We start from the raw sequence: 288,358 nt of genomic DNA, 5'->3' as shown, positions 1-288,358 counted from the left end.
GCTGGGCACTTTATTTTCTGGTGAGTTATATACAATATGTAATGCTTGCTTTTTTTTGTAAAAAAATTATTTTTATAGTAATGGCCACAAACTGCAACGAAAGGAAAAATCAACATTGAAAACAAAATTAATTTCTCTCGAAGAAAAATATTCAGAATCTTGGATCGGTTGAAAAATGGAGAAAAACCAGGAGTTTTTGCAGGGACTTTGAATTTAAATGAATCAACAATTCGAACAATCAAACAAAATGAACATAAAATTCGAGAAAGTGTTTATTGCTGGGTCAACGATAAGTGCAAAGTGCGTTGCTCGTGTACGCGATATTCTAATGGAAAAATGGAGAAATCTCTAATGATTTCGATAGAAGTTGCACTTCAAAAGAAAATTCCTATGGATGGAAATCTTATTAAACAAAAAACTCTCAAAGTTTATAAACATTTATAGTGCACACCAGGTGTTCAATGCGGATGAATCAGGGTTATATTGGAAAAAATTGCAAAAACGCACCTATATTTCACAAAATGAAAGATCAGCTCCTGGATTCAAAGTTTCCAAAGATAGAATTATTTTACTGTTTTGTAGTAATGCATCAGATGATTAGAATAGGTGATTAAAAATTAGAATAGCCAGCAAACTAAGCTGCACATTGTAAAACCTGTATCTTCAGCAGCATGCTCTATGGATGCGAGGACTGGGTGCTCCTCAGAGAATCTGAAAGGAGGATATTGGCATTTGAGAGGAAGTGTTATAGAAAGATCTTGAGAATAAGCTGGATACAGAAAGTGAACAATGACGAAATCTATAGACAACCAAAAGAAAACCTGATCTAGAAAATAATCAAAAGGAAACTACATCTATTTGACAATTGAAGGTATAATTCAAAAAAAAAAAAAAAAAAAATCGATTTCGGAACCTAACCCTACTTTTTCTATGTGATCTGAGACTCCCGTAACGCGATTTATATAACGCGGCATTTCTGCGGAACCTAACATCCGCGTTATACGAGGGTTACCTGTACATAGTTTTAAATGGTCAGTAATTCATTATTCCGCTAATCAGACTTCAATCACACCTCTCGTTCCCTGAATGAAGACAAGGGCAAGATTGACTTTCAAGACCAGTTCGCCCCTGTGGAAGAAATATCACAAATGTGCGGAAGTCGACTGTATTTAGCGAAGAAGAATAAATATTCATATTTTTTGAACTTCCCTTTTGATTGTCTTTTATATTTCACCACCACTTTAATGCCTAAAGCGGAAGTGGACATAAAATATATGTACGCCTTTTTCAGCTGATTTCACTTGATGTTTGATGCAGTCAAGTAATTTTTTCTTCCCCCGAATTTTTAAATCTGCAACTCTAAAGAATCAACCACAGAACCACACAAATATACACCGAGATAAATATTCGCATGCCGCTTACTGGATAGAGATCTGAAGACCTTAAATTTCGTTCTTTTAAGTCTTTTCGGTCTTATTTGTTTGGTCTTTTAAGCAGGATTTTAATATTAATGAATACTCCCACCCACGAGACTAATTTCCAGTGCCGGCGCTAGGGATCCTGGCATCCCGATGGAATTTTAAGGTGAACACCCCTTACTTTTTTTTTTTTTTTTTTTTTTTTATAATGTAGTCAACATTTAAAGGTCAAAAAAATCAAAACGCATATTTTTATTATTTTTACGACTATTTTGCCTGTTTTTGTTTAGGAGTGCCTCTGTTTTAATGTCACTGACTTTTTATTCATATTTTTACAAATTTAACAAAAAATATATTTTTTATTTAATTCAGGTAATTCATGTAAGTTAAGAAAACATATAAACTATGAAACAAATATAGTATAAAATTATAAAAATTACAAATTGTACTTAAACTTTATTGCACATAATGCATAAATGTTTTAGGCAAAATAAAATAGTGCATATTTTAATCTTTCATAGCACGAGGATTTGAGAATTGGTTAATAAACACTGGTCTTGTCATGTAATCACCTGATGCATTACTACAAAACAGTAGAGTAATTCTATCTTTGAAAACTTTGAATCCAGGAGCTGATCTTTCATTTTTCGAAATATAGGTTCCAAATGCTTGGGTGACTACAATGAAACAATAAGTTTAAGGCGTTGTGAAACCCTTCACAACAATTTGTAGTCTTAGGACATCTCTCAGCAGCAGCCTGAAAATGATTCCATATTCTAATTGGAAAGAGAGGCGATCTTCCTGCAACTCCTTCGATGTAGGTTGAGAAGAAATATGTGAGAACTTCATTGTAGCTATCCGCATCTGGAAATGTGGCAGCTAGTTGGTCAAAGACAGTTCTTACATCTGTTATTGAGAGAGCAGGTAGGGACTTCAGTTTCAACTTCATGTCATTATCAGACTCGTACACTTCCTTTAACGCAGCACTGTTGATCTTCCTAATAATACCCTGGCAAAGGTGAAAGTAGCACCCTTTTACTTCTGCTTGTGGAAAAGCAACTTGAGTAGCAGTCATACATGCTTTTTCAAAGTCCAGCAGAATCTTTTGGGGGTGTTATATTGGGCACCAATTGTTGCATTATGGTAAACATTCTGTTGTATGTATCCATATTCTTTTTTTTGCAAAAGAAAATAAATACAAGGAGGATATGAATTGCCAATCTTAGCATGCCATGTATACAGCTGAAAAAACATACTAGGTGCTTTATCAAATGTTCTGTCTCCATCAATGACATCCTTGTCTAATTCTGAGAGCAAATCATCATTCCCAATTGCCAATATTCTTTCTGGGTCATCAGCTCCCGTATCATACAAAATGAGGTCGGCATACTTCTCTGGGTTAGGAAAAATCAGTTCTTAAGAAGTACCCATGTGATTACTTAGTATTCTTGGAAATATAGGCACACAGTTTATTTGTATTTTTGCTAGAACGAAAATGTTTCACCCCGTTATTCCGTATATCCGGATAAGTTTTGACAAAACCGATAACGAGCCACGGGGTGGGGGGGTCTGTGAAGGACTTGCTCATTTAAATGTTGTAGAACTATACATTGATGTTTTTACGCCGAATGGACAAACTGCAGTGATTAAAAATCTATACAACATATAGAGGTACAACAGTAATAAATAATAATAATAAATGCTTTGTTTTTCCCCTGTTCTGATTTGTCATAGTTCTGTTTCTTCGCTGTTCAGTTCTGTTCTGTCACAGTTCTGATCTTACATTGTTCTGTTTCTTCATATTCTGTACTTTCATGTTCTGTTCTTTCATAGAACTCTTTGAAATAAAGTAGTTTCGCCACTGCTTTAATTGATCGCCAAACTACATTTTGTTTGTTTCTCAATTAATAGCAGTTACTTGCAATTTTCAATTTTGGGTGATAAATGGTAGTAGAAATCGCAAACTAAAAGAGAATTTAGAAATAATCAGTAATCTGGGAGACAAAACAAGAATACAAATAACGTTTAGTGAATATCTGCAGTTGCTTGTTAGTAAATGGAGATTTGAATATCAAGTCGAATAGCTTTTTTTATAAATTGCTTTAGATTTGAAACGATAGATGGCAGCACTCTTTAGCCTTCTCAGCTTTCGAAAATTAGGTGACAGAGCTTCGTAGGCACTTGAAAGCAGAAGACCAAATTCGAGTATTTTTGGAGCCAGGAAGGATATGGAAGAAATATAACAAATGTGCGGAAGTCGACTGTATTTAGCGAAGAAGAATAAATATTAATATTTTCTGAACTTCCCTTTTGATTGCCTTTTATATTTCACCACCACTTTAATGCCTAAAGCGGAAATGTACATAAAATATATGTACTGGCCTTTTTCAGCTGATTTCAGTTACTTGATGTTTAATGCAGTCAAGTAATTTTTTCTTCCCCCGAATTTTTAAATCTGCAACTCTAAAGAATCAACCACAGAACCACACAAATACACACCGAGATAAATATTCGCATGCCGCTGACTGGATAGATGTCTGAAGCTGCTTAAATGTTCCATGTTTGGTGGTTTAAGCAGGATTTTCATATTAATGAACTCTCCTACCCACGGGACTAATTTCCAGTGCGGGCTATAGGGGTCCTATAGCCCGCAATTTTAGGGTGAGCGCCCCTTACTTTTTTTTTGTTTTTAATGTAGTCAAAATTTAAAGGTCAAAAAATCGAAACACATATTTTTATGTACAATTGTATACTTTGAAAAATACATATATTGGCATCCCAACTGGACAGGACGTCTATATACTTGAAGCAAAATCTGGATAAGATGCATGCTATCTGTTGAAAGAACATGGATAAGTGCAATTTGGCTGTCATGTCCATTAGAAGGTGCGATAATCCTTCACGCTGAATAGAAAACTTAACCAGATTATCTCGCGATCATAGCTGCGTCTCAGTTGCCTACAAGAACTCAGTTCCTTGTTCTATGATGGATAACTGGACTTTAAGTTATATTGGACAGACTAAAAATATAGAAATTATTTTTATTTTTTGTTTTCTCCTTTTATTGCACAAATTTTAATACCAGGACAAAATAAGAAATCCTTGCATACTTTCTTCACTTGACTATTGCATTACCTTGGAGAATCAATGCCATTTTTAATTTTTTGTGCTAATTTTGTCTAATCGCTTAGTGGACAATATATTTTATTTGTTCTCGAAGAATTTAATTCAAGATAATTATTTGAAATATTTAGAAAAAGAAAAAAGGGGGGGGGGCTGTCGACGTTCGAGATTATGTTATTTTTATTTTTGTTCAAAATCAAATTTTGTAGAATACTTCACAGATTGCATGTAGCAGTGGCACACCCAGGGAGGGGGATAAGGAGCCCTCCCCCCCCAAAAAAAAAGAAAAAAAAAAGGCAATAAACACTAGAAAATTTTCCAAAATTCTTTTCCTAATTAAAATTAAAAAAAATTTTTTTTTATTTTACTTGTCATGTATTGGCGATCATTGCAGATGCTCAGTCATAGGTCGTATGCAATGCGTAATGTGTATTCATAAATCGTCTACTCAACTCGCCCCCCCCTCCTTTAATGAATTTCGTATAGGACATGTCTCAGATACTTTCCTGCTATATATATATATATATATATATATTTATTTATTTTTGTTGCTTCCACCCACTAAAGGTTATTTTACAACAATTATTATTATTATTAATTATTATTATATTTATTATAATATACAACATTATTATTATTATTATTATTATTATTATTATTATTATTGTTATTATTATTATTATTATTATTATTATTATTGAAATGAGCACTCTACAAATAACAGTAATAATTTATTTCGTTTTTGAAATGCGAGTTCATTTGAAATAGTAATTGAATATAATTTTGCGATATTTTAAAATTAGCTTTGAGATGAGAATGTAATGCAATTTAACGTCTTGTTCCTAAAAGCAGAAAGAGTTGTTCTCAAAACAGCAGTATACCTAAATCTGTAAGCTTCTATAAATTGGAAACAACCAAAATGTTGGCTTGGAATTTCCTAACGGAGGAAATTCCAAGTAACACAGGTTCACTCTTCAAGTCGAGAAGTCACAAACGTTACAAATCCGCCATAGTTAGTCATTCTGATATTTCAGATGTTCACTTGACAAAAATAGCCAGAAAATAATCACGTGCACTTTCTTTTCAAAAATCACAGAAAGAAAGTACATTATAAATCACACTTCATTCTGAAATCTCCACTCAATGAAAAAAGAAAATACTACGTATTTTCTTATTATTCTTATTCTCATCATTATCTGACAATTTTCTCTTAGCACCAAGAAGAAATCACCGCATATTTAAAACAGACATTTCCACTAGTTTAGATAGGTGGCAATTTCTGAAGTAGCGATACTTTGCCAAGAACATGACTCATGTTCTTGGCAAAATTCATTGTTGGCTACTTTATGGTTATAATAAACATTACTAAAACTTCGACCACAATCATCACGCGGATTTTGTTTTGGTCCTTGTTTTATGTGAAATTTTCGAAAGGCCAAGTTGCCGGATCACTTGAATTAAAATTGGTTTGGAGATTTGTAATGTCGCGTATGGCAGATGATGATGGTTCTAATAAATCAAAATCTGAAGTCGTATTTGATAGCTGCGTAGAAAGTTCTGTTGAATTTGTGGAATGTTGCTTCGCTTCATTTTCGTCCTGTTGTTTGTTATCTTCATACGCTATTTTTGTATCTTCAGACTTTTTGAGAAGTTTAGTTAGCTGCCCTCTCAGTTTATCTTTTTCAAGTTCTTTTGCCTTTTATTTTTATTTTTAGCTCCGGATAATTTTTTTCCCTCTTCATTATACCCAAATTTATTCTGAAATTAAATCTATTAAACCAAAAATATGATAAGATAAACAATAAATGTAAATAAAAGATAAAAATAAATACTTCAAGAAACGCATAAATTTTTCTTTGATTTGTAAAGCCTTAATTTAAATTTAGAATCTACTTACCTCAGTGTGAATTAACTATACATTCACTGTGTGTTTCACATATTCACAAATAATACACATTCACTATGTATTATTTGTATTAACAAATAATAACAATAACAAATAATAATAACATGCATAAATAACTTCGTAAAAGAGATTAAGCCAGTTACACGTGCTCGTCTCACATTCTAACTGGCGAATGCGCTGCATGTATAATAATAATAATAAAGTTGGTAGTGTGAGTGGTCCCCTGTAATACGACGCCCCAGGCTTTTGCCCGGGGCGTCTGTGCTTCTGCCAGCTCTTCTACCACACATAACGAAAAACAACTTGCACTTTTTGCTAAATGTTATTAAAAGTCGCAATATTTATTACAATATATTTAGTGCATATCCACATTAAATGAACGCTAATATTAAAATGCGCTTTTAATTTATTTTTTCTACTCACTTCAGGGCCCCTTGAAGAAGGCGCTACGATGCGACGCTTCGTGCTTGTCCTGTTAAGTCGGCCCTGCTAATTTCTATAGGTTTACGAACTTTCATGGGTTGGATTCATAAAAAAAGGTTTGAAAGACGCGAGTTCGAATCTCGTCTAGGTTGTAATAATAATAATAATCATATGAGGATACATGGCCGTGACTCCCCCTTATGGGGAGGTACGGCACCATCTCAGTCCCCCCAAATTTTATCCGGGCTCCAGAACCGGCGTAGCTGACGAATCAGACCTAAGGCTGGGTCGGTATTCCTGACAGTAATCCGTGTGTATTCACTGGACCGGTTTGCATGTTTGCTGAATGAAAAACCCTGCCATCTACGTCCAGCTAACTTGGCTATGGCAGATCCTTAAGCTCCACGCGTCGTAGATAGGAATCGAACCTAGGACACTCTTTCCCCAGGCATATGGTTACGAAGCGCACAGCCACTAGGCTAACCGCGCGGACCTAGCAGAGAAATGTTATCATTGTTAGATGCCAGACATTGGATAACGAGGTTTTCACACAAATATGATTATTAACATGTGTTTTTGTATTATGAGCATTAGACTTCATCAGAAGTTAAAGCACTGAAAGATCGTGAAAGTTGCTTCATGTGTAAACTTTTATTTGCATATTCTCTCGTATAATATGCTTCCCTATCAGAACGGGGAGGGGTCGACTTCTTTTTTATAAATACGAGTTTTGCATTTGTTAAGCAGTTGCCAAGAAAACTTTCACATTGAATTGAATCAATGGACATGCCATCGTATTTTTATGAATTATAATTTTTGTTTCCCACAAAATTATGGAAGGTACGTTCAACCGAATTATACATCTGCACGCAGAGATATTCAAACTGAACAGTTTTTAATCACAGTTGCACTCCTTTGTTAGTGTACAATGTGTAACTTTTAAAGAAAATTTCATATGTTTCTCTTATAATAATTAGAAAAAGGTGTTTTAAAAATGGAAGTACATTTCAGTTCGTCTAAAAACCATTAAAACCTTAGAGAATTAGCAAGACTATTAAAGATTCAAATAGAATTCATAATCAGGTGTGCAAAATATTTTTCAAATTTGCTGCGAAGTTCAGATAAACATGGCAAAGTAAAAAAGAAAGCATTAGAAGACTTTTGATTAACCAATTTTTTTCATTTTATGTGTAAGTGGCAACAACCATCTACATGATTTTTTTATTTTGCATATTTATTTTGAGAATAGGATGAATGCCGTAGTCAAAAACTAAATTATATTAAACTGAAAACTTTTTCTTTACAGGTTACGCAATTTTATTGTGAGTAACTCAAGTTGCTTCCAAAGGTAGAATATCGTTTGGAGAGGAGACTAACCAAAGGATATTCTGCTGCCTTGCTTCAATTTTTCATTTGATGATGAAAGCGGAGGGATATAAATATGATCCTTAACGTAGTGCCTGAGATTAATACAACATAGGATAGCACCTAATCGCAAACTTATCAGCTCAATAACGCAATAATCTGGTATCTTTTTTTTTCTTGCTCAACCCCATTCCTACTTACGCAACAGACGTTTATTGTCTCCATGAGTGCTTTTATTTGACATTCCTCGATAGGGTGTAATTTTGCAGCACTTTTTTTTTTTTTTGGTAAGTAATGATTATTTTAGCAAAATAGAACTTGTTCACTTTGCCACTACTCTTGTTTTGTTTTTACTAACGATAAACGATCCGGTTCCATTGACGGTGGACCATACTGATGATACCAATTATCTGTTCAGCTATAATTTCACGACCAGTTATGCAAGCATAATTGGTAATGAAAACATGGAAGCATAAAGCCATTTGTTTACTGTGATAAATTTCAGTAAACAAACCAAATAATTTCAGGACATCGAAAGCATTTGAATAATTCATTACAAATCATTTTTGTATGACTTACGCCAACTCACTTGGAGCTTAATAAATCACCACTATAAAGGTTCCTTGCTTTGCGGACAGGATTCGAACCTAGGTGTTACTAACCAAAGGGCGGCGCATGTTAACTAACATGTAATACACAATAGGCAGTGTATTTGATCTCTTAGTTGGTTTATTCCAAGCAACAACAATTACAGAGAATTCGGATCCAGGGCGTTGTAAAGCACTATTATTCTTCTTCCAGCTGTGCACTGTAGTACAGGGAATACACGAGTTCTCCTTTAATCAACTAAACACTCGTTTTGTTACTAAAAATGCATGAATGAAATTTTACTTCTGTTTCTCAAACTTTAAGAACGAGTCATTTAGTCTTAAGCGACAGTACCGTTATAAGTACTCCTGTAACTGTTTGTATTTGAATGTAATTGCTTTAGTTTGAAGAATAATTCTTGTATTCCTCATTTGCTGCACTGTTATTATGTTACACTTTGCTTAATGGATTCCACTATGCTTCTTCACGACAATAAAATTTTTGTGTCGGTTTTAATATTCATGGAAACAATACATTCTATACACGAACTACTAACGATTCATTTTCGATCGATATTTTGAATAAAGGAATTTTCCTTTGGAAACAATACGGCGATTAAACCAATTAACAGACCGCTGTTCGTAAATAGAACAACCGCAATGAGTTCTCAGTAGCCGCGACATTAGCGATTCGGTTTCTTTGTGTATCACATTTAGCTGTTGATTTAATGACTTCATTAATTTTGCTTTTGGAAGTTTCCCAAATGCTTTGTAGCAGAAGGATCTTCACTCGGTCAGTTTATAATCTTATATTTTAATAAATACTTTTAATGGAAAATAGAGGTGTGCAGTTTGTGTAAGTGTTGCAAAAAAGGAAAATTAAAAAAAAAAATTTTTTTATTACAAATCGTCGAATGAGTTAGCTTTTGTATATTTTTGGTGTACATTTAGGCCCATTATTTTCTCACTATTCCATTTCAAAATGCTTTACTTTGGGCTCTTCTCTGTAAATTTATTTGTTCTTGTCATTTAATATAATGTAAAATATACCAGTTACTATAATACTTGTAATGTAAAAGATACCATTTATAGTAGCGTAGTCGGTAGCAACTATACAGATTTGAAAATATTATTATTGTTGTTACATATGGGCACCTCCATGGAGTCTGTGGACCCATCGAGGGAGGCAGCATCATAAACATTATTTATCAATCAATACCTGTCATATTTTGCTTTGAAACCATTCACTGACAAAGCGCGCGCGCGCACGCGCATGCACGCACACGCACACGCGCACACACACACACACACACACACACACACACACACACACACACACACACACACACACACACACACACACACACACACACACACTGACTCTGGCAATCCTGCACTAATTCACTTCGCTACTCTCAAAGCAAAAAATCCAGTACTAACTAACTCTCTTGCTAATAACAATCTTACTCAATTTTCATGCATGACTTTAGTTTTCCTCACATTATTCATGTACTAAATATTTCCTTCACATCAATCCTATAACCACCTCCCCGGTCCCTTATCCGCCGATCAATCAGCCTATATAACCCACAAATCATCAATCTCTCCTCACACGCATCAGCTACCATCTTGGACACTCGCCTCTGAATCCGCACCACCTCGTCCACATCTCCAAGAACACCAAGTGACTATACCTGTGCCTTGACATGCTAAGATAACCAGGTTATTATAACCTGCTTATCTCTGCATGTCAGTGTTTCTTCAGTAACCTGATAATTCAGTGAGCTGTTTTAGCCACTTTTGCAGTATGCCCTCTGAATTTCAACTAGCTATCTATCAATAACTCCAAATCCCTGGTATCATAAATTTCCTGGAGTACAGTTTCCTCAATATGTACACAGCTAGTGATCTTTTCACTCCAAATTGCATAGCTTTACACTTTGCCACATTAAATTGACATCTATTCTTTTTTGCCCATACTGCATCAATCTGTGAAATATCATCTTTATTGACTATTGCGCTACCTAATTTTTCATCATCTGCAAACAACTGAATATTTCCTCTCACATTATTTTCTATATCATTAATTAACAAATTAAATAGTAGTGGCCTAAGTACAGACCCTGTGCGCCACGTCACTAGTCACATGCCTTCTACAGGACTTTGCTCCTGTATAAACTGCTGTCTGGTATCTCTCCAACAATCATCATCATCTTATCAATATCTCTAGCTTCATGCATGTGCATACTCATTTGATGTAATTTATCTATCAGGATTCCATGCGGTATCCTGTCAAAAGCCTTTGTGAAGTCCAATCGTATCCCTTCACAAAGCCATGCTGCCTCCTTCCCCATATATTGTCCCATTCTTATCCACCCATTCCAGAATCTTGTGTTTAACCAACTTCTCCAATACTTGAACCACTGTCCCTGAAATGCTGATGGCTCGTTAGTTTGTTACTTTGGTCTTGGAAACCTTCTTTATGCAATGGAAAGATTTTCACCTCATCAATTCCCGTGGGACTCTATCTGAGCTACACAGATTAAACAATCTAATCGAAGGGACTACTAATTCCCTAGCACATTCTCGTAAAACACGAGCTGATATCCCATTCAAATTCATAACTGTATTCACATCCAGATTATGTAATATCCTGTGTACTCGACTTCTTCTATCCGTACTTTTGCGTTAAACTCTGTCATATCTATCACTGTAATATCGTCACCTGAATGATACACTCTTGCAAAATGATCATTTAATAATTCAACTAGCTCGTCTGCTTCAGTAACTAACCTCCCTATAATCTATATTATTCAAATTCATTCTACCTGCGGTCATTCTTTTTTTTTTTTTTAATTGCCACATACTAAAATAACTTTCAGATTACTCTTGGCTCGTTCGGCTAATCTTCGATTTTGCCTTTCTTACCTTACCAGTCACTCTTCTGGTCTGTGCTTTATACTCATGGGCTTAATGGTCATACCTGCTTATGAATCTGTTCCACACTTTTCACTTTTTACTTCTGCTTTAATGCTGTAACTCATCCATTTAATTCCCATTTTATTAATTCTCTTAACTCTCGGTATGCAGTCAGCTACTTGTTCTTTTAAACACCCCTTTACCACTTCACGTACACTACTAACATCTTTTCCCTGAGGTATATCCTTCCATAGTTCCACTCCAAACAATTTTCTAAGTTTCTCTTAGTTCCCAGCTTTGTAATTCCACATGAAACCCTTCTTTATTGAATATTCCACATGCTTGCCCACCTCCCAAATCAAAACTGAATGATCGCTCTCGCTGATTGGCTGCATTATATCCATCTTAAACACAAATCCTCAGATGTCATCACAAGGTCCAGCACTCTCGATCCCCTAGTACCTTCCATTATGTGTTGCCTTAAGTAATTATTTCTAATAAGCTGCATTCCTTTAGCCCATTATGGCCTTTCCTCCGTTCACTCTTTATCCCCATAATTAAAGTTATCCATAATAATTATCTATCCTCTACTTATTCAATGTATATTCTGATACGTATCACTCCCATCCTTTGCATTCTCTGGCCTATAGCAGCAGCCAACCAGATATTTGTCATGTTAGCTTGTATCTTACAACAGACAGCCTCAAATACGCTGCTTTCCTGTTGGACTACCACTCTTAAAGGAACAGAATTTCGTAGCCTAACCACCGCTTGGATATAAAACTGATTACAGGCAACTGATTTTATTTGCCTTCTTGGAGAGAAAAAATGTTTTTTTTTTTTCGGATTTTTAAAATATATTAAAGTATTATATAATGTCCTAAGCGGTTTTGTGGAATTCGGTTGTAACTTAAGTATGTCATTTATCATTTACATTCAAAAATCATTATGTTGTTTCTGTCTGGTCTTTGCTCATTACCAACTTCTGATATGCGTGTGTGTTCCTGCAATTAGCAACGATGGAAAAGACATTCCCATAACATTGTAAATCATATTTAGTTGAATGTCAGAGCTGTCTTTAAAATTCAGCTCTTTCAGTCCATCGATTTACATTCATACGACAAGACCACAAATCAATGAACTGAAAAAGCTGAATTTTCAAGTTCAAACACGGACTCTATTAAAAACGAACAGTTTAAGTTCTTGCGACTCTGATAATACCTTTTCAGCCTTTAAATCCACAATCTTAAAATAATACTTACATTCGCCCAGTTATTTAAGCAAATAATAAAAAAAAAAGACATAATTTTATTTGGCAATGGTCACATCGTTCCTATGGCAACCGTATTTCTGTTATTTCAACTGATAACAAGAAAGTAGTCTGGAATTTTTTTTTTTTTTTTAGAGTTAAACTAATTACTTTCTTCCTCCGATGTTTTTTTCCTGCATTTGGAAATTGTGATTAAAAGCAGATAGAAGGTTATTGGAATTTCCTCGAGGCATGCAAACCAATTATTCAAACAGCTCCCTCGTGTTTAATTAAATCTGTGGGATTGGGTAGTTTGGGCACACACGAAAAGCCTTCGTCCGGGTAATTACCAACAGCTATCGGTAATGTGGTGGAAAAGACAAAAATTCCTATTTTTGTTCCTTAAGAAAAGAATTGGATTAGTAATGGAAACGGTGGAGGCAAAGCGCAAATGATGACTTCTCATTTAGCGATTTTTCGGATTAAAGCGACATTTAAGGAACTGAGGGCTTTCAGATTTCCCCTTTAAAAAACCAATAAAAGAAGATAACGAAAGTTCAAATTGATTAACCTCTTCAATTTTTTTTAAATAGAAAAACATAATTACAGATTTTTTTTCTCAAATCAAATGTTTTAATTTAAAAAAAAATCTATAAAATCAAATCAAAGATTTAGTCGCATTCCTCTTGCTTGAGAATGACTGATTCTCTCTTCGATTTCTCCAAACGAACACTTGAGCAGCTTGCACAACTCATTCATAACGCTAATATTGCGATTGTGTCACAGAAATATCAGCAGCAGCTTTCTCTCATTAATTAGCGTGGAGATATCCATACAACGGAATGACACAGTAAGATTAAGGTAAGATTTAATTTCAGGCACTTTGTGTCACGTTTCACCTTCACTGCTTTCCCATTCTCTGCCGATGTGCATTTAAAGGAAACATCTGGGATAAAGTCACGAGTTCAGTTTATTTAATTAAATACAAAGTGATGTATTCAGAACTGAAATTAAAATGATATATTGTCAGAACATGGTCGCACACAAATCGTATTTTCTGATCATTTATATTCATTGAAACTATGGGTTTTTATTTTTCTAGATTTTCTTTCACTTAAAGAACATTCTTCTAAATGATTGCTGACTTCTTTTATTCTGGTTGTTGACAGGACCAGGTTAGGTTTAACAAATAAAAAATTTTACGACTGGTGAAAACTACATTTTTACCCCATTTTATTTTTATCTGAGATGTCAGGTGCTTGCTGATTTTTTTTTTTTTTAAATCACCCGGAAAATGAAAGCATTTATAACTCATTAGGGTTTGCTTTGGATGGAAAAAACCTGAGTTCGAATCCCGTATAGTTTTATATAATTCAACTGAAAAGCTCTGATAAGAGCTTTTCAGTTCAATTTGAGTTAATCGGTCTCATACCAGAATGGCAGGGTTTTTCCTCCTAGTAACTTGGGTTTTTCTTCCACCACAAAACATGCAGACCACCCAGAAGAACACATACACACAGTATACAGACATAAGAGACTATGCGAATGAGGATTAATCACTGTAATCCGTTAGATTTGGTTTCGAAAGCCTGAACAATCTACGCATAAGAATAAAATAGGAAAGAAGGAACATATAGAGTATAGCAGTTCCCCCACCCCTCTCTTCTGTAAAGATATGCAGGTAGCAGAGATTTGCTATCTGCGTAGCTTTAAACAAGATACGCAGCATTAAGGAAAGCAACTAGCAGTTGCTAGTTGCTTTGGCCTTAATTCCAAAGAACAGCAACAGCCTAAAGCATTGGTACTAACGTACAATTGATTATCAGCTTTTCCTGCTGCGATTCACATGAAGAAGTGATTATTATTATTATTTAGAATGAGTGGCCAAAAGCATCTAATATGAGAACTTTATGATTTCAAGCTTAGATACTACGGGGCACAGTTTTTTAATTAAAAAAAAATTTTTTTTTTATGTTGGGCCCATACACGAGAGGATAGTTGGTCAACCGATAGTACGTTAATACCGTATATGGAAAGAGATCTGGGAAAAGAGGAACTTGTTCTCACATTAGATTTCAAGGCCTGTGCATCGCATTCCTTGGGACACATATGGAAGGGAAGGGGAGGCTGTTCCTGAGTACAGAGAATTCTGGGAAGAAGTATATTGCATTTCACTTGGTCCAAAAAGTTCAAATCTGGCAGCATAACTCTCAAAGAATGAAGTGATCGAAATCAATTCAGATATAAGCATTTGTAGATTGTCGATCGAATTCCGTACTGTAGAGGAAACTGTTTGATGCCATGAGACCTTTTCATTTAGACGTTAACTAAGTTAAAAAGTGAGTGCATCTCAACAAGCCAAACTCGATCGAGTTCTTAGCCAATGTCAGGTTGCGCATTTGGCAGAATTTTGATTTTTGGACGTAGCTCACTTTTGACCGATTCCAGAAGAGTCGCCGATGAGAACATGCTGTTCTGCATAAGCGCTACCTGACAATGGCTAATAGCAAATAGGTGCATCACCTACAGGACATCATACCTTATGTGCAGCAGTTTGCATGTAAGAAATTTGCATCTAGTATAAAGTCGAGATCTGGGCCACTTAACTATGATATATTCCCATCGATGGCTCACTTTTTGCACGGGTGGCACTTCGCCAGTATTGAAGTGAAGATGGGTTGGAGCATTTTTTCCCCATCCAAGGTCTATTCATTATGAAGACGTTATAATATTGGCTCTCGTGTTGTATTGAAATTCTAATTTTCTGATGTTAAAATGAAAATATCATATTTCAAATATCAGAAAATTTGAAAACGAAAAAAAAAAAAATAATTTCACGCGTTCACCTTCTCTTTATGTCTGAGCGCAGCGTCTCTATATCACAATCAGAAGCACATTTGTCTGAATGAAAAGACAGGGATCCCAAGTGCAGAATGTAGGAGGAAGGACTTCTTCCCCAAGGAAATTTGGTCCCTCTCACAAAACAGGTAAACGAGAGAATATTCAATTAACAGAAATGATACACTCAGTTATGGCCTTAGTCACTTTCAGCGCAATTCTAAAAGAGATTTTATCCATGGAAGTTATTTCGATTTTCCCAACATCTGCTTTCGAATTCATGCGAGCTACACAAATACAAAAGTAAGTCGGACTTCTCATGATTTAGATTCATTTCGTGATGAGATTAAAGATATATTTGATTTATCAAAAATAGAATTTTAAATATTGCAAATGTGTTATAAGAAGATATAAACTGGGTTTAATGGGTCGGAGATTTTTGAAGAATGTTAGCCTACTAGTTTCACCACCTGACTGGTGGCTTCGTCTGGGCAAGATAACTCTATGCAAAAAAGTTTAAAGAACAAAAACAAGCTTAAATTAAGCTTTAATTAAATATGAATTTGTAATTTTTCATCCTTCGGTTATGTATTAGTTGTAATTTAAACTTGTTTTGTTCTTTAAGTTGTTTTTATAGACGAAGCCACCAGTCAGGTGGCGAAAAACTAGTAGGCTAACATTCTGTATCAAAAATCTCCGACCCAGTATATATAATCTTATAATATATAGTGGTCGGAAAAAAAAAAAAAAAAAAAAAAACATTCATCATTGCAAATATATGATTTCAATGCCGCGTGTTATTGCCTAAAATAAAAATCACTGATAGTCATTGACGGCTAAAGTGAGATTGGCTGCTTTTCAGTCTTCAAAACGTTATGGCTAAACGGGATCACTGCTTCCTTCATGATAAAAGGCATTAGCGAATGAAATTTAGATATCAGATTTCAAAAGCAAGTTGTTGAGTTTAATTTTGCTCGACATTTAAGATTAACTTTTTAAATTATTTAAATTAACTGAGGACTACTTTTAAGTAGTCCTGAGTTCGCTGTTCTTTGTTTCTCGGCATATTCACGAATACCAAATATGTGTGTTAGCTATACTATAAATTTATGCAATGAACTTTGCTAAACCGCTCATGCCCGTGGAATTTCATGCGTATTAGTTACGATTTCTCTTTCTTGCTACATTCATTCTTTAGTCAATTTCCATTATGTTTTTCTTAATTTTTAGCGTCTGAGTTTGTCCTTCACGAAAACATCTCTCGATTTCATAGTTTTATTGCTAACATTGAAGTCATTATTACTAGCCACAGTCAGTCCATGAGTAACAGCTTCTCGATGATACTAATTAAGATGCTGGAGATCACCCCTTGAGCTCCGTCTATCCATTGCGAATGGATGAGATGAGGTCAAAGATGAGACCATTCCCATGAACTCAGTTGAGTTCGTGGGGGCGAACCGTCACGTTGCAAGGCCGAAGAGTCACACCCACAAGAAGTAGTGCCAAAATTTCTTTGTTTATCATGCATGCATAGAAAGATCAAGGAGAGCACTTTATTCTTCGGTTTAGATTTTTTTTGTTCGTTTTATTTAGGATTATTCAAATGCAACTAAGGCGATGATGAATGTGTATTATGTTGGTCAGTACGTGTATTTTTCATCGGTTTGTTGTTTTTTGCAGGGAGGGAAACTGTCCCCCATCCATGTGAGACTAATTTATCTTCACTGGAGAAGCTCTTATGTAGTCCTTCGCCTTCGTAGGTGCAAGGGAAGAAGACATAAATCACTGCGCTGCAACAAAACTACATCCTTCAGTAATTAGTACACAACTAGAAGAGTTTCAAATGTTTTCTCTCTCTGACTCTCTCTCTCTTTCTCGGATGAATGATAGAAAATCGGATTGATTTCTTTCTTACTCTCATTGTGTATCACATTTTCCACTTCATTAATTATCTCCTTACCTTTCAGTGATAAAAGTGAAAATTTTAAAACCCGTCTCAAGAATGACAGATTTAGGTATCAAATCCGCTTATTAAAATACTGTAAGTCGATATTCTTCCCTTATCACTGTTCGAAGATAAACAACTCGTGGAATCTCCCGTGCGCATTATCCGTAACAACAACTTAAGGCAGTGCTTTAAAAAAAAAAAAAAGAGTACGAAGAGGATAAAAAGGAAACGACAGAAACAAAGAAATTCGATTTTTTAAAAACCGTGTATTGATTTCACCGTGGTATCTCTGAGCAGCATGCAGCCAACTGCTTGTTAACACAGTAACTACCTGGCTGAACGGATTTAGAGAAAAGGAGGTTAAAGAGATAAGAAAAAAAAAAGTCGATCATTTTAATCAGGGATTTATCTATTTAGAGCTCGTTTGCTGTTCTATCTTTGGCCTCGATTATCGATTCTACACAAGACATTTAAGGTGTGTTACGACTCTTCGTGATGATAGGGGCACCGCTGTACAGTTTGTTTGAAAACTCGTATCGGACTTGGTTATTAGCACACATTAATACACGTTTTCCATTAGACAAAGGACGTATATTCAGATAGTGGAAATGCTGTGAATAATTCATCGCAGCCACCGGAGTTCTTGGTCCGTAGATCAATAACGCATTTCCTCTTCTGAATACTGATACAGTTCTGATAAGAAGCGGATACTAATCAATAAAAGTCTCATTTTTCCAGCGACCGTTATTGAAAGAAGGAAAACTGGTTTGTCGGACTCGATAGTCCCAGAAACCTTAGCGCCACCTGCTTTAAATTCAAAACTTTTTCGTCAGATAATTTTCAGTATTGGAATACGAAGACCTGAAAAGATTTCAAAGTGTGTATTTAATACTAAATGAGTGTTGGATGATTTAAACTATTTAAATATCGTGAATATTTAATACTAAAATATTGTCTATTTCGTGACATTATTTATGATGTACACTGAATTGGAATAAGGACTGATATCCAATATTTATGAGTCGTGTTTTGCAATATTCTTTCTTTATCGCGTACAAGTGTTAGTTTTTAGGAGCATTAGTCTTTCACAACATTCCATTTCGTCCACAATGTTATAATGGATCGACATCAGAACCTCTGCAGACCAATTTTATAACATCAGTTATCCAAACTGTTGTATATTGCAGGTGCTTTACTTACAGTATGACAAAATGCACTGTCGAGCTGAAGGATACTTGGATCTATTTCGTAAAACGACTATAATGTAGGAAAAATGGCCCTAGTTTTTAGCCAGTGCAATTCAGACCTTACCAGGCGGAATAGCTCCAGACCATTACATATCAGCCACAAAACTTCATAACTGCACTCTCAGATATAAGGCATTCCTAAGCTATCTAACACTCATCTATCCTATTGGAAAAGGGGGGGAGGTTACGAGTGATTAGTTGATCCATATAACCAGTTGAAATGTTCTTTATGCCAATCTTTACGTCGCAATGTAAAGAACATTGCGACTGGTATGTGGAATGTTGAAGTTTTCTTTACACTACTGTACTCTGCGTTCTTGATGAGCACTGTGGTTTGGCTTGTTTGAAGCTTCCCTTCAATAGGAGTCGAGACTGTGCAGTTTTTTTTTTTGTAGTGTCTCTATTAACGTGAATCCCTGTAGCAGACCCTTTCAATTGTTGATTGATGGCTTCCCTATCGGACTTCATGGGCTTTTCATGTATGATGCACCCTGCTATGAATATTCTTTGCTCCCTCTTTTGGTATTAACTTCCTGTGATTATCTTGGTTGAGGTGGCATCTTCACATTTTCATCTTGTAATAATGTTGCTTATAGTTGATTTTGCATTATAAGGCTTTTATCACAGTCACATATCAATATAACAATTGCACTATTCAGACCCTACCAGCCGGAATATTTGCATCCTATTCTTTCGAAGTTTGTAGCTCATGGCTGCAGAAACCACCATAAAAATGCCCTTATGCTTCGTTTATATCAAATCCAGTATAGTCTTTTGATTAATCCTGATCATTTAGTAACTTTTTTTTGATAACAATTTAACTTTTCAGCAACAATGCTGTTTTGAAAGTAACTCTGAATTTTGTTATGGCCACAATGAATTCACTTTTCCATCATACTGAGCAAAGTAGACGACTTATTCATGTCTCTCGAAAATGTTCCACGCTTCTGCAATTATTGTAACTGAGCCTAATTGCACTTTTGGTCACGTGACTTCTTGCTTATATACTACTTTTATAAATAGATACAGAAACTTCACAGAGATCTATAAAGCGCTCAAAAGAGTCGAATGTAAAGCTCGCATTATGCAAAAATATATATACCCGTTATGGTTTAGGGCCACAAGATAGCAGCATGCTGTAATCTCTTCTTCCCTACAAGCAATATTCAGTGATACTTTTGAGAATCATTATCAGTGATGGCTGTAGACCCAGTGCATAATGAGTTTTTCGATCTTTAAAAAACTTTGTAGGACTAAAAGAGCTCCACCTATTCTGTTAGGAGGTTAACAAGATGTAGGAGGATTTATTTTAGTATTATGTAATAACGCTTCTTTGTAAATGCATCACTTGCAAGGGGTGATTAGTTCAATATTCGTCATTGGAGGCTCTGCTGTCATAAGTTACAGCAGAGCCTTTTGAGTTTCTGCGTCTATTTTTTTTTTAAATGCAAATTGGGGAAAATTTCAGAGGCGCTTTCAATTCTGTCGATATCAGGAAGGGAATGCTGAGGTGATTTTACAAAAATGCTTTTAATGGTTGAACTGAAGAATGTGAGAAAAACAATATGTAACTTCTTAAATGGACTCGTTTAGAAGTGTGGGATGCATTTCGCAAAATGCTGAAATCCCCATTAAATCTGTATTTTCCGTGCATACAAGTTATTCATGGACACTCTTTCTCTGTCTGCCTCGACAGAATTTATTGAAATTTGAATCCACGAAAAAAAAATTCTAGATAAGTAATAATATTTTTATTTTATTTAATTTTATTTATTTATTTATTTATATTTTTTTGTAGTCAGACAGGAGCAAAGTGGAGCAAAACTTCTTAAAAACACAGCAATAACTCCACTCTAGCTGAATGGAATGGATTGAAATTTAGGATGTGTGCTAAGCGTTGTCAACTAAGTTTTTGTTTCAGCTGAACCATTAAATGGCAGAATGAGTCTGAACAAAATTATGTCACTACAAAAGGTTCTGGTTCAACTGTTGAATAATGAATGGTCTTACTATACAAGATTGATATCAAGAAACTCCTCCTTTCTTTTTTAAAGATTGTCTGCAGTCATTTCGTTAATTGCTTTTGTAAATACATTTCTAGTGAAACCATTTTTTATACGCGACAGAACTCGGAATTGTATTAAGTATACTGAAGTGGTTGTTGGTATTTTACCCAAAGTAATTAATAGTTTAACAGAACTAATATTCTGTGGTCATCTAGAAACTGTCCGGGACAAAACCTCAAGATAGGGTTATCTGTTAAAAAGTGGACGTATACTAAGCTAATTAATAACTAGTCACCGTCATTATTTGGACACCCGAGCGAGCTTCTCTTGTCCATTGTATCCCTATAGGACCTCAACACTAACATTATGTGTCCAGTTAGAGTGATCAAAACGACATCTATCAACCAAAATTATAACTCCTGATTAAAGGGTAATGTCAGGCAATCGTCTACTGACGATTTGTTTATTACTGAAATTTTCTCCAACTGGGGAGCGAGAGAATGGAGGAAGCAGATAAAAGACAGATAAGAAAAGTACGAAAGGATGACAGTAACACAATTACTGTACAGACAGTCGTGGCTGTTGATACCTCTCGCACTTGGCATGTGCGTGAATGATAAATTACCACCTATGAATCAGGTAATGTCTAACGTTAGTGTCGCTACGGTGTCAAGGTTACAGTTGCCGACTCCGTGAACTCTCTTGTTCCTTACTCTGCTGATCGTAGACGCCTATAGTTGCCTCTTGACACGGTGTACTTTAGATGCGGAGGTTTAAAACGACGTAAAATGAAAGAAAAGAAGTCACATCCGCCGGGCAAACTCATTCAGCGGTTGATTACGTGTCGGTGGCCTCCCCTTGACAACACCCCGAAAAGAAGTGACGTGCCTCAAGGAAAAAAAAAGTCGACCCCGCCTTCGCAAGTTCACGCGTACTGCAGACATTAGTTAAAAGGGATTTCTCTCGAAACGTCTTTCAAGAATTGGGATGAAGATTGGCACCGGCTGTCACTCGTATTCACTGTCTGTGTAAAGCGGCTAATTTTGAACTCCGTCCGTAATTAACTCACCAGACTATTCTTCCTTTTCTCAAAGAAAAGCGTCAATTATTTCCGTCAAATGACCTATAGGTGTGTCCATTAGTGGTTGTTTGCGAACCAGATCGCAACCCAGTGGAGGATAAAGGTTTCTTGATTTGATTTGATTTTTTTTTTTTTTAATCTATTGACCGAGAGAACTTCATGGGCAAGAAACGTGACTGTCTCGAGAGGCAAACGTGCATTAATATTGAAACAGTAAATATTTTAACAACTTCACACTATCTGGACTATGTAACCAGCCCAAACGCAACTAACCTACATTGTAATGGGAAATGATCCTGTGATTGGTGTTAAAATTTCCTTGCGATAACGACATTCTCGCTTTGTATTTATTCCTCACATTATAGCATAAGGTCTGATTACATTACATGGGAAAAGGTATATTGTCCTTATGCTGTGATGTGAGGAATATTCAAAGTTTCGGGTGAGTTAATGATCACAATCAAACTTCTGACGTTTTTGTCCGGGAAAAGGTTTTGATAATTTGTCTTACATTGTGTGATTTCGTAACTTGTGGCAACGTCTATTACACCATATCGGCGGAAGGAGGACCGTTATAGGTTCTATTCTATTGCATATCGCCGATTAGGGAATCTTTTTTTTTTTTTTTTTAAGCTGGTTACCGAGTTAGTGCGACTTTATTTGATTATTCCGAAAACTCTGATTTTTAACCTCCGGAACTCAGAAAAATCGACAGTAGATTACCTACAATCGACAGTGTTTCACAATAATACTAAGTTAGGATTAGAAGCATGAAATAGCGACAATTATCTATATAGTTTTGTCTGTACTCCGATAGAGGTCGTAGTAATCTTTCGGCTCCCAAATAATTTTCAAATATCCGATTTAAACGTTGCTTAGTATCTGCAGCTATAAAAGGTAGCTACATTACTTTTAAACAACACACACACACACACACACACACACACACACACACACACACACACACACACACACACACACACACACACACACACACACACACACACACACACACACACACACACACACACACACACACACCGTCGATAGGGTGTAGTATAGAGGCTGCCTGCCTCTATACTACAGCCATATTGCCGTAGGCACCGTCGCTACGTTAACAATTAATTACTGTTAGCGTAGCAAGTGCGGGAAGCAGTTTTTCCAAGCTTAAACTGATTAAAAATTATTTGCGAACAGCAATGACCCAAGAAAGATTGGTTGATCTAGCAACTATATCGATAGTGGCGGACATAACTTATAATTTAAATTTAGAACAACTTATAAACAGTTTTATTGTACGAGTACAGTATGAGACTTGTAAAACACACACACAGAAGACAACACAAAAGTGAAATACGGTGATGAAAGACTCGAGTGAAAACTAGGTTGAGCACCGGTTCGCGGCCTCAGATACAAACTGGGATCTTGAAGTATTACCTCTTCCCATATTTTGAGAAGTTTCATGCAGCCATATTTTTTCAGGTTAAGCTGATTTTTGAGAGCAGCTGAAGGTTCTAAAAACAGTCTTCCTGTTCCTGTTTTAAATTGCTACGATGGACCATGGTGGTCTCCTTTAAATTGATTCTATCAGCCGTGTCCAAAGCAGGTCTGCATGCCATTTGGTCCCTCGCCAAAGCAATCGGTCGTAACCTCTTCCCAAAACTATTTCCACCTCTATCATACCCAGATGACTCCATTGCGTCATCACCTACAGAAAAGGCCAATCTCCTGGCCACGCACTTTGCTTCCAATGCACGCATAATTGATGACAAATGTCCGCCAACCATTCCAGATGCCCAACATACAATGTCCACTATATCCTTTTGCCAGAAAGAGATCAGTAAAGTACTGTCCAAATTAGACACAAAAAAGAGTCCTGGCCCTGATGGCATTCCTCCAATTGTCTTGCAGGTTTTTGAATGTCTTGAAGGTTTGCGCACCAGAACTGCCTCCTGTCCTGTGTCACTTATACATACTGTCTTACTCCACTCTATTCCACAGTCTAGAAATTGGCCTATTCAACCCATCCCAAGAAGGGCGACAAGTCACTGCCGTCCAACTACCACCCCATCTCGCTCACCTCAGTCTTGTCTAAAGTAATGGAAAAAACATCATCTCCCAACTCCTAGACTTCCTTGAAGCTACCTGTCTAATAAACGACCGCCAGTACTGATTCCGTTGCTGCCGATCAACAGGAGATCTATTCATATATTGCACCCATCTCTGGACAAATGCCATGGAGATGTTTGGCGAATCTCAAAAATGGTTGGACTTGATATCGCCAAGGCGTTCGACCGGGTCTGGTACAAGGGCTTACTAAGCAAGTTGTCATCGTTCGGTCTATCTCAAGACCTCTGTAGTTGGATGCCAGCTTTCTATCTGGACGCACACTATGTGTGTGGTGGTGAATGGCTCCTTATCCTCTCACCATTCAACTCGGGGTTCCTCAAGGTTCTGTCCTCTCACCAACCCTCTTCCTACTATATATATCAATGACCTACTTCAGCTTACCTTCAACCCAATACACAGTTTGCAGACGACAGCACCCCTTCCTTTCTTTTGATAAACCTTACTCCACACAACTCACCTCAACCTACAGAACAGCAATCACCACTGCCCTCATTTCAGACCTCCAAGACATTCTCCAATGGGGTTCAGATAACCTAGTCAATTTCAGTGCAAATAAAACACACTACTGTCTCATTTCTCATAAAAAAAGAATCATTTTCTCCCAGTATTATTTTTGGCAGTACCCAAATTAGACAATCTCAGATTTCTCATCTTGGAATTAACCTGACATCAAACCTCTCCTGGCATAAACACATAACAATTGCATCCTCAGCTTCTAAAAAACTAGGATTTCTCTTTCGCTCAAGACGTTACTTCATCCCTGAACAGCTGTTAATTTTATACAAATCACAAATCCGTCCAACCATCGAATACTGCTCCCACATATGGGGTGGGGCCCCAAAAAGCTCCCTCAAAATGCTCTACTCAATACAGAGAGAGCAATCAGACTTATTAATGATCCATCTATTACCAACTTACTGCCCCCCCCCCCACTTTCGCACAGACGATCGGTCTCCGCACTATGTGTTTTCTACAAATACTTCCACGGAAAATGTTCATCTGAAATAGCATCAATAAATCCCCCACTTAGTACTAAGGTCGTTGGAACACGTGCAGCTGCCCGACATCCCTACACAGCGCACCTTGAAATCCACAGAACAAGTTTCTTTTCTTCCTCCTTCATCCCTGCAATTGCTATACTATGGAACAGTCTTCCCCTTGATGTGTTCTTTAAGGAATACAATATATAGTCATTTAAATCCTTCTTTCCCAACCCATACACGGTACTAATGTACTATAGGTTGATCTACCAATCTCTCGTGTGTGGGCTCAGCATAAAATAAAATTAAAAAAAAAAAAAAGCGCACGCCACTGTATCCTTAACGCCAATGGAATAACAATATTACAATGGATATCGTTCTCAGAGACCGCTCTATCTGCAGAGCTTGCAGATTATTATCTCACTTAATCTCAGATTAACAATTAAAATCTATTTAAAAAATTTCTTCCTGGCCTCCTTAAATCACAAAACAAGACCTCAACCCTTCAGTTTTCACCTTCACTTGGATATACGAATTTCTGACAAAAGACTGCTATGGAACCTGGCGGTCTTTTTACCAATGAATTCCATGCTTTTGATCATACTTTTGATTGTATCAAAAGCATGATCTGCAAGACCGAATTGACCATAGCCATGATGGCAGATGTATTTTTCATATTTCTTCTATGAGAATGATGACTGATCTTCCTGTCTGTTCATAGCAGGAACAGGAAACTCTTGATACACCAGGAAATGAGAAAGGAGTTTGTCCGTAGTGGAACGGTTTCAAGTGGGAGTTTGAAAGCTATGCCGAGGTCATATTTCTTTAAGATTCCAGCTATTTTTTCTAACATGCCTCTGTTATAGGGGATGGTGATAGCATTACTAATATCCTTCTGAAGAAAAGATTGTGGATTGCAGTGGAATTGATTTTTTTTTTTTTAATTCTGTGGGAAGTGTAGCCATTAGATAGGAAGGTATGGTGTATATGATTGAGTTCTACTGCAAGAGAGGCCCCACTGGAACAAAAGTTATAGGCTCTGTTAGTTAGTGTTTTAATGATATCATATTGTTGAGAGAGGGGGTGGGGTGGGGGGTGGAATGGAAAGTGAATCGCAAGCGAATGTGAATGTATCTGCCTGTGTGAGTAGGGCTTCTCTATGCTGAAATGGACAAGTTATCATTAAGTAGTCATCTTTCTAGACATCTGAATGTTACTCAGATGTCTAGAAAGGCAATTATTAGTTTCAATTTCCATTGTAAATTGGATTCTTGGGTGAAGACTACTGAGGTGAGTCTAATGTGTCTGAGTTATGAAGACAAACAGAGAACACGTCATCGACATATCTTAGTTAGATAGAAGGTTTGAGAAGGACCGAGTAAAGAGTTTTTCAAAATCTTCCATGAAAAAAATATTTGCGAGGGCAGTGAAAGGTGGGGGGGGGAAACACTTAGAAATATCCTCTATCTGGTTGTCAATTTTGTTTTTCCAATAGAAATATCAGTAATGGATAGCAAAGGAAAATATATGTGATACCAGGAGGAATTTTTTTTAAAAGTGATAATGTGTCATTTAGGGAAATATTAAATTATTAGGTGATATCAAAGCTGACTAAGATATCTGCATTATTGACAGATTTTCAATGGAAATTTTTAAATGGGTAGAGTTTTTTATGTAATGTAGTTTGGCCAGTAAGGAGGAATAAAGAGATTTCGCTGGATAATTTATAGGAAGGGGAATCCGTAGCATAGGGAAGCTGCTTGTGAATTTTAGGCAAGTTGTATATCCTGGTGGGAATGAGAACTGAACGGTTTAAGTCTTTTTGTGATTTCAGGAGGCCAGGAAGAAACGTTTCTTGAATATACTATAATTTTTTGATCTGGATTTAGTGAGATAATAATCTAAAGGTATCTACATAGAGCGGTCTCTGAGAATGATATCCATTATTATATTGCATTCACTGGCGTTGCTCTTGCTGACCTGCTTTGGACACGGCTGATAGAATCAACTGAAAAAAGACCACCATGGCCCATCGTAGCAAATTTAAAACAGAAAGACTGTTTTTAAAATCTTCATCTTCTGTTCTCAAAAATTAACCTAACTCGAATAAATACGGTTTCATAAAAACCTTTCAAAATATGGAAAACGCTAATAATACTTCGAGATCCCAGTTTACATTCGAGGTCCAATAAGTGCTCACAGAGGGTGCCCCATCTAGTTTGGACATTAGTATTTCTTTAATTTATTTAATTTCGTTTTTAGTGTTGCTTTTGTGTGTATTAGAAGTCTCATGTTGTACTCCCTGAAAATGTCTCTGTAAATGAGACGAAATAATGGAAGAATTAAATAGTGCTTTAAATCCTTTCTCGTGCTGTTTCACTCCATTAGGGCTCCAACAGGAGTTGCTTTCAAAACTTTTGCCTTAACGCATGGATTTTGTTTTATCTTAGCAGACAAGACAAAATCTTTCATTATTCAAAAATTACATCGACTTCATTGACTATTTTTAGAATAGTCAATAAAGTCGATGTAGTTTTTGAATCTTTCAATAAAGAAACTTTTTTTTCTTTATTGAAAAATTTGCATTTTTCAGTAAAGAAAAAAAAAATCAGAAACCTGGATTGCAGAACGAGGACGCACTGAAAATAATTATTAGGACTAAAAGGTAAAATATAAAATATGACACACTGAAATACACTTTTTTTTGTATTTCTATCAATTAATTATTCGAAATAGTATTCACATTACTTTGTACAAGGTTGTAGTTTGCAATACTGTTCTTATATGGTAATCAAGTTGTGTCTACTTAACTTCTGGAGTGCGGTAAAAATCGTGTTGCTCAGTCCGAGTGTAGTCAAGTTCAGTACGTTTCAGATTTTCCTATTCCTAATGTGGATCTATTTGATCTTTTAGAGCACGCTAGTCAACTTGAAGTGCGCATTTTAAGAAGCACAAACCAAGTCGTCTGTAGCAAAATTCAGTACTTGCAAGTTATAGTCTGCGAAAAATCGATCCAAACAGAATTGATGATGATGATCACCCACTACAAGGTGAAGGCTTCTCTATTTCTCTCATGGTAACCCAGTCCATCTTGGTAGAGTGTATAAATATTTGTATGAATAAATATATGAAGATGAAAGACAATCACAAATATCCACGCTCTAAGCGGGATTTGAACCTGCAGCCTCTTGGCTGGCTGGAGCGGATACGCTAACCACTCGGCCAACCAGGTCATCCCCAAACAGAATTATTAAGCCAATACCAAGCTATTAAGAATTCTACGAATGTAATCTAGGCTAGGATGCTAACGTACATACAAATATTTCAGATATAAAATATGTTTGTCTGACTTACGCTGCCAAAAATGCGTTTAATGAGTCTTACAAAGTATACAAGTGTATATCTAGACGTCCGAAGATTGGAGGGTCAAATCTGAAAAATTAAAAGATTCAACTTTCAATAGCGACTCCGCAGGAGGTGCACAAACATGAAAGTGAATCTGAAAGAGGCGGCTTGCAACCTTTTGCCAATGCTTCTCTGTTCGAAGTCAGTGAATTCAGAATCATTGTAGTTACATCTTTTTTATCTTACAGAAATCCAAAACTCATATTCAAGCTAGTAATGGATGGACTATTATTATTTGTTTGATCATGCAGTCCTCCATTTCCTTAGAAGACCTCCATGGAGTAGAGGATAGATATAATCCCCTTCTTTTGAAAACTTCTTGTATTACGATGTGAATCGTAATACAAGAAGAAACATTTATAAGGAATTTTCAACTGAAAGGGAGTTAGCCCGCCTTCAAAGGTGACAATGTTTATTTACTTCATGAAACTCCGGTTTTCAACTCGAAAAGTGCGCATACTAGACGGAGGATGCAGGCAGTTTCAGGACATAATGCTTGCAATATATCTATTGATTCTTCGTTCTCATATTTACCGACTCTAGTACAGGAAAAAATAGCGATCCAGACTGAAGAATACGTTTTCTCTGAAAGTACTGTAGAAAAATATTTTGAAGTTGCATTATAAACAATTCTATACGGAATCGAGGTTGTTTGAAATCAGAATATTCAGATTAAATCATTTTAAACCAATATAGAGATACTGCGTATCTTGGTTAAGAAGCAAATGAGTCATCCTTGCGGATTTGCGTGATTAAACCTTGGTAAAGATAATTCCTTCCTTTAATAAAACGTATGCGATATAGAATATTCTTTTTTAGTCTGCACAGACTCTAAAAAGAATATTGATCTCCCTCCTTATCTTACTCTTACAAATATTCCATCTATTATGGCAGCAGGTTGTTGAAATCAAGGTTCTTTTTAGCACGAACCAGCAACCATGATTTATTCATGTTGTTGGCACTACATCATTCTGCATTCTACTTGATTTACCGAGTTGCGAATGATAAGTGATGGAATAGATAAGAAAAATCATTTCGTATTAGTTTTGCGGCTTAAAGTTATGCATGTTTTATATTGTGGTGGGATTTTTGAATTGACTCATAATTTGTAAGGCAGTGAACACATATTCTTCTACAGCTTTCGATGGGTAAATATTCATCTTTAAAATGCAGCAGCTATTACAGTCACCTCATGCAGTTCACGGCATCCGTATATTTATGGACTCTTCATGGTAATTCGAATTGAAGAACTGATATTTCAGACAGGTTTTTTCCTTGGCGCTGTCTTGGATTTTCAAGCCGCAAAGATTCGCAATAATTACTCAATAAAAATCAGGCCGCATTCGGAATATACATTTGTTGGAGAGGGAATGGAAATGGTTGTAGATAGGATTTTTTTCTTGCAATATGACAGTTTTATTGTCTGAAAAAAAAAATCTGTTACTGAATATGGAAAAATTCTATCTCATTGTTCTTTGAACCGAGCTCAGTTGAACTAACGACTGCATCTCCACCCTTACTTTGCACGTTTGTTGTTTTCTTCTGTGGAAGCTCCTGCATCTTTACAAATGAGATTATTTCATTGAAGAAGGATAAATACCCACATTTCGTACTGAAAACGAGACAGATGATGTTCAATATGGAAATCGAATTTTTCCAGGGTATAGAGAAGAGATTTTACCATTTACTATGAGTTGCTTTGGTATTCGTGAAACGTAAGATTGTGCTATAATGTTTCTCTTTATTTTCAACGTTTCAGATGAAGAAAGTTGAATAAATAAATATATCTTTTTTTTTTATGATTTTTCGAAGTGAATCTACTTTCTCCCTGTCGTCTCCAAACAAAGAAAAAATCTCCTATTCTAGTTGTTTCCCAGAAATTTTCTTGCTTTGCTCAGCAAAGAGAAAAAGCAAGAAAATATTTTTGGTTATTGTCCAGCAACAACTTGCTCAGAAATTTAGTAATGTAATTTCGTACTGTAATTTAGTATTGCTAAGATGTTCTTATTGCATTGCTGGTATATATATCTAAGTATGGAACCTCGAACTGTGTCATCGAAAAAGAGTTTTTAGACTTTAGTGTGCAGAGATGAACATGGATTCTATATTGTGAATTTGAGCATAAGTGATCGGAGTTATTAGCCTTCAATTGCTTCTGATATCTCTTAGAGATAAAACAAACACACAATTTTATGTTTGTTGAAGGTTGTTAAGAGAGTTCGTTTTTTCTAGTTAGGAAATCAATTGATTGGGGGGGGGGGAAGCGGAATAGACATTCATCAGTCCAGATCTTTTGGACTAAGGAATGTCTATTCTACTTCCTCGCTGATGATTAAGCCAGGGTATGGCGACAGTAGTAAGAATCAATGGTTCCACTGTAGCAGGCAGGTAAGGACAGTCACATATTAGGTGTTTTGGTGCTGCTGAAATGATGTCTAAATTTCAAGACTAGTTGAACATCGCTGCAACACTTCGTACTCGCTTCCTCTGTCTGATAACTTACTTCTGGCACGATAATACGCCATATCATAAAACACAGTTCACGTACGAGGATGACTTTTGCATGCTTGAAGAATGGAATGTTTGGTACGAGTACCTCTCGAGCTCGGATGTTAATGTTATACTTTTTTTGGGGGCATTCTTTGGCAGGATAAGACGCTGTATTCTTGCATCGCCATTTAATTGATTGATCGATCTATGACCTTCACATAAACCAGCGATCTCCAGTTATAGTACTGCATCAACCTCCATGAATCGCTGTTGATCCATGGTCGGATCTGACAACGGAAGTGCACATCTACATATTATCGCATCCGACAATATGTAGACGTGCGTGCACAGTAAGTCATTGTTTCTGATGAGTTTTATTGCATCGTCAGTGAATTATGACAATATCCCGTTCTACATCAAAGAGCTGGAAAGTTCAAGTGTGAATACACATTACTGTATGTGTGCATATGCCAAGATCACGCCTTGTACTACTGTTCCGAATATATATCATGGTAGTTTATTCACATATGTATACATTTTTTATATTATTTATTATTCTGCACGGCACTGCATTGAGGATAACATGTGTCCGATATCACTTTCATAATTAGGGCTTAAAAACAAACAAACAAAAAAAGTGTTTCAGTGTTTGGTCTGATTTTGCTCGTATTCTATATATAACTTTGATTGACTGGCTTTTTACATTTGTCAACGCTTATTCTCTTCTTCAAATATGATGCCTAAATAGCTGGAATGTTTTGTTTTATAAGACTGCTTGGGAATTCGTTTTTTTTTTTAAATATTCCACTCGGAACCTATTGCCATTATTTCGCTATCAAATCTCATAATAAATGTGAATCTCACATCCTTACAATTTGCGACAACTTAAACAGGTTGATTCTACATCCCTGTCATAAACTTTTAAAGGCATATTCAACACCTCAAACTAACAACGTCTCAGTCACTATGGATCCAGAACTCTCGCATTTCCGATACTGTCCTTTTGTAGCTGCAGCAAGAATGTCTACATGCAAAACAGACAAACTTAACTCGATGGATCATGTAATTGTAAACAACCAGAATCAAATGTAATGCATGCTTGGAGTTGCTATTTGTTTTAGGGTAAGTTATACATCGGTGTTTGGCAGTAAAAAGTGAATATGATTTTACTGAATTAGCTGATATATACCTCCATTATTGTCGCGACAACGGAAGTGCATACGAAGCAGGCCGGCTTTATCAAAAAGCTTTCCTGGTTATAGAATTCCTTGGTGAACGTGACGCAGTTTAATTACCGCAAAATGAAGACAGTGAAGAACCGTGATGCAACGGAAACCGATAAAAACTGTCTATGGTATGGAATCCACACTAGCCTGAGGATGGTGTGGATTCCATACCACTGCAGTGGAAGAAGCCATTTCCAAGGCAGTTTAATACTGAGACGTGTATGAAAATCAGCTTTTTACGTACCATTTCTATGTGGTTCAAACACTTACTAGTCTCAAGGTCCGAAGGTGTCTTGATCGAAGGTTCCTAGAAAGATGGATTGTTGAGGTCGACTAATTATTACTTGGCCTTGTTCACCTGACCTAAATTAATATAGTGGAGTTTGATTTGTGAGGCTATTTGAAATCATTCGTGTATTGAACCCCAGTGAGGACTATTGAACTGCGGGAAATTTTTGGCCGTGCAGGCACTGCTATCAGACTGTAACTTTTGAGTGTGCGAGGTTTTCAATGGAGAGACGTCACAACAGTCGTGTGATTGGCATTGGAGGTCATTTTAAACATCTGCCGTGAGGTGTGTTGATCCTACATTGTTTTATTTACTACTTACCAAGAGATTTATGCTTTATTTCTTGATGTTATGCATTCTGAGTTAAAGTTTGCCGCTACAGTAGTCTTATGAGAAATGTGAGTTTTTCAGATTCATGTTTATTGAGACCTTTTTTATTTCAGTTTTGAGATGTAGAACACACTTTAACGGTTATGACAGGCGTGTGAAACAGGTATATGAATGCACTTTTTCTCCAATATGCAAGTCATTCATGCCTCATAATTCAAAATGGACATCTTATTCGTGTGAATATGTACAATTTGTTAGCTTTTTTCTTTGATTTTAACGGCCACTTATTCCCTCAAGAGAGAGTCCTGTAAATAGCTCGTATCACTAAGATGTCCTGCGATCTGGATCTCATCGAACGTGAAAATGAAAAATTGTCAATCACAAGTTAGTAAGCATAAAATATTATTTATGCATTTTAGATGTCTTTCTTCGTGATATAAATTAGTATTCGGTTGGTATTTGGTTTTAACAAAACGGCCCAACTTTCTACAGACGAGCTGAAAAGAAAACTTCAACAAGTTTCACTACTTCTCTATGTAAAGATCTCTCTCTCTCTCTCTCCTATATGCAATGAGTCTGGATCGTACATTAATTATCTGATACTGTGTGAATGATGTCCATAATGTTGCATGAAAGACTTCTGAAAAAAGTGAGGCAAATAGAGAAGAAGCAGGAAGTATTTTGTTGCTGCTATTGTGGTATTGCTCGAATTTCAGAGAAGAATTTGCATACTCATTAAAGCAGTGTTAGCATTCTTTAATTTTTGTAGCCGCTTCTAGTTCAATACACTTTTTTTTTTAAATATGAGATATCACTTTTTTGTTAGATAAGATTAAAACCGCACGAATAATTGGTCGAAATCGGTTGGATAGTGTGACTTTGGCGCCTGTAGCACTTTACTTTCTTCTCTCTCCCTTATTCGGATAATACTTTATTCTGGAAAATTATGTTTGAGTTCACAAGAATAATTATTATTCAGCTGTTCAAAACACGACGAAGAAGTAATCCATTAAAATCAACAATTTTCGTTAAGCAATATTTGCATCTTTCGGGATCATCACTATTAACATCAACTGTACGTATTTATTTATAATATCGTATTGCGGCATATTAATAAATAATATTTTCTTTATTTTAGCATTAATTATGTTAAGAGTGGCCATAGAATTTCAAATAGGTAATAAAAAAAAAAAGAAGAAGGAAAAATTGTGCTTGTATGATCCTTACACCACTTTAAATCTTATATTTTGGTGCTTTATGTGAAAGGGTTGCATTGAAGTTTCAGAAATAAAGAGTTTTAAAGTCCTTTTTAGGACTTCCTAGGTAACGAATGCTGTAGCCAATGAAGTTTTAACTGAGGCTTGGCTATTGCCATTACCCAGCCATGACTAGAGCTTTTTAGCTCAGATTTTCTTCATTCAGATGACGGGATAAAGAGTTAAAGAGTCAAGGACTCAGTCCATCGCCCAGTTCTTATAAGAACTAAGTTTCAGAAATAGTATTCGCATGACACAATAATCAAAAAAAAAAAAACATCTTGCGATCTAAGGAGACTATTTATTTATTTATTTATTAGAATGCACTTTTGTGTATCAGCATACATACCTTCATGATCATTTTTATAAATGATGAATTGAGTGTAGTGGAATAAACAAAATAGTCCCCGCGAAGTTCCGCTTATGCTCCTGGTATTTTCCTTGTTTGAGTTTGATCAGAGACAGAGTACTGTATACCGATCACAACCAAAATTTCAACAGAATATTTGAAATTTCTCTCTTTCTCTTTTTTTTTTTAATCGTGATTTCTGTTTCTTAAGTGGGGTATGTGTATATATACCTTTAACAATTGCACAAATGTATGCTTAACAGTGCGTGCCTTGTGAAAATATCAGACTGAAATTATATAGTGTAAAAGCTTTAAAAAAGGTGTAAGAACCATAATAAGATAACATTATGGCTAGTAAATAGTACAGTATTTGAAATTACATACTGTACTTGGTTACCAGTCAGCTTTCTATATAAGTGATAATTTAGGACATCGGTTTTCCTTAATTATCCAGAAAAGTGGCGTTTGACCGATGTTAATTTTCAACCAGAAAGAAGAACCACCTCCACCTGTCATGTGATAGTGTTCATAGTAAATCGCAAAAAGAGAAGTGTGACTGTTCACACTTATAGTGCTCTAGCGAATTGGAAGAACATATCCTACGGGACTTATCGAGAGGTCGAATCAACGCCTTTATGAACTCAATTCCATCACTTTATCGCTAGTGTTTTAGTTCTGTACAGTTGAAGCTATGAAATATATGTTTAAAAATGCAATATTAATCAAAAGTTATATTCAAAAGCAGCCGATCTGAAAACTCTGACGCTATCAAGGTAATAGATAGTCTTCTTCATTTGTTTTTTTGAGACCTTAATCATTTTGGGATTTTTTTTCCCCTTTTTTACTGTGTTTACTGGAATTACTTCTTCGTGCTGTGTTGACTAAAGATAGCAGTCCTACTAGAATATTGGATAATCACAAAATGAAAGTAGCAATAAAATTATTAACGATTCCCAAATGCGATCTGTATTGGTTATCGATTAAGATAAGATGTGGGGGAGGGGAGGGGAATTCATTGTCCCAGTGCGGCAACTTCATCAAGCAAACCGCTAGTCTGATAAAAAGCCATTTTATCACGCAAAGAATTTCCGTTTGTAGAGCCACCGTGCAAATCCAATACATTGGCGAAGCTATTTGATTTTTCGAATAAAAATTCTTCATCACTTAAATGGAAATAGTATTTTTTCTTCGCTGGCACATCTGTAACAATTCAGGGAACGTTTCTGTTAGCTTCCCGTTGCCTCTTCATCATCCATCACCATCTAAAGTGGAGCTACAGAATACAGTCATAAATCTGGATTTTCCTATAGCCTTCTTGGAAGAAATAACATTGCTGTATATGTAGTAGTGGTGTAAATATGGATATGTATATATAAACAAAATGATCACAACCACATAGTTAAAATAAATATTTTTTTTATTGTTAACCCTACTATAATTACAAAACCACCCTGTCACAGCCTATTGGATGTATTAGAAATGTTCTAGCCGTGGCACTTTCTTAAGCGTCTTGTACTTTGTACGACGGAGAGTTTTGAGTTTTTCTTATCCCCCAAATAATCGATCCCCGTTCATATATTAAGTAGTTTTTACAACTAGTTTTTGTACGTCAGTCAATTGAAGATGGGGTTGATTTTGGTGCAGGTTAGCTTATTATCTTAATATTCTTAAAAACAGTTTTTTTAATAGCTAATAGATCCCTCTCATTGAAGAGCAACTATTATTCATCAGACTTTTAACCTTTTATTTCACGAACATCGTTGTTCATGAATTTTCAGATAAACTTTCTTGCTTCCAGATTACACCTAAACATATTTTAAAGCGGTATCAACATTCCCGATCCCCTGTATTAACTAGATTACAGATACACTTGGAAATAGCACCATGCTTCATTGTAGCATTATTTTGAGAAATATTATCTTACTGTTTTTCATCTCAAGTCTTCGTGTGTTGTTTTTCGTCAAGCTGCACTGTGCAGTGTATTCCAGAAAAATGGTATGTCTCTGGTTGGCGAAAAAAAAAATATACACGGGGCTAGTAGAAGCTGATATTATTGATAATATTCAACCATAAGAACTCACTGTTTAATACAACTGTGAATGATCTCCAATTATGCTTGTTGAAGCTGACATCTGTCATCACAATACTGCCCATACGTTCTTGTAGTTCGTTCAAGTCTCATATCGCATGGGTGGTAATATTGTTCAGGTACAGGTTTATTACCTTAGTTGAATAAATGTGGGAATTTCTTTCTTTTTAAGTAGTAAATTAAAAATAAATAAACGAAAAAAATATTAAAATTCAAGACGAACACAAATCTATTGATTTTGATTAAAAAAGTTTATAGTTGGTATTTCTAAAGAAACAAACTGCAGAAAAGAATAAGATTTGCAGTGACGGACGACGATATCGAATGATAAATATTGTTAGAGAAAAAAAGACAAGCAAATTGTTAAAGTAGAAGACAGGAAGAGACAGAGTGATGGATGGAAATGGATAGCAGATGGTATGGGTGTTACAAAAAGTGAGAACGAAAAAAAGATAACTTCTAGGGCACTCAGAAAATAAAAGAAATAAATCAGTGCGGCTTAGAAAAGCCACGAGAATGACACTATCTTGATTTCTGAGTATAAAGTGGTGATAATTTGGATTATTTAATATTTTTTCAGTGTAAAAGACAGACAGACTTCTTTCTATAAAACAAACTGATTGTCTTGCAATAAATTCAAGAATTCGATTTTTGAGCAATTCTCATAAATGTAAAAATGAAGAAATCGAAAAAAAAAAAAAAAGTAGAAAACTCGTTTGTCTTACTGGTGAACTTCTTTTGGTACACTTCATAGAGAAAAAAGGAAAACCCATTGATCATCGCTCGTGAAATGTTGGATGGGCATCTTGTGGAACACAGTTTGTTACTCGTAGCAGCTTGTCCGGTAAAGTTCCTTAAGTTACGAGCTACATGTGTGCACACTGTCATAGTCGCCCATCCTGTTGTGTTAATAATTCTCTCCCGTGAGTAGCAAAGGCTTTCGCCTTCCCGGTGTGCAGAAGACAAAGCACAGAAAATATTACTCCGCTCCTCTGTACCCGGTCAATACCGCACTGAGTCGTGTTTTCTAAACCGTCACCTCAGAATATCCACAGGCTCCCATGTCACCAGACTGCACTTGCATGGTTGCTCCATAGAATTTGTTCACAGGATCGCCCTGCGGAAATAATACGAATATTTTAATTAGGTTTTTGTATCACATACTTAAATACCTAAAAAAAAAAAAAGTTAGTTTTTCAAAATATTTATACTAAAATTCTGATATATAGGATTTCCCGCTTGGTAAATTCTAGATGCCGAAATATGTTCTCACAGGAAATATTTTCTCAATATATACAGATATACAGGGTGTTTCAAAAAGAATGTACCGATTTGAAAATTGTATATCTCTGCAACCACAAACCATTGAGCACATTGAGGATTTGTAATTGTGTTGCGTGAAACTTTAGGACTTACTTCATGTTTGGCAATTTATTTTGTAACTGTACCGCATTTTCATTATTAAATATAATTATTTGAAATCGGGTCATTCTTTTTGACACACCCTGTATTTTGTGCTTCTCACCCACGAAATATTGTAAACCTAGAGTACATTAGTATCGTGGATGGGCTAAGGATTTTTTCCCTTATTTTATTAATTTTGTATATATTTTTTATATTTTTATTTTGGGACATCTTTTAAATTTCATCATAAGAGTTAAACATTCAGTTCTTAGAACAAGACCTAACGAGATGAAATGGAATCTCCTATCCGTTTGTCCTACACATTTTTAAAGTTTGATATTTGATACGATTTATCGACAGGATACGTAGTAAAAACATATCGGATTATTTATTCAATGCTTGGCGTGTGTATTTTAGATAAGTGACGATAGTGGCGTGCATAAATATTTCCGACATTACTGAGCTCTTTTATCAGGTGGAACTTTTAAGTCACACTGGATGACGAAATTCATCCACCTAAAGACAAACATCCACGTCCACCGTAGTCTGTTCACTGGGGATACACTAAACACGCTGTCAAAAATTAACCTGAAACCAAAAATATGTTTATAGTTTCACCTAAGTTATATTAAATTGCATGGAAAAGTCACATTATTTCATGAATTTTATTGATAGCATCATTCTTTTTTGCATTTTTAAATGCCACCACGTACGAAAGATTGGTGACTAAGTAACCGCGCTGTATTTACAACCATGAGTAGCATAAGGAATAAATAATCCCGGTTTGATTATTTGGAGGGATGAAAAATAGAACTTTTTCAAATTCTTGCAAGTCTCCAGTCACACCACTAGACCAAAATTGTCTACTACCTTAACATACATCATGCCACAACTGAATTTTAATCCACACCTCTCTGGCGAACAACGGAACTCTCCATGGGTAACTAGCTGGAAAATTCTGTGTGGAGGCACAAATCATGAGCTCCACCTAATCTAGAACCATTTATCTCAATTATACATCCAAGCTACGCTGGTGTCCAAAACCTAAGGACACACACTATTTCTGTAGATTACAATTGCAAATTCAGACGAATCAGCTTATTGCAATTTGTATAACTGATGATTTCGAGTAGAAAGAGGGTACACATTCCTATTTTCGGATTGTACGTAAAGGGGCACGCGTGGTAGCACACAACAGGATAAAAGGCTGCGCTAAGCGAATTGTGTTTGAAGGAAGCTCTTTTCGTGAAGGAATAAAAGTTGCAAACTGGGATGTCTTGTAATGTCTCAAAAACATCTAGTTGATTTCACGCGGGAAGGAATTAATGGAAAGCTTGAAGAATTATCGATATTTCCAGAGAGTTTGGAATCTCACATAGTTGTATACAGGCTCTGGGTGCTTTTAAACCAATGGAATGTGCTCCAGACGTTTGCTAAGAAGTCGCACTCGCTCTACCACGGAGCATGAAGACAGATTTTTTGGTTATAGCAGCAAAACGTAATCGACGCACCACGGTCAGCTTGCAAGTCGGCTCCATTCTAGCACAGGTACGCGGATATCTCGACAAACTATGGCGAGACATCTGCGACAAGTAGGCCTAATCGTCCGAAGGCCTGTAAGTCTGCTTCATCGTAGAGCACGTTTTCAGTGATGTCGTATCCATAAAAATTAGACAAGACACCAATGGGCTAATGTACTCTTTACGGATGAGAGTAGTTTTAGTCTTTATTCCGATTCTAGACGACATGACCTGGAGTACAAGTGGTACCGCTTGCCATCACGAGAATGTTCTTGAAAGGGAAAGATACGACGGTGCTGGGACGATCGATGGTGGGGAAGCATTATGCTCAATGGAAGCAGCGAGCTATAGGTACTGGAAAAAGAGGCTGTAGGCGAAGATCTCATTTTTACCGATGACAGTGCCATACCACGTCGTACACGAGCAGTGGAGATACTCCTGGAAACCGAGGATATTAATCGAATCGAGTGGCCAGCACGCTCCCCAGATCTCAACCCGATAGAACACGTTTGGGGGGCAATAGGGAGACTCACTGCTGCTCGAAATTCCCCTCCAAAAACCAAACAAGGCCTTACTTTGTTCTGAAGGAGGAGTGGGCCAGCTTACCTCAAGAACTCATAAATGACTTGTGCTAAGCTTGGTATCATGTTGTGAGAGCTGCATTGCAGTTCGCGCTGGACATATTCCATACTGAAATGTCTCTCCGCATACTCGTAGTTTACTCTAAGCACTGTACATTAATTCCTTACTACGTCCTTAGTAAATTTGCAACTTTTGCCAAAAACGTATTGCAATTTTATTTGTACGAAATTTATTACACATGATTTGTGTAATATAATTTATTAGTATGCTGGCAATGAATGTATGTCCACCTTTGGCTGTAGTCACAAAAATGTTTTTCATATGCAGGTAAAAATGTAGTTCGTCCTTCGCTTTTGGACACCAGTGTTGTTACCTGTCCATATTTATCTGAATTATACATCCAAAAAGGCATAAGCCCTGTACTTGTCCATAATTACATCTGAAATTTCTACACAATAAGCATTTACAAATCTTATCAAACTTTGAATTTCTCATCCAGCATTTAAGAAAAAACAAAATAACTCATAACTCATGGGATGAATAGAAGCTATTGATTAACCACAAACAGATAGCTATTAGAACATCAATTATTAACTCTTAAGATAAAACATAAAAGTTGCCCTAAGAGAATTTTGTTCTTATTCTGTTAAATTTCAAGATTAAAAATGATTCATTAAATTTAAATTTCGGTTAAGATTGCAAATGTGTTTAATATCAAAGGTATCGGTTTATTACAAAAAAAAAAAAAAAAATCAGTGAACACAGCTTCAATTTTTATAAACATAAAAATTATAAGAGAGAAATTAGTCGGAACACTAAATTATCTGTATACAAGACAGTGTTCAAACCAGTTTTAACTTATGGATCTGAGAGCTGGGTCAGAAGTAAAACACTTGACCAAAGACTACAGATCGCAGATATGAGAGTCCTAAGAAAGTGGCGTGAACAGATGGCATCAATGGCAATATCATATAAAAAACGAGGATATTAGGAAAGAACTTGACATTGTCAGCATCCAGGAATACATTAGCAGAGCTAATCTCAGGTGGTATGGTCACTTAAATAGAATGGGAGAGGAAAGATTAGCAAAACAAGTGTTCTCTGCCAGGTTGGCAGCAAAACGACCCAGAGGAAGACCAAGATAAAGGTGGATTGATACGGTACAAAGTGCCTTAGACGATAGAAATATAAGATATGATGATGTTGGAGTCTTGACAAGTAACAGACTGATTTGGAGGAAAATTGTAGATAGGAAGTTAGTAATGATGTAATTTTTTCATGTAGTACTGTCATATCCTGTACACCCCTTGAGGGTACATGGCCGGAATTTGATGATGATGATGATGATGATAAAAATTATATGTTTATGAAGAAGAGATTGTGGGGAGACATTTCTTGAAGAGGCCTAGATATTTCTAAAGAAATTACTATAATAACAGATTGCATATAATACTCTGAGGTCATCATTAATGGGATGTTCGGTGAAACCCGCAATACGATGGTATACCGTGTATTACTTGAGACAGGACACAACACGTCCAGCTACAGTGACATGACATGACATGACACGCCCGGTGAAAATTTTTCCTTTTGTGTTGAAACAGCAGCAAGCAATTGACTGTTGCACCTACATTTACCATTACGATAACCACAACACGAAATAACAGAAACAGATAACCAAAAGAAAAATGCTAAATTTCCATAATCATTTCTGTGCAAGAAAATTTTGAAATGACTATCGCCATCCGGTGATGGAAACCGTTAAATCTGTATTATACATTTGGCAAAAATGATGACAAAAAACCGTAGCGAGCGGGTTATTATTTTATTAATTCTCACTCGTGGAAAAAGTACTTTCTCTCTCTTTTGTACTACACTTGATATGATGGATTATCACACTTAAGGTATGAGATAATTAAAAACAATCGCTTAAATAATTACTCAAACTGTCGGGCTAAATGAATCCGTACGCTTCTAAATTTTTACAGAAAACGAAGTCACAACTTATTTTCTTGTTTTTGTTGATGTTTTTTTATTTTATGTATTTTTTTACAACTTTAGGAGATTCCCGATATAATAATTTAGAGCTTTCGAATTTCGTCTAGCCACGAATAACATTCCTGGTGCTTTGCAATAGTATTTAATTAGATAAATAGGATATGATTGAGTTACTACCAATGTAGGATATGTGTATGTTGAGAAACATAATACATATACTTGCCACCATTAACAGTGAAGTATGTATCTGAATAATTAACAGTCATGGCGCTTATTTCTATACAGAAGCGTTCAAGTTAACTTCCTGTCATGGTATGAGTATGAACAAGAGATTGTGGGGAGACATTTCTTGAAATGGGCCTAGAAAGTTTCTCTCGTTATCTACTGAAGTCTCTCTCACAACGATGCCCTCTGTAGCTCAGTTGGTGTTGACGGCCTCCTTTGGTTGGAAAGATCTGGGTTTCGAATCCCGCCTAGTACGCGAATCACCTTTATCAGGGCTTTTCATCTGAATGTGAGTTAGCCGGTCTCCTACGAAAGTGGAAGGGTTTCCTCCCGGAAACTAGGGTTTTTAATCCTGCAAAATTAACCACGAAAATAACAGACATAATGGGGCTTCACAGCCTTAGTTGTTTCGGTCGTAAATTCAAAACAACCAATAACCTCTCTCGCAACCAAGGGACGTGTAGAAAAACCGCTACGCCGCTGAGGCGTCGCTACGTTGTAGTTTGATCTGAGATCGTACCTTGAGTCGGTTGATTCAGAACTGGATTTCATTTAAGTGGTCTCAGAGTCGAAAATCCATATCTTTAAACAGCGATATTCCTTTCATATAACCACATAGTGGCATTTCTATGCAGAAATTTCAAGATACCAGACACATCATTCCATTAACTGTTAATGAGATAAATTACAAAATGCATGTGTTTTATTCCATTAAGAGTTAATGGAAATTTTGATGAAAGGATTCCTCTCATTCTCTTGGGATCGACAAAGTCATTCACAGAGTCTGAACAAGTATCTGCTCCAAGAGCTTGCAATAACACTACCGTATTCAAATGTGCGCTATTTGAAATAGATTTTCATAATTATCTTAGAACATATCCGGTAGTTCCGGTTTGTATTTAACGAAGAAAGGGCCTAAAAGATTTCTGCTACTTCAGTATTGAATACAATGAATCGATAATGAAATTCAATATCGAGTTACGTAGTAGGCAGATAACTCTTTTAAGTAGTGCAATGCCATGGTAACACATGCCAAAGGTTTGTAACTTCATCACCTGTGATCACTTTCAAAACATAATAATAAAGTGAATCAAATATTGAAGAAACAGGAAATTTGGTTTTTAGAAGTGTCTTACTGAGATTATCTTTAATAATTTGCTGTGCGTTTTCACAATCAATATTTGCTATATATTTGTAGTCATTTCTTCCTCAGTGCTTCACTTTTTTATGTATGCTTTTAAGAAGTCGCTTATTATTATTTTTTATTTTTTATTGAGCATTTAAAATAAGTGAGGAGTAACTGGTTGAAATCACGTGAACAATGTGACCAGAACAGTTTGCAGCTTCTTAGTTTGTTCTTCCTCTCGCTTTTTTGCCAATCCATTTCTGAAAAAAAATTAAATATATATATATATATCCGAATCGGAAGGGAAATGATGGAGGATGCCATCTATATCAGCATCTCCAAAGGAATCATTTCTCCCTGTCCACGCCATTCAAAAAAAAAAAAAAAAAAAAAAAAAAAAAAAAGAAAAAGAAAAAAAAGGGTGAAATTGAATGAATAGTGCAACTTGTACAGGTGTCTCTTACAATCCCCCCCCCCCATTTGTTTTAATCGGGCACTAAAATTCTGAAAATAGCACAAAGAATGTGAAACGCAAGTATATTCCAAATTTGGTCACAAATGTCTGGGAGTGCGGAGGAGAAGGAGCAAAGCGATCATTATTTTCTATTTTTAAAGTCTTTTGGAAAAAACAGCAAAAGGTCTTTCACCTCTGTTGAATAAAAAGAATGGGATGACAATATTCAACTTAGAATAGGAGTTACAGTAAGTCAAATTTGTACAGTAATGGCTTATAATTAAAACGGATAATCAGTAACTCCCATATCGCAGATAGCTTGAGTTACTACCAATATTACCTCTAATTTTGGCAGACCTTGTGCTGTGCTCACAATAGCGAAAGTCACAAGTCACAAAGCGAAATTAATCGGATTAAATCTGCGTAGCTACAAAAATCCATCACCGTTTGCGCGAGTTCAAGTGACTGCACGTTCTGAGAGTAGATGTTCCTTCCATTTTTAAATTTCCATAGTTGTCAGTTATTCGTGTCGAAAAATCACGATAACTCAAAAACTCTATGATAAATTTTTATGCAATTCGCTGATAGGCAGTAGGTTATGAAGTGTGAAAGGATAACACCCATACAAATCATAAATAAATAGTTTAATTTAGTAACAAATGAGTACATGAAGTCGAAAACCATAGGTTAAAATAAGATTGTCAAAGTGCCTCGATAAGGAACATGGTTACCCCTCACAGTGATATAATGATGTTTCACACTGTTTATAATGGTATCCAGGAGCTCAGGTGGTAATAGTAATCGTAGCTCCTGCAAAGCTCTCGTAAGTTCCTCAAGGTTTTGGAGAAGGGGGGGGGGGGTTGAAAGCATCAACACGTCTTCCTAGAGCAGCCCAAACATCCCCAATAGGATTCAGGTCAGGAGACCTGGTTGGCCAGTCTATAGTCTCTTCTTGATGATATTGATCCACGAGCATTATCGTTTTGTAGGATAAATGTCCATCATTTTTTTTTTTATTTTGGTTTAAACCAATAAGAATACAATTTGGTAGGCTAAATCCCAGTTGCCAGCCCATCAGCGTTCGTTCAGTAGATACCTAATAGGGTGCACCACGAGAAGGTGAGGATTGGACATTAGGTCAAAAGCCCTGATCGGTTCTCTGCATTCCTTTAAAGGCTATGTGGAGGTCTCCTCTCAGTTATATAACTTTGATCCTTAAGCACCCCTTTTTCATGTAGTACTATCATATCCTGTACACCTCTTAGGGTATATATCAGGAATTTGATGAAGAGGAGGATAAATGTCTCCCTATCGCACCTGCATATGGTCAAACATAGCAGTCCACGACTCCACCTCTATAAGTTGCAACATTCATGGTTCCGCTAGGAAGCACATAATGGTCGATGCGTCCATCCAGCAAGATGTCTCCCCCAAACAGATATCACTTCCATCATTACAGAAGAGTCCCCATTTGCTTCATAAAGTGATACCAGGCGTCCTCTGATCTGGAGAGAACCAGGGACAATTTACCTTCCTTATAATATATCCGTGAAATGGACACATTGTACAGGTAGTGTGATGGTTTGGGTAGGCATCTCGTTGAGTGAGTGGACACACCGACCTGTATGTGCTTCCTGGCAGAACCATGAATACTGTAACTTATGGCGACTAATTCCTAGACTGCTATGTTTGTTCATACACAGATGCGACAGGGAGACATTTATCCTACAAAACGATAATGCTGGTGGACCAATATCATCAAGAAGTGACTAGGGACTGGCCAACCAGTCCTCTAACCTTAATCCTATTGGGCATGTCTAGGATGCTCTAGGTTGACATGTTGATGTTTTCACCTCGCCTCCCCAAAACCTCGAGGAACTTAGGAGAGCCTTGCAGGAGCTATGATTATTATTACCAACTGAGCGTCTGGACACCATTATAATTAATGTGAAACATCATTATGATGAGTAACCACGTTCCTTTTTGAGGCACCTTGACAATCTTATTTTAACCTATTATTTTTGACTTCATGTACTCACATGTTACTGAATTAAACTATTTATTTATGATATTTTATGGCTCTTCCTTCACATCTCATATCATAGTGCTTATCACCGAATGGCATAAAAATTCATCATAAACGTGATTTTTCTCTTTGTTGCTTAATTTATAGAAACCAGTGTATATTAAAAATCCTATTAGTGGAAAAAGTTGTTGCGCAATTCTTACTTTACAGTTAAATACATTACAAGCGTTTTATTTTTTCCTTTTTTTTTGTATAACTCACAATATATTCCCTTCTTATAAAATATTATAGTGTATGTTATACCAATTACTCCGCATTTTTGCACTTAGGGGCGACATAAAAAGGCTTACTTCTGAGGTCTGTCGTAAAGGGTAGATTGGGGTTAGTGGACCACCGAGTTATATGCTTTGTCCAAGTGAGCCGGAACTAGAAGAGGTTTGAGATAGCATAGCGTGGCCTACCGCGTTAGTCATATAAGTCCTTATGAAGTATCATATTATAATAATAATTTAATAATAATTGTTCTTACGAATATTTAAAAATTAAATTTGTGTTCGTTTAGTATGTTTTGATAAGCATTGGTCCGAGTGCTGCTTGAACCAAAAAAGCAGGTGAAAATGGTTGTTAACTGCTTTTGTTGTCATTCTAAAACATTCTACAGAATTTCACATAAAATGCAGTTTTATGAAAGTTAATTTTTAAAGAATAACTATTGGAACTTCCGAATATTGGAGAAAATTGAAAAATCCTACTTACTACTTAAAAACTCGTTTTTTTTTTTTTTTACTTCAGAACTGGCGAGACGCTGGTCTGGGAATATTATACACCACGTCATAAACGGGCGATTCCAGTGGGTTATCGTAGTAATACTGGTCAGGAAGCCTACTGTCCCCTACAAAATATAATATTGTACGGTTATCATAAGAAACAAACTTATTATGATTTTAAAAACTATAATTAAGAATAACCCATAATGTCTCAGCTTTGAATTTCCTTCGTATAATTATTAGAAAGGTCTATCGTTAAACCGTTTTATACTACTAATTGCGAAAATGTGTTCACAATATTTATAGTCCATCATCACTCGTGGTCCTGTTGTTAAAGAGAATGCGGAGACTCTCCACTTATGTCAAAAAAAAAAAAAAAAAAAAAAAACTATCTGCATAAATACTGTAGAACAGAAGTGGTCATTGTTAGATTTTTCACTTGGAAAGACTGCATAAACACAGTTATTTCCTCAAGCATATAAAAATTAAGTGAAGCCATTTTAAGTTTGTTCGATTATGCTTTTTTTTTTTCTTTCAGAGTGGAATTTTTTTTCTTAACATCCATTTGTTGAGCCACCATAGCTCATTCAGTATAGATGACCCCCTTTTGGTTGTCGGAAAGACTGGGTTCGATTCCTGTCCATGGCCTGAGAAACCTTGATCTGGTCTCTTTCGACTAAAGGTGAGTTAACCGATCTCATACGGAGGTGGAGGATTTCCCTCCCGGTAACTGGGGTTTTTCATCCCTCAAAACTGACAAACCGGTCCTGTAAACACACACAGGCTACGGTCATGAATACTTACGGCAAGGAAGGCAACGGGAAACCCCCTTGCCTCCTTATCTTCCTAATATCAGCTGCAACCCTCTTAAAGAGAGGAAGCCACAGGATTAGGATCCATTTGTTGCTTACGACTGAAATGGTTACTGATCTGTGACAATCAGCAATTTAAAACATGCCCTTTTAACCTTTCTTCGCAAGATGTACTAATTATAGTGACGTTCCAGAGACATTAAAATAAGGATCTGGAGGGCAAAACCGTTAAAAACGAAGCCTCCGATGCAGTTTTTCAGACTCCTCTAATTGGTCCAGGTAGGTTTCCGGTTAGCTTTACAAACATACAGGTAGCACCGTTAGATTTTTTTTTTTTTAAAGAGGGAGGGAGGGAGGGAGAGCACCTACACGTATAATTAGTAATTAAAGATCACTTTTAGGTATCTTTCACCATATTTGATAATTCTCTGTTATTTTTATACATACGACATCTACGAGAATTTTGCTGAAATTTGGTATCGTAATAAATTGCTGTTCATTCTTTCATTTTGGATCAAACGGAAAACGCTTGGTTGGTGATACAGATTTCAGAACACAGAAGAATCCTCAACAGCAAAATGCTCTTGATGGTCTCATGCAGCAACCAAATTATGCAAAAGTACATGATACATTATGATAGGATTCATCGTATAAAAGTTTCAAACTGTTTTATCCTTTAATCAAAATGTGATAATTTTTTATAAAATTAAGTACGTTGAATGTAAATCTGATTCAGCCACCATTGTTAAGTTGGATAGAATCAGTTTATAAATGAATATGAGTAACTAAGATATAATTAATCTTCTTTAAGCTGATGTTCTTCTTTTCAAGTACCTTTCAAGTATTCGTGATAAGAAACCAAATATTTAGAAGATAAGATAGGAGTCTGGAATACCATTTCATTTTCCTTGCCTCTGCTTTTCGATGGTGATCTGATGCAACTTTTTATAGGATTCATTGCTTCCATTGTCCAAGTTAGTCCTCAAAACAAGACGTGAATCTCAGAAATGAATCATTAACTACTTCACTCCTTGACATCACATTCACAGTAGCAATCGTTGAAACAAACTGACTTAAAGGTCAACCTGTTGCTCAATGACGCCATTAATTATAATAAATATTGTAACGCTAGTGCCAAAGCTTTTATTTAAAATATAAGAATCTTGGATTATTTCTATACTTGTTATATTTTTGCTGGCTTGGACCACATTACAGAACATATTCGACTAAGTTTATCGATAATTTTCACAGGTAAAGAAATGTATAAAGTCCTTATAAAAATAGTTCTATGCATTTATGGTGGATAGACTAGTCATGTTTGAATTATATTAAATTGTAGTTTCTTATAGAAAGTAATGTTTAGCTAACATTCTTGAAGTAATCATACAAAATGACAACGTTAATTATGAATTAATTTATTACGGTCCTTAACAAGTTAAACATTCTGATTAGGATGTGTTTGATAATGACAGTTTGTGGGCTTGACTTCAATAGTTGTGGGCAACAGTTCTGTGTACGTGACTTCAATAATTCAAGCATTTGAAACAGGACTTAGGCTTTGATATCTCGGTAGATTTCAAAAGTTTCCTAAACATAAGCACCGCATGCAGATACTTATAAATTCTGTGCTTCATTACGGATAACAGTAATTGCATATACATGCTCGCTATTTCAAATGAGTATTTTTTATAGAATATCATTCAAGTGGCTATTCGACCACACGGTAGCTGCCATTGTTACCTTTATACGCATGCGTGAGCAACTAAATAAGCTACAACAATATAACTGCATATGGGACAGTTGGTTATCGCATGATTGTTGGTTAGGAAATCGAGTTAATTTTTTACAGTGAGGAATAGATTTTATCCATTCTCATTTCATGCATAGTAAAATGAGGAAAATAGTCAGTTCTTTCAAGAAATAGTTTCCATCTATACTCATTCGGTATTCGTTAATATCGACATTCTCTTCATAACGTGCGTGGGTTTATTAAGTGTACGTGACCAAAGGAAAAGACGTGGATGCGTTTTCGCCGAAAGAAATCACGTGATCGTTTATTAAGCAAGTGAACTTTAAATGCAGTGTTCACCTATTGAACCCTAAACAAAAAAGCAACTTACAGATAATGTGTTAGCAAAATGAACGAAAGTATTAGCGATCAAGATGTCAACACTAGACTATGGATTATAAGGTAATAGTAGCCTTGAGTGACTTCCGTCACGCCATCTTGCATGTCATGAACATGTAAACTGTGTCGAAGCTGTCGTATCCGTGTTAGAAGGCTACGTTGATAAAGACAACACTTACTTCGAGTCGAGTACAACATGTCAATGCTGTGACTGGTGGCTTTCTTCAGTTTATTCTTCTTTTTTCTCCTCCATACAGATACCCAAGCGACCAGCACCACCAACTGAGTGAAGAGGAAGATCGAACAAGCCACAATTAGGCCTATCATGTTGACGCAGCTTGACTGGTCCGATCCACTTCCTAGAAAGAGGGGAGGAAGGAGTATTTTAGCTGTGAAATGATATTAAATAGTACTCGAAAACAACATGCTAACTATCAGTGAATTTGAAATGAAAAGCTTTTCACAAACCTTCGGGATTTCTTCCTGTATCGGCATCCGTACTTAGTTTCCGTTCGCTTCTGTCGAAACCGAATTTGTCGGTAATCCGAATGGTTTGGATCACAATCACGTCTTCTTCCTCTTCCGTTTCTCTCCTGTTTCTGAGATAACTTTTGAGGGCTCTCTTTTTACGTCCCACAGAGTTTATTTTGCGGTGAACACCGTCGTATGACCTCATGGTACATTCGGCCTGCGTCAGATAAAAGGAAAGAGTTAATTGTGTTCACGAATTCTTAATGAGTATTTTACTCTTTAAGTTCAGATGGAAATGCAAAGAGTTCACGATATTGAAAAATAAAAACAGTTCAAGATATCGAAAATTCGGACCCGACAAATGCATTTACACAAAATCCTTTCATCTTCAATTTAAAGAGAAAAAACAACCTTCAACATTATAAAAAAAGTTTAGCACCAATTGAAGTGAAATTTATTTCATTTTATTTAAATTGCTTTGTTTTTGATTCAGCTTATTTTTCAGTGTTGTTAGTATTAAACATGTTTCCCTCGCCATGCGTTCTAATACCAGTATTTTAAGGTGGAGTTACTGGCTCTTTTGGTTGAGAAAGACTTTTTTTTCAATACCCTATGATTAACACCTTATTTGCTCTCGATATACTAGGTTATTGCGTGATAATATCATCTGTTACTTTCAAATTTTTATTCCAAACATATGACAATGACAGTCATAATAGCAAACTTTTTTTTTTTTTTGTAAAATGTGATAATTTGCTGAAAATAAATACATTGAATTTACATTGGCCAAACCGATATGAATGCCACTCGAAGAAAGATTCTTAATGGCGATGTTTTTTTGTTTTTTTAAGTAAAGTTAATATTGAAGATATATTCCACAATCGTGATATCATTTTTAACACTCGCCTTTGTACTCTCTCCAATATATCAGAATCACAACGGAAACCAAGAGACCAGACCTGCGCACAGTAGTCCAAGTGAGGTCTTATCAAGCCCTTGTAAAGAGGCAAAATGACATCCTTATCTTTACATGTGACTGTTCGTTTCAGCATTGCAATTATCTTTTGAGTTGTATTGCAATCTTTGCCACATGGCCTCTGAACTTCAACCTCCTATCTATTAACACTCCAAGATCCCTAGCCTCATCAGTTTCTTCTAGCCTAATCCCACCAATATAATACGACATTGGATATCTAATCACGCCGAAGTGAATGACTTTACATTTATTGATATTGAGCTGACATCCATTTTCCCATGCCCACAATTCCAGCCTATCCATTCTGCAAGTACTAAATATCAGTAGCAGCATTCCTATCTTTGAATCATCAACAATATACAATAGGGAATATACAATATACAATATACAACAATACAATATACAATATACAATATACAACAATATACAATATACAACATACAATATACAACAGTTCATTGTCGTTAAGAATATTATTCTGTCTTAACGACAATGAACTGTTGTATATTCTATATTGTATATTGCACGTTAACTACTCAAAAATGTAATGGCTTAAAAAATGTGCACTATCAAGTGGTTTGAAGCAATGCCGACAATCATTACTGATAATACTGCACGAACCACTTTATAAACTTTTTCTGATGCAATTCTGTCACCGAGTTAGGATCTTTTTTTTTAATATATTTTATTTATAATCGCTGCTTCAAGTTGCGCTTTTTTCAGGGGGGTGGGGTTAGCCTTAAGACATATGCATGTCTTGGAATTGCATAACATCTTATGTATATAATAAAATTTCTCTTGATATATACGAATTTTTATAACGAACTCACTTGGCATGAAACTGTTTCGTATGATAGTACGTATGGCTGCCCTCAAGTCCTTTGGGTTTGATTAAAGTTGTATTGATTTCCCAGAATTGAACGGCACGTTAATAAAAAGTAAACAAATATACAAGTTCCGAGAAAAATTAAAATGAAAAAACAGCTTACGGGGGTTCATTTAGTTAAGGACAATGGACTAAAATTGATTTTTGCTATTCGCAGACGACATTTATTTGGCGGCGTTCCAGTTTAAATAACTGTCATTCCTTCAGAAAAGTAGAAGGAAGGAGACGCTCATTTGGACTTTTCAGAGAGTTTCTCTGTAACTATTAATAATAAACAATCTTTTGCTTCAAAAGAAAAATTTTACCACTCCACTACAGCTTTAAATTTCTAGTATTCATTAATTTTTCCTAATTTATTAAAATATGACCCATTAACGGAATTCTTCAACTTATCAAAAATGAAGTTTAATTTATTGGCACGCAAAATATTAGAATAGAAACAATCATAAGTACTAGTGCTTATTTCTTTTCATTATGCGCATCAAACTTGGGGTAAAACAATCAGTTGATATTTTGCAGCTTTATTTATAGCTCGTCGGGTTCTGTTTTTATTTTTTTGTTTTTAAATAAAAATAGAAGTTGGCGATCTGTTTCAAGCGCAGGTTGCTCTTACTGAGCAATTATGACTCCAATGAAAACGTAGATTTAAGAATCTCGTAAGCGAAACATGTGATCAACAGACTATTTTCAGTACAATTGTTGAGGAATTTTCATATTTTATGGAAATAGTTCGGAAGTCTATCCATAAAATAATTATCGCTTATTTATAGAGAATTTTTCTGGTTGACATTAGTTATTATGTGAAGAATAATTTGAAAAAATTGTGTTGTATGCTCGTAGAAGAGAAATCCATTATCAGGTTTATTATCAACTGGAGATTTTCTTATTATTCCCAAGGCCATTGCGTTATGTGTACAAGGCCAGGAAAGAATCCATAAAAACGTCGCCTCCCTTCAAATTGTTCATATTTTAAGGTATCGAATTCACAAAAATTCAAATATACGAAGCAAATATTCCATTGCTGAACCATTTTAAGCACGAACTTCTTTTCTGAAAAAAAAAAAAAAAATAATAAATAAAAAATACTATAGTGCAGTTTAAGAATTACTGCAGATCGACTTAATTTCAATATCATCCATTATCATTCATTTATCATTTATCATCCATTCTATTTAAACCAAAACAATCACTTTTTACCCATGCATAAATTGAGTTGGGATTTTTTTTATACATTTTCTAAGTTCATTCGACCTAATGAGAAATCCACATTGATAAGAATCCTCTCCTGTGGCCTCTCTATTGAGAGTGTTGCAGCTGATTACTAGGGAGATGATCACGGGATCGGTTTGCCTGCTTTGAGGGATGCAAAAAAAAAAAACCCCTCCACCACCTTATGAGACCGGTTAACTCACCTTGAGTCGAAAGAAACCAGATAAAGGTTCCTCGCGTCATGGACCGGAGGAACTGGAGGATGAATATTTTTTACATTTTTCTAAGCCAGATATCCTTTTTTGACATTATAAATATGCTTTAGAGATTCCGAACTCGTATATGGTTCGAAAAAAGAAAAAAGATAAATCACAATATAACCTACTGTGATTTATTCTGAAAATGAAAATCATTTAGAAGTCCGGACTGGAGGTAATAAAAATAAAACAAAGCACTAACCAAAAACATTGTCATAAATCACTTATATTGAATAGTTCGAATCTGTTTATGAAGAATCTTCAATCCATGACATGCTCTAATTTTTTGAGTTCTTTTTTAAAAAAATAATACTACAGATTTCGCGAACACTTGAAAGAGATGCTATAAAAATTATTTAAAGATAACCTCAGTCTTCAACTAACATTTTGTAAGGGAACTAAAAGTCATTTCTTATGTACATCTCTCCATCTTGCTGTGTACAAAATTTTCAATTAGTAACTGCAGTCTTTCATACTGAAAGGAATCCATCATGAATCTTAAGTAAATGTGTAATTTTTTTTTTTTAATTTGGATTTACAGAAGCTGGAAAAAAATGCAGTAGATAAGTGGAATGACAGAAGATAATGTAACAAAAAGCAGAGATAAACTTGCAAAAAAACTTTTCCTTCCCCCTCTCACTTACATTTCATGATGCAATGGATTTTTGCACAGTTTGAGACAGCATTTCTTAACATGCCACATTTTCCTAGTCTCTCATGAAAAGTAGGCTTTCCAAAGGTAAAAGCGGACATACTCTACTAAAATACTGTTTATTTTAGTTTCTCTTTCTTCTTCCAATTTAAAGTAAAATTTCACAGTGATCCTGTATGTGATCAAAATCAAAATTACATCTGTCCTGCCCACCTTGTAATTAGTTCATCAATTGTCACAGAGGTTCGCTTTGAACCTGGTCTGAGAATCTTTGGCTAGCACTGACCACTGAGCTATAGACGACTCGCGTATGTATTCTCACGAAAAATCCATTGTTAGTCTATAAACAAATGCCTGAAGTGCCGTCGCTTGGTCAAACAAACAAAACTAACTTGTTTTTTGTTTGTTTGTCTTACAGAAAAAAACATTCTCATCCATTCATATCCATGAGTGAGAAGGCATCACTGAAGTAATCCTCAACGGTATGAAAGCATTCTTTCCTTCGCACTTGCAAACTGGTCATTAGAACACACGCAATTAACTAACATAATACATTGATCTCATAGCTTGGGTTGCTTCGCCGTAAATCCAAATTAACCATCGACCAACCTTCTTCCACGTTAAATTCCCAAACCCTAGGTAAGCATTGGTTCTCCAAGGATGTGTCAAGTTGTACAAATGAAGAACTCATACCATAACTAACCATCATCATTACGAAACTCTACCTTCTCTCATTGAGTACACCAAAGTCAACAACAGTGGCAAGAAAATGATCAACATATCGAGAACTGATTTCTAAAGAGCCAAAAGCAAGAAACTTGCATCGTACCCAAATGACAGTTGTGTCTTTTTGTCTCTTGCCAAAGCAACTGGCTATAATTTTTGTCCAGCACCACTCCTACTGATGCTGCGCTCAGGTTATTCTGTTGCATCATCACCTTCAGAAAAAAACAAACAAACAATATCCTGGCTTGAATAGATGATTTTGGTAAATGTCCCCTAACCGTTCCATACACCCAATGCCCCCATGACCTTTCAGCATAAAGTGATGAGAAATATCATGTCCATAATAGATACCAAAAGATCCTGACGGCATTCCTCCAATTTTCCTGAAGAATTGCACTTCATAGTTGACTCCTGTTTCGCATCGCCTTTTCTTTGTTCTTCCACTGGTATCTACCCCACCCTGGAATGGTAGGTACAACCCATTCCTAAAAGGATGATAAAAAATCATTACCATCAAACTACCGTCCAATCTCTCTCTCTCTCTCTCTCTCTCGTTTCAGTCCTCCCTAAAGTAATGGAGAGAATCATCTCCTATGCTATCCGAAAATACTTGACTAATAAACGCCTACCATTGCCGATCAGCAGATCTACAAACCCATATCACCCACCTCAGGATGAGTACTGCGTTAAAGTTTGACTAATGCCAAATGATTGCATTTGATATCTCCAAAACTTTGACTATTTCTGGCACAGGGCCCATGATTTGGTCTATCCCGTGACTTCTACAACCGGGTTGCGAATTTTCTCACTGGATACATATTGTGCATGATGATGGATGCTTTCCTCTCTTCTAAATATTCAGTTAATGCTGGAGTTCCACAAGGTTCTGTCCTCACTCACTCTCTTCATTCTGTATATTAGTATCAATAACTTGCTCCAGTTGACCACCAATCGAGTACTTGATTTCGCTATTAATATCACAGTACATTCCTCCTTTTCACTCGACAAACCTTGCATCACACAAGCCACCACAACCTACAAAGTAAGAACATCTGCAACCCTGAATTCCGATCTCTGAACCATTCTTCAATGGGGCTCATCAATTTCAATGCCGGAAAGTTACAATTATGTCTCATTTCCCACAAAAAAAAGGACCATATTCTCCAAGCCTTACCTTTGACAACACCCAAATCTTTAGGCAAGATGAGAATTCTTTCTTTCGTATTACCTTGACATCAAGCCTCTTTTGGCATAAACACATCACACTATTGCCTACTCGGCATATTAAACGTGAGGGCTTCTTCTATCGAGGCATCACTTTATCTCTGAAGCTGTATAAATCACAAATCTGCTATCAATCGATTACTGCTCACACATTTAGGGCGATGCTCTCAAGAGTTCCTGAAGAGAGCAATCAGACATTAATGACCCATCTCTGACCAACTTACTCTAACTACTTTCGCATAGGTGTTTAGTGTCTGCTGTCTGTATGCATCTTCAATAAATATTTCGAAGGTGAATGTTCATCAGAACTAGCATGAATAATTACCCCCCCCCCTCTCTAACAAGTCCATTGAAACGCACGCAGCTGCTATTCAACATGTCATCACTGTCAAAAACTCCTAACCTACAGAGCGGGTTTCTCCTCCTTTTTCACTCCTACTGCTGCTGCACTCTGTAACAGCCGCCTGTCTTGTGTGTTTCCCAAGGAATGTAATGCACAGGCTTGCCTTCATATCTAATGTGAACAAGTTCCTCTTTACTCAGACGTCTTCCCATACATGTACTATATGTTAGACTCTGTACAGGTCTAACAAGCTTCGTAGGTTCTTTGCTGTATGAAAACGGCCAAATGCAAGGAATCGGAATTTCTGAATGATCTCCGTATCATTGGGTTCGAAGTCAATCATATCGTTTTTAATAAAGATTCATAAGTTGGTAAACCTAATACAGCATATATCTGTGATTAAGGGAATGATGTCAAAGTCTAAGGAAATTTATATCAGATTTATATACTTTTATATCAGAAAGCGGAGGTGATATTTAGTACGATGTGCCAAAAAAAAAAAAAAAGCCCCAAATGTTTAAAAAATGTAGGAACAGCCCCTTAACATTTAATATTATTAGTAAATAGTTATAAAAATAAAGCAAATATATCTGTGAATTTTAACAAAAAAATTATATATTTGCATAAAATGTTTTTCTTTAATATAAAGAAAGAAAGGTCCGGCCGGTTAGTTTAGTGACTGTGCGCTTCACAAACCATATGACTGGGAAAGGAGTGTCCTAAGTTCGATTCACGTCGGTGACGTGGGGAACTGAAGGATCTTCCTAAGCCATAGCCAAGTTAGTCGGACAGTAGGGTTTTTTCCCCAGTTTATCCTGGGGTTTTTCATCCCACAAAGCAGGCTAACCGGCCTTGATGATTAATATATAAACCCTCGTAAAAGAAGGTAAAAGAAAGATGAGATGAGATAAAGAAAGTGACACTAATTTAAGATAGGGAGGCTGTCAAAGTCCCGAAAAGGATGGTGCATCATTTAAGAAAAACACGTAACTCAAATTTCAGCAACAACTTATAGCAACTGCACCTGATGCCTCGAATTAAATGCAGGTTCTTTAGTCAGTTGAAGTCACGTGCAAAACACGAGTCAACAATGAGTTGACTTACAACAAATTGGGTCTACCACAAAGGGAACAAGAAAGCAAACAATGATACTCACCGGTTCACACTTCGGTAGACACGGGGTTACGAGAGCTTTGAATTGTACAATTTCGGATGTTGGAAATTTAAAGGCGTCGAAAGGTGCTTGAAGTTCCTGGACGTTGTTGTTACTTCTAACCAAAGGTCCCATAATAGAACCGTCAGTAGGACATCTGCAGAAAGCATAATAGTTAAAAATATGAATACGATTTTTAAAATAAAAATAAAAAAATAAAAACAAAACAAATAAATAAATAAACATTATTTTAAAAATTAAAAAAAGTAGAATTAAAAACCCTTGAGACCCGATTTTCAAAGACAAATTTTAATCTTTCAACATATAAAGTTCGTGTTGCAGTCGAAGCTCAGTAAATACAAAATACGTTTTTCTTGTTCAATGTTATTTTCCCAAAAGAAAAGACCACATTAAAGGATTCTTGTGAAGTTTGAGGATCGATCCTTTTAATAGCGTACTCAAAGATACAGGCGCCAATATAATCTGTTGGAGACCGTCATTGACACCGTTCTATAGAACCCTTAAAGCATTCCGTCTATACTGACATCAAACACCGTAAATAAATTGCTAACATGGTTGACCTGAAATGTGTCGCTCGCGTGCAAGCAGAGGGCGTGATCAACAATGGGAAAAGTGCCACGCGACTTCACAAGGGAAATCTTTGTTTTGTAGCAGTTGATCTTTTTAGTGGGCCAAAGCGCATTGGGATTACGGTTCATTTAATTCATCAAAGAACTGAAAAGTGAATGAAGAACGCTTATGTACATTTCAGCTAATAGTCATTAGTCTCAACCAAAGCCATCCAGATGCCAGCGTTACAAAAGTCTTCCCTTATTTTAGTACGTCTATTAAATTTTATCCATCACTTTTGGTACAAATGAAGTTAATGTAACCGAACATTTCTCATTAAGGCCTCACAGAAAATTCTCTCCGGGTACTCTGAATTCCCTTGAACATTCTAAACTTAGAATAGAAACAATAACCAATAGTGAAAAAAAAAAAAAAAACCTTGGAAAAAACATTTTTTAGCATCGAATATCAAAAATTTACAAAACAAAAAACAAAAAAAAAACTGTAATTTCCTTTTTATTTCTTTTCCATATTATCTTGAACATAAATTATGGTGCGTGATCGTTATAAAGAGTGCTACATTCGTGACTTATTCGTCTTATAACAATATATTGTTCAAGAAATCTAGTTTCTTTTGCATAAGTGAATATTTGACATTCGACAATGGAATGTAGATGGCGCCACTCAGACATGCATTAAGTTGCATAGTTTTACTTTCTCACGTTTCATAATAAATCATATTTAGTGCACTTATAGTGACGTCTGTGGCCATTCTAGGGATATGCTCCATGGAACTAATAGATTCCAGAGTCGTGTTGAAAGCTCGAAATCACCTTTTTACTTTATCAACGCGAGGATAATTTGGGATGAATAACTGTGAACTTTGAACTGGGCAGTAAAAGTACCGCACACAAGGGATCTGGGCTTACCTTGATGGTTTATTTATTTAGTGAATTATTTTAACAAGGAAAATTCGCTATTTTTTTTATGTAGTTTTGTCCTAAGTTGGGCAGAAAAAAGGAAAAAGGAGATAATAAAATATTGGAATAATACATAAAATAAATAAATGTAAACTTACCCAAGAGCGTCAATTAGCATCATTTCACTGTTATCTACACCATCCATTGCAATAAGTTCACGGACAAAGATGTCAAAAGGACCTGAAATTATATTTGCAGTTAATATTTAAAACGATTATATTTAGACATTAAAATTAATTAATTAGAATATACGGGCATGTAATAGATCATCCATAAATTCCTTAAACAGTATCACACTCTTAAAGGTAGAGGAGGGATTCGGTATGCTGCTTTTAGAGTTACGCTGGAGGCATTATGTCACAATCCTGCGTGTTCTCTGGCTGGTTAGTCTCCTAAGAGGAGTAAAATCGTATGTTTCTTGGAGGAAAATATTTTCATCGCCTTATATGATAGTCTAACTCACCGATCGATGTGATCGTTCCTTACAGTTCTACGTATTCTAGACAGGATTCGAACACAGGCGTTTTCAGCCAAAGGTTAGTGGTATTGTTCTTTTCGTAATGCGCGATAGAGGTACAGCGACCACGCACAAGGAATTGTATCAATGGAGAGTAAGAGAAATAGATCTAGAATGATGTTAACATAACAAAGTAGAAATTTTCATAGAAAATTTTGAATTCTAATCAAAATTGACAACTTCGTATATTTGAAAAATAATTTTGAAATAATTCAAGAATTGCGTAATAAACTAAGAATCCATTTATAGCAAACTGTAATAATGATTAAGTTACAAAAATATTGTAGAATGTTAAAGAAGAATACGAGTATATTTACGTTCTAAATTTAACAGAGAAGGGGAAATGTAACGCTCTGGATTGGGGAGGTACAAAATTCTCGAGGGACGAAAAATCATTTAATGATGATTCTAATAAGTATCATCTTAAACTGATATTCACTTCTCAGATAAAGAAATTAGCTTTAATAAGATAGAAACAATTGTCATAAAAGAAGAATGTTCGTTATTCTTTATGTTCCTAATAAAATAAGAGAAAATTTGAAATAAAAAAAAGTTTAGAGAAGACAACATATGCCAACCTCCTACTCGGTATACAAGTTATTGTGTTATCTGTTTTAAATGCAGGAGAGGAACTATCATAAATATTAGTCATGACTTAGTCGTTGAAAGGAGCTCAGTCATACACATTTCACTTAAACATAAACAGTTTCTTTATATCGAAGGTATGCGTAAATCATTTAAATTCTTTTGTCCTGCTAGAATCACGTGAGTTTCCTTATTCAACTACAAAAACTCAATTTCATTACCTAGACTTTTTTACAAGACGTTAACAAAATTTGATCCAAATCTATCCACTTACTGTTAGCGTCCACTATTTGAAACCTGAGCGACAAAGGATCTCCAACTTGCGCCGTAAACACATCGCTGCCTAGACGGTCAGTAATTTTCATGGTGACGTTTGGGGAGGCCACAGTGGCCGACTTGGTGCCCGCCATGTCTACTTCTCTGTTAACAGAAAGTGATGTGTTAGACAACGAATCAGTTTGAATTGAATATTATTCACTAGTTCAAAACATTTTGTCCTAAGCAAAACTTAACTTCCTAAATAATGCATTAACTGCTATTTTTTTTGAGTTCTGATGACTAATGCGGAATCGGATAAATTTGATTTTGAACATTCCCAAAAATATTTTCGACAATTAGTTTAAATCTAATTGTTCTTTGTAATGAAAATAATTATAATTTATAATAATGAAATAAATATTTGATAATTAAATGTTTGCATACTATTCAGAATCACTTTAAGAAAATGAGTAATCCAACTTGAAATTCTTTGAGACCCAAACTAACCAACAGTGTATAAAATGATATTAAAAGTAAATTTTACATATAAAAAGATAAATTCATGATCAGTTCTCTGCCACTTTAAACAGAGGAATCGCCCCCTAAACTTGTCAAAACATTTTTATCCTGAGCAAGATTAGGATTATTTAATCCCACCTGTGGCACTGATGCTAATGTACTATAGATGCCCAGTCCATCGTGGGTATCTGTAGTACATTAGATTGACTTGAACTGTTATATATATTAATGCGTATAATAGGTTCACCCCGCTGGTTTACGTATTTCTTTTCTCGTTAACAGCTGGGTAAGATCAAGTGCCTAGGAAATGTGTAAATGCAGCTTGGATTATTTAGAAAGTTATCGTTTTTTTTTTTTTTTTTTTATATACTATTATTTGAACAAAATCTACTGGGAGGCCTATTCTGCACAATGGTTTAAACTTCAGAACGAGACATCTGCAATAATGGCATTACTTCAGACCTATGGCGCGCCTCCCTGGCCCTTTTAACGTTCCTTTGGAAAAATCTGGTTTCGAATGGCAGTAGTTTTTCTACTGAAGGCAAGTTATTCATTCCTTTCCACCTTCGTATGGACCGAATAAATTTTCTACTGAAGGCAAGTTATTTAGTCCATAAACTAACGGAGTGAATAACTTTTCACCATTCGAAGGTGGAAAGGTTTCTCCCGCTCCCAAAACTCGAGTTTTTTTTTTTTTTTTTTTTTTTTTTTTTTAACTCCGCGAAATAAGACAGCTGTAGAGCATGCGCAAATGGCAGACATAAAATACCGGCCTAATGGCTTTAGTTCGGTTATTGTTGAATGAAAAGTACTATACTTGAATATACATTCGAGTATGTATTGGCTTCAAGCTTTCCAGCGGAAACTCGCTTGATGTATTATCTCCTTTCTCGTCGTACGGACTCATTTTTACTAAGTTTTAAATATATACGGCATGCTCGTTTGAATGTTTTTGATTAAATTTTATTGCAAAATTAGTATTGGCGAAGTCTTAATGTTAATATATAGCGTTTGTGGAAAAGATTTGTTTATTAATATGCAGGATCTGATCGTGTTCATTCGACTGGTCTCCGATTACACTACTAATTGTCTCTACGCAGATCTATAAATTAAAGATACCAAGAAATTATATACTTGATTTAATCCTTTATCCAGGTATATAATTTCTTGTTATCTTTAATTTATAGGATAACCCAGTGGAAAAACTTCCAACAAGTATCTCTAATCCAGAGTATTTTAATAATAAGACACTTTTGGCAACTCGTATATAAAAATTATGATTTCTGCATTACTTCAAACTTGGTATCATCTTTGGTCTGACTCCCATTGACGAGATCTCAATAAAGGTCGAAACCGGTTGATGGCTTCATTCGGAGGAGCAAGAGTTTTTTTTTTTTTACTCTCTTAAGGTTTTTGCTTTGGGGAGCTTTTGAGCATCCAGGGATTTGGATGTGTTCCAGTGGCTTGTATTAGGGCTCCCTTGGCGGATGCTTTTCCCTGGAATATGAGCAGTTCTGTTTGGTGGTAGGGGAGCCTGTCATCACTGAGCAGAGCCAACGCTGAGAATTTGACCCGTTGCGCCCTCTTTTCATCTTTTCGAATGGCTCAAAGGTGTATGCATTTTGAAAGCACACCCGGGTTCTTAATGCGAATGTGACACAATGTTTACTAGTCGAAAAGTATCTTCTTCATGAAGCACTAATGTTTTATTACCCTCCTATATATTTTGGGGGTCGCAGTCGGAAAAGTTTGAAACATTGCAGTTCATACAGGAAATACATATAGTGCATGCATGTTTTGCTATATTTTATTATATTATCTCAAATAGGAACAACTGGCATCGCATCTACTGACCTATGATGACGAGATAGTAATTAGTTATTGGCTATTTCTTTTCCTTTCGTTCAGTATTGAATAAGTATTTCGCGGGATGTTTTGGTGGCCATCAGTGCTCCCTTATTGGGAGCAATTAATTTTGGGGCACAAACTTCAGATGAATCGAACGAATTACCTGCTTTGGATAGCTAAAAGTATCTGCAGAGTACTTAGCACTTAAGGTACGTAAATGTGTATTGATGGTGGGGATGTCAGTCTCGCGGTGTATTTGTGCGTTTACCTGATAAACCATAGTGCGTCTAGTATAATTCATACGCATTCGTATTGAATAATCCGGATCTTTCTGATGTTGAAGTATTCTGTGTGACTCCATGCTGGTCAACTACATGTCAGAACTGGTGTAACTGCTCTTTTGTAGGGGAGTAGATTGTTTCCTGGGCCACCTAAGTCCACATTTGACTTCTTTCCAAGCAACGCGCGCGCGCGCGTGTGTGTGTGTGTGTGCGTATATATATATATATATATACGAGGTGGTATCAAAAGGTTTCGAGACTAGGTTTGTAACACGCCAACAGATGGCAGCACGTACGCGATTTCATCATGGACAGCAAGTTAGAACAAAGACCAAACATGAAATTCACGCTTGAAAAAACGTGAAATTCGAGGATCATTACCGGTGACGAAACTTGGGTGTACGGGTACGACCCTGAGACGAAGCAACAGTCTTCACAGTGGAAGAGCCCCATCATCTCCACGACCGAAAAAGGCGAGGCAGGTCGGCAGCTCGACCAAGTGCATGCTCATCGTCTTTTTCGACATTCGCGGCATTGTGCATCGAGAAATCGTCCTCAGGGACCAGACCGTCAATCGCCAGTTCTAATGCCAAGTTTTAAGGCGTCTGAGGGAGGACATTCAGCGAAAGCGACCAGATCTGTGGCACGCTAAAAACTGGATGCTCCACGACGACAATGCACCCTGTCACCGAGCTCTCCTCACAGGTGAGTTTCTCGCCAGAAACAACATGATCTCACTTCCTCACCCACCCTACTCGCCAGATTTGGCTCCTGCAGACTTCGTCCTCTTCCCGAAGAAGATCCAGCTCAAAGGTCACCGTTTTGACACGATTGCGGAGATCCAGCGCGAATCGCAGAAGGTGCTTGACATGCTTCGAAAAGAAGACTTCCAGGACACATTCCAGAAGTGGCAAGAACGCTGTCTTGATATGCAAGGGAACTATTTTGAAGGGGATAGTGTGCAAACGTAGATAAAGTAATTTCTCGTAAACAGAGCTAGTCTAGAAACTTTTTGATACAACCTCGTATATATATACTTTATTTTATCTACAATATCTTTAGATAAGATAAAAAAGACTTCGAATTTTAATTTTTTAAATTCATTTTCACACACTTTCAGTATAATCACCTTTTTTCATTGTTTGCGCGCGAGCATTGTATCAATATAAATGGTTTTGATATTCTCTTGGAATATGGAACTGAGACGAAAATTATACAGCTTTCCACTCGTGCAGGTATCAATGTGTGGGAACAACAGAATGCAAATATTCCATTGTCATTGATATCTGTGATAATATTCTGCTACTATTAATATAAATCATCAGATTTATTTATTGAATAAAGCTTAACAAATTGGTAGCATTTGGGCTTTTACTAATTGTGAAAGAGTAATGAATTGGTCATTGAAAGAAAGTTTCTTAATTAACCAGGGGATAAAATTTTCAGAGAATTTCTTCATTTTAATCTGGAAATTTAAGGCGATACAAAAAAAAAAAAAGTTCTACAAAATGAATTTCTGTAGTTAATTAACTGCTCCATCACGACTGACATACTGATGTATTGTTTTAGTAGCGAGCAAATGGTGTGTAGAAATTAAGACATAAGATTGCTTCAGCGTTTTGATAGTTTTTATTTCCTTCCTGATATCAATTAGCTCATTCTGTCGATTTCAATCAAGCCGTTCAAAAAGAAAAGGAAAAAAAAATTTTTTTTTTTTTTTTTGTTCACTGAATTCAAAAACGAAAAGCATTTACTGATAAAATTCGAGATTTTATTGATTTCCTGTAAATAAATTACTTTTTCTTTAGCTTTCTCCTTCTGGTTGAGAAAGCCCCTGCCAATACACTAAATAATTCTAGTAGTGACGGTTCACTTATTTGATTTGAATTTAAATGCATTCAAGTCCTCGAATTATCGGAGATGCCAATTTATGTTAACTATTTTAAGTATCAGTACCGCACCGGGTAATTCAGGTTTAGTGCTATCAAAAGTGATAATCTACAACTCTAATTGAATCCTTGCTTCTCAATCATGGAAAGAAAATAATTTAGTGTGGTCGAATCCGAAGTCTACATTTATGCATTCCTGCCTGTGGAGTTTATTCACCACAGCTGTGAAATGGTTTTGCGGGAGGGGGGGGGGGTCCAAACTACAGAACTCGCTCAGGAATAAAACAGAAGGAATTTGCAATGAAAAAAGAGAAATTGTCTTAGTTGAAGGCTTTGACCAAAAAATTATTGAAGTCTCAAACTAGGTCATTTTAAAGCAACAGAGAAGGAAATTCTAATTCCAAAAAATTCAGAAAAAATGACACTGTGATTACTTTTATCCCAATTTTCCATCCCTATCATTTTTCCTGAATTTTTGGAATTAGAATTTTCTTCTTTGTTGCTTGGAAATGACCTAGTTTCCACAATTCACTTATAAAATGCAGTTTCCTTTTTTTTTTGGAATTTTTTAAGCATACGAACGATGCGCATTTCTAGAAAACTGTTTATAAAATAGCAAAACTTATACGAGTACGAGATCTTTTTCCATCATTTTACGGGAACATCAGTCCAAAGAGTGCACACGTCCGGTATATTTTCTCCATAAATGAAGCAGAGGAGGAGCTGACTTTCAACAATAACCAGTTTCTTAGCCAACAAACATTGAAGGCTTGTCTGCATTTTTCTCGTAATTTCTCTGGCTCTTCCAACTTTCCCAGCATGCTGCGGGAAGAATGGAGGGCAAGTACGCGTTTGTTTATTATTAGGTTCTCTAAGTTGGTTTTCCTGTTCGTTTCGAGTTGGGCATCCTCATTATCGTAGTGAAAATTGCATACTCAGTGATTTTTTATGGCTTTTCTCTTCTATCAATTAACAAGGGTGCTCCTTACTATTGTGATACTTGTTATTTAACATCATAAGAGGTGGGTAAGGCTGACTTGTGTGACCATTATCATACGTACTGCGAATGAATGACTCTCTTTTGCAAGGTCACTTATTTTATAAAGGTGAAACGTAACCTTACTTGACGAGCCGCTTGTGAAGACGCCGCAATTGGAAAAGCTTTCTTACTTCCCTCCCACTCACCCCCATCGACCTTACATTAAAGGCTAGAAGGTGGAGCGGAAGCGCACCGCAAGCGCACTTCCGTGTTTGTCTCCCTGGGTAAAGCTAACGTTTCAGGAAATTGAATGACCTTTTTTTCTCGCGCAAGGTCAGTGGCAGAGGAGAATTTGGATATTGAAATTGGAGATTTAGAAAACACACACGTTTCCAAAACTGTTAAGGAATAATCGGCGTCCGATCTGTTCTCTGTTTCTCATGTGTGTGTGTGTGTGCGCGCACGCGCACTGAGACTATTTACGCATGTGTGTGATTTTTTTTTTTTTTTTTTTTTTTTTTTTTTTTTACATTTTCATAAGAATGGATATAACAAAAAAAAATAAACGTATGCATTATCTAAAATAAATTATGCGGGTATGGAGATTTCATGTCATCATGTATCCTTTGAGTTCTTAGGCTTTTCTGTTCCATTAAACAGCATTTGCGTTAGTGTTATGCAAACAACGTATCAAAAAATCAACTTAAACTTAGGGCACGCAGAAGTATTTGTGATTTTTGTAGTGAATTAAATTAGCTAAGATGCACGCTATCAACTATGTTATCCTTTTGGATTGAAACCAGCAATTTTATAAGTTGATCACCATCCGTCCCCCCCCTCCTTGTTTTTTTCAAGTAGCAGTATTTTCCGAATTATTTTGTATTATTGCATGCTAGGTTTTGTTAAGCATTAATAATATAATTTCCAAGAAGTCTGACTTCTTTGAACTTATTTCGATTTAAAAAAAATTATTAGGAAAGTATTTCTTCCATATTGTGGACTATTTTGCATCCATTACATGCTATAAACATACTTACCCATTCACATCGAGTTTCACTCCGTGAGCAATACTTCTGTTGGTCAAATCATACTGGCAGTGCAGCGACACCCCCAAGTCTTGATTAGTGACGATCATGTCGTGGTGCTGTATGACTATATCGTTAGAAAACTGACTGGCACCCTAAACACACGAAAAGAAATGCATTATTAATAATCACGAAGACGTAAGGAACGAAAGCTATTTTATTAACATTCTTATAAAATTTTCCTTCAAACTGCCTATTAAGGTATTCTGCAATACTTTAACAAAAACTGAGAATGAGATCAAAACGAGATGAACTACCCTACTGCATCTTATACGTCTGTCCAAAATATCCCATCCACATGTATTCAGTACAGGGAATTTTAATGGTCAGAGCGTTATTTTGTCCTCAGAGGATAATAGGCTTTTTTTTTTTTATACTAGATGACTCCGTTGCTTTGGGGATAAAATGCTTCTATCGTATTCTCGTCGTGATGGATCATAAGTCAGATTTCGAGATTACACAGCCATGAAGAGGAACTTCTCAGACGCATTGTACTTCCAACAAAAATTGTTTAGATTCTAAGGCAGCTTATCGTTAGAGATGGATTTCGGGAGTACAAGGAAATAGCACATCTACAACCACTACCACCTGTATACTTATTAATATAGGCGATGCTTTCTATCGCTGTACAAGTGATAAAGGGATTGCATAGATATCCTATTTATGCAGTTCTGTTTGAAATGCATCCTTCCGAGTAGCTGTTTTTGCAGATATAATTCGTATAGGATTTCTAAAGTTCCTGTCACTCTTTTACTAGAATCTCTCATGTCCTTCCTGCCGTTGGCCTTTCCCGTCATTTAAAGACAAAAACCTTTACGATAAGACTCCTACGGAAATATAATATCGATTTCCTCTTCCCATGCAACACGATATGGAAATTTTCTATTACGACAGACAAATTGATGATATACGAGATTGCTAGTTTTCTAATATTTTGTCCGGGCATTGCATTTTGTAACTCAGTGACCCCCCTTTACCAGCTAGAAGTGTCATTGAGTAATAGCAACATAAAAGCGAAAGCAATGAAAACTATATTACCTGGTCACGGTACCTTGTTTAGCACTGCGGCTGAACTTTACTCGTGCATCATAAATAACACATAATTTTCGCACCGATGCTCGTAACTCATCGGAAACTTAGCATTCTTGCCCATTAAATGGTGAAATTGCTGGCTCTAAACGTCACACTTTTTCCCAGCATTTGAAGTGGGAAAAGTGGTGCGATGTGTGTTTCCCCTATTGCTCCAATTTATATATCCAGACCTGTTATCTGTTATGCTGTTACGATGCGCTCTGCTAGCTTTAATGCGACAATCAAACATCGTCGATATTTTAAGCCAGTCACCCATAAACTCTTTAATTCCACTCAGTTGCTCCCGTATATCTGGAAAGGCTTCGGTCACACGAGACACTTTTACTGTATCTTGAGAATAAGTTTTCTTGCTTTTGTGTGCTTTGTTAATTAATTGTGTTGATTTTATTATGTAATCAAAGGAAAGAAGTAGATGTTAGATGTTTGTCAATGGATTACTCTTGAGAAGGGGTAGTTGCAATACGCTATTTGGCATTAGTTTCTTCTGGAGAAAATGTCTTAAGAATATAGCAGTTTAAATGTTGAAAAAATAAGCCATGCTAATCTGTAATTAAAAAGGTCCCATTTGTGCCTTTATTATACATTTTTTTAAAATGTAATCTCATATATATATATATTATTTTGTTATTTTCACCCCTATTTATCTTTGCTGGTTTCGAGTCAGAGAATATAGCACAACCTTTTCCAGTATTAATTTCCATTTAAACAAACCTTCTTACGAGGTACAACAACAACCTAATTAAACTGATACCTCTTAAAATTGATTCCAGACTCTCCAGTCATTGGTAGTCTGCATCCAAGCAGGGCCGGCTTTATCATTAGGCGAACCTAGACAATTGCCTAGGGGCGCCAGATTTTGCTACATATTTCGGGAAAAAACTACAACCTTCGAAAAAATTAGTAAAACCTTGATTAATAATAAAAAACTGAAATAAGTCAAGCCGTCCTGGTGCTCGCTGATGATCCTACATTATTTTCGTCTTTCTCTATTTCTTCCACTCCCCTGCTCTTTGTGTACTTAATCTCAAGTGCAGAGATTTTTCCTCCTCGCATCTGTCCCAAGATGAGCGGGGAAGTTCCGGGGTAACCCTCAAACTAACAATCAGTGGTCGCGACTAACCGACTGTTCTCACTTCTTCTCTTCATTCCCTATAGACTTAATTCAGTTGATTTTTAGATTAAGTCCTGTTTTTGCAAGCTCTCTGAGGTCTGAGAAGTTGGGGATTACGTCATTCATTTTCTCACAGAATCGTTCTGTTAATTCAGTTTAGTTTATCCTAAATCAGTATAAGAATGCGGTGGGAATTTTCATAGAATTGCAGTGGCAGGGATTCTGATTGGTAGTATTCGTGAAATAAGACCTCTAATTGGTCTTTCTCTTCGCTCCCTTTACTTGTCATCATCCCCAATTCGGCATTCTTCTACTGATTTCAGATTAGTTCGGTCAAGATTTTTCGTAGGTGACAGTTGAGTCCGATAGCTAATAGTTTTGGTATTTGTGTATCTAACATTCTTACAGCGGCTGAAGAACATTTGTGGCCAAAATAGCCAGTGTTCTCCATAGAGCAGTATTTCTGTAAGTAATACCTGTGTAGGTGTATGTGTGCGTGTGTGAGTATGACAAAATACATATAGAGAGACAATATATAGGGGCGCCTAAATTTTCTTTGCCTAGGGGCATCAGATACTCTCGGATCGGCTCTGCATCCAAGTATTTTTCAGAAAAGACAATCTACACAAGCCTTTTTTTATGCAGGATTCCTGCTATTTTATCTTCAGGCATTTAGATTCGTTGTAATCGGATATTCTAGTGTGACTTTAAAGTAGTGTGGAATTTCTATTATTTCTTCAAGTGTAGTATGACAGCTTTGTTCGTTCTGTAGTATTCAATACATCCCTGATTATTATTATTATTATTATTATTATTATTATTATTATTATTATTATTAATTTGCCTTAATTAATAATAAATGTTTTTAAATATTTGCCACAACTATAGCACTTTTTACTTATTTCACCTTTTGGCACACGTTAACCTATCATTCCGTAGCCTATCCATATCCATTGATCGAAGCACAAATTAATCACATCCAGTCATTTGTAATCGCCCAGATTGTTGTATAAATAAAGAGCCCTCTCACCCCAAACTCTCTCAAATATGAAATACACTTAATATACTTGGGCTATTCAGCTGATTAATAAGTACTACTAAAATTGAACCTTATCGTTTGACCTTTTAGTTAAATAAAATTGATTTAAGCCTGTATTTCATAAAGAGTGTTGGTTTAAGAATGCACCGTCAAAGGTGCTTATTGAGAACAGTGCTATAAAAGCAGAATAGCATTTATTGAGAAGAAAATGGTTTGCTATGTGCTCGTGAAACTGAACATGTTCAATTTAGTTTGCTTTTAAAGTCTAGTGATATGTGCAGTAGAAAAGCCATTTACGGTGCTCGGTTATAGGTAAGCGAGGTAATCGGCTTTTGAGAGATTTACTGGTGACATTTAAAATGGCTACAAAGCGACGGAATGGCCACTGTTTGAAAACGCGTTTAAGGTGCTATTAAATGTTAAACTTATTATTTTGTTGACGCACGTTTGTGCTTAGAATGACTTGCGCCGAGTGTTTAAATGCGTCGTTTTATTGGTCATGTGATTTCGCAGTTTTGTTTTTTATATAATATTTTCAAGAAATTAGGGTTTACATACCTGTCTTTGCCGACCGTTGGCCAACCTGCTCTTCGAACCTGCAGCCCGTTTTGGCTGGAGAGATTTACAAGTATCAGTGGCCTCCATGGCCACTGATGCTTGTAAACGACGCACTAATTCTGTGTGGAATGGGCATCTGCTGCCCTACCACTTCTTCTAGTAGAAGGCTTCAATCCCATCAAACCATGAGTTACGGGAGTGAACCATACTGCGTCCGTTGACGTCACATGTGAATAACTAACACCTGTCTTTTACTGTATTCTGTATAATATGTACACGTGTAATTCTCAAGCACCATTAAATATTTCTAGTTGTCTGATATATGATTTATTGGCGTAAGGACAGGAATGGTCATACTGCACCATAGCAAAGGTTTCAGCAGAGCAGTACGACGCGTGTTGCATCTTTCACACATAAGCGTGTCATCAACCCTCAGTAAATAAGAATTTTTAAACTGAGTGTGTAACCTACGCGGAACGTAGCAAAAACATCTTCCTCTCTTCTGTTTCTACATTGACTAGACTGCTAATACTTAATTCCAGGCTTAATATCATGCAATTTGTTTGTTAATACTTCCTTCCATTGGGGAATTAGCTGTAATTTTAGAAAATGTCTGTAGTCTGTAAAGAGAACTGTCAAACACTACATGGAAAAAGTATGAGCTGATATAGCAGCTGCATTATGCAGTCTCGTTTCCCTTAATTCCAGTGTGGCTGTGAATCCAACACAACCAAATATCAAAATTAAGGGTCTTCCCTTTGTACAAGTGTAACACCTCACACAGCACTGCATGTGGATATATACAGGTTAAGAGATTCCATGTACAGAACGTAATGAGTCTGTATAAATTACACGCTTTTAGTAGCGGTTTTCTTTTATATGCACAAACGTAACCTGAATGACATGCAACTATGCCGTATAATCACTGCAGTTGAATCTGGTTGGAGATAGCAATGTCAGGAAGCAAAGCCAACACAGATCTCTGATCTTGAACCATCAGTATAGATATGCAAGAAATCAGAGTAAGGTTGTTATGCATCAAACAATTGCAGATAAGACAGTTGATGGAATATGAATAAAATGAGATATTGCAAGATGAAATGCAAACCTGACATGTAGGTTTGGCTCACGTAATGTTAACATCCATGCAATAGCTTGCATTATCTCTTTAACACGCATACCAAGTAGTCTGACGTACGTGATATTGACCCCCCCCCCCCAACAAAAGAGGATGCTCGGGAAGTGACTTTATTTTTAGGGCATAATTAAGAGACGACTGTTTCCGTCTAAGTGATAGAGATCCGGCTCATTTGTTTCAACATAAAGACTTTGAACGGACGACGTGCGAAAGGCACGAGTAGTTATTCTTATACTCTGATGGCGTTTTTCGACAGAAGTGTACACAGACACTTTTTTTTCTGCTGAAAACCTGAACCCATTAACTAAGAGTCCATGGCGAGACACGATCAGTTGTTTGCTGAAGTTGCCTTTCACTTACCTTCTTGTTACTAGAGTGGCAGTAAATTGTGAAGTCATCAACATATAGAGCATTGACTATAGTGGGAGGAAGCTGTTCAATGAATGAGTTAACTTTGATAGCAAAAAGCGTCACACTTAAGACAGAACCTTGGAGAACACGCTGTTCTCGATGTTATGGCCAAGATAGCGTACTTCCCACTCTGACTTGGAAAACTCTGGTAGACAGTTTTTAACAAATACAGGAAGGTGTCCTCTGAAACCTAGGTTATAGAGATATTTTAGTATGGCATAAGCTTTTTCCCATGTTAAAGAACACTGAAACCAGATGTTCTTGTTTGAGGAATGCGTATCTTATACAAATTTATCAACGGACCAAAGTTGAATCGAGAGAAGATCGTTGCTTTCTAAATACCAGAGGTCTGGCATTAACCATTTTCTTTAATAACTTACAAATGCAGCTGGTCAAAGCAGTAGATCGATAACAGTTTGCTTGTGTCGTATCCTTTCCTGGTCTTGGGACGCAGTGACAACTCATTTATGCCAAGAATCTGGAAACTCTACCACCGCAAGCATTCTCTTATATATGGAGATCCATACAAGATGATGAAAGGTGTTTTATCATTTCATAATGGATGTCATCAGGAGTTACTTCACTGGAGTAAAAAATAAAAATAGTTCTTCTTAGTTCCTTCTTAACAAATGGCTGAGTTGCTCTTTCAATATTAAAAATTCAGGAGGATATGAAGCTGTTGTGGAGATTCTAGCAAACATTTCTCCCAAAAGTGTGCGCGCGACAGATTTGGGATCAACACCAACACATCCATTATAGTGTCAGGTAGACAAATGGAGTGTTCTGTATCAACCTTTCATTTTCTGGATATTATTCCATATAATTTTTGCACTGGTTGTTTGATTAATCGATGATGTACTCGTAAATTTGATCCAAAATGGTTTTTGACTCTGTTGTCTCGCTTAACGTGCTTTAGCTCGAGCATGCGTAAAAACTAAGTTTGATGTGGTGTGGTATTTACGATATATATCCCATCCTCTGTGTTGAATTTCTTTGGCTTCCTGGCACTGTGGGTTCCACCAAGGTTTTGGATAAAGTGGAAAACGATATGATGTTTTTAGAATTCAGGCTATTGCTGCCTGGACAATGCAGTCTGTTACATAGTGTACTGCTTCACTGATAGGTGTTTGACTGACTGTATTGAGCATTAAATTTTGTAAGATGGAAAAGTATTCAATCAGCCTGGTCCATTTTCCATATGGGCATCCGTGTAGGAGAACATGGCTTGTGGGAAGACATTGTGCACATAAAATAATCGCTTCCCTATATACCCTTGCCTGCAAGGGTATATAAACTTGGCCTTGCCATTCGGGACCGCCCATCTTGCCGAAGCAGAGACCAGAGTAGTGCAAGACTACTTGGATTCTCCTTTCCGAATGTCATCGGATCGCACGGCAAACATGGCGGTAGTGAATCCTGGTAGTATGGAAAAAAGGATAGTAAAAAAAGACTCAAATATGGGAAGAAAAGTAAAGGAAAACAGAAAGAGTGAAAAGGGTCATTTCTATCACTAGAAGGGTCCCCTCCACATGAAAAGGTGATTTAAGGAAAGGGATTAACCTTATTTCGGGTAACACACTATAAAATTCTGAAAAAGCAAGGGCGTGTTTTTATTCTATAAAATCATATGATATTACTCATTACGTATTACGAGAATATTAATCGTAACACGAAATTTATCGTCAATGACAGTACATGAGTAAGCTTAAAAAATCGTGAAATTTCTATTAATTTCTTCTGTTGTACTGATATTTTTCGAGTTAATTTCATCAAACCACATTTTTTGATAAATTTTATAAGTTATTTTTTAATTTAATACTTTATTTAAGATAGCTCTTTAAATGTTTAGTAAATTATCAAATCTTTGCTTCTTATCCCCTAATCAGATCTAGCCTCCACACAAGAGGGCGCGCTGTGCACCTTGTGAAAGCCTAAAATTAAACTATTGTTGAAATAACAGTTTGTTAATGCAGCGCTTGAGGCCTAAGAAATGGCCTGATGATTCAAACGAAAAAAGTTGAATACTTTTTTATTGTTTGATTAAAAAACTTACAGTAATAAGTATTATCAGGTCATTACTTCAGTTGAGTTTTTTAATCAAGAAAGACGCCAAGAAATTATTCAGATTCTATTGGCTTTTTTTTTACTTTTTTTTTTTTTGCCTCTCTTCGGTCGTTGCTTTCCTGCCATGCATTAATCTAATAGTTCTACAATAATTTAATTTCGATAGCAGTAAATATCCTCTATCATCTCAACCACCATCCTCCTCCATGACTAGTTTTTTTAAAGTGCATAAAATTGACAAAAAAAAAAAAAAACGTGGCAGAACTTTTTTCGATGTATAATCTCTCTTCGAAAATCGCTGCTTGACATTAAAGCACACTATTTTACACTAGCGTTTGACTTCGCTGACGGAGAAGATCCGATAGCAGCTGCTCGAAGTTATTCCTAGCAGTCTGAAATTGACAGCTGTCAAGTACATGCGATAATTTTCAGCGTTACATCTGCTGGCCAATTTATTCCAGGAAGCCTCGCCATGGACGACAGACTACGTGGGTTTAAAAAATAGCAAAACGGGGGAGGGGGAGTTAAGAGAAGAAGGGTGTGGACAGAGTGTAAGGTTGTTTTTTTTTTCGCAAATAGCTACGTAGTTACAAGGAGAGAAAATTTCCACAATATCCCGGTTACTTCGCAGGATTAGTTCCACCATCTAGCGGTGAAGCAGGGCAATGCACTTACAGGAAATTGTCTTTCACATTTGCTGTGTGTATCAAATGACAGATGATAAGAACCCCTGATTAAGTGATTCTTACTATTTAAATAACCTACACACACACACACACACACACACACACACACACACACACACACACACACACACACACACACACACACACACACACACACACCTTTTTTTTTCTTCCTAGATATAATAATTATATCTAATTATTATATCTGTGCTTTGAATTAATAAAGAAGTTACTTTATTGAACACTGTGTGCATTCTCTGGACAGAGCTTGTCCGTTTTTCTGAAAGAAAGAACCAGTTCATTTCTGTATGAAATCCATTAACAACGCAGGTTACTTGGAAAGCACTTCACTGAAGTGTAGATGGGATTCAAACTCAATTCTTTTTTAACCACAGACATCTTATTAAGACTCACCTCTTGTTTGACATCACAGTTTAAATCGTGATAGGCCATTTTGATTTCAAATTCTAGGCTGTTAATTACATCGGTCACACAAGAATTAGGCCGAGATTTTACGTAGACTTTGCCATTAAAAACCTTGCTTGTCTTCACTCGGGCGACCATTTCTCGGGATCGACATTGAATCGTCACTATAAAAAAACAATAGCATAAAAATCAAATGTGGAGTGACTGTTTCACGCAAAAAAACTTCTATGGATTGTCTTATGTGATTGAAATAATCGAAATTCCAACGTAACAATGATCCAACTCACCATTGTAGCACGATGCTATTTCATAGGTGGCAGCACCAGGAATCTCCAAATACGGTTCTTGGATGTGAGTCAGGGAAGCCGCAGCATGATGACTGATGCGACACACGCTAGTAGATGAGTCTCCGAAATCAAATGAATGACACCGATAGTTCACACTAAGACATGTTTTTCGACATTCTTCCAAGGAGGAGACACCTTGATAAACAGCATCCACAGTCTTAAGAATTTTGCCATTTACTTTACGGAATTCACATAGTCGAACAGGTTCTGAAATTTTAAATAAATTTTAGAAATAACTAGAATTTTTATCCCACTTATTCTGTCTATATTACACTAGCACATAAACCAATATATTATATTTTTCTTAAATACGGTATCGAAAACTTAAAGATGATACGAATATTTTAACACAGAAATTTCTTTATACTGTTAAATGCATTTCTTTTATGGTGAAATCTTCTCTTGAATCTGGTAAATTACCTTTCAAGTTAGACAGTTCAATCTATTTTTAACTCAAAATTGCGCTTTTTCGTTCTAAACATGCCAAAGGCATTTTGCACAACTTGCAAACAACATGATTTTATGAAACCTACTGGCGTGTTTAGTTTTCCAACTTTCTCACGAATTGTGTTGTGACGCATGAGCTCTTGATCCACCTGCAAACTCTCTCAACTTAATTCAACTTCCACCCCATCATTCTCCTTCGTTTTTTGACCTGCGTTTACGGCCAGTGAAGCATAAAATATCAAATTGGTGTCTGGTAATCCTTCAGTTTCATCAGTTAGTATCATTTGGTTTGCACGCGACAGCAATTGGTTACGTGGTGGCTAGATAATATAACATGAAAAATAAATAAATAAAAAAGTAAAATTATAACTAAAAACGAACTTTTAATATCCACCTCGACTATGTGTATAACTTATTATTACTTAAATCCGTGACTGCCTTTTCAGTTTAGAAAAACAGAATGGTGATTTCTTTATCGTAAATTACCGAATAGAAGTGAACAAAAACCAGAACTTTTAACCCAAACAAAAGCTTTTTGTAAACTCTGTGTGAAGTAAATAAAAAAAAATATATATAAAACACTGTACACTTTTTAAATAGCTGAGATTGCATAGTTCACGGGGAAGTTGTAAAACCCTTCCAAACAAAGAGAGAAGATATTTGAGGTGTATTAGCTTTATGCCTAAGATGTATCAACACAGGTATGCTTTGTGCGTGATGTGTTGACATTAACGACTTTTCGTTCTTGAAAAAATAAATGCCGACAGATTTTAAGGGAGAATTCAGAAGGCTACTTAGCTATCGGTTAACTTCGGGGAAACTATAAATTAGCATAAAATCTCACACAGCCAATTACAGATGATGCATTTAATTCAACTTGAAAACACAAACGGGAACTGTTTAAAGGGTGAAATTATGTTTTTAGAACAAAGAATAAAAATGAAGTTTGACATTCTCTTTTAAGAAGAGTGGATGATAGGCACTAGGAGTTGATTTTTAGCATGCAGGTCACGACAGTGAAGAGCTGAAGGGGGTTGGTGAAGAATGGCTTATCTTGCATATGCATGACTGCACCAAAGTCTTGACTATTTTTTTCTTTTATCTTCTCTGAACTGAACGCTCTTTCCGCCCGACGAACTAACATCACCTGCAGGTTCCGTCTTCGGGAGCTCGTTATGCACCGATAAAGTGACCCACTCGATGTACTCGAAGCAACGACTGCATCCAAATATCTCGATCTGTGTCACCATTGTGGTTGATGAATGCTGTCGTATTTGTTCCCTTGTGAAGTTTTCTTTTTTGCTTGAATAGCAAAACAGTAAACAAATTCGTAATGGATCAGGAGTGGTGAGACTGAATTGGCAAGTGGCCACATCTGTTCAAGACTGAATTGAGAATTACAATATCATTTAAGATAAAGTTTCACTATTTAAAAAAAAAAAAAAATGAACGATGTCATTTGGACTAATCGTATTAGTGACTAAACCCTTCAAATATTTTATTGACTAACCTGCAATTCTTTGCAATAAACTCGTCACGATCTTTCCATTTCCCCAGTAATATGCAGATATTTTTGTTCCGTTGGTACAGAGAAGCAACTAAGACCGTGATTTGCATTACGTTGTCTGTTAATTGTGAACATTGAGATGCTATTTTGCAGATAGATATTCGAGTTTCGATAGGAAAAAAACCACTCTCTCGGTATGAGACAGACTAAGTCGCTTTTAGGTAAAATCCAAGTTAAGAGTTTTAAAGGGTTCGAACCCAGGTTTTTTCAACCAAAGGGCAGTTATCATTTTCTGGATGCGATATCTTCTGCACAGTGATTGCACCTGACCATGCAAAAACTAAGCTGAAAACTATTTGTTTTAAGATAATCGAGAGAACAAAAAGACTAAACTTATAAGCTTTTCAGTTTTTTTCTATTGAACTTTTTCCTATTTGAGTTAATAATTTCCGGTTGTGTTTTATAATACCACATTCGAGAGAATGTTGTTCCAAAGATTTCAGAGAGAAAAGTATCATTAATTAATCCTACCAGCTGTTTTTTGAAAACAATATTCTTCGGACTGCCATTTCAGATGTGGGAACAGTATTGTGTGGTGGTGTATATTTCAATTTACATAGATTAAAGATATTTAGCAGTGCTAGTATTAAGAAGTGTGACTTAGTGTTTCTGTAAAATGATGCGGTTGTGCCATTTCCGAAAATCTTGAAAATCTCGTGCATTATTACAGATCTGTGTGGGTACGGTGACTATTTTTTGCTCACGCCAATCCAGGCCATAAAACCTTTTTATGGCCTGGATTGGCGGAAATGGACTGGACTGGAAAAAAAAAAAAAACATTTGCAGGCCAATCCAGGCCATAAAACCTTTTAAAAATAAAAATAAATAAAATAACATTTGAAAAAGGTATATATATTTATTGTCTTACTGTTCCAATCACACAATATTTTTAAAAATTACATCACGGAAAATCAAAAATATTTATGGATGATAGTAATAAATAATTATTTTTGATTTAAGATACTTACAGATGTTTACTATCCAATGCTTACTACAAAAAACTACCTAGTGGATTTTTTTTTTCAAAAATTCGTCCTTTGATACAATCGTCTACTTGATATCTTGCAAATATTTGAAATCTTACAAAATTGCATTTTGTAATTATCATAGCTTTTCAAGTTTCAAGGTTCAATTGTGATTTCTCAGCAGTCCACAACTTGTTTATTATTGAAAACACAAGTTCTGTTGCTGCATTTGTTTATGGCAAATATTTAATGTAACCAGTTTGAATTGCTTCAGCTCATCTAACTGCTTTCTCCATAGTTCCAAAAATGGCACGCCTTGGTGTAAACCTTCACGAATGGCTCAACAAACCATTCCTTTTGTATACTGCTATTGGTTATGGTTTTATTAATAATCTTAATTTAGTTTTATTTATAATATTAAATTCTGCTTTATGATAACTTAAAATTGCTGGAACAAATCCGCAAGAAATATAAAGTTCATTGGTCAAGGAACTATAAGCACATCAGTGCCATGTCTCAGGTGCAGATGAGGAGTCAGAAGTTTATTGACATTTCGTTTGAGGAATTGCAGGTTGTAACTGTTTGGAAATACTTTGTGCGGCAGGCTGTTCCAGAGGACAGAGGTAGATGGAATAAGAGAGGAAGAAGAAACTCGGGTTCGGTGTGTTTGCCGTTGTACGGTAAAGCTGTTGCTCTTTTATTAACAGGTGCAACAGAAAGTGGAGGAAGGTGGTTGCCACTGCAATACCTGTAGAATATACACAGAGCCGAAATACTCTGCGTCTGTGAGATAGAGATTGAAGTGAATCTCTAAGAGAGGGATCGTCTATGAGCCGAATTGCTCTCCTCTGGGCGATGTCAAGACTTTTTTGAGAAATTTTGGGTGCTCCGTTCCAAACATGTGACCTGTTCTAAGCATGGGCAGATTTGGGATTTGTGTATATGAGTTAGCTGGGTGGAAAATAGCATCGTGAACTAAAGAGAACGCCTAGTTTTTTGGATGCTGAGGAAGCTATCGTTGCACGTGTCAACGCCTGACCAACTAATTCATCTAGAGTTTAGTTGGTTGGGTTATAGTTCAGGTTCACAAAATTTGTTTTTCTAATAATGACGCAATAATTTTATTGCTGGTAAATGTATAAACAATGCTAATTTTTGTTTCATATCGTTATTGATTGTTCATTGATATAAACATTTAAGTTATTCAAAGAGTTTTATAGGATTGATGCATAAGAAATATTTCAGCACGTAGTTAGAGTGGCAGAACAAGAGCTCATCCCGGGAAGGTTAGTAAGAGTGTGGTGGACAAGAGTATGAGGACTAGATTTTCGCTTGGAGATTGGTAAATGAATGGAAATGGTTGCTTGAGTCAGTTAAGTGCTTCGTTAATGGTTCAAGGAAAGGTATGACAGATATTTTGTGTATAGTATGGGTCTTTCATGATGAGTTTACGAACTCCATAGAGGTGGCTATGCAATAATAATAATAAATTCATGCAAAGAATATATTTTAAAACCATACTTACGATCAACGCAGTTGTTTTCCAAATAATCCACGTCTTCGTTGGAGGGAGCAAAATATCTTCTTCCTGGAATAGAGTGTCTGTCCAAGTCGCTAAGAAAACACTCCTTAGTTAAATGGTGGAAATTAGCTGACCTGCACTCAAACTCTCGCTGGGACAAACACAGCACCATACACTCCTCAAGAGATTTGGTATTTTGTTTCATTCTAGCACGGTCCACTAACTCGTAACCTTTAACCCTCTCAAATTGCCAGTCTCGATCACAAATCTGTTCTCCTGGAAAACGAAACGACAGTGAATATACAGGTTCGAAATTGATTTTTAAAACAGTTAGGACTAAATCATTTACTCTGATTCAAATTATACCTATAGCCTTCCTCTACGGTGGGAATCCCGATGAGAGACCATGCGTTTATTTATTTATTTAACATCTAGGATTTCATATATTTCAGACTTTGAACTCTACTCGATATTCGGCTTTCACCTTACAGCTCATTACTGATTACGCTTAAGGGGTCGCATAATTTACACTATGCGATGGGAGGCCTTAAGTTTTAAGAACAGTCAAGTGAGCCGTAGTTCTGCGGGATGGACAGTAACGAATTTGGTGTCATAGTACATGTGAAAAAGCAGGAATTTATACTTAATTCGGTAGTGTAATTGCATGTGATTCCTATGCATCAGGTGTCACACAAAGAGCGTAGTAAGTGGCGTACGCCATCTTACTTACGACCGCTTTCTAAATCTTTCTAAGGTACGTCGCCAATTATTTTTTAGGATAATATATTCATTTATGTCACTGCAATATATAAGTGAACATTTGTTTTTAATACTACTGCGTCTTTTCTTGGGGCAATTTTTTTACGATATTCACACGGCGATAGTACTCAGCATGCATTCCTGACTAATCAGCATTTTAGTAAGTAACGTGACCCACGGTCTAGAGCAAAAAAAGTAAAAACGTATGGATAATACCTTATCCATTACTCACTTCTTACTTGTTGAAAGTTTATTTTCCACTTGGTTAGAGTATAATAAATTTAGTTTAATCCTTTATCCAAGTGTGAGCAAACAAAGTTTGCGCCTGAAAGTATCTTCAGGACTGGGTTAAGGTGGTACACACCAGGGCAACTCGTTGCAAAGGTGGAGCACAGGCGCAAACTTTGTTTGCTCACACTTGGATAAAGGATTAAACTAAATTTATTATACTCTAACCAAGTGGAAAATAAACTTTCAACATCTTTCTCTAAATCCAGAGTAATTTATTAAAAAAAGGGTGGCACACCAATTGGCAATTCCTATAGGTAGAGATGACCTGCAAATGCTTCTGCCTGATATCTCGACTTGGGCCTGGCTCCCACTGAAGAGACCTCAATAAAGGTCGAAACCGGTCTGGGTAGTGGCCCTTCCCTTAATGCATAACAATAGACATATCCGCAAGGAGATGAGTTTTGCATTATAGGAGATACTAGGATAGGAGTGTTGGTAGCTTGCTCCACCTTTGCAACGAGTTGCCCTGGTGTGTACCACCTTAACCCAGTCCTGAAGATACTTTCAGGCGCAAACTTTGTTTGCTCACACTTGGATAAAGGATTAAACTAAATTTATTTCACTTCTTACTTTCTTTTATCTGCGATCGTATAGATATATTGCAAACACTTCGAAGTTCAACGAACCAGACATCAAACGAATATCTAATAAGTACGGAAAGTATTTATTTCGACTTATCAACACCGAGCAATGGCTGTTTCATTCTCAGAGTAACTTTATTACCATCTCCATACGAATGTGTCATATAATAGCTTTCTCATGTAATCACAAATTCGGTTTGTATTACTGTATGAATAAGGAATGTTGTTTGCATTCAAATCAGCTTACAATCATGAGAGGTAAGGATAGACAATCCATTTTTCATTTTTTTTTTTTTTTTACGTAGCAGTTTATTCTAGTCTTTCGTGTGATCATTTCTATTCGATATTCATAGCCAAATACGAGAATTGGACGATTATAGCGATGGCTATAATAATTTTAGTACTCGACGTAAGCGAAATTGGCCAAGCACAGAATGCAACTGAGTACGGATAGAATCGTAGATTGGCCCGGAGATAAAAGATTCAACGGCATGAACGTGCAATTCGTGCTCATTCATGATTTACGAGTCTAAGACTAAGTTGGAGGGGATTTCTAATAATGACGCAAATATCACATTAAAGAAGGAATACGCTGCTTACTGAAGAAATTTAGAAATAAAAATTAGGAGTTTTTTGCATGCACGTTATTATTATGGGGGTAGTCCAAACATTCCCCCCCCCCCCTTCCTGATAAGGTGTTTGATTGCTCTGCTGTACTTATATTATCAGAGATAAAAAGGTTCACCACCGTTCTCTCTAAGAAATCTCGGTAATGACTTCTGTAATAGCCACTTCCCATCTATTCTCCTTTTCTCACCTGATCCCCTCCCCTCCCTCTCTCCTTCAAATCAAAATTTGCAGTTGAGCGATGACAGAAGAATCCCATGTTTATTTTCTCACATTTTCTTGTGTTTACTAGTATACCGGAAGAATGTGCAAGATGGGTGTGCTTACCGATGAGGAAGTTAATATTACCGAACTAGTATGAAAATGAAAAAGAGTTCGATGCTTGAATGATTTTTAGACAGTCAATGAAATTGCTATTGCTGTGTCTGTTCGAAAGCTACTGGAATCATGCAGTTTTGTAGCAGAAGCTGACATGTAGTGTTTGTACTATAACAAGATAATTAGCTTTCTTTATGATACAAAACTGTAATTTGTCTAATGAAACTTCTTTCAATCGGAAGAAATTCGTTTCTTCAGGAACTTGCAAGTAATTTTCTTTTTGTCTTTTTTTTTTTTTTTTCTTATTACGTGAATTTCAGTCCTAAGAATAGTTCAGCGAAAGCCTCTCAACGAAAAAAAAATTCACATTTAGAGTTACTTGTCAGGCTATAGTCGAAGTTCGCAAAATTTGTTTTTATTGGTGAATTTTATTTCTAGTAAACGTGTAAACAATTCGAAAAAATTATTTTTATACCGCTAGGAGTTTGGTTTCCCATTTATTGAGATTTTTCTTCCATATTACCGTCATCTAAATTTATGCGGTATTTTAATTAGCATCTTTTCTGAGTGTATCTTTAGCGCTAAGATGATGGTAGCTTGTAACTGATTAATTATTACATTCTTAATTATTTATTTATATTTTTTCCTGAAAAGCTTCGATATGAATGGGTTTGGGAGAATATTTCTAAGTTAGCTTGAAATTAGGAATTACTTCGATTGTTCTTTTCGATGAAGTTGATGCAACTGGATTCTTAAATGTTTGACACTCAACTGATAGCGAAAGGAAAGATCTCATCCGATACAAAATTAATGAATTCGACCCTTCAGCAATTCCTCAAAATCTTCATGAAATGCTTCAAAATTTTCCGAAATACAGTTATGAAGACTATTTGCACACTTAAACTCTCCAATTCTAAAGAATTTCATAGTCTGCGGTCATGTGAGAGACTAACATGTCCGTTTTCAGTTATTCTGATTTCGTTTCTTTGTAAACTCAAGATTTTATTTTCTCATTTTGTTTACGTACCATCTAAATCATAATTGTACGCTAATATTTATCTGTTTATATAAACTACCTAAATTATATTATGAGTAGTGCCAGTGTGGAGAAAACATGAAATTAAGAGAGGAATTTTAGATTATTGGGGGCCCCCGTAGTTGAAAATAGTTGAAAATAAAGAGCATCGTTTTCCAACGATGCTCTTTATTTTCAACTAAAGAACATCGTTTTCAACTAACGATGCTCTTTAGTTGTAAACACTTGGGTCCAAATGCAGTGGACGATGCAAAGAGCCCTTATCAGATTTTTTCTGCTAGCAGAAAAAAAAAAAATGATAACGGTTCTTTATATGATATGATCAGTCAGTGAGTTAGCTGGTCTCATACGAAGGCGGCAGGGTTTTTTCTCCGCAAAACAGGAAAACCAGCTAGTAGACACATCATAATGCACCGTGAAGTAAAGGATTAACCGCCCTATCAGTGCATTAATAATGTCAAAGAAAGCCAAGTGTTTCGTTGGTCGTTACAAGCCACTGTGCTTAACACGCAGTGGGAATGGGATTTCAGGTCTGAGATTATGAGTTGTATATTTTCTTCCTTGTCTCCTCGGGGTAAGATACATACGAGAGGTGAAGTTTTAAATTGTACATGTTTTTGGTCATACAGTTGCTACTGAATAAAGACTTATTGTTACATAGACCATATATTTATAACGTACTTATGTTCTTACAAATTGCCTACCGGTTTCGCTAGTAACTGACTAGCTTTCTCAAGGCTTGCATAGTACAAAAAAAGATAAATGCAAAAAAGGTTTAAAAATACAAAGAACCGTTAGTATCTGTTAGGTAGCTAGGGTGACACGTTCGCGTGACATAACTACTCAGCATCATGAACACGCGTTACATACAAACGCGTAATACGGTTCTTTTTAAACCTTTTTTCCATTTACCTTTTTTTGTACTATGCAAGCCTTGAGAAAGCTAGTCAGTTACTAGCGAAACCGGTAGGCAATTTGTAAGAACATAAGTACGTTATAAATATATGGTCTATGTAACAATAAGTCTTTATTCAGGTGAAGTTTTATTTTATTCTAAACTATTGTCTAATGTAAAAATATATCCATAGCAATTTGGATAGGTGATTATGAGGAATTCCTTTGTGAGAATTGATATTTATAAGAGGATGATGCACTTGCTCAGATAACTAGCACTTGACCTTCTACAAAAGATGTAGCCAGCGTAGGCAGTGTTAAAAATGCTGAAGACATGGACTTTCTGACTTGTTGAACTTTCGGCAACTGTGAGTAAATACAGATGTGTCACTATCCTATGACAAATTAGCCCACAGCAAGCTCACGATTTGAGCACGCGAAGCCAGTCTAGTGGACTCCACGTGCGTGACACTTTGCCCGAGTCAAAGCCCTGGACGTGCTGATTGTATTATATCTAAGTTTGCCAAGTCCTTTAATTTATTATTTAATTTTCCTTTAGTAACGGCTTAACTAATTCGGTTAATATGTATGACTGCAAAGTACAGACCGCTACAGTTGCAGCATCATTACTTAACAGATCGATAGCCCAAGAGAGCAAGTTTGAATGCACGTATATTCAAACTTGCTCTCACAGAACTAGAGAGAGAACAGTGATAATACACTATTAACTATTCGCACTTTCAGCCGATAGGATTCTCTAGCAAGACGCATGGCAACATCCCCTAGACACGGTAATGATGCATCGCTGGTCAATGAGGTGTAAATATAAGGAACCCAGCATCACCTCACTATTCATAATTCTCAACACTACACCCGTCCTCTGGATTAAAAGTAACTCAGCAGTAAAATGGAATATATTTTCGAACATGGAATTTTGGTTACAAAAAAAAAAAATAAAAAATAAAAAAAATCTGTAAACGTATCCTTACAGGCTGATGAAATAAAACGAAGAAACATCATACGGCGAAGTTTTGTGGGCTCCATTGAAGCAACCGACGTATTCCAAGTGATTAGTTCGGTGGAAGTAATGGGATTAGTTTCACGGAACTATTCCAATTCAAATAGTTCAAATGAATTGGATGATAAGTTTTTGAATTCCGAATGACGCTAAAGGGTTGTTAAATTCGATGACTCGCTTAGAGTATTGTTAACCAAAATAATCCCCTTTATCACTTTTACTCTTTGAAGTTTAATGTCACTCAAGGGAATTGCGACGTCAATATGAGTTACATAGTTACTAGATATCAATGTCTTATGTTTCTTCTTGTATCCCCCCCCCCCTTTCTAAACAGAAATTGTCTGCAGACCATTAGTATTAATGCACAGTCTGTTCTGAATGATTGATATTCTCTCATTATCATATATCGCGTGCTCTATTATTAAACTTCTACCGATTTGCAAACTATATACGTATTGTTATTAATGGCATAGGTGAACAGGTGGGCAATGTTACGGGGAGGTACTGGCCCTTGGAATTATCTTGCGTCAGTGACATTAATCTCTCACAGCTGTGTGTTCGGTTATTATTTTTTTTTTTTTTACATTTGAAGTCTTCTGTACATCAGATGCCAACAAAGTGCGTTGTGATAACAATAAGCAATATAAATAGCATTGCAGGGGAAAAAAATGATAAAGCCTTGAACAAGCTCATTACTTTTCTCGCAAGTCAACTGAGAAAGACAGGGGCCATTCGGTCAATTTCTCCTCCAGACAAGGTCTGAGACGAATTACTTTTAGCAATTCCAAGAAGGTTCGGTTCCGTTTTAATTAGATTATAAAGCCTTGCGTACATGTTGAAAATTCTCCATTCAGTGACTGTAGTTTAGTGGTATTACTAATTAAGCTGATTCACCTTTCGTATGCATTCTGTCCGCGTTATATTACATGATAAAACAACAAGAATAGAGATGCTGCATAAAAGAAAAAAGTATGGAAATCATAGAATAAGAGGAGGTGACGTCATTAGATTAAGATGGTCTGAAAGTGCTTTCTTTGGAAATTTATTTAAACGATGATAGTATGAGTTTTAGTAAGTTATTTGAATTAAAACTTAATACATTCTTCCCGTTTTGCAAAACAAATGCAAGATCAAGGGGGGAAAAGGATTAACTATGACTTGAGAATTTTATTTTTTTGATTTCTCAGAATCCGATTGGTAAAGATTAAACAACCGAAATCAATCCTAGACTACGTCAAAGAATTGAACACCATTCATAGCGTAGTTACTAGGATAGCTCAATATTTGCTCTTTGATTGGAAAGATCTGAGTTCGAATCTGTCTAGGATGTGGAGAATCTTTATAAAAGTTTTCGACTCAAGAAGGGTTAAGGTCTCATAACGAAAAACTCTAGTTTTCGAAGGGAAAACTGGAGTTTTTCTCCTCGAAAAAAAAAAAAAATGCAAATAACAAACATAATACACTGTCCTTACACTCATAGTGTCTTCGTTCATTATTCCAGGCAACCCAACTTCAAATAATAGAAAACAAAGTTTTTATTTATGTTCTTAATAATAAGAAAAATGCGATAACAGGAATAGATAAAAAAAAAAAAAAAACATGCTTTACGCTTTCTTGATATGGTCATAGAGAATCTCCGTTGTTGCTAACCTAGTGTAATAATTTTGTTCGCGAGTATTCTTTCTACTGAAAGCTTATCCCATTTGCCAATTTCAATTATAAAGGCTTAAATTCCAGCTGCACTTAGGAAAATTCTGGGCGACTGGCAGTAACGGCTTTATTGCTTTAATATTAAATTTGGTCACTCCTAAGCCGATCATCCTTTCAAGAAAAAAAAAAAAAAAAAAAAAAAGAACAGATGGCGTTTTCCACAATGCTTTGCTTTTCCAGTGAGTTTAAATCTGAAGTTGTGAACATAAGATACACGAATCGAAGGGACGGCACACAGTTTCAAGAAATTGGTAATTCCAGATCATCATCCATCAAATCGTATTGCAGGAGGCAGAAATACTAGAGGCTTGTTCAACAATTTTAGATGGATGTTTTCTGTCACCGTAACGACAGAATGTCCTACACAGCTGCGCCTCCAGCCAAACCAAAACATTACCAGATTAATTCCAGAAGCAAACCGGGAGTACCTGGGGGTTGGTTACCGTACAAATTATCGGTTGCTAGGAGTTGCAGTATTTATTGATATTTGTGCAAGACGCCATAACAATGCGCTCTTTTTTGAACTGTATTGTCAATCAATTGAAGAAACGTAGAGAACTCTCACCCAGAAACATATTAATGGGGAGGAAGAGAGAAAGCGAGGAATGATAAGAACGGACTAAGTTAAATGTTTTACAGTTAATAAAAATGTCTTCGCTCCTCATACGTTTTCATTCAGTTGTTTTTAGTATCGGGGATTGTTTCTATGATGTATGTTACAACTGATTTGTGCCCTCTTACTTTTTCATACAACTGTTCGGGATCGTAATTTTGGTTCTATTACTTTCGAAAGTGTGCGTTCACGAATCCTAGTGTGGGTTTAGCAGCAGAGCAAAAAATAGCAACTGTCAAGTAGAGAAGGCCTTCCAATATCATGAAATGGCGGTTAGTAGAAGTTGGTCTTGAAATAAAGTCCTTGTTAAATTTACCGCTGCCTATTTTGTGCAGAGTATCGGAACGACACAGAATATATCCACGTGCGGTGCAGTAATCCTACTTTATTACTATTGATCTGTACTTGCGGGTGGGTGGGGTGGAATGGAGGAACAGAAACAAGAAATAAACTAGCTACCTCTGTTTGTAGCCAGGCCATTAGAAAAGACAAATGTATTTTTTGTTGGTCGTCTTATTCTGGACTCTGCAAACATAATGGAGACAAATCAGACGGCTCAGCTTCTAGAGAAGGAGGCGGGGAGCTAAACATGCCCTTCATACGCAAATGGCTTAGGACCTTTTCGTTAGAATCTCTGTTTCTTGGAGCGGGTATCTATTTGTGCTCTCATCTTATGATAAAGATTCGAAAATAAAACATTGGAAACAAAAATGTAACAAAAAAATAAATAAAAAAATGGACTTTAATGCAATTTAAACTCTTCTGATTCATCCTGATCATTTCTTTAATTAACACGTTTTTTTTTTTTTCAGAAAATTAGTTACAGTCTAGAAGGAGAACAGAATTTTAAACGAGGTGCCGGGGTTTAGTTTTTTTTTTTATTCGTATTTTTTGTGATTCATTTTTTTTTAATTCTTCTGTTTTCTAGTCTTCTTTTCTAGAAATTCTGTCTCGAAGGAGAAAATCTAGAGCGAAACTGAACGACAGAAAAAGAAGTCATTCCAAGGTAAATAAAACGAAACACACTAAACAGATTAAGAAAAGTATCAGAAATCTATATAGCTTGCTTTTTCGTTCAGTATGAGATTCGATTGTGTATTATCTTGTGGAAATAAGCAGCCCGGATATCTTAAAACGTTATCTGGGCATTAAATGCACCCAAGAAAAGAAATCATAGCTATTCACTTTCTCAACTCAAATAATGATGGGAAGTTTAACCGTGCACTGACTTTTGAACGTTTTTTAAGTATAATCCAGTTAAAAAAAAAACAAATCACGGAGCCTCCTAACTAGTATATACGTCTCATTTTTTTTGTGTGTGTGTGGGGGGGGGGTTTGTTGTGGTAAAGTTTTTGATCAAAGCTGAACTGCTTTGTTAATAGTATTTCGTCTGCTTCTTTGTTCAGAACACGCGCACACACATTGTGGAGGATATTTCGTCTTTTACTCAGAGCACATTGTTGTTATTTTTTCTTCTGCATCTCTTTTTCAGAGCACTTGCGTGCATTGTTGACATTATTTTTCCATCTGCGTTTTTTTTTTTTTTCCCAGACAGATGCCCAATACACATTTTTAGTCGACTTTTCATGTTTTCCGTCTGTATTTTTCCAGCATGTTAACGTTTTCGCGTCGTTCTTCTGAAAGAGTGAGGAGGGATTTGACGGAAGCTAATTAGTAATACTTTCTTTTTTGCCTTCGATTTATATTTATTCTATTTTTAATATATTATATATTCATCTTTGACCTTTCTCATTTTAAGTCTTTTAACAAATGAAAATCACTAACAACAAACGTATAACTGACTTGCATAAACATATAGCATACAGCAAATGGAGCACCAAAGAAAGGGAAAACTTTACACGGTTTCAGCATATGTATTTCAAACAGCAAGTAACCATTAGTTCCATTTCAGTTATTTGCACCTTATCTAAGATGTATAATAAATTGGGTAATTCAGACACACTTCCTTTGATTCTTTCCATTTCTTTAGTCCGTCAAAGACCTTATTGATTGCATGCATGAAGAGTTTCTTTTGCTATCATCAGCCAGAAGAGAACTTGAGAAAGAAACATGAAACGGGCTGTTGAAGGAATTCTTCCTGCCTTACAGGGATTTCTCTTATTATATTCCTTCCCCCTTTTTCCCCCTTCCTTCCTACTTTTCTCTACTTAGATGCTTACGAGTCTCTACTTACGGATTGGAGCAATGACCGACTGTTACCTACAGGAGCACGGAAGAAAGCGAAGGGGGGGGGGGAACATCCCTAATACACCTCCGTAGGGTCTAACGTAGAATGATGAGTTGTCTTGTGCCGATGCCCCTGAATGACTGGTTTTATAAACCACCGTACGAAAGCTGACGCGAATTGTCGCGGCCAATAATCGGCATACCGTTACGGTATCCGAGCCTCTTCGGGTCATCCCAGCTTAATCTTTGTCGAAAGCGGTTTTCTTCTTGAAATATCCAAAGCGTTTTCCCCTCCCTTGCCCTGTGTATTGCATAAAAGGGAAAGTAGCTCACCTATGAGAACAATAAATCCTAAACTTGGCTGTTGACTCAGTCATTGTAACTGCTTTTAAGTCGATTCCACATAAAAAACTTTTTACTTTTCTAAGTTTTTTTTTTTTTGTGCTTCTTGAAATTCCATTTTCACAAAGCTCTCAGCATCTTATAAATAAACAATCTTGAAAATCTACTGCTTCCTGTATCTTGCTACTTAGATATTCAAGAGCAGACAGCTGAGGTCAGCAGAATGGAAAGCAGATCTTTTGATGACTTTTCATGTTTAAGACTGAAAAATCATTGGGTATGAGGCACTGGCTTCTAAGATATATATATATATAAATATACAGCAAGTTTGATAAAATATCCAACCTCACAAGGCAGTCATTAGTTAGTGTTGGCTGTCTATCTATTATAAACTTCGTATAAATGGTGAATATACCAGTATGAAGCTCCTTATTTATTTTAAGGACTACCTTAATCGGCAGTGCCAACGAATCTGAGAAAACTGTTTCTTCTGGACAAGTAGTACAACATATTTTAAACGCTATTAAAATATATCTGTACTTTTATATTTAAGTGAAGTGCTACCTCCTAAGTGGAATAGCGTCGGTGCGCTTAATGCGCTCATTGTTCAGAAGATTAACTAGCTTGACAAATAAAATAATTATCTCTATTACAATATAGTAATAGTATTATTTTGAGAGGTATATAACACATATCCCTTGGCTACAATAGGTTCTGTATATATATGACAAAGTTCTCAATATGTTTTGTTCTCAAAAACAAAATAGGCCAGAGTTATATCAGAGCTGAGTGCTATGAGAAGCTATGATATATATTGCTTTTAAACGTTATACATTTTTGAAGCATCAGGCATTCATAGTTTAGTTTGTTATTAAATTAATTATTTACATCTCACCTAAAAAAAATGTGCATCGCCTTCCCCCCTCCTTTCTGATCGCCAAAAGATTGTCAGACAAAATGGTTCCCCTCATTGTGTTAACTAGTGATTTTGCATTGGCAGGAGAGAGAGAGAGAGAGAGAGAAATGCCAACCGGAAACTCGACAAAAAAAAAAAAAAGCAGTAAGGAATTTCAGATACTAAATTATTGCTTATAATAAATCCTCAAAGTGATCGCATTTTAATTCAAAAGAGGTTTATTCATAATAATGCTCTTTACGTCATTCGACTGTTAAAAAGGTGCATAGTTTCTTTCTGCTAATAACTGCAGAAATCACCCAGAAACAAGAAAAAAAATCCTGGCCAGTTTTTTTTTTTTACTTCAGAAACTGTGATTTTTTCTTTCCTTTAAATAGGCAAACATATCTTGAGAGCATACTCAGTTTAGACAAAAATCTATTTCTGGCCTCTAGCGATGAGTCCAGTACTCTATTCGGAATCCGAAATAATAATAAAACCCTCAGTGTTATAAAGAAGCAAAATATATAAACTTCGATTTCCAGTTATATCATTGGCAATTTCAATGCTGCATTCTTATTTTTATATTAAAATATTTCCTGGACATTGACCTCCTTAATTTGCCTGTTATTATTTTTCTTTCATTTATTGGTGCATTCTTATCGGCATTTCAACTCCCCTTTTGATTTAAATTTATAAGTTTTTGGATATTGTATTCTTTATATTCACTTGAACTTTTTGAATACGTTCTTCATTTTAACTGAAAGTTTCTGTTAAGTAAATTAATTGTAAGGTTTCTTTCCATTTGTAAGTCTTTTCTCAAATAATTTATCTAATATATTCTACGAAAAAGGAGAACGAAAATTCTTTTGATTAAGCATTAGAACGAAAATAGCGATGGAAGTTCTTAACGGTATGATCAACGCATCGTTTGTAAGATGCAGTTGTCATAAAACGTAATTTATTTAAAAAAAAAAAGTTTAATATTAAATCTGCTTGCATGTGCAGAATAAAAACAACCAAAGGTGGCTTAACCTATGTGCATTATTGTTTTCAACAATTGTCCTTCGAGAGCTGGTTTTTCCACATTTCTCTTTACTTGATTCCATTCATTCTGATGCATTTAAAGTACCACTTTATGGGGTTGACCTAACCTGACACGAGAATCTTTCCTGACATTTCCGTGTAGAGGGAGTAATAAAATCTTTTGAGACTTAAGTCCGTATCACGTCGGAAGTAAAAAAAAATATATATATATATTTTACTGGGAAATAAAATACCCGGGTTTTCTTTTAGAATACGGTGCATACGTTATCCTTTTCCTCTGGGATCGTATGTTGTTCTTAATAGCAAACTGTGACGCAACTAACAGATAATGGAATAAAAGGTAATGTGTGTTGATTGAGACTGAGATGTAAGCTATATCTAATTAAAGTAAATACTGACTATCATTCATATTGAAAATAATGAATGTTTACAATGGAAACTGCTCTGTTGCTTAGTGGCAGTATCCATATTTTTAACTTCTGATTAATTTTAAATCATAGTCTGAATTTATTCAGTCAAATCATTTTATTTATATAGAAAATATTTCATTTTCAGTCAGACTGGAATCATTACGCTGTGAGCATTTGTATGTTTGTTTAATCTGTTGAGCACATTTGTTCTTACTAAGCAGATAAATTTCTAACACCTCTTCATTTAACGAAGAATGTAGGCGATACTCTTTTAACTATAACTTTTTTAATGCCGGTAGGCAACTAGTGTCCACCTTTGATCATCGAGGCGGTGAAGGGAATTTCTTTGGCCCACTACACGAAAGGCATCTTCCTAACTAGCATTTCTTGTATGTACTCGTGGTCTATGATACCATATGCACAGTTATGTGGTAAGAAATGAAAATATCTTCCTAAAAAAACCCTACTTTGTCTGCAACAAACATATACTAACAATAGAATCGGATTAAAAAAAATAATAAAAACGTGATTAGATTCGAACCCTTTTTCTTCCTTTTTCCACACCCAAATACGAGGTTACACAGATACAACCTTACCGATCTTTGGTGATCGAAAAACAAGTTTATTCGCTAACAATACTGAATATCATTGCTCTTAAAAAATAATATAAAAAGAAAAAAATATAAAAATATGAAAAGTGTCACCTTAAATAAGGGTGTACGAGAATTCTTCAAACTGGTATGCAGATAAATACCAGGCAAACTATGTCAAATTATTTGTCATATAACGCTTCCTTCACTTTGATATAATGAAATCTCGGGTGCATTTCGACTGCTTGTCTTAAATCTTATCAATGTCTTTATCCAGACACTCCACTTAACATGGAAATCTTTACATACGGGTACTTGTACCAATGTAGTTCAACGCGAGCAGCCTAGTGAAGGATTCTAAATCACTTAATCCGTTTCACGGTGCTAACCGGGACTCTTATTTTTTTTGGTGATAATTAGGGATCAGTACTTCTTCTTTTAATGACTACAATACAGCAGGAAAACTTGATATTTCTCCCACTTCTACAGATTAAGAAGATGCTGTCAGTTATTAAATCCTTCGAAATTACTTTCTCCGGAGTAAACGGGAAGAGCTCAGGGCACATCTGCAGTATCTTCAATGACAGGCGCGAACAGTAATGCCTAGATAATCATTTACAGTAGCTTACCGAATATCTGTCATTATCATTTATTTAAATAACACCAGTTAGGCAGGTGTTATTTAATCGGTCTGTTTGTGTGATAAAATTGTCTAAGGAATACAATGACGAGTACGATTACTTCCTTCTTTAGAAATACAGCAGTCTGCACAGAAAGTCGGAGCAACTTGGCAGCACTTATCAGTATAATGATTGTGGGGTGTATGCTATAACCTATAGAACATCGCGTGTAACTGAACATTCTTCTAAATGAATGGAGGTTGCAAGTGGTAACAGATACTTTAGTTTCCTTTGTCTATTTTTACTTTGTTTCTAGGATGCTGCACTCATTGGTTTGCTCTTCGTTTAGTTATAATTTCGCCACAGTTGCTATTATTATCGTTTCTTCAGTGTTTAGAAAAAATGGCGCACATTTTTTTGAGGCTTTAAATATTGCATTTCATTACTTTAAACAGAGTTTCTTTGGAATTTGAAACCATCTATTTCTTCAAATCTTTAATAGTATTCTTTTTTGGGGGACGGTGGAGAATTCGACGGTGGAAGAAATGATTGGTTGGTTTATTTGGATTTACCACCGAAGAAACTAAAGCTATGAGGCTTGCGGGAAGACCACCCTGCCATCTATAGTTATATCTTGAGAATATGCATTCAAGTGCCATTTTAACATTTCGTGGGATGGGTTGTTTTGTCATCACTGAAAAATTACAACAAAACCAGCATGTCTTTTCAAAATGGAACACAACTTGGGGAAAAAATGATTTCCCCATGAAGCGGAAAAAATCCAAACGAATCGCCTGGATTTTTTTTATTTGTCCTGAGGGACTTCTTGATTCAGCACGAAACTGTTTTGGATCGTACTCTTCCATCTCTCCATTTCCAAAAGTCGCTGTGCGAGACGCCCCCCTTGAGATATGAGATCAGCCCTTTTAGAGCTTTTGTCGAGTTCTGTAGTATTCTTGGGCCTGTTATACGTTTGCGGGCTTCCGAACATTGCCTAGTTTCCAGGCATAGTATTGGCGGAGAACTTTTGTCTCAAACTATATGGATAAAAAAAAAAATATATATATATATATATATATATATATATATCACAACGACAGCGGCACAGTGTACTATACTAAATCATAAAAAATTACCAATAATCCCATGTGAAGTACGTCACTATACCCATTCTCAAATATCAAGAAGTGGTACTTTAAATTAGTTATTTGTTTCTAAATCCATGACTTTCCACCTACGACTTTAATCCAATCGAAAACATGACATTTATCTTTCTATACCTCGTGTACGCAGTAAGAACTCCAGAGTAGCCTTTCGAACGCCCTCTGTCTATAAACGAGTCAACTATCATATTCACATACGCTGCCACAAGATCTCATTACCTCGTTCGGCGCTGTAGAATATTTCCTTAGCAATTGGGGTCCACCCTTGTTGGCTAAGGTTAGTTAAACCATCATATATAATTATCCCTTAAAAACATTTGACCTCTGTAGTATAAAGGCACTTCATTGCTATTCGCATCGTGGGAGTGCCTAGGATTAATCAGAAGAATTATATGGAGTTCATTGACCTGGTCGAACGCCATCTTTAAATTTTTTTATTTACCCTTGGAGAAGCCATTAAAGAATTTTACATCCGTACAGCCTAATAACAGGCTCGCTTTTCGGTTAATTCCTATGCTAAGCAGGGAGTGGAGACTGCGGGGGGGGACATATCTTACACTTTGCTTACTTGATCCACGATATGAAAACAGACAGAAAAAGTTGCTTCATTCCGACATTAATTATAAGGGAACTTGAACGCTGCCGGTGGGATCGTGGCGACATGGATGTGCAAACTGGTCACACGAATGGGGCCCGACCCATCGGCGAATTCTACCTCATGAAGTCAAGAATACGAAGCCCGAAAGTGATAGATGACCTTCTCTTACTTTCTCCTTATGCCATAGCTGTCAAGTGAATGCACCATCGCCGGTCAGACGCAGGAGGAAGTCAGTGCGTTCGCAAGATCTACACGGCAGTATGGTATTCCTCGAAGGACTCCCTTCCCTCTTTTACCCAAACCAAACTTATCACACATTTACGGAATTTAAAAATAACCCACTAAGAGCATTTCATTAGTTTTTCATTGCTTTTGTTCTTACGAGTAACTTCCAAATTAAATATAATTCCAGAAATTTAGGTGTATTTTCAAGTAAAATTTTTGATTATCATTGAAAGTTTGATGCTAAATCAGTAACAGCTGGTTAGGTCCACTTCCTACCGATCTCTCTCTCTCTCTCTCTCTCTCTCTCTCTCACTCACACACACACACACACACACACACACACACACACACACACATACACAGTGTTTTGATGGGCCAGTGTTCAGCAAGTACAGAGTAACTGTGAGTTATTGAATCATATTAGATCACGTGTATTGCTGAAGAAATTAATTCATTTCGCATACATCACGGGTGATTGAAGCATAACAAGAATCCGTTATCGTTATCAATTAGCTGTTGTTCTATGGAGAAATGGAAGCCCGGGCTATAGAAATTCAGAATGATTTGGGCTCTTTGGAGTTTATGGATATGATGGCATTGTATATGTCCGTTAATTGCGTGCATTCTTCTGTCCTATTTGTCTGTTTTGCGGAAAGAAAAAAACCTCGTTTAGGGCGAAAAACTATTACTTTTGTATGAGATGGTTAAATCATCTAAAGGCAAGTTATTTTTCCTAGATTGGATTCGAACCCGTTCCTTCCCAGTGATATTACTCATCAATGCTTTTGAAATTACCAATGTAATTATAAGGAAATAGCGGATCACATAAAAGATTAATTTGTCTGTTGTGAAAAACATAACTATTTTAATTTAAAATGATTATGCTTATTTCAAGATGGTCTTTCAGTATAAAATTTCTTGCTATTCGAGTAGGAACGGACAAGCATCGATATTACTATTTCTTTAAAATTTTTTTCTCTCTCTGCTTTGAAGAACGTGTGTGTGTGTGTCTATGTATGTGTGTTTATACGCACAATCGTTCGAAACACTGAATAATTAATATACAGTCGGTGATCACGGTGATGAATCTTCTCTCTTTCCACCAGCCATTTCCTCCTTTTGACAATTTTTTTATATCTCCTGATTTTGGGCATCTGTCTTCCTTTGACTTCATGAGCGACATTAGAAGAAAAGATAGGAAAAGGTGGAAACAGGAAGGGGAAAAAAGTATCAGCACAAATAAGACGAACATATAAGCACAGTTTTTGCGATAATCTATCTTATTGTTGAGTTTGATACATTGGCTGGAAGGAACGTTGGATTCTCATGACGACCTCCTTCATCTTCTGTGCACAGCATCTTTTGCACGATCAAGATGGATAGGGAGTTTTTTTTTTTTTTTTTTTTTCTTGGGTGTGTTTCTTAGAAGACAGTACGTACAAAACTGATTCTGCGTTTATCTGAAATACTTGATTGAGTGATTTCTTTGTTGATTTGGTCGATGTCGATGTTTAGATATAACGTCATTGGTTGTTGTCAACAGAATTATATATATATATATCATCATCATCATCATCATGCATATCAAGGATTTAGGCCTAGCATGGCCTGTTCCGGCCTTAGAAGTCATCGCTTAAGAGGACGACCTGGTTTTCTTTTTCTTAATGGCTTGTACTTTAAGGCTTGTTTTGGTAATCTTTCTGTTTTCATTCTTTGAACGTGTTCCATCCATTTATGTTTATATTTTTTAATTTTTTCTATTACTGGTTCTTCGTTTAATTCTTTCATAATTTCTTCGTTTCTTTTGTGATCAAATAGGATATATTTTGCAGTTTTTCTCATAAATTTCATTTCTGCTTTTATTAATCTTTGTTTGTCTTTTTGTTTTATTGTCCAGATTTCGCTTCCATACATCAAGACTGGTAGGGCTAATGTATTGTATACTTTTAGCCTGGTTTGTTTTTGAACTAGGTTTGGTTTAAATATAGAGTTAATTACACCTGTTATTTTTAGATATTTTGCAATTTTTACGTTTATATCTTTTTCATTTTCATATGTGATCATACATCCTAGGTAGTTAAATTAATTCACCTGTTCCAAGATCTTGTTATCTATTACTATTTTAGTTCTTGCTGGATCTTGTCCTTTAAAGGCCATCGTTTTTGATTTTTCTGTTTATCATACCATAATCTTTGGCTACCTCATTTAGATCTAAAATGGCTTTCTGTAAGTTATCTTCAGAATTTGTAATTATTATTTGGTCGTCGGCAAAAAGGAGGATGTTTAAGTTCACTGTAGGAGAAAGTTTAATTCCTTGATGTATATTTTTATTCCATTTTATTATTATTTCATTTAACTAAATATTAAGAAGAGTTGCTGAGAGGGGACATGCTTGTCGGACCCCTTGGTTTATCTCTCTCGTATATGATAGCTTTTGGGATATTATTTGATATTTGTCTTTCTTTTAATATGTTAAATAATATGCTTCTTTTACCCTTGTCAAATGCTTTTTCAAAGTCAATAAATGCAATATGTGTTTCTAAATTGTATTCTCTTCTTTTCTCTATTATTAATTTTAGGCAAAAGGCCGGGTCTATACATGATCATCCTTTTCTAAATTCATTCTGTACTTCTAAAATAAAGTCTTCGGAATATTTCATTAGTTTGCTATTTAAGATTCTGCTATATATTTTGTAACAGGAATTTGGTATACTGATACCTCTATAATTAGGGTCATCTCTATTACCTTTTTTAAAGATAGGAATCACAATTGCTTTTTTTCATTCTATTGGGGGGATACCAGTTGAGTAAATTTTATTTAAAAATAATAATAGTTTTTCTTTGAATCTTGTTCCTGCGTATTTATATAGTTCTGAACCTAGTTTATCTTCTCCAGGTGATTTTCCGTTTCTTGTTTCTTTCAGGCTGATTTCTAATTCTTCTTTAGTTATTTCCTTTTCATTTTCGTTAATTGTTAGTCAGTTAATTGTTGTTGTTTTTTATAGAGGTATCAGAAAGTGATAAATCCGGTTATTATTAATAATTACCGGTTAAAGTGAATAATTTACGAGAATAAATCACTTTAACCGGTTAAAGTGAATAATTCCTAGAGAAGTGTGGTAAATGTAATAAAAACATGTTTATAGGTTTTATATATAGGTAGGTTAGGTTAGTTTATAATGAAAAAAGTATGGAAAGTACTTCTTTTGCACTCAATAAAATCACAAATCATTATAAACTAACCTAACCTACGTTATGTTAGGCTAGTTTATAATGATTTCTGATTTCATTGAGTGCAAAAGAAGTACTTTCCTTAATTTGTTTTCATTATAAACTAACCTAACCTAAGCTGTTATAATTTTTACTGAGAATGAAAACCTATATATAAAACCTATAAACATGTTTTTATCACATTTACCAGACTCCTCTAGGAATTATTCACTTTAACCGGTTAAAGTGATTAATTTAAATTATTCACTTTAACTGGTAATTATTAATAATAACCGGATTTATCACTTTAACCGTAACATACATATATAAATATATATATGTAATAATTTTTTTTTTTTTAACTTGGGGATATTGTATATTAGGATAACCAATTATTTAATAAACTTGGTTATTTTAACTCCTAATCCCAAGTATGCAAACAATTAAGTTTGCGCCTGAAACAAAGTTCAAGTCTAAAGATGGTACAACACCATGGCAACTCATTGTAAAGGTGGGTAAAGCTCTGATCACTATTCTTAGTATTTTCCCATAATGTAAAGCACATCTCGCTAGAAGATGTATACCGCAATGCATTATGGGTGGGGTCACTACCCAGACCGGTTTCAACCTTTTTTGAGGTCTCCTCAGTGAGTAGCTAGACCTTAAATACCAAGGTTATAGTAATACAGAGCCTTATCAATTTATCTATAGAAGTTGCAACAAGGTGCTTTTATTTTTAATAAAAATCTCTGGAGCAGGTATAGATGCAATAATTTTTTTTTAACTTGGGGATATTGTATATTAGGATAACCAAGTTATTTTATAAACTTGGTTATTTTAACTCCTAATCCCAAGTATGCAAACAATTAAGTTTGCGCCTGAAACAAAGTTCAAGTCTAAAGATGGTACAACAACACCATGGCAACTCATTGTAAAGGTGGGTAAAGCTCTGCTCACTATTCTTAGTATTTTAGTTGAAACCGGTTAGTGACCCCACCCATAATGCATTGCAGTATACATCTTCTAGTGAGATGTGCTTTACATTATGGGAAAATACTAAGAATAGTGATCAGAACTTTACCCACCTTTACAGTGAGTTGCCATGGTGTTGTACCATATTTAGACTTGAACTTTGTTTCAGGCGCAAACTTAATTGTTTGCATACTTGGGATTAGGAGTTAAAATAACCAAGTTTATAAAATAATTGGTTATCCAAATATATATATATAAAGGCATGCTTTCTTTCGGTATTGAAAAATTGCCCGAATAGATAAAAGAAAATTGATCTTCAGTTATCTGCCTGGTTATTCCCTTTCTAAATCATTCTAGTGTAATATTAGCAATTATTAATTTAAAACAGAGTTAATGACAGTTATGTGGAAATGTAACAGTATTTCCCTATCTTTATTTTTCCTTTGTATTTCAAAGGCACTTCATCGACCGTGTTAGTTCGGATAATGAAATTTTGCACAATTTGCATCCTGGCAACATTAAATAGTCATTAGAGAAAGAGTAGAGATAACAGGTATTTTGAATACATCATATTTTTTCCTTATAAAAAGCACACTCACCATTTCTTTATACTTGAGATAACCTAATTACTCCCTAAAGGATGTAGCGCCTCAGCGCTAAATCGGTACCGCTTCCGAGTCTGCATTTTTGATCCTTGATATGAGGCCTAATTTTTGCATGGTGTATGAACAGTTTTGTTTTGTTGTTAATAGAAATACCTTTTTTTTTTATCAGGAAAAAAACTGTTCATAAGTAACCATGCAAAAATTAGGCTCTCAACCTAATTTTGTACGTTAGGCAGTGTAAAGTCTGCCTAATGTTACAATATTTTTTGAGCAGTTTGTCAAGTCAAGTGAGAATAAAATTATGGAAACAAAAGTTTCCATAATTTTAATTTTAATTTTAAATTATGGAATTATACTTTTATAATTCCATAATTTTAGTTTCCATAATTTTGTATATATGTGTCGTATTATGGTATAATTTATTCTCCTAATTAAAATGCGCGTAATGTTTTCAGAAACTCCTTCAATATTTTGCTACACCTTTCTTTCATCTAAATAAGCGTACATTATTAATAAATATTTTTGTTTTGAATTGATGCTCTTTCACGCTTTCAACGCATAAACACTGTGCGTGCTAATTGTTGGATTCCAACAGGATAAAACGGTTGTTAGCACGTACTTCGATCTTCATTCTGATGCTCTGCAAATTTGTTCTTTTTGCCCGTCTACAGAAAATTGCTGTAATTGGAGTACATACTGAAAAAAAAAAAAGAAGAAAGGAAGAACTGAAATGATGGTTCCAGAAAATATTACACCTCATTACACAAAATGTGCAATGCAGATTATAATGTTTGTTTGATAAACATGCAGGGAAGAATTGAATATACATTCAAATCGTAAGTAGGTATTAATATTCAACACAGTCATTGTTTTTAAAAATCAGCAGATGTGGAAAATTAGGAAGATGGAAAATTATTTTGTTGTCCGAAACTTTCTCTCCGGGATAATGTAACCAAATTAAGAAATGCACATACTAATTTCTGAAACAGCACACCGTACTATTTAATTTGACTGGAATTGCTTCTCGGTAATTGCATATTTCTGAATGGATTACATCAGCATAAAACTCATTAACCTTGCAAGACATGTTTGGATGCGAAAGGACACATGATGCGGAAACACGCAAATAAATCTCGAAGAAGGTGATTTTATAAACACGGTGCTGATGTAGAAGCAGTAGCATCATTTAATTCTCCGAGGATCTTAAGAATTATATAAAAGCTATACGATAGACGATTTCACAACGTTGGAAATATTTCTTTTAAGTGTTGCTGTTATGAGTTCTATCGGTTGTTTTTATTTTAGAAGTATACTGTTGATTTATTCTAGAGCAAAGCTGCTGCAATTCATTCAACTGTACTGTTGGGACATCCTAGGTGAAGTTTTTGTAAGATAGGTAGGCAACTACATTGAAACATTCTAGAGAAAATGTTTGTAAGATATACACTTTCTACTCGATTATCTCTTGTTAAAAACGTTCTGTGGTTCCAAGTTTTCTTTACTACGAGTCTTTGCTGTTAAGTTTTATAAATGGTAGTCGACATTTCGGCGAAATTCATGTCCTGTTCTAAAGCCTGTGGGCATTTTTCGGCTGTCTTAAAAAGTTACAACATAATTGTACTTTTATGGCTGGCTATTTAAAAGAGTGAAAGGGAAATGATGTTAGCATTGCGTGGAATAAACGTTTTTGACCCCCCCCCCGGGCACAGCACAATTTCATGCATTTCTTGGAAAAGAGCTTTAAATTGGTCACAATTTGGTGGCTGCTTTCGTACCCCTCGAGATGGGTCAAAGTACAATAATCTTAAGGTTTCGAAAAGTTTTAATTGCAGTATAATCTATGAAAATTAAATAATGGGCAACTATTAATGAGTGAAAATTATTCCTCTTAGTGAAATTTCATGAACCGTTAGATCATGAAGATTTATCTCTTAGTTGTTAAATTCACTGTGCTCCGTTTTTCTTGATTAGTTATTCTCAAAACTATTTACTACATTTAGAGTGCATTTCATACAAAACGAAAAGTGAAAACTGACAAGTTTTATGACTTAATATACTCACGGTTCATCGATCCAACTAAGAAAACCGACAAAGTGTACGGTAGAACGGCAAGGTTGTAATTAGGTTATCCTAGGGTTATATCCACTGCCCTAATTCGTTACTGCAAGTTAGAGTCAAGTTCTTGTCACTCTTCATTTCCCGTGACACACAAGATCTTGACCTTGTCCATTACTAACGATACTTTCTCGCCTATAACCTACAGGTGATCATTTGTCACACTGCATGTTCCTTCGTGGAAGAAAAAGTCCTTCAGTCAGTCACCTTAATCAGCAAAGCGTATCGGAATATTTGCAAGCATGCTCTGACTTTAAAGGAATCAGTTAGCTGTCGTAGCTCGCCACAACCGCAGCAGTCCAGGCGAAACAGTAAACGTGGCTTCTGTCAAGCAAGACATTAAATGGATCAGTGAAATTTCTCAGTTTGGGAGCAGAGTCTCTATGTTGAAATGGAAAATGAATCGTGATTGGCTGTTAATATTTCTAAATACTACTAGTACTTTGTTAAAATATTAAAAAAATCGCTCGAAATATCAAGGAGATTGATTTTGGAAGTCAAATTCAAAATAATTATTCTACCGCTTGCATAATTTCTTGACGTAGATGTCATTTAACTCCGGTCGAGATTTGTCTTTTAGTTATGGTTATCATCATAAATTGTAAGGTTGTTAGAACAGCTACTATCTCTTCCTGATGCATCGTTCCTTTAGTGCCACGTACATTTAATCGAATTGAAATTAAGAAGGTTGTAATGACCAGGCAGTGAAGATGCAGAGTGTCTCTTCTGTTCAGGGAAACATCCAGAAGACCACAGGGTGGGAGATTGGGTTCAATGGATAGTGCGATTTGTAGGCCAATAGGGGTGCTTAAGGGTCAAAGTTGTATAACTGAGAGGAGACCTCCACATAGCCTTTAAAGGATTGCGGAGAACCGCCCAGGGCTTCTGACCTAATGTCCAATCCTCACCTTCTCGTGGTGCACCCTGTTGGGTATCTACCTGGATACTGAACGAACGAGGATGGGCTGGCAATTTGGAATTTAGCCGACCAAATTGTATTCTTATAGGCTTAAACCAATATATAAAATGATGGTACAACATGACAAAATTTCATGCCGGCTGGGGCGTCGCCCGGTTACACAAGGCCCGCGTTGTTTTTGCCAAGGAACCAGGGCGAAGAGCGAAAAGTCAGCTACTGGAACAAATCTGAAAGCACACCCCAACTCAACATCATCGGAGGTGCTATCAATATAAGAAGCCTGAATGGCAAAGAAATGGAGCTAGCTGAGGAATTAGATAAGTACCAGATCGACATAATAGGGGTGACTGAAACAAAAAAGACAAAAACTGGTGAGATCTTTCTGAGCAATAAATACAAAATGTTATATTCAGGCAATGACAATCAAGGAAAAGAAGGAGTAGCCATAGTATTCAACACTAAATAGAGGCTAATCTTCTTGAATGGCAGGCAATCTCAAGTAGAGTGATGTGGACAAATATCAGAATGGGGAATTGGACAATGAGACTTATTTATGCCTATGCTCCCACAGAAGGTTCTACTAAGGTAGAAGTGGAGGAATTTTTTATGCTTTAGAAAAAGCAACTGACACAATGAAAAAGGAAAAGTTGGTCCTTGTTGGGGATCTAAATAGCAGAGTAGGAAATGATTGTCAGACATACAAAAATATTTTGGGAAAATTTGGAGAAAAGAGCAAACCTTATAATAATGGTAAATACCTGTTGGATTTCTGCACAGGATATGGAATAGTTATTACTAACACCATGTTTTGTGCACATAAAAATGTGCACAAATTCACATAAAGAGAAGAGGCAAGGAATAAGAAAAGTCTCATTGACTGTGTTATTGTTGATAGTGATGTTTTCTCCCTGGTGCAGGACACCAGAGTGTACAGAGGATTTGAAATTGGAAGTGATCACTATTTAGTCTTGAGCAGGATAAAACTGAATTTCATATTGAAAAGAATAACATGTAAGAAAGTTTTAAAGCGAATAAAAGTTGAGCAACTCTCAGATGTGAACTGTAGACTAAAATACACAAAGCTTATTCAAGAAAAAATGAAAGAGTTTGAGAACAGGAACCAAACCTTGGAGATTCAGTGGCAAGCCTCGAAAAAAACCCTGATTGATTCAGCCGGAGAGTCATGTGGGAGGTTGTCTGCAAGGATAGAAAAATCAAAACTCCGTGGTGGACACAGGAAGTTAAAGAGGCAGTGAAGAAAAAGAAGAAAGCATATCAAAAGTTCCTGGCAAATAAGTCAGCTTGTGCTCTTAGAGAATACAGAGACAAATGTAAGAAAGCTAAACACTGTGTAAAACTAGCTGAACAAAAGTCATGGGAGGACTTTGGCAAGAACATAGAAAATAAATATCAAGAAGGTGGCAAAATATTCTGGAGGTTGTTGAAGAAGCTTAGGAATGGAGGAAAGAGTGCTGTAAAAGGTTAGAGATAGATAAAGGTGATATGAAAACAGGAGAAAAAGATATCCTTGAAGTATGGAGTAACTACTTCGAAAAATTGCTAAATGAAACAAGCAGTGATAGCACAGTGGTAAAAAACATTCAACTGCACACAGTCAGGAATACATATCCATACTTGAAGTAGAAAAAGCCATCAAAGGCTTGAAATGTGGAAAGGCAGCAGGAGTAGACGATATTCGACCAGAAATGCGGAAGTATGGTGGTATAAAAGTCTTACAGTGGTTGCACTGCATAGTTCAAAAGGCCTGGACAGAGGGGGAAAATTCCCGATGATTGGAGTAGAGCTCTCATAGTACCCATATATAAAAAGGGAAATAAAACTGAATGTGAGAATTACAGAGGTATTTCTCTACTGAGTGTTCCTAGTAAGATATATGCAAGTATACTTGAGAAACGGTTGAGAAGAGTTGTGGAAGAAAAGCTTGGTGAAGAACAAGCTGGATTCAGGTCAAATAGAGGCTGTCAGGATCATATCTGCACTTTACGACAATTAGTGGAGAAATCATGGGAATATAACAAAGATCTGTATTTAAATTTTGTCGATTTGGAAAAGGCATATGACAAGGTGCCAAGAGAGAAGCTATTCAATACGTTACAGTTATGTTATATGGTGTCAATGGGGCATTATATCAAGCAATAATTTGAGTTGTAAGTCAGCAGTTAGAATTGAAGGAAGTACAGGAAGATGGTTTAATGTTAAATCTGGCGTGAGACAAGGATGTATATTATCCCCTCTGTTATTCATTAACTATATGGATCACATTATGAAGGAAAGTGGTATTAAACATATCAAAATTGGAGATGTTAATGTCAGCTCTTTGCTTTATGCGGACGATGTTATACTTCTAAATAAATCCGCTACAAGTTTGCAAGATTCCTTGACTAAATTGAATAATTGTTGTAATAGATATGGTATTAAGGTCAGCAATAAAAAGACAAAGACAATGAAAAAAGGTAGAATCGTTGAAAATGTCAACTGCATTGTGAACGGAGAACCTGTGGAACAAGTAAAACATTTCAGCTACTTAGGCACGATTTTTAGTGAAGATAGTAAATTAAATATGGAAATAGACAACAGAATCAACAAAGTTGGTATGGTAGGAAGTCAATTGAGTAAATTAATATGGAATAAGAGAGAAATTAGTCGGAACACTAAATTAGCTGTATACAAGACAGTTTCAAACCAGTTTTAACTTATGGAGCTGGGTCAGAAGTGAAACACTTGACCAAAGACTAGAGACCGCAGATATGAGAGTCCTGAGAAAGATTAGAGGCGTGAACAGATGGCATCAATGGCAATATCATATTAAAAACGAGGATATTAGGAAAGAACTTGACATTGTCAGCATCCAGGAATGCGTTAGCAGAGCTAATCTCAGGTGGTATTCTTGACAAGTAACAGACTGATTTGGAGGAAAATTGTAGATAGGAAGTTAGTAATGATGTAAATTTTTCATGTAGTACTATCGTATCCCCTACACCCCTTGAGGGTACCTGTCAGGAATTTGATTATGATGATGATGATAGTGCTTATGTTTCTATCTATAAACTTGTTTATATGTGCAACTGTTGCAAGTAGGCTTTAGTTCTTATTTTTAGGAATACTTCCTCTTTTGTGAGTTTTACTTCATAAAAACACATATAGCTCATGGGTTACCCGTACTATTCCATATAATCCCCCAAAAATCTATTTTTGAAAATCCGGAGTACATAAGAAAATATTTACTCGAGATAAAGAGAATTCGTAAACAGCAATTGAGGTAAAACATCATGGTTACTCGTATATTTACTATGGAAAGATTTAGTATATTAGCAGTTTTCATTTTAACTTGCAAAAAAAGTTAATGATATTCCCTAATACGCGAAGTTCCTCTACTTATATGCTCAGTGACGCTATCCAAGCCCCAAGCATTGTTCTTAGAATGCCCCCCCCCCTCCACTTATTTGATATGCTTTTTCGATTTGTATTTTATGCGTGGTTCGTGAAAACATAAGTATCTGTCGTTAAGCCATCTTTAATAACAGAATTCATATAAATACCTGTTGGGTCACCCCCGTTTCACCCTGACACTACTGGCAGAGGCAAAACGACTAAAAATAAAGGTGAAATTATATGTTGCATCTTAGCGTTAGCTAGGTAGAAGAAAATTGGTATATATGATCTCTTAAAATTTATGTATGTATTTATGTATATACATTAATGATTTATTTAAGGTTTACATAAATAATTAAATGTACACTAATTCGGCTCTTAAGCAATCTAATCGTTTTGCACTTTGGGGACGAATAAGGGTTCGCCGAATTTGTCTATTGCAAAGATAAGCCTCTCCATCGCGTCTTCTGAAGGGACCGATTATGATGGTTCACCCGTTGATGGTAGTCGAAACTGAAGGGTGATGCTTTATTTTGTTGTTTTAGAGAAGATGGCTAGGCTTTGCGAATCTTTACACGTTTTAGCTGACGATGTTACTATGGGGGGGGGGGGGCTCTTTCTTGCATATCGATTCTTCTTTGGCTGGTTGTCGTTTTGATTTTATATTTTCTCCTTCTTCTCCTCCTTGATCCCTTTGGCGTTTAGTCGTCGCTGTCATTACTTCTATTTCCTACACTGTATTCTCCCCTTCTTGGGCAGCTGCTGTCTCAGTAGTTGTAGAGGAAAGACTTTGCCTCTACAACTGATTTTCCTGGAAATTCTCGGAAAGTTTTAGGTTTCGCTACTTTTAGTTTTTTCAAGGGGCGTCTTAATAAAGTCAGCCCGTTTCACCTTTTCAGAACCAGCTGCTATTAGTGGTAGCGATGGAAAATCTGGAGTGCTGTTTGTCTGCTTGACGTGTCCGTGTAATCTGAATTATTCGACATGAGTTGACAGTGATTCGATGGTACCCTTCCTCCCCTGTCGTTTCATGGCTGTTTGATACGGAAAAATGTTTATCTCATTATCTTGTTGTTGGCATTTTCTATAAGGGCTATTGCAGTGCTCAAGGGTGTGTCCTGATAAGCTGCAGTTTCGATATTTGGATATGCTCCCAGATGGTCATTGCAGCCACACTTACGACACCTTTTCCTGGATGAATCACCGTAGCCCTTGTAGATTCGATTAATAAGAAGTTGGGAACATGGCTTTCGGCTCCATTGCACTAATCTCTCCAGACTTCTCCTCATGGTTATCGTTATCAGTGTCTTTCTTGATGTCTTTAATGGTTCCTCATTTAGAAAAGCAATTCTTATGACGTCGTTGTCGCTGTTCTCAACGTATTCCAAAGGAAATCGATCTATTTTGATTATTCTAAGAAAGCTGCCAATCATGATCGGATATATTATCGCCCCTGCCCAGTAATCCTATAGGAACACGTCTTACCACCAATACAGTCCTATAGACTCGAAGGTCTACTAGCAAAATGTCCTGGAAGCTACTAACAATTATAAAATCAGGAGAAGAGATAGTGTAGCAGACGATCTTACCATTGGCAAGTTTATATATACGAATATATATATGGTAACTTCTGCTGAAGCGAATCCTCTATTTCTTTAAACAGCCGGTTTAAAGAAATAGAGTGACCATTTCAGACGTGATACGATGATATATCCAAAAGTGTCGTTGTAATAAAAATATTTAATATCTAAAATATACAGTTCCTTTAGATATTTTACATAAAATACAAAATAATAGATATATTAGACCAGTGTTTCTCAACCTGTGGTCCGCGACGATGGGACAGGTGGTCCGCAGGCAGACTTAAATTAATTAAATAAATATATATTTTTAATCATCTAAACAAATTAAAATTGAATAAGTAAGTAAAAATTATTGAAATCAAATGGAGACTTAAAAAAAAAATATCATCAGAATGTTCAAAGGCGAAGGCAATAAAACTATATTGTTGTTCGCTTCACCCTTTTTATTATTCGTCATTCTGCCGTTAAATTTGTAGCGGCAGAATGACAATAATAAAAGAGGGGTGAAGTGAACAGTAATATAGTTTCGTTGCTTCCCCTTCCCTTGCTGCTTTGTCAAATTTGAAGTGAACATGTGTTATCCACATTTCAACCAATGGCTTGTTGTTTATTGATTTTTATTATTGAAGGTTTCCCTCCTTCAACCAAGGCTCAGTATATCTTGAGAAGTGCTAAGTGATACTCGGACAAAGTGTATTTATATATTTTTCGGAAATGTATTTTTAATAATGGAAAAGTGGCTTAGAACTAGGACTTTGAAAAGAAGTGCAAATGAAACGTGATGCTAACCCTAGTTGTGATACAAGTGTTGTAATAGCGAGTAAATCCGATACTATTAAAGTAGAAGAAACAAGCAGTTCAAAGAAAAAAATACAGTAAGAAATATAACTGTTCATATTTGGAATTCGGGTTTACTTGGTGTGGAGATGAAAGTGAGCAGAAACTTCAATGGGTTTTGTGTTATGAAGTGTTGTCGAACGAGTGCATAAAACCTACGAAACTCCGACGACATTTAGAAACTAAACTGATGTGAAAAATAAGCCAATTGAATTTTTTCAGCGACGCTTAGGGACATTAAATCATGGAAAAGATAGTGTTTCGGCCATGGGTTCCATTAATAGCAAGGCACTGGAAGCACCCTATCTCTTAAGTTTGCTCATAGCGAAAACAGGGAAATCTCATTCTATGAGGGAAAATTTGCTACTTCCAGCTATAAAAGATGTGGTAAAAACGATGTTTGGTAACAGGTTACTAAAAGATGTTGATCTGATTATTCCTCTTTCAAATGACATTGTTGGTCGCAGAATTAATGATATGGCAGGTGACGTAGAATCTCAGTTAATCGAAAGGATTAAGAAGAGCCCTTATTGGGCGTTACAGATAGACGAGACTGCTGATGTTACAAATGATGCGCAGTTAATATGCTACGTAAGATAAGCGCATGATGAAAACATTCATGATGACATTCTGTTTTGTAGAACTTTGTCATCCCGAACAACTGGAGAAGAAATATTTCACACTCTCAATAATTACATAATACACAAAGGGATCCAGTGGGGAAAATGTATAGTTTTCTGTTCGGATGGAGCTCGCGTCCTTACAGGCAGGAGTGGGGTTGTTTCTATGGTCAAGGAAGTAGCTCCGGATATGAATTGGGTACATTGTTTCATACATAGGGAAGCGTTAGCCTCCAAAGGAATGCCACCAGAATTTAAAACTGTACTATATAATGCTATAAAGCTAGTTAATTTTATTAAAGCTCGACCGTTAAATAACAGGTTATTTTCAGTACTCTGCAATGAAATGGGCAGTGAATATATACAACTTCTGCTTCATTCTGAAATTCGCTGGCATTCCAGGGGCAAAGTACTAACAAGGTTATTTCAATTATCTGAAGGAGCGATTTTCATCGCTCCTTCAGATAAAAACAAAATACAGAAAATGTGTTCGTGTGTGTGCGTGCCGATCTTCGACTGAATTTAACCAATATTGAGCCAGATATCCAGATACTCTGCAAGGGTCGAGAAGCTCAACCATCTCATTAAAAGTAAGTAGTAACATAATTATATCATATTATTTATTTGTTTAATAAAAATTAAAACTTTGTTCAATGATGATACACTTTTAATCGTTTACTTCCAGTTTAATTAATTATATTTCCATATGTATTCAAAACATGCTTCTAGATTTATTATGTTATAAATGGCATAGTTTTTCCGAAATGTTGGTAATTCCTACTTAGGTTTTTAAAAAAATTACGAAAAGTCAAAATGACGTATAGGGAAATAAATTAAAAACACTGTTTATTTTTGAAGTAAAACACTTTAATTCCAACATTCTAAAATGCTATTTTTCTTGCTTTTCTGTTCGCAAAATCGTCGATGACATTATCGAAGTCTATTTCATCACTCAGTTGCTGTTTTATAGACAGTAAGGCAAGATTTCTTAAACGCCAAAAAAAGTGCCGCCTGCGGCGGATCGCTGCCTTCCCTTCCCCCAGCTACGCCTCTGCAACTTAGTGGTCCGTAGAATTGTTTTCAGCATTTTACTGGTCCTTGGCCTTAGAAAGGGTGAGAAACACTGTATTAGACAATTCATTTTAATGCCACGGTTCCATCGTATTCTTACTGAGGTGTTCAAATATACCTCTTTGTAACCATAAAGAAAAAAAAGCTTGTTTTATCATGTCATAAACAAACTATATTTAACATTTAATAGTCAAAATATAACGTTTCAAATGAAATCAATTATAATTTCGATATAACCATTCAATGACGTTACCTGGTAAGCAGATTTTATGGGCGTAGATGGTGAATACTGGAAACTGAGAAGCAGTTAAGGCTCCTGGTCGTTGGGTGGCGCTGGAAGTAAACAACACACAGAGTCCAGTCTCAAAATTAACAGACTGACAGGAATCATTGTTCTGGCAATGTGTAAGGCAGTCCGTTAGATGCAGCGTACCAGGTAATAAATCAATTGTATCATCTGGCGCAGTATATACATATCCGGTGACCAGTTCAAAGGTCACATACCCGTCGTGGCACTCTGAAAAATAATAAAGGATATATAATTAATTTCTGAAACTTTTTTTAAGTGATAAAATTGTACTTTAAGAGATTTATGCCTTGAAATACTCTTTCCAAGAGATGAAGATTTCGTGTTATTAATTTAATCTCAAACTTAGCTGTGAGCTTGATATTCTGACTTGGAACGAGCATTAAAGCAATTGTTTTATGAGAAATGAAAACAGTGTAACGAATTATGGCAGGGTGCATAGGACCGGATATGTATCAGTAGTTTAAGTGATGCAGTGCATGACTGAGACATTTATAAAAACAAACCACGGGGATTTGCGGTTGAAATGACACCGAAATTGACCATTGTTTTCTGCTCTAGAAAACAAGCAAAATTGTAAAAGAATTGTTAGCCAGATTGGCCACACAGAAGGAAGGAAAAGAGATGAGAACTGGTCTTGGCTGTATGATTGATGGGATGGAAATTTCAAAATCGATCATAGATCGCTGCATCCAGACGAAAAAACGAATTAAGAACACTAAAAAGGAATGCGCTCTTCCAGGTCATTGAATCAGTGGGTAAAATAGAATTAAAAGGGCAAAATACTAGGAACCAAAGTGCATTGAAAGATTCAGACAATAAAAATAAAATAGAAGGGGAAACCCAGATAAGAAAGAGCGAACCGGAGTTAAATGAGATTGCAAAGTGTGTAAGTGATAATCTCTTTCACCTTACAAGGAAAGTACTCTCCATAAGAAAAAAAGCAGCACACTTTTTTCGACGTATAATGATTTATTGTACAATAAGATGACGAAATATTAATTGCTGTCTTGAAGGTTAATGAATTAATTAATATCAATGTGGACAATGCAGTAATGCAACTTGCCACCTGATAATAGAAGATTAATTTTATGGAAAGAATCCAGAATAAAATTGACAACTTACTAAATTACCAATAAATATCTGTTGCAAATTGGAAAAATAAATTTCTCTTAGTGAGAATGCTAATTCAGGTGTAAGTTGTGTACAGAACATAAGAAATTCACGTGAACAGTTTTCTTTTTATCTTTTGTCGCGCTCGTTCCAATTCATAGTTGTTTCTTCTAACTAGCTTTTTTTTTTAGAGTTTTCTTATGAATCATTTTATTGGCATTTATCAAAGAGACAACAAGCAGTGACAGTTTTAAAACGTGTTAATTAACAAACAGAATCCTCCTATGATATCACCGGCGTCAGAGACCGAATGATACTCATATTCCAACCATACCTTTTTCACATACTAAATCATAGGCTGCATAGTCCCATATCAGTAACTTCTCTTTGATGAAGAATTTTGGTTGCTAGTGGATCTGAGCCAAGCGATAGATGAACTTAAATGTTAGGAAACTTTTATTTCATACTGCAGATTCACGTTAAAGCTTAAAGTATAACCTAACTGTATGATTAAAACTAAAATTTTTTTGCATATATTATATAGACATGAAATAATGACCAAAAACATTTTAAACTTTATATTTTCCGTAGTTATTTGATTTTCTAATGATATTATAGCGTGTATCACTACTGTTATATCGTTAGTTTGAATTGTGCCATTACCTGATCATGATAATCTGCTTAGAGAAGGGATAAGAAAAAAAGTTTTTTCCAGACTCATAAAACTTAAACATTATGATCTGAAATTAAAGATACATCTTTAATTTATAGTCAAATCAAGTGAAAAACTTTCGACATTATGATTTGAACATGTACTAGTTGTATCGCTTGCATAAAATTCAATAGATTATTTTGTTTTCCTTCTGAGCTTCATTAGCGCTTAACATATATTAGTCTTCACAAAAATTCTTTGTCCCGTCCGGTAATTTGTTTTCTCTTTTTCCCCTTTTTTTAAAATTCATTTTCTGCTGTGTTCACTTTAAATTTGTCTTCAGTTTAAAATTATGTACGGATTACTTTACTGTGAATAATTCTTAAAACTTGGAATTACTATTTTTTTTTTTCTTTGAGAGGTAAGAAGACATTCTTACGCAAATCAATGATTATACATTTTCTCAGTTTTTCTCTGAAGAATCGATAGTAACTAACTCGTTGACAGAAACTACTCATATGAAAAAATAAAATAAAACACAAAATTCTGAAACGATATATATGCCATTCTAATAAGTGCGCACGCCCAGGAAGGAACTATCCGCATTTGAGTATAATTGAATCTTCTTTTATAAAGACATTAAAACTAAGTTATTATTTATTGCCTAAAATTATCGGAGATTACAAATAGTTTTCAATAACTCCCCATTCCCCCTCCAAAAAAAAAGAAGGAAAGAAGAACTTTAAGTGAAAAATTATTCAGTATATCGCCATTTATCTGGAAAGCTGTGTAAACAACAGTACTATAATAAATATTACTATTTGTGTGTGCGTGTGTGCGTGTGTGTGTGTGTGTGCGTGTGCGTGTGCCCTGATAAACGATTGGAGTTCGTTCTATGTCAATAGGATCAGCATTGGAGATCAAGGTGTAAGAAGGAAGTGTGCCTCAGAAACATGTGCCCATGTTTCTGAGGCATACTTCGTAAAATAACTGGCATGCCTGCTCTATTGACTTTTACCGGTAAAGAATATCAACTCTATCTTTCTATTAAGTTATAAAAATAACTAACATAGCATTTAACAGAATACTTTACTGTAACAATGCGGAAGTTATTTATATACTAAGGTAAGCCCACATACTACAGTGTCGCAAAGACATATAATGGTCCTGTAATAATAAAGCGCGCACTTCTATAACCAGGGAGATTGGCTACTTTATAATTAAAATCTTTTGAATAAATTATATTTATATAAAATTTTCTTCGTGTTTGTTAATGAATAACAAAATCTGGTGCCTAAAGTAAATATTTATTTTTTGATACTGATTTGTAATTTTGCCAAGACGAACGTAGTCTTGTACATATTTTACAGTAATTTCCCCCCTTATCCGCGGATAATAGGGTCCAAGACCTCCCACGGATACCTGAAACCGCGGACAGTACCGACTCCTATACACCTATGATAAAGTTTAATTTATAAATTAGGCGTAAGAGGTTAACAACAATAACTACAATGATAAAATAGAACAATGTATAACAACATACTGCAATAAAAGTTATCTGAATGTTATCTGTATTTGACTGAATAAGATTCAGTTATCTGAATTTTAGCAACCTCAGCATACGTTTTTTTATTTTTTTTATTATTTTATCAAGTCAAGAATTTTCACTTTTTCATTTAAAAGGAAGTACTTTACGACTTCTCTTTGGCATATCCGAATTGCCAGCATCACCACTCTTGCTCTTTGGGCCGTTATTAAGAAAAATATGGATAATTAATCTAAGATAAGTCCTTTGCCTGGTCCTTTCCATTTCTTTGTACCTAAAGAAAGCATTTAAGCCATACAAATGGATCCGGGAATAGAAAATAACACTTGTTTTTATAGTTTTTTTTTTTTGTCAACTAGTGAAGAAAGTTTTTCTTACTGTTTTTCTCCGTCTCTGTTTTTCACTCACGAAATCACTTGACCTTAGTGGGCATCCTGACGTGTCTAACAGGATCTTGTTTCCTGCAGGCCACTCTAGCGATTCTCCCGATCATTAAGCTTAAGAGCGGCAGCAAGGCCTTCTCAAGAGGCTTTATAGTGAAATTTATCTTGAGAAAACTTTCTCCTGAAATTTTACTGGCAATCTATCGCTTGATTTTCTTCTTCGGTGGAACTATAGCTTGATATTCAGAAGGTTAAAGTATCAAAAAGGTGTTGTATACCATTTTCATGTTAAATTATTGAAAAGCCTTTCCTTTTGTTACTTCTCCTTCATTCGCCATTCCTTCTAGTGCATGGTTATAATCACTGTTGTGCATTTATAGTGATAAACAAATTGCCGGCGCTACTGACTCTTTTTAATTTGTTAACATTGTCCAAAGAGACTATTGCATTATAGCCTTTCAAGTAGGTAACATTCGTGTGATAACTCCTCGGTTTAATTTTCTGAACATATCACTAATACCACCTATCAGTTGAGTTCTCAAACACTTCATAACTCGTAGAAAAATGTTTTTTTTTTTTTTTAATTATTCGTATTCTCGATAATTCCTACCTTGTACATACGAGCATTGTTGAGTTGGAAGTTTGGTTTTACTGCATTCTTGTATCCTGCTTTTATTCCTTTGATTTTATTTTTTTTCCACTGTTTCATGTACTCCAAGAGGAAATGCATTCTAGAAAGAAATTCTGCAACAACTGGCAGATCATTCTTAGGGTGAGACCTTCCCCCTCGCAGTCCAAGAAGGATCGTTCTTCAGCAGATGATTTAAGTGAAATGGACCCGAAAAGTGAACAGTTGAACTGCGTGGACAAATTATGAGAAGTCACTGCAGAGGAAGAATGACAGAACTATGATATTCGACGAGCTGTGTGTTAACAGTAAGTTCCAGATAAGTCAGTCACGTGTTGGGGAGAAAGAACTGCAAGTGATTTTGAAGCGATTGATGTCATGGAACTCCGTTATACTGAAATCGTACATGGAGTGTTTACGCTGAGGAAGCATAAAGCCAAGCACAGAATTTTTTTTATCCCACTTAACAGTAAGGTGCAAACAGCCATCACTGAGAAATTTAATGCAACGGAAGTTTGTGTTATTGTAGGGGGGGGGTGAAAAACGTGAAGAACTTTTTTAATTGCATCTGGGTCATATTTCTTAATTTAAAATCAGAGACAGAGCATGAATCCTTATTTTTGGTTGATGTCAGGTGTCTTTTTTAGCGTGGATGAAAGATATATTCAAGCGAGCATGGACAGTTAGATGCACTTCGTATTAAAGTGATTTTTTTGAAATAGAATAAGGTTATTTAAATTTGATTAACACTAAATCGAATCACATATTTGATTAATCCAAATGCATCGGTTGGTTATTTATAAATAATGTAAGTATAAGAGTGGGGGGGGGGATTCTGACAGGTACTTGAAATCTATCCGTACGGTTGTGCAGACAGCACTTGAAGTTGTGATAATCTCACCACTGTATGAGGAAAATAGTGGTCAATTTGAAATGAATTATAATCATTCATAGTGAATAAGGGACGGCGAAGTGAACAACACGCTGAACAAGCAAACATTCGTAGCATTAACCAGAAAATAATATACATGAGTGATAGCTCGATAATTGAAATCTGGTTTTCCTTTATGGTGATGGAATACGCTCCCGTATAAATGTTCATAATTTGAATTTTTTAAATTACTAAAGTATAAAACCGAAGGATTTAATTCTCACATAGGATTGCTATGATATCGAGAGAGAGTTTGCTGTTTAAGTTTTTACTTAATCTCTGATGAGAACTAGCACTTCAAAACAATCTTCAGGTTAGTGAAATCAAATTTAAGCACTTTTGAAGATACATTCTGCCCTCAGCATAATAATATATAACAATTATTATTATTATTATAACTATAATATAATTATAATATATTTAATATTTATATATTTTTATAATATTTTTATATATATTTTATATAATGATATATTTAATATAATATATTTTTAATATAAAAATATAATATAATTATAATATTATTATTATTATCATATTAAGAGAGACCTGCAGGGAGGTCATATTATTCGCACCAGCTATCATACTTATTTTTGAATTCATTCACGCTACTTGCACACACAACATCCAACAGCAGTCCATTCCAATCACGCACCATTGTATGAGGAAAAAATCTAGCCCTCACCCCCTTCTTGACAGCATTCATTCTCACCTTCCAAGGATGTCCTCGCGTCATTTCCCACCCTCCATAAAATGAAAAATTCCATTTTGTGAAATTCTGTATAACTTTATAAGTCTCATCATATCACCCCTCTTTCTCCTGTTTGCAGCCTACAAATTTTCAGTCTGTCTTCATAATCAGTTTTCTACAATCCTGATATCATTTTTAATATCATTGATATCATTATCTTTGCACTTTCTGCGCTGTATCAGAATCATAACGGAAACCAGGAGACCTTTGCGCTATAGTTCAATGAGGTCTTATCAAGACCTTGTGAAGAGGCAAAAGGACTTCCTTATTCTGTTGTATTTACAATCTTTGCTATATGATCACTGAATTTCAACTTACTGTCCACTGAAACTCCAAGATCCCTAGTCTCATTAGTTTCTTCTAGCCTAATCCTACCAATATAATACAACATTGGATATTTAATCACACCAAAGTGTGATTAAATATCCAATGTTGTATTATATCCAACATTTATCACCACTGAAATGACAGCCATTTTCACATGTCCAAATTCCAGCCTATTCAAATCATTCTGTAAGTACTGCGTATTATCAGCACTCCTGATTACCTTACCTATCTTTGCATCATCAGCAAATAGTCGTATGTCGCATGTGAAATCCTCCCCAATGACATTAATATATAGATTGAATAACAGTGGACCAAGCACTGATCCTTGAGGCACACCACTGGTTACCTTGACTCCTGCAGATTCACATCGCCCATATTCCACTTTTTGATATCTGTTAGTCAGCCATCCTCTTATCCATGTCAATAGTTTATAATCCAATCCCATATTCTCCAATTTATGCAACAGACTTCCATTTATCCGTTCTGTCAAAAGCCTTAGCAAAATCCAAAAGTATCATGGTGTATCCATTCGCCAAGTTTCTATAAAGAAACTATCAACAGGCGCGTCTCATTTTTGCTCGTGTCTTTCTCTTTAAATGTTTTTAATAATATCATTTATTTAAATAGCTACTTGTATTCGTGTAATTTTACATATAAAAAGCCTAATGCCAAGTACTATATAAGAATTTTAAAACATTCTTAGTGAAATGCGTTATATAGGTAAAATATACTACAAAGAGATGCTGTCGTAGCATTCTGTAGTTTGTAATATTAATGGCACTTTAGATCCAAATCATTTCTCTGATACGTAACGATCGGAATCGTCTCTCCTTCTGTTGTCATTTGGTCTAAATTCATCTGGTAAACAAAAGGTCTTATGGGATTGTTTGCTGTACGGTAGAACTTGTTTTGGTCGTGTTGGAAAACACAAGAGATTCAGTTACCATCGTACACACTATTTTACTTTCATGATCTGCGCAAAATGGGAGAAAACAAATCCAAAGGTCCATTTCAATCCTAGTGATTACAATCCTGACTGTGTACGTTCGCAGGCTTTCGATACAGAAAGCTCCACCGACGCATATTCTATCTTAATCCTTTGTCTGAAGCAATTTCCATTTGTCTTTATAGCCGAAGTCGCATTCATGACGCTTATTGCCTTGAATAACTGCCGTTATAAATCAACTGCCATCAACACAAGTACGTCATCCCCAAATGTTCTTTAAAACTTTTTAAATTTGTACACATTTCGGGTCTCGCGCGTGATGGCTGTTCCCTTTTCACGAGATAGTGAAAGAGTGGCCAATATAGACGACACGTTATTTTCCAGGAGGGAGAATTCGCAATTCTATTGTGATTTGTGATCTGTTTATTGGATGGTCTACAGCTGATTGGCGATGTTTTATCTGCTTATATTAAAGAAAGCGTGGTTGGGATTTCCTGTTGACTCTAAAGTATACAACTGAAATGATGGCCAATACACTTTTAAAACAGATGAACGGCCAAAGGCAAATGTATCTATAAGTCTTCGGCGAACGCCAGCCAAGACGTTATTACCATGAGAAAGCAATATATTACAGTTACGAGGAAGCCGTTAAAGGATCGGTTTCTCAGAGGATTAAATGAAGCTTTTAGATGTCCAGGAGAGCAGCAGCAGCGAGAATTTGAAAGTGTGAAAAGGAGACAGCTCAGATGAATAAATATGCAAATGACGGAGAAACGATGTTGAGCTCTGCAAAGGCCATTCTGCCTAAACCCTTTAGATCTAGCTTTGCGACAGAATAAAAGGGGGGGGAAGTAGGATTTCATTTGAAACATTTTACGTCCAGCTATACCGGAAAGACAATGTAAACATCTGCAGGTATGGACTGGAAATTTTCCAAATGCTACTTTGTTAATAAGAATAGAATTTTATACAAATGCTTTCAGTATTAATAACAAAATAAAATGAAATAATATAAAATTACAGAAATTCAGTATATCTTTCGTCTAATTTCTCTTGTTTTCATCGTAACTACCACTTTTTAGACGTCCATTATGAAATCAAATTTTACATATTTTCCTCATGCTTCAATCGCTTTTCTAACTTTTATTTTCTTTCTGAGTTTTAATCTCTCTTAAGATTGTTGGATTATCATTTTTGGAAGCTGAGTTTTTTCGAGTTGCTAGTGGAAGTAGATTACTGGAACTTCCTGAACACCTTTTAAAAACATACCGACTCATCTTTATATAGTTAAAAACTGAAATAGTGAGCAACTTATTTCGTTTATCATTTATTTACACTTAAAATGTTTGGAAAAGGTCCGGTATATGATGTGACTTGGGAGAGAGAGAGAGAGAGAGAACGAGCAGAGGCATACGCTTCTCTGCTATTAATATTTTAAATTAGTGTAGCAGATACATTAATTCGTATTCCTTAATTTATTTCACTAATTAAAAGTTCAGTAGTTAGATTTTGATTATAAACTTTGAGCCATTCTAAGGTACAAAAATATAGTGATGACTATTGTTACAGAGCGAAAGTAGCAAACATTATTTCGATCTTTTGAGAGAGTGAGATTATTAGCTCTTCCCGTCAAAATATAACAGGATGGATTCCTTGAATTGAATTCTCCTAGAACTTCGTATCCTTTGTTCAGCGGAGAATAAGAGGAAAGCTAGGGTAATTAGATATCTTTGCGCAACCAGCTTGTGTTCATTTACTCCTCGTGGTGATATTTACTCCACTCCGACCTCACTTTTCAAAGCGAGATGATTGCTTTATCCATTAAAATAGCCGCTGCGCAAGGAATGTGAGATGCAGAAAGTCAGAGATTAGAAATTGTGACATTTTGTAATCCATAATAATACGCGGTTACGAGTACGGACCAAATTGTCATCTTCAAAGGTTGGAAAACTCTTCATACCACTTCAGCAAGTTACCATTGTCCAGAGGGGTAGCCTCGTCATGTGTTGTGGCTCTGACAAGTAGTACTAGGAGATAACGAAAGTTATCTGAATTAGCAGTGCGGATTTTTCTTCATTGGATCCTTCGCGTAAAGGTTGTAGCTAGTTGAGGTCACAAATATTCGTCTCATTTTTAATAAATTGTTAACTTGGTTTGATAGGTGGTCCAGATATCAGATGGCCTCAGTGGCCGCTATCAGCCGTGTTTTAAATTCGCTGTCGGCTAGTAGTTAAAATATTCGCGAAATTGTTTTCTTTTTTTGCATAGCTTATCTAAATAATGTCCTGATAAACACATAATTTGCAAAACTGTATTTTTACTGTAATGCTTGAAATTCAAAAGAGATGCAATTTGAATTACTTGTTTACCAAAGAATCAGTTTTAACGACAAAAATACTAAAACATACTTATTTATATACACTAACATATCAGAATGTAGCAATATTTCGATAATTTCAAGTAAAAGTGTTGAATAAAATTTGTATCATATTGCAAATTAATAAAGGGGTAAAAAATCTCTGAGTTTGAGTTTGCAGTCATGGCTGAAACAACTATGCCTGTGGAGGCCAGTGTAATATGTTTGTTAATTGTGTGTGTGTGTGTGTGTGTGTGTGCGTGTGTGCGCGCGCGCCTTCAAGTTCGCCTGATTTGTGAGTTGAAAATCATCCCAAGTTCCGGGGCGTGAAAAACCTGCCATCTATATATGTGATTGGATAATTCACGTTCAGTCGAACGGTCTTTATAAAAGGTTTGTCGTGTCCAAGACCAGTTTCAAACTGGGGATGCTTAGAATGCTGGTGTTCCTTCGTAACTGATTGGCTACTTTGAGACGCTAGATTACTTAGATTAACAGAGTTCAAGCTAATGAATCGAATCGCATTACATAGTGCTTTAAACATTAATAGAAAATAAATATATAAAGCAGTATTAAATTACATTTGCATTCCTAGTTAAAAGTAAGCAGGTTTTAGCATTTTTTAAATCAAGAAGCTGTCTTAATCCTCTCATAAAATGAATCCAAATTTTTCTCTCGTTAGTAGAGTTAAATTTCATGGTGGCAAGACTGCAAATGACTTACACGATATTTCCTCAATGGAAAGGATATCGTTCTTTCTGAGATTATAATCCAGTCTATACTTGGAAAAAAAAGCTAAGCTTTAAAAATATAATTGTCTGATATTAAGGAGAATTAAATTACCAGATTTAGAGTTAATACTTACAATGTGATTAAGATAGAAAATTTTATTTAAAAATCTATAATGTGATCCGTTCTACATCACAAAGTTGTGCAGGGATATACTCAAGAATTTTCACTGAGTGATAAAATATACTCTGCGAAGTTCATAAGAAAGTATCTTTTAACTTTTGTGCTATCTACATAATACCTTAATTTGTTGGAACAGACTGAATATAACTTTTTTCTACTTTAAATTATTTAAATTTAAAGTAGAAAAAACTAATTTAAATTATTGTCGACGTTTATACCTCAACTAAGGCGGTACTCCAGCACTTGCCAGCAGCGCTTAACGGAATTTAAATATTATCTGTTAATTTAAACATATGCCATGCGCAGAAAAATCATGATGCATTGTAATTTTTATTAATAACAATGCTTCTTAGTCTATTCAATTTTGCTAGCTTAGTTTGATGAATGGTTAGCGTACTGGCTTTTCCATCAGTACTGTGGATTCAAATTTCCATAATGCTAATTCTTAGGTTAACTTGAATTTCATTCTTCTGTGAGAGACCAGTACCCCTCTTATTGGCTTGAAAAGGTCCGAGTGTGGTTTCTAGATTAAGTAAAAAATAAAAAAAAAGAGTGGGAGTTCCTTTAAAAAAATATAAAAAATAGACGGATTGAATGGAGCATCGCCCCTGCACTGAACTGTGATATAAGTGCTATTTTGATCTTTCATACTTTCAACAAAAAAACCATTTTCTAAAACTTTATTAATAAAATTAACTTTACCTTAGAAGTTGAAGCTTTTGTCACAAACAACAATAAGTCTACCAATGTTGCTAACTGTGACAACCCTACATTCACGATGTGTTTACCCAGATGAGCTTCTTTGTCTCCAAGTGCTTTACTTGGAAAAATTTTAGAACACAGGATGCAACAACAACAACAACAGCTTATTAAGTGAAGGAATAATTACCTTACCAGATTTCATTCGGCCATGAATATTTGTCAATGTGTTTAGGCGAAAATTATTTTCTTTGCCCGATGCGAGACCACTACCCTGTTTTTAAAGGTCTGTGTGGCTATTGAAAAATACTCCATATTTGGTCTCCAGAGCAGGATCTTCTAATTATTGAACCCTTAGTCTATGCCCTATACTAATTTACAATATTATTATTATCCGCAGACCTCCATGGAGTAAACAGACTCATCATGGAAGGCCCCACTCTCACATGCGCAACTCATCATACCTCGACTTAAATGCATTCACTGTCCCTGGCCTCACCACACTCTCAGGTAGTGCATTCCAATCAATGGCTCAGCTGTAACTGTTATATAAAAATAACTTGGAGGAAAACAAAATCAGAAAGAACCACTCGAAGCAAGTTTGCAATAATTAATAATACGACAATTATCGTAAACAGCACGGAGTCTTAAAATAGGCTAATTTTTGCATCAACGTTGTCGCTATTTCCTTGGATCCAATACCGATATAAACATTTGTGAATTCTGATTTGTCACAAGTCAAACACACTTTTGTGGACAAAGTTATATTAAACACACCAAAATGAAATACCCAACGTCTTCATTTCTGCTCTGCGCTGCCACAGACCACTATGAGCAAAATGACAAGAAGCAGTGTGCTAATATATTGGCCTTGTGATGTCACAGATCCAAACCTCTTGTGGCCTGCGGCTAAATAAAAAAATACAATTTCTTTTGGCACGGAATAACAACATATGAACAGTTGTCTCGCTCAAACTAGCCAGCCTTCGGTTCCCGTGGCTACGAGGTTAGAAATTGAGGACTGAAATCCAGTAGTTGCTAACGGTTTCAGTTTTATTGATGGGTCAGAAACCAAAAATTGAAACTTCTGCAGCTCACAAAATATATCCACTGACAGAAGAGAACACGAAAGAGGGAGGATCAAGGGGAAACCCTAGCTGCGTTTGAAGAAACCCAGTGGGAAAATCGATTGGAAGCTTGGTCAGTTATGATGGATTGCTTATATTTCCGGAACTAGAAGCAACAAAGTGAGTTATTTATTTACAAGGTTCGAACGAACTTCCTCTTGTGGTAGCAAGTCGGTATTATTCAGTTTCAAATTATAAGAGTTCTTGAGAACTGAAATCCAGCCTTCGCTGTTACAATTTTACAAATTAAGTACAAATTAAATTCACTTTAAAATTCATTTTTAAATGAAAAAAAAAAAATACACTTTTAGCATAATTACGCAAACGTGTTTTTTCTCCTCTTACCGTCCATCAGAGTAGCTGGTTTTAAATCTTTTGAAGTCCTAAGATAAAAATGTTTCTTATATTTTTATTTTGAAACCTTTAAATACACGCAGTGAGTAGGGAAGATTAGCCTGTGAAAGAGTTAAAGAAGGAAGATTAGTTCACTTGGCAGATACGTCGTAATTAGGATTACTCTGTAAGCTACCAGAAAGAAAATAACTATAATTCTCGGTTTTTAAATAGCTTAATAGACCTCCATCTGAAACCAAATATCAAGATCAAGGATGGTCTAAAACCGGTCGGTCGCAATAGCTGTTTAGACATAGTTACGCAACAGCCACCGTTTTTATAGTGTTGGTCCTTAACCGACGTTATTGCAGACTCTTGCGAGGGTAACTTTCAACACAAGTTATTTTCATTTTTATGTGTTTATTTTTACCTCCATTGTTTGCTTTTTAGTTAGCTATTTGGAACAGACGAACTTTTCTGCTTGATGGTTCATATTAAATGAACAATAAGGATTTCTGTGGAAGGATATGAGACAAGTTTGTATTTCACATAGGAGCAATATTTGCCATAACGTTTTCGAATATTTAAGTTGTCCATGTTAAATACCGAAGAAAAACTTTAGATTCAAATTTTTTTAGAAATAGTAATAGTAAACATTGCAGTACGACTGTTCAAATTCTAGTGCATAAACTGGTTTTTAACTATTGTAATATATTTATTATAACTAACAACACGTATTTAATTTAATTTTTCATTAGTTCGATCTTGTGGAAGTTCTTTTTATAAGAGAGAGAGATTTGGGAAACTCGGAAATCCAGGTATGATGGACTGCGATCTGAGAAATGATTTTCTCAGATCACAGTTTGAAGATTGTAAACAAAGATTAAAACAGAATTACAGAATAAGTAATTCTGTTTTAATTTTTAATTAAAAATTAAAACAGAAATTTTATTTTAAAAGAAGATATTTTAAAAGATATTTAACGGAGGAATTTTGGGCATTTAAATGAATGAAATTAAATTAAACCTTAAAATTCCGATATTGTACAGCATGTCTTAAACTTATGTTTTCCGATTGTTTTCTGAAAAAGACAGGCGTGATTAAAATAAATGAAAATCAGATTATAGCATTAGAGAAATTCCAAAAATCTGATTTTCTACATGGTGGTCTGATAAAGCTTTCAAGTACTTTATCAGACAGCTATCAAGAAAATCAGACAAACTTGAAAACTTCAGTTCACCAGGAAAATGTAATTGAAAGATCTGATAAACAGATTTTTCATAGCAATAAGAAGGTTGGACTAATGATTGAAAGGATTACCTGCACGGTAACGATTTTATCTTACTAAAAATCGAACCAAAATACTGTGCTGTTAAATGATTAAATAGTGATATAATGGTTATTAATTCTCCAGATTTTATACACATATCATTAAAATTACAGTAATATATTCGACAATAATAGGTCTGTGTAGATCAATGGAAGTGGTGCTTGGGTCATCTGGGGCATGAACAAGCAGGGTTTTCTATTCATGGAAAGTCGGGTTTTTTTTTACTCCCGTAAACTCAAGAATATTGACCAAACTATTTCAGACACTAACATGTTGTATTAAGGGCCACGAGATGGCGGCACTTCTCTGCCGTCTCTTTACTGGCTGCCGCTTATGACTAGTGACAATTTCTGGTCAGCAATCTCTGATTGGCCCTGTGGAGATTGAACTGTCCACCACTCAGTTTCCAAAGTTAGTAGGACTAAAAAAAAAAAAAAAAAAAGACTTCGCTTACTCCCTTTGAAGAAATTAAAGGCGTTAGCTGATTTTTTTTTTTCATATTCGACAATCAGCAGTATTTTAGATAAAAATTACCATATCGCTATATATATATATATAGAATCCACAAAAGTTGAAAAGAGCACCAGATGAACAAAATGTTCTTCCTCGCCATAGTTCAAAAAAATAAAAAAAAAATAAACAGCATGGACTGCTGTCTTTGAAGCGTATTAACCAATGTATTTAGTCAATGTCTTGCGTACCTACCACTGAGTGCATTCAAAGGGAAATTCAAACTACACAAAAATGATACGACGATTCGAACGAGACAAAATTCACTGTGAAAATGAGGCCCAATTTAAATGATTATAGGACTAAAGGTTAATTATTTTCATTTAATTAGGCACTGTTATGCTACGCTTCATGTAGGAAGCAAAATGCAACTAAATTATAGCTGATTGTGCTAAACTGTTTTGATTAATGGAAACGGATTATTACTACATTAAACATCAAAATTCCCAACACCCAAATGCACTCACCCAGAAGGTAGAAGCAAAATAGCCACACTCGTAGCTTATGCGTAATTAAATTTAATTAAGTGACCTCACCCAGTCAGCATTTTCTGAAATTTTCCTTCAGGGCTTGTGACAACGTTTTAATTTTAATTTTCACGATTTTGTAATTGTAATTACAATTTTTCTTGATTTACTTGTAATATGAGAATTTTATATGTGATTAAAAGTTTCCATGAACGGTATTGATCAATAATTTCAAGTTTAGGAGTTGTCTGATTTTTTCTCTCTCCCTCTCTCTGTATGTGTGTGTGTGTGTGTAATATCTGTGTTCAGAAATTTGCTGGTCATTTGGGAGTACTGTTCGATTGATTAAACTGTTCGATTGAAAAGAATAATTTCCGTTTCCGTTATGAGACTTTTCTTATTCCTTGCCTCTTCTCTCCATGTGAATTTGTGCACATTTTTATGTTGGAACATGGTGTTAGTGATAACCAGTCCATGTCCTGAGCAGAAATCCAACAGATATTTGCCATTATTATTAGCTTTGCTCTTTTCTCCAAATTTTCCCAAAACATTTTTGTATGTCTGATAATCACTTCCTACTCTGCTATTTAGATCCCCAACAAGGACCAATTCCCTTAAGAGAAGGAAAGATTTAAATATTTTCTGTTTTCTTGTAAACATGAAATGCGCTTCATTTGCCTGGGAGTTCGGGTATTAGCTACCAGCCTCAATATCAACGCTCATCTGTGGCATGTGACGCGTATTCGAAGATATGGAACAATATTTCTGTAGCAAACAGACTCATTTATTTTTCTTGTTTACTTAGCAGCCGTTTATATGTAACTTAGACGGTCACTTAATATAAGAAAGCAGAACTGCAGGCGAGTCAGTACTTCATTGAAAAAAAAAAAAAAAGGTGAGATAAATGGTCCTCAAGAGAATATCATACACTTAAGCCTTAATCCTCAACTTTATTTTGCTTCTCTCTCCACCCTGAACTTAAATGCAATGATGTGGATATTAGTATTATGTAAGAACTTTCACACCAGAAAATCTAAGTTTAAACTGCTTTGTATCGAAAGTAGAAAGGCGAACGGTTAACCCGAGTACAAACTAGCTACTTTCAGACAATAAATCAACCCGATAACTTCTCTAAATGTTGCGAAATCGATGTCCCTGAGGGAATGAACGACCGGCGTAACTAACTTAGATAATTATTCCACGGAAGTTAACACTCGGGCGACGCATCTGATCTAACAGATACCTGCAAAATGTTTAATATAAATATTCTTACACAATTCGGTGTATAGCTTGAAGGTCATGGGTAGCTGTGCATTCATATTTTACGAGTGATATTTCGCACTTTTTTTTTGCTATCAGTTTGGTTTAACACATGTTATGTAAAGGTTTATCATGTTTGACAGTGAATTGTATCAGAGAGATACCGCGACCTCCGATGTTAGTAGAGTATGGTTTAGTTGTTTTTTTTTTTCGTTCTTTGTTCAATAATTTCTAGATTGTAACTGAAAATAAATAAACCATCATGTATTACTGAAATAGAGAGCCAACGGCTTTTTTTATCATACATATCCTCTAGGAGATGTGCTTTACATTTATGGAAAATATTGATTACAGTGCTCTGGAGCTCGCTCCACCTTTACTACCAGTTGCCCATAAAGGCACTCTTATGCTTGCATCTGCCGAAACTTTTAGTTTCTATATAAATATTCGGCACGAAACTCGTAGTTTCTATATTTGGCTATAAAATAATGTTGGATTCAATATTCACTTAATTTGTACCATCATGAATTATATTTGCATTGTTTGTTCTTTATTTCTTTTTGCATTTTAGCACATACTAGTAATGAATGTTATCTCTCAGATATACCGCGTCCTACGCTGCAAAATTACCACCGCGACCTCCGGAGCGTTAAAGATTGAGAGACATCACGCTAATAGATTTGGAGTACTAAAAAACTTTGTCATATCACATACACAATTGTCATTATTTTGTGGTATCTTATACGGATGTACCTTAGTATGCATATTATCAGTATAATGTATACTTATGATTTTAACTAACGTTAATAATTTCTGATTGAAAATATTCTGAATCCTTCTTCTGTTGGGTTCACAAATATTATGGGGTAACAGACAACTGTAGCTGAGATTATAACATTTACCTTATTAATGTAACGCAATTCTTCGTGTGCGTTTTTTTATTACATTACATTAATTAGTATTATAAGTAATTTAACAGCGAAATACTGTTTTCCACTATCGGCAGCAAATATCATTATAATGAATTCCTTTGGAGTCGTTAATTATATTCTGTGATTGTACGGTAGCTAACAAATTAATTCGAACACGTTCATTTTAAACAAAAATTTTAATATCGCAAGAAAATAAGTACAAAAATTAAGCTACAGCTTTACCTAATAGTTTATATGTGCTCCTCTCTTCCTAATAAGTTCATTAATTCGCTTAGTCATGGACTAAGCGAATATCATGTATTCGCTTCTGCATCTCGTTTCTTATTTCTGCATCTCGAACCATACTTTTATAATGGATTTATATTAAGTTATCATAATTTAATTTTCCAAGTCTCTTTTTCAGTATGGCTCACAAATTTTCTATTGGCGTTAATGTCGGAGTGTTATTTGGTCACGGAATGTTGTGATTTTTGAGGAACTCCTTCACTTTTTTTGAAGTGTGGCATGGAGCAGGGAGATGAGTTCTTTTTTTTTCTGGATCTGTGGGGCCACCTTTTTCTCCAATATTGTTATGTATTGGTCACTTTTCATCATACCGTCATGTATAAAACAATCCCAGAACATCTTTTTAGCTGGGTGTTTTTAGGAGCTTGTTGAAAGTGGGCAGGAGAGGTCTTCTTAGCCGCTGATTTATGAACATTGAGTACACGCTCTACTTGGACAAAGAAATGGCTCTCATCTGAGAATATGACCTTCTTCCATTTCTCAACAGTCCAATCTTTGTAAACTTTTGCCCAAATTTTTCTGCTTGGTCTTCATCAACAGTCTTTCCTTTTTTGGTATGTGAGTAGTCCTCCCTGCTTCCAACAATCTTCGATGGACTGTCATGTCAGAAACATTAATCCCATTAGATGCCAAGTCTCTATTTAAGTTTGCAGCAGACAATCTTGGATTCATTTTGCTTTTCCTAATTAATAAATGATCTTGAGTAAGTGTAGTTTTCCTTTTTTGCTTACATTTATCTGTTGTGTTATGAGAAAAGGTACCTGTCCCTAAACCTCTTTAAAATCGCAGTAGCAGCATCCAAACCAACTCATTGGCAAATTTCTCTTGAAAAATCAGTCATGGATGTGTGCTGAGAAAGAGTACATATTTTTGAAAGCTTTCTTGGAGATGTATCCATTTTATAGTTACATAAAATGAATAAAACAATCCAAATGTCAATTTCTTTAAAGTATTAAAAACGCACAACACTATTAATAAACATTGTAGAGACAGTTAAAATATGCAACACTCAACCAAAATAGTGAAACTAAAATCAAAACCAAAAATAGTAAACCGAAACCAAAATTATTGTGAAATGAAACAAAAACCAAACCAAAACCTTGAGGAAAATTCGGCCTGTTCGGATTAATTTGTTTGCTACTGTATAATGTGAGAGAGTGAAGCGTTGTATCAAAGTTTTTGTTCAAGCGTCCGTAGCCCGGCTTCAGAGAATGCCAAGCAGGACTTAAACGAGGAATTCGTCTCTTTCCGCCAACCTGTCAGTTAGCTGTATTGTTTTAGTGTCCTCTTTGAGGGAAAATATTTTCTAAAAATGACTAGAAAGGAGAAAGGCCCACCCAGAACTGGTTGTGTGGACTGTGTTACCTCTTCGGTCTAGTGTCCTCCGTTATTCCCTAGATCTCTGGCTCCCAATACTTCGTTTCTTAAAATGAAAGGGCAGTTCAAAGGATAGATTTCAGGATCCTTCAGAAACCCAGGCCGAATCGTAGGTAGTGCTAACCATCTTAAAGGAAAACGATCAGCAGTGTTTACAATTGTGACAGAAACGTTCAGGATTCCATGTATAAATTCGAAATGAGATTACTTTTGAAAGAAAGAAAAACGATTTGTAAATGTTAAGCCTACACTCTGATTTTCAGCCACTCTGGGAACTATTAGGTAGCACATCGCATGAAGCTTAAAGTCATGGGACTGGGATGGCGGAAAGGGATTTCGGATGTGCATCCAAAGCTCTTAGGTTTCTTTGCTTATTCCTTTTAATTAGTATGTGTTGTTTGAACACGTAACGTATTTTAAGATTAGAATCAGTTAAGTATACAGTATCCAATAGTATACCACCTCCCTCACTGCGCACTGATTTATATTACTATTATGCACTCATATTCACCGAATGAACAAGGAGAAGAGGAGGAGATGCAAAAGGAAGGGAAATCTCTTCAAGCATCAGAGGAGGTGCCAAAAACAAGGGAACAGTTTCAGAAGTGTTTTTGAAACTGAACTTTTTAGGATATACCACGGACTAGGACTGGCCTAAATCATTGACTTGGAAGAAGTCCTGGTTAAGCAAGGCAAGTATACAATTCATTCATTCTTACTATTACTTATAATATTCGGAAATTTGTTTTGACAAAAAAAAAAAAAAACATTAATTAACTACGTGCACCATATTAATTAAAATGAATTCGCTTGCATCAAAAGATGGTCGTTATTGATTAAAATAGTCAACGATGGTTCCTCAAGACTCCTTTTCTCGCTAGCATCTCATCTATGTAAAATTTGAGTGCAGTTTAGAAAGGCAGCTGTTCATAAAAAAAAAATAAATAAATAAATAAAAAAAAAGCTCTATCAGGGCTAACTTTTATTTGTATCCAATACGGGACCAGATAAATTTTTGTTATGATTTTGTCTTTATTGTGTTGGCGTCTGGGTACCAGAGCTGTGTGACATTTAATGGTCCTGATACTCTATATATTATACCACACATGAGAAAGGATGTCATCTTCTGTTTGGAATTCCCTGTAGAGAGCATCCAAAGCAAACAATAAATCAACCGAAACCTGCGCATGCCTACTGGCTCTTTAATAAGAGCGTTCCTTGCGTACACGAAACAATTCGTAGTGGAAACGGCAGCCTAGTTCTAAAGAGTTCGACGTTGTTTGACCAAAAAATAAAATAAAATAAAACATTATGTGGTTACTTTAAGATGTAAATGTATCAATCTGTCTCATGAACTGAACCCCTAGTTGCCTGATTGTACTGCTTATTACATAATCTACTTCAGCGCGGCTTTTACAAATGGAGATTATTCTGTCAACCTGCCAAGTCGATTGATATCTCAGTTGTTCCGTCAATGGACAAGGGCTTCTATCGGACGAAGTACCGTTAGCAATTGCGTTCTAACATCCCTTATAGATATCTGCTGAGTAAATAAACTTCAGGATAATTATCTGCCTCTCTAGTTTGACATACAGTTCCATGCGATTGCTAGAGTATCGAAAACTTATATTTATTGTTCCAAGTAGACAATTCTCTTTTGAATTATAACCACATTTACACCATTCATGAATTAATTTCTACAATTGATCTGCTGTTTTTTCTGCTACACTGTTAAATTTTAAATGTTTGTTTCCATTGAGTGCCAATTGGTGCTACTTTGGAAAAAGTAGCACGAAAAGTAGCCGGCCACACGGATAAAATATATCAAAAATATACACTTCGTATCCATATTATAGGTATTATATCCAAAGGTTAAAGTGACTTCAATGGACACTTCGCATCCATGTAATTATGTATATTTATGTACATGCATGCGTATACACGTCAAAGTCCGATACAGTAGTTAAACTTTTAACTGGTTTTATTTTTAAAACTTACAGGGGGCCTCACCACCAAGGAACTATCTCGACTACGGAGGCCTTAGCACTAATTTCTCTCAAGCAAAAGTGTGTATCACAATATAGTTTCAGTCGTGTGCTAGGAGTTGAATTAAGAAAAGCATAATGACAAATATAGTTTCATGTAATACCTATCCTTAAAAGGATATTATAAACACTCCAGAAAGAATATTAAATCTATATAATCACAGTTATAAGCTAACTTACAGCGATCAGAAACTACAGGATGCTAATACATGTATATTTAATTTGCCTATTCACATAACTTAACACAGCGCATAATAGAAGTAAATAAATTAAAAAATAATGTGTAAATTAAGTAAATATATATTACAAGAAAAATAAATTTGGAAATATTCCTCATATAAAACTTAACATGACAGAGTTCTTTAAAATAAAAATAAAGTGATCTTGCGAACAATTTTATTTTATAAAATAAAACAAAAATTAACTGCTTTTAGATGATCACTCGTATTTTTAGTATATATATATATATATATATATATATATATATATATATATATATATATATATATATATATATATATATATATATATATATATATAATTACAGTATATTATTTTATAATGTAGTTTGAACATTTTCATTTTACTATAGAACACGCTCAATTTTCTTAGACTTTTTCCCTGACATTTTAATATATCTAATAGGATATTATATTGTTTTCTTTTTTAAACAAATGTCAGAAATTATTTTAATTTTTTTCTTTCACATAACCGGCCTGAGAACACTCAGCTGACTGGCATAATACACACGGTCACAACCTTATGCTGGCATAAACTAAACCACACCCTTAAAGCTCCTTAATAACTACCAATGCTGAATGATTCGAATTTTGATCAACAATCATAATCGCTTGCTTGCAAAATAAATTTGACATAATTAAAGTTTAGCAATAGTTCTAGATGATCGCTTTGCGAAAAGAAACTTTTAAGCCAAAACAAGGTAGATTGTATCTAAATTATATCTATCACACAACTTTTCAATGCTTATCTACAAAGACAGGATCCACAGTAATAATACGTTGTTTGCGCAAGTAGGTGATGAAAGGGGCAGTTGTTTACCTCGTGCACACAATCGATCGATTGTACAGGACTGTGTCCATCGAATGGGCTATAATTAGCGAAAGCTGTTTGGTCGTTTAGTTAGTTTTTTTGAGAACTTGGCACCAAAGAGTTCAATGTCCGCTCGATTCCACTTTTGGTATACTTTATGGTCACAAAGAAACAGATCTATATCTCAAGGAAAGCGGTTTCTTTCAAAATATTGTTCAACATTTGTTAAAGTTTATGAAAACATTAAGAAAGAAGTATTGTTAAGAATGAATGATTAATATTAAAATGCGAATAATTATACACATAATTATACAATAATTATGTGTATAATTATTATTATACACATAATTATAATTATGTGTATAATAATAATTATACAACTAAATAATTATACACAGATATTTATAAATTATAGAAATTAGTTTTTTAGCAGTAATAAATACTACGTAAATACTATTCTAAATCAGCGTTTCCCAAATTTTTTCTACGACGGAACACTTTACAGATGCTAAAGTTTTAACGGAACACCTTGGTTAGAGTCGAATATCATCGGTCTCGTATTCAATGTAAAGCTAAGCGCACACTATCGCTGAAGCAGGCTGTATCGCATCGTAAACTCCACATAAGTTTCCTAAAACAGATACCTCCGTACTTCACTCGCGCTCGGAGTTGTCGACAACCGCGGGCTGCTGAATCAAGGCCAGCTCACGCTGGCCCTAATAGCACAATCCACACGCAAAATGAGAAGCGACTGATTTTCAAACATGTTTGAACTTGTCTCAGCATTTAAAACCATTCTAGGCTCATATTAATTTTGATAATTTTTCACGGAACACAGTTTGGGAAACCCTGCTCTGAATAATAATTAGCACATCGTTGTATCTCCACACATTAATATACATATTCAATTATGAATTAGACAGCGGAAGTAAGTTTTTTCAGCAAGAAAAAAAATAACGTGATGCAGTAACGTATTTTTACTATATTCTGTAAGAGCCTTAATTCTGATAATTGCTTTCAAAAATTGATGGTATATTACAATTACCAAGTCGTTAACATATATATATATATATATATATATATATATATATATAACTGAAGCTCCTTGTTTACACTAAATCCAACGGAATATATTTATAGAAATGAGAGAAAAATAATGAAATACTATGGGGCGGATGGAGAGAAAGGAAGGAAAGTAACAAGATACAAACCAACCTTTACATACAAAATAAGCTTTAAGAGTTTATTCTTAAGACATTGAATCTATCTCTCACACCAGTATCGCCTTATACCTGGAGAAATGACCCCGAAAAAAAAAAAAAAAAAGTAGCCATCCCCAGTCAACCTGAAATTCCTGTTAGACTGAAGCTCCTTGTTTACACTAAATCCAAGCACGTGCTTCTCATGTCAATTTTAAGCTCTCACGCAATGCACAATACAAATTCCCAAAGTTATTTTGCCCCACGAAATGCTTTCTTGATTAAATTTCCTCCGTGTCTATAATTACGAACAGTAGTTGGTGGTAATAATCGCCGTTTCCTGCTCTTAGCATCACTTGATTTAAGCAACTGGGAGGAACGAATCGCGAGAGATTAATCTCGGTTAAGGGAGCTCTGAACTACCATGGCAATCACCTCTTGAATGGATAACTGCAGTTATCAAAAAAATAAAGAGAGAGGAACTGAAAATACCTCATGAAATCAGGGAGGGGGTAGAACTTTATATGGCCTTGCAAATCAATTTATCTATTCTATTCCCTCATCCATACGGCTGGTGGGTGTAGCTATATGCTAACATACTAGGGGAAATGACTATGAGCAAGGTGGTTTCCCCTTGCCGTACTATATCCTATGACTGTACCCTGTGTGTGTTCACGGGGCCGGTTTGCGGGATGAAAAACCCTAGATAAACTGGAAAACATTCTGCTGTCCACGCCCAAGACCGGCTAACTTGGCCATGGCTGAGAAAGATCCTTATGTTCCTCACGTCGTCGACGAGAATCGAACCTAGGACACTCCTTCCTCTGGCATATGGTTGCAAAGCGCATAGTCACTAGGCTAACTGCGCGGACTGCAAATAAATACACGAATAAAAACTATTTGACGAGCTCAGTACGGTATCCAAGAGCTGCCTTCAGATATACCTTTTACTGTTCATCAGAAATAAAATCATTTGGTTCACTCATCACAGAATAGAGTGATTTCAATACTCGTATCCATGAGCAGATATTGCTCTGCTCTTGTAGCACTAGGAATTTCTTCATTAAAAGAAACATTAAAAATACGAACTTTTGCCTTTATTCAAAATGATAAATAAAAGTTTAGATGTTTCAGTCATTAATTCCACATTTGAAGCACTAGTTAATAGTGTAATTGTTAAACAATAAATAACGAGAGCCATTGTTTAAATTCGCATTCTTCTCTTTTTCAAATCAACAAAGAAAATGCCTCGTGACCAAATTTTAGTAATCTGGAAACTAAATTTGTAATTAACTAGTTTACAAACTCTAAACACATTTAGATTTGTGGCTAACTTCGCTGAATTATTATGTGTGCGAATCATTTTGTTACAGTGTTCTCTCATTAACTCGTTTGCTTTCAATGAACTAGCTAAATCAGTTACTCGTTGCAGAATCTATTTTCTTAGAGACCATTAACAGTATATTGATTTGCACCAACAAACCCTACAAATGGAGTGCAGTATTATAATCTAAGTGCATTTTCTAGCTGAATGCTGAGCAACTAGCAGCTGCTCCCAGTAATTTAATAGTCGAATTGGAATAAAGGAGTAGAATATGGCACAATGAGAACTCCAAGCATTATGATCCTTTTATACAGAGCGCATATCGTAAAGGGTTGTGATAGATGAAGGAGGCGAAGTGGTAATGTTTGTTTCAGAAATCGAATGCTAAGAAACCATCGTAACTTTCGAAGTCATTTTCGTAATAGGATGTATTTAGGTATCCGTGACATGACCAGATGAGAATAAAAGTCTCGATAATTGCTAACATCGGATTTTAATTAAGATTTACCACATAACATGGGAAATTCGATGCTTTTTCAATTTAAGAGAAAAGGCAATGATTAGTTAATCTTATCCTGGTCATATATCATGCAATATCTGAGCAATTTTCAACTCTTCTCGTAAATAAAGGGAACAAAGACGAAGAATAGACAGACGTTTACAGAATGACCATCAAAAGCATAAAGTTAAGACGATTTTTGTCGGCACGCTATTTTCAGGTTATCGGGTATGCCACTTTTTATCTAAACCTATCACCACCACCTTAGCAAGGAATACACTTACGTAGTATTCTAATGAAAAAATAAAATTTCCTATTGAAAAATAATAAAAATGGTAGTCGTTTTTTTTGTGACTGAGACAGCGAGTGTAATGATTCATTTAAAAGTATACTAAACCAGTTACGATTAAAATTGGTTGAAATTAACAAATTTACATTTTCCAATTATTTTCATCTTATTATTATTATAAAAAAAACTTCTCTTTTATATATAAAAGCTCAATATAACTTGAATTTAAATGAACTTCTTTGAAAATAGCTTTACTATGACGAGAATCAAACCCAGATCATTCATCGCTACTGATTGTGACACTGAGGTATACGTAATTAAAAGAAATATGATTCTTTAGGTATCCAAACTAGTGAAAAATTAATAAGTTACTATGTTAGAAAGCGAAGCTTTTTTTAAACCCAAATTTTTATTTTGAATGCTAGAAGAGAACAAAAACTTTTCACTTTGAATCAAACTTTCCAAAAAGAAAGTTTTTACTACACGCAGTTGTTGCGTATCTGGGAATGTGATCACACACTACCTGTGCTCCACACTGTTGGAATAGGTTTTAAGTAACGAAATCAATCTGTTATGGTTGAATTATCTCGAAACGGCTAAAACACGAATGCTTGTCATACAGAGCTCCTGGACAATGATTCAGAGATCCGCTATGGGGCCACCTAAACGGAAGAAATTGCGCCTGTCGTGATGAGCTATCAACTGGAAATAAAGAGAGAAAGAGAGAGAGAGAGAGAGATCTGCGCGTCACCTGCAGGTTATTTAACCTGACGCACCAATTATTTCCTCCAGTAGGTTGCTAAAAACAATATATATATATTTTTTACCCTTGTCGATAAATCTTCTCTACTGACGAAAAACAACCAGATAAGCTGTTTCGATTCGTTCTTCTTTTTTGACCCCAAGTCCGCACAACCGACTGAATATACGAGCATCAGCAGGCTTCTCATTCGATGTGTGGTGAGCATTTTCTACCTTGCGTTTTTTTTTTTTTTTATCGCCTGATCGGACGCTAATTGGTAGTGAAGTTTTTTCGGAATAGCAAACATTGCATTCTAGAGTAGGAAATTTTAATAAAGCTAGCCATTGATATATATCATGCATTTTTTTTTTTTTTTTGTCGACTCGCTCACGAAATGTTGCTCTCCTACTACACACTACTGTCGGTTTGAAGAAGTATAAATAATCTGTGAATCCTGCTCTAAAGAATCAACTTTGTGTTTTAATGCTATTTCAGGCGTCCGGTATGCAGATTGTGGTCTCCCATATCCTAATCACAGTACGATACGAACTTTACGGTCTGTCAGAAGCCTAACCCACTCAGCAAACTAATTCTGGCTGATTGAGACGGAACGTAAGAAACAAACGTTAACTCTTTCTGTATAGCAAGTTTCATACGGAATGTACTTTGAAGTAAAAGGAAATTCGAGTCCTGTCTTGATTACCTACTTATGTCTATTAAAGAAGCCTGCACGAGGCAGGTTATCCTTTTCCCTTTTCGATCTACCGAACAAGCCCAATTGATACTATACTTTTAGTGTAATTAATTAAATTTTTTTATTAATTGCGGTAAAATATGTTTGCTAAAGGCAAAATATTCACGAAACTGAAATTATTAAAAAAAATCAGTAAAATATTATTGTAAACAAAATTATAGAAATACATGTATATTTATTATATTATATTAATTAAATTTTATTAAATTAATATTTAATGTAATCAAATTTAATATATTAAATTATTTTACAAACGATATTTGGTCTTTTTCAATTTAGCTACTTGAATACAAATTCTACCCTACGCCCAAGCAACAACAAGGCTGGCTGAAGCTCACTGGCTAGAGCTACTTTGACTGCTTATGGCCTGTGTTTAAGACGACGTGAAGGGAGCGGAAATGGCTATGCGCGCGCATGAAATCACAGTGCTGTAGCAAAAGACCTGGAAGCTCTGACAACCGAGCAAGCCAAAGTAGCTTTGACTAGACGAGCAAACATCGTCCTTCGATACAATGCAAAGCTCAATTATTGCCGCACAAGCTTAAGACGTCTTCTGTCTACAAAAATAAAAGCCTAAATGGAATGCTTATAAATGCATGCATTTATTAACAAATAAATATTACTTCTTTCTCAAGTAATGAGCTTGCAGAGCAAGCACGGAGAATTCGCCCCTGTTTAACTCCAAGATGAGAAAACCTTTGCTTGAAATTAAGGGGATAAACACCCTTTGTTGTTTTATAGCCAGTAAGCGAAACTAAAGATCGATAACTACGATCTATGAGTTTCATGTCGAAAAACTATCGGCGAAGGCAACTCGAAGTAAAGGTGGAGCAAGCTCCCTCACTATTCTTACATAATATTCTTACAAAGAACTTACATACCTTCACTATTACATATCTTCAATAGTGAAGGTATGTAAGTTCTTTTCACTAAGCTTTGATATCTTCCAGGTCTACCTACTCACTGATGAGACCTCAAAAAAGGTTGAAACCGGTCTGGGTAGTGACCTCTCCTTATTATGATGTAATAACAGTATTACATCTTCTAGGAGCTGTGTTTTACATTATGAGAAAATATCAAGAATAGTGAGGGAGCTTGCTCCACCTTTACTTCGAATTGCCTTCTCCGATAGTTTTTCGGCATGAAACTCATAGATCGTGGTTATCGATCTTTAGTTTCGCTTACTGGCTATAAAACAACAAATGATGTTTATCCCCTTAATTTCTATTAAGGTTGCCAGAAAACTAGCCATTTGGCTTTTTATCTTAACTATAAAACCTTTGCTTGTAAGAAACATTTCTTAACTTGAAACCAGCAATCTTTTTAGAAGTATTGCTATTCTGTTTATGAGGTCTGCTGAAGCAAACTGTACCCAACGAAAAGTGAAAGTGCAAACAAGGAAGAACCAGCGTAGAAGTTGTTTGTCTAAATGAGTCGAATGAACTTCTGTTGCTCGTTAGTGGTAATACATTGAAATCGCATTTCGACGAGCACTTATCTGTCCACAACTATTTTTAACAGTTTTTTCCCCACCGGGTGGAATGTCTTCATTACATTTCGCTACAGTAATTCTACGCTAATTTAGAGAACAGTTTTCAGCACAACAAATATCATTATTATTATTAGACGCCTCCAGGGAGTCCAAAGACTCATGTCTTTGGACTCCTCACCAAAAACTCTGTCTCCGCCACTCAATCCACCAACTGACCGCAACTACATCAACGCCATCTATCACCACTAGTATTTCCAAAGATAATCACCAACATCCATGCCCACGGCGGGATTCGAACCCGCAGCCTTTTGGCGGGAGAGCGGATGTGCTAACCACTCGGCCAGAATATTCCATCTGTAAAGAATATTCCACCAGAACTGTAAAGAATATTCCATCAAGCAGAAAATTTAATAACACGATATCTCAGACGTTTTGTAACAAAATGCAAGATATTGCGTAGCAAAGTTAAGAGCTACTCTAATATCAAGGGAAGCATACACGATCGACAAGTGACAGTTGGTAATTAGATTGTCAAACGAGAGTTTAGCTGTAAAATAGCTGCTATATCTTTGTTTTGCAGTGCACTGTCGTAGGCTTTTATTCAGGTAGCACTGCCATATGCACTGAACCTATTATTATTATTCGTAATTATAAAAAAAAGAACAAGTGTTAACAATTTTATATTTTTTTCTACTGATAGATTACTAAGAATTCATTACACTCCGTATACCCACAAGGAATAGCGACAATATAATCCTAGTAAGTATTCTTCTAAAACTATACTTTAATTATTAAGAACATAAATTTAATTTAATTAATATATATTTACTTTTATTTCATTCAGTCAATTTTCTTACAACTATTACGAAATGAATCATATAAAATAACCGAATTCGTTTTCATTTTACGTATTATAATATAAAAGACACCTCAGGGGTTCACTTTAGTGAGTACGGGCTTGACAAACCAGAGGTACCTGATGCTGGACCATGCCTTACTTCATGTAATATACATCTGTTATATTATCTGTAGACTGGTCCCTCCTTTTCCTTTCTTGCTTTCTTCTCTTCTTGCTCCCCCCCCCCCCCCCAAATGCTATTGAGTTTTCGAGGGCTAGGGGTGAATCTTTCCTATTTTGCTGTGTCATTTCGTCGTATGCTAACAGGGCATTACCAAACACTGTAACATGGTTAGGTCATCAAACAGTGGTCATACCGCACAGAGGCGTAGCTAGGGTGGGAAGAGGGAGGCGGTCCTCCCCGGGATGCACTTTGAACCTTTTTCGAACTTTTGCAGTTAATTCTACAGTACAGTCTCGAGAACTCATTTCCAAATATTGTAATCCTACTGCGAAATTTTCCTCACAATTACTTAAGTGTTGCCAGTTGTGAGAGGAGTTTTTCTAAATAAAATTGATTAAGAATTACCTACATTACTATGAAATAGACTTCGCCAATGTCATCGACTATTTTGTTAATAGAAAAGGCAGAAAAATAACATTTTAGAATGTTGAAATTAAAGTTTTACTTCAAAAATAAACATAGCGTTTTAATTTATTTCCCTATACGTCGTTTTGACTTTTTTTGGTGTGTATTCAGAGAGGCGGCAAACTCAGGGATCGCCCCTGGCGACAAAAGCTCTAGCTACACCACTGATACCGCATCGTCCGTCGCGCGGGTTACCAAGAGTTTTAGGCAGAGGGACCCGTTCGAAAAATATGCTACAGTCTCCCTTAGACACCACTCCTCAGCACTCTGCTAGAGGAAACTCCATCAATGGGCCCCCCTACCTGTTTGGGGAGGTGTTTAGGGTCAGCACAAAGAAATGATTCTGCAAAAGGACGGAAATAATATAAAAGTTGTTATTATAATGGAAAATTGTGATTACAAACTTTATTTAATAATTTCAAATGTGTTCAAATTTCAACATTTCAACATTTTTAGATTGTAAAAATCAGTTCAATTTTCTGTACGAGATTATCTGTGTATATATTTTAGTACATAAATCCATTATAGCGACTATAATAGCATCGCAAGAAAGATACAGCAAATTAAATAAGATTCTGTTTTTTTTTTCTAAGATTAAAATCGTGATTTTAAGTTTCTATTCTACACGAACTGTTTCAAACGAGTTCAGTGTTTTATTTTCTTTCGAGAAACTTGTAAAGTAAAAAAAGGAAACAAAATTGAAGAAACTTTAAGTTGTTTTGTTTTCTTTCGAATTTCCTTTTCTTTTGATATACCCCTTTTTTTTTTCTTTTTTTTTTTGTTAAGACTTGTTTGAAGACAGCAATGCAAATACCGTGTTCTCCAGAGGGTTCTAGCATCACCCCAGACAAATACAAATACCATTTCATGTAAATACAAGTAACATGTTACCTTCATACCCTCCCTACGTAACATTACTCAACCTCCATTCAACTTTTTTCCCCTTAGATGACGGGAGTTCAAAGCATCTCGTTACAACTTCAAATCATTTTAAAAGAACACTAAAAAAAAAGAAAAGATAAAAAAATGAAAAAAAAAAGTCTTTAATTACAGGTTCATTTCCCGGAAGTACTTCCTCACACGATAGAAAGAGCGGAACATTCAAAAGCACCTTCACACAAACTTTCACCCTTTCAAACGACACGTATCAAACGTGCGCGTGTTTTTTTTTTTTTCCTCTTCGGTTGCGTTCAATTCTCCATGGCAGTACTGGGCATACTTAATTGCCCTCATACTAAGAAACCACTTGCACGTGCATGGAAACAACACCGAATCGCTAGACTGTGTTATGTAAGCTTGTGTGTCGGCTTCGACCTCTACGAAGGTGAACTACCTCACTCGGCTTGGCGACTGGAAGGAAGAACTGAGAGTGATTGATATTCTTCGAGAGGTGCATACTTTTTTTAAATCCTTTTCAAGTTTCACGTAGAAGAGGTCGCTGTTTGACCCTCTATGTGATTCATGGAAATTTAGCTTCCTGTTGGAAAATAAGCTGGAGGAGGGAATGCTTGGATATGACGAAACCTTTTTTTTCAAGTGAAAGTAAATATCATTAGATCATCTTTCATAATCTTCAACTAGATGGCGCCAAAACAACTATGTGATGTGAACCACACTGTTGACAGCGTGTCACAGATAACTCCGTCAAGTTTTCCTTGTTTAACTGAACTACCGAATTTCCCCAGCATCATCAGCAAAATTATTCGTGTCTGGATATTTTCTAAATTTCAAAGAATATTTTAAACCGCCTTCTAGCATCTATTGCTATTAATAATCTAATAGAAGAAGAAAATCTTCTTAAATATTATTTTCGATCAGTCTGTTGCCAATGGCAAAGCTTGGTTAGACCATATTTTCGTTAAATCATAAGAATCTGATCCCGCACTTCTGAAAATGAATACATTCTAAAAGGGAAAAATGTTCTTTATAATTTGCTAAGTATTTTTGTTCTGCTATTGAGGCCAGATTTGCCACATAAAATCTTGAAATTGCTACTAAACTCCGTAGTTTTCCCCCTTTTTTCCATGGATTCTAATTACAGTAGTATCCGGTAGATGGCACTTAGGAGTTAAGAAAGTTGTTAAACAAATCCGGTTTTCACCTTACAAAAACAAACAACACATTCTTCCCCAAACTCAATGACACATGGCCATAATTCTCGTTTCACGCGTTTTAAATTCAGATAAGTACGACAATTTCACACAAAGTATTGTTTATCACAATTTTTCATCACTATAGTGCAAAGTTTTCAACTATTTTGATAACCGCTCTTGACCATACCACCCGAAAGGGATGGTTGCTTTCCGGTCTTACCGGGCTCTCAAGTGCCCATAACCGTCAAAGTTTCCTTAGGTTTTCATCACCAATATTTCAGGATAAAATGATTAGCCCTTATATTCTGTATGTATTTTCCTGTCCTGTTTGCGGGATGAAAAAACCCAAGTTTCTGGGGGAAAAAACACTTCCACCCGTAAGAGACCGACTAACCCACCTTCACTTTAAAATCCCTCATAGGGGTTCTCGTCCTAGACGGGATTCGAACCCTGGTCTTTCCAACTGAAGGACCTTGTCGAAACTGACTGAGTTACGGAGGTTTTATTGAACTATGATAAATACTGAACAGTATTTATCATAGTTCAATAAAACACAATAAAGCAAGCGAACACACTCGCAGCGATATTAATTCATGATTATTTCTTTGATTCTCACCCACGAAATATAATACGTGAGTGGCGAGGATGGGGTAAGATTTTTTCTTTATGTTGTTATATATATATATTTTTATATTTTTTTTACTAATCTATAAACCAATCCCTAAAGACCAGACCTAGAACTTTTCAAGCCACTTCAGGCATCTGATAAGCAAGGCACTGGTCTCACACAAGGAGATGAAATCCATCCTCTACAACCATCCATGCTCGCGGTGGAATTCGAACCCACAGATTGTTGGTTGGAGAGTGGATAAACTAACTACTCGGCCAATCAGAGGGGCAAGCAAGTTGTTTTAATGTGCGAATAGCTGTGTCGGTATTGATTTTTAAATTTTATTTTATTTTCTCTGAGGTTTTTTTGGTTCCCTCTAATAAGATTTTTTATTGAATAGTGGGAGACGTATTTGTTATCAACTAGCGACCGCTTTCATTAAAATATTCTGTTACATACTGGCAGCTTCCTATTACAATCCTACTTTTGCATTGATGAATTGCATCTTGTCTTCCTTAACTTTCTTAGCAATATAATAACACATAAATATCATAAGAAACGTATTTTCCACTACATTTCAAGTAATCATAACCGAATATTATTAGAGAAATCTCGGATTGCCCACATTACAGTCACGATTTGAAAATAAATTATATTTGCAATCTGTTAAAATGATGAAGACGGTAATTCAGCTGTCCAAATGAAACATCCACGAATGTTGTAAAAGAGCAGATTGAACAAATCATACTTGTTCTCAAACAATAGGATTACTGAAACGTTTGACTTCGTTAAGACTTTTATTTGGAAAAGAACTTGCAAACTTCTTTACTCGCCCACATGGCCAACTTAAAATTCACTTTCTGTACGAGTTATGCCATAATAAATTGGCAGAGAGGGAATCTTTATGCAGCCGAATTAAAGTAGCCATTGTGAACAAATCTGCTTTCTTTAATAAAACACTACAGGGTTTGGAAGCAGTAGCACTAATGAATACAAAACCACGACTTCAAAGTCAGTAAAAGCGTTCGAATATCCCCTAATTCTCAGAACGTCCCTCGCAAATGTCATAGTGGCACATGATACCACAAAGATATTTAAAAATTTTCAATCTAAATACCACAAAGATATTTTAGTCACCTTTGTTAGTACGTAAACAACCTAGTTATACGAATGCAACAATTTCATAATATGAAATGTGAGATGTTGGTATTGTTTAGAGCGGGTGAACATTGTACAACCAAGCTCTGTCATTTTGTCTGTCTGTCTAGCTCGCATTGGCTTTAAAGCATAATATTGATGTTCATATTATATGGGAAAGTACATAATGTGTTACGAAGACAGATACCAATTTGTCTAAGTTATTTTGATTGTAATAAAGGGAACATGTTGCTTGTATTTCTCTATTCATATAATTAAATTTAAAACGATCATACATATTTTAGTGTAGGTTATTTTTTTAAATTTTTTTTTAATCCATTGTGGATTCTTTCTATAAAAGTCGTTATGAAAGCCGTCGTACTTCTAATTGTCTGTTTGTGTGTGCATACACTTCCTTTTTTTTTTTTTTTTTTTTTTTTTAAATGTTTCATGTACTTTTCCACGAAATTTCCCTGGCGTAAATGCAACTAATTGTAGTTAGTTGTTTTCTTAGGTAAACATTTTTTTTCTTAATTTAAAGACGTTTTATTATAATTATTTACATAAAACTGCTAAAGAAATGCCCTGAAAATATAAAGTAAATAAAAATGCAAAAGAAATAAATTTTAATCTCTTTCCTGTTCTGAAGAAAATATACTTCAGTCTAATTATTTGTCGCGACACCAAAACAGTTACATTTTTTTTAAAAGTATTTATTTAGAATATGTATTGTTATTTACATCATCTGTTAGTGACATTGCCAAACTATTTCGTTGAATGAATATGTTTATATTTTGCATACATGTTTAGGGGCGGATAAACTCTCCCTGATTTGAATATTTGTAATAAAAAGTATTAATAAATTCAGTATATATAATTTTAATAGGATGCAATTTACCGACCACTAAAATGTATATTTCAAATCATTTTATATGCTTTTCCTTTGTAGTAACAAGGCTGAAACAATTCGAATATGATTTTAAATAGATTTAAATGCTTGTTTTTATAGGATGATTGCATGATCTGAATATTTTAAGAAATATTTCGCTGTTTGCACATAACCAAAAGTAAACCGAATTTATCAACCGAACCATCCCCCTCCCCATTTTTTTTTTTTTTTTTTCTGAACAGTATGTAGAATTTTTAGAGAGAGATCTTCGGTGTACCACCCCCAAACATGAAAGCAGTATTTCAAGGCCGGCTGGAAGTTATACGGAGTAAATAACTGGTCAGAAGAGAAGAACCGTCTTGAGCGAAAAAGGATACCACAATTTTTGAGAGCTGAGAATGCTACAGAAAGGATATAATAAAACCAGAAAAGGTATGGTGTAAAAGTTAGTCCGAGAAAAGAGATTTGATATTGGCTGTTGAGCTGAGCATTATCAAAAGTAACTGAAGAAGATCTGAGGTCGGTCTTTTTTTTTTTTTTTTTTTTTTTGAGAGAAAGCAAGCAAAATTGTGTTTTGGGAGCACTGAAGGTGATAACTAGGTTGTTTTTGCTCCAATCAAGAATACTGCTGGGATCAATGTTCAGTCCACTTATTACCGATGATCTTGAAACTTCAGATGTTTGTGCAGTACTTGTCGTATGCGTAGAAAGTGCTATCATCAGCAAAACTATGGATATATTGGGTTTAGAGTCAATGAGAGTAGGGCGTTTATATAAATCTTCCTGATTTACATTACAGAGCCCTGAAAGACACCTGCGTTAACAGGAAAATCCGAAGACATTTTCCTGAAGAGAACATAATTTAGCATTACATGTAGGGATCGAACTGATATTTATTATTTTGGATTTATGACCGAAAGTCAATAAGGCTATGAGGCCAGTATATGTATATTAATTTCATGTGTGCTATTGGCGGTTTACTTATTTTGAGGAATGAAAAAAATCTTGTTCTTGGGAGGAAAAACTCTGCCACCTCCGTATGAGACCGGCTAGCTCACCTTCATTGACGGGATTCTTACCCAGGTATTTTCAGCCAAAGGGCATCGTCAAAACCAAATGATGGATCGATTTGAGAGAAAACTGGCAATCGAGTTGCCAAGAGAGGAAAGCAGTCCATATGATGGTAATTGTTGAGAGGCTCTCGAGGCCAGACCCTATCAAAAGCCTTGGTAATGTCAAGTGCTACGGTTCAGGTTTCTCTATACCTTTCCATGACATGAGTCCAGAGGTGAGTGATGTAGGTCAGGAGATCTGCGGATCTAGACTGGAGAAATCCCTATTGGTTGCCACTAATTAGCTGGCGATTCTCCAAGTGTCGAAGAAGTCGACTGTCAATAACCTTCTCTATTACTCTCGACAAAACTGAGGTGAGAGCTTGGTCGATAGCTCGATGGCAGACATTTATCCCCTACTTTGGGAATTGGTTGTATGTAGGCTTACTTTCATGCTGTAGAGTGGATGCCAGCTGAGTACAATATAGAAGTGTTTTTATATGTCCATTCCCATTAAATCAAAAGCATAAGGATGCTGACCATTTCATCTTCTTGGATAATTAAAATTTCATACGAATTTGATACTGACGCAATTCCACTTTTTCCCTCCTGTTCAATGTAAAATTAATTGAAATTAAAAAGGGAATCCTTATACTGTATGTATGCTGTCTGAAAAATTTTTTTTATTACGTTTGATTAAGTTGTTTCATTATTTTAAACAATCATTAGAAATGTAGAGGCTTCCATAGCGCTTCTTCTTCTTCTGTTTTTTTTTTTTTTTTTTTGAATATTCTGTTCTTGTGTATTAGCCACATTTTATTTCCCTCATTAGAAATCCTATTTTGTCCTTATTACACTATGGTGTATATCTGGTGTCAACAAATACGGTATTATGTAGGACTTCGGATATTAAAATGGATATTTTAATATCCATTTTAATATCCGATATTACTATGGATATTAAAATATCCACTTACGTGTGTGGTTTTGTTTGCATAATAAGTGGATTAAATGTCGTAATCCGTTATTAATGTCGTTATTGCTGAGATATAATGTGGATTGACTGAGGATTATATGTTGATAATACTGACCTGAATTTTGTATTTCTAACTATCCATATTCCTATAATAGCTCTACTCTAACTAGTAATATTAAATGAAATTGAGATTTTCATTAATATATTTCGGACAATCTCACGTTTTGTTAAATTTGTCGAAACAATTCGAAGTTGTTGCAAATTAAACTGTTCGCATTGTGTAAGTCAACATCGTAAAAAAATAAATAATCTGTGATAATCATTTAAAAAAAAGATACGTAGTGTAATAGCGTTCTTGTATGGTGACTCTCACTATTAAAACAACCAATCTTAGAACGATTTTGGGCCGTTTTCGAAAATCTAACAACCTGTCAGATTTGTCTTGCTATCATAACGAATGATGTCATTATGTAGAAACACTTACAAATTCACTCTTATATTTGGATGATTGTAAGTATTATTCATCTCATCATAAATACATACTAATAAAAATCATAATGTCATAAATAATTGAAATACGTTGTCATAATATGCGTTATTTAGAGCTTTATTCGTAAAAAATAAAATGGTGTAAATATTTTAGTATCTATCAATAGTCATTATTTAAAATCATCTATAAATAAATAAATAAAAATATTTTAATTTTCTTAATAGTTGATTTCAGTTAAATGTACAAAACGTTATTTGAAAAATTCATTCAGCAATTCACAGAATGTTAAGGTGAGTGGAGTTCGGTGCAAAACACACTTTCAAAACAACGTAGGCTCTCTTAAAATTTCAGACATTGCTATCGTACTAACCATTAAGCTGTGGTACAATTATCTCAGTCGAGTAGATGGTATGCAGCTTCAAGGAATTCGGGATTACAAAAGCAGGTTTCACTTACTCCGAGAGCCTTCAAAATATTTACTTGTGAAAAGAAGAAAAAAATTCCTTCCACTGCCTGAGGAAACAAATCCGAAAATTACCGAGTAGTCTGCAGACAATGGGAAACGATTAAGAAACTAAACGAGGTGTTTATTTGCTTGTATATCAGTCCGTTCAACCCAATGCCTTGATCGCGGAAGTCAGAGCTATTCCTAATGGAAACACCGTCCAGAAAGTTTCACTGTGAATATAAAAGGGACAATCGATAGACGAACAAGGACACAGAAATGTGGCACACTTCTATATTGAAACAAACGATTGGTTTGCAAAAATGCACAATGTTTGATATTTGACATTTGTAGAGAAAATATTTTCTCAAATAGTTGTATAATGTGCTTTCGGCATTCCTTTCTTTCTTTTTTAATCAGTAATTAGCAAAAAAAGAAGACGCATAATGACGAGTAGTGGATACTTCGGAGAGTAAGGAAAGCATTCAAATCGGTTTAATTGCAATAAATTAAAAAATTGCCAAAAAAAAGTGATAATTTAAGAAAAGAAAAATAAATTATTAAAGGCATTAAGAACATTATTTAAAATGAGTGAAACATTTTACAAACAGAGATATAGTCGAGACAGAAACTATTTAGTCGGGAAAAAAAAGAAAGAAAAGTAAAGGAAAATTAGAGATTGAAAATAATGACAAACTTGGTAGGTTATCTTCTGATGCATATGTGGTCAGGCTTCATAATTTAAACCTATTTTATGGTCAAAAAAGAATTCTTAATATTCTGAAATCATTAGAGAACGCCATATTTTGTGGGGGAGGATAATTATTTTAAGGATAACTACGTTATAGATTAAAAGTGTATCATTAAGGAACGTTATATGTCCACGTAGTAAAGAAGAAGAAAAAAAAAAGCAATTCCAGTAATGTTCATCTCTGTAGCTTTTTTTTTTTTCTTACACATTACGTTTATCGTGGCAAAAATCGGTAACACCACTTCTACTACCGCACAAAGGGTAATCTACAGTGTGTAGGCAGGCAAGTTATAGGATAGCGTATCGTAAATCTGGTATTTATTACGCAACAGTGAACTTTATAAAACATTTGCAAAGAGAAATTCGAGAACGAGTGCTCATATTTTTCATGAATTATATCTTCCTATGCATTGTAAAATGTTAGAAAATATTTTTGATCGGGCACTCGGAATTTTCTCATACTGCTTTTAATTCCGCATAATCTTACCTTAAAAATCCTGCTTTAAATTACTTTATCACGGTCATCTTTTCAAGACAGTTATTCGGATTTTTTTCGTGGGGGTTTCCTTTATTTCTCACTATGGATGACATTTTCTTTCTCCTCGGCATTTTACTATTGACAGCACATTAAACACGAGCGGTGTGAGTTATATATATGGGAGTGTTGAAATTATTTTATTCCATTCCTATGCATTACAGGTTTTCGCACAGTTGCACATCGAAATCACTCATGGTTAACAAAGTGCGAAGTTCGGAATGCGCGCATCTTTTGATTCTTCAGTGTGGTCGCTGCCAGATACACATTTTTCCTGCTGAGGTGGTAGACCTCACAGCACCTATTTCTTAGCCACGACAATAAAGCATTTGGTTGCTTTTGCAGTCATGCGAGACATATAGTGTCAGCAAGTCAGCTAGCAGTAAATCTAAAAATCAAATTTTTAAACACCTCAGATGATCCTCAAATTTTGCTACAGCTGCCGAAATTCAAAGTAAAACTTTCGAAAATTATGATGTCTGAAGAAATCAAAAGAACTTTCAACGAAATTTTCCTTTTTAGTTTCATATTTAGTTAAAGGAACAGAAGGTCTAAAATTTCCTTCTACAGAAGATCCAAAAAGTTGAAGTCTATTCTTTGTGAGAAATTTTAGATTTGAGATGTTAATGTTAAAATTTGGAACTTTAGCGTGGAACAAGTTCCTAATTTCTTTCAATTTTCAAGAAAATAAATATGTATAGCTTTAGTCCCGTAATTATATACAAGGGTGGTCTGAAAAGTTCTCAGCTTAACAATGAAAAAACGAATTTATAATTTAAATTATTTTTCAACATAAGACATACATTTATTGCAGCGATGCTCCAGCGTCATTATCCCGTCTCTATTGTGGTTCTCAGTAAGATTTGCAAAATATCCCTCTAGAGCTGCAATCACCTCTTGATTTGAAGAAAAACGCTGACCAGCGAGGACGAGTTTTAGTTTTGTGAAGAGACAGAAATCAGACCGAGCCAAATCTGGGGAATAGGGTGGATGTTCCAATAATTCATAGTGCAGATCCCTTAATTTTCCCATTGCCAAAACACTTTTGTTGGCAGGTGCACTGTCCTGATGAAAGATGGATTTGTTTCTTCTGCAAATCGTGTCTTTTTTCACGAATTTTTTTTGTCTAGTCTGGTGAAAAGATCGGAATAATTTCCCCGGTTATTGTTTTCCCCTTTTCTAGATAATTAATAAAAAAAAATGCTTTTAGCATCCCAAAACACCGATGCCATGATCTTTCCTGCAGACTTTGTCTTCTTTGGCGCTGAACAACCGGCTTCTGCCCATTGTTTTGACTGCTGTTTTTGGATTCTGGTGTGTAATGGTGAATCCAAATAAATCGACGCACAAAATCAGATTTATTCTTGTTAAAATGCTCCAAGCACTGTTCGGAGATTTTCATGCGAGGGCGTTTTTGATCTGCTGTGATCAAGCGCGACACCCATCTTGGGCAAAGCTTTTTCATTTGCAATTCTTCATGCAAAATATATCCTACACGTTCTTTTGAAATGCCTGTAGTCTCAACAATTGCACGCACTTTGACTCGCCGGTCATGCAATAACATATCGTGCACTTGATCAATGATTTCTAATGTTGTTACACTTTTTTGGACGTCCTTCACGTGGATCATCTTCAAGGCTGGTACATCCACATTTTAAACTCGGTAGCCCATTTCTTAATTGTCGAAAACGAAGAAGAAGAGTGCGCATAAACTTTTATGAACTTCGAATGAATTTCTTTTGCCGTTAAACCTTCTCTTACAAAGAATTGTATATACTCAATTTTATCCATTTCAACCAATACAGACAACACTTTTGCTTCAGACAGCTGTATATAAAACAAACTACTTGATAGATTGATTTGCAATTTAACATGGATGTTTATGACAGATGTACCAACTTAGAAAGAAAACTCTTGCCGATAGTCTTGCCATCTATTGAGTCAAGGCGGAGATCTTTTCAGACCACCGTCATATATTGAGTCAAGGCGGAGATCTTTTCAGACCACCGTCATATATGCTTGGTATTATGGAGCCTTATCAACTTTACCTATAGAAGTTGCAACAAGGTGTTTTTATTTTTAATAAAAATCTCTGGAGGAGACTTAGATGTAATAAATTTTTTAACCTGGGGATATTGTATATTAGGATAACCAAGTTATTTTATAAACTTGGTTATTTTAACTCCTAATCCCAAGTATGCAAACAATTAAGTTTGCGCCTGAAACAAAGTTCAAGTCTAAAGATGATACAACACCGGTGCAACTCATTGTAAAGGTGGGTAAAGCTGTGATCACTATTCTTAGTATTTTCCCATAATAAAGCACATCTCACTAGAAGATGTATACTGCAATGCATTATGGGTGGGGTCACTACCCAGACCGGTTTCAACACCTTTACAATGAGTTGCCCTGGTGTTGTACCATCTTTAGACTTGAACTATGTTTCATGCGCAAACTTAATTGTTTGCATACTTGGGATTAGGAGTTAAATAACCAAGCTTATAAAATTACTTGGTAACCCTAATATACAGTATCCCCAAGTTAAAAAATTAATTACATACATATATACACATATATGTATATATATATATATATTTTTTTTTTTTTTTCATATCCAGTTCTTGAGCAATTGTTTAGGCCTCTTGTTTCTTCTAATGTGAATGCGACGTTCTATGGTAACATCCATGAAGTAAACAAATGTATTCGCTGCAAATAAAGGATACCCGGCGTAACCCAAACAGTTCTGCGGTCATTCATCATCCTTAGCCTTCATGGAAAGACGGAAATGTGCCGAGATAAGCGCAACCAAAGAGATAATACAACAATAGGTCTGTATATTAATGGGCTGCACTTAAATTTATTAGAAATGGAACTGCGAAGATTTGGTGATTTTTTCCTTCCAACAGTTTATGAGTAATAAAAACGTGACAAAAATACTCTCTGCGCATTTTAACTATACTATAGAATACTATACTCTGATTATTATTTACAGAACACAAACGTTCGAATAGCACCGAACTGCGCCACTTTTGGAAAGAATCGGTAAGAGTAAATGCAATGTTTGCCTGATGGTAAGCATCTTCTGGCTCTTGCAGGCTGTATTGATATCCACTGATCGTTCCGTCTCTTATCAGGTTCGTCTAACAAAGAACACACACGAAATTTTGCTATTTCCATTCATGTGTTCATCGGTCACCATAGTAACCATGCAACAATGTAAATTATAATTATTTACAAAAACAAAACGATTATGAACATTGAAAATATAAAAATACTGAATTTCTTCCTCTTCAAAAAGTTTAGAAAGGATTTCACGGGTATTCAGTAGGTCTTTTTCATTTTTCAGTAATTTAATTTCTCCACTCTTACGATTAGTTTTTTGATTGTCGAATTTACTTCATGAACCAATTAATCATTTAATCTTCGACTTAAGATTTGCATAAAAATTGCGATTCATTAAATTCACAATCATTAAAACATTAAAAATATTTTCTCCGAGATGAGGGGAAATCATGACACTACAAACATCGACAAAGGATTAGAAATGCGTCGTAGTTTTATGATGTGGAATTGAATGTACCATTACTTCCAATGTAAGTTAATTTAATTCTTATTTAATTGCTCATTAGATGGTAATAAATTATTGAATAATTTAATGGAAACCAAATTTTCAATTCTCTAATGTTGATAATGAATTCAAAAAATATAACAATAAAATGAAAACGTTCGTAGAGAATCATAAAACTGTGCACCTCTTAATCGCATTGCTATAATTCGTTATTCCAGCAATGCAACGTTGCACTATAAGATGTATTAGATCGATATCAAGATAAATGGTTGTAAGATGCATTTCTCTCCATTAACTGTGAATACGAGTTTATGTTGATTCGTCTGTTTGCAGAAGAAAAATCGATATCTGCAGAAGGGAAACCCTTCACCTCGATCATGGACTAACAAACTGAGCGCTAATTAAATAAAGACTTATAAAAGTTCTTTGGATCCCTTAAAGATATGAACCTTAGTGTTGCTATTCAAGAGGTGTGGACAATCGATTGTGAAAATTCTTCTTGAAGAACAGATTTTCACAACGTATTTTATTCCTAATTCTCCCTTTATTGGATATCACAGGGGATTTACATTAACAGTCGTTTACGAAATTCTCCTACACACAAGAGAAAGGGTAAGTTGAAAAGTTATATAAAATATATCTTTAAAAATTAAGTTAGGTTTTTGTAAACTGCATTTTTTTCATCAGGTTTTTCTGTAAATCCAAACAGCGAGGGTCATCAAATATTTTGGATTTTTTTTAAATGAAAAAACTGAATTACAAATCATGAGCCGTTGTCTGCCGACAAAGAATATCGAAATGCTTATGGAGTCAGAAGATGGTGCTAATGGGCACCTGTTACGAGACCAAACTACTCCAATAAAAACTATTCATCTTTTATGTTTCGCAGACATGAGTAGCTTTGGAACAAGTTAGACGTAAGCCTTCAAGATATGATTACATCCTAAGAAACAGGGTGCGCGTAGTAGTAGTGATCTAATTAGGTTATTTATGGGCCAATGGGGATGAAAGTCCCATAAAATGGCGTATTTACTACCCTCTCTTGTCGTTACAAGCGTTCAATAAGGCACAGCGGCATTGCAGTTAAACAGACTGCAGCAAAGAAAACGATGTCATTGGAATCCTCTTTCCTCTATCTTTGTTACTGAAAGGAGGATTTACTGAAGCAAAGTAACCATAGAAACCGAGGGAAATCAGCGCTCTCGTCAATGACCACTCTCTATTCAAACGCTGTGGAGTGCTTGCCATAACAGCGTGGACAAGACTGAAGGAAATTAAAAGTTTGTTTAATCTTAAAACTTTTCCCATCTGGAGTCATGTTTTCGTTGCGCACGCACGCACGCACACGCACACGCACACACACACACACACACACACATTCTTTCCCTTTTATTTTTAAGTGCATTTCGCAAATACGCAATTCGATTCATTTTTTTTTTTTTTTAATACTGCGTCCGTATTTATTTTTAATTGAAATTTGGCATTTGGAATGATTCATCGAGTCATTCCAGTTTTTATTTAAGTTGTTATTTTTAATAATCATAATATAATTATTAAAACTTACTGATGTATACTGAGAGCTCAAAACCTTTTTAAAAATCAAGGAAGTGATTGCAGATAATCACAAGATGAGTTTCGCAATAGTATTCTTGTATAATGTCCATGCATTACAACAACACTTGAATCAGTATGCTCATATACTATAGAGAAGTTTTATCATTAAAATGGCCTAGTTTATAGCGGAAAAAATCATTTATCATTTCAAATTGTTGTACAAACAAACTTGCAGTAATAATTCTTCACAGTGGCGCAATCAGGATTTAATCTTGGGGGGGGGGAGCACTCAAGATTTAATCTTGGGGGGCGAGCCGAATTGAGTAGACAATTTGAGAATAGACATTACTCATTGCATACCACCTACAATATCACTGAGCAACTGCAGCGATTGTCAATACACGAAACTCGTGATCTCCTCTGGCCCTGCTCGGACAAACGAAGTAGCGCTCATTCCGCCCAAGCACTACTTCGTTCACTGCTGCCGTGATTTCCGAGAGCTATAGAAATAGAAGACAGGACACAATATAAATAAAAAAATCATTTTAATTAGGGAAAAGATTTTCGGAAGATTTTCTAGTGTTTTTTTCCTTTGAGAGTTGTTTATTTTTTTTTTCAGATTAAAAAATTCATTGATGTTTAAATTTGGTAAATTAAATGTGAATTTGATATAACTCCTCATTGAAGGATGCTTAGGTGACACTTCTGACTGGTCTTCACTAAATAATGCAAGATTATCTTAAAAGGGATTCCCTGCCTCCGCCCACATTCAAACAATGGCATTGTTGATGCTATAGATTTTGCAGTGTGTCATGTCGTGTGTGTTTGAACTGCCGTAGGCGCCTGAGTGTCGAGTCTTCAAAATTCGAGTCATCAGAATTCAAGGAGAACCGGCCTACCAGTCCATAACTCGGGGGGGGGGGGGGGGCACCGTAGGCGCCAGGGGGAGGAACCCCCTTTTGAGTCTTCAAAATTCGAGTCATCAGAATTCAAGGAGAACCGGACTACCAGTCAGGAACTCAGGGGGGTTGGGCGCCAGGGGGGAAATCCCCCTTTCGAGTCTTCAAAATTCGAGTAATCAGAATTCAAGGAGAACCAGAATAAACTTCTTATTGATACAGTATATCAATAAGAAGTTTACTTATAAAATTTAATTTTAAATTTATCGAAATCCCATTCGGTTAAAGAGATGTTAATTCCATGAGATTTTATTAAAGAGGAATTATTAATTTAACATATCTGTGTGCATGTTTAAAGGCAAGGATGACGTAGTAATTAAAACATTATCACCTTCAAAAATTGTTGCACACAGTATGCCAAATTAATGATCTCTCTTTAATAGAATCCCAATTATTATTGATATCTCTTTAACCCAGTTGGATAAAAGGAGCTGCTCCATTACCAAAATAGCTTTGCTTTTTTTCAGGTCAGTATTGTTATGTAATTTATTTACAATATATTTAAAACGATGCCTTTTGGTGCCATTCTTTAGTATCAGACGAAAGTAAAAGTGGCCTCTAAATGTTTAAAGTCCCTTTCCCTTATTCCTGTATTAGTTTTCGTTACGACTGTTGATGCATCAAATTATTTAGTATATGTGAACTATTTTCTCTTACCGTTTTTTACTTGATATCGTTGTATTTAACTTCATATCACGCTTAAAGAATACAGCACGAAAAAAAAACCAAAAAACATTGTGTATTAAATGACGGATATGTATGTCCCTGGAACCTCCGATGACAGGTCCTTGCGAAAATAGAGTATCAAGCGAAGGACTTCGCTAAATGAAAATTAGAAAAATAATGCAGCATTTATTTCCTGCGCATACAAGAGAAGGCTGCAAAAATGATATTTGCATTTACAGGTGATTGCTATCCTTGATAGTGGCTGTTTTGAAAAATTTATGTTAAGTTTATGATAATTCGACCTTAAATGGATTCCCGTCATTCGTAGTCTACACATGAAATTCATCGAACAAAAATAACCCCTCTTTTGTTTTTTTCCTTGTTTTCAAGATACCGACCATAAATACTTCCCATGAAAATACTTGGATCACATTAGCTTCTACTGCATCAGGAAGTTTGAAGACTGACAATACTTTGCATGTATACATTTATATCGGATTTCTAGTATATTTTTTATATTTAAAGACTTCCTTTCCTGATATTAACATTGTAGGTTCTCGTCCAAATTAAGGAGAAAATCACTTGAATCTTTAATTAGGCAACTTCTCTTAATATTAATAATCACATAGAACAAATGGGAAGCAGCTTTGCTTCCTATTTGTTCTGTGTTCCATTGCTATCCTTGATAGTGGCTATTTATATTAACTTTACTTTTATCTATTTTATTATTCACGTACGCAAAGTCCAACGATATATGCGATGTTGAAAATCGATGCGATGGTGAAGTTGAAAATACCTGCATTTAATAAAGGGCGTCAAACAGGGCAAATAAAATGGAAGCAAACCTGCCAACAGATGTCTGCTTGTCATCCTCAAGCAGACACATGCACTCGAATATTCCGATAAGTTTTGCTAACATAAATCTCATTCGACAAACTATTCTAGGAACCCCAAACAGCGCATCACGCCATGAAAGGAGAATCCTATTCCCTAAAGAAGAGAGAACGCTTTGGGCGTTTAAAACACGGGTCTTTCACCACAGGAAGTAGACCGGGTATACCAGCTCCAAGGGTCTGTTCGCTTCACGCAGGTCCGGTTTCCGTGGTAACTGGCGTGGATTTGTTACTTGTCCAACTTCTGGTTTATACAGTCGAAGAAATGCGTTCGGCGGATGCGACAACAGCTCATCTGACAACAAATGACATGTGACATGCATTTATTTCATTTTCCATCGAGCCTTGCTACGGACAGTTTCCATTTCGGTTTGCAACTGCCGAGTATTCGAAGATCGCAGTTCTCTTCCTTGCGTCCTTTTTTTTTTCGTTCCCTGAAAACGAACTCATCATATTAGCTAGAATTATATCGCAACTCCCTAGCGGGATTCTTTCATCATCTTGTGATGTCCCATATGTAAACCCTCTTTTGAAATTCCGTTAATAGTATTAGACACAAGACAGGTGAATCCGAGTTCACACTAAGATAGCCTTTAGTTTTCTTGTTTTTTTTTTGTCACTTTCAGCGAGATTGTCTCAATACATCTGAGAAATTTATGAAACGCCTAATAAGCGGTCAATGGGGGTTTGATTAAAAATAAAAATGAAATGTATTATAGATTGCATTTGGAGTGCTGGACCATGAGTCCTCCATTCATAGCCTGAAAACGGCACCTTTTAATACATAGAAATCGAACAAAAGATACTGCATATATCCCATGAAAAGCTTTTGCATAGGTAATCATTAAGTCATGTGCTTAAAATACATCAACGATATTGGTTTATAACTGTGTGTGTGTGTGTGTGTGTTGGGGACGGGGGGGGGGGGGTACGAAGCTGACGTCCCGTGCTGCTTTTGTAGCAATGGCACACCGGGACTCATACATTGTTCTAGCCAGTAAAATAAATGAATTCATACAGAAGTAACTGGTCTGCGTAATCATTTATTGTCGAGTTCTACAGGTAGGAAGTATAATCTCTGATTATACAGAAAAGCAAAGTAGTTAGTTATTCGTATGTAACGTCACTGGACGCCATATGTTCACTCTCGTGCCTCATAGAGTTTTGGGAGTGAAGCCTTCTACTAGAAGAAGTGGTAGGGTCGCAGATGCTCTTTCTACACAGAATTAGTAGGACAATCACAAACATCCATGCCCACAGCGGGATTCGAATTCGCAGACTGTTGGTTGTGGAGGGATACGCTAATCACTCGGTCAGTCAGGCCGACTAAAGCAAACTAAATGTTAGTATATCTGTCATTAGAGAGTATTCTTTCCCCCCCCCCCCTCCACTGATCCACACACACAAAGGTCGTCATATTTCTTTTTTTCTTCTTAAGAAACGTTAAAAAAATACCGCTAACGCCTTTGATTCCCTTACAGGAAGTAGGCAAGGCCGTTCTAGTCCTATCTAACTTTCTGGAGACTGAGGAGGCAGTTCAACTCCACCGTAGGCCAATTAGAGATAGCTGACCCAAGACTATCACTATCCGGCATCCGGTGAAGAGAGGCGACTGACAAGTGCCGCCATCTCGTGGTCCCTATTCCTAGCACTATATATTTATTGTCTATGATAGCTACGGTGGATTTTCTTGAGATTACAGGAAGAGAGAAAGAGAAAAGAAAAACACTTGTCTGTGCGACTAATCGGTCGAAGAAAGGCATAGAAAATGTTCCTGTAGTCGGCGACTAGATTTGAACCTAGGTCTTCCAGAAGGAAGACCTAGGTTCAAAGCTACAGTGCAAATGCCACTTCCACTGAGCTACAAGGCTCAGAAACGTTACTTGATTGCGAATTCCTCTGTCAAATTTCTAAACGCAGGATGGTAACATTTCGATAATTTCAATTCCGTTGGCTTCTCAGAAAGCCAATTTTACAGTTGTAGGATAACACTCTTATGAAAATTTTACTGTTTTCTAGCTGTGATAGAATCTAATTATGAAGCAAGCGGTAATACGTTCATTAAGTCAAGAATTATTAACTCAACAAACTTCATTAAGTTCAAGTGTAAAATCCTGGCATACGCGAAATATACAAGCTTTTTCTAAATTTTTACGTAAGAATTTACCCTTTGCATCGGCTTTTTTATATAATATTATGCATGCTATTAAAACATGTAGGTCAGATTTCATTGAAAAGATAATTCTATATGACCATGCCAGAACCATACGAGTAAGACACTTATGTTTTGATTTATTGAAGCAAGTTTCTTATATGTTTTTCTCTTTTACTACTGAGTTTTGCTTCCAACTGTGTTAATTGACTAATTAATGACACAATAATTTAAGATTTATGGCAATGTTTCAAGTAATGTTTTTTTTTTTTTTTAATCTCCATGCAACAATGACCAGAGACGTTAAAATTTTGCGGGAAACAACTCTAATAATTTCCCCTCAGAGGAATCTTTGAGGTTACTCAGGATTCCTCTCAGGTCAACATTGATATGTTTAAATAGCAAATGCTATTTAATTAGTGTATGATGATACAACGGCTGTGAGGCTCATAGAGAAGGTATGGCACCATCTTATAAAACCAATATCATATGATTATAGCGGACATAATCCTATCTTGATAAATTTTACGAATCAACATTCTCATGCTTGGGAGTACTTAGAATGGAACATGCTATTAATGTAATCAGATATAATCCTCGTTTGAATAGCTGCTTAGGAAAATTGTTCCACTTATTTTCACCCTGTTTTAAGACTTAAGATACTCATTTGCAGTTCGTAAATTGAGATATATACGCCAGAAACTACATTTCTGACATTCTTTTTACAGTCAGCAGTTGGAAAAAATCTACACTTACAAAAAATAAATGATTGATGGAGTAGAAAGTATTGAAAAATTGAAGCAGCCGTGTGCGTGTTTGTGTGTGCACGAGCACGCTTGTAGTTCACAGTAGCTTTCCCCGAATATCAATATTAATGGCTGTGCTGTTTCTTGAAGAGATAAGAGAAACCTTTTAAGCAGTGTTCAAAGCACCGCCTCTGGTGACACTTCTGATGCATACTAAATATTTCACCCATTATAGTGTTGGAAAGATCATAAGATGGAACTCATGCGCAGGAACATGTACTTTATCTACCACACATTTGCCAGTGTTACTATGAAGACCATTCTTTCACTGGCTACGTTTGCTTAATATATTTGCAAGGCACAAACACTGCATAAATTATGAAAAAATGAATTTACAATTCGGAGCGCACAGAATTTGACAAGAGAATGACTGGTTTCGACCAGTGTGACAAATATTATCTTCTTACAAGAACTATCTGTATTAGTCATATTAGAGCAATATCATCGGTACCATTTTTTTAAAAATTAGTACAGTTTAATGATGCCAAAAGAGATGCCGTATGATATTATTTCTTACATATCCTCATATACACACATGACCCAAAATATTATGACTTACCTAATAGTGTGCTGGTCCTCTTTTGGCTGAGATAACAGCTTGCCCATCTTGTCATTGACCACAGAATGACCAAGGTATTTTGGATCAACTAGACAGAATAACGTCGCAGAGATAGAGAAACACTGCCGTCGACTGGCTGATGCTGCGTTCCACATAATCCCACAGATGTTCGAACGGATTCGTATCAGGAGAATTAGGCGGTCAGGGGGGGGGGTAGTAAAGGGAATGCTTAAATATGATTTTCGAACCATGCGAGCCTTGTGATGCGGGTTGTTTTCTTGCTGGAAGAATCCAGATTTATCAGACGACATTGTCACAATGAAAGGCAATATCTGGTCCGAAACAATCCCTAGGTAAGAATTAGGGGTCATGATATGTTCAGTGAGGATGAGGTACTCGGTGATGTTTACGAAGGCGATCCAGATACTAGGATAGCTCCACCATTAGCCTGTTTCCGGCCAAGTGCAGTCTAGTTGGCCGGAAACAGGCTGTATAATCATAATTAATTTTTTGGTCATGAGTATATTACTCAATATGAAGGGCCTGAATGTAAATTGCCGAGATCCGTTTTCCTTTTAAGCTGAAATACATGAATGTGCAGGTGCAGATATTTTGTTCCATCCGTACTGATTAAAAGCCAAATACATTTTTCTCTAAAATAATTTTCTCTAAAACTCAACCTCAGTAATGAAGTCTACGCGTACTGCTACAAGAAGTGGTCAAGAAATTATACACATGCCAACCACTGAAATAAAAACTTTTATGCAGATATACGTAAACGTTACTAACGCAGCGTATATGGAAAATAATTGGGTCACCACACGTTCTAGGTCAACTATTTAAGAACGCTGCCGTAATCAGTAATCAGTAGCATTTTAACCCTCCGGTCGCGGTGGTTGAATTGCAGTGTTAGTCGCGGTATATCTGAGAGATACATTCATTACTAGTATGTGCTAAAATGCAATAAAACATAAAGAAAAAAGCACTGCAAATATAATACATGATGGTAAAGATTAAGTGGATATTGAATCCAACATTATTTCATAGCCGAATATAGAAACTACAAGAGTTTCGTGCCGAATATATAGATACTGAAAGTTTCGGCGGATGCAAGTACAAGCAACCTTATGGGCAACTCGTAGTAGAGGTGGAGTAAGCTCCATATCACTTTCCTTAGCACTTTCCATAATGTAAAGCATGTCTCCTAGAGGACACGTATGATAAATATTGAATCCAACATTATTTCATAGCCAAATATAGAAACTACAAGAGTTTCGTGCCAAATACACAGAAACTATAAACGTTGCAGCGGATGCAAGCATAAGCAACCTTATGGGCAACTCGTCGTAAAGGTGGAGTACGCTCCAGATCACTTTCCTTAGTATTTTCCATAATGTAAAGCACATCTCCTAGAGGACATGTATGATAAATAAGCCTTTGGCTCTCTATTTCAGTAATACATGACGGTTTATTTATTTTCAGTTACAATCTAAAAATTAGTGAACAAAGAATAAAAAAAAAACTAAACCAATACTATACTAACATCGGAGGTCGCGGTATCTCTCAGATACAATTTACTGTCAAATATCACAAACCTTTACATAACATGTGTTAAACCAAACTGACAGCCAAAAAAAAACATTGCATAATATCGTAACATATGAATGCGCAGCTACAATGACCTCCAAGCTATACCCTGAATTGTGTAAGAATATTTATATTAAACATTTTGCATGTATCTGTCAGATCAGCTGCGAGCTCTGGAGGGTTAAGGGTAAATGTCATCTTCCTTGCGGCTCTGACAATTAATTATAAAGGAGTTAGACCTTCTCTATTACATTCTAACTAATACACGAAGAATTATTAGTTATTAAGAGCAGATAATTTAGTTAATTAAATTATAAAATATAATAATTTATATTAGTATATTTAATAATAAAACTATTGAACGTAGTACAGTTTATGTAATATTATGAAAACAATATATTAAACAAGTATTCACTCATGAAACTTGAGCGGAGTTCGATATTTGTTAGATATTTTGGAGAGAATTTATTTTGTGGGCCGCTGTTAGGGAAATCGAACCAAGAAACGGCGTTATACAGTTTTAGGTAGGGGTCAAAGATAACTTAACAAATGATGTATATTGACCAGAATTACGAGTAGACATCCTTCCGGATGGGGGTTTTTGGGAAAGTCTCCCTGTTTTGGCACGTGCAGCTATGGTCTCTTTAGCATGGGCATCTTTGTGGAGCAGCTGAATAATGACAATTGCCATGTGGATTCGAATCTTATCCAAAACGTGAGAAATTTTATGAACCTCTACACCGTCTCGGGAGGATATTTCTTTTTCCAATAAACTGGGGCCTCAATCTTCTCGTATCAGAATGCAAGAAAGTAGGGTTCTTGTAGAATTAACACTAAAGCATCTTCCTAGGACATTATGTATTACAGGCCAGCATGAACTCAACTGCCCCAGTATGAAATTTATTGTACGAATTTTTAAAATTTTAAATACATTCTTTCATCGATAAAAGAATGTTCATCAATTTTGAATTTCTCTTCAAGAAATTCAAAATTGAAATGCCTTAAAGTTTTATCCTCGCTTAAAATTCTTTTTTGTTTGAAGATTGTCATAAATTCCAGTGACTTGAACAAGACACTGAAAGAAAATTAACCAGCTGAACTGGGAAATGGATCCATTTTCACTGCAGTTTCTTGTGCGGTGCTATTTGATATTCCCTGAAAAAAAAACAAAAAAATCTTGCGGTGTTCCCACGAGTGATGAAATAAAAACTGAAAACAAGATACAACCAATTTTCACAAATATAAACTATCAAAGTACCAGTACATGCATTATTTGAAGCACTGCACCATCGTTTTTCATACAGAGATTTTCATATCTCTTCTGTCAAAAACATTTTCTTCAGACACCAAGTCCATCAGCGTGCTGCAAGGTATTGCTTTTCAGCCAGTTACTAGTTATATGAGGATGTAATACACAGAAAATTTGACACCGTTAAATAAAGTACCGCGTAAAAATAACACATCAAGGATTATGTTACTCTACATCACCGAAACAAACCGTGTGTTTACTAACAAGAATTCCTAAATCTAACAGGAATCCTAACGTAAATATTGGCGAGTTTAAAAAACAACATTCACATGTCATTTTGTGCAAAACTTTTGAGCTAAAATGAAGAGATCTCTGTCAGCAAGTAAATAAAAATTAATATATTAAAATTAAAAATGTATGTAACATTATTTGTACATTAAAATATTAATATCCTGATATTAAAATTATTATATTAACATTAATTATTAAAATATCAACAAGGAAAAATTAACATTAAAATTTTAAAATATAAATAACGTACTGTTAATTTCTTACTTATAATTGACATACACTAAGCCTAATGGTAGCAAAAATATGAATATCATGTTGCTAATTTATTATTTATAATTAGTATTATGCTAGTGTAATGATGATGTCAAATGATTTTAGGGATCGTTATGAATAGTATTAATTTTTTTTGAATAATTTTTAAATGTTAAAAGTAAATAATTGTTTAATATATATTACTAGTCAAAACTGGTTTAAATCTTTAAAAATTCCTAAGGCAATCGAAAATTAACTATTTACGTTGTATTTTCGGATTCTTTCGGATATTTTGGAAATTTCGGATCTAAACAACGTCAGAAATAATGTGGAAAACTCAACTGCGACCGACAAGAATACGTACAGTAACACTTGGTTGTTATCATAGTAGAAGTCCTAACCGTGACCAGACTCCCTAATCCAGCTGACGCCATTCTCCGCTACCTGCACTAAAGGGTCACGGCATAAAGAGAGAGAGAGAGAGAACTTCCCTCCGATCCATTCCGCTAAAGTTCGCGTCGCGAAGTGTGTATGTGTGTCATCTCTCGTGAAGAATGTTCACACGCCTTCGACTTTCAGACGTAGCGTTTCAAAAGTCTGACCTTGAACCTTCCATTCACGGGACTCCCCAGCTGTGACTGCTTCCACTTGTGAACATGAGCTTTTATGACACACACACACAGTCCTTCACTCCGTTTAGGAAGCAAAGAATTTGAGCTTTCTTTCTGAACTGACCAAGAAAAGAGTGACACATGATTTGCCTTCAAGGATGGGGGGGGAGCAAACATTATGAGCAAAAATAAAGAAAATAATTATTAATAGAAGGTGTTGCATGCTTGTGAAGCGTTTCGCTCTTAAACATAATAAAAGCACTATTTAAATTAAGGGGATATTAAATCCCACATTGTTTTAAGACCGAATAAGAAACTCAGAGATTGGAATCAGAGAGTTTCATGCCGAATATAGTAAACCATAAAAGTATCGGCGATTACTAGCGTGAGCTAATGCAAGTAGTCCTAGTACGTAGTACAATACCGGGCAACTCGTTGCAAAGGTGAGTAAAGTTCTGATCGCTATTCTTTGGTATTTTCCATAATGTAAAAACACACTTCCTAGGAAATGTATGCTGTTATTACATTATGGTAGGAGGTCACTACCCAGACCGGTTTCAGCCTTTTTTGAGGCTTCATCAGTGAGTAGCTAGACCAAATTAATACCAAAGGGTATAGCGAAAGGATATACCAAAGGGTATAGCGAAAGAACTTAAGTTCTTTTTTCGCTAAACCCTTTGGTATTAATTTGGTCTAGCTACTCACTGATGAAGCCTCAAAAAAGGCTGAAACCGGTCTGGGTAGTGACCTCCCACCATAATGTAATAACAGCATACATTTCCTAGGAAATGTGTTTTTACATTATGGAAATTACCAAAGAATAGCGATCAGAACTTTACTCTCCTCTGCAACGAGTTGCCCGGTATTGTACTACGTACTAGGACTACTTGCATTAGCTCACGCTAGTAATCGCCGATACTTTTATAGTTTGTTATACTATATTCGGAATGAAACTCTCTGATTCCAATCTTTGAGTTTCTTATTCGGTTTTAAAACAATGTGGGATTTAATATCCCCTTAATTGAAATAGTGTTTATATCGCCGAAATGAAGCCTGTTGGCTCTTTATATTTAAGCATAAAAAAAGCAGATGTAGTATATTTATTTATTTTTATTTTTTAAAAAAAAAACACTTTACGTAAAATGCTCATCTATCTGCAGACTAGAATGCAGCCACCTGTATTGCATCATCCACGCCGGGCATTATCCCGTGGTGTTATTACTCTCCAAATTTATCTTCGGAATCTAAACGTACCAGTACACTCCGATTCATCAGTCGTAAAACCTGCGCTTGAGAACAGACCGCATTAAACTGACCCGAGCTACGTCTCTTATCGAACGTGTTCAAGTCGGCATATGGAAAGCTTCCTGCCCACAGCATTTGGTCGCAATGCTTTCTTCAGTTACGATACTTGTAAACTATTGGTACACAGCTTAAAATGAGTATTTAATACGTTTGTTTCTACAAATTAAAATGAATTATTGAGGATGTTTTTGTCATATATTCTGTAAGGCACAGTTGACACGTCATAACAACCGACAGGTTTCAACGTATGCATTGTGTTTATGTTTAGACAGTAACCTACAATTTTGTTAGTATTTCTGGCAAGAGAAAATTAGTGGAAGCAAAATTTCCAACTATTATTCCTTTGTGAAATTTTGTGACAGAATTTTCTTGCTGGATCAATTTTCTTGATTGCAGAAATTAAGCAAATCTTGACATCCGTGTGTGTTTCTATGCTTATGTGTCTATCGCCTCTTGCAATTAGTTTCATCGCTCTACACGGCCACCTTCGTTTTCCCTCTTTGTTTTGGTTGCTACAAAGCAGTGGCACACCCAGGGGGGAAAGAGACCCTCCCCCCCCCCAAAAAAAAACTACTGTTATACATTACTCGAGAAAACGCGTCTCCGTAGGGTAATATTACCGACGTCTTTTTATGGTAAAGCCTGCGCATGAGTATTACAGTACGAGAAACATTTTTTTATGCCACTCCCACCTACGGAAGGTGTAATAGGACTATAGTATATAAGCATCGTGAGTGTGATTTTTTTCTATTCATGATTTTTTGTATTTTTATTTTCTACATGTTTATGTAGAAAATAAAAAAAAATAAAAAAACACTTTGCACTAATGATCAAACATGATATTCTTAATGCTAATTCAAGCCTCCAGTAAGCGACGTGGTAGTCTCACATTGGGCGATGAACTTCATCTCCCACACAAATACAATCACGAACATCCATGCTCACGATAGGATTTGAACCCAGAGACTTTTGGTTCGAGAGTGGTTATGCTAACCACTTACCCAACCAGGCCAGAAAATCGTATAAAAGTTTTTCAGTATGTGAGTCTTTCCAATACAGTAGCTACCAGAATTTGATGTTTCATCAATTGCGATATGGAAATTGGCAGGGTATAGATTATCATCTAAATATGTCAAGATGAATTTGTGAATATTGCATACTCTCAAAGTTGACATTTGTTTCATGTGGAAATGAAACGGCTGCTTCCTCCTAGAGAACCTATTAACTTCTCGCTTCTTCGTGCTCCGACATGTCCTTACAAGTTCAGCTTGTTTTATATTGTTGCAGCATACTCCTATATTATTGCAGCAAATCATCACTGGAATTCAAAAATGATGGGATACATTTTTTCCCCATTTCTTACTAAGATTAATGGTAATCTTAGTAAGAAAAGTAAATTATATTATCTTCTAATAAATTACCGATGAGTATGCAGAAAGGTCGCTGTTTTGACATCTTTACGAAAAAAAAAATCGATAACTACAAACTGGTTTCTGTCATGCTTCATTTAATTCATTAATTCAGGGGGTGCATTCACTTTGGGCGTGTTCCTGCTTAAGACACGATACTTGCGCATGAGTAAGTTGCTATGTAACTTTGGATAATAAACAATCTGCCCTTAACTGCTCTTGTACATCATAAGATTTAGAAGTACATTGTTATTTTTAAGACATTAAGTAATATTTTACATCTTCGAATCCTGGTAACTTTCTCTTTGGAGAAGATTTTCATTATTTCCATATAATTATAAAATCTTAATCATAATTTAAATTAGATATTTTCTTGCATGAATATTCATCTTAATTACCATCCACGATTCGCTTTATTTGGAAAGGCCCAGGATGGAATCCACATACGAAGCGAAGAACGTTTAGGACTTTTCAGTTGATGGTGAGTTAGCTGGACATATACGGAATGGAGCTATATTTTACCTAAGGAAAATCGGGCATTTCATTCCAGAATCAGGCAAATCGCCAAGGGAATACATGACATAATACGCTCGCACAATATTCCCTGAAAACTATGCACAGTCACGTTGCAACCACCAACCTTCTTCAATCATATAGGAAGAAATTAACAAACCACTAAGCGTTTTGAATGCATTGTTTATCACTCTAATATCAGGTCAGTGAACCCAGCCAGTCTTAAATTATTTTCAACTGTTTACCCAATCAAACCAGTCATTCCTTGGATTTATCTGATGGTTCAAGCATTGTTTGAATATGTGACAACTAAGAGATAGCGTTCCAAGTTTTCTCTCTAATGAAATATCACATATCTCAACGGGCTGGAATAATCGCCAATGCCAAAGATGTTCATGTCAAGAAGAGCTCATTTTGTCTATCGAGTGAGCATGTTTACTGAACCGGTTTGTGTATTGTGTTGCAGGACAGGTCCGAGTTTTATGGAGTAAAAATACAACTCTAAGACGTTTGTCCTTTATATGACCTTTTCAGATGACTCTGCAATAGCTCGTCTCATATGGAGGGCGAAGTGTTTTTCCAAAACTTGGGTGTTTCATTTTGAAAAACAGACGAACCATACAACAGAACATAACGGAATTAACAGATATAATAAGCTAGCCTCGTGTCCTTCATTCGAAACAGTAGTCACACTTGTCTGAAACTGACCTTCAGCTATACAAAAAAAGAAATTGCACAATGACAGATTTGTTTAGCTTCATCTTTCTCTGCAAAGCAATTCTGTGAAAAGGATAGTTTATATGATCTGCTATCAATACATACAGGACATAAAAAGAAAAATACATTGCCCAGAGGCAGCATTGATCAGCTAATAGGCTTTGCGCCTTCGCGGTGCGTGCGTACGCGCGCGCTTGTTGACGGGAGGGATTGATATTAAAAATATAGGCTACGATTTGTAGTCTATATAATCCCTAAAGAAAATCATTTTAACTCATTTTACATAATATTCATTACAATATTATGCACTTCAAAGTTATAAATATAATTTACTAAACACCGTTATTTGTGAAATAATTCTATCCTGTTTTGTAGTGTTGAACAGTTTTGTGCCATCAAATTCAAAAAGCAGTCCTCTTCTCTTTTTCATATTTTACAGCTATAGTGATCCAGCAACTCCCATTTTGGATTTAAATTTTCACTGACCTAGGCCTATATAATGCTTACTAGCATTTAAAAGGCGAACCATTCTATGTTTGTTTGGGGAAAAGATTTTATTCATACCTTCAATGGATAACTGTCATGGTTATCATTGTCTAGACATGCATATTTAAAACATTTTAGTTCAAAATGTGATTATAAATTTGATTACATTTTTGGACAAAGTTATTAATTCTAATACGCAATATGTAGTATTTAAAATAATGCAACTGAAATAAAAAAATACAAATAAGTATTGTAAATAAATAGTGCGATATATTGGAAATATTATCATCATTATTAATAATAAATATAAGATAAATATTATTTATCTTATATTTATTTTATGAATTTTTTTTTTTGACAATTTTCATTACCTATTTCCTTGATTTGTTAACACGTTAAGTATCATGGCTTACCACATTATACTAATATTATTAAAATATGGTGTGATATGAATAATTGATTAACTCATTAGGTAATTACATTAACTCTTTTTCGCCATTTTTTTTAAATTCTTTAACTATATTTTAAACCGTAGTTTGATTAACTGGTCGATTGCTGGGTTTTCTATGTATTGAAATCTTGCAACTGTGGTTGACAACGTAGGAAAAGAATAAATGCTGATAGGAATGATTGTTATCAGTTCTTACATTATTTGCTTATCCAAATTAAAGTGGAAATCTGTAATAGAAACTGCTGATTCGAGAGCGGCATAAAAATAGTTCGTCAGCAAACACTGGAGGAGCGCACACTGCTCATTAATCTATCAGGGTTGAATGAGCTACCTAAAAGTACGTCATCGTCTTCTTTCATTGACTTTAAGAAATAGTTGTTTAGCTGGCTTAAATCTCTCTTAATATAGAGTAACGCACACGCAGAACACTAGTCACGTGACATTCATGCGGCACATCCGATTCATGTTATGGTTCTAGCTATGGAAGTTACGTCAGTTCTTAGCACTAAACTGTGATAGCCGCTGTTCATCTACTGAACCAGTTGTATTGCTGCGTAACGCCACCTATACAGCAATATTCTTCTAAAGGAGAAAAACTTTATCAGTTAATTATTTCGACTCATAATTAGCATAACATAATTAGAATATATATATATATATATATTAAATCTGTTTGTGTGGATTGCTTAATATGAATATAGTTTCGAATATAGGCTGGATTTAAGATTTATTTATGCAATTGTCGGCTAGCAATATTATTAATTGGACTGAGTTGCCCAAAACACATTTATTCTCACAAACTTTTCAATTCATTACTCTCTACAAGTTCTAAGATTATAATGATCAAAAGATTAAACAACATCTGAAATAACTGCAATATCACTGCCGCTAAGCAACTTATAAACATAGTAAAACTGTGTAAAATTGTTGCAAAAAAATAAGATATCACACTGATTCTTCAGGGTTAGGAATTGATAGATAATAATTTTAACATAAAGAAAAGCTGCTGTTAAAAGAAAACTTACCGGAGCGTATCGAACGAATAACCTGAAGATTGTTATGTTATGGAATAGGAAACATCCTAAATGGTGTGCGAGAATGTCTGATCATTTTGGGAATGTTAGAAACATGACTTTCGTCTCCACTACATCGTATTGAAACACGATACAGTAGGGGCGAAAACCATGTACTACATCGTATTGAAATAATGTAATTGCATTTTAAAGAGAATAAGGTTGCCCACAAAGTGAAGCAATAGAAAACTATATATCAAGATAAAATAGAATCAAACCTGCTTAACGCCTCTTTTTTTTTTGTTCTATAAACCAGATTCATTTAATCACTCAGAAATAAATAAATAAAATAATTTTGTACTTTTATTATTAATAAAATTGTTAATAAAATTTAAAACGAAGTTCTTTCTATTAATTAAGGAACATTGAAAATCTTGGACCGAAGTTGATCCATTTTTATGGCAGTCAGATCCACATTTTGGATGGGCGTTAGCATAATATTTATTTCCGGTAATGAAAGTTGACCGCTTTGGCGAGATCATTTTTAATGCCACTGCAGGCTATTAATAATTGTATGCATGTGGGATAAAGGTAGAGGTGGTAGATCTTTGTTGACTCTTATGGCAATATAAATTATCTACCTATCCTAGCCTGCTGATACTAAATCTAATGCCGAATATGCATTTTAAACATGTCAATTAATTCATACGCTGTTTGATTGGCTTTGAACAATGAATGAAACTCGGGTAATGATATTACTGAAATTTGCATTTTATGGTCATAAAATATGGAAATTCCTTAAATCTCAACTTTGAGAAGTTCGATTTGCACCTAAGAATAATGATATTAACAAATAATAAAGAACACCAATCCTGTCTAAAAGGTTCGAATGAGAGAGTCAGGCTGCTGGAAGGAAACTATAAACATCATGATGCATCAAAAAGATAATCTACAGAGACATAACTTACTTCGGGATTGAGCTACGGACATCAGAACTCCAAACATCCACACAAAGTTCCAGTAACGTAACTTGCACGATTTACTTCCCATTTCTTAATCGTTCGTTGACAGCCGAGTTTTAACACGTCACAGAAGGAGAGGAGCAGGGGGGGGGGATTAATCACTCAGATCACCTACCAGACATTGCACAAATTAGCGTTAATTGCACATGAAGAAACAGACAATCGAGAACACGGTAGTAGCTCAAATTTCCCACGCCCGCATACATCTTACCAATGACCGGACTCCATCGTGTACTGTTAGGGAGAAGCTATCCACCAGACGGACTAAAGCGGGTTGTTGTGCCGTAGTCGAAAACACGCGTGCTCGCATATGCACATACGCTCCTGCACGTTCTCCTCTTTCGCTCACGGTGGCGACAGTAAGAGCGATAAATGTCGCCGCATGTCCAACCGTTCACTCGCCGAGTCGGCAACTACCTGCTTCCACCGCAGTAACCCTGAACTTGGACTGGCAAAGGCGATCACGTGATGCAGACTCGGGAAAAGCGCTGCGTTTCCTTGCTTGCCGGTGAGAGGCGTTCCAGTTGCGAAGGGTCAACAGCCGAGCGAGAGTGAAAAGCCAGATCTCGTGCCCTACGGGTGCGGCTAAGCTTAGTTGGCAGACAGGATCTGGTAACATCATTTTCGGATCCGAACGATTCGGTCACACCAGATGTGTGGACCCCCACGTGATTACTACTCCGACGATGTCCGGTTCCCGTAGAAATGCATTAAGTTTGATTTACGCCAAAGCGAGGGATGCTAGAGGGACAGAGGGAGAAGAGAAGCGGGGAGGGGCGGGAGCAATGTGTTAAGTTGAAAACAACCAGTCCACACGTCCGCTCTCGGTAAGGATAGAAAAAGAAAAATAAACAAGGTTAAGGGATTCAAGTAGAGGGGCGGGGATAAATTGCTCGGTTATAAGTCAGTAAACAACGCTGTTAACAGATTAGACTGGGCAGCTGCAAAAGGGTGTAACTTCCATGAACTATCGAAAAGAGACGTTAAACTGCAATTCTGTACCCGACTGTAAATTGATACATCTCCCGGAGAACGCTAGCTCGTCCTCCGGAAAAGCCACAGTTTTTGAGAGCGAGATTAAGTTGCAACGTCAATATTCCTAAAATCCAACCAATCAACCCTTATAAACAAAGCGATCAATTTTCATTAGCAGCGAAATTAGATTTACTTAATTAGAATTCTGAAATTCGTCTGTGTTACAAGTGCTGAATTAACTAACTGGCGTTTTATTGTTAGAAAATACACGTGATAGAACGGGACAATGCAAATAAAAGATTACACTGCAGTGCGTTTAAATATTCCTAGGAATGTTATGCTATTAATTACAACTTATACTTCATCATTCGTTAATCGTCATAGGAATTCAGGAAGAAAATAGTAAAATAAGTCTTGGAATATTAAATGAATTAAGTCGGATAACCGGTTTTTAATGCACATATTTATATATATCAGGGATTGTTAAGCGATGTGTGATTTTGCTTGGCATTTCACATTTATGTTAATGAAGAATACAATATTAAACCAGGACTGGTTCGTGTAAGTGAGTTTTAGTTTAATTAAAACTAACTTTCTGCGCAATCTTCGCTGCATAAAGCGGAATGAGGGTGTGTGAGAAGGAAACAGGAGGAAATAACTGATATGTTTGATAAAAACAACCTGTTACTTCATCACGAAGTTCTTATTAATTGGAAACGAAGGGTTGCTTTCAATATATCTCGAAGAATTACAAACTTCCACACATTGAAGTTGAAAATAAATAGGGCTTTTTTTTTCTTTTTTTTTAAACTTGATTCAAGAAGAGAGAGGAGCAAACAAAGACGCTAAGCAAGTTTAAAGTAACTTAAAAATGACTACGCATATCAACTGTTCCTTTATTGTAGTTATAGCTTAAACGCTATAAAATATTTTAGAATACTTTACTCTATTTTTGATGGAAGTTTTTCACTTGGGTATGCTACCAATTATTTATTTGGTTTAATCCTTTATCCAAGTGTAAGCAAACAAAGTTTGCGCCTGAAGTATTTTCAGGACTGGGGCAACTCCTGGTAAAGGTGGAATAAGTTCTGATCACTTGCCTTAGTATCTCCCATAATGCAAAGCACATCTCCTTGCGGACATGTATAATACTAAGCATTAAGGGAAGGAACTACCCAGACCGGTTTCGATCTTTATTGTGGTCTCATCAGTGGGAGCCAGATCCAGAGGTGGTGATACTAAGGTGGAAGTAATGCAGAAGTCATATCACCATATACCAGTTGCCAAAAGGTAGTCAACACCTTATTATTAAAATTCTCTGGATGAAACCAAATATATAATTGGTAGCATAGCCAAGTATAAGGTGTTGACTACCTTTTGGCAACTGGTATATGGTGATATGACTTCTGCATTACTTCCGCCTTAGTATCACCACCTCTGGGTCTGGCTTCCACTGATGAGACCTCAATAAAGGTCGAAATTGGTTGGAAGCTTGGGTGATGAATGGCAATGCTGTAGCCCATGAAGTTTTAACTGAGGCTCGGCTGTTGCTGTCACCTAGGTCCTGGGGGGGGCGGGGGGTGATGAATGGCAATGCTGTAACTGAGGCACTGCTGTTGCTGTTATCCCCCAGTTGATGAGCGGCTCTGCTCGGTGGTGGGGTGAGCCTGCTACGGGGTTGAACCAACGCTGAGAGTTCTCAGTGACAGGGTGCGCCTGAGGGGAATAACGCGGAGTTTTTGATCCTGCGGGTGGCTCATTGTTGGGGGATCTCACGAGTTTTTTTGGAGAAGTAACCCTGCACTTAAACAGAGAAACCGGTATGGGTATAGTTCGCCCACCGTTTGCAGGTCCCTGCTTCGCGTCTTTCCAAGAACAGTCGATTCATGCTGAAGGGGAGAAAGAAATGAAGGACGTCCGAATTGATCGCCAACACGCGAAATCACGTGTTTTATAGGTAAAATTTTCCAACTGTTATAAAGCAACATAGTTAACTACAATAATCATAAAAGAGAAGTTAATTTTCCTACCTGTAATAATAAACAACTCATCCCACTATACGGACTGATTACCCTATTATCGGAATGGATTCTCCTTTTTCTGAGAAGATGCGCAGAAGTGTCGAAGGATCTCTAATCGGTGGGCGAACTATAGTGGCCCTTCCCTTAATGCTTAGCATTATACATGTCCGCAAGGAGATGTGCTTTGCATTATGGGAGATACTAAGACAAGTGATGAGAGCTTGGTCCACCTTTACACGAGTTGCCTCAGTCCTGAAGATACTTCAGGCGGAAACTTTGTTTGCTTACACTTGGATAAAGGATTAAACCAAATATATACTTGGTGCTTTACTTTATGTTTATTTTCTAAGACATGTCCAAACAACTTGGTAACTATAAATAAAATGGTTATCTTAGAATAGAATAGCATTATTAACTTACATATTGTGAATTGGCATTTCTTAAAATGTCTGGTCTGTAAAGTGGTAGTTCAGTTATCCATTTTAGACTGATATTATTGAATTTTGCCGATAAATTATATTTATCACGTGTCATATATGGCTTCTGGCTAACCTTTTGCAACTGAAGGTGAGTTAACCTGTCTTATACTGAGGTGACAAGATTTTTTCTTCTAAAAATTGTTTGTTTTTCCTACGATAAACGGGTACATTGATTGGCTAGATAACAGACATTATTTACTTATCTCACAGCCTGAGTTGCTTCAGTAGTATTTCCAACCAAGTTAACTTGGGCAAATCGAAATCTTTCTGTGTGTATCTCTTGTTGATTTCAGGCATTGTTGCCCAAAGAAATACTCGTCGCTAAAACAATACTTGGTCTGTGTTAACTGAAAATAGCAATATATAAATACACTAAGTTTCAGAAACACTTTATGGAGAGGCAAAAGAACAAATAGAGTTAAGCTTTGTTGAAGGGGAAATGTTGCGAACAGGCAGGTATAGAAAGCATCATGTAAAACCATAATGCATCGAATTCTAAATGACTTTATATTACGAATTTTAAACATAGTTGCAATGAATGTAGATCATTTAAATAGCATTTCTGTGGTCGGCAAAAACCAGGGTAAACCAGAAAATAAACCGCAAGTCTAAACACAAATACCGTCCTGTTCGCAGTACTCTTGTAACTATCAGTGACCAACAAAAAGATTTTTTCAACAGAAAAAAGAAAGATCGAGTGTTATCAGATTGTAAAAGTATCCAATGGAAAATAAGCACCTTTCTTCCAGATGAAAAATCACACCAGAGGAGACGCCTGTGAGCTTTATCTATCACTGTAGATGCAAGTCGGGAAAGAAACGAACGTGTGAGTAAGTTGTGCTATGTCAGCAAAGAACTTGGCAGCTATGCCACTGCATTGATCTCAAGAATCGTGGTTCACCATCTTCATGACAGATGAAGTGATTCGCATAAAAAAGAGGAATGTCGGTGATGGTTAAGAGCGAACAGTGACTTCTTAAGTCACTGTTCGCTCTTAAGGAAGTCTCCAATAGAACTGTAGACAGAAACAATAGAAGAAGAAATAATTAAAGGAATGAATTTTTATTATATCATACTTTCCACAAAATGATTATACAAATATAAAGGAGAAATTATCAGGTTTTGTTTAAATTTTAAAAATATTCATTTAGACGTATACAGCCGCGATTTTCATGGTTGATGGAAAGCACAGTTGCTTGATTTTTAAACTCACAAACCAATGTTGTCTTAAGTGTCAGTTCTACTTGTCAAAGGCGAAGGCTGTCTTGCATTTCATACATGCAGCCAGAACTTTCTCCATATAACAGTAATTAGTTTACTTCTATTCGTATAAAGGTTGTCACTCGAGACAGTGGACATCATTGAGTGGCTGCATTCTCTCTGGACAGTGATTTAAAATTCAGAACGAAAAAAAAAAAGAAGAATACTTTTGGCTCGTTGACGTTTTCTTGCAAACCATTTTACAATATGCACTGGCATAATTCGTGCTGGATTGGCTTTAGTATGGACAACAGGCTGCACTTACATTTTCATTGATTCCACTAATTCCACATAGTATCGTGGGGATTAGTGGCCATGCATTCGAAATCGCTAAATGTTGAAGGGCATGCCGTATCTATTCGTTTCACAGCGCATTCCAGAACATCTTACCAGATTTCGATTGGGTTCATATCCTGTAAATGCATCTTTCATTCAAGATGCGTGAGGTTCTCAATGTGTTCTTCTTCCTTACAGTGTTGCTCATGGACTGACGCATTATTATTCTGCAGACTCCGTCTTGGAATAGTTGTTTCATAGCAGAGAGTTATTTTTGTTTGTTACAAGCTGCATATAGGTAGCTGGGTAGATCTGGGTTTGAATTCCGTCTCGAAAACGCGAAACTGTGATCAGGGCTTTTCAGTTGAAAGTGAGTGGTCTCATATGAAAGTTGCAGTTTTCGTTCTGAAACTCGAGTTTTACAAAACCAAACAAGAATAACAATACTTTTCATAAAATGACAAGGTTGAAGAAGAATGGCATACTTGCTGAATACAGGAAACATTTTTCTCATGTTACAAGAAGGGAGCCTCGCCTCCGTAGCTCAGTCAGTATCGTCCAAGCCTTTTGGTCGGAAAGACCCGGGTTCAATTCCCGGCAGTGATGTGAGAAACCTTTATCTGGTCTCTTTTGACTAAAGGTGAGTTAGCAGTTCTCATACGGAGGTAGGGATTTTTTTCACCCGGAAACTCTGGTTTTTCGTCCCCCAGAACAGGCAAACCGGCACCGTCAACACACACACACGGACTACAGTCATGAATACGTCCCAGCCATATGCTGTGACATGCACACATCCATGTCACAGTGAGATTGGAACCCGCAGCATACTGACTGCGAATAGAAACACTATCCACTCTCATTCGGGCAACTAAGCCAGCATTACTGCAGCAGAGAATATTAGCTTGCTTCGCATTATTTGTCCCGTTCAAGAATACGCATGTTTAGGGAAAAAAAAACGTTAAGGAACAAGGTCTCCTGCTAACTACAACTGCATCATAAATAGCCGACCTAATAGAGGTAAATATATCCATTCGCAAGACTCGTATGAAAAGGGAATATTAATCTTCACCCTTGCTCCTCTGAGTTCGTTTCTTGCTTTGGAAACACACGCCATTCATCATCCTCGCTAATTTCGGACGAGTCGCGCCCTCACCGTTTCTCTGGCTCGGGGTAATTTTAAAGCCGTTATACCCGTATTTCCCGCCCACAACCATATAACAATTTCTGGCCAAACCTGTATCATGCAATTCCACTCCTAACAGTTTCTTTGTGTCACTAGGGTGCAGCCATCACCTTCAAAACTGACTTAGACTAAATATTTCAGGAACCTGACTGACTTTCTAATTTCTTCTGTTTTCAACGTGGAGAGAGAGAGAGAGAGAGAGAGAGAGAGAGAGGAACGAAACGAAAATAAGAGAAGTTACTCAAGGAAATAGTGAACGGACTGATTAGTAATAATCGGAAAAATTGAAAAGATTAAAAACAGCAAGAAAAAGCTGAGCGATAGAAAAAGAGATGGTGGATTTCATTGTGTAGTTTTCAAATTACATGCTTATAAATTGATCAGTTTGTGGTTCGTTTTTAACAACAGCACGGAGTCCGGACCGCAAGAAACGATTATTATCAAAGGTCGTATAGAGAAATAATCAGTAGGTGGCGCAGTGAAATCACAGGACAATCTGATATCGACAGCTTGTCATGTAGTTTTAGTTTAGGGTAGCAGAAGACAATACATGCAGCTCGCTTCCACTTATGTTGTTTTGGGGATACTGAAAACGCCTTATAAGATTTACAAAAACTAAACCTAAAACTATACAAAACAATCACAAAAAATAATCTGTGTAGTCCTGAATCCATTCCTGATGATAAGCTACCAGTCAGTAATATCTAACAAGCAGGCTATCTGAAATCCTTCCCACGATATTTTTTTTTGCATTAAAAACAACGGGAGGTTAAAAACACTTCGATATTGTTACTTTGAGCCCTAAACCAACTAAATATTGAAAACTCTAACCAGTGCGCAGATGTTTGAGCTATACTTCTTTTGCTTCAGCACGTGTCAACATGTCTAACTCAAAATCAAACGCTTTTCATTTGGAAAAATTTTTGGAGGGGGAGAGGTTAAAAAAAAACAAGAGCTTTTTACTCAAAAAGTTAGATAAGGTGGTCCAGTGCAGCTACAGATATCCATTCCTAAGAAATGAATTGTGGTATTACTTTTTATTTCTACAAGAATACATGTTCACAATTATAGTCGATACATTTTTGTTCTAAAAACGATATAAACATTCCGCCCCCCCCCCGTATTTTAGTTCAGTAATATCGCACGATGCTTACCTAAGATGGTTGAACGCCATCACGAGTACTTGATCGACAAGTACTCGTATAGTTGGCATCTCAGAAAAAAAAAAAAATTTCTTAACTCTAATTTTCCATAAAAACCAAAATTTGTCTTTTGGACCCCATAGAAAATTTTCTTCTCTAGGACGTTTGAACTGAAGAACGCAGAAATATAAAGGAATAAACATAAAAAAAAAAGTTTCGGAATATTTAAATTTAATTTCTTATATATCATGGGACTTTAATTGCGATACCATCTCGCTGTTTGTCTTTGAATGTCAATGTACTCACTGAGAAGTCGTGTACAGTAAAGATTGAGAGGGTGAGGTAGGGAAGAGATTGTTTAGATATTGTTTGATTCGCTCTGATTTTTTTAAATCGGCTTCTCCCATCTCTGAAATTCCTGTTTCTTATATCACTGCCCCGGGGGGTTACAAGAAATGTTTTGAGGTTGTTAACACTACTTTCATATTCCGAGGAACTGTCACATAAGTGTCCTTCCGACGATACAATCTTCCAAACAATGCTAATAGGCGCTAATTGACCAACCAACAATTCTCGAGATCATCGAACTGGAAACACAACATATCCTCTCATAAAACATATCGTATCCTCATTCCGCGTGATAACTGACCTTGAAACTTGCTTTGTGTTGTTGGCTGGTGATCAGTTATGAGCATGAACTATGAGGATATTTCGTGACACTAAGAGAAAGATGAGCGACAAAATGTTGAAACAACTCATTAACGTCACAACAAGGGAAATGTTTTTTAAACGTTTTTTTTTTTTAAAAAATTGAGCTGACATTGGAAACAACGAGGAGAAAGATGCGTGAACTGTTAATGAACTGACGAAGAATTTGAAGCGATCTTCTTTCATTTCTTATAATACGAAATGAAAGAAGAAAGGAGTAACAGAAAAAAATGTTCTCTAACAAAAGCGTGCCGAAATGTAACCACACCTAATAAAAACAGCAATTCTGATTTGCATATAGGAGGAAAAGAAATATACGATAGTTTCAAAGATGTCTTGCATGTGAAGCAGCAAAATCCATTACATGCCGTAATTTTAATAAGTTTTCGAACTTCGTGAAGTAGCGACTGAAACAACGAAGCATCCTTTCTTTCAACCGTTTGCTGTTTTCGTAGAGAAAAAAGATAAAAGAAAATGTTAAGCAATTTTTGCATTTTTTTGTAGGTTTGTTTTTATTATTATTAGCCTAGAGCAGTGGTCGATATCGACCCCCAGGAGTCGATATAACATTGTTAGGGGTCGATTCGTGCTCAGGGGGTTGATTGGGGGGTCGATAGAAAAGTATAAGACATCATTATACGGGTAATATTTAATTCGGTTAACTTGGATTACCTCCATCCTGAATGAGAACGCAATTAAGAGTGAATCGTGGGAACAGTGACGTGAATAAGACCTGTAAGATGGAGCAAGGTCATGAAAATAGTTACGGAAGCCAATCAAGTAGGCCAGAATGACGTATTTACCAATAAACGGATGTAAGGGGTTCCCGCCCGGCCGGCGCGGCGGGAGCGAAATGGCAACACGTGCGTGGTTCTTATTTACTGATACAAGTATTCGATCCCAGTATCATTTTTGCGCATCGACATACAAGTGAGCGTTAATGTTCGAAAATTAATCAACATAAATATTATAATTCAATCGTTATTCATTCACGAACTAAACTTCTCTATGTTGAAGAGTTGAGCAGGGCTGGTAGTAATACCAGTGATATTACTAGTGATAGTAATAGTAGTAGTAATAGTAATATAATAATATATAATATATTATACATACAATAGACACTGTAACTATAAAATAAACAATCTAAAAACTCGCATAAGCGTCTCGCATAGTAAAATAGAGGGGTCGATAAAACGTCAAGAAACTCTTGAAGGGGTCGACGGTCAAAGAAGTTTGGCGACCCCTGGCCTAGAGTATAATTCGGTTTAGTTCTGAATCCTTTTGCCAGTTCAAAATTTAAAAAAAATTAATAATAAAAAAAATTCCAGGTACAATCGAATGAAGTTCTGTGTAAAAATCGCTGTAGAATTTAGTTTTTATGAAATAAAGAAAATTTATTTGTGGTAACTAAAATATGAGACCTGTGATTGAAAATTATGTGATATCAAATGAATAATCGTAAACAATAGACTACAAAAGAAAAGTCTTATTGACATTGATTATATTAATGGTGATTGAGATATCACACTAGTTCAGAATGAAGATTTGAAGAGGTCATTTAAGCAGGATAAAAATAAATTTCATAATTCATATTGAAAATAAAATCTGTAGATTAAAAAAATATATATAATCAAAGTTGAGCAGCTTTTAGAGGTGAACTGTGGACAGAAATATACAAATATTGTTTCAGAAAAATAAGGAAAAAATGAACGCAAGAAGAAAATCTGAAGAAAACATTCATTGATTCAGGCAGAGAGACACCTGGTGGTGTTGTCTGCAATGATAAAGAAGACACTCGCAAACTCTGGAAATTAAAATTAAGTTCAACTAGCACCTTGAGAGAAGAGAGAACGAAAAGAAAGTAAGAATATAGAAGATAAAAATCATATGGGTAATATCATATGGGTAATAACAAGGTGCTAGCATTCAAAAACTATTGAAAAAAGCTTAGAAATTGAGGACAGTGCTGCACAAGGAATTATGGTTGATAAAGGTGATATCAAATTGGAGATAGATCTTCTGGATGTCTTAAGTCATTACTTTGAAAGATCTTTAAATGGAGTATGGAGTATCAGAATGGTAGAAAACATTCCCGAAGGGGTGCAGTCAGTAGTATATACCAATAGTTGAGGGGGGGGGGGGATCAGAAACCTGAAATGGGAAAAAGCAGCCGGGTAGATAATATTTTACTGGAAATATTCAAATATTGGTTAAAGCACATAATTTAGAAGGCCTGTCAAAATCCAGATGATTGTAGTAGAGTTCTTATAGTACTCATCTATACAAAGAGGAAGGAATAAAACTGAATATGTCAAATTCACGTTTTACATTATGCAAATAATCTGTAATAAATCTAGTGCAAAGCTAACGTTAAGACTCTTTAATCTAAATGGAATAACTGCTGTAACAAATTTCTCATGAATATCAGCCATAAAATGAAAACTGGGAATAGGTAGAAACAAGAAAATTGTCAACTGCACATGTAAAGCAAGTAAATAATTTTGGCTATTTAGGCACTATTTTTATTTGAGGATGGCAAAGTTAATTTAGAAATACAGTAGATAAAAAAGTAAGTATATTAGTGTAAGTGACTAGTTGAGTAAATTTGTTTATTTATTTATTTTTATGTGGCCCCCGCCCATGAAAGACTTTTAATAAACCTATAGTACATTTGTACTGTGTGTGGATGAAGGATTTCCCCCACTACTAATTCATTACTAAAATACTATTTCCTACATTTGAAATATTTGCAATGTTAAAGCAAATTTATATTTCTCAGAGTAAAATAATTGATAAGGTTCTATTGATCTAAAATGATATGTTGCGAATAAAATTAACAAGGAATCATGATTTGGTCCTCCCTCCATCCATTTAAAAAAAAAAAATTCTCTTGTGGATAATAACAGGCACTCAGAGATCTTTAGTTTAAACATTAAATGCAAACATTCTAAAATATATAAATAACACAGTCGTTGCTCCCCAGAAATATGTAGCCGAGGGGTCAAAAACGAGACTCATCGTTCTGAACGTATTAATTGTGTACGTGTGCTTGAGAGAAGAGGAAGCCATTTCAGTTGAAATAGAGATAATTAAAACAACCTAGCTGTGTGGATTTATGACTGAAGTAACAAGTTTTCAACGCTGCAACTTCCATAACCTGAGGACGTTGCTTTCCCCCCCCCCCTCTCATGAATAATGTATTGTATGACTGGCATGAAAGAAATACCATCTACTGTGACCACAGTGGCTGTATCATTTTATATACACGCGGTATGTGTTTAAAGAGATAATATTTTTTGTCCATTCTCAATTTTTTTTAACTTCCTCGTGAGACACATTCAAATTCGCTGGCGTGGAAATTATTTGTCGAACGTGCTTACACTGCACGATCTTCTCTAACAATAGGAGGAAAGATGATGAATAAAGTCCCGAATATCTCCACGTGACCAGTTTACTTTCCTATTACGATTCTGACAGCGTGGAAAAGGGAGATATGGACAGATATTTTGCCACACGCGTGTGAAAAGAATTTTTCTCATCAATGTATGACGGTTAACACACCTTTTCTTGGTATTTTAAATGTGCTATGAGTTTTTTTCCTTCATTTATTAAATTAATGCGCAACATAAATTAATAACTGGCGTTTTAATACTTAAACTTCCAAAGCGGGTGGAAATCGCTGTTATGAATTTGGCTGTTCTGGCTTTTTGTATGCGTCATGTTAGTCTTAATGCGAACACAACCGATATTCCAGAATTTAGCATACCTCCGCTATTCATTAAAGATTCAGTATGCCTGTACAATCCAGTAAGAAATGAGCAAATATTCTACGATTTAAAGTTCTGAAGCATCCATTTTTGTTGCCCCAACTAAATTTCTGGAGACCAAAAATTTGGGTATTCAACTAAATTTTTCATTTTCCAGAGTAGATAAAAATAAAAACCCAAACTTCTTTTCCTCGACTTTTCAACGAGATCTGTTTATTCGATAATGTTAATAATAAACTATCATAAGATACGCTTTTGTACTCGATGCTTAAATCTGAAACAATGAAGGCAAAAAAAAATGGCGTTTTTCTACTTTTTAATGTGAACTCTCTGATTAAACAATAGTGCCATGTTGTTATATTATCTGCAACTAATTAGCACACTTATAAATCTTGAAACGGTTCATGGGAGACGATTTGTTATGAATTTCGCGCTCAAAAAAAAAAAAAAAATAAAAAAAAAATAAATAAATGAAATTTAATAAGTAAATATAAAAATAAAATTCAATCAATTCCTGTTTTTATTTCTCAATATATTTTGATTATCGAAAATCGCTATTGTTATACGTTTGTAGAATTTGCTTTGATTCCCGCTTGTCCCTCTAATTACGTAATTAGCACTTTCTTTCGAATACCCTAGGACAGTGCTTCTCAAACTTATGGATTTTAAGGCCCCTTTGGAAAAATTAAAATATTTCACAGTCCCCATCGAAAAAAAATCGTAATACAAACATATATTATTATAATATTTATTGTATTTATATTCAATATAAAACATACACAGCGAATATTCCAAAAATCAAATTTTAGCATCTTACATAAACATTTGACATGGCACACACTTAGTCTTAAAACATTTTGAATTTGTTTTCATTATTTAACGTCCCCCTCAACAAAACTAACGGCCCCTAAGAAGGGGGCAGCGTCCCACAGTTTGGGAAGAGCTGCCCTAAAATACAATACGCATGGGCGTCCGCAGAGTGGGCAGCGGAGCACTTCCCCCCCTCAATCTACTTTTTAAAAAAACCAAAAAAATTAAATAATTAAATAAAAAAATTATTGATATAATTATTTGTCTCCAATCTTTGCGTGAATTTTTAATTCCAAGCGTGAATTTTTATTTTTACACTTCAAAATTTTCTAAGAATCGATCAAGCAACTTAGGTGTTAATTTTTTAATTTGAAATCCAGGAACCTTTAATGGAAGTAATTGACTTACAAATAGAGGATATATATATATATATATATATATATATATATATATATATATATCCTCTCCCCTATTTTTCCGTTGTAAGTTTTACACGGAAGTGGTATTTTTATTAAATTGTCATTTTATTTTAACTAATGCAGTTTTGTTATATTTCTTACAGAAATAATATTGTAACTTATATATCTCGTATAACTGATAATTAAAACCTTTCTGGTTTATGCGTATTTTCTAAATTTAAGAAAAGGTTATAAGATATGTAACTTTACACGAATTTGCATACAGGTTCGTATGAAGTTACATATCGTATAACCTTTTCCACAGTATAAATCATCTCGATAAGATGCTTGATGTACTATTCAGATTATTACCCACTAAGGGGAAATTTAGCCAATTCATTTACGTACAGTCCAATTGATGTGGGATCTCTATGGGTTCAGTTTAGTTCACAGCATTTTGCCATTGGTCGTCTTCTTCTGTAAGTCTCAGTATTACTTTAGCTGTTTTGCATTGCGTTTCCTATAATTGTGTGAAGGATAAGAACAGCTCGATGTGCTGAGAAGGTGCATTCTGATGAATGGGATTGCCGCTGCTGGCTGCTCTCTCTCTCTCTCTTTCTCTTCCTGATTTTCCGTTCCAATTTTGTGTTTTGTGTAAACATCTAAGACAGTCAAAGAAAATTTCTACTTCACAATAATACGCTTATGCATGGCATTAGTCTCCACCTGCAAATTCCAACTTTTAATTTATGCTCTGCACCACAAAATATAATTCGGGATTTATATGTTCTACTCTTCTGTTCATTACCTATAGATAAATTTAAATCACATACTGTATCGAAGTTTAAATATCAGCTCTTGCATTTATGTCTGGAATCGAACTTTGCCTCTTCTAATGCGGATCTTTTACTCTCGCGTCCGCTTTTATTATAAAACTGCAGCTCATACTTTAGTATTGTAGGTATCTGTAGTCTTATGTATCCAGGACAAGCTACAAGCAATAAAATTAATAAATAAGAATAAAATTAATAAATTTCCATTCAGCTTATCTGCTCTTTCTCTCTCCCCCCCCTCCTTTTCTTCCCATCCGTTATTTACTGACTGTTAACCATGTGACTTAAGAACGTGGGAATTTTTTCCTCCTAAAGCTGTACAAATCGAAGTTGAATGAGCCACTAGTTGAGAAAGGTAGGATTGATTTCAAGCAAAACTTCGTGTCATTCAGATTAAAGAAATCGACAGGTGAATGCCTGCAGCTAACAGAAAATAAAGTTTGACACTTCGTTCCCTTATTTGCTCTACATAAATACAAGATGCTTGAGATTAAGTGTCTTCTTTCGCTTCATAATGTACACTTGTCCTAGTTCTGTATTCAGTCTGAATAAAATTTAATTCATCGTTTCGTCTTATTCTTTATAATTTTATAGATTATTCAGAGTAGCTTCTGGTTCTCCCTTTGCTAACTTTACTGTAGACCTCTCCAACGTTTCTGTACGTTTTGTTTATTGTTTTAATTATTTTTTCATTTTTTTTCTCCATCAAGTCTTTCGCTGCTTCTCCTTCTTTCTCATCCGTCAGATGACTGGTTGAGTCCTGTATAAAACAAATCTTTGCCATCCGACTCTGTCTCTATCCATTTCTGTCATCTTTCTGAAGCTCGATTATTTGTGACATTTCCTTCAAAGACTGTAGCCAAGTTTTTTTTGGTCTGCCTCTTGATCGTCTTCCTCGAATGATTTCATTTCGTTGGCAATCTCTGAGAGGACATTCTCTGGAAGTGTCTAAACCATCATAATTTCTGTTTAAGAATTATAGGCTATGGTATCTTCTTTAATTCGTGATTGACTTGCTCATTTGTTTTGTGTTCTGACCAGTGAGTCTTCGGTCATTTTTTTCTCTCAGGAAATCAATTTTTTTCATCATTCGCCTCTGTTTCTAAAGGAATCATTTTAAGTACACATCATTTTCACATTCTCGTTTTATTTTTATTTAGGCTGGTCAGTACCATTCTGTTATATTCTTCAATATTCAGATACTTATTCTTTTACTGACGTCTTAATTTAACTTTGTCATCCTCATTTTTATAATGCTCCCCCCTTCATTTCTTATCCCGTTTTGTTTTCAACACCATATTAAATAGAAATCTATTCTTCTGTTTTCATAACTTCCCGATATTTCACTTTTTATTCGTTGATCTTTCTTTAATTAACTCTTTTAATTCATAATTGTTTCTTTATTATCATTTCCCATCTCATCTTATCATGCTCGGGTCAGTAGTGTATTCACAGAAAAGTACTTGGAATTCGCACAAACAAACCTAATTAAATATCACGACAAAGCATTTTATCCTCATTACATACTCTTTCGCTCTCTCAGTTGCGTGTATTCTCTCTGCTCTTTTTTTTACGAGATAAAATATTAGTTTCCCCATTGAAGACAGAACCAACGCCTTTGCAGCCCAAGGATATTTTCATGTATACTGACCAAGTTAGGAAAAACTCTTATAACATCCTCTGTATCATAATTCATGGCTGAACTTTTTTGTCGTCTTTTTATATCTAGATTCTGATTTCATACTTCATCATTTGCCTTTTTTTTTTAAAATCTACATAAGGGTTTTCTCTTATATCCTACTCTGAGATTATCTCCCCCCACCTCGTTTCGTCTGCACTAAGCTTAAGCCACCTTCATCCCTACTCATCTTGAATCCTGGACCAACTTAGTCTCGATGTTGTCGTATGTTATTTCTAGAAATTCGTCACCATCCTGTCATTCAATGATATCAATGACATACAATCTCTCTATCGAAATATAGAAAGCTTTACAATTATCCACAAGGCCAGATTATTTTCCTATTTAATTCCCAGCATTATTTTGAGCCTCTGCTGACTCTGTAGACATTTTCATATCTAAATTATTGACCATCTATTACTTGATTGGGGAAGAGATCTAAGTTCATATCTAGTATATGATGAGCGCCACCTTAGACACTTTTTTCAGCGAGGGATAACTAGCAGGTCTCTAAAAATAATAGAGAAATAGCAGAAAGTTCTACTGCGTAACCAGTGGAGATGGCATAAACTGCTAAATAAGTGAAGCGAATCACTATATGCAGACATAAATTTGATTTTATGAACAATAAACTCATTGGGTCATACTCTTCTCACATCTCGGAAAGTTCCGCCTTCCTTTGTTAAAAGAAAAACAACAACAACAACAAATAAAAAACAGCGACTCTGTTCAGAAGAGAGCAGTTACATTAATTGATCATTCTCTACACTTCTAATCTCGTAATGCATTTCATTTTCATTTTCAAAATACATTCATAATTCGAATTCACTTTCTGCTGCGTTTTTATCTTAAGAATTACACATTCCAATTCGGAAAATTCATGGATGTCTTCTTCCAAAATTTTCTTCTAATCTTCTTTTAAAAACATACTTTCACAAAGCAGGTACTCCTCGTATTGATTTACGAATTCACTCCGCTAACTTTCTTCTTTCGTTTTTTTACTTTCACTCATTGTAAAACTTTCGTGATATGCAATTCCTGGGAATCCATGCAAGATATTTTAATCTTCTCTATACCACTCGCCCTCATTTCAACGAAAGGGTAAATTAACAAACACGTAATATTCGCTGGCGCATTTGATATGTAAATTTAATTTTCTTTCCGTAAATTTGATTTAAACGCATTCGGCAGTTCAGCGATATGTTATAAATAGATCGATCGAGATTCTGAGCTAACGCAGAAGCCTGACTACCACTTAAATAAATAAACAAACAGAAACACTAGAGATTTAATTGAACTTTTGAACTATATTTCTTTTGAACTATAACATGGTAATTTTCAATGACTGATTATATTCTTCTAGTGACAGAGGGCAATTATTTAACCTCCTTAAATATGAAGTTTTTTTTTGAAATTATCATATTCGGAAAGCTATCTTGTTTCTCATGCATGGCTCTGTATTTCCTCTTTCAGCCTACACATCATCGACGAAGTATTTTTAGTGACCTCTTAAATGCATCCCCTGAAAAAAAAAAAAAAATGACACACATTTCCTGTTCCAATCATCGGATGGTTAGTTTTTACGCTGTGTCTTCATCATCCGTTTTTTTTAACCCATTTGGTTCCAGTTTACTGAGAAAAATCATCGACTGACATTTGGCATCCTTGTTTACCGACCATCCCTACTTCCTTCTCCCCAAACTCAATAAAACCATTTGAGGGGAATGTGTTAGATTAGCATGCCAGTAACGTCATTTCACAGTATTTGCATTTTTCCACGTCTGATGATTTTAAAACCATTGTGAACCTCCGACTTGTATTAGGAAGTTTCCTGTTCTACTTGCATGTTTGGAATCTGCATTAAAATCCGAAACTTAAATCAATTAATATTTAACCGAATCCTAATCAGTTGTAAATGCATCTCGTATCAGGAAAAAATAAAATTAACTTATTAATTAATAAATAAAATTAATATAAAATCATGCAATACTTACCATCGTGTATTCCAATGGGAATGGCTCAGTTATGTGAACTGCTTCGAGTGCTTTTCTGTTTTCGTCATCTTTTTTCAGTCTTAGGGTTTTCACAAGACCGTATTACTCTTCTGGTTAATCGGATTCCAGCAACTTAAGACATGCTTCCTCTAATTCCTGTAAAGTTTAAATCCAATGTTTTTTTTTTGAGACATGGTTAAATCGCATTTCTGTTTGTTTACACCTCGAAATCCGATTTTCTCTTCTAGGGATTACTGATACTCTGTAAATAGGAGGCTTATTTAGACCACTTTCGGATATTGCAAGAGTAAGGACAAAGTTCTATTTGGTTGTAAACTCTTTTTCGAAGCGCATTACTGCACCCCGGCGAGAAGAAACATCTGCAGCACTCGCTTCTATTTGGGATGGAAAGAAAAGCAGAGACATTATCTAACAGTAATTGCCATAAAGAAGAGATTAGATGAAATCGTCGATTATCTGATAGAATTATAGTTTTTAAGATTCATAACAAGAATATTTATAGTAATTTAATAAAAATCTTTACAAGTTCTTATTTTTTAGGAAAAGTTACTCTTTTCTTTATACAAACTTTAATATATATACATATATATATCATACACCTTTTTTTTTTCTTACAATGATTTCTTACTATGAAAAAGTTTTTGAAAAGGACTACGAAGAATTCCAGAGAATAACAGATGGCAATGCTGTAGCCAATGAAGTTTTAACTGAGGCTTCGCTATTGCCGTTACCCTGGGGGACGTTGAGTTTCGCTCTCTTAGGTTTCTTCCAAAATTTTGCTCCCGGTGTGGGTGACTTAGATTTCGTGGGGTTTGTCCTGAGAGAGCATTTTGAGTCTCCGGGGAGGGTGTTCTCCGGCATGGCCTGGTGAGGGGCTGTGTCGGTGGATGCTTTTCCCTGGAATATGCGCGGTTCTGCTCGGTGGTGGGGGAGCCAACGCTGAGTTGGTCAGTCTTTCGGCCACAATGGAGAGGTCTAGGGATCGTCCGAATTTTTAGAGATGGCTTTACTTATTCAGTAGCCAATGAAGTTTTAACTGAGGCTCGGCTATTGCCGTTACCCCACCATGACCAGAGCTCAATAACGCCCCATCCGTACATTTTTTTTTACAGATAACGGGGAATATGAAAAGCATCCTTGCTTCACTCATCTAGCAAAAAAATTGTGAAATAGCTTGCTTGATTTAAAGAAATTCCCCTAGATAATTACTCTAAATAAATATACATGTAGTTGATTTCAGAGCAATCGGTGGATTTACCCTCCGCCGACAATTAGATATCGATAAATGTGGAGCATTACTAGCGTAATAAATACTGTAGTATATCAATTATTTATTCGCTGTTTATCATCAGAGATCATTGTCTTTCAGCATCTTCCCCTCTCCTTTCTTTGCGAAATGGAGTATATCCAAAGAGTTGAGAGTATTCTGATTCTCTGAAGGCTATTTCTTCGTGTAAAATAGGCACTTCAGGAAAATTCAGAGACACGATGAGTTCAGCAGTGATGCTTGTCTGGATGAGTGATGTTGGTGTTTGCCTCTTTGCCGCATGAAGGCGTAGCACTTCATGCGGTCTTCTGATTTATTAGGCGATGCTTTCTTTGTTATTGAGGTAGGGAGGAAGAAGAAGAAGAAGAAGAAATGTGTTTCTTTTGAGTGTTACAAACACATCCATTACAAAGACTTTTCTGCAAATATATCTAGAATATAGCAATGAATTAGATGTCTTTCATTTTCTTTCCTTCTTTGGTCTCATTACTGAAGGCAGAGCAGGCACGGCATCCATTCATGAACACGCTCACAGTGATAAATCTCTCTCTCGCGAGGTGTTTTTTTTATTTTTATTTTATACAAACTTACACCTTCACAGAAATTTAGTCAGTAAATCTGTACAGAAAATGTTAGTGGATCGGAATCAGGAAAAGTGTATGGGGACATCAGACTTATGCAAACGTTTTTGATTCTTCTTTGAACAGTTTATGCGTCCTACAGCGCCATCGGAATGCTTATGCGATTCTTTCGACAGGTTATTTTAATCCCATAATTTTGCTCATGATTGGGACACTCAGTAATTAATAAAGATGCAGATGACACACATATACAAATCAGAACTCTTTTAATGGCGCACACTCACTCAACATATACATATATACACATAACATGTGGAATCTTATTATCAGTATTTATTTCCTAAAATCCTCCAGGGAGCTGGGGACTCATCGAGGAAGGCCACATATCACCCACACCAGCTGCCATATCTATTCTTGAATTCATTCACATCATCTATACACTCCTCACTTTCGTATTATGAATAACTGTTGAAAACTCTTCTTTCAGCTAGAAAAAAATATAGTTAATTCAATTTTTAGTTTTTTTATTTGCAAAAGTGAAATCTTCACCTTCATAATTATCGCTCTTAGAGTTCCACCTCTTTTTGTAAGCCGAGCTGTGCATATATGGATGTTGACGAGCAGCTATTTGTATACATGCTTATAAGACATACAAGTTCGTTAGTATGCTCATCATGAGTCTAGATTCACATTAAAGATTTTGTAACAAAGTGTGTTTTTATCTGTGTAATTTACTTACACTTGAATTAATAAATCATTATTAAAATACTATTATTTTTAATTAATTATTCATGATGACTTTTTTTGTTAGTATAAAAGTAACACGTTAGAAATATTCTGCCTGCAATAAACTTAAGAAATGACTCCTTGCATTATATTTTCGTGGTAGTGATGGGCCGGTTTGAATGGAATTTGAGAACTTGAGCAGGTGTACATCAACAGGTTCGTTCCTTCTTTCTTCTCACCCACATTCTCATAGAACGACACTGTTATGCTATAGGTTTACAACTTCTTGCGTGTGGGATTGGTATTAAAATATTACAACAGATATATTACGGTTAATATTTTGTAATCGTAACGACCATAGCATAACAGTTTTGAAATAATAATTTCGTTATCTCGAAACCGGATATCTGGTAAGCAATTAAGTAGAATTCGAATATTCCTTCAAAATAGCCATGTTGAAAGTCTTGAATGACGGCGCTTGTGTAACTGGTTAACTTAAAAAAAAACAAAAACGACAAGTCTCTTTGGTAATATCAATGCATTGGCCTGGAAAGGACAAGTTACTTGACTATAGCCACTCAAGTAACTTGGCTTTTCTTAAGTTGCATTCTGAAGAATTTTTTTTCTGTTCTAAATAAATTTTGACCTTATATAAGATCATCAAATAATGAATATTCGATTTGTTTCTCTGTCTTGTTCTTTATTATTATAATTATTATTTACTTTAGAGCAGAGGAATGTGCTGAGCTTGGATTCTGCAATAACATTAAAAAGGTAATTAACAATTCTTCAGTTAATTTTTGAATTTCTTATATAATTCCTTCTAGTAAGCAAAATAGAAAAGAAATCTATTTTATTTTGCACCAGTGTAAAAATTTGTGTACAAATCAATGTTCTAATATTTCATGATCTTAAAATTGGAGGGTTTAACACAATTGCTGGAGATAAATATAAAAGCAAGAAAGCACTTGATTCCTGAGACATAGGTTGTCGTGGAGACAAAATCGCATAAAAGTAAGAACAGTCGCACAAAATCATGATTGTTAAGTATAAAAAAATACTGAGCGATTAATTATATTTAGAGGAAATGGATAATCTCACAGATTATCCATTTCCTAGATTGAGATAAGAACTTGAAAACATAAGACATATTTTGTTTCGTCAGAAGTTCGCATCATGGATCTGTTCCACTCTCTCTCTCTCTCTCTCTCTCTCTCTCTCTCTCTCTCTCTCTCTCTCTCTCTCTCTTTCTTTCTAAGTATATATCTTCAGGAAAATTGTTTTTCTTTTACATTTCTAAGAATGACGCGTCTCTTCACAATATGTGTAAGTATCGGATTTCTAGCTGTTTTCGATACACATTATCTCCCGGAAGGTCTCTTTGCCCCTGTACAGAGAGAACGGCATTGTTTTAACACAATTTGTTCTTAGATCTCTCTTTATGCTATTCTAGAAGGCAGACACATTATGGGTGACGGGGATGCCTGACTGATGATTAACCTTCAAGCTACAAAAGAAGTAGAAAAAATGTGCTTTGCTATCAGCATTTCGCAAGTGATCCCGACAAATGTTGACCTTAATACTCATCATCACCATTTCTCCGACATTTCTCTACGTTTTCGCAATCATTGATATTCCCCGCAGTGAAGACCGTCATCATCGTTAACTACCGAACCGCCGGAGGAAATACCTCTCTGTCGTGTATTTTCTCCAATTCTTCTTCTTCTGTCTCTTCCTCGAAGAAAAAAAAAAAAAAAAAAAAAAAGACTCTTTCCTTCGCAGTCAATAAAAGCTTGAGACATTCTGTCCTAATAAAAGGCCCTCTTTCCAAAAAAAAAAAAAAAAAAAAAAAAAAAAAACTGCATACGAAGAGCGCATTAGATATTGAGGCTGAACTCAGCTTCTGGTCAACCTTAACACGATAGCTAATGAGACAAGGAAAAATCAAATTTTTGTCGCCTACTTCTTATTTCTTTTCTCACCACATAAGACGCATCACTCTCTTCCTTACTCTTGGAGAAAGTCGTTCTTCTTCACCTTGTTTTTTTTTTTTTTTTTTTTCTGTTCCGATGTATCACGCTTTGTAATAACTTCTTTTATGTACGAGCCTTGAGGCCTTCCTAACTTTCTTCTTTTCTTTAAACTTAACGTTCACAGTAAGAATCAGCTGTATATACAAGCAAGACCTTTTCTCCGCTGAAATCCATCAGGCGAAGCACGCACCGTGGGATAAGCACAGCTGATAATCCGTTTTTATTACCTCGGTCAGAATCGATGAGGGTGGTCATCTGCAATGAGGTCTTACGTGGGAGACGGATGTAAGTTTGATAGTTTCTCGTGATGGTTACGATTCCCCAGGCGATAGGAGAATACTTGCAGCAGAACTGACGCTAGTCGGTTCGCAATTAATAAAAGGAAAATGCCCAGTAAATGCGAGTTTATTCACTTTGTACCTCATTAAATATACTTCCCTTTGCCTTTGATTCTTTAATTTTAACTCCTTCTCGCTTTTCTTATCACATCTATCTATCTCGGTATTCTCCTCAATTGATATTACCTCCACTTTGTGTGCTTGAGTGATGTTTAACGCCGTTCATCTAATAATTCATCCTGTTCTATTCATCAGAACGGACGTGCTTCGAGCAACGCTTGTAGGTTGCATTATTACATGCATTACAATATGGCACGTGATTATCTACTAAATCAAGCTCGCAATGCATTTCCACTTATAACTTGGCTATCTGTTACTATATTTGATTATGCAAAGATGGGACAGCACTGCTATGATTTAGAAGCTTGATTAGGTTATGCTAGCAACGCTGAAGTTCGTGATTTTAATTGATAATTCGAAAAGGAATTACAGAAACAATTATTACAGTTTATTAATTTATAAGTATTTTCTTTTTCAATTTATTAAAACTACTATTCTTGTTCAAGCAGAGCAACTTTACCAGTAAATCACTTGAACGGTGTTTGTGCTCTGGATATAAAGATGAAAGGTACTATTAGAGTTTTAACTTCTTCTACTACTGAAATCAAACATATCAGGAAGAAGTTTCCAACGTTTTTTTTTTTTTTTTTTTTTTTTTTTTTGAGAGAGAGAGAAAAAACAAAAAATACACTCTGATTCATTGTCGATTCGAAACTTTTCGAAGCAATAGAACCGAAAACGGACCTTTCAGAAACAATAACAAATAAGATCTTAATATAACTCGTAACAGATTTAATCTCCTCATGGTCGGATGTATAAGTTTAGTGATAAAGAATGGCCCATGTGCTTGATTCTCTTAATCTTAATGTATTAGAAGTTAATAGAGCGAGAGAAGCATGTTTTAATCAAAAGGAAATGAATGATTTTTTAAGTCAAAGTTCTAAAAAAAACTAGGATTGGAAGCATTTTTATTTTTAAACTGCCACACTTCCATTAAAAACTATTCGAATATGTTATAACGTAGCTATTTATAAGTTTAATTATTTTTTTTAATATTCATTAAAGAAATTTAAATTATTTTTAAATTTAAATTAATCAAAAATTGAATTTTTGTAAATTTTACGGACGAGGGAGCACGAAAATTAATGCAGTTCTAGCTTCCTTTTCTTCAACAGATGGACTAAACTACTAAGATTGTGAATACCAAGAATAAGAAAAAAAAAATCAAAAACAGGAATCAGAGAGAGAGAGAGAGAGAGCTGACAGTGTGGCAACCATGCAGCAGAAAGAACCAGAGGCCATTTTGGAAGAAAGAGAAATTCTTAAGTGTTGGCAGTTCATCATAGTTTTGTTACGGACTTTATTCACAACACAAATTATTTATTAGTTGCTGATACTTCGCTGTATTTATAATCAGCTACTTCAGAGCAAAATCAGTTTGTCAGTACGCAAAGAGCAACAATTAATTAATAGTGGGAATAGCTTAAAATTGTAAGACAACAAAATGAACCCAAGTCCTAATTAGCGCCGTCTATTGTTTGATAAAGAGAGATGCTTGTCTCCCAGATTGATTTTCTTATCTAATTCTGTCTGATGAGGTGTCCAATAGGTTAATAAAAACAATTACCCATAATTCAAAGAAAATAATGCTTGATGATAGCATTTCTAAAAGTAACTACACATTTGTGAACTATTTAAATGAAGATAATCGAATTGATTTTCACAGAAAGTGAACACAATGGCATGGTCCGTTGATGTATTTCGCAGTAACTTCTGAACTTCTAATTCTGTGGGCAGAATATAAATGACGTGTTTTGGCAAATAAATTTTCAGAAGTTTCATTTCGTAATATGGTGACACGTGTTTCCCGTCTTTATCGAAAAAAAAAAAAAAACAGTCCTGGGACAAATTAATTTTTCTCCTGAAAGCGATTAACTTAGATTCATTTGAAAAAATCCTCCAAAATACTTGCCGAGCCATTGACAGGATCTGAACTTTGGTGTTTCCAACCAGTGGATGCGTGCTGTTTCGACGTAGATTAACTTCGATTAACTTAGTTGAAACTGAATAGCTTATTTTTATAAAAGAGTGCGCACTATTAGTTTAATTTTTCTTTGATTATAGATATTCAGTTATATCAATTAAAAAAAATCATGATTTAACTTTCCCTTCAGTTTCGTATGCCACACGTGTTGCATATAAATAGATATAACAAGTTTTTCGTCATCCATCATTTGACGGATGATATTAAACGATTTATAAGCAGCTGAACTTGAAAACAGTGAAGGCACTTCATTTTCTAAACAGCTAAATTGGTTTTTATTCGCTTTAGAGGTTCTAAAAATAAATTGGTGATGGATGACGATCTCATAAGCAATAAATTGAAGATCGACACTCGCTTCATAGTTCAACAACTGCTTACATGCTATTTAAGGACTGTTTCTTTATCTTGTATACACTTTTTAGGAATACGTGGGTAAAGTTAGAAGGAAGAGGACGAAATGCATCATAATTAGTCGAATCCTCTCTGCCACCCACTATCCAAATATGATTACAACAGCAAGAGAAGGATAATTACCACAAAACTCGTCCATTATCGAGGCTACTAATAAGAAATTAATTACGTCTTCTGTAACATCTCACCCGAGAGAAAACGGTTCGTTGTAAATAGCCCTCTAATTTCCTTCTCCCTATCCCGAACTCTGCGGAAACATAAAAAAAAAATGAAGATGGTTATTAAGGTGTATGCTGCACCCCACAACCGCTGCCGATTCACAGACAGGCAATCAAGCGCTGTCTCTGGAGAGATTTGCCGAAGTGCTGAGGCCATTAATACTGGGGCACGAGCCATTATTCATTCTCGTCGACTGAAGCAGACACGGACAGGTTAAAGTTCGAACAAAACATGCGTTCTTCCTTTATTCGTTCTTACGTTTTTGCGCGAAAAAAAGGATGAAAATCATCTCGGCGTCTAGCTCCGTGTCCAGCTGAACGCTTAACTCCGACACCTCGTAACCTTCCCGGTGAGATAAGGATACGAGATTGAACTTATACGGAGTCGTCGTGCGGTTTAAAGTTAGTGCTCGCAAGGGCGTGTAAAACGAGTTTACTCCGTAAAAGTTCGTATTAAAGTAACAGCCAGCTAAAACGTGCGAAAATGTACAGACCCAGTCGCTTATCTTAACAGAAAACATACAGTGTAATGGGCTTGAAGTATTTATGCTAATAACTCCATGGTAGGTACAGCTGGCCAAGGAATATTTTGATGTTGAGGGGTGGTTCCGAATAAAGAATTTTAATGCTATCAGATAAGAGGCGATGTGATGTTCTGTATCGTTATCCAAATGCAATTTATTTTGCAACAAATGATTACTGTTCATGTTTAAATTTCTCTTACTGCTGTTATTACTTCTTAAGGAAAATAATACTATTATTTATTATATTCGTTCACTATTAATAGTTTAAAATAAAAGTACGTTCAATCCCAGTTCGATATTAACATTTTCAAAAAAAAAAAAAAAAAAAAAAAATCAGCAAGTATAACAACCCCTTTCAAAAATGATCATTACAAACCTTCCAAGACATATTGACCTATAAAATTACTTTTGTGTAAACACATCTGCAGCAGTCGGACATGGAACTGGAATTTAGCGTACGTAAAGGCTACTTAACAGATAACAGTTTTAAATTAGTGTTTGCTTAGAGTGCGTAGTAAATGACATCAGTTTTTTTGTCGCGAAGTGACATCGTTTGCCGTGGCTTTTATGGTCCCCCATGCTCTTATCAAAGCAAAAGTCGCCGATAAGTGACACCCGTGATTTATGTTTGCCAGAAGTTTTTCTATGCACTGCGCGCATTAAGGCTCAACATGATAAGGTTTTTAATTGACAACGGGAAGTGACGCTATTCTCTCACGACTAGCAGAACGTTAACTCGTGTCATGACCTCGAAAACTAATGCTAATGAAAAATGTCTTGTAGATCTGCGGATAACATTCACTTTAAGACATAAGTGTATCAGCAGCCATTATTCTGAGATTGATTTCTGTAGATTTTCTGTCAAATTCTCAAGTTAAGGAAAACCATTACAGATAAGAATCATTTACAATGGGATTTTCTTTTATTGCATCCAAGTTCTGTGGCGACATTTTTTTCCTCTCTCTTTTGAAGTATTGAAACGTAATGTTTCAGCTAAAATGATTTAGTTGCAGAAGTTCAAATAAACGTATTTGACAATATAAACTGATCACCCATATACGCGATCACATTTCGGTAAATGTACATTTCATCATCAGGAATTATAAATACTCGATACATTTTGCTTTGCTTTATCTTTGCAGTTTATGTTTTACCTGTAATTTTAAATTTATTTCCCTTTTCTCTTTTCTTCCTATGTAATCTTTTCTATCTAGTTTTATTTATATATAAAATATTTGTGTAATTTTAAAATGTTTCTGTTTTTAAAATGATCTTAGGAATTTCTTAATAAAGCTTTTAATACTGTATTTTTCTCCTCGACTTAAAAAAATTAATCTATTTGGAAATGAAAAAGAGGCCAAAAATGAAATTAAATAAAGTGCAGTTCTGTTTTGCTTATTTTCTTTTTAATTGAGTTTCTTGAAAGGATAACTGATATACATTTAAATCAGATAAAATGAGCTCATTGAAACAATAAATTAGTCAATTCAGTATTAACTCCTAATGTATTAGCCGTAATGCTCGTCTCTTGATGATGCGAAATGCAAGTTCAAAAGAAATTATCCAAAGGAAATAATATATTGATGCAGGTTAAGTTTGGTGCCAAAAGATTCTTTTTATTTCCATAATGAATTATTTTAACATATGGCATCTAATGGCTCATTAAATTTTAATCTTCTTTACAAATACAATATAGCATGCACTTTCGCATCTTTTTACATGTAACACTCAACACTAAGGGACAAAAATTAAAAATATTACGTCTGAAACATGCTGTACCAAGAAGTAAAAGTTAATATAGAGCAGTCTTAACCTTTTTAGTGATTGGCACCCCTTGAATCTAAAAATAAGTTCTCGCATCCCCTTGAAAAATTTATTCTATTTCTTTATTTAGGATATTACATCTATTGCAAGATAATTTATTTATTGAAAAATAAACACATACATTTACATATACATACAAAACAATATCTCAATTTTTAATGGCTATGTTGTTGTTTATTCATAATAATACTATTGAAGCGAGGCTCCTTTTTTGAAAGAACCACGCGTAAGTCATCACTTCCATTTAAGTGATTTCCTGCTTTTGTTTTTATGTGCAAAAGTGATGAAAATCCCATTTCACACAGGTAGGTGGTGGCAAATTGTAAAAGTGTCTGCAATGCTGCTTTGTCCAGCTGTGGATAAGGTTCTAACTGTGTACACCAGAATTGTTCTAAGTCCAGTATTTCAAATCCATTTGAATACGTGCATTGGCTCGTATTTCAATAAGATTGTCTTTTATTAAATAGCTGTCGTCCATCGAATCTGGGTCAAAATTTAGAAACTTCTCTCGCACCCCTGGAAATGCTTTCTCGCACCCCCAGGGGTGCACACACCCCAGGTTAAGAACCACTGATATAGAGGATTATTGGTCATTCACCATAAAAACATGCACAGTTCGACTGCTGGTTTGCATTTCTCTCTATCCATCTTTCTCTGCATGTCTGTGCTCGCTCGCGCATTTAACGAGCATTAGCCAAAAATAACAGCAAACGAACAAATCCAATCTTTAGTTATATAGTTAAGTCTATATAGTAATCTTATAAAAACTACATGGATGTTTTGTTATAGTACATGATAAATTCTTACACTGAATTTCCTTTAGAATATCATAATTATGCCTAGGGGACTTGAATCGATATTTTGATTGTTTTTTTATAGCGAGCGAATTTTTTATAACGAGAAAGAGTCAGTTGTTGGCCGTCTGAGTTGCCGAGTGGTAGAGCGTATCATGGATGCTTGTGAATGTCTTTCAGTAGGAGATGAATTTTATTACCGGGTGTGAGACTACCGGTATAACTGATTATTGGAGGTCTAAAGCAGCTTGATCAAGGTCGGCAGATCGGTTTTCGAATTATCAAAACACTTAACCCACCAACGGTGCTAATACAAATATATTACAGCTTAACAACCTCTATTGGTAGGATTCTCATAATGAAAATAAAAATGCATTTTTTTTTAATTTTTTCTCCTTGCACTTTCGTTAATTGAAAAGATCACATTCCTTAATAAGCCAATTAAAATTGCTCTTATCATCGCTAATGAATGTATTCTTTTATAAATTATATATTGCATTCCATTTGGATATTTCATTGATTATTAGGCAACTTTCTGAGACAACTTTTCCATAAGGGTTCATTTGCCATCTCGCATTATTATTGTTATTATATAATTCTCCTGGAGTCAAAGACTCATTGACTTTCATATCAGTTATTAGAAAAGAGTCTCATTATGAAGGTGTCCTCTGCTTGCAACTTATTTGTCATAATTATCTTTAAATGCATTGCTCTTAGTAATGTATCGAAATAAATGCTACAGAAAGATAAGACCTGACTACATAAATTTTGTTGATTGATATCTTGTTGTATAATATTCAAAACACTTTAGTGCTCAGCTTTGACCTCTAGTATAGCTTTATCCTTAGGCTTCTACTATTCGCAGAAAGCCGGCCCACTAAAACAGTCATTTCATTCTGATATATGAAGTTCGACTGCTTTCAGGAATTTCTTCTTGAAAAATTAGATGGAGCATTTACAAGAAATTTCAAGAAATAAGCTGTGAAAGAGCGGACTGTAGGCAGATTACCATTTTGTGTGCCTCTAGGCACACAAAACCTTCTCACTCTTATGTTAAAAGTGTAAAAGCCTCAGTAGAAACAACTAATCGAAAACAACTGACATATTCATCATCACGTAGTCGTCTATTTTAAACAAAATTGATGGATTCCTATTTTATGGATTAAATCCAGCTGTTCACTTCATACACTTCATATAAATATATACTAAGCTTGTAGAGTAGAACGTGTATTTTGCTATTTTAATACAAATACTTAATTAAAGTACCAAAATCCTTCTAATCTACGTTGATTACGACAATCCTATCACAACATCAGTAAATTAGACTCAGCGAGGTGACAGTTTCGAAACTTGCTGATTTATAAAAGCTACTCACGCTCACCCATACTTGTAATTATTCATCATCTATTACAAATTTATAAATTCTCAAATCTCCGAAGATAACTATTTAAATCAATTGAATTTTTACAAAAAATAAAACTTATTTTCTGTTCTTATGATGTATAAATTATTATGTCGACTGTTAGAAATATCATGATCATATGATATTTTATGACGAAAGTCTTGCTGCGATAATCTGAAATGTTTATTCTGAAGAGCAATATCAGACACTGTTGTTGACTTAAAAGCATATTAGAGTGAAACATGAAAGGGCTCTTGCTTGGTATTACGTTACAGTAACATAAAACCCATCGAATCAGACATTGTTGGTTTTCGTGTTAGAAAAAAAAAAAAAAAAAAAAAAAAAACTCCAGAACTTTAAATTCTTGATGTTTGGAAACAAACTGTGTACAAATGATATCTTTCTGAACAACGTGAATATGCCATTCAGATGTGTGATGTATTTATAAACATCTAGAAATTGAAGATGGAGAAAGAGATTATATGTATGCGTATAGTTTAGAATAATCAAAAATCGATGAAGAAGGAATCAGATACACCAGAAAACTTTTATTTCTGCTCCCAAAGGATATTGAAGAGGAAAATATTTCTGTAAGCCTGAGAGTGAGAGAGAGAGAGAGAGAGAGAATTTGAAAGAAAAAATACACTACTACTGTTCTTCAATTCCAAGTATGGATTTCTGAATCTTAGAAACACAGTTTTTCTCTGCTGGTTGATTACCAGAAGATGTTTTAAATGTTACCTTTTCCTCCTTATCCTCAGGCAGAGATCAGTTTTGCCGTCTTTCAGCAAAAAAAATAGCACGCATTAGTTTCTCGAAGTGCATTTGGTGGATATAATCAAAGAAAACTGAATTGAGCGAAGCCTGTCGTATATGACGTTTTGGTATCCCAATCTAATTATACATTCGGTTCGATAGAAAAGGACTGTCGTCTTTTATTTCAGTAATGGGTTTGTGACGTTGTCAAAAACATAAAGAAAAAAAAAACTTACTTTACAGCTGAAGAGAAAACAAAGAAGGGAGAAAATTGCTATTATCCTGTTTAAATTTTGGCATCCCGTGCTTTATCAGAATAAAGCAACGGAAATAATATTCAGCTATGACATTTCCGTTTATATTTTATTTATTTTTCTTTTGCTTACCAGAAATTCAATCAAAAAACTATTACATGTTGAGGTCGTGTACCCCGCTAGCATATCGTCATGTGCAGACATTATTTTAGGAGACTTTTTTTATTTTTATTTTAACGGTAGACTGAAACCCTTTCAAGAATCTTCCCCTAACTTTCATCTTTATCCACTTTCTTCAGATACAAAGAGGCCTATTCATGAAAAAGGAGTCCCAAAGGATAAGTTCAGTCGCATTCCGTTATTTCTGTGACAGGCAAACGCAGCATTCCGTTTATACAGTTGTGGGGGTCTTTTATTTTTTATTTTTTTTCTTCTCAATTCCCGTTCGCTTTCAATCTTTTTCCTTTGGTATTTGTTGAACCACCAACATAGTTATAGACTTATGTCCGAAGCCTATTATTAGCTTTTACTATCTGCCTTTGAATGCACAATGGTAGCCTGGAGACGCACTTTCTTCTTTTTCCCATTCTCTCTTTCCTGCCCCCCCCCCCTCACTCACCCAGTGCAGTCAGTTCTGCTATTTAAATATAATGAAGATGCGGTGACAGACACTACTGACATTGACAACAAGCAAATCCTTGGTTCGTCATGCTATTCTTTTAGATGACCCCCCCGAGTTCATTTATTTGTCCCCTTTTCATCCACCCTTTCCTCTTTGTCTCTCTCTCGGGTTACATCCTTACGCAGACTAAATAATACCAGCGGGACATGAAGTTCCTTAGCTGATGATTTATCTTCGCCATTTCCTTTGGAGGTCAAGACGTAACAATTACGTCTTCAAAACGTAACAATTAAGGCTTGCCTGCTGTTTCTCTCCTTTATACGTAATGCGTCCTGCAGTCATAAAAGGAATGCGGGCAATAAGCCTTGTTATGTTACAAGTGACTCAGAATTCGAGAAAAAATTAAATATTTTATCACGAGTAAAAGCAACAGTAGGATTATAAAACGGTTGCCAAGGCAACGCCAAGCAGTCGTAAACACATGTTAAATGAGAAAAATATATGACTAAAATAACATTTTATTCGTGTAGAATACTCCACTATAAAAGTAATTATGGTAGCATCGCCTTGGAGTAGTTCATGCTTCGAAAAAATGTTTAAAATTTCTACTTTAAACCGTATTCTTAGCAATTACAGAAACATACTTTTCGCCCGAATACTGTAAAGCAGAGGTTCCGAAGGATAATTAATCCCCCTCCTCCCTCACCAAATACGCGCTTTGGATACTCAAAAGTGAGACAAATGTTTTTGTTTTGGCAAAATGTATCGAATAAAACTTACATAATGTTTCCACGATAACAGGTTCCGCTTTTAGCAGCTCAGTGTTATGTTAACGGGTATGCTATTACTTCCAAACCTGTTTGCGTTGGAGTCCAACATATTCAATATAGCCAAGATGATTAATGTAATTCGCATACTGTTGAATATGTTGATATTATTTAGATTGTAATTCTAAAATTTAAAAATAAAATAAAATAGCGTGAGAAATAAAGATAGGATTAATTATAAGTGTAAATAATAACAAGATATAAACTGCCCATGGTTTTCAGAGAACCGCAGCTGGCAGATTGCCAAGAACAGTCAATTCATGTTGAAGGGGAGAAAGGAATAAGGCGATGTACAAAATCGTCACCAACATGAGAAATCACGTGCTTTTACGTCAAAATTTCTAATTGTTTCCAAGCAAAATAGCTATCACTTTAAAGTCGAGAATGTTCATAAAAGAAAAGCTAATTTTCCCTCGTCGTCTTCCTATCCAGGCATTAGGCCACGTGGCCTATTGTGGACTCAGTCCATCTTCTTCTTAGTCGTCCCCTATTCCTTGTTCCTCTAGGATTATATGTTAAGATCTTTTTTGGTAGTCTTTCTCTCTGCATTCTTGCTATATGTTCTAGCCAGTTTTTCTTATATTTGATCATTGAGTTTGTTTTGGAATTGATTTTGAGGTCCAGATCTCACTTCCATATAATAGTGTAGGTTTAGCTATTGTTTTGTAGACTCTGAGTCGTGTGTTTCTGTATACAGTTAGGCTTAAAGGTTCTGTTAATTACTCCAGTGATTTTTATAAAGTTTGTCATCTTAAAATCAATATATATTTCATTTATGTAACACAGTTTACAGCCTAGGTATTTGAAATTATTAACTTGCACAATTATTTTATTATTTATTACTATTTTACTTCTAATTTTCCGAAGTGTAATAATAAACACTCATCCCACGAAACGCATTGATTACCCTATTATCCGAATGGATTCTCCTTCTTCTGTGATAGAAGCGAGGTGCAGAGAATTTTAAGTTAACAACATCGCTTTAACAACTTTTTTTTTTTTTTTTTTTTTACCTCACTGGTGTTACTTATGCCACAATTCGCAATCAGTAGTTCATAGAATTTCTTCCGTTCTCCAATCTACATGGAATTATATCTTCGGTAGTAGGTTAATAATGACAATAATGCCATACCTAAGATATGGCTTACATCTTTATTTATGGTATTATTTAGATTTAAATGAAATCATACAATTTTGTTTTCTTTCGAAAATAAAATGATAGCTTGATAATTACATAAAACATTAATTACAAGCTTGAGGTAGGAAGAACAACAATTTTTGAGTAAAAAATCCATCTCCGTCGGAATTCGCTCTAAGACCAGATAATTGAACTTCTTAAAAAATAAATAAATCTTAAAAACGCTGTTGATAAATTATTTGGATTAGTAAATTTGCTGTCTTTGTGTCTTTTCGGATATTATTTGAATATCGATGTGAGGTTTAATATTTATTCATCTATTATTTAAGGAAATTGAATCTAGCAACAACCTAATTCTCTCTCTCTCTCTCTCTCTCTCTCTCTTATTTGCTTTGTTTCCCACATTCAAAACTTTCCTGGTGTATTTGTGCCGATTTCAGTCGCTTTTATTCACATGTTGCAGTCGTTTAAGATTAATGGAACATTTCCATTCTGATTGCAGCATTTTATGATTTCTGTGCTTGCCATCAACCAGTGGAAATACGATAAATGCAACATACGAACGAATTCGTTTCATACGAAGTTGTTTCAATTCTTATTTTGTACGGATTGTTTTCCCCTTACAAAGGCGTATTTCTTCCAAGTGGAAGAGATACGCCGGGCTTTCCGGCGTATTTTATTTTGTTTTCCGGGCTTTTCGTTCCTTTCATGAAAGAAAAACAAGTATATTGTACATGAAGTCTGGTGTCTTATCAGAAGTCTTAGTTTGCATCAATAACATCGTTCTCCAGGGAGAGACAATTCCAATATTTTGAGAGACAACAACGTCGCTATCTAGAAAATAAAATAATAATAAAAAAAATAATAAAAAAAAACTGGCATCGGCATATCGACTTGCAGGCACTTTCTTTCGTTTACAAATAACAAACTATTTTAAAGGAAGGCTTTTTATGTTTAAGCAAGATGTCGTTGGTTCAATTTTGATACAAAAAAAAAAGTAAAAAGTTTGTTCCTTGACCGCATTTTAATGCATTGACAATTCCTCTAATTTGTAACCAGTTATACTTCGCCTTGTTAGTCTGGCCGTCGTGTGGTTAGAATACTCGTTCTATAAATAACAGACTGGTTCCAATCACCAGTCTGCTTACTGGAGGCTGGAAGCGGTTTGAACTTTTCCATTTTGGTCTTTGGAGCAGGGTTTCCGGATTATGTAAAAAAATAAATAAAAAATGCAAAAAGTAAAATAAAAAAAGTCCTACAAAAATCTCATATACTACTTCCTTTATTAAGGTTCTATAGATTCCCTGTCTTTCTTTCTTTCTTTCTTACTTTTCCAACTTTATTTCGTTATTTGTTTACTTGTTAACAATTTAGGAATACGGTAATCTGATATGGTATTCTTAAAGCATACTTTTTGAAACTTATTAAAATCTAATAGAACAAGCTCCATGCACTATTCAACGAATCCTTAAAGAAGGTAAATCAGAGGCAACATTCCACCTTGACCAGTTTTATATCGATGACTGCACAAGAATGAGGTTGAACTGGTCAAGGTGTTGCAATTTAATCCATTTCTTCCAGCCAAGAAAAAATGTTATAGGATAGAAATGAATCGAAGGTGTAAATTGAGTTGGATTAAAAGAAAGTAGGTGTGGATACTTCTTTATTTTTGTTTCCACAGAAATCCAAATGAAAATTTGTTTAGCCAAAGTAATTACATTAGCAGTTCGTCTGGGTAGCTCAGATGGTAAACGCCAATGCTTGTTTATCACCAAAAGTTTAGGTTCGAATCCCGCATAATATACGGATGTTTTGTTAAACGTAAACAAGCCTATAAAGTCCTTGAGATCGTCAAATTTCAACGCTGTTGTCCAGCTTTGTGGTGAGAGATACGAATCTCCATAGAAATATTTCTGCAGTTTCTATAACTGTATTTATTCTTTAGTGATGGAAAACATTCAGGAAAGAGAGCGTACAGTTCAAAATACAAGTAACACTATAAAGAAAATCACAAAGCATGTTCGATATTTCCGAACAGTCAGCGACCGTCTTTTATTGAACTCATCAATAATAATGAGCTAACGTTGCCTCATCATCTGGAAACCGATTTCTGTGATGAATATTAAGTCAGAAGAGATAGAAAATTTTGCCAAGTTCAGGGAATTGTAAATACTTTTGTGTTAAGTATACCTTCTTGAACTCAAGAATTGTCTTGATATAAAAATTACGATTCGGATTTACAGTGTGCGGAAAATTATCCTTAGGGAACGAATGTATGAAGTATAAGTAATCAACCAAATTGTCTTTGTTTTGTGATGTAGAACTGAGTGACAAAACAGCACGAAAACAAAACTGTTCTCATCTACTGATGAGGAATACTCCCAGAATGATACCATCCGTAGTCGAATATTGCATGAATGAACAGATAGTAATCTGGATGTAACCAAGTGCCTGCTGATCTCAACGACCGTCTTCTCTCTTGTCAGTGCACAGACCTTACGTTCGTTCTCTGAAACAGCTTCCTGTCATAAAATACTCAGAAGTTAGTTCCGTCTTCCTGATGTACAACCGAACAGATAACGACAGCACCCTCATCATCAGTGCAGTCGTTATGTTCTGTTTTGATGAGAGTGTGGATAAAAACAGAAACGATTCCCATCCGATTGGTCAAATTTCCATTGTTGACGACATCGTTATACCGACTAACCAATGAAAAATACCTCAATTTGTGACATGCTGGTATCAGAAATTTATCAACTGGGAGCAGCTTCTTACACTGATGACAAGCTGGGATCTCTTTTAACACTACGTACGGCAACAATTGTTTCAATCCCGTGGCAAGCATTGTGTTGCCAGACGAGTATTTCTAGTTCAATGATCCATGCCAGTAGGGATGACAGGATGATTGCTAACTGCTCCGTAAACACACTACACCCGATGCACGAATGCAAGCCGCCGTGGCATGCTCATAGGAAGCAATGACTGCTATTTGCATGCCAGAGACCCAATTAGGGAAAGTTTTCCGCTCTTTAATCGAAAAACAGTCCAAATTAGGATTTAAAGAGCAGGATACGTTTTTTTTTTTTTTTTTTTTTTAACTTGCATTGTCAAGGACGTTGGCAGTATGTCGACTGCAATTCGGCAATTTCCATGCTTGGATTGTTGCGCAATCTGAGCAGGATTATCAACGTAATCTTCGGTATAGTTGCGCAAACTAATGATGAAAAATTATGGTTGTCAAAGAGGATTAACTCGATCAGAAAATACCCCTTTTTCTTCCCTCCCCCTAAACTTGACAATAATACCTCCAATTTTAGACATCTGTTTCCTGTTTCGATGGAATTTTAAGTGTTTGAACAAAGCAAAGGCTCGCTTGTATTCCGGATGTAGCTGCAACTTTGGTTCATATCAGCAAAAGAAAAAAAAAGTAAATTTAGCAGTGTGAGTTTCCTTCAACTTATTTCTCTTTCTCCGTTTTTCATTCAGAATTGTATTATATTTGTATTCCCCAAAGAGTAGTGAATCTCATCGGTATTATTCAAAGTCACCTTAAACGAACAACTTTGACGTTAATCTATTCCCATATTACACTGAAAACTTCAGTGTAATATGCAGCATTTCAGCACAAATTTTCCGTTTTTACTTTTTGTTTCTTGTAATTTTCTCTGACCTTCGTAAGGTCATTTCCATCTGTTCCCAAGGAAAATAGGTTAAGTTAATTAACTTTGGCCGTTCTGTAATGGGACATTGGGGAAGGCATTGCATTAACTTACCTTTTGAGCCAGAATGTCATTCTGTTCATTTTCGCTGTGTAGCGGTGCCTCGTCGACTTCTGAGAGAAAAAGCCCTTTGCTTATTTTTGCCGACAAAGTCGGAATGCTGAACAATAGAAGCGGTGGACGTACAACCTTCCAGAAGGGTTGCGGGTGGCCTGCTCGCAAGGGACGTTCGGAAGGCGGACATGTCACGGAAACCTGTGCGCAAGACAATGGGATGGCTAATGCCAGTTTCTGACACGGCCGACGTGCATCGTCATTGACCTGCAGACACAGTTCAAGAGCATCACGGTGGACTTGGCCGTTACTTCAGATTTTTCCCTTACAGGCGTCTGCCGGACGAAGAAGCACTAATTAGAGTGCCACGCAGGTCCGCTTGTGTGGAAATTTCGTGAGGTCACTCTATGCCGTTGACTGGGCGTGTTTTTTTTTTTTTTTTTTTTTTGTGCGATAGTGAAAATTACGCACGGTTGGTGGAATATCTCCTTAAGTATGTTGACGATGTTTTGTTCACTTGGTGAACAAAATATCGCCAAAAATTTCTGCAAGCTTAAATCCAGAGCACACCGAAGCAAATTTCAATTTTTGATATTAAGTGTCTCGTTAACAAGAAAAGAGATGATAAATTGCTAGACATTTTTGAAACTCTCCTTATCTTTGTGGTTGTGTGTTGGGAAAGTATTTCAGTAATTACAAATGGTCGAGTTTGCACAAGCAGAATTTGGGAGTTTTAAAGCACAGGTTTCAAGTTTGACTGTTTGTGAAGAATTAACTATTTGTCTTGCTTCTTTTCTAAATGACATTCTAATTCCTTGTAAGTTGCAAAGTTTGGACAAAATTTTTTTTCTTTTTTTTCCCCAAGAATAATACTTTGAAAGCCTTTTATACTGCCATGGACTGATGTTGTATTGCTTTTGTGATTTTCATATTCATTCCTCAGTAGATTAAAAAATCCAACAAGCAAGATGAAAAAGGGAAACATTCCATACTTCTAAGGTAGAAAGTTTATCTTTTTTTTTATTTGATGACCTACCCCGGAATGGGAGCGACTCATAGTTTTTTATTTATAATCTACGTTGAAATAATAGACAATTCGAGATTTCATGATGGCGAAGGGAACAAATTTGTAAATCGAACAAATATTCCTTTTTATATATGAGATTACTTGATTTGTTTTTATAATTTTTATTGAGGGGGAGGGGATGAAGGCTACCAGCTCAGAATTAATCTATCGAGATTGTAACATAATTAAAGTATAAAATTTGTGTGCGATAAGAAAAAAGCGAACAAAAGTCATTTGGATCAGCCTATGAAATAAAAATAAAAATTCAGCCGCAGTGCCAACAAGAAAAGATAATTAGAGGCTCAGATGCATACAATTGCTTGCGCGAGCAACACCATAGTGTTTTCGCAACCACAACGAATAACTCTTCTATCTAAATCCCTCCCCACTCGGTGTCTCAAGTTTTTTAAAATGATTTTCTTATTCTCAAGAATCTAATAAACCAACTTCCTGTTTAATCTATCTTTCTCACTCTCCGCTGCCTTTTTCAGTTCTATGAACGGATAGCAAGGAAATAGTACAGTAGAAAAGAAATTAGTCTATTACTGGCATCCAATCCATCTTCTTAATTCCGTCGACTTCTTATCTTAATGCCATTGTGCAATAAACTCCCCTTGGTTATTACAAAGTGTAATTACTTTTCTTTCAGAGGACTGTTCTTCCATTGCCCATATTTCCAAAATTTTATTTTTTTAAGGTCAGTATTCATTATTATTCCGGGATGGATTACTATTTAATATCGTTATATAAGTAAATGACATCTTCACTACGTGGACAACTCCGTATATCGATTCTTCTCATGACATTCCACCCATCCAGAGATGATGTCAATGAGTGCAGCTTTTATTCAAACTGGAATAAAATAACGGTTCTTGTTTTGCATGTTATGTATGATCTTGATTGTTTGGAGTTCAAAGATAAAAAAAAAATTATAAAAAGCACATCTAAAGACATTCCAACAGTCTCGCTATAGGGTGAACTTTTTAACTCAGTCTTACGCGTTTAATAAAATTTCGGCCATAGTTTGGCTTATTATATATAACTCTGCTTTTATTTGTCATTATTCTGCCAGTGGTTGAAATGGTCCAAGCGGAACTTTTTCTTCTTGTTCATAGAGATCCTAAATTCTAAATTTTATTAAGGTCCATCCAGCCATATGTGGATTTGTACGGGCGAAGAAAACTCTCTTAACAACAATAAAAAAAAAAAGATAAATTTTCAGTTATTTACTGGCTTATGTTTTGTAGATTCCTAATACACTCTTTCGAAAAGATCCCTTTAGGGATAATTTCAAGTATTTGAATTGAGCATGTTTCAACTCCATCTAATTGCTCATTTAGAAATTAGTCACACTGAAAAATTAATCATAAAACAACTTCGTCCTCATCAATTACAGTTCTGCGCGTTCACCGAGTCATGCTATGTACGAGTATATTTTTTTTCAGAGAATTAAGAAAAAATAACCTACAGAAGTTTTGAGGTTCACTAAGTAATTAACTGTTGTTTCTCCTCCCCCTTTTCCCCCTGCACTTTTTTTTTTTCATTTCATTTGTCTGGCTAGGAAGATTTTGGTGTTGTTCAATTCAGTTACGGTAAATGTTTTTTTTTTTTTGTTTAATGATTCATTTAATTTTAAATCAATTACTAATATTCAGTTAATGATTTAAATTATGTAAATAATTTAAATAAAATTAGTTGCAATTAAAGTTTTCCAATCTTACATGAACTGTTTTTGCAGCTGTTTTTTCATATGTGAGAGTCTAAAAATAATTAGACAACTAGAAAAATCATTATTTCTTCTATAATTAAATCATATTCCCAAGAATTGAATACGCAGTTGAGTTTAAGATGAAAGGCCTTACAAAAATTGGATCAGAAAATCATATTTCTGATCATATTCAGCCTGAGATTTATGTTGCTCCTGCCCATGAAATGATATTTGCAAATTTATCACACATTTTGCACAGTGGCGAGCTAAGGATTTTTCCCCCTATTTTTATCAATTATATATATATATATATTTGTATTTTTAATAAATTTTTACTGGCACTTATCCCCGAAACCCCACTTTACAGACCAAACATGGACTTTATTTCAAGCCATTTCAGACTTCTAATAAGTGGACAGAGGTCCCACGGCGGGCGAAGAAATTCATCTTCCACCTGAAGGCAATCACATACACTGCTTGGAAAGAAGTTAACGAGCACCATAGTGTGAGGAACAAACAAGCATGGTTCCCATCTTAATAAGATGTAGGACCCCTCCCTTTCGCTGCAATGACCGCAGTAATCCTATGGGGAATACTTTCCACAAGCATACGATAGCGATCAATAGGAATTTTGGACCATTCTTCCTGTAGGAATGTGATGAGGTCCTGCACTGTTGTGCGACGAACGCCCCCTTTACATCACCCGAAGCGTCACTTCATCCCACAGATATTCAATAAGGTCGAGATCAGGGCTTTGTGGAGGCCAGTCAACTATGGTTAGCTTCATGTCCACAAACCCTGTAGTTACAGCAGCAACCTTATGACACGGTTCATTGTCTTGTGAAAGAGACAATGGTCAGCTCGGTAGTAGTGCCACAAAGTAGAAAGCATTGCATTATCCAGATTGTTCAGATACCTTTCGGAGTTCAGTGTTTGTTCGTAGCACCACAAACAAAGGTTCGAGGCCATACCAGGAAACAGAACCATACCATCACATCGTCACCTTCGAATTTCTTAGTTGGGGTTACGCACTCTCGTAAGAGACACCGGGCATCTGCCACACCGTCCAACTTTGGTAGAGGATGTACCATGATTCGTCGCTCCAAACACAGCTTTCCAAGCTTCCCCGTCCACATTGCACATGCTCTTTGCACCAAAGAAGACAACGTTGTATATTCGTTCAGGTAATGTGGGGCTTGCATGCTGCGGTCCTATCATGGAAACCCACGTTGTGAGCCTCGGTTCTGAAAAGTTTTGTGCAGATTCGTGTTACAGTCGATGCTCGGAACTCGGCATTCAGCATGTTGGCCGACAAATGGCGGTTTTTACATGTTGTCCTTCGTAGCACCCTACGGTCACATTGGGTGAGTGTGGTGGGTCGTCTACTGTCGCTAGTATTTGCAGTTGGCTCTCTACGCTTCCATCTTTGGTCTGAGATGGTCCGATCTGTCAACAGTTTGCAAAACGGATAGACCTGCAATATCATATCACAACGGCCCTTTCAAACTCCGTCAGTTCCCTTCTTGCAGCAATTTCACCCGGACACAGTTGCACTGATGTGGGAGCGTCATATTATTATTGTTATTATTATTCAGACACCTCCTGGAGTCAAGACTCATGAAGAGTAGGCTATAGTAAGATGCATTCTAACAGTGATAATGTTTATCATACCTTTTTTTAAATTGGTTCAACGTTTGCACACTCACCATTTCATTTGGCAATAAATTCCACTCACCAACCGCTCTCCATGCCGCACTCTCTTACACACCACACCTTCATACAACTTCCAAGAATGACCTCTTGTTTCTATCGTCTGCCCTCATTCAACCCATTGAAAAATATAATCCGTATCTATTTGATAAGCACTCTTTAGCAATTTATGTCTCAATCATATCGCCCCTCTTCCGCCTACTGACTAGCGTCTGTAATCTACATTCTCTCAACCTATCTTCATAGTCAGTATTCCACAATCCCGATATTGCGTTTATTATTCGCCTCTGAACTCTTTCCACAGTTTGCTTCTCACCTAGGAATTAATCAAGAATTAGTTCCTCCAACACGTGAATTGTTGCATGGCACGATGCACCTTGCCCACGGAATGTGTGATTTTTTTTATAACAAAAATGAACTTTTCAAACTGGTGTGTCTCAAGATAAACCTGCGGTCGATATTAATTCTAAGGAATCTTAACTCTTTGTAGAAATTTTATATTTTTCATGTCTAACTTCCGAATTCTGCACATTACAGTTTGAGATCGACTGTCATAATCAAAGAAAGGAGATTAATCTGCCCAGGAATTTAGACGTATTAAAATGCTGTCACCTGACAGTAACTTATTCGAAATATGATTTTTTCCTTCTGTTTCATTGGACCCAGGAATTTTTTTCCTTCCAGTTTTTCAATGATCAATACTGACAGTGATATTAAAATAGCGTTTTGTATCGAATATTTTCGTCTAAATTATTCTCTTCGCTAAACATATTAACAGATAGTTTTTGTTCACATTCCCTTATGGTTTTCACTATCACTACATTTAAGTGATTGTTCCCATAATTTTGGAAACCCTCTGACTGCTCGATTCTTGACATGAGACCACAGCAGATTCGAAAATCATAAATCTCTACAGAATATTTATTGACTTTAGGACGTTTTCGGATACGATTTGTACAATGTATTTATTGTATGTATTTCTTACATCCTCTCAGGGGACCCTGTAACCCCTAGAGAGCGCGTCCCCTGGGTGGCGGATAGGAGAGCCCACCATGTGTGTGTGTGTGTACATGCGCGTGCGTGTGTGTGTGTATATATATATATATATATATATATATATGGTGGGGTGGTCCGAATATACTGAATAAGGACTCGTGGACCAACAGGGCCATAAGGGGCAATCATCTTGATTGTAAGGGAAGCGGCATTCCCATGGACCCCTAGCTGGATCTATCCTCTCCTTCTTCTACTTTGAGGAAGACCCACTTACTTTAATCTTTCCTATAAGGCCTTACCAGCCAACTCTTCTTACTTTATGACCCTTGTGCTATTAGAGTACTCAAGGGCCATGGGGTCTTTTCATTTCTGGCCTTACAACTATGCCCTCTCTATAAACCTTACTATATTTCTTCTATAATCTACCCTTTCCCCTTCAATATACCCTATTCCTCCTATGGGTTTAAATTCGGAAGAAGGCGAGTTCAGAAGCCTTAAGGTAGCAGCCCTACCACTGAACTATTCCATCGTCAGGCTAGTCCCCTGACATGGAGAACATAACCATACTTGTAAGCTGACAGAAAAAGATAATCGGATTGAATCTATGGGAAACGACCCTGGAATGGAAAAGGGAAAACGAAAATGGAAACGACAAAATATAATACACATAGCAAACTGGAATATAAGAGGAACAGCATATAAAGAAATAGAATTAGACCAGTTATTAAATGAAAGAAATTTTAAAATAGCAGTAATCACTGAAACAAAAAAGAAATTAAAAGGAACTATGAGAACTGAAAATTTTAATGTGATATACAGTGGAGTCGACAGAGACCAAAGAGCACAAGCAGGAGTCATGATTTGGATTCATAACTCCCTTTCAAAACAGTTAAAACATTATAAATTATGGAATGAAAGAATAATAGAAGCTAGAATAAAAATAGATAGAGGCTATTTAACAATAATTGGTTTATATGCCCCAGAAGAAGGAAGAGAACAGGATAATATTGATTTTTATAATCAGCTAGAAAACATATATAATTAAATAAATAAAAATGATTACATAATTTTAGCACGAGACTTAAATGCAAGAATTGGGAACACGAAAATTAATAATAATATAGGAATACATGGAGAACACACTCTAAACAGAAATGGTAAAAAATTGATTGACTTTGTAGTTTATAATAATCTAAAAATAATGAATTCCTTCTATAAACATAAAGACTTACATAAATATTCTTGGGCAGCAAGAGGATGGAAATCAATATTAGATTACTTCATATTAAATGAAAAGACATCAAAATTTTCACTAGATGTTAGAGTTCACAGAGGATATGAAATAAGCAGTGACCACTTCCTTGTTAAAATAAAATTAAGATTACCACCTAAATGGCTACAAGTAACAAGAACAGAAAGAAAAATTGAAACATTTGTTTATAAAACTAGACTATTGAATGACACAAATGTACAATGGCTATATGAACAAAGAATTAACCAGTATCTAGATAAAATAAAACAAAATGAAGAAATAGAAATAGAATGGCTTAATATAAAAACGATACTAAATGCAGCAGCAAATGAAAGCATAGGAAAGACCAAAAAATTCAATAAAAGAAAAAAACTGAAGATCTGGGATGATACAATCAAAGAAATAATCAAAAAGAAAAAAGAATCCTATCACAAATGGTTAAGCAGTAAAAGATTAGAAGATGAAATAGAATATAAAAGAATAAGAGCCATAGCTAAAAGAGAAGTCAGAAAAAGACAGAGAATCATGGAATAAATTTGTTTCTAATTTAGAACATGATTTATATAAAATAAGACCCAATGTATATAAGATTTTGAAACACCTAAATGCAGATACCAAAGAAAACATAAAATTAAACACTGAATTGAAATTAGAAGAATTTCTAAATTACTACACAGAACTGTGGGCAGACAAATATTTTAAAAAAGACAACTGGCAAACAATTAACGAAAATGAAAAGGAAATAACTGAAGAAGAATTAGAAATCAGCCTGAAAGAAACAAGAAACGGAAAATCACCTGGAGAAGATAAGCTAGGTTCAGAACTATATAAATACTCAGGAACAAGATTCAAAGGAAGACTCTTATTATTTTTAAATAAAATTTACTCAACTGGTATCCCCCCAATAGAATGGAAAAAAGCAATTGTGATTCCTATCTTTAAGAAAGGTAATAGAGATGACCCTAAAAACTATAGAGGTATCAGTATACTAAATTCCTGTTACAAAATATACAGCAGAATCTTAAATAACAAACTAATGAAATATTCTGAAAACTTTATTCTAGAGGTACAAAATGGATTTAGAAAAGGACGATCATGTATAGACCCAGCCTTCTGCCTAAAATTAATAATAGAGAAAAGAAGAGAATATAATTTAGAAACACATATTGCATTTATCGACTTTGAAAAAGCATTTGACAAAGTTAAAAGAAACATATTATTTAACATATTAAAAGAAAGACAAATACCAAATAATATCCTAAAAGCTGTCACAAGTATTTATGAAAATAATCAAATACAAATAAGATTAAATCACGAGCTATCATATACAAGAGAGATAAACCAAGGGGTCCGACAAGGATGTCCCCTCTCAGCAACTCTTTTTAATATCTACTTAAATGAAATAATAATAAAATGGAGTAAAAATTACATCAAGGAATTAAACTTTCATACAGTTAACTTAAACACTCTCCTCTTTGCAGACGACCAAATAATAATTACAAATTCTGAAGATAACTTACAGAAAGCTATTTTATATCTAAATGAGATAGCCAAAGATTATGGTATGATAATATCAACGGGAAAAATCAAAAACTATGGCCTTTAAAGGACAAGATCCAGCAAGAACTAAAATAGTATTAGATAACAAGATCTTAGAACAGGTGAATTCATTTAACTACCTAGGATGTATGATCACTTATGAAAATGAAAAAGATATAAACGTAAAAATTGCAAAATATTTAAATATAACAGGTGTAATTAACTCTATATTTAAACCAAACCTAGTTCAAAAATAAACCAGACTAAAATTATACAATACATTAGCCCTACCGGTCTTAATGTATGGAAGCGAAATCTGGACAATAAAACAAAAAGACAAATAAAGATTAACAACAGCAGAAATGAAGTTTATGAGAAAAACTGCAAAGTATACCCTATTTGATCACAAAAGAAACGAAGATATTATGAAAGAATTAAACCAAGAACCAGTAATAGAAAACATTAAAAAATATAAGCATAAACGGATGGAACACGTTCAAAGAATGAAAACAGAAAAATTACCAAAACAAGCCTTAAAGTACAAGCCATTAAGAAAAAGAAAACCAGGACGTCCTCTTAAACGATGACTTCTAAGGCCGGAACAGACCATGCTAGGCCTAAATCCTTGATATGCATGATGATGATGATGATTTCTTACATCCTGAAGTCAATAAACATTCTCTAGAGATGACAACGGGGAGGTGGGAGGATGGCGTAAGTCCGATCTAATTGTAACAAATTAAATTTTCCTTTCATGATTATTTGTATTTTAAATTTATTTTCTTCGGTTGGGTAATATTAATATATAATGAAGATTTTTGGATTCAAGGAGGAAAAAAAATAGTAATATTTTATCGTTTCTTCTGCAGAATAGAATAAGCATGGACTTCCATAGCACAACAGCGTTATAAAGTATTCACTTAAAAAACTTGTTCATTACGAAAATCCGCACTGTAATTTTAAACTATTTACTTTACTGAACATAGGCTTATTGTTTAGCTTTATGTGAAGAACAATACATACACGATGAGTAGGCTGTCAAAGTATATTCCAAGTGAGTGACTTATTCTATTGTATTATCTGCTCTCCCAGGGATTTTAAAATGTTTGTGTGTTAGTGGGCAATCATCTGACACATACGTATGATGCATGCTTCAGAAGAAAAAAGATCATTTTAAGAGAAGTGGATCTAAACGCATCCTAGGACGTCCTTCGTTTGTGACCTTGAACATTTTTCTTTCTTGTTTTATTTAGAGGTTAGCGTAGAATGGATAAAAGAATGATTGAGGTACGTCTTTTTAACCAGAGTAATTCACCCTTTGGTGTGTATCCTTTTACCCCTCCCCCTGTTCCCTTCCTTAGCAAAGATCATGTCAGTGTTTCTGGGCGGCTGTGTTAATGGGTTCTGGCACTTTGGACTGAGTTGTAAATCACACTGGAGGACGTACTGCCTTAGTGACAGCTACGCTTCTTTTATTGAATTTGCCAGAACACTCGTGATGGACGACAAGGGTGGTCTTCTCTTCTATTCACTTCTGATTTTAACTGACCAAAATGAAAGGGTTGAAACACAACGGGCTGCCTACCCTGCTGTTTTAAGTGTTCTTCCTAATCTTCTGGTTTTTGTGTTGCCTTTAATGTAACTGAGGGACACGCCTTCTAGTGGGAAATTATTGAGGTCTTCCTGAAATCGTGCTGGTGAAGATGCCATTCTTCTTCGGAAAGCTGTCTGGATTAATGACCAAGCTTTTAATGCTAAACACAATTCAAATGTGAATGCCCAGCATAGTTCCGAAATTGCAACAAAAGCTGCAAGAGTTGTTACACTAACGAAATTCTAACTTCTGATAACTCTGCGTTTAAACTATTCTTTGGCTATACTAAAAATTTAAGAGAATAATAAATATTACTTTATTTTATTTACAAATAAACATAAATTTTGCAATTTGAGAATACTTATCAGTAACCATTGACGGTCTTCGCAAACGATACAGTTTTATTGTGCTTTTAAATCTGCTTTTATTGCAGCAGTAGTAGTTCGAGCATCAGCCATAGTAATTTGTTTTTGCAACGTCAACACCTTTATTGAAAGAACCGAACATAAAAGTTAATGACTAAACAGCACTCCTAAAACACATTTAGAGGAGAAATAAACCGTTGTATATTTTGGGTAACAACCCCTGTTGGATGTAATGGACATAAAAGTATTCAATATCGACTATGTATTCTTAACCGAAAAGTCATTATCTAATTCAGATTTGTAAAGGATAAATGAATTTAATTCTCTAATTTCGAATTAAAGTATTGGTACCGTAATATTTTCCTATGGTTATTGCAGGTTTGGACAGAATATGTAACGTTCTTAGTCATAACTGCAAGGGCTTGTAATGTGCAGATGTTTGTAATAATTTTGTCTTCATCGTGTTTTTTTTTTTTTTTTTGGTCTAAGAATTGATTTATTTGTGAGAAGCACAAAAAAGTTAAAAAAACGACAAAAAAAGAGACGTTTTTAAATCTTATCCTAAGTGGGATCTAAGATGAACAATGGTTTTAATATGGGAATACATGTGTGATATATGAACGAGTGTCCACTTGCATTTCGACTTGGCCGTGCTGGTTGTGAAGTGCATCCGTTGATAAGTTTGTTCATTGCACAGAATGCGAAAATTGAGTAATGGCATTAATCATCACTAACAACATTTTGGAGGATCAAGGAACGCCCATGTTCTTTGATCCTCCAGGTTGTTTGCATTTGGAAAGCAGTTTCCACTTTGTAGTATTTTTCTTAATTATAAATTTCAACAGATCATTTTTGTCTCACTAGATTGTCAAAACCTAACTCTTTACGTTTTACGCAAGATAAATAAGATTTTAGTTCAAGAGCCTCTGTAGCTCAGCTTATTTCCACTAAATTGTTTGGTCTGAAAAACCTGGGTTCGAATCTTCATCTAGAACGCAAAGAATCTTTATCAAAACTTTTCAACTGAAGGTACGTTAGTAGATCTCATGCAAGAGGTGGAAAGATTTTTCTTTCTTGTAACTCCAGTTTTTCGTCTCGCAATCAGAAAAATCGGCCATTAAAACAGACAATTTACTACAAATTTACTACTAAAAAATTTGTTTAGGGGCATAAGACAAAACTACCTTTATTCTCTAATTGTGGCTTACGAAAAGCCGCAGATATTAACCGGGTCATGGGCCTTAATGGCATGTAAATAACAGAGATTATTAATAATAATATTATTATTATTACAGATACCTCTTGCAGTCGAGGCTCATCGAGGGCGGCAATAGTAAAATTCAGGCTAACAGAGAAAATATCTATCATACCTCATTTTAAATAGATTTATTGTTCGAGCACTCAACCGATCATTCGGCGAAGCATTCCATTAACCACTATCGATTCAAAAAAAACATACCTCACTCTCTTTTGTACCACACATTTATACACCCTCCAAGAATGACATCTTGTCCCTTTTTCCCATCTCTTCAAACCCTTTGAAAACTATCCTTGGTTTCTATCTGGTAAGCTCGTCTTAACAATTTATATGCCTCAATCATATCACCCTTCCTCCACGTATTTACCAAATCCTGCAAATCCAATAATCTTTTTGTTATCTGCTTCGTAACTTTTTCCAGTGCTTTCCTGGGAAATCCATCCAGACGACTAAATCAGTGTGCAGCAGTCCGGGGGGGGGGGTCTAATCAAACCCTTGTACAGTGACTGCATTGTTACCTCTGATTGTCGATGTTCTTCCTGGTGTAGCGCCATATCTTTGTGCTGTTTTATATCACTTTTGAAAAATGTCCCTTGAACTCTGATTTGCTATCCATTAATATCCCAAGATCCCTTGCTTCACCCACCGCCTTTATTGGTGTTGAATTGGTATCTCCGTTTGTCTGCCATCGCCAGTCTATTCGAATCGCTCCGAAACACCAATATATCAGCGTCATTCCTAATAGTTTTGCCTAACTTTGCATCATATGCTAGCTGCTGAATATCGCTTACAAATCAATCACAATATCATTAACAAACATACATATTAAATCATTAACAAACATATTAAACAAGACTGATCCCTGGACAGAATCCCGTGAGATTCCAGTAAGTAACTCTCCCTCAGAGACATTGCTCCACTATACACAACCATTTGATATATATTAGACAGCAAGTTTCTTACCCAGCCAACTAAACTTAACAGATTATCCAAATCTATTTGCCCTAATTTGTAAACCATTTCATTATGTGTTAGTTTCACATGCCTTTGCAAAATCTAAAAAGATCACTGTATATGAATAACCTATTGTAGAATGCAAGGAAATTAATGAACACACGATCTCCCCTAACAAACCCGCGTTGAAATTTATACAGCATCTTTTTTTCTTACCAACCCAACTATGTATACTATTCCTAACTTTTTTCTCTCTCTGTCTCTCAAACCTTAACAACTACCCCACAAATGGAAACACGATATTTCCACTTTTATGTCAGTGAAACAATCTTGTCCTCTATTCTCATTAGGGATCGTTCTTGACCAAAGACTCTCATTAAACAACCAAGTCAATGGAAACGTCAGTTCCTTGGCATATTCTTTCACAACACATGGGGAAATCCCATCCAGTCTAATCTCCTTATAAACATCAGGATGACGCAATAACTCAAAGATTTCCACCTCATTCACCTTCAAGAATTGAGCTGAGATATTGATTCATCAACTTCCTGTTTCGTAAGCTCAGTATCATTACCAGCATGAAAAACCATAACAAAATAATTACTGAATAGCTCCACTATAATTTCTTCTTTGATCACTCTTACGCCATCTCAGTCCAGTAAAGTTATCCTCCGATAATAATTATTATCGGAGGATAACTTTAAGTGAAAGAATTATAATTCTTTCACTTGCTAGCCGCATAACGGGAAAAATCTGTCGGATTTTTCCTAGCCTATTTTACTGGTCTCCTATCACTAACTTCTCCTTTCGTATTATATTTCTCACTCTTCAATCCTGCACTTTATAGATTTCGTGTCACTGTTCGCTACTTCCAAACTTAATTTATTTTCTCATTAATCTTCTCTTCTGTAATTCTTGTTTAATTTTCCTATTTCATCCATTCAACATCTATTCTATTAGCCCTTTTACATTTAGTTACACAGTTTGTTATTGCCATCATCAAATAATTCTTAACTATCGTCCACGCCATATTATTTTCTTCTCTTTCAAGTTCCTTTCCTCATGGAAATGTTTCAGTCTCTTTTCTGAGTTTCATACTCTCTTGCCCTACAGTGCCACGTATATCTTCTTATTCCTGATATCTCCGCATGCTTTCGCAACTCCCAGATCAGAACTGTGTGTCTAACTAGTTGTAAAGATGATGTGTTGTTTACAGTTATATCATCCGACGCCATTAACAAATCTAATATATTTAGCCTGCGTGGTTCCATCCATCACCGATTGTATAAGATAGTGATCCCTTAAGAACTCAAAAATTCTCTTTCCTTTCGCCCACATGCTATTTTTTCCTTCCAATTTATATTTGAAGAATTAAAATCCCCGTTAGCATAATCCTATTTTGCACTAGCTAAACTAATTTTCCTGAATGTTCCATTCTCATTTCGTTCATTATTTCTAGGTTTGTAACAAACAAATCCCAACTAAATCTCTCTCTCTCTCTCTCTCTCTCTCTCTCTCTCTCTCCCCCTCTCTCCAGGAACGCTTATTTCACACCAAACACTTTCTTTCAATACCTCTCTCTCTCTCGCAATTACCCTAGTTCCTCAACCTTAAATGGACCTCAATTGCCACCATCAGTAGTACTCTCCCCTCCTTTTTTTTATTATTTTTTCTTCTCTAAAAATAATCTACCCGTCAATTTCGATTTCAGTCAAGTTTTGTCATCAATCAACAATGTTTCCATTATTCCTGTTACTTGAGGTCGGACTGTAAGAACTAAGGTTATAAACTCTTCTTTCTTATTCCTTATACTTCTTGCACTGGTGTAAGCAGAGGAGAATATGCTTAGATTTTGCTCTTGATCTTTCATTACTTCTCTCATCAATTTTCCTTAATTCTTGCCAAGGTTATTTCCATTTTCTTCGTTCCCGTCAATCATAACTCCCATTTACCTTATCTGATATCTGCACATTCCTATTAAACAATAACTTTTGTAAACACCCACCCCTTATGCTTATTCAAATGCAGTCCATCTTCGGCATATAATTATTTTCTCTCATCAAACTCATTCCATACGTCCACATAATCAAATACTCTCTTCTAGCTACCATTCATCATCAATACCCTTCTTCTCACTTCTCCACTGTCATATCTAGACAGTATTAAAAAGTAACATTTGATTGCGCGCAAAAATATGCAAAAAGAAGTTAACAGTGCAAAAAGTCTTTTTGATCAATTTTGGATTCTAGGAACATCCGATAGAGTGTCAAATATATCTAGAAAGAAGGGAGGAGAGTTGACTGACCACTTTTTCCTATGGCAAACTCTTTCTTGTTTCCGTTTTCTCAAAGCAGAGTCAATTTTATTTGTTCCTTTTGGTCTCGACAGACAAAACAATTGTCCAATGGTTGGTATCCAGCTAGCTCGTGCGTGACAGACTACAACACAATCAAGCCGACAAAAGATAATGACAACCATAATTAAATTAGCGAGCCGCAGAAGGCGATTGATAATTTGGTATAATTTCGTTAGTCATCAACCTTTTTTGAGAAGCCCTTAATGCTCCCATACAGAGCGACTGCTCTAAGGAATAAATCACCTCCAGATTAAGAGCTTTCTAACATGTAGTAGAGGTCAGTAGCAGGAGACGTGCACATCTTACATTGGATTGTACAAAACGTTCTTGTCTGCTTATAGGATTGAGAATGAAGATTAAAGGGGATGTCATTAACAGGGTTCCTGCTTATCGAGTTTGTCCTCTAAAGTCTCTACGGCAGTCCAAATGAAGTGGTATTTTTCTTCGGGATGCCCTGCAAGATTACGTGGCCCTTCCGCGGACGCTGAAGAAAGAAAGAAAGAAAGAAAGAAAGAAAGCGAGAGAGAGAGAGAGAGAACCAACACTTTCTTTAGTCAAAGATGGCCTATGACTAAGAGAGTTGAAGAGAAGACTGTTCACTTAGTTTGTTCTGAATAACCCGAAGATCGAAAAAGTGCGCATATCTATGTTAAAAGGAGCAAATAGGAAAACACTACAAGTTGATGATTGTCAATTCTTTGAATTAAATATGGAAAACCACTTTGGCCTCTTAATAGGAAAATATTCAAACAGGAAAGATGCTTCTTTTGTTGGAGATTCAATTTCTAATGAATTTTTAAGAAAATTAGTAAGCGTCTAATAGTTATCGCTTGTTTTTAAAGTTAAAAGAAACGCAAAGAAAAATGTTTTAAAAATGTTCTGCATACTGCCAATTAATTATGATGAACACTCAGAATAAGGCTTTTGTTTCTCTTTAAAAACACTAAGCTGGAAAATAAATTAATTGCGTGATTAATATATTAATGAAGTTTTAACCACTAAGGGAGAAAGTATGGCATTTATTACTCTTGATGGATTTTTTGAAAATGTCTTTCTTGTATTTGGATTATTGCCAGACCAAATTATCTTTTAGCATTCTCACATTGTTAATTTCGCTTTCTGGATTCATTAAAATTAATTTAACTTTTTTTTTTTTTTTTTTTTTTATCCTCTTATGTTTCTCGAAATCATGATGTCAGTGTGCTTTTTTTTTCCTAAGCAGGTTCTTTATAAAATCATGTTTTGGTTATCAACAATTACCATTGGTCAGCGATCGAGCATGCGTAGTCTTGAACAATTAGATTTAAAAACAATAATTGTTTTTAAATTATGATGAGCACTCAGAACACACAATGCATATTATATTTCACTAACTTTTTTTCTGCTTTTAAAAAAAAAAAAAAAAAAAAAAATTTAACTTAGAAAAGTTAAATATTTAATCTACTTTATCATAAAAATAAGCGATATAAAAATTCATTCAATAATTTTCACACGCTTTCAGTATAATTAATGACTCGAATTGTTCTGGCCTATAATTTGTGTGATGCAGCATAGTTGAATTACTTGCTTTGCATACTATTTCATAACATTAACATTTGGGAAGGTGTCATAATAATACGCAACTACGATTGGCTGAAACATAAAAGAAAATCTAAGGATTTGGCATCTTACCGTGAATGAATGGAAAACAATCACAAATGGTCAGGAGATAGAAGACATTTTGGACGGACATACGAAGCATGATTGTATCATGTTCATTTAATACCGATTCGTTGATAAAGACCGTTTCAACCGCGATAATGAATCCAGGAAGCATAAATAAAAATAAAAATAAAATAGTTGAAATTCTGTGACAGCTGAAACGAGCAGATCTGTAACTAAAATATCAAGCTTTCTTCTCAATGATGACGATTATTTTCATGCTTGGAAAGAAAGTACTTATAAAACCGGAAACATTTTTACTGTTTTATTTTTGTTGGATTACTGGCGTACAGTAAATAAGGAAGTTAGGGTTAATGGTGCTCATAAATGATGTAAAAGCCATTTTCCGCACAGATTGCCTTATCTGGGATTTTGAAGCAACTCATCCATCACCTAGGGTCACCCGCACTATAGCGTGCAGGAGAGGCTTTCATAGTCTCGAGGAGTGCGATAAGCACATTGGAGTCTACACATCTTCTGTTAGGGGAGGGGCGAATCACAAACCTTTCTGTTTCTTTCCTCTTTCTTCTTGTATAACCCACGCAACTGCTTCCCTTTCGTTCAGTATTTATTTGTTTATTTATTTATTTTAAATCTCCTTTCCTCTCTTCTGAAAATTCTTCGACTTTAAAAGGAATTTGGTTTTTTGAATAGTTATTTAGAAATCTTCGAAGAAAATGGCCGATAAATAGACTGGTGTTATGTATTCTAAACTACAGCCAAAACTTCTTCTTGTCTAGGATATTTTAATACGATATGTAAGCGCGTGGACACTATCCATCACACAAAGAAGAAAGTGGCTATTAAGTAAATAAAAATATTTTGTTTTATATTTTTTCGTCTTGGTCACTTTTATTTACGATGTTGCTTATGTCTGACTTTTAAGGTAAGAAAATGGCCAGCGAAACCAAACAGGAAGGCAATAAACTAGTGGGTAGATATCCCGTCGCTATAAAAAAACACAGAAAAGTTGCAATATTAAAAACATTCCGATTTTTATATTATGCCTGACATTGCTATATTGTAGACTTTATCCAAAGAATCGAAATCCATTCCCTCCCATTCTAAACGAACATGTCTAGAAATTGTTTTGAAGTACTGTCTTGATACTTCTTTTAAAGGACTTTATTTGTAAACTGTTCACTTAAGAATTGTTCGAAATTTCGTTCAGATAACGTTTAGAAACCATTTAGATATATGTTTAAAGCATTCATTTAAAAATGCAGGCAAGTTAATTTTAAAAAGTATATCAATAACATTTTTAAAAACGTATCACAAAGTTCCAGCCTCCGTAGCTCAAAGGACTTTCCAACCAAAAAGCTTCGTTATAGACGAAGCCCTTTGGTTGGAAAGACCTCAGTTCGATTTCCGCCCATGACGTGAGGGACCTTTATCTGGTCTTTTTCGACAAAAGGTGAGTTAACCGGTGGAAGATTTTTTCTCCTCCTAACTTGGGTTTATCATCTCTTAGAACAGGCAAACCGGTCCCGTGAACACACACACACACGGCTACAGTCATAAATACATACAAGGAAGGCAACAGGAAACCAGCTTGCGTCATTTCTCTCTAGTTTCTCTAGAGGAAGCCACAGGATTAGGATCAGGATTACAAAGTTCATTTTAAGAAGTGTAAAGAATTCATTTTAAAGAAATATAAAAAAGGTTATTTTACAAAGGAATCAAGACATTCTTTAAATTAGAGAACTGCAGTAGCTGAATTAGAAGTGTTAAGAAGTTAATTTCAAAATACAAGCTTTTCATTAAAAATATATCGGCATTCACAAGTACAGAAAGGAGTATATTTCCAAATACCAGGCTTTTATTCTTTCTCTCTAGGCTTCTTCTTTTACGCTCATAATCACATTAAAGGAAAGAAACTCGGAATTTTCTTAATGGTATTGCGTTGAGGAACTTGGATCTTGTGTAATCTGATTCTGATACCAGGGGTAAGAAAGAGACCAAAAAAAAAAAAGCCCTCATTTCTTTACAAAAAGAAGTCTACAGAAGTGGACTATATTCCAGAAAGTTTCTTAAATACGAAACCTGAATGATTCTCTAAAGTCGATTAAATAAATTTTTAAACATATCACTCCCCCCCCCGACTTTCCAAAAAACTTTCTTACATAAAGTGCTTGTTTGTGTGTTTACCAGCATTATACTTTGAGTTCAAAGGGCTGACACGACAGTCCGTTTTCTTTTTTGGAAGAAAAGATGAAAGCCTTAAATAATTACCCCTTAGAACCCGCTCTCTCATTAGATAGTCTTGAAGAATCTTGTACACTTTTTTTTTTTTTTTCCCCGTGTGTTTCCGAACTTATTACGGACGATGAAATACAAAACCCTAGTTCCCAGCGCTAAAATCTTATTACGTAGCGTCTCAAAGCAGCTAGCAGTAGCCATGGAAACGGGAAATTGTACAGTCACTACAGAAACCTGTAAGAGGAAATGAACACTTTTCAGGAACGCTAGAGCACACCTAATTACACCTTAGCATTCCGATGGGTGATAACGGGAAAGAACGCTGATCTATCGGTGCGGCGAGAGGTGCTTCGTGACACGAATGAATCGGAGCAGTCACTTCGAATGCAACCGTAGTGGAGCATGAAGTTGCACAAAGGCTGATTAGGATTCGATGAAGTACACACCCTCTGAATTTATTTACTGCAACGGGAATGACTCGAGAAAGAGTTTGCCTTTGAACTATATGAAAGATCAGCCTTTTTAAAATGACATTCGGCTGTCCGTCGACAATATCAATACGCAAGACGAACTAATTTATCTATTGTTTTCAGAAAACGTATCACTTCGAGCACGCACAAACAAAATGGATTTATTTTGATGCGCTTCATTGAGAAACTCATTTCCGTCTGTTGACTTTCCATTTCAATTCCACAGAGTGCATCTTAAGGTTAGAAAATTGAGCAAAATCCTCTCAGACATGAAGAGCTCATGATTGGGCGGTTGTTTTTTATTTCTATGTCACTTATTTTCTTCTATATATATAATTAATAAAATGTGAAGAAAATCATTAGCCCACTCAAAGTAAGAATTTACTATAAGCTCAAAAACTTTTCGGGATTTGGAGCCACCTAAAAACTATCATGTTAGAATATTTGTTTGGTATCAATAGACAGCAACAATACTTGGAAATTAATTCCACTATAGAGGGCGCTATTTATCTGTTTTGGCATCACTCAACTTTATACTTACCAAAACACCTGAGAGACAAATCTAAATATTTTCTATCCATAATAACCGTATCAGCTATACGATCAAATAGAAATAAATAAATAAAAATTAAAGAAATAATAATAATAATAAAATCAAAGTTATTAACACTGGAAATTCAACTGTGACCTTAGCCTTGCGACTTTTATATGAAACAGTTAACATTGACAACAGTTCATGAAGAATAAACATCTACCATCTAGTATTCTTCGTAGATATTTGTTTTTACAGAATTCGGTTTTGTCATTTTGCACTTGGAGTACTGTTATTGCAAAACCTCTTCGGTTTAGGTCAGTTTGGCTGACATATTACTTAACAATCGATCGTACGATTACAGCAAAATTAGAACTTCAAGATCAACAGCAACTTACAGCATTAAAAGGTGGGAACAGAATGCAATGGTAAGAAATCGCAGGTGACAAGCATTACTGCTACATAATGGTAGCTTTCGGCATGCATAATGAAGAACTTGCCGTGGTTAGACAATAGACCTTTAAAGTGATTGAACGGAGGAACTTTGTTTTGAGTATGGTGACTGTGAGGAGAACGTTATTTACTATTGTCCCTTCTCTTAAGTGTCAGGAAGGTGGTTAAGACATTGGAGATTGTAGGCCTGGTTGGCCAAGTGGACGGTGTATCCTTTCTCCTACCACCAAGTTGTGAAGTGGCGTGAAAAATACCATGTTCGGTCTTCGGACCAGGGGAAACAGGAATCCCTTTAAACATTAGCTTACGCACAGTATCTAAAAGTGTGCGATAGGTTGTAATCCTTCATGGCGAGATCACGCAATAAAAAAAAAGTGTTGTAGGTAGTTTTATGGTGTTGAATCTGTCCCATTTTGGAATAGATCATTTTACCCTGTTGCCAGGAAAAGTAAACACTGTATTATTGATAATTCTGAGTCCATTAAAAATGACGCAGTCTGTATCGTTTTCAGCGAAAGTTAAACACAAGTTTTAGCACCCATCCTTGTACAAAACGAACTATCATACATTCTTTCCATACCTGTGGTATCTGTCACCTGAGCTGAAGCTCAAGTTATACAAACATGTCATGGGCCTAGCCAACTCGGCTGAACATTCCTTTAGTATACGTGTCGGTATTCTATTGTCGCATTCTTATCTAAGTTATGCAACAGCTCTTTAACCTCATTACTATGCAGTTCTATTCTTCATCCAATGTAATACAGCAGTGTGCACCAAGTTACATACACATGGTTGATATATCTTAGCAATAATTGAACAATCTCATCAGCTCCTGACAAAAAACGACCATCCATATTCAGTAAAGTTATTTTTCACATTCATTCTTTCTTTTACTTGCGGTACAACGATAAATTTCTGTTGGATTGCCTATAGCCTGTTTTTATTGCTTTCATGAGTTTCTGCTGTAACTAGACACATGTTATTTGATATCATTAATAATGCACCCACCCACCCACCCATACACACACACATACACGCACCCACACTACACTTATAAGATAAAGCACGGTAGTAATTTCTTATGCCTATACACATGGTAGGAGTATCAAAAACAAGAGGATTGAGTTCGTTGTCTTAGCGCGCACGCACGCACGCACACACACACACACACACACACACACACACACTCACACACACACCACCACCACCACCACCATTAGCTCCTAACCCAAACTATCTAGTTGGGACAGTGCCCTCTGCAGTCCCATTTCGAACAACATCGACTAATTATTTGTAAGTGTGTGTGTGGGGGGGGGGGGGCGTGCATTTTTTCCCTACTGTTTTCCTTGCTGTTTGGTTATAAATGATTTAAGGAGCAGCAGCGGCAGAAGTGTGTGTGTGTGTGTGTGTGTGTGTGTGTGCTCCCCCATAATAGTCACCTTCCACCTTCAAAGCAGAGCCAAGCCTGGCACTACCGGATGTACTTACTCGAGTGTCTTAGAACACTACCTTGTTTTCTTTTTCTTCTTGTCTTACAGCTCGCGCTGTTTCTCCTGACTTAGTTTAGCTAATGGCCTTTTGATGTGATGGCCACAAAGAATTTAGGAGATGATTTAAGGGAAGCGTCATCAATGGGGTCTTCGAACTTACATTGTGCTAAGACAAGACGAAGTTTTGGAGGTGACTGTATTAATTCAATCGTTGCCATTTGTGTCTGCCTTTATCGCTTGGTCATTTGAAATAAATACGAAGGTATCATTTTATTATAGCAACAGTGGCTTACTTTTAAGGTGCAACATTCCATCGAAGTGTTCAGTTACGGCATTTGTCGAAACTCGACATTTTGTTGATATTGGAAGGCATCTGCAATATGTAGAAAGTCATACTGAACTTTACGGAAAATCTTCTTCCGAAACAAAACTAAAGAAAAAATTTTCAGTGCTTCAAATGGGTTCTGCTAAAAAGAAAATCGGCAAGGAAATATCCCTTGATTCAGCAACCGTGCGTGTATATTTTTTGTCACTTCTTTCAAGCACTACGTAAAAAAGGTAATTTTATTTATTTTATTGTTTGCGTAGTGCAGATGGCGCCACGAGTACACGTTTAGTGCAAGAAAGAAGGTGGTAAAAAATGGTCGTGCAATTGACAATTGACAATTGACATTTATGTCTTTAAGGGTGAAGCAAGATGCTTTTCATATTCCCCGCTATCTGTCGTGGTTACAGTGAGGGTAAAATTTACGAGCAGTTTGCTCGCCCTGAATGGGCATGGAGATTATGCATCGTTATAGGAGGCTAATATAGTTTTTGGTCTTCTATATTTGAATATGTCCGTTGGCTCATATGCTGCAGCTTGTTGAATCAAATCATTGGGGTGTGTGGACGTCTTTAGAAAAAACTTGGAAGCTAAGGATTGTAGATAAGAGAGAATATATGGAATATTTGTGTCTCTATGGAGCTGGCTGTTTCTAACATACCACGGGGCGTTCAGAATCATTCTCAAGCACTTGTTCTGCACACGCTGAATCTTGATAATGTTAGCGTTAGAGGTGTGGCTCCAGGCTGGAGAGGCATAGGTGATTATGGGACGAATCGTCATCTGGTAAAGTTGCAATTTGATTCTGTTGCTGAGCTTGCTATTTCTATTAATTAGCGGGTAAATCTGAGCTATGGCTTTAGATGCTTTTGCACATGCAGACTTGATATGTTGGATGGTCGTGCAATGTGCGTGTCATTGTTATTCTACTACATGGATAATTTTTAAAATGAGGTATCGGAATTACTCTCTATATGTACTTAATATTTTTAAATTATATAATGAAATATTAATTATATTATTTACACACATTTAAAATACATGTATTTTTATAATTATATAATTATAGATAAGTCACCTTTAAGGTGTATCAGCAGAAAGTTTTATTTATGATTTACACTTTTGATTATATTTACTCATAAAGGCACTTAAATTTACTTTTAAATTAATTTTTGTTACTAATCCAGTTTTACACTTTCTTGCGAAGTTTCATACTGGTATTTGAAATTTATTTAATATTTTATGGTGTATTAAGTAAAACTGATTAAAACAAACAGCCCAAATTACAGCAGTTTACCTTATTTTTTTCTGCTTTTCAAAACGTCTATACTGATAATTAAACAATTTATTAGATAATCCATTCACGTGCGATGGTTGATACTGCAGACTAGTGAAATAATAAGCATGCAGTGTTGGTATCTTTTTTGAAAAAATTTTTTTTAAAGCTTTCAGTTTTATATTCTTGTAAATCCCAAAAATTCAAAATTTAAACAATGTTTGCATTTGCGATGATAAGTAATAAAGAAGAAAGTCGATCTGTTCTTAAGCTAGAAATCGTAAGATAGAAGGAATTAGCGTATAATGCGTTCCCTTTCTCCTCTCTGAAAAAAAAAAAAAATGATACGAGAATTAATTCAATAACACAGGTTCGTGTTTGCAATTTTTTTAACCATTACCAGAGTAACACATAATACGGAAAACGCTCCAAGGGTTGGTTCTACTTTCTAACCATTAATGACAAAGTAAAAGTTTGGACCGAAGAGATTGGAACTCAGTTGTGTGTTATTTTGTTTTTAACTGTAAGCGAGGAGTCATTCCACTCATAGTTTTAATCTCTGTGCCCTCACACGAGGAAGGAAAACAAGGGTAATTTTCTTTACTTATCGGTCACAGCATAACTGTTAACTCAGAGAGATAATTCATGCACATGAGTCCATTATCGTTCCCACGTCATTTCCTGGCTCGGAGATAATTTATTAATACCGTAAACGATTAAACGGTAGTTCCGGTTGCGGGTGAACTATTCTCCTCGGAAACAACTGCATGCGTGAAAGTTTTACAGCCTTGATTTGGTTGTTTAAAAAAAGTTACAGGTTACTACGTTATGAGGCAGGTAGAGGTCCTGCACCACTCGTAAAATATACATAAATTCATTATTTGCTTTTGCTTGTTTTAATGTTGGTCCTAATGTGTCTTGGTGCGTTTATGATTGATGCTTTTTTTCTGCACTGTGCAGATTATTATTCATAAAAGACTTGAAAGCAACGTTTGTAAATAACCTGGGTAATAAGAAACACGACTACTGGCCTAGGTATTAAGGGTAGAATGAGAACTAAGATCAGCCGCGTAAATCGCCTGTCCTATTGCTTTTCTGAAAGTGAGTGCATTCTCTCTCTCTCTCTCCCTATCCATTATTAAAACTATCTAATGTTTTATAGTTTTTTAATTGTTTTATTTTATTTTATTTTATTTTTTTTGGGGGGGGGGGGATTCTGACAAGCGGAAGCCAGAATTTCAGTTATTGTAATTCTTTTCAGCTGAAGTAAGTCATTAATTATGCAAAAAATCGAGCCTCTCCGTCTGACTTGTTATATTCCATTAACAAAAATAAATAAATTGTGAAAATATTACGCAGTCATTGCTATTCACAAATAACAGAAAATGTAAAACATCAGAAAAAGGTCGTCTTTAGTTTGCTGAAATTCCGTCAGGTGGAGCCAACATATTGTACTCTAGCTTTTGAAGGAAGTATTACATCGATATAGCATGTGTGTGAGAGAGAGAGAGAGAGAGTGAGTGAGGGAAAAAAAAAATCAGATTAAACGTTTTAACCGGAACTTGCCGTTGAGGTTGTGTACATTTTCGTGTTCCGAATCGAAGCGAGGAAATTCTTTTATCTAAAATATTTTTGTCGCACCAATAAATTAATCATTAAAAATTCATTACCATCAACCAGCACGTTTTTTGTAACGCTCGAGCCAATAATTACGGCCCTGTGGACATTTACACCATTAAAATCCCATAAAGTTAAAATGCATTTCCCCCCACCTAGTAGAAAGTTCGCCCACCGTTTGTAGGTCTCTGCTTGGCGTCTTGCCAAGAATACTCGATTCATGCTGAAGGAGAGAAAGAAATGAAGGACGTACGAATTGGTCGCCAACACGCGAAATCACGTGCTTTTTAGGTAAAATTTTCCAACTGTTATACAAGCAACATAGTTAACTACTATAATCATTAAAGAGAAGTTAATTTTCCTACCTGTAATAATAAACAACTCATCCCACAATACGGGCTTATTACCCTAATATCGGAATGGATTTCTCCTTTTTCTGACATGCGCAGAAGTGTCGAATGATCTCTAATCGGTGGACGAACTATATCAGGGGTGATAACGGCTGTCAAGATGTAGATTACTTGGAACTCTGGTGATGTATGTATGTACTTCAGGGGCCTTTATGTGAGCAAAGCTTACTTGGCGGGAGGACGAAACACAAAGCCGATACTAAATCAATGAATACACGAAATGCGAGTGTGCGTTGTGGCCACGGAATTCGAGCACGTGGGTGCATAAGTTATTTCACCCAGCGATCACCGGCAACGATTATTGATAGAATTGAATGCTGTCAGCTTCTAGCCAATCTTATCAAAACGAAGCCGGTTTTAAATTCAGCTTCGAAGTGCTGAAATCCGATAGTGTTCTTACAGGTACTTAGAAACTGACTTACTCAGCGAATCCCTGTAAACAAACTGGAATTTTTTCTGTGATGATTTTAAATGGAAAGAAATAATTGGAAGCTACAGCTGAGATCTAAGTGCTTTCCCATAAACCCATCTGTCTCTAACACCAGGCGAATTCTTTTGCCCATTTTTATTTTAAAGACATTTGAACATCGATGTATGGAATTATATAATTTAAAATTATTATTAATAAAGAAAAAAAAAACACTATATATATTCCTCTGAACAATGACTAATATTTAACAGTGAGATTATAAAAGCATTGTTTTTAAAATATGAAACATTTAAATAAAAGCCACTTACAACAAAATCGTAATGTCAAAAAGACTGTCACATATCATGATTAACTACATATTTGAATTTCCTATTTTACGTGACATGACTGCGTAAAGAAAATTAGGGTAACTCTCAAAAATGAATGGGGTGAGAAAACCGTAATGAGAACGGCAACCCTTTAGCAGCTCTAGGGGTGACTTGGCATATTTCCAATTTAGTCGCTTTGATTTCCAGAAATGCATAATAAATTTATGAGTTTCTTTCTTGTTTAAGGGAAATACTGGCAAAAGTCCAATTTACTTATCTTACGAGGTTGCAGGAATATTAAAAAGATGAGCTCGTGAATTTTTGAGATAAAATTATGACCAGTTATAAAGCGGGCGTTTAAAATCACAGAATGGTTTACAAAATACATCTTAGGAACTTTTTATTTTCGAGGATTCTTCTTTCAGAAATCGCGAACTTATAAGGAATTTGGGGAAGGGAAACCATCCAGATAACTTAAAAGAATTCGTAGAATTTTTAGATTCAACTTTAATTCGCATCTTAGGTGTGCAAAGCATTAATAAGATAGAGTATCGTTTTAAGCATTATCGACCAGGAAAACCTTTTGATTGCATGCGATATGAAATTTCCTTTAAATTCATTTTATACCTGCATTTAGCGAAATAAAGTGAATACCATGACATTAAATAAAGATCTTTAATGCAAATTTCAAGTAATAGAAAGTGCAGCTAACGAAGTATGGAATGTCTTAAAATTTTAAACAGGCCCCCCCATTACGTCTGACTAATGCTGACACAAGTTTTTATCAGATATAATAACCGAGCGCCGCATCCTCGTATGAAGTGCAATGTACACTATTTGATGGGGAATTCACCCCCACCAACCTTTTTGTCAGCAGGACATCAGAAAAATCCCCGTTTTCCTTGATCCTAATAAGTTCATTGGTCAAATTCCCCACACCCGATTGTGGTCTAGCAACACTCATACCGTGTGACACGGTATGAGTGTTGCTAGAAGTTGCTCTGCTCATCTGGCATCCATCGAACAGCAAGGAATATAGTCTGGCTATAAAGGGGGAGATAACTCACCCAGCAAATCGTTATCCTATTGCTCTCGGCTCTCTTGGGTTCCTCTTGTGAGATCACTGCCAGGATAATCTAAGGCTGCTTTAACACCATGCGTTAATAGTCATCTTTCACGAACCTCAAATGCTGACAATGTTTTGTTGATGATAGTGCACTCCGTTCCTAATCATCCTTTGTAGGGCATTTGATGACTTAGGCTCCAGGATCTTTTCTAATCATTATGTTGGATACTGATCTTCGTGTTCTTTCTTCAGTGGGATGACAATAATTTGCTGAACTGGAATGATAAAAAAATACCACCCTGTCTAATGCGTCTGAGAGAGATAGAGGTTGAAGTGAATCTGTAAGAAAGGAATGATCAATGAGCTGAATTGTGCTCCTCTGGACAACATAGAAAAATTTTAGGGTTGTTTTGGGTGCACTACCACAAACCTATGAACATTTATTCTAACGATGGATATGTATAGTTAGTAGGTAGATTAGTGTCAGAAATAGCGTCTTGAGCAGAAAACAATACTTAGTCTTTTAAAGGCTGAAGAAGTTATTGTGACGTGTTTATGCAGGGAGGATGTGGAGGTCAAAGGAGAGAGAGATGTGATTCTGTCTAAGATTTTTTTTTTTTGTGATCATCTACCCTTGCCTAAGTAAGGGTAGATTATCTGAAATCTCTTTTGAGAGAAAATAAGGCACACCAGCGCTTTGGTTGAATTCGAATGTACTGATAAGGTTATTCTCGCCCAATTTAGGATTGTATAGGGATCAGTGATTTCATTGATTGCAAACGATCTTTAAGGCCGGAATGCCTGAGCACTTACACGGTTTGACGAATGAAATGTGTATCCTATACAATAAACATTTATTTATGTGATCATTATGACGTCAGGCGAACAGTATGGTACATTTTTATTGTAATGTGTAGTCTATTAAATAATGCGTTACTATTTACTGGACGTATTGGCTAAATATGAAAACAGACTGCATTGATGATATATTCATGTTGTCAAAGCAGTCTATTCTCAATAATTAAAAAAAAAAACATTGTTTTGAATGATTATCAGGTTAATAAATTTTGAGTATATAAAAAAAATAAGAAAAAATCACTAGTTCTTCGCTACCAAAAATAGTTCATACTTCAATACCGAACAAATTTAGGTACTGAATGAAACTGTGCCCACCAAGGTTGTGCATATTTTTCAAGAACTTTTACATTATCTACTTTTTGTTGTAAAAAACAATTTGGTGGTTGTGGTTTGCAAGAAGAGAAATTACTAGTGGATAATTTCATTTATGTATCTTAAATAAGTTTGGGACTAACAGAAATCTGATAATTTGCATTCAGTTCTGTTACTACAATTAAAAGTTGATGCCTTAAAATTGTGTGGGAAGTAACTTTAAACTGGCAAATAAAGAATTGTTGACTGGGGCATCAAAATCGGATATCTAATAGATTAACACGTTGACCTTCACTTTCAAACGTTGTCCATTATACTGTGTATACAGCCAACCTTCGTCACAAATGTGTGTATGGGGAAAGAGCTGAGCTACAAACCCACGTTAAACATATTCATGTGGACGATGAATTCAGAAAACCAACCTTCCCAGATTACAGAAAAAAAAAGAAACAATGCAGCAACATGTACTGTGAAAGTTAAATATATATATATAAGCAACTGTATTAACCCTTAAAGAAACTCCTCGCATGTACATACCAGGTTAAATGTACCTATTAAAAAAAAAACCCTCTGAAACCGTTGCTCGTTGTGCAGGTTTTTTTCGGTTATACGACTAATAAACGTTTTTCTGAAAGGGTTATATCAGTTATCTATAAAAAAATTCTTCGTGTATGTAATTTTGAGGCTCTTGCTGACATTGACAATTGTTGGGATTTTTTTTTTTTCATATTGAAAATAACGATGTGAAGTTATTTTTAATATAATATAATTTTTTTTTAAATAACGTTTATTTCCAGTCATTATTTCTCAGTATACTTAAAGTTCAATATAGTTCAAGAAAAATATTCTATGTCTCTATATTTAACTCTTGTTCTGCTGTACTAATATCAATGTCTTCTTTCAGATCACTGCGAAGAAAACTCAACCAGTTCTATCATTTTGAGTGTATCAAATCATTTCGTAAATTTATTAGGTATGTTTATTTTTCCGTTTATTGCTAGCGTCTGTATTTAATGGCTACAAAGAAGACCTAATATGGATTAGATGCGAGATTGAAAACAAATGGCACCGTACCCACATATTTTGCACAGGTGTTATTCTGCAATCCGAGGTTAATTTCTTCTTGGTTGGAAACGCATTCAATTGAATTTTACTTATTATCATTATCACCATGCCAATGTTTCATTTACTAATAAAATAAAATAATCAAATGTAAGAATAAAACATGTTTTCAGACGAAGGTGATGCCATATATTATACGCTACCTTTCGGTTAAATAGTAAAGAGAATGAATGATGGCTCCGCTAACTAAGATGTTGTTTGAAAAGATTTTTAAAGTATTTTTCATCTATTTGGTGTGCACGTCTTGAACATTGCAAGCAGCATTGTCGAACAAAACGGTTAACTTATTAATTGAAGGTGTACGGGAGAAGGAAAGTAACAAATACACTTGAGGATATTATTATAAGGAAACTGCTACATTTTAGAAACAAATCATGCTCACCAACTACAAAGGGGAATCAAAAACAACCATTGATTTACCGATCTTTTGTATTGCTTCCCTTTAAAAACTGTGAAAATAAGTGTGCAGAGCCAGAATCTACCGATGACTAATGGCCTTCAGGCTATTAGTCAAAGTAATTAAAAACCAGTGAACAGATGTTTAATTTATTTAAATTTGACTGCAACACTGTTAAAATAATTGAGATTGTGGCTAAAGGGCTTTTCATCCCCGAAAACAGATGAACCGTCCAGATGAACACACGCAATGAACAAATGTAATACGCTAGCCTCATAACCCGAGTTGCTTCGGCCGTAAAACCAAAACAACCAACTAACCTTTTGACAAATAAACAATTTCCACTCATTTAATCAAAATGCCGTCCGACCGGTTAGCCTAGTCGCTATGCGCTTCGTAATCATATGCCTGGGAAAGAAGTGTCCTGTGTTCGATTCCTGTTGACTTGAGGAGCTTAAGGATCTTTCTCAGCTCATGTTAGAGGTTTAATGGAATATTAACAGCACTGAGAAAGGATTAAAACTAATTTTAATACTTCCAATATTTCGTCTCCGTCACAGAGATATCTTCGGGGATTACAAAAACTTTTGGTAACACCACACACACAAATACAATACAAAGTGAAACTAAAGTCCTATCTAGGTGGTGCGCCCTCTATGGGCATTTGCAGGTGGCCTGGGATGTAAAGAAGGATCTTTGATAATTAAAGTTTCCCAAAATTTGGGAAGTTTAATGCAACCGTATTTGTTTAAATTAGGTTGATTCCTGAGCGCAGATGCAGATTCAAAGAATAGTCTTTCTTTTTTGAATTTACTATGGTGGAGCATGGTAGTTTTTTCCAGGAGATCCTGTGGGATGTATCCAAAACATGGTCTGCAAGGCCAGACTGACCATAATCATGTTTGCAGATGTAAGAACTGTGTTCTTCTAACCGTATGGATGCTAACCTACCGGTTTGTCCGAAGTAATCAAGTTTACAGGAACAAGGTACTCTATATACACCAGGCACTGAATGAGGAGGGAGCTGGTCTTTAGTGAAACGGATAAGGATAGCAAGTTTACGGTGGGGCTTAAAAGCTGTATGGAGGTTGTACTTTTTTAATGATCTAGCTATTTTTTCTTAAGTACCACGGATGTAAGGAATGGTGATGGCATTTCTAAAGTCCTTCTGAAGAGATGGTCGGGGAATGGGGAAGGACTTGATTATTTTTTTAATTCTGTAGTCATGATAGCCATTGGAAAGGAAGGTGTTGTGTATGTGTTTGAGTTCGGTTGAAAGGGCAGTTTTACTGGAACAAAGATTGTGGGCCCTATTGGTCAGAGTTTTAATAATGCCATATTGCCGGGAGGGGTGGTGGGAGAGTTTGTGAATGTATCTGCCTGTATGAGTAGCTTTTCTATATACAGAGAAAGGTTACCATTAGGAAGGCGTGTTACTAAGGTGTCTCTAGGAAGGGTAAACTATTGTTATTTTCCTTTTCCATCGTAAACTCGATTCTTGGATGTAGCCTATTGAGGTAATTGAGGAAAGAATGTAATGTGTCTGGGCCATGAGGCCAAATAGAGAACACATCATCTACATATCTTAGCCAGATAGAAGGTTTTAGAGGGGAAGAGTCAATGGCTCGTTTTTCAAAATTTTCCATGTAATAATTGGCAAGAGGGGGTTACCCATGGTAGTTCACTCAATCTGTCTGTAGATTTTGTACTTCCAAGAGAAATAACCAGAGTTGATGGCAAAGGAAAAGAGCTCTAAGATATCAGAAGGAAAAACGTTTTTTAAGAATGTTAAGGTGTCAATTAGGGGTATATTTGTTAACAAAGAGATGATGACAAAACTCACCAATATATCTGTATTATTTAAAGTAAGATTTTCAATTAAGTTTTTAAAATGGGTGGAGTTTTTTACATAAGATGAGGTAAGACCAGTGAGGGGGGGGGTCAAAGAGTTAGCTAGCTACTTTGATAATTCGTAGCAATGTGCATTGGTGGCATCTACTATAGGTCTTAGGGGAGATCTTAATCAGCCATAGCCAAGTTAGCCGGTCTTCGGCGTGGACAGCAGGGTTTTTCCTCACGCAAACAAGCAAAGCTGCCCCCTAAACGCACAAGGACTACAGTCATGAAAACATCCCGAGCCCGGTTAAAATTGGGGAATCGGGGAAAGCAATTGGTGAACTACCTTGTAAAAATCTTACCAGGAATACTTGGTGGGCAAAGCCCACAAAGTCACCTACGGTCGGAAACGGCTGAAGGGAAAATCAGTCAGTCAGTCAAGCAAAATGCCAACTAATGAAAAATTTAATACTTTCACTAACTTTCTATTTTGATGTATTAACTTTGGGGTTTTAAGTTTTTTTGTTTTTTTGTGTGTGTGCGCGCGCGCGTGGAGAGGGAGATAAGTATTATATGACATCTAATGTGCCACTGTTACGATAATTCTCATTCAGCAGGCGAAATAATTTTTTGACAACAACGAATATCACCTGTTAAAGGTTATAAAGAAATTTTGGAGTTACTCAGTAATTACTGAGGAATTATATATTACAATTACTGAGTAAATCTTTTTATGACAGTTCTAAGGAATAAAGCTAAATAAACCCCTCAGGCATAGAATTATCAGTAATTAAGCCGCCCCCACAAGCAACAGCTGTTTCCTTCTAATTCCTCATTTAAATGCGTGGAGCATACCATGAATGCTACAAAGTACCTGCTTATTGTGGCTGATTAGATTCAATCCTTTTGATAGCACAGGTGTGTTCCAGAAGGATAATGCATTGGTATCGTCTGAGAATTGTTTGCTGAAAACGACAGCAACTTCCACCTTAACATGGTCTGTATTTGAATTTCACAGAAAATCTCCGTTATGTGCTTCGAGAGATCTGGCGTTTTAGTCCTCCAATTCGTAGGAGACATGTACTGACGATGTCAGTACATACCTCCTGCAATGTTCAAAGGTCGTATAGTGTCCATGCTACGCCTTTCTGGGGACACGTAATAGATCCTAGAAACAATTAGCATGGTGGTCACAATATTTTCATTGGGCAGTGTATGTTCAAAAGGAACACAGTGAACTTAGTTTCTTTGTAACAAACTTGTACTTGTTTATTAAACAAATTTTGTTTATTAAACAAAAGTGAGTTCAGCCTTTCTTTGTGTTATCTTTTTTTTTTCTTTGTACTTCGCAGCTTTTCTAAGTTGCAACTCCTGTAAATCTATATTACTAGGGACATAGAGAGGTTAATGACCATCTCAATAGATCATTTCTTAAATGTTTTTATTTATCCTATCGGTCAACGTCCATTCTTATAAACTTAGTAACTATTCCTTTACATCTTCTCGCTCAGCATACATACAAAAAACTTCTATTGTTATAAAGTCTGATATGCAGACTGCAATTTGAAAAACAGATCGGTGTTGTTCTTACTATTATTTTTTTTTGAAAGGCATGGAATTTCCTTTATGATAGTATCTACACTAACTATCAGGCCATTTACCCTGTTTTTTTTTTTGCATTTTGAAACAAACAGAAAAAAAAATAAGTTACTGGAACACGTACATATATCACGGTCTCAATCGGAGAGTAGTGAAATCTTCCTCATTTCGTATTCCCCGCAGGAAATATAGTTTGTGATAATTGTAATTAAATTTGGCCTAAAACAACTTAGAAAAAGAAATCATATGCAGAAATAGAACAAGTGATAATCAAAGAAATCTATTCCTAATATCATAGGACGCATCTTGTCGTTAAGTTTCGGTGTAGTCTATAATTTACCAACGTTATAATTTTCCACGAGGGCGTGGATTAGCGATGGAGTCTGAGAAGGGCTGAGCAGAACAAAGTTGTAGATGATTCATCTTCATTACATGTCTGTTCCTTAAAGAAAAAAAAAAAAATAGCGAAGAAATTAATGGCAGTGACATACCCACAAAAACATGCTTTGGCTACACCGTCGATTGCATTTCATGAACCATAAACCTCGTGCCACAGTACACGAAAAAAAATAAAAAATAAAAATAAATAAAAACTGCTTACAAGAAATTTTGCTGGACGTATAAATCTGAAAAGCTATTATTAGTTCATTTTGTTGTCGTAGTCGTTTATTTATGGTCAGTTAAAGTTGTTCTCCCATCCCTATCGCGCCAAACACGACTTTTTTAAGTTGCTATTGGAAATCAAATAATGTAGAAATGCAGGGCCTTCGTCAGATTAGATCTGACGAAGGCCCTGCATTTCGTCAGATCTAATCTGATGCCCTGAGGCAAAAAATTAAATATCACCCCTGATGGATTATAAGATAAAAATATAAGAAAATCTCCAATTGCTATTTTGTTTTTATTACAAGAGAAACATTAATGCAAAACAATTACATAATAATATTAATTAAATGTTCGCTCTACTGGGATATCTCACAATAAAACTGTTTATAAGCTCTTCTAAATTTAAATAATAAGCTATGTCCGCCTCTATCGATTAAACCAACCAATCTTTCTTGGGTCGATGCTGTTCGCAAACAATTTTTAATCAGGTTTAAGCTTGGAAAAACTGCTTCCCACACTTGCTACGCTAACAAGAATTATTAACAATATCCTTATGGTGGTAGTTACGTTGGGATAAATTTCTACAAGATTTTGGTTATATACAGGGTGTTCGGGATAAATTTGACAGTTTCGTAAGGAAAAAGAAAATCTTCTTTGTATCTATTAAATTTAATGAATTGACAAAAAAACATTACAGGCAGAGTTAATTACAATACTATCAACAAGATTTACTCAAAATAACCACCATTAGCAGCGATCACAGCTTCAATTCTGCTTCGGAACCTCGAACAAGCTGATGCTACAGTCTCCCTGGGAAGGGCCGCAAAAACTGTTTTAATTTTATCCATTAACTGGGCTTTTGTATTACTGGAAGTGCGATTGGTGTCTTTTTCAACTGCGCCCCATACAAAATAATCCATGGGGTTAAGGTCTGGGGAGTTTGGAGGCCAAACATTTGGACTGGTGAAGTCGTAGAAATTTTCAGACAACCATTTTTGACTTTTCCCAGAGGTGTGGCAAGGGGCCGAATCCTGCTGCCATACATACGGCCTACCATTGGCTACCCTTGTTATCCAGGGCTTGACTACAGTTAGCAACTCCACGAACAAAGCCCGAATTCCAATGCCAGGGTTCTTCAACACACCTGTTCCTGCAGATTTGCGAGGAATTCTGCTGTACGAACGCAATCAGATCGTCTGCTAGGGATCTTTCTTCTTGCTACATCCTCGTAGTCACCATTGCAAGTCTCTAGTTCATGCCTGATTGTTTTTACTGTATTCAGGGAGCATTGGGCAGCAGTCGTAATATCCTTATTTTGATGGCGGGCACGAATCATCATGATACAAGTTATTCTCTTCCATGATTCAGGTGGGTTCCAGCTATCCATCCTTTCTGACATCTTGTATATGAATGAAGAAGGGTCCAAACTTTTAAATGAAGAGAAGTGTGTGTTAATACATGTAACTTACGGAAAAATATAATTAATTATAAATATGTCAAATTTATCCCGAACACCCTGTATATGATAAAATTTTCTCTTGTATTATTTTTGATAAAATTTTTAATTTTCCAAATAAATCTATTGCATCTATATGAGATGTAAAATATCTTGTCGTAATACGGCGCATACCGCAATATGGCTGAACGAGCGCCCTTAATTAAGCGACGCCGTGAGGCAGGCTGTCTTTATACTACACCCTGTCGACGGTACTGTAGAAACGTCTGCGTAGTTGACAAGTCGGATTCACAGTAAGCTTGCTGAGGTTGAAAGTGAGATTTAGCGGATGTAGGTTCCGAAATAGTTTTCTTTCTCCTTAAGACTACTCAGTAGAAAGTCATGATCAGTAATGACACATTGTATCTAACTAGCCTTGGGGAGTTAGAGGAGAAAACAACGTCATACATTTCAAGTCAACATTTTAAAAGTATACGTAAACTTCATCTGAAGTGAACACATTTGAAATTAATTAATCCAGGAATTATCGATCAGTTTTTAAAATAAAAAGCGGCCAATTACTTCAAAATCCATAAATTAGGTTGAATTATTTATAAATAAAATTTAAATTTTGAATTTGAATCCTCTTTAGGCATTCCAATTAAACATTTTATATAGAATATGGAATAAGGTATATAATAATACTTTCTTTAAAATTATTAAGATAATTTATAAAATACTTAATATATTCCAAAAATATATTTATTTATATATAAATTAATGACTTCATAAACTAATTATATAAGGGAACACATTTGACGTGCACTAAATATAATAATGAATAGTATTCTTAATGTTGTCATAGGTTAAAACACCATTTAGACTATTACTCTAAGATAGTTATGTTACTATTTGAAGGATTATTAATTTGTAATTATGAATGCTTGTTTTATACAAAAGGTCTGTCCGATGAATTTTCCTTGGAGCCTTTCGAGTAATATGCTATTCCTCAAGTTGGTAACCAGCCAAAATGAGGTGAGTCTGGTGGTGTTGCCATCTTGGCGTCCAGACTGCACTAAGAAAGGCATTTCATCCACTCCAGATGTTATGGTCATACCGCAAATACACAGTCGTTAGAGTCACGGTTGTTTACTCTAGGTTTAACCACCTGGAGGTGGGTTGACATCTGGTTGAGAGAGGCTATATTGTTGCCATTACTAATCCATCAGCAGCCTGCAGTGGCAAAATTTATAAACGATATAAATGTTTAGAAAGGTTACAATATTGATTCATATCATCATTTGGTAATTGGAGATATAACAATACCACCAAACTGGGTAAAGAAAGGAAAATCAAATGACAATGAATAAGTGTATAAAATAAATATCTTACTACAAATAGGAAAAAAAAAAAAAATACATGCATACAAGAATAAAAAAACTTAAGCAGAATGGCAAGAGCAGGTAGAAGAAGAATGGAAAAATCTGGTATTGATTATATATAAAGCAGCGGAAAGAAGTCCAGGAAAAAGAGAAAAATAAGAAAATTGGGGAAAAACAAACAAGGACTCGGAATATGGAATGATGAAATAAGGAATATATTTGAAGATAAAAAAACAACAACTGCATATATTAAATGGCTTACAGCAAGAAAACTGGAAGACGAAATAGAATGTAAGAGGCAAAAAGCAAACCAACAATGGCGAGATTATTATTATAAACTTTGGGAAGGAAATGTACGCGCAGAATTGTTATTTAAAAGATTTTTATAGAATGTACTGATGTCTCCCAAATAAAATCACACCAGAAGAATTAAACGAAGCTTTATAAAGAAATGGAAAATGGGAAATCACCAGGAGAAGATAAAATTTCAATAGAACTTATAAAATATGTAGGAAATAAATTTTACCAACGATTTATTACTTTAATAAACAACTTTAAAAATAACTTTAGGCATCTTACTCTTTGCGGACGACCAAATGATATTTGGAACCAACTGAGGACACTATAAAAAGCTGTATATATATGTTAAAGCCGGATATAAACTAAGTTTAATAATAAAACAATATAATATGCTGGTCTCCCAAGAAGAAGAAAAAAAAAACACTATGAAAACTAAAGCTTAGGAAAAATGTCCAACCGAACTAAAATAGTAATAGACAGTAAAATAATCGATCAGTTTAATTTTAATTATTTGGGTTATAAATTAAGTTATAATGAAGATTTAGAGATTTCTAACAAAATGAAGAAATTCTCTAAAGTGAATCGGATAATAAACATTAAGACCAGAAATAATTATCAAAAAAGGCAGACTATGAATGTTACTTTATTAAAACTAACATTCAGCATTATGTGGGAATGAAACATAGACAATGTGAGAGAGAGAGAGAGATGAACAGAATCATTGCAGCAAAAATGAAATATATGAGAGTAACAGTAGCTTATACAAGACTCGATAAAAAGAGAAATGAAGACATACTGAACACCAATAATGGAAACCATGCAATAAAACATACTGAACCCAATGAAAAGAGCATCTAGAACGGATGGTATATGATAAAATACCCAGGAAGATTACAAACGATGGATTTCATCGGTCTGCCTGTTTCTATGACCTTTTCATAGAAACAGACAGACAGACCGATGAAACGCTAGGCCGAGACCGAAGCAAGTTTCGTATGTTCGAGACCAAAATAATTAGATCATGTTTTCTAATATGATCTAATTGAATACACAGACATAATCGGATTTGGAATAAATATCTCTGTAACCACCAAGAAAGGCAAGATAAGTTTGAGAAATATCTTCAGAATTAAGCGCACATTCATAACCATCTCTTTAAGACGGAGAATCACAATTCCAAGATACTTTCGCAAAAATGGCGTTTTTCCATCCATTCGGTGAGAAGAGAACAAACAATCCTTTAATGAAGTTCAGAAGTTTCTAAAGCGATTTCTGAAATGAATCAATAATATAAAGAAATTTCTGGGTGCTTCTTCTGAATTGCGATCTAAAAGACCTAAAGTGAAATTGGAGCCTCTATATTAACAGCTAATGTTAGGATTATTATAGTTCATAGTTAGGATTATTATTATTATACGGCCATCTCCATGGAGTCAGAAGACTCATCACGAGAAACTCAAATTATCCACGCAATATGTATCATATCCATTCTTGAACTCATTGACAGACGAAGTACTCACAATTGAGTCAGGCAACGCATTCCATTTATTCACCACTCTCCAAGCGTGAAATCTAGTCCTCACACTGTTACTTAATTTCTAGGAATGACCTCGTGTTCTCCCACTGCTGAAATATTTCCCCTGTAATCTTATAAAAAACTTAGTAACTTAAATATTTCTATCATATCTCCTGTTCTCATACTAGCGACCAACCTCAGTAACCCACAAACTCTATGTAGGGAGCATTCCTTACACCACTCACCAACTTGGCCACTCTTTTCTGAAACTTTTCTACCACTTCCTCATCTCCAAGGAACCCAGGCGTCAACACCTGAGCACAGTAATCCAGATGTGTACGTATCAACGCCTTATAAAGAGGAATAATAACTTCTTTATCTCTGCATCTTAGTGTGTTCTTCAATAACCGAGTAATCCTATGAGCTATCTTGGACACCTTAGTAATATGCCCTCTGAACTTCAACTCTCTATCCACTAATACCCCCAATTCCTAGCCTCATCAGTCGTCTCTTGGAGTTCTGTCAATGTGGTACACAACTCTTAATCTTTCAATCCCAAAATCATAACTTTACACTTCTCCACATTGAACTGACATCCATTATCCTTTGCTCATATTGTCAACTTCATCCTGCAAGCTCTCTACATCAGCTTGATTAATTATTGCGCTACCCAACTTTGTATCGTCAGCAAACAACTGAATATCTCCCTTCAATCATTTCCTATATCACATACACCACATCACCAGTTTAATATCAATCCCCATTTGTTCAATTTGCGTAACAGTATTCCGTGGGATATCCTGTTAGAAGCCTTAGCAAAATCTAACAGTGTCACTGTGTAGCCATTCCCCTTGTCCAACTCAGCTGTCACTCTATTATAAAAAGTTAATAAATTATTAAGGCAAGACCGACCTTTAACAAAACCTTGTTGGCCTTCATAGAGTATCCTATTCTTATCCACCCATTCCTGAATTCTATCTTTAACTATTTTTTCCAGTACTTTTACCATCATTCCAGAGATGGTGATTGGTCTGTAATTTTTTTTACCTCCGTCTTAGGGCCTCCTTTATGCAAAGGAACCATTTTATCTTCCTTCCATTCCCTAGGGAACATACAGAGCTCAAACTTAAGTTAAAAAGGCACATTGACAATTCCTTTGTGCCTTCACGTAATATCCGAGTTGATATCCCCATCCAAACCTACAGTGGTATTTGCATTTAAATTTTGCAGTAACCAAAGTACCTCCGATTCATTAACTTCAATTCTCATATCAGTTATTTCTACATCAGACACAGAAATATCCTCACTTGGGTAATGGACTTTTGAAAAGTGGTCGCTGAGGAACTCGACTATTACATTTGACTCAGTCACTTCGAATCCATCAGCACCCACTACACTTATCCTTCCTAAGTCATTCATTTAGAATCTATTTTATAAACAAATTTATGTGATGGGCATGAACAGGGAATCCTATACAAACAATGGAACGGACATAACTATTCTTATTTAAATAATTAAAATGGAGGAAGTTGCTGGTATTAATGTATTTGCATGATACTTTGAAGTAGCTTTATTTACTCCTTTGACTCTTACTTTGAAGTAGCTACTTCAAAGTAAGAGTCAAAGGAGTGTCTAACTCAATTGGACCGCGGGCCATTTGCCATAAAACTGTATCTCAAGTGGGCCGCAAAAATTTTTCGACCAAAAAGCCTGCACTAATTTGAATCGAAGGGAAGTGAAAGAATGAGTATAACTCGCGGGGAGAGTTATCGTCCCAATGTGAAAGTGGTTAAACTTTATTTTCGTGTGCGATGTATATGCAAAACTTTTTAATTTCTTTTTTCGTAAAGTAAAATCAGGGGTGCGAGAGCGAATTATATTCGAGTAAATAAGGTATTTCTGTTTTATTATAAAAAGCAACCATCATTTTTTTAATCTTTCCTTGAGGCGTCGCGGGCCGCATGCGGCCCACGGGCTGCCAGTTTGGCACCCCTCCTTTATTCGTTCGAATAATAAAATGGACGTCTAATTTACTTTGGTATCTCTTTAATAGTGTTGGTCACGTTCATTCCTCGTTCTTCTTGCTAAATATTTTCGCACACTTTTTACTACAGGCTCCATAGGAACGACTGACAAATTACTTGCAGAATGCGAAGAAACCTTGAGGACTTTTCAATCGAAGAAGAGTTAAGTCTTATACAGAGGGTTAGCTTTATTTCCATGAATATAAAAATTACACATTCTCCTTCAAACAACTACCTTCTTTTACGATTATCTACTAAATCTTTTTTTTTTTTTTTGTTTCATTTTTCTTTATAGAGGTAAGCTGTAGCTGCTCCACTTTTGTTGTACTTTATTTTTAAACCATATTATGCAGACAGTTCGTTTTAAAGCAAGCTACGCAACTTCGGATATTTTAATGCTATCATTTCATTAGTATTTCACATTAACCTTACGAATTCTTCTTCTACGCGTTATTGCCTTTCAATTAATACCAGACTTTCTTTTCTGCGAAACTAATTCAGAAAGTGAGATGAAATGTTTGTTTAATAATTATTTCTTGGTCTCTAAAGTGCTGCTTTGATATCTGCTCTCCTTTTAGTATCGTTCTTTTTGAATCTGTTGGGAAAGCAAAAAAAGTGAGAGCAGTTGACCAACCCCAACTTTGTGGGGTCCATTTCAATTAGTAACGCGTAATTTGAGATGCAAAATACTCATTGCTTTCGGAGTTTTGAGACCACTCAGGTGTCATTAAGACGACAGGCTTGATCACTGCTTTTCATAATTAACAAAGAGAAAAAAGAATGTAAATGGAACTTGCGGTACACTTTGAATATTTCTGCTTCTTTTAGAATGGCTGTTGGATTAACTTGAAGTGGGAAAAGGGAGAAACCACCCAAGAAAAATTATTAGTGCATTCATAACTAACCATCTAGTTTTTTTTTTTTTTCTTCAACCCCACTGAAGAAAACCAACAGGCTTGAAACAATGCTGTCTATTAGCGGTATTATAAAAAAGCAAGCATATTTATCATTCTTGGCTCCCTTTTTTATATAGTTCGTTAGTACGACTTTATTTATCTCGAATATCGTTAACATTTTGTTGGCCACGTGATTTCAGAATTATATATTCTTTCAATTTAATCTTTTGCATTTGAAACATCATTTTGTTCAATTGTTTTCGTTTTCCATAGGAAAGTTTCCATCTTTTAATTCTCCTATAGGTCTTATAATCTCCTATATAGTCTCCTCTAGGTCTCCATTTAATCTAGCATCATTATGGTGACCATGTAGATCAACTGAATGTCATTAACCGCCATTGCTGACTGAAAACTAAAGAAAAAAGATAAAATAAAAAATATATCTGCATACATAATAGATAACGTGCGTCACTAATGATGAGAACCCGAATTGACATGGATAAAAAAAAAAAATCTGAAAATTCGCATAATAATCGAGAATTTCCTTCTTCCGATTGTGCTGTTTTGTTGAATGAAATGGAAGAAAAGCAAAACTGTGTTTTCAGTTCATGCCGACCTTACAATTGAGAGAGTAACAATAGCGGAAAGGCGGGCCTTTTTTGAATGATCAAAGAGGCCTTTTGCAGAAACGTCTAGACAGTTGCTGAAAAAACCCAGCAATTTTCTACAGCAAATTAACCAACAAAATAGGCTGCATAGTGATTATCGAATTTGAAATAGTCACCAGGTATATTGCGTACCGCATCACAGGAAGGCGAAATTGCACAGTCAGTATGCCAAAGTCGCCATCAGACGGCACTATTGTATATTTAATTTATGCTTCTCGTTCGCACAGAAAGGCACCTCCTGAATCAAAGAAACATCACAGGATCCATGAATAGAATCATCGATAAAAAAGGATTCCTGCTAGTTTACCACGTTTTCAACAATTTATTTGTAAAACGCTAAAGCAGTGGCGGCTCGTGGCTTGAAATCGTGGGGGGTGCTGCAACTTACGAAATACGGTATATACGTGTTTGGATAAAATATCAAAATTGTGGTAAAAATTAAAAAAAAAAATTAAACATGAAAACATGTTTATTATCGATAACATTATACAGTTTAGTATAATTCAAAATTACTTAAAAATAAAACCCATTATCATAACCCCAATAATGTTCTAAAATAAAAATTATAACAAATGTTAGGTCTTTAATTGTAATGTCCAAATATTTAAAGAGACGGAGTAAACACGATAAGCACTACGAACACTCTACTACTGGCGCAAACTGCATATAAACAACAATGGAACTGTGCGACGGACAGTGCCGCATTACGCTAATAGCTCACATCTCACTATGACGTGCATATGCTTGCGCGCTTAACAATGTGACAGCTGATAGCGTCCCTCCTAAGTGCTAAAAGATGGATTTTTATTATTTTTTTATACAAAATAAGAGAATTGTGTAGGATTGTTGATAAAATTAAGTATTACAAGCAAATATAAATAAATTAATAAATATATTTATATATTGAGAAAAAATGGGGTGCTGCAGTTCCTTAGTGCCTATGCACGAGCCGCCCCTGTGAATGAAGAAAACATACGAGACATAATGTTACAAATAATAAAGTAACATGAAGTGTTCTAGAAATAGGTCCATTTAATAAAAAGTAGTGTTTTACACATTCACTGAAGTTCACAGTCATTGAAGGGGAACACCTACAAGTTTTCGCGGAATTCTAGGATTCCGTGGCAGGTGGAAGCGGTTATCTCGCCGAAGGAGGCCCAGCACGTTACTAGGCAAGTGATCATAATATTCTGGCTTGTGAGTGTATATATAATTTTCTTTCGTTATCAAAAGGTTATACTACTAATATATTATTTTATAGCGTAAAGAATAATTGAGAATAAATTACAGATTATGGCATCATGATTTGCCTAAATTCATAAGTGGAAAAAAAAAAAATCCTACGCCAACGGTACTCGGTATTCCCAGGTGGTCACCCTCCTAAGTACTAACCGAGCTCAACGCTGCTTAACTTCGGTGATCGGACGAGAACCGGTGTACTCAACGACATTTGACCGTTGGCGAAACTGAATTCTAAATAATGTCTTTTATAGACTTAAACCCATTAGAGGATTTATATGTATATACGTATGCGATTGGTCGAACGTGACAATTCCGACACTGCGTTAGATCGCAGTCTATTGTTTCATAATCTAAAGCGTTAATCGAACAATTCCGATTATTAACTATTCAATTAATGTCAAAACATAAGCTTTAACTTTTAACGTTGTATTGCATTTATATAATTTATATAATGTTGTAAGTATTGTTATTATTTATAAACACAAACAAAATTTAATTTTTTTTATTTTTTTCCTTGGGGTGCTGCAGCGTCACAGTGCTTATGTATGGGCCGCCACTGAACGCAAGCTTAAATTTTGAAACAAACACGGATAACCCAGAAGTCTGTATTTAAAATCTTCAAGGTACATTGTTTTAGATTCTTCGTACATTCTTCTAGGTACTTATGCACCTAGTCAACACGCTTTGTACTCACTACAGTTGTGTTATAACGCACTCTGTCAAGAATTTTTTCTTCGTACGTCACAATTGTGAAGGTTAGTAAAAATATTTAAATATTAAGTTACAAATATTGTTCTTTAAATACTTGCATTTCAAAAACAAGTTCGTTGTCTTTCTTGATAAAGGTGCACATTCTTCTAATAGACCTCTCTAGAAATTTAAAGCTAGATCCCCCCCCCCCCCTCCTTTTCCTTTAGTGTTACACGGTGATCAGCATTCATTTTAGACAAATTATGGACTCTACAACCTGGTTAGAAATAATAATTTTAATTTCCCGACGTTTCGACCTTTATATGAATGATCAAAAAATTAGTGAACATTTAATTAAATTGAATTGAAATAAAATAAAATAACTACATCAAAGGATTAAAGCTAGTTTTATGAGACTAGTTTATTTTATTTTATTTTTATAAGTTTGACGTTTTTCGTTAAAGTTGTTAGCAGTCTGTGTTTGTTACATGACTTACATTTTTTTCTTTAAAGACACTTAAAGTAAAAATGTTAAATTCCATCCATTATGCATTTCATACAACTATAAGAATACTGAGTTAACACGGTTAGCATAAAAATAAGCTATATATAATGAGCATGAAAATTAAAAAAAGAAAAGAAAAAAAAAGAGAATCAGCTGTTTGCTCAGAATTCGGATAGTGAGATCGTAAACAGATTGGATGGCTGAGTAGATAGCATCTCTGCCGTCCAATCTCGGTTTGAATACCACCCTAGCATGGATATAGTATATGAATTTCATGCTGTGTATTAAAGACCACTTGTTATGTTGTTAATGCCTTATACCTTTAATTAATGGTTGGGATAAAATGGTCAATATAGTTTACCGATTGACATAAGCTAAGCTGCATTTACGTTTTTTTAGCTTTGTCAGCTATAACAGATTGAATAGCAGTAATGGGCACATCACAGTACAGGATTTCCAAATCTTTTTTGGCAGAGTAGTCCCAAAGAATTGTTAATAATATGAGGAAAAACAAAGTGCTCTTTCAAACTAAAAACATAAATCTACTTTCTTCTGTGCTATTTTCCACACATGAATCGAACTAGGGTGGGGCGGGAGAAACCTGGAATATTTTAATTAATCTCGCATAGTAGGGCAACAAGATGAACACCTGTGATCGATCCTTAATTGTTCACAATTCAAGAAATTTTGTAACAAATTTAATTCATTTCACAATTTGTATCAAAGCAATTTGATGTTCGATAGTGACATAACTAAAGAGGAAGTGTCAAGTATTATTTTCTCTATTTTTCTTTTCTTAGAGCTAAACAACTTTCAAATGCAGTTCATTGCATGAATATTCTCTTCGGAAGATAAAAACTTATTGATCTTGTAAAAATAAAAACAGCAACAAAAAATTTAATTGAAATAAAGGAGCGCCATATACCATCGTACAAAAAGTACAAATTCTGAAATTCCTCATATCACAAAGCAGTTTTATATGCTTACAAGCACTGAAGTTGGTATGAAACATTAAAAAATAATTTCATTGTAATCAACCAAAAGTCAAACTATTCTTTTACCTACTTATTCTCAATGCTGATGTTTGAGAGCTGTTTAAAACTGAGTTTAAACTTTTTCTTGTGAATATTTTTACAAGAAAAAGATGAAGTAATGCTCTGATTAGTTAGCTTGCTGAAGCAGAAACCAGTTATTTCTTCAATTTTTTTTCCTACATAAAACAGGAAAATGTACTTAAGAAACTCCTATTTGTTGGAAAAATTAATATACCGATTTTTTTAGCTTTTTTCATGCTTGCGCAATAATTCTACAATTTTTCAACAAATTTTTGGGTTGTAAAAATTTCTGTGGCTGTTTAAAAAGAGGGTGGCATAAATTTGCACTTTATAAGGGAGTTGCGCTAACACAAAGTTCAAGTACCTCTGACGTAAGCCAAATATCGGAGATGTGTCAGAAATGAGCGGAGCACTACTTCACATTGGAAAGTCACTTATGTTGCAAATTTGGTGCTTGGCCGAAAAAACAGGTTCGCTGTTCCTAAAGTATTCAAAACAATGAATACTCTGCGTCAGTCACGTCTGTTTTTCAATAGTCAACACCGACGGAAGTTAAGAATGTGAAGGATGAGCTTATTTTGAGTTTTTATAATTGAACATTAAAATTATATTGTTTAAATATTATTAAAATTACAAAACATTAAACAATATTAAAAAATTAGATTTTCATTTACATTAAAATGCTTAAAATGATAAGTTTTGTTTATAAATAATTTTTGATTTTATCTTGTAGTAAATAAATGCTTAAAGTTATTTGAATCTCTAGATTACCGAAATCCTCGGTTATTATCTAAGAGGTGTACACAAAATCTTCTTTTATGTTTTTTTCACAATAACTTTACGAATTGTAATAAAAATTAGATATTAACTTTGCCCAACTTAAATCTATTCTTCTTATCTCCCTCCCACTACAAAAAAACAAAAAAAAACGTGGTTTGTGATGATGAGGCTTCGTTTCTTCCTTTACTACTAGTCATATCCTTAATAACCATTTGACTGAATCTAGCTCAGAACTGATTTTCAAAGCTTTTCTTTTCACTCCTTTCTCCCCTTTTCCAGGAATGTAGGTGACAGTTTATTTCCTCCTAAAAAGCCATTTAATTTCACATTCTGCACTGAGCAGTTATGAAAACGAGGAGGGAAAAAAATAGCATTCGTATAGTATGACCATTAAGAGAATCGTCATAAAATGGCTAAGCCTGTGTGTGTGTGTGTGTGTGTGTGTGTATCGTAAAGCTGTTAAGACTTTGTGTTGCCCATTCATGGCTTGTTAAGGCTCCGATACAGCCTTACCCCTGTCTAGACACACCTAGTTAAACACAGTAATGACCTTACACGGAGATCGTAACAAGGGGAGAAGGAAAACAATAAAAAAAAACAAAAAAAAAAAACGATAGCACAAGAGCGTTGTCCATCAACAGGATTTTCGTAATTTCCGTAGGCACTCCTATTCTGTACCTTCCTATTAGTAAAGTTGAGTATAAATATCTGTTAGAAGGGTGGTGTGAAAAACGGCGTCTGGAATTTGTTCACTACACCTCACATAAGGGCACTTGCCCGAAGCAAAGTTGAAACGGAACCAGCTATATTTATCCGAACTGCTGGCGCCCCCTTCACTGAAAAATAAAATTCACAGTCGTCTCTGTTAAGCAGTAATTGGGAGCACTATTACATCTCTTAAAACTCACCTGAGAATTGCGATATTTTTTGTTACTGTACGTAATTTGTTGCTAAAGAAGTGATGTTTAGGAGATAATATTCTTTGAACCAAAGAATAATAATAAAAACGATCTAATTAGAGCTACATTCAGACGTTTGTTCTCCTCTGTCATGAAGGAAAAAAATTACGTATAAACTTATGATAACAAATGATTAAGAACTTTTAGTTGAATGAAAGTTAAACCTTAGGTTAGACAGGGCTACTTTTTAATTAATGATGTTATGCATGTCAGACAAGGAGTTTAACTATTAACATTGCTTAGTCCTCCACATAAAGGGGAAAAAAAAAAAAACACTCATTAATGTTAAATCCGGAATGCGTCAGTATGCGCTTCGTGCAAGAACACGCCATCGGATATCAAATAAATGGAAAGTGTTTCCATGGCAACACGCAACGACTAGAATTGTCTGTGACAAATATATGCACGACTTTGCTTGGTAAGTAGACCAAATGCGAGACTGTAAGATACTTGATAGAAGAGAAATGTACAGACTGGAATTGCGAAGACTGCTGCAAATATGGATTTTTATTATTACAATATTATTTATACCAGGAATTGCCATTTCACCTACGATGTGCTAATGTTTCGTATTGAAACTGGACTGTATTTTAACACTATATGTATATCACGTTGCTCTATACAGATAGTGTATTTCCATTTCAGGAAGTGAAGAACATTTGAAGGAGAGAGAGAGGAGAAAGAATGATTTTTCATTATTAGAAAGACAGTATAAACTTCGACCATATCGTAATGCATTCATTTTAATTTAATAGATTAAAATAATTGTCACGATATATACAGAGAGGATTTAATTGTTAACAAGAAAAGAAAAAAAATCTCCAAGATCGGGAAAAAATCTGCAGTTTAAAATAATACATTCGTCTGTCGTTCACAAAAGATCATGACTGCATAAGTAAGTGAGACATGTAAAGATCAGAAAGCATAGCTTAACGTGTTAAAACCTCAGTAGCGCAGTTAGTTGTTGTTGTTGTTGTCTTGTCCTTTGAAGAATCCTAGATGCTTCCAGTGCGATCCCCGCACTGTCCCGGAGACCACAGAAATAATAATTAACCACTGTTTCGTCGGATGCATGACTTTAAAAGCATGCATGATTCGGTGTAAGTCTCGCATAATAACGGAAATTGCATTTTAAATATAATGTGGGGAGAATGCGGGTTATACGCAAGTGTGCACTTTGCCCCTCTATTTCTGTTACGAAAAAAGAAAAATTTTTTTTTTTTTTTTAAATGAAATTAACAAACAAAATTAAGAATAATCTCCATTCAAAATAAGCGACTAAACATTGCAGTGTGGATCATCTAAGTAATCATGAGTGAAAAAAAAAAGTTAATGAAATTAAATCACACATATTTGAATGGTAAAATATTAGCTTAACTTTTTTTTCCAGTCCTAGATAAATATAAACTATAAATGTTATGGTGTAGTATTTTTAACGAATTTTTTCTCAAAATATATGGCAGCTATCGATATTTGTTGATATTGTTAAAAACAAACTAAAATACGTTTTTCAATTAGAAGTGTGTGTGTGTGTGTGTGTGTGTGTGTGTGTGTGTGTGTGTGTGTGTGTGTGTGTGTGTGTGTGTGTGTGTGTAGAGTAAATGCATTAGTTATTTAATATATTAAAAGTATAAAAGCATTACAATAAATAAGTCGAGTGCTCATCAACAATGAACATTAGATTTTTTAACTCAAAGTAGCTTACAGTAGTCTTAACCTTCTAAATGAAACATAAAAGCAAACTACATCAATCTGTTTAAAATGTCTGCAGCGTTATTTAAAGTAATGTGAATATAATGCAATCGTTTAACCAAAATCCATTTATTTGTTCCTTATCTTCGAGAATTGAATACCCTTTTGTGCTTGTGTCGGTAGTCAACAGCTCCCTGTAGGCATCGGGAAAGAAAAACACAAAGAAACGCAAGGAGACTGACGACAAATATGATTCCGAATTCTCAAACGCCTGGCGTTCATTTATTCTTCTTTTCAGCATTCTGCGCGGAAATAGCTTCTGGCAAAGGCGTCCATATTTTATAGCTCCATCTCTCCGGAGTTTGCTTGTGAATGCATGCAAAGCGAACTAACAATAAAGGACAGAAATGTTGGCTCAGTCTCTTGAGATGACCGTTGTGAGAGGAAGTAGTTATTGTTTCAAAGATGACATTGCCAAAAAAAAAAAGGAAAAAGAAGTGACTGTCATATTGTCTTATGATACGCTTTATTTTTTGAAATTGGAACCTTCGTTCTAATTAAAATCAAATAAGGAAATGCAAACAATCATAAAAAATAAACGTTTTGTAAGAACATTCTTTATAAGGACAGCATTAATTATAACTAATTAAAAGTAAAGAAGTTTTGGCGATTGTTGAAATATAGGCACCCTCTACTAAAAAAAAAATGTAATTCACGATCATTGATTGTACACCAGTTTCGCATAACGGTAAATTTATTCGATTTTCGCCGAGAACTGAGTTAGCTAGTTGAGAACTAGCTAACTCAGTTCTCAGCGAAATTCCAGCTAACTGGAAGATGATCGGTTCATGGTACAATTGTCTTAACCAGACTACTATCCGACCTGTTTAGTAAATAACTTATTTTAATTTAGAAATAAATTGAAAGTCATACTTAGAAATAAAAATTGTCAGGTTTGGTTTTGATTTATGGCTGAAACAAATACATTTATTAATCTGATCTTTATGAAAGATAGACGCATTACTTTCGTATGCGGTTTTGCTTGTTTAACGGGATGAAAAATTCCTCCGTGTGAGGCCGGTCAGCTGCATTCAATTGAAAACCTTAGACAGGTCTTAATGCTTCGAAAGACGCGATTCAAACTTAACTCTTTCCAACCTGAATGTGTTAGTGTAGTGACATTTGTTTGGAAGTCTGTTGGGATGGAATAGTCCAAGTTTAACGATACCACCGATACTGACTAAGCTACGGAGACTCCTCCCAGGAAGGTGGAGAAGGTCACATTGGGTGTTGGAATTTTAAATCGCAAATATTGACGTCACTGTGCAACTACGCTAATTAATGACATCATAAGTAAGAGGGTAGCGAACGAATGGCATTGCTACTTATTACAGATTCTTGACGGGGGTCATTACGACAGTGTAGGTAATGAAGATAAAATTACGTGTGTCGGCATTTCGCTTTGTTCTTTTATATACGGATAGAAAAGCACACTTACATCATTCCCACGTTGAGAATTAATGATACGGCTTCATTTATCCCAAGAGGAGGTTCTACCAATAATAATGTCATTTTCTGTGAAGATTAAAGATAACTGAAGTTTAGCATTTGCTTAAATCATTAATAATTAGGAATGTGGTATTCGATGGATACTTTGATATTACTTATTCTATTATTATAAGCGAGAACGAAAAGCCCCGAATTTAATCTGCAGAAAAGAAGACTAAATTTTAATTTCAGTCATCTTCGAGACTCTCTCTCAATATTAAAAGCGAAATTTGTGTTCCCTCCAAGGAAATACACATTCCTAATATCCATATCAGATTAAAATATCACTTCCAATTCACATTAAATTATTTACATTCTGTTATGAGTAATGCAAACGTACAGAAACAAGATGCTTAATTAATTGAACATCTTGTTTCTTTAAGATATTACTTTAAGATTTCCAACTCGGGAAATAAAATTTCCATTATATATAGTAGGCTGGACTCTTCATTTTCGAATACTCTGCACGTGTTACCCTCCACTCATAAAATATGGAGATGTTGTGGAGATTTCCATATTTTATCTCGATGATAATCGAGTCACGAAAATCATCAAACAGAGCTCAGAAAAATAGTTTATCTTAAATAAAGATAAAACTATGTATATCATCTTATTCTTATCATAAGATTAGGTTCTTTTAATATGCAAAAATCGCATTTGAATATTCATCTTTCGTTAATTTTTGTTAAATATAAAATCAAAGAGTCATAGAGTACATTATGTTCTGTGGAATAAATGTAGATAAACTTTAAATTATTGTCCATTTAAGCTGTAGTACGATTTTTTTTTTTAAAGGTAATGGTTACTCACCAGGCGAAGAAATTCATATTCTTCAGAAAAAAAAAAAAAAACATCAATTTTCCATTTGCCTTTGTTTTATGGTTGCATAAACTTAATGTTTTATATACTTGTACACCGTTTTCTGTTTTTAGTACCTTTTACTAAAGACAGATGTGATTTTTTTTTCTTTTTCTGATAAATGACGAAATCATCCAATACACACCTCAGTGTTGTGCGTGTAAGATCAGTGACAAACTATCTATTATATATTTGTGGAAAGTCAGTCGGTTTCGAATGTCCGTTGGTTGGAATGACTTGGGTCGCAATCCCGTATACGAAGCTTAGAACTTTTACAAAATGTTGAGTTTGCCAGCCTCATACAAAGGTCATATCTTTCTGCCGCAGATTTTTTTACCCTGCAAGAAGGACAAACTTGCAAGAGAACAGATCCAATCAATGCACAAAATGCATTAACCAGTGGTGTCGCGTGTCCATTTAGGTTGGGTGTGTTGTCGTGTGAATTATTCAACCCGCGCTACAAAATTCATGTCAATTTGACCGTATGATTGCATTTTTATTAATGCATGAAAGTTTTAATAGTGCATATGATCTTAATTGCTCCACCGCTATTAATTGTAGGGTAACTTTGAATACTTTAATTTATCAATTAATATAATTTTAAATGTAGAAATCATAAAGATCAAATGAACAATAGCAATGCTTCAAGCGCACCGTTTATGAGAAGGCACAAAGGATTTACGCTTCGTGGTGAGATTAGATTATCATTGGCAAATACTAGAGTGAGACACGGATAACTTGAATTTCGATATTATTTTTAAACACAGCCATACAATACCAATGAAAATTGGAAAAGGAATCTCTTGGAAAATTATCGTTTTTCCGTATTTGAACCAAAGAAAGGTTGAAATAACTCCTTTTACTTACTTGACCACATGACCATGGAACGTGGCCACAGAAGGGAATTCAACTAAGTTCGTTACCATTAAAGACAATAGCGGGGTTGGGAATAAAGTATACGAAAATGTTTAATAAAAGAAATTTCATATTCATGTTGCTCCAAATAATTTGAAATATCAACTTCAGTTAAGTCGCACAGGAACGTGGTTTGAGGACAAATTTACATCCTTGGAGTAAAATGCTATCTTTAATTGACAGAAGTTCGCACAGTTATCCGCTCCACGGATAACTGTGGAGCGGTAATGGACACGTAGAACAAATTACCTCGAATGAGATTTGATAATATTAAGGAAATTGCGTATTTTCATTTAATGGCTACTTTAAGTGCACTGATGTGGTTAATTGAAACCATTTCCAAGGGAGAACCAACGTGCAAATTATTCCTAATTACGTAGTAACTTGTGAGCGTTAATTTCATACAAACTGTTGAAAGTTGGTATCGTTAATAATCCAAATCTTTCATGTAAACACTGGCTGATGAAATGTGCTAATCTGTTGAGTTTTGTGCACGAGAACCAACGGAGCATTGCATTTAAATTGCAATTCTTTACAAGTTTTATATCCGTCCATATTATCCGTTTTCTCTTACCTTTAATGTAGACATGAATTAAACCTGGAGGTAGTAAACAGATGATTAACCTCTAGTTAGTTTAGGAACTGCATTTGAAAATTGCCTTTAAACTTTCAGTTGTTAATATTCAAGAAGAAACTAGCTACTACTTCTGTTAATATTTTTATAATATATATACCATTTTTAATATAACATAAAAAAAAAGCTCTATTTGATTTTTTAGTTTATCAGTATGTCTGATGAAAGACACATGTTAAAAATACGCATACCTTTGATATGAAATGCATGTGATAATAAAACTGGTTTTATTTCATCTTTCTCGGATAGTGTAGAACATGTAGTTTATCATAAATATGAATTAACGTAAAGCATATAATAAGGGCTAGGTTGATACCGTGTTATATTGAAATCTTTCATTTCAATATAACAAGTTATATTCTTATTTTTATACTTGTTTTATTGATTTTTTTTCTTCTTTCCCTGAGATCAGTTATAGTACACTTTATGAATTATTCAAGGTATGTTCTGACCACATCGATTTCCACTTTGTTTTACTTTTCGTATTGAAATTTAACTATACAACTCTATTGATCTTGAGATCAAGAGTTACTTCTTAATTGCTTCTCTCAGTATCATTTAAGTAAGGGTTTTCGGCTACTGTGACGATCGTTCATTACTGTTTTTTTTTTTTTTTCTTGTGTATCAGACTGCGATCAGGACTTTGATCATGATACACGTATTGTGAATGCGGTGTCTCGTTTTATTTCCTTGACGTCTTCTTCTTCTTCCAAGTGATCTTTTAAAGCGATAAAGGGTTAATATCAGCGTTAGCGGAAGGGATGCCCGTTCAGGCACGCACGCCAGAATGCCTTGAGCCGCGTTCCATCACGACATGCAAGGTAAGAGTGTCGCCATGTCAGTAGGTTGTAATGACCTTCTAATGGTTCACTGATCGTTGGGTCAAACAAAACAACGCGGCGGTTTTGTTGCTTAAGCCTACTGCTAATTGCTCCCCGTGTCGTGAGATTTCGGTCAGTAGGGAGTGTGAGAAAAATCAAAAGGGGGGAGAGACAAAGAAGATAGTTTAAAGGGAGATCATTCACCCCTCGACAAAAAAAGGGGCGTTTGTCATGAAAGTTGGTAAACCTCCCTGCATACTCAAAGAAATGTCTTGGATATATATGGATAAGTGAAACGGGTTCCAACACGAACACTTTAACAGGGAGCGCGTGCAATAAAAATGGATCCACGTTTCGGCATTAGTTACGGCGGTGCTACCTGAAAGGTGGTTAATCTTTGTGGTGCACAGCATACTAGTTTACTGATGTCTGAAAAGAACAGTACCTAAACAGATGGCGCTTATGCTGCTCACAGAAGCTAACCAGATACCTAACTACAGTACAATTTACGTTGTCTTTGCCGTTTCGAGATATATATTTCGAAATTGTGCACTCAGAAATCACAATAAAAATATCCAGTTTCATTTAAACTTTAATTGACTGAATTCTTAAAATGTGGGAATGGAAAACGTCGGATGAAATATTGGGAAGAGTAGTGTGCAGCTGTCCCTTGATCGTGGAATTGAGCTGCACCTCTTTCCCTTTTTTTACTAGCAAAAGAATAACGATTTCCAGTTGTTGCCGTCGAATCAATGTTTCCATTTGTTAGGGGAGACACGATTAATCGATCCAAACGAGACCGCAGCATAACTAAAAGTATCGGTTAATGTAGGAAACTGAGCAAAGCCAAAGCCAATAACAAATCATTTTTTGTTATTGTGATATGAGTTCAATTCTAGGAAGGAGTTAATATTCGTGGAGATTTCTTAATGCAACAAAAGGAAAACACGATAGTGACTTTTCAATTCTAAAGGGGATCTTTTAGTGTCCAACATTTTCGAAATTGGTGGTTCTCTACCTTTCACCATGGGCAGCTGGTTGTACGATGTTACAGTGTGTTAGATGCCAGGAAGGGTAGATGACTTCTTCCGTACCGTATTTAAAAACTCAAATTACTTCGGGAAGAATAAACTCTTATTTGCTTCGATAGTCAGAATCTTCTGTAGTGACAGTTCTAGCAGTAAATAACGTCGAATCTCTGCAGTTTTTCATTAGCTGTAGCGTCATAAGCGTTTCTATGAGACTACATAGGCATCTGTCGCCTATATTATAAGCTTAAAAATACAATCAGAATAAAAATTTAATACAAGAGAAAGAAAATGGCTGATAATAAAATTACTCCATACATATTTTTATTTTAAGAGAAGTCAAATTTTGGACTAGTCGTTACTGACGCTCTGCAACAACTAGTCCAAAAACAATTCTGTGCTCTTCTTGTTGTTTGAAATTATTTACAGAAACAAATAAGACTAGTCTCAAGCTAGTGGAATATGCTAATTACATGTTTTTCTGGGAGGTTTATAAGTTTTGCTCGAAGTAGCAGGGTCATGGAAACTCTGGTATTTCACTCCGCAAAACGGGACAACCTGTTAGAAGAACACACGCCATTTGACAATATACTGGCATAGTAAACTTCGGTCAAAATTCCAAACAACTTTAATAAATATTGTGGTTTTTTTTGGGGGGGGGGGATGAGAAACCTACAAGGTTCAAGAGTAGAAGCTCTTCTCTGTATAAAATTGGCTAATTCATTTTCAGTTGAAAAACTCCGACGAAGGTTGTGTTTAAAACCCATCTCTTTATAACAAGGGCATATGGATACTGATTGAGCTTCAGAGGCTCGTTCTCTCGCTGTTAAAAATCGATGGACTCTTCTTGAGCTTGACATTCTCCAATACCTTAACAGAAACCTGAAAAAATTAGCACAATTCAGTAAGCCTAGGACGTTTATTATTTTTACTTATATAATCATGCTTGTGTAATGATGTTGTGCTTAAAAATGACGCCAACATTTTATCAGTTTACTGCCTCCTATATGAAATGTTTGTTTTCTTGTTTCCTCCCTATATATTGATATCGTTATTCAAAACTTTCAGGGCATTCCGTGATCACTCATATAAGAAAAGAGTCTCCTCTGTTTAATAATACTTAAATCTGTATTTTTGGTGAATGATTACATTGCTTTGTGCAGCTGACATGATTAATGAAACTTCGCAGATACCCAGGTGTGTCTATAGATCACTCGACGGCATCTGATCAAACATAGTTTGATTGCACGCTATCAATACTCTTTGAAAATGTCTGGAGTACGTGCAGAAATGATTTGTCCTGTGATGAATGATTTCAGTGTTAGAAAATCCTCTGTGAACGTATCTCTTGCTCTCAGTTATAAAGGCTACAAGAGATACTCGAGTAAACTGATAGTTTTCCTTAATGGGGAAATATCTGGGATATATAGCAGAGGTAGTACAGCGACATCATAAGAAACTACATTAGAATTATATTCCATAGATGGACATTATCTTCTATTAATATCCAATTTTCTTTCTGTTATTCTCGTCATATGATTTACCTTTGAGCAGTAAGTCTACGATTTATTTTTCTCATATTATTGTGTGATGTACACATTATTTAAAACATGTACTCACACAATGCAAAATAAGTTTGTTATATTAAAATACATACTTGATCATATATTTGTAAATCACATTGTACGCTATATTAGGTAAGAATATGAGCATAAAATTGCAGATAATCGAAAATAAATTCTAGAGACGTACAACCATTCATCCTAAGTAATTTCATTCTGATGTTTTACATATTTTAAGCCTTTGCCATATTGATTCTGTTTCACACATTTACAATCATCCTGTGTTATGCTATAAAAATGGAGACATTTTACATTAATTTAATTTGAAATAGTGAAGGTATAAAAGATCAACTTCGTAAAGCAATTATCTGTATTCAAGTTATACAAAAATAATATGAAAATATTATATATGTATTCTGTATTTTTGTAATTAAAGTAAACGTTAAAAATTAAAACAATCTGCATGTTTATTTTAATATAGAATAAATATTGTTTTTAACAATAGATATCTTTTAAAAATAGTATTGTGCACAACAGCTCACTTCCTTCTCCTAATGTCAAATCAAAATTTTCTAGATTGGGAAGATGGTCTTCGTGATCCACATTTGAATGCATGAAATGAAGTTTCATCAATTCATCATTAAATTCTTCAGCAACACAGTAAGTAATTCAGTTACATTTATTATAAGATGTATAGCAATTGTTTCTGTTTACACATTATCATAGAAGATAATCCACAAGAAAACATTACAGATGTAAATAAATGTAAACATTACAATGACGACTGCTTTGTTTCCCACTGACACGTGCAGACCTTTTCAATCTTTTTTTAAAATTTTGTTTTTATTTTCTTTTTCTTGAGGTCTTCTTTATTTTTACTGTTTAGCTCGGGTTATTTCAATGCTCTCAAAAGCAAGCAGGGTCATCAGTTACGGTTTCTTTCTTTTTCTTTTTTGGTAATATTTACAAACTTTCACGCCTAATTTAGTCTCTCTCTCTCTCTCTTTAGTGCTTGTTTTCTAGATGAGATATTTAGCATTCAGTTAGGTTGTTTCAATAAATGAAAAAGCTTACATTAAAAGACAAAATTCAATTGCATGATTTCGTTTAGGTAGATTTTTAGCAAAGTAAACAAAGAAGAAAAGCTAATTTAAACGTGACTATTTCCCATTTTTATAAAATAATGTTGAATTGCTGCCAATCGTCCGTCCAAAATATTTATATTAACTAGTATTACGTCTCAGTTGCATTTTTAAAGTGATGTAGGAAGTGTGCAGCGGATAGATACATAATATAAGTAATGTTAAAAGTTTCGGAGAAATTTAATCAGCTGTGTAAATCAGCCGTATGTAATTGTTAATTGCACCTTAATAATTATGTGTCAGCTCTTTTGATGAAGCTAATTAAATTGACAGATATTTATATTCACTTTGGACTTTTTATTCCTTTCTTTCAAGGAAATATGACAACTATTTATCGTTGAGTGCTTCACCAATCTCCTTACAAAAATTTCAGTCGAAAATCGAATGTTCATTGGAGCAACATTTTATCTGTAATCTCCGACGGATGACAGGAGATACTTTGTTTAGTCGCAGTTCAGCGTGTCTAAGAAGACGGACCGATAGTACGCTTCGATGGGTTAAAATAATCGACGATGATGAATCGAAGTAAAAAATTAAATGAAAGGGTAGGCGGATGTGGATACAAATGCGATTGCGTACTACCGTACGTCAAAAGATAAGAATAATAAGCGTCTCTTAGCTGCCAAATTCACATACCATTTCTAGACTGTCTATCGTGTACGATCTACAATCTATATTGGAGTAAGAGGACGCTTATCATATTAGTGATCTTGCGTTAATTAATGGTCTCACCCCTCCTTTGACTATGCACTTCCAACGGGAGTGTCTTCGAGAACTAATTACATTAGGTTACAATAAAAACAACTGTACAGTTGGAAAGTCAGTTATTGCAGGATAAATAGTGTTTCTTTTCATAAACAATTCAGATGAAAGTTTCGTACTCTAAATGACACTATTATTTATTGGTTCATTCATTTGTTTCAAAGGACCACTGGAATATTATGCGCCAGTAGCATGCTCCATTGATACCCCAGTGAAGCGGGACATTCTGATTAATTACTGATTTAGTCAGGCCGTGGAACTGTAATGAGTAAATGAAATCTACTTCGTGATATTGGGCTTTCTTATCGGCTATTCGCGCTGTATTTAGATTAATCAACATGCATGACCCTCACCCCCTTTCTGATTTATTATTCTAATCTGTGAAGATAATAATTAGAAAGATGTATTGGATGATTTTATCTTGTTTGAGGAAAACATGTTTATATTTAATTTATTTAATTCAATAAATAATTTATTTAATGTGTATTTGGAAACCGTTTTGATCATTCTTCTTTTAGGAAGCACACTGAATTGAATTCTATTTATTTATAAAAAGGAATGTTTCTGTTGCTACACCCTTTTGTATAAATGCCGTTTATTAAATAAATTTTATGGAAGTTCGAGTGGGATTTCAGGAGTTGATCGCTTTCCAGCTCCATGTCGTTTGTTTATCCCTATTGTGTGTGAGTGATAATATAAAATATTCATAAGAGTTATTGAGCACAAGTGGGAGATACCACCGTAATCGGAAAAGCTGTTAACATCCAAACTAAAGAACTATTCTGCTTCCTAGCTAATGATATGAGGAGGCATGAAGCCAATTATTTTGGCATGGAATTAGATGATTTCTCTAGATCGTCCTGGCAGGAGAAGAACGATGACCAAGGTTAGTCTGCACTGTCTTTAGATGATATGGGGTAATCCCATCTTATTGTAAAACCATCTAAGAAGACTAACTTGTTTTGGAAGAAGTTGTAAACAATTTTCGGTTATTTAAGATTACAATGAGGCCAGTATAGTCTCTGCTGTTTTTGTCTAAAGCTGAATGTGATATATTGTAGTTTTAGCTCAAACTGCTTTTGTGCACTTATCGTAGAAAAAAAAGGTGAATAATACGAGTGTTCCTGTAAGTCTTCATTTATACCACAATGATATCCTTAAATCAGTCAGAGAAGATATTAGGATAGAGAACGGGAAGATGCAGTTACATGAATGGAAATTATAGAGATAAATCCATTTGGCTCCTTTATACTGCCAGTTGATAGAGCGGAAAGGGATAAGAAAGACCTTCCATAGGGGAGAGTGATGTTCATAGTATTTGTAAAAACGAAAGGTATTTGTATGAAGAAAGGAAAAAAGCACGTATATTAGAAGTGGGGATGATTGTATTCTGGTTGGTAAGTGTACAATGCTTAAGGCATCTCTTTCAGCTTGATTTCCAAACTTGGCAAGGAAAGCCATTTGGAATTTTGAATATATAAGCCACTAAAGATGACGCCACATCCTGATAATTTGACTGCAGGTAATCAAGTTTTGACATGAAATAAATGGGGAAAAGGGAAAAAAAATTGAAACAATGAAGATGCATGCTTAGCGCAATTATAAAAACCTGGCGATACCGAACCTTTGGTTCGAATGCCATCTAGGAGTTTTGGAACACGCAGATTTCCACCTTACGACAAGTCTCGAAAGTGACAGTTTTTTTCCCCCTATTGTCTGTAGCCTCATTTGGTTCAGCAGCAAATCATAACAACCTAACCTTCATAGCTAGCTAGTTTGAAATGTAACGTTTAGTCGGCAGGTTTGCCCAGTATATTATCCAGCAGCGATGCAAAAATCTTTGCTGATGTAATACCGACATGAGGATGTTTGCTTTCCGCAGTGTGTTTGTTACACACGCTTCAAGGAAAACTCTCGCTTTATCACTCGCAATAGAAATATTTTTTAAATTAATAATTGTCAGTCATTTTCGTGGAAGCATGACATAGACCAGTTGAGGGGGGGGAGGACCAGCACTTCCAAGTACGAGTTTATAAATGCGGTTTGTTTACTAATTTTTAGCCCATTATATGGTAAAGTTTTATAAAAAATATAAAAACTAAAAGAAGAAATCAAATATATCTTTTAAAGCAGAATGCCCACTTACCACACGGTTGCCTTACAGTCTTCTCTGCATCATTTTTAACTGCAGTTTCCTCTTGTTAGTAATAATGGGCCGCTGCTCACCTTCCAATTTCTTTATCAATGAAATGTTCAAGAGTATGTCCTTCGTCCTGTCTCTTCTTCCTATAAGAAACCAAAAATGAGCTCCTTTCAGTAGCTTCAAATCAGCTGATGACGTAAACGCCATTTCTTTCTCTCATTTGATAAATGCATTCCCAGCTTTCTGATGTTCTTCAACTGTGCTTTCTGATGTTCTTCAACTGTGCTTTCTGATGTTCATGCCAATCGTGAGGAGGAGGATCACGTGACCTCCGCCAACGAAAGGTGTTATAGTAATAGTACATTAGTACCTTGAGTGGTGTGTGTGCAACGTTTTGTATATTTCTTATTAACTTTTAATTTGTTTTTCCTAATTTTAAAATATATTTTTACCTGGTCCAGAAACTCAGCTCTAAACATGGAACTTTTTTGTCACTTAAAGCCTTCAAAAGGGGAGCGGTAGTCTAACACCGGCGATGTGAATTCATGTGCCACCTCAAGACAATGACGTACATCCTGCCCATGGTTGGAGTCTAACCCACACTGGTTGACTTCCATTCTTTTCTGGTCTCCCTAGCTCTTTCGTTGGAAAGAACGAGGTTTGAATGTCGTGGACGCAAAGAAACTTGATCATTGCCTTTCAGATGAAGTTGAATTAGCCGTTTTCACAGAGAGGTGGAAGAGCCTCCATAACTCAGTCAGTATAGACGAAGCCCTTTGGTCGAAAAGACCTGGGTTCGATTACCGTCAGTGACGTGAGGAACTTTTATCTGGTCTCTTTCGACTAAAGGTGAGTTAACCGGTCTCATACGAAGGTAGGGTTTTTTTTCCCACATGGAAACTCTGGTTTTTCGTCCCCCGGCAAGAGGCAAACTGGCCCCGTGAACACATATGCATTTCAGTCATGAATACGTCCCAGCCATATGCCGGTCCCGGATAAGATGGGTGGGGAAGCAATGGTGAACCCTGTAAAACTCTCACCAGGAATACGGAATACTTTGCCTACAAAGTATTCCGTATTCGTTTCATTCGGAAACGAATGAAAGAGAAAAATTAAAAAATCACAGAAGTGGAAGGATTTCTTTTTTTCTCCAGGAAGCTCGGGATTTTCATCCCGCAAACAGGAACCCATAAGAACACATCTAACTTACAGCCACAGTAGACAATTAGGTTGGATTTAATTGACCGGTCATAAGCAGTAATTAGGTTTATGAAGAAGCCAAGATACTTAGCAATGACAGGGCCATGAGCCTAACACGAAGGAGAATATAGAATGGGATATTCTTGTCTTTCCCAGAACAAACCCTCCCTCAAAAAAGGTGTCCTATTCCATTCAAGGCTACTGCTCCTCACATATACAACTGCAGTGTACAAATCCCAAACCACCGACCCATAGAGCACTGTCCTTATGTTTAGGATATTACATTAAAAATCTCCATAAATGTTTTGATGTATCCGGGTTTTATGTGACCCGCCTCTCTCACACTCATTCACTCACTCTTAACTGCTTTGTTGAAGACTTCTTATTCCTGCTCATGCGCTTTAATCTGTAATCTTCATTTCTGCCGTTTTGCTAAATTGGATTTCATAATTCTTCTAAAGGTGTAAAAATTCTATATTTGCTTATCAGCATCCAATTTTCGTTCCCAACTACATCTTTCCTTTGCGATAGACAGCCTTCCTCATTTAGTATTTCCCAAGGACTACAGCTACTGTATATACCATCTGTTCAAGAAAAACGGTAATTTTTTTCTGTCATTTTAATCAAAGAATCATACACGTTAGTGGTGTATTAGGAGAAATACAGCCTTTCGTGCTTGGAATGAGTTAAAATTATGAAAATGACTTTTGATTTTTATAAAATATTTTTTTTAATGTAGATCTGGAGGAACCGATCTCCTTAAATCATGATAAAGATTGTTGTAATTCCGTATAGTTCCGTATTCAGTACGATGTTTTCATTATATTCTCTGATGCATTTATTTGCGCCTAAACTTTGATGTAATATATCACTATTTAAAGCATAGTCTTTTGCTTTACATTTTCATTTATTTATTTTTTTGAATGTACAATAAGTTTTATGTTTTTGGCATTCGTTTTCTCTTCATAAGTTACTTTTAATCGTTTACGCTAAGAATTGGATTTTGAATTAAGATATTCTTAATTAATGTAATTTAATGTAATGTAAATACATTTCCGTTATTTTTGTACCGATCCATCCCTTCTAGCTTACAAACTCTTGTCGCAATGCTTCAATTTATACTGTGCACTAAAAATCTGAACAATATCCTGTTGTCATGGTTTTCGAACCTGGCGTTGCAAGGAATGTAAATCTTCATTGAAATATCACATGAATCATTCAATGACAAGAAGTGCAACGCATCCATCCGAAGTTCTTATTGTATATTATAAATCCTGATGGACATCCAGGAACCATTAGAATAATAATAATAAAAAACATAATCCATCTGACTTAATCCTACTTACATTTCGAAACAGTTGTAGGTGAAGGTCATATTTTGTTCATGTTTTGATGTATTACGTGTTAATGCACACACACACACATACAAAAAAAAAAAAAAACTGTCTGCAGAGGGACTGACCCCAATAAGCTTAGAAACACGGTCTATGCTTTTACCATGTGATTGACGGACCGTGTGACATAGTTGATTAAGGATTAAGGATAACTGTTAACTTCAGGAAGCAAGTAAAAAAGTATAAACATTTCTAGGCCTTCTGCTAAACAAAAAGATAGATAACACTAACAGTAAATAGATAATTAATTGATGAAATATATGGCAATTTGCATGATAGTTCATAATAGCAGTTTGATGTAGTGGTATCTTGTAATAGTGCTATGAGCGAAACATTTTCTGGAACAAAAAACTAATAAAAGATCAGGGAATTTATTTATTTATTGGAAATATATTATATTAAGTTACGACAATAATATTATAAAGCATTTGCTTCGCTGGTATTTGTAGGCAACATTAAAAACAATGAACCATAGAAAAGACCGTATATTGTGAATAGCTTCATATCAGCCAGTTAATTTATGAATTCAATAGAGAAATACATTCGGATTTCTCATGGACTATGAAAGCGCTTGAAATGTCCGAAAAAGTAGGGAAAAACTTATTACAAAACGAAGTTCAGTGTTCCGTGGATTCCACAGGTTTGCCTGCTTTTTTATTGAATGTTGAGAACTTTTGTGTTAGTAATAATATCAAAAATCGGCGAGAGATCGTCGTGACCATTTTTCGCCTTTCAGTAAAAAAAGTTTGTCAGTAAAAGGGGAAAACAAAATTTGTAAGTAAACAAGAGAATTGGGATTTACTTAACATTGGTATGGCTCTCAGTTTGCTTCCACTGTGAAATGACAGGATTGTATCGTTGAAGTTGAAATAAAATATGCAAAGTGTGGAATTAGTTACATATGAAACCTCTTTTTCAAAGACCAAAATTTGTATTGCTGAAGCAAAAGCTAGCAGATATTGACTTTTTTTACTGTTCAGATTATACTGTTCCCAAGACTTAGTGTTATCGTATGAAATTACCTCCCACAAGAAAGGATTTAGCCTTTAATTTTATAAATATATGACGAAGTCATGCCTGCGTTTGGCTTCATAAAACAGTCATCGAGACATCTCTGTTAGTTAGCTCGGAGTTTTTCTTTTACTATCAAGTACTTTTTTTTTTTTTTTCATTACAATATACAATGAAATAGTACAAAAACTTGGAACTAGAGCAATGTTTCTATACGCCTTTTTAGGCGAAAGAATTCAATGGTGAATTTTAAAGGCGTATTATTTTATTAGTTCATTTTAAGCAATATTTAATCAAACTGAAAATCGGACAATGAAACAGAAACTGATAGGTTTTTTTGTACCTTCGCTTAATGTACTGATGTCAATCGATTTCTGAGCTGTTTCCTAAATGCCTCCCCCCCCCAAACAAACAAACAAACAAACAAACAAATTTTATGAGAAATATAAATAAAAACGCTGTCCATCTTATTTTTTAGAATGACATGCCCATAACTCTACTCAACATTGATGTTTTGGATGAATTCATCATTTTTTGCAGTTTAATAATATATTCGTGAAGACTTCGATTTGCTAGTTGTTTTTTTTTATTCCGTTTTTTATAGGGTAAAAAAAAAGAGGAATGAAATTTACTTCAACAAGCGTTTAACTTATGAATTTGCAAAAACTGTGAACTGATCCGGAGTTTTACAAAAATTGCCCCTCTTTCTTTTTACCGAATCGTTTTCCAATAGCAATTGAGCATTTCGCACCCAATTTGTCAGCGGTAGTTAAAGTGTTATTGCTTTTCTTGAAAGATAAGATGGTTGTTATTATTCCGTTAGTTTAATGGAAGAAGCTAATGATGCGCAGAATAATGACACCTTTTGGTGATTGTTCTTATTGGATACAAAAAGTTAGCGAAATGTAATTCGTCTAAATCTTTTTCCGTTAGAGCGATTCTTTTATCGATTTTGAAGAATATGACTTAAGTAATTACTTAAACTCGCATCCTTACCAGATTACAAACAGTTCTGCTTTAAAAATGTGGTTTGTGTGTGGATAAAACAAAAACGGGATTCGAATTGTTCAAAAATTTTTAACGTTTTTTTTTTTTTTTTCATTACAAACTGGACTGTATTTTGCAGTCTTCTCTCTGCCCTCCCAAACAAAACAAACGAACACGTGTGTGGTTTGGTGGAAAAAATTATCTCCATTTTCTGCAGTAATGTATGTAAGCTGAAAGAAGCATGTCATTTCCCACTGGAATCCTAATGCATAAAGAACAATGTTCAGGGAAAAAAAAAAGGTACCGTTTTAAGATTATTTTTAAATTCCTGTTAAATTTCCATTCATTAAATTTCTTTTTATCCAGTTGACTTCAATGAAATGAAGTTATTTTATGTTTGTGTCAATAGCAAGAATATGCAAAGTGATGCATATTCTTGCATCACTTTGCAATATGCAATATGATGAACTGAGTAGTTTTAAAAATTGTTAAAAAAATAATTAATTAGCATACACAAATGAAACACGCTATTGGAAAGAGAAATTAAAAAGAAATGATCGGGTGAGATATTGGAGTTCAACGGAACGGTTTATTTTACTTTTTGATGACAAGTAGTTTAAGTCTGCTATGATATAAAAGATGTATATGTTGTTGAAGTCAACAACATAAAAGTGTTTTGTGATATGCAGTATTTGAATCAGTCTTATGGGTGTTTTTCTCTCTCTTTGTGTGTCTGCTCTTCCTACTCTTTCTTATCCAAATAAGTTTCGTACAGTAGGTTTCACCGCGTGTTCGATTTGAATTAACAGGTGTGATAGGGACCATTTGAAACCACTGACCATCTCTTCTCCACGCATAATCCGTTCAGGTTTTTGTAAGGAGGGGAGGAAGGGAAAAGGAGGAAAGGGATGGATAAAAAATCTTCTGCAGTTGTGACCTAGTTGGAAAGTACTCGTACATCACCTGAGTATGGAAGATTTTGAGAGTTTTCTTTCTCTCCTTGGGATCTTCATAATATAGAAGTCTAAGAATTAGCACAACACACAAAGTAACTACTCAGTAAGAGATGGAAAAGTTTTATCCTCCTTCCCCCCTCACTATCTACTCATTGTACCAGGTTTACTGCCTAATAGATGAAATAAACACTACATTCCTTTAACTTGATTAGTATAGCGAACATTTTTTAATGTTATTTCGCCTACTATTATTGATGTGAATTTGTGTTTTGTATACTTCTGGATTTCGTAAATAATTCCGAAACTGTTCAAACAATTAAACGTTCATTCTGTATATATGCACATATGTTCGTCGATACATAAAGAGGAAACTCCCATCACTTTGGCAAACGTTTGGTCAATGGGCATGAGAAGTTTGGTTATTCTTAATTCTGTTTAGTTCTTGAGATGAGTTAGCTAACCCTTGAATCTTTAGTTAAAGGGTTAGCTGGCTCATCTAGGCTGGGATGGTGAGTTAAGGCCAACCTCTTTTCCAATTTTACCTATAAGAAGGTTAGTTGTGGATTAACCTTCTACTAATGGGTGTTACAGGATATTGTTTGATGAAAATTTTCATTATATAGAAGGTGGGGAGCGGGGGCATCCATGGAAGTTAACTTTGGTCGCGGTCAAGAAAGGGATAGGAGCTAGGTTTTCTCTCACAGAGTAGTGAGTGAGTGGAATAGTTTGCCTTTGGGGGGTAGCAAGTGCATGTAATGTGAATGAATTTAAGAGAAGGAATGACAGCTGGTTTGGGTGATTTATAGTCTCTCTCTCGATGAGTCCTTTACTCCCTGGAGGTCTCAGATAATAATAATAAATTGATTTTTCTGCGAAATATTAAACTTAGATAGATACAGTTATTTCGAAAATATTCGAACGCACATAGCAAGGGTGAAGTCAAAGGTAGTACTTCGAGCTAGACAGAACTGACACTGGACTTATATACCTGAATTAAAAAACACACAAATAAAACCTTAAACTGTTATTCACAATATTTTACGGCTCTGTTTTATCCAATAAATATTTGCATTTAAAATACTAGCATCTGTTTTTTGGAAACCTTAATATGTACGTAACAATTTGTAGATATTAATCCCACATGTACGGCTGAAATTCTGCAGCACCTCGATGATCTGTGTGAGTAAATGGCTAAGAAAGAAGGAATCTTTTGATGCTTTCCTTAAACAATTGGCAGTTGTATAAGTAGATATAATGAAAGAAATAGGGGTCGGAGAAAAGTTTTTGGTCATTAGGGTTAAACCTTAACTATGGGATAGATTAATCACAAGCATGTGGCTTCTCTATTCCCTTATAACTTGACACAGTTAGCCCAAATACAAGGATAACAGGACATTTGAAGTCAAGATTTCAAATGTTCTGTTTTATTTAGTCGTATTAAATTCTTATAATTTACTTTCATTGCAATCTCCCAATCACACGCAAACTTATTTTCATCCATGGAAACTTTATATTTTAATTTCTCAAAAAAAAAAAAAAAAGTTTGCTTCCTTCATACTGTCGAAACATACAATTTTGGAAACGATAATGTTTAAATATTTTTACATCGTAGTAAATGAGCATGTTTGAATTTATTTCCTTCTAATTACTGCTGTTTTCATTCAGTGTTGCTGATTTGGACACAATCCAACATTAATGGCAACGTCAAAAAAAAAAAAAAAAAAAAGAGTTTGTGAATCTAACAAACACGTGAGGCATCTGAATCTAACAAACGCAAATGGTTAACGCTAGAACAAACACGGAACAAAATATTGAAGAGGAAGATAAATTAGATGAACGCTGAAGCGCCTACAAAAGAATTCTCATTAAATGAGCTTTTGATTTTCTCCTGAATGTTTTTGAGTTTCTTATGGACGTCGGTTGTAACAGCGAACGAAGCATTAAAGGTCGGCAAACATTGCAAAATGCTATTCGATGTTACAAAGATAAGCATGCAAACAAATGAAGAAAAAACTTCTATAAATTACGTTATTAAATGCAGTTTTTCCAAATAAAAACTCGCGAACAGTTATCAACAATCGAATCTTGACAATTTTTCTTCTTTTTTATTTTAATCTGTTTTAATTGGTATTTTTGGCGAGCTTACAGTAAACAGACGATGCATAGTTTTTTTTTTTTCATTAATACTATAACACCATAGTTATAATTACACTTTAACACGTTATAACGTGTTCTAAACAGTGCCGGTTTGCATGGCATGGAACGTTTTTCAGCACCTATTAACCGCAAGGTATTGCTGAATTTCAGTTCTTCTAGCAATTTTTTTTTCCAACAAATCAGGAAAGCCATTTAGGAAGCTCCTTATGCTCCACTACTCCCCATCATCCTTTTTAAGGAGACCAAATCCCCATTTTTTTATCATCTTGTTAAAGGCGCTTACATTGTGACATTTGGATCGCATCGCTGGTGATGCAAAGAATAATACATTGTTGCGAGTTTTACGTATAAGATACGACAGTGGGGAGGAAATAAGCAATTTTCATATAGAAACCACCCAGTTTTAGTGGTCATTGTACGACTAGGTGCATGCATACCATATTTGGAAGGAATGGTTGCGCCATCTAGTGAGGAAGTATTTCTACTTCTCTCTTTAAACAAAGAAAGGATATTTTTTTTTTGTTTGTTAAAGTTGTTAAATTTGATCGCAGATCAAAAAAATGCGACAGGTGTTACGTCACGTGATTTTTTCGAATCGTGTTTTCGTTAAGCGTACAGTCTTCATTAGTGCGCAGTAACTTTAGTTACTGATTAGCGCACTAATGAAGACTGTACGCTTCCGTACCTTCATTGAGAAGACAAGATCATTTGGTATTAAAGCTAAAATGTTTAGTATTTATAATGAGTTGAAATACATTTTTCCAAATTCCCTTCAAGAGCTACAATTAATATGGATTATATCGATTTTCTTTTTTTTTTTTGTTGTTATTTTTCGTTTTTTTTTTTTTTTTGCCAAAATATTCTAAAGTCGCATGTCAGATCTACACAGTGCTGATGAATTATGCTGGTTGCATAACATCGCAACCTTGTCGCCTCCTGTTCAGTTTGTTGGGAAGGGGGAGGAAGGAAGGTCATTAACTTCAAGAGGATAAGGAGAGAATCGCGGAACCTACTCTACCGATGATTGCTAGAAAGAAGTGAAGTTCGTTGCAATGGGCACTCCTATTTGGAAATGATCCAAACATGTAGGGGTTTGGATCCTCTTGACCCTTCGAAGAGAATTTCACTGGAATGTCGAGATTTCTTTCTTGATATATTGAAGCGAAAGGGAAATCATTGTGAACAATTGCTGATAATATCGAGAAATAATCAATTTCTTACTTGAAAAAAAAAAAAAAAGCGCTAAATGCTGAGCATTAAAGCACGAGACAAGAACTCTGATATTTACATTTACTTTTTTAAAATATTCTCAAAATCTTGAAATGTGCACTAGCTAAATGTATTTTATTCAGTAGAATTCGCTTAATATACTGACTTAAAGATTGCAAAGTAGTTAAGGTAAGAATTAATAGTAAACTATTGATTGCTTGCTATGATTTTCAAGTCAAACTTCAACGTCTTTTACTTTGATGCATATCAGTTCATTCGTATAAAGACAAAGGAAAATAGTTTATTCTCTTAGTAGCTCGTATAAGATTTGCAAGATTCTAAAAGAATAAACTATTTTCTTCTTTGCCACGAAAACAATGTGACATTCTTCTTCTGCTGGACACACCTGGATTCGATTCTAGTTTAACACGCGACCTTTATAGGAACTTTTTTTCCCTACTGAATATGGATTAGGCGGTCTCATTAGGGTATATGCAGGATTTTCTTTCCAAAATTTTGAGCCCCCTCCGAGAAGTCTGTGATAGCACAGAAAAAATAACAAAAGCCACAAGACCAATATCATGCCTTTCAATTTTTCTAATTGAAAAACAGAAACGACAAATGTGTGTGTTAACAGTTTATGTAGAAAAACGATGTTATGTACAGCTTATTTCTAGGTTACCAATGTTTTATTGGTATGATTTAAATAAAAAAAGCTGAATAATCCTATTTATAGCATTCTGTTTTACCATATTAAAAAGAAATAAAAAATGCATAATTTTTTGTGCTGTCTGTCTATTCTAGACGCAAAATTCTTATTGGAAATTAGCAATGGAGCATCGATTAGACCAGATCATAAATAAATTTGCATGTTACGAATGCGTTTATAGAACGTTTATATGTTAAAAAAAATGTTTATAGAAATGAAATATTCACATTTGAAGGAATTTTGCATGAAACTTGTAATTATTCGATTAACTTCGTATATGCGTCAATTTACTTACTAATCAAATTAATCGATTTTGGAATTAGTGAATATATGAAGTGTAATCAGTCGATTACAAAATAATAATAAAATAATTTATCGATTTTACGTTTCGAAATACGAGTATAAGACATCTGAATTAAAAAAAAATAATAAAATATAAACAAATTAAATAAATAACAAAAATATTATATATATAACAAAAGAACCATAATTTTAAAATGGTAGCAGAAATCCTTTACACCAGCATATGCATTAATTCAAAAAGAAATCTTTATCCGTCTTGCAGAATTCTACCTTATAATTAACCTCTTTTTACTTTTGATAGTCCTTTATTTTTATCCGCAGTTGATTTAGTATTCATGTATACTTCGTTTCTTTTCTACTTTGTCTTGCAAAAACTGGAGAGAAAATGAACTGATCTAATATATTCGCATTATTTGAGACCAAAAGAAAGTTAATTTGTATGACTGAATATAATAAAAGAAATACATTTCAATTTTTTAAGAAGAAATTGATTTCCTGCCAAGATGTTAATAATCGGTATGAACAACTGCTATCATATTAACTGTGACAATGAGAGTGTCAAAAAAAATAAAAACTTTTCCTTTCTCGGTGTTATTAGCTCATGAACCGGAAATTCATGCAAATCTCATTACACGTGGATATGTTTTTATTTCTAATAACGCATGTGCAAATCGTAATTTTAGTGTATTAGGTGTAACTAATATATAGTTTTTTCGTCTGCATACATAAAATATTCAGAAAATAGTTTTTTTCCCAACGAAATCCTGTCCTCACGAACTGATTGTAGCATGTGAAACTATGCAGCTTGACAGCATTAATTATGGGTAGTTTGAGAGGGAAAGCAGATTATTTTTAAAGCTTATTTACAAGACATAACGAACATGTGGATGTAAGGTCAGAAGGAGTGTCTATAAGAACGTATTAGTTCTTGGACTGTTGATAACCTTTGAAGATTATATTCTTGAACTGTTAATGGCAACTCTTTGTCAAGATTGTACATTCTTAAACTGGCAATCCTTGGCAGAAAATCAATATGACTATTAAAATCAATACGAGGAACATTTCTGCGCGTGCTGTCAAGTGAAAATGAAACAAAGCAACGTAATTATTATTCTTTACGATTCTATCGTAACTTTTCGCTATTTATTGGAAACATTGTTTATTCACCATCTACTTTTATTCTGTTCAGTTTACAGATGGCGTTTTATGCTCATCCATTCTTCCATCAACGCATTACATTACTTCAGATAACTATTTTACAAACTGATGTAAGGATGACGCGCATAAGAATATGAGGAGTGTCAATTTTCTTTTTACTGTCTTTGTTTCTTAGAAAGATTATGTGAGTGTTAGCAGTCAAATCACGCTACGTGAGAAAAGAGAGAGAGTGAAGAAACGTTCAATCCAACTTACATAGTGACAGCACAATAAAAAAAATTTGAATCGAAGAGAAATGGTTTGTCTCAGAGTGGATTTCTAAACACAAGCCACTCCCTTGGATATCCTTCGGAAATGGTCATTAAACCGCATTTGGCAGACTGCTCCAAAGGAAAATATCTGACAGAGGGCGTTGAGTACAGAAAGACAGATAGACATGCACATACGGCTGATTACTACAATAAGCAGAAGGTCAAGCGATTCGACTAGTCGGGATTTAATCCCATTCAAGGGTGGTGTACACAGAAGTCATACAGAAGAACCGCCTTCTATTGCTTCAGGTCAGAAGTATAAGAAACCTGTTCTGACATGACGTACACGTTGAGAGGTTGGGTGTGAGACGATGACCTGAGTTTGCATGACCTAATTATAAAAATATTTGACAAATACACTCGTTTAATGCACGTTTTCGCAGTACTTGCTTCAATATCTTACTGAATGAGACAGCAATCAATGAATATTGTATTTCTGTCTTGTATGTATTGAGTAAATATTAAATGTATTGATTAAATACATGTAATATTTAAATAATTTCTATTAATGAGCTCTTTCAAATCCTTATACTTTTAGTAATTATGTTTTTCTTTAAAAATAATATCTGATTTGTAAAAGTGGAGCTATTTACCGTGATACGATCATTAATGTCTTATCCTTGAGATGTATCAGCAACATCTTTTGCTTTTTGGTGCGCCTGAAGACACGAATCCGATGAATAGCAGTCGATGAAGTCACTCCTAATTAAACAAACGATGTTAGTCATCGTTTGGTTAATTAGGGGTAATCTTCTCATTCAGACACAAATTCTCCTCATTCAGACACAAATTTTTCGGACGCTGACTTTGATTTTATTCCAAATAAATACCAGTTATTAAGAAGACGGTAGAATAAATCGGAGATACTGTTTTTATGTATATATATTTATATAACCTTCACATTTTAATGGTCTTCTGGATATCTTTGAGCAATTTACCACAGTGTCTTAATCTTGTTTATTTTGTGAGCGACGTCCTGTGCACTTTGTGCAGGACCTGTTTTACCATGACATCACACGTATATTCATAATTCAAGTACATCCATTGTGATTTGAAACTTTCTGTGAATCTTTTCCATTCTTCTATTTTCCTCTTCTGATTTTTAGCATAACACAAGGAAGTACATGACGAATATTGAACAGGTGAGGATAAGCCTCTTATACGCTCTGGATATATATTAGTCTTATATTATACAAGATTATCATCTCAAATAGGCGGGATCACTGCTCAACGTAGGCTCATTGGCAACGGTATATTATCATTATTGGAATAAGTATCTAAAGGATTAAATTACGTGTAGTTTAGACGTTTGTGTATTTATTTTTTGTAGAAGAAATAAAATATTGTGTTTTTTCTTTTTTTTGACATCTACACAAAATACGTGTGGCATTCCAAGACATTGCACCATTTTTAGTAATGGCTCGTGCACATGAACACATCTCTTCATAGCAGAATACATATGAACAGAAATTAGCAGCAATTTTGGATTCCTCTCCTTGTTCATTTAATGTTCTGATATGTCTAAGCTGTAGGAATGTCAGTAACCATCTTTAAATATTATTAAACATTTTTCCGCATAAAAGTTCCCATGATTTTCAACTTAAACACACACTCCAATTGTCTTCGGCTCCCGTATGAACATATCCTGTGTATTGTCAGTTTTGACCCACTCTTTAAAAATAAAATTTTACTAAACGCTTAACCGTTGTGCCTAAGATATACGATTATCTTTCTGAATATCCCTCATTTCATTCCAGAGTTGATAACGTTGCAAAAGGGTGGTGAAGTGGTATAAGTTATTGCCTGCTACTTCCTTGTGATAGTAAATAATTACGATCTGAGTAATGCTATCATAAACTCTTCAGAACAAATAAACGAAGAAGATAAGCTTAATAGCTTCAAAACGAGGCATTTTATATATTTTTTCTGGTCCGTTTCCTGCCACTACCTCGCTTTGATCTGTCTGATTTCGTTTGACAAAAATGCCGACTCGCACTTCCTCCATTTAATGAGAGGTTTTTCTTTTACTTCATGACCTTCTAAATTCTCTGTCGCTTCTGCTTACTTGAACTTCTTAAAACGGAAGAAAATGTATCCCTATCTAATGAAACAACTTGTAAGTAGGAACTTGTTTACAATCCCCATGTTTAGAAAGTTGGGCAACATACACGATCCTTTGTCCATCGAGCAGCTTTCTCCAAGCACGTGCCGGTTTCTTACATCTGAAGCATGGAGTCGGTGTGGCGGCTCCGAACACGTCAGGTCTTTCAAGGGAAAGACGCAGACATAAGAGGTCACTTACCTTGTTAAAGTACTTCAAGCAACACGTGAAAAAAGAGAGGGATGTTGCTGGGAGGGGGGGGGGAGGGGAGAAGCGATCCTCGTCCATGCGACACTCTTGAGTGCAAACTCAGTTGACCGTAGTGGCAGAAGTCATGACAGGGCAAATAGAGTGAGCTCCAGAGAGAGAAAGAGAGAGTTGACTGTGACCATGTCTCGGTTTCTACATTCGTCTTTGTATAATCAGCCACCGAGTCCCTACTTAAAGGTCTCCTGCCTTGTATTGTTTATTGCATGCTCGCATAAACATCGTCAATTCGTTCCAAAAAAAAAAGTTGTGGACATCTGAAGAAATTGCTACCTCTCGGCACAGGTGTTCGAGTGTCAAATAGTCCCACCATTTTTACTTTATAGCGAAAAAATATTATATTAAAATGCAACTTGAACCTAACAATTACCCATACTAGCTTTGTATATCTGCTTGATAAATGAATGTTTTATAAGGTAGTTAATTGTATCGTTTAAAAAGATATTTTTTAAAAACTTGATTTTTAAAAGTGTTGCCAAATTTCTTCTGATGAATTTGGGTCAAAAAGATGAATTATTTAAAAATATTGAGGAAAGAAATTATACGGTCGAAATAATGATAATTTAGAATTTGCCGAAATGATCAGATTATGTTTATTACGGCTTTGTTGATTTTTTTTAACAGTTTGAATTTTTAATAATGAAATGGAATTCACTATTAACATCATTAAGTTTGATAGGTGGATGGGGGAAGAAGGAAAATTGATCCCCATTAGATTAACAATGGTCCATTGCAACCGAATCCTGATATTTGGAAACCTTGAAATATGTCCTATTGTTTAACAATGAGAAAACTTCATTGTGTCCAATTGTGGAAAGGATTCATTGTTGGATTCATTAACTCCAACGAACATGAATAACTTGAAAGACTACAATCACACTGAAATTCATATTAAAATAATGTTACATTAAGAAATGCAACTGTCTGTTATTAACAGATAGATGAGGCATTTATTTCATAAACAGAAACTTTTAATATCAGATATTTAAGTGGGAAAATAAATTCCATGTGAATTCCTCGCAGGATACTGTTAAATATTTTACTGCTACTGAGAACAGTGTTAAAACCTACACCGATCACGATAGCCTCCGTAAATTCTACTACTTTCTAAGGGATTAAAGCTGATCCTCTCATTGTGGTCCATATTTCTTCTTCTTCATCACCAAACGACTATTTTTGAAAGTCACTAAGTGAACATTATTGCAAGCTTTCATAGCAGCCAAATGTTTACAGCAGTAGCTGGAAGTCTTAAATGTTGTTTAGTGATACTCAATAAAGTCACTGAATTGTTCTAAGAAGCTGTGACAGCCTTAGAGACAGCGCTGCAGACGGAGGACGAGAAATATTTTTTTTTTTTCGTTTCCGAAAAAATTCTTTATTTCTTGTAATTAATTCTGAACAATTGGAAATTGCATTTGATATTCTCTTTAATAACACATGAAATCATTTATTATTCGAACAGGACAACCTTTTTTAACTTTGATCATTTATTTTCCTAATTATTAATTACTTGAACTCTACAAATGACAATGATCCATTTAGTAAGATTAAACAAGCAATCGATGAAAGAAAGTTAGTCTAAGTATCTAAAAGTTTATAGACTTTCTAAATCTTAAATAAATGATAATAATGGATATTCGATATAAAAAAAAGCATTTATTCTTTTCCATAAGACAAAGTATTTCTCTTTAGCATTTGGAAAATCACGAGGCAGAAGGAAGAAAACTACCGATCAGTAACGCCCCCCCCCTTTTTTTTTTTTCAGTTTGAATACGAATCTCACTAAGCAACAAAGTTTCATGATGTCTGGGTCATCAGTTACTGTAGAATTAATGACCCATTTCGCCATTAAATCAACCGTAGTTTGGCTTTTTTTAATGTTTTGTTTTTCTGTTCAAGTTTAGTGGTGAGCATGTCTTGGTTGTGATTAATGCTTGGGTCTTACGTTGGTCTAAGGCAGGGGTCGCCGAAGTCATTTGCCCGTCGACCCGTTCAAGCGTTTCTTGACTTTTTATCGACTCCCTATATTTTACCATTACGTAATTATAATAGGACAAGCAAAAAAAGACGCTTATGTGAGTTTTTAGATTGTTTATTTTATAGTTACAGTGTTTATTGTATGTATAATATAGTATATATTATTATATTACTATCACTAGTAATATCACTGGTATTACTAGTGATATTAATAAACTACTGGTATTACTACCAGCGCTGCTCAACTCTTCAACATAGAGAAGTTTAGTTCGTGAATGAATAACGATTGAATTATAATATGTATGTTGATGAATTTTAGAACATTAACGCTCACTTGTATGTCGATGCGCAAAAATGAGACTGGGATCGAATACTTGTATCAGTAAATAAGAACCACGCAGGTGTTGCAATCTCGCTCCCACTGCGCCGACCGGCAGGAACCACCAACATCCGTTTATTGGTAAATACGTCATTTTGGCCTACTTGATTGGCCTCAGTAACTATTTTCATGACCTTACTCCATCTTACAGGTCCTATTCATGGACCTGTAAGATGGAGGTACTGATCCCACGATTCACTCTTAATTGCGTTGTCATTACCTCCATGTCTTTTGTGTCATGGAGGTAATCCAAGTTAACCGAATTAAATATTACCCATACAATGATGTCTTATATTTTTCTGTCGACCCCCAATCGATCCCTGAGCCCGAATCGACCCCTTTGGCGACCATTGGTCTAAGGAGTTCGTTTAACTCCCCCCGTACTTTTATTTTCAAGTTAAGGAGTTAATTCTGTACGATTGAATTAAAGGGTTCGTCTTCGGTGTTTTCATTGAATTCGATGTACATAATTGACATCATGTAGCTGACATTTTTTTTTTTTTTAAACTCCGAGTTATCATTCCGAGTTCTTTAGTATGCTACAGGATAGACTGGAAATATCGAGTTTGTAATAACAAATAAGTAGATCGCGTGTTAAACTTGGAAATAATTCAGATTATTTGATTAATGCAGAAATAGTGCTGATATTCTATAATGTGAAACTCATAAATAAATAAATAAATATATATATATATATATATATATATATATATATATATATATATATATATATATATATATATATATATATATATATATATATAAACAAAATCACATGTCATTTTTCCAATAAGATCTCAAGGTCTAAATACCACAAGTACTTAATGCTGGGTTAACCACCAGTGGATCGATAGAGTATAAGACTATGCACCTATTAAATAATGCATAGGATAAGCACTGCATACATAAGGTGAACTCGATCCACATAATTACCTTCTTTGGTGTAATCCAAACAACGAAATCATTTTATTAGTTTGCTGTCTTAGACTAAAAACTTCACGCTACGGTCGTCAACACTTGGATTGTATTGATGTACAGTCGAGATAAAAGTAGAAGATCTATTGATCATGGCAGTGAAATAAAGTGATTACGTGTTTGACACCTAGGTGGCGCTAACATGTTAAAAGTAACAAATGCGTCTGTAAAATTTTCTTAGCAGCTCTGTGACGCAAATAGCAGACAGTAAAGTTGAAGTGGGTAATAAAAAGAACTATCTTTTCACACGTAAAGAATCAGACTGCTCTTTAATCCCGAAAATGCGTATTGATCTGGAGGCAAACTCAATAGTTAAGCTGAAGATAAACAGAAATGTAGAACGCGAAGCAGTACTGATGGCAGAGAAGATTGTGTTGCCAGTGGAACGGACATGAAATACTAAAGCGAATTCTTTTCTGAGTTATTTTTTCAAATAACGGTGTCATTCCTTTTAATCAGCCTGCAGATTAAATGTTACATACCGAGTTTTAGGTGTTTTGCAGTCTTCAGTAACATCGATGTGACTTCTGTGGATAAAGTTCCTTTAGTGAAACGCCATCAGTGGTCGATAATTGTAATAACCATAATTATCAGTAATGGTAGCGATAGTTTGAAAATTACTGATAAATGCCGTATTACATTACATATGAAAAACAAACTTTCTAGGGAAAATTAATAATGGCAGATGACGTCAACAAACAACATAAAAAATCTACTGTAGCTTGTGTTCTGTGAACGTCTCGTAGAGGAACTATTAACCCATTTCGTAACTGAATACACTGCCAACATTCAACTCATCCATTACGAGTTATACGACACTGCAATTATTGTCAAAGACGGTTTCGTACTTTAACATTGTAAATACTTTGTATGTTAGCGATCTGTAACTAAACACTAGGAAGAAGAAGAAAGTGCACGAGAGCGACTTCTAGGTTTTAGTGTAAT

General features: G+C 35.3%; 1 protein-coding gene and 1 pseudogene across 1 annotated transcript; both read right to left on the bottom strand.

Annotated features, from left to right (window-relative positions):
- Positions 1 to 50,156: 50,156 nt before the first annotated feature.
- On the bottom strand, positions 50,157 to 172,848 carry LOC150094411 (uncharacterized). The gene is made up of 11 exons (XM_090412466.1): positions 172,767 to 172,848; positions 111,980 to 112,243; positions 80,481 to 80,753; positions 75,917 to 76,183; positions 75,618 to 75,793; positions 67,057 to 67,199; positions 63,034 to 63,036; positions 60,520 to 60,665; positions 59,242 to 59,323; positions 57,597 to 57,750; positions 50,157 to 50,384 (listed from the first exon to the last, which is right to left on the bottom strand). Exons 1-11 carry the CDS (start codon positions 172,846 to 172,848, stop codon positions 50,157 to 50,159), a joined length of 1,818 nt encoding a protein of 605 aa, XP_090268592.1.
- An 80,478-nt stretch (positions 172,849 to 253,326) lies between these two features.
- LOC150094410 (5S ribosomal RNA) lies at positions 253,327 to 253,445 on the bottom strand (annotated as a pseudogene).
- Between the last annotated feature and the right edge of the window lie 34,913 nt (positions 253,446 to 288,358).

Source organism: Typopeltis vanoorti, chromosome 22 (genome assembly GCF_054136105.1).
Source record: "Typopeltis vanoorti isolate ZY-2024b chromosome 22, IOZ_Tvanoo_1.0, whole genome shotgun sequence".
In the NCBI taxonomy this organism is placed as follows: Eukaryota; Metazoa; Arthropoda; class Arachnida; order Uropygi; family Thelyphonidae; genus Typopeltis; species Typopeltis vanoorti.
The sequence above is the reverse complement of the archived record's forward strand: the minus strand, read 5'-3'. Positions and strand labels throughout refer to the sequence as shown.

Coding starts and splice junctions, on each gene's coding strand:
- LOC150094411 (XM_090412466.1), bottom strand. CDS start 172,848: ATGGGAAGTAAATCGTGCAAGTTACGTTACTGGAACTTTGTGTGGATG. Junction 112,244..172,766: donor GTCCGTAGCTCAATCCCGAA/GTAAGTTATGTC, acceptor ATTATTTTTCAG/AGTGCCACGACGGGTATGTG. Junction 76,184..80,480: donor GGAAAACAACTGCGTTGATC/GTAAGTATGGTT, acceptor TTAAAATTTCAG/AACCTGTTCGACTATGTGAA.